The sequence below is a fragment of the Nannobrachium achirus genome (assembly GCF_963921795.1).
Source record: "Nannobrachium achirus genome assembly, chromosome: 17".
Taxonomy (NCBI): Eukaryota; Metazoa; Chordata; class Actinopteri; order Myctophiformes; family Myctophidae; genus Nannobrachium; species Nannobrachium achirus.
The window spans coordinates 45,782,247-45,992,414 of record NC_137824.1 but is presented as its reverse complement, the minus strand read 5'-3'; the positions used below and the strand labels follow the sequence as shown (position 1 = coordinate 45,992,414).

Below are 210,168 nucleotides of genomic sequence, written 5' to 3'. Positions count from 1 at the left end.
ACGAATGGGTTTTTTAATGGGAAATCAGAGGGTTGTTTTATCAACTAATGAGTTTGAAAAGGGGTTGGTGTTCCACTGCTAATGACAATGAATTCAGAGCTACTGCCTCCGCATATACGGTCCTTTTGTTGGAGACCAGGCACTCCTAATCAACTCCTCCATATTATATGGTTCCCTGGGGAGAGAACTCAGTGAGGGCGTGTGTGTGCGTGGTGTGTGTGTGTGTGTACTGTGTTCTCACTAGCGTGTGCGTATGAGTACTTTCGTACGTACCGGTATGTGTATTTCACACTGGCCTGTGATTCAATTATTTTCTTTCTCTGTATTGTCGTCCTCTGTGCTGCTATATTGTCATCGATGTTTAAGTCTCGTTCAGTGTTCCACATTGTCTCAGTATAGAATCCCAAACCAACTGGGGGGGAGAGACAAAAAGAAGCATATGCTGCTGGTGAACAATAGAACGTTCGATGATGCCTGCATCTTCGGGATATGGAGACATGCAAACAAGAGGAGACGGCAGCATTGCCTCCAGAAGTGGAAGGTTTCTCAACATGAGTAAGAATAGAGCCGCTTGACATATTCACTTAAGTCCTTTCATACTCACAGCTGACAGCCTAAGTAGATTTCTGAAAAGGAATCAGAGGGCAATAAGGAAACGTCAGAAAGATTAGTTATTGTGTGTCACTGGGACTCCAAAAAGGGAAGAAAAGGCCTGATGGCTAAAGTTCCAGGACTCAATGCAAACATAAACAAAGAAAAGGTAGGCCAACTGTCTCAGAAAGCCAAATGTGGGCTTTGAGACATTTCAAGTCAGACTGTCGCTAATTAAAATGGCTCACTACATGTGACTCGAGAGTATATCAATATTACTGTCAGGAGAACAATTTGTATTTTAAGTTTGTAAAGTGGGCATGAACATTGGTGTTATTTTGAACAGTATGCTAAATGTATTTTGAGGTTGGACTTGGGTTGCAGATTTTACATCTACTGTTTGTCTACCACCCTTTGACAGGAATCTATAAACTATAAACTTCAAATTGATAGCTTCTATCTCTAAAATCTATACACTTACAGGGGAATAATGTTAATATACCACACCATTTCCAAATCAGGACTTTAATTACTATTGCCTTCCCTTCACAGGCAGCCACTACAGGAAATGTTGTAACAAGAATGAACCAGATCAACACTGCCGGCTAAAACACCCAGTGGTATCATCTGAGAATATTGTCGATTTATACTTTCTCACATGACGGAGTCGCACACCGAAAATAGCTGATGTACAAGCTCACAACGCGTCCGCAAAGGCGACGGCATGCGATTCGAGCTTGCGAGTCTGCTATTTTTGGCGTGCGACACAGCCATACGACGGAGAATAAATTAAGCATAAGAGGCTTTTCTAAATCTGCAATCCTTGACTGACATGCACAAAATAGGCCTAGATGCTTTTCTGGCGCTTTACTCCCTCTGGACTCGGTCCCCGTCTCCCAAAAGGATCCTCACATCTCGGTGAGTCCTGACGAGATGGGAATGTTAACGGATTCCAATAAAGAATCAGTCTTCACACATTCTCTGGCACAGGACAGCACTGTTACAGAACCTTCTCCTTGACAAGCTATCTGGATCCATGAGCTAACTTTCATTAAAGTACCAGGGGTGTGAGGAGGACTTCTGCAAAGAATCTCTCAAATGATGAGAGATGATGTTTGATTTGAGTCTCTCTCTTTTTTTTTACCATGTAACTCAAGGAAGAGGAAACCATAGCAATCAAACTGTATAATCTATAAAGCAATCTTCCACTGGAATGGTGTACCAAAAGAGAATATTATTTATTCATTATTCCGCCAGGCTTTAAACAGCAAGCCTTCATACAGCACTTTATCCTAATCCGGTATATTCATCGACCAGAAGTGCTTGATACATATGTTGAAAGTCATGTGTTCGCCTCGTCCATCGATGTTTGCGTTCATTAATGCAAGACGCCAGAGAGATGACGGGTGTTTGATAAAGCTGTTGGTCAACGCGGCCTTGCTTGTCTCCCCCAGGGATAATCAACATGCTCCCTGCTCCTCATCTCAGTTGAATGTCAATGGTGCCAAAGCTAAAACTGATGTGTGAGGTCCTGAGGACAATCAATACGTTCGGTCCCTCTGAGTATCAGCCACCTGCTCCTTCACACACACCAAAAGGCAAAAACAGCGACACATGCATTGTTGGACATGAAATGAATGTTGCCATGTACGGATTTTCAGCGCATGGTACAGGTAAATGAGATGTGTGAAACAATGATCAGCAACATTTTCCGTTAGCCTGGCATGGCTAATGGCATGGATATTAGTCTAGTGCAGAGGTCTTCAACGTTTTCAGGCCAAGGGCCCTGAGAGAGAGATGAAGCAGGGACTCCCACTACATATTGTATGAATGCGTTATTCAGATTTTCATCGACTTGTTTGACAGCACTGTTATCAGTCTGTTGCATTCGTTTTAATGTTTTTTCAGACATTTAGCAACTTCAATCGTCGATATGTAGTAAACTTGACCTTTCACTCTGTACTTGGTCTGCCCTTTTTGACCTCTACACCAAACCTCTTTGCTGAAAATAGCCGATCTACAAGTTGAAGACCCCTGGTCTAGTGGAATCTCTTTATGGAACATGTATTTCCAAGCGGTGGATTAAAAAAATGCCTCTGGTGATAAAGCCGCCCCATATTTGCATACTGGGCCCTGATTGGTCCCTCACAACTTCGGAGGGAGTGAAATCCACTCACAACTGAGCGGTGCCAAACCATATCTGTAGAGGGATGTTTTTTCTTTGCAATGAAAGATTTGTCTGGTTTCCACGCAAATTATCTGTTAATGTGAACTTTTTGAGATTTTCTTTGAGGAAAATTGGATATAATAAATTCTAGACCATGTTGAGTAGAAGCAGTAGTCATGCTTTTGTCCCGATCCCGACTGAATCATGACCAAAATACGTTTACATACATTTTGCAGGAATTAAGCTGACATTTCTACATTCACTGAGAGTCATCGACAGTAAATGCACAGATCACAAACATTACAAGCCAGACATTTTGACAGTGCCAGCCAGCATCAAAGCCACGGCACACGTACTGTACAGTACGATATGCGACAAATAATCCTGTGTCTCCCAAGATTATTCATGTATAATCAAGAAGTGTCAGGTAAATACATACTGTAAGCAGCTAGGGAGGGAGAAAATGTTGCTTTTGACAGTGATGTATGAATGAGAAAATGCTACATGTCACCTCTAAATGTATGAGCGTAAACACAAGGAACTGCTTGCTCCACACACACGTATTATAAATGTAAGCCTTGGGAATGTCACCCAGCGCTATAGGATCTATACCCTTCACAGTGGCCACCAAAGGAGCCTCCACAGTAATGGACAGGGGAAAGGAATGATCACGTTTTCCTTTCCATTGAAGTCCCTTGACATGCCCTGTAAAAGCACATTTCAAGGTCTGTCCATGCAGCCTTAAATGGGGTGTAAGTGACATGATATATACGGTATTTGTTTTTGTTAATAGCTCTATATTCTGTAACAGGGGTCTCCAGCCGTTTAGTGCACAGAAAAAAAAGAAAAAAAAAAACACTGTAAAATGTAAGCCGATGAATAATCTCCTGACTGCGTAAAATGGGTATCCCGACCTGAAAATGTATTTTCTGTTTACTAAATAGATAAAAAATAATAATAATAATAATAGTTAGTGAACACTCCTCCTTGAACCGGCACCTTATCGTGGTGGAGGAGTTTGAGTGCCCTAATGATGCTAGGAGCTATGCTGTCGGGGGCATTTTGCCCCCAGAAGGGTCACCCATGGCAGATTGGTTCTAGTTGACTGGGGCCAGACAAAGAACGGTTCAGAAGACCCCTTATGATGAGCAACAACATGAGTCCGTGTACCCGGCCCGGAGGGTTACCGGGGCTCCGCCCTGGAGCCAGGCCCGGGGTTGGGGCCCGTGGGCGAGCGCCTGGTGGCCGGGCCTTAGCCCATGGGGTCCGGCCGGGCCCAGCCCGAACCGACTACATGGGCACATCCCCCAGTGGACCCACCACCCGCAGGAGGAGCCAGAGGGGTCCGGTGTTAAACGGATCGGGTGGACCAAGGCGGGGGCCTTGGCGGTCCGATCCCCAGTTACGGAAACTGGCTTTAGGAACGTGGAATGTCACCTCTCTGGCGGGGAAGGAGCTGGAGCTGGTGGAAGAGGTTGAGCGTTTCCGGCTAGATATAGTCGGCCTCACCTCGACACATAGCTCCGGCTCCGGAACCCAAGTCCTTGAGAGTGGTTGGACCCTCTCCTTTGCTGGAGTTGCTCCGGGTGAGAGGCGGAGGGCTGGGGTGGGCTTTCTTATAGCCCCTAGGCTCTCTGCCTGTACGTTGGGGTTTACCCCAGTGGACGAAAGGGTTGCTTCCCTGCGCCTTCGGGTTGGGGAACGGGTCCTGACTGTTGTTTGCGCGTATGCGCCAAACGGCAGTACAGAGTACCCACCCTTTTTGGAGTCCTTGGGACGGGTACTTGATAGTGCCCCGACTGGGGACTCCATTGTCCTACTGGGGGATTTCAACGCTCACGTGGGCAACGACAGCGTGACCTGGAGGGGCGTGATTGGGAGGAACGGCCTGCCCGATCTGAACCCGAGTGGTGTTCAGTTATTGGACTTCTGTGCTAGTCGCAGTTTGTCCATAACTAACACCTTGTTCAAACATAAGGCTGTCCACTTGTGCACGTGGCACCAGGACAGCCGAGGCCGGAAGTCAATGATCGACTTTGTAGTCGTATCATCTGACCTACGGCCGTATGTTCTGGACACTCGGGTGAAGAGAGGAGCAGAGCTGTCAACTGATCACCACCTGGTGGTGAGCTGGATCAGATGGCAGGGGAGGACGCCGCGCAGACCTGGCAGACCCAAACGAGTAGTGAGGGTCTGCTGGGAACGCCTGGTGGAAGAACCTGTCCGGACGGTCTTCAACTCACACCTCCGGCAGAGCTTCGACCGCGTCCAGGGGGTGGAGGGGGACATTGAGGCCGAGTGGGCCGTGTTCCGCTCCGCTATTGCTGAGGCGGCTGTCGCGAGCTGTGGCCGCAAGGTTGCCGGTGCCAGTCGTGGCGGCAATCCCCGAACCCGCTGGTGGACACCAGCGGTAAGGGATGCTGTCAGGCTGAAAAAGGAGGCCTACAGGGCGTGGCTGTCGTGTGGGTCTCTAGATTCAGCTGACTGGTACCGACGGGCCAAGCGGTGTGCAGCCGCGGCAGTCGCAAAAGCAAAAACTCGGGCGTGGGAGGAGTTCGGTGAGGCCATGGAGGAAGACTATCGAACGGCTCCGAAAAGGTTCTGGAGTACCATCCGGCGCCTCAGGGGGGGGAGGCGGCAACTTGCCCACACTGTGTACAGTGGGGGCGGGGAGCTGCTGACCTCAACTGAGGAGATAGTCGGGCGGTGGAAGGAATACTTTGAGGAGCTCCTCAATCCCACCAGCACGCATTCTGTGGAGGAAACAGAGCCGAGGGGCTTGGGGCTGGGTTGTCCAATCTCCGGGGTGGAAGTTTCAGAGGTGCTGAAGCAGCTCCGCGGAGGCGGAGCCCCGGGGGTGGATGAGATCCGCCCTGGGTATCTCAAGGCTCTGGATGTTGTAGGGCTGTCTTGGTTGACACGTCTCTGCAACATTGCGTGGACATCGGGGGCAGTGCCTTTGGAGTGGCAAACCGGGGTGGTGGTACCCATCTTTAAGAAGGGGGACCAGAGGGTGTGTTCCAACTACAGGGGGATCACACTCCTCAGCCTCCCCGGTAAGGTCTTCGCGAAGGTACTGGAGAGGAGGGTCCGGTCGATAGTTGAACCTCGGATCGAGGAGGAGCAATGTGGTTTTCGTCCTGGCCGTGGAACCATGGACCATCTCTTTACCCTCTCTGGGGTGCTAGAGGGGGCATGGGAGTTTGCCCAACCAGTCCACATGTGTTTTGTGGATTTGGAAAAGGCTTACGACCGTGTCCCCCGAGGTATCCTGTGGGGGGTGCTCCAGGAGTATGGGGTTGATGGCGCGTTGCTAAGGGCCATTCAATCCCTGTACCGAAGGAGTGTGAGTCTGGTCCGTGTAGCCGGCAGTAAGTCGGACCTGTTTCCGGTGGGAGTTGGACTCCGCCAAGGCTGCCCTTTGTCACCGGTTCTGTTCATAATTTTTATGGACAGAATTTCTAGGCGCAGCCGGGGGGCGGAGGGTGTCGAGTTCGGTGGCGGGAGGATCTCATCCCTGCTTTTTGCGGATGATGTGATCCTCTTTGCTGCTTCGAGCAACGACCTCCAGCTCTCCCTGGGGCGGTTCGCCGCCGAGTGTGAAGCGGCCGGGATGAGGATCAGCACCTCCAAGTCCGAGGCTATGGTTCTCAGCCGGAAAAGGGTGGAGTGCCCACTCCAGGTCGGGGAGGTGGCCCTGCTTCAAGTGGAGGAGTTCAAGTACCTCGGGATCTTGTTCACGAGTGATGGAAGGAGGGAGCGGGAGATTGACAGGCGGATCGGGGCAGCGTCCGCAGTAATGCGGACGCTGCACCGGGCCGTTGTGGTGAAAAGAGAGCTGAGCCGCAAGGCGAAGCTCTCGATTTACCGGTCAGTCTACGTCCCAATCCTCACCTATGGTCATGAGCTTTGGGTAATGACCGAAAGAATGAGGTCGCGAGTACAAGCGGCCGAAATGAGTTTCCTCCGCAGGGTGTCTGGGCTAAGCCTTAGAGATAGGGTGAGGAACTCAGACATCCGGGAGGGACTCGGAGTAGAGCCGCTGCTCCTGCACGTCGAGAGGAGCCAGTTGAGGTGGGTCGGGCATCTGGTTAGGATGCCTCCCGGACGCTTCCCTGGGGAAGTGTTTCGGGCACGTCCAACCGGGAGGAGACCTCGGGGTCGACCCAGAACACGATGGAGAGATTATACCTCTCAGCTGGCCTGGGAACGCCTCGGGATCCCCCCGGAGGAGCTGGTGGAAGTGGCTGGGGAGAGGACTGTCTGGGCTTCCCTGCTGAGGATACTGCCCCCGCGACCCGGACCCTGACCGGAAAAGCGGAAGAAGACGAGTACGAGGACGAGTAGTTAGTGAACAAACAATTTATAGCAATTGGAAAAATAGCCTACAGCTTTTACTTTTTAACAAAAGGTTTTTTTTACGCCTCTGCTGGTGATCGAGGCATTATGTTTCCGGATTGTACGTCACGTGCATACGATATTGTTAACACGATATCTCAAGAACACTTTAGTAACCAAGTGTCGATATAACAACACAATTATAGATTATCCAGTATCATACTTAAAGCAATGTCACTAACTGATGCCTCAATTCTCCTCTCTGGCTCATGTTCCAACATCCAAGCCTAGGAGGCCCCTATACCAGGATACACTACTGACCCTCAAGAATGTTCCTGAACTGAAAATAGTTGTTTGAGGCACGAAAGCCACTTGCATCTATTTAGCAAACTCAAGGTTTAACATTACCCAAAAACACTTGCTTGTCTCCCTGCAGCTTCAAGCCCAATGAGGACAGACAGACTCTCATCCATGAATGGAAGGATTGTTTTTATTTGATTAAGCATTTCCTTTTATTGGATTATGTTATCATCCCACAACTTATTGATAACCATTTATCAGGGTTTCCTGCAGCACTTTATAGGCCAGGGGGGCCCCCTGGCCTAAAATCTGTCCCCCCTGGCCAAGAGACAAGAGTCAACCTCTCCTTTTATGTTGAGGGCAAAAATAAGAATTAGTCTAAAATAAGGGAATTAATTTAGTTGTGTTTTCCGTCATCATGGGCACATTCATGTGTTTTTATAGGGCAAAATTAAGAATTTATATTACAAATTAAGTGAATTAATTACTTGAATTAAATAATTAATTATCAAAGATTTTCGGCGCACGCGCATGAGATCCCCCCTGGTCAAGACTTTTTCCTGCAGGAAACCCTGTTTATGTCACCATAAGTTTGAAAGTTTCATTCATTTAAGCATTCAAATTCATTCTGATTGAAATCATTGTACTTATGCTCTATATCACTATTTGTGAGTTTATCCAAGTTACATCGTAGTTTACTGCTCTGGATTCAACGCGTCGACGCGTTGTGAGCTTGTAGATCTGCTATTTACACTATTTTTTAAATGTTTGAATATAGCCTATATAATCATTTTTCAACATGTAAACGATTATGACAATTATCACAAAATAATTGTGATTATGTCAAATAATTGCGATTAGACGATTATGTAATAATTGTGACAGACCTAAATGCAACATCTGAGAAACGCCTTGAGGGAAGGAATCACATTTAGCACAAACGTCAACTTGGACTTAACAATGAACTGAGGTGGTAAAAGGTCAAAGTTCAAGGTCACTGTGACATCATCAAGCTGCTCATTAAAGTCTTCATTTACTATACTATTATGAGTCTGGACCGGCAAGGATGTAAAAGACAACTAATTGGTGGAGCCATACAACAGCAGTGCTGCATTTATAATTCTAACAAAAATATATCAAACCAACTTTATGAAAATCCAAACAAACAATTATGACCACTGGTGACCAGTTTACACATTGTTCAGATTATGTCACATGGTCCAAATGCGGCGATATTCAAAGATATTCTTTCATTGTTAGATCAATTTGTATGTTTTTTTATTTTTAAGTTTTTATCCCATGATTTTTGTAACCCATTTTTTCACCCAGTGCCAATTATCTAATGTAATCCTCCTGGGCGCTACATTCCCTCTGCCAACCTGGGGAGAGCAATGGACTGAATATGTACGAATTTTTAAGTTATCAAAGAAACATATCTCATTCTTGTAGCATTTTAATTAAAGTGCACTACACGGCTACTACTGATAATACCTGCCATCTCTCGCCCTCCCCTTCACAAGAGCCTATGCTATATGAACAGCCAAAGTGAGACAAACTTAACGTCCTTGGTTGGGCATAATACGGTAATGAGGCAAGAAGTTTCAGAGAGTTTAATAAAAGACCATTGTGTAAATAATGTGCAAGCATCTTTTACAGGGGGACTTATACGTCATAGTCCGAAGCTCAGTGAAATGAATGCCTGCGTGGCTGATCTTTACATTTCAAAGAAAAACATAACTTCTTATTTGGGAATATTATAAAAGAATTAAAGTAATAAGTGTAATAGCATAAAAGCATTAAAGTTAAATATTATAACGATCGATTCTCTTTTCAATCAACACTACCTTTTAGAAGTCTGCCTGTGCTTGTTGTGACAATAACACAGCATCATGTTAACAAATGTTAATCGTTATCATAATGTTTACTAGTCGTAACCTATGGAGCGCATAAGATATAGAGAAGATACGGGATGTCAAGGAAGGGAGAGGCAAGGTGAACTAATCTCCACCAGCCATGCATGCAGGGGATCGGAATTCACACACTCAGAGTTAAGGAAGTCCTTGTAAATTAAACATTTGAGAACCACTAGTGCTTGTTGGACTCCTAATGTGCCATAGTGTCATAGTAAATAAGTGTCATACATATTCTGAAGAAAACTTGGACTGATCAAAATAAGAATATTATAATGGTGTGTGTAAAAAAGAAAACGGTAGAGCCTGCCATAAACAAATCCATTAACATGCAGTAGGAGTGTATTCTACAGATTCTGTAACCTATTGGAGCGGTATGGAGAAAAGATTCTCGCTTCAATTGGGGCCTGTGATTAGTCCCCAGTGTATATATACCCGTCTGCCTGAACTTTTGTCAAATATTGTCAATATTCCCGAGTGTCAGCTTGTTACAGTGCTTTTGAATGTTCCTATAGTTTCATACCAACCTGTCACATTCCTTATTGCATGCCAAACGAAGTAAAGGATGTCTACCTTGATCTCTGCATTAGTGTCAACGATGTAAAAAGTATATACTGTTGACCCAATGTCTACCGAAGGTCTAAAAAGAAAGTGCAGCTGCAAACCAAGGCTTCAGTGTGCCACTGCCCCGCCAACCAACCTGCATAGAAAGCACCGTCCTTGGTATAATGCAGGGAGGGATATGTGCCAGGAAAAGTTAGATTCCATGGAGACTCATGCTAAGGGATAACGTTTAGAGCTCAGAGCAAAATAATTAATGTGAACTAGTTAAGTTGCATTTTTTTTAGGGACTAAGAACTTGTTGTAGAGGGTTGGGATGTCTTCACACCTATGTTGCACCACTAGGCCAAGATTTTATAACACTAGACCTTACCCGTTCGAAGATATGTTCTCCAAAATATGTGCAGAGTGTGGGTTGTGGGGAAAGTTACTGTAACTGGTGCGTGTGTGAGAATATGTGGGAGCATCATAATGTAAGGAGCAGCTCATGGAGGAGTGTATATTTATGATGGATACAAATAATTTAACAGCAAATTTAGGTGAATAGAAGTATGGGGATGAATGCGCTTGCTCCACATAGTTTTTTCATACCCGTTGGAAGATGAGACACACATCAAACGCACCTGGTGAAAGCGAGAGAGAGAGAGAGAGAGAGAGAGAGAGAGAGAGAGAGAGAGAAAGAGAAAGAGAGAGAGAGAGAGAGAGAGAATGCACATTCCTAACTGTGAGAGAGAGGGGTGTGTGTGGGGCTACAGATCCCATGGCCTGGAGGAACGGACCGTAACCCTGGCAACAGACAGCAGAAAACGCTAATAAACATCTTTAATTTGGGAGAAATGAAATTCGGGCTCCGTCACCATCTGTATAATGCTAATGGCCAATACCATGTGAACTTTGGGATCGGTTGCTGAAGCGAGTGAATAGATAAACGTGTATAAGCGTGAGCGTTAGAGCGTGAGTTAGAGCGTTAGAGCGTGAGTTTGCTCGTTTAATAGATAGATATTGGAGGGGCATGGGGAAAGGATTTTCCCCTCAAGCTCAATTGGTATACAATTACAATTACCAGTGTGCTTATTGCAAATTGAACGAGCCTAATCTTTACCCTTATTTACAGCAGCTTGTTTAAACCCACATTAACCATTGTGTCCCTACTCCCTATTTTGGGCACGTCATTGGGGGAAAAATGGTGAAACTTCACAATTTTCAAAAAGCTCAAAACTCACAACGCATCACCATACGTACTGCCTGTAACTTAAATCATGCTTGTTTTGAATTGTTCAACTGTCTATGTTCAGGTGGAGGAGATACTAAACAATTTCAAATCAATATCAGTAAATCTGAGTGACATTCAAAAGAGTATTAAGCCATGAGCAGAACATTTCAAAGCTGATAACATACCTTTCATACTTTACAGTTTCTAACAAAATGAAAAACGATGTGAACAAACACAAAGGACAATTACAACGACAACAAAGAAAATGACAACTTCCTGCCTTTGTCTTTTGAAGTCTGTCGGGAATATCTTAAAATGCCACAACACGAAACCATTACGGGGACAGAAACCCATTACAGGAGGCACTTATATGCACATACAGGTTCTTCCTTGAATCTCAGAAAACAGATGAGGGGAAGCCATTTCCCCTGTGTCATCCGCCTCATCCGTCAAACCCTAACCCCAAGGCTATAGTGGCTTAAAAAGCCTGGATAATTGATGGTGCCTGGAGGTCACAGAGAGACAATATTTGTACCTAGATTCCTGACGTTTGTCGAGAGAGACCGTAGAAGAAGGGGGGGGGGGGGTACTATGTGACACCGTTGTGACATCAGCAACATTTCACATGCTCTTCTTGCACTAGCTGAGATTTAAATTATTCCGCTAGAGTCCCACACACATACACAGCCTCAAATCGCTCACAGAAGAGCAGCTAAGAACGATGAATGTGAACATCGCCATGCTGGCTTGTGGTAGACAGATTTGTCAACATTGGACAATGGGGCTCCCAGTGGCCTACTGGTCTAGGCGCATATCATATAGGCATTGATGTCTGGCGGCGTCGCCGGTTCGATTCCCGATCCGGACGACCTTTGCCGCATGTCTCTCCCCATCTCTCCCCCGTTTCCTGTCAGTCTACTGGACTATCCAATAAAGGCATAAAAAAGCGCAAAAACAAATCTTAAGAAAAAGAAAAAGTGGACAATAACCATCAAATACATAAAGAGCTAGCCCTGAATGCCCATAACAGGTCTTTAACTCTGAGAGTGTACAAATGGATGTACAGGTTGTCATGGTAAATCAGTGCCATATACTCTGAAGTAAACCTGCAGACTTGACGTTGTGTAACTGGGTCTTATGATCAAAATAAGAACGTTATAATGGCGTGTAAAAAAGAAAACCTAAAGTTTTGCCACAGACAAGGCCAAGTCTTTGCCACGGACACATTTGTGATTCAGAGGGATGGCATGATGCCAGGATATACAGTAGCAATTACATAATTCTCCAGAGTATTAGATGAGGTTGGGTCAGGCTGTACAACACAATTTTGCCAACCGAATAACGCGCTATTCGGTTGGCAAACATTGCTCTCCACGTGGTACACTTCCAAGGATGCATATACGGTGGGAAGAAAACACATTGCAGTGTGTGTCTCTTTTTAGTGTGTACTTATATATATTTTTTTTTAAATCCCCTGTGGTTTTATTGCCTCTAATCTCTCACTGTACCTCTACATTTCAGTAATTTCCGTCACCCAAGGGAAATAGTGCAGCTGGAAAACTCGACAACATGGCGAACATGGTCACACACACACACACACACACACACACACACACACACACACACACACACACACACACACACACACACACACACACACACACACACACACACACACACACACACACACACACACACACACACACACACACACACACACCCATTATAGTGTCTTTGTCTGTGAAGATGCAAAACAAGGGATTATAGCGCCTTGTTCAATCCCTCTCACTTGCTGAGGACAGCTTAGACCAAATTAAGTGTATGACAAGGATTTCCTTTTACACAAGATGTGTCCCTTTCATTTGCAATTAACACTGCACTTCATAGATGCGGTGTGGTCAATGCATTTGATCCCAGTCAAGTCTGGAAAGATTAACTTGTGAGATGAGTTTAGAAGGAAGGTGCCATGGGCAAGAGATACTCTTAATGAAACGGCTGTTCAGGTCACAAAGTAGTTTGAGAGGAAGGGAAATGGGAATTCCTTCATTTCGCCTCAAAACTATTGTTCCATTCGGCTCACGTTTCAGTTTCTCTCTCTTGAAGAAAGTGCTATGATTGTGAAGTATATCTGATCAGACAATAAGGCATAATAATTCAGCATCAACTATTATAATGTAGTGTGGGATTTGAGCAAATGGCTTTTTAGACAGCCTCCAGTTCAAACCTCCCCCAAGGCAAGACGAGACCTGATTAGGCTTGTTTGTGTTTCAACTGAGTTATAAATCCTGCTCTTTGTTTTAAGGACCACCTGGCGACCTACAGTGACCTCAGGGCATACTGTATGCTGATTAGGCCGTCAAGAGGGGCATCTGTTGTTTGTCTTATCTAGGAACACATTCTAAAATACAGGGTAACCTTATACTAGCTAAATAATCGATAAGTTGGTGAAATGTGGTTAAACACACAGTTGAGTTAATCATATCCTATCGGTGATGATTCTGTGACATTCAAGAGAGACTATACATGCTGATCTTGTCTTCTTGACATACAGTAATTCTTAAACTGTACCTTTAGTTTTTAAGGTTTACTTTCTTTAAACTTTAAGATGCAAGCACAGGTTTTAAGGGTTTAGATTTATATAAGTGAGACATACAGTATATGCATTGCACATTTGGTAGACATTAAGAGTGAGTTAACTAATTAAGATTTGGGTCTAACATCTTGACATCTTGTCTTGACATGAGCCACATGTGGTAACCTATTCTGGGAGAAGGGCTCTACAGGCAAACAGCAGGACACCAACAGGCCATTCTTTTGTTAAGATTGGGGACAACTGCCTGCACCTTTGACCTGGTCAGAAGATGAGATTCCCAGATAGATTTAGACCACTCCTCTGCCTCCTCTGTGTTTGATCTGAATTGTACTTAAAAGTGACTAAATGGTTTAGTTAGGGTGAGAGAGACCCGGCAAGAGGCTGGAAGGGCTGTCGGAAGGCTGGGTGGCTCTTGCTTCCAGCAAAGGTTGTCTCAGGGAATCGAACTGATACTCTGTCAATAAAGGAACAACGCTATGGAACAACTACTCTGCTGTCTTCATCTTTCCTCTCAAGTCCTTCCTGGACCTTTCAGAGATTCAGTCTAATAATTCAGTCTAATAGGAGAAACAACAGAATGGAACCAAAACCCTGGTTTACTACAAAATGGTGCTTCGAAACCCGTGTGTGATGGGGTTTTTTGGACTCCACGCAAGGGAACTTTCTGGAGGACGCGAGGAGGATTTTGATGGAGTGATCGCGATTGTTGGTTGTTTTGTTCCTTTTGGACTTTTTTGGCTGTGAGTATGTTGGCATAGGCTGAGGACAGTCAGTGTTGGAGAGGCCTCGGTCAGTTTTTGTCGGGATGTTTTATTAGTCACTCTGGTGATAATTCTTCTAGTTACTCGGTATTAGGCCTACGTTTTGTCTAGTCACTTTTGTGTTGGACCGGTTGATAAGTGTAGGGCTTAGTCATTTTTGTTAGTTAGGATAGGAAGTGCTTTTCCTTTTCTTCTTGTTCTTTCTTATTCACTATATTTTTTTTTCATTAATTTTCCTTTGTTCAATGTTTTAGTTTCTGATTTTTGTTAAGCGGGACTGAGGCCTGCTAACTCCTAATTTATCAGTGAGGCAATTTTGGTTGTCTTTTCTGTGAATTTACCTATTTTCAGCAGTTCCGTTTCGGCTGGAATAATTTGTAACTTTTTCATTGAACAATCCTTTTCCCTTCTTTTTCTTGTGTGTGTGTCGGTTGTCTGTTATTGGGCTTGGTATGTATGATGGGGGTTTATTCTTTATGTCTAGTATGAAGAGGATGAAAAGGGGTATTCTCTTTGTAGGAATGTGTGGGTAAGAGTGTATGTGTGTGTGAGAAGGAACAAAGGGCCACAGCGAACATGGCTGCGTACAGTATATAGTCGGGGTTTCTGCAGGTCAGCTTTTTCTTTGAGCTTGGCTTTAGGCTACATTTTGGGGGTAACTTGTATTTTTATTGATTTAAGTTGTCGAAAACATATTGCTTTATGTTTTCGAAGAGGGGAGGGTATATATCATTTATGTACTAAAAGCAATATCATTCATTTATTGGGATTGTAAAGGAAGTATCATAAATTCATGTAATGGGGTTTTAATGTGGGATAAACATTTTGAAGACAAAGGTTACACTTTAACAGAAGTAATTATTCAGTAGGTAACTAAAAGTAACAGACAGTAGACTAGGATATCTATCTTGATAATTTTATTGGGATTTCAAATTTAAGGGGTTAACTTTCAGATTAAAAGTAGTGAGTAATTACATTGGGAACAAATGGTCAATGTTTGTGTATGAGTGAGAGAGTGTGTGTGAGTGTGTGTGTGTGTGGTTGAAGACATTGGCCCCCAATGTAAATGAGTGTGTGTGTGGTTGAAGACATTGGCCCCCAATGCAAATGAGTGTGTGTGTGTGTGTGTGTGTGCCTGCAGGGGACATACTGTGACTGCTGACCCCCGACCTGTGTCTGTGACATCTGGGTGTGAGTGAGATCTGAATGAGTGTGTGACTATCTCTCTCTTTATCTTTCACTTTCTCTACTATTATTACTTTTGTAAACAAGACACCATCACTTTTTTGTCTTCGTTTATTTTTTACTCATTTAGTTTTTTAAGATGGATTCTGAGAAAGTTATGACGCCGGCAGAGGTCATACAGGAAAGTAGCACAGTTTTTAATGGTGTTTTAGAACTTTCTAAAAAATGGGCACGACGTTGGCAAGATATCTGGCTCGACCAGGGAACATTTGAGATAGAGCCCATTAGGAAAATGCAAATTCTGGTCAGTACGTATAGAGCAGGTCAGAAAACAGCAAAGCGGACAGAGAAGCGTCGTGTTGAGTTGGCCGTCTTGGCAATGTTTTTTAAAGAAGCAAAGCGGCTGATTAGCTCTGCTACAGTATGCGAAGCAGCTCAACAACATGTGACATCACATCTGTCAGCATGTGAAGAGCCACCACCTTTTCCACCTATGCATCCTTATTTTTTTCAACCTGAGCCTCTGGCATGCTTATCACAGCCACAGAGGGCAGAGAGCAGGCCGCTTCCCAGTATAGAGACATTGACACTGACAGCACGAGGAGAAGAGTCTCCATCAGGAGAAGAGAAGCAGCAAGCTACGACCGCAGCAGCTGCAGTAGTACCTGTTGGACTGAGCACCAGGACGAGTCATGGAGAGAAGGAGTCAGCGATGACACCAGCAGATCTACCGGAACCAAGCAGAACAGGCCGCAGCCTGCACAAGAGAAAGGTGATGATGACTACAGCGAGAGGAGCTGCTGACCGCCGCAGCAAGAACAGCCGACACAGTGATGACAGCAGACGCCACAGTGAGGAGAGCGCTCACCGCCGTGACGACAGAGGACATTGGCGTGCCCGCCATGTTGGCAGGAAGTGCACAGAACGTTCCTGTCTACCGGACGGCACCAGCCCAGCAGAGGAAGATTCTACGGAGTCTAGAGTGGACAGTGACAGTGACAGCGATGATGAGGAGAAGAGAAACCTTTTTGAGACTTTGATCGCCATTGGCAGAAAGTTGAAGAGACACCAAGCACAGTGTGTCCGCTTGACTAAGCAATTGAGTCAGCTTTCAGCGGCAGAAACTGAGCTAACAATGACTTTTGATGACATTTTGTGGAAGATTAAGAAGTCAGGTGTTCACCGGAGAAGTATGGCTGAGGAGAGTCAAAACCTAATGAACTCTCAGGAGACGAGGAAGCGCAGAAGAACAGATGACGACCACTGTCAAACTACCAAGCGTGTCATCAGAAGAGCCAGCACACCACAGAGCAGGAGTCCTGAACCGAGACAGGAGGATGAAAGGAGGTCTCAATACGCTGTGAAACAAGCACCAGTGTTCCTCAGAGACCAGATTCTGGACTATAAGCCATTGTCAAGCATGGAGGTTCTACACCTTGAGCGTCATTTGCCAAATCTTGAAGAAGGAGCTTGCGGATGGCTTAACAAGTTGGAGAAGCTTGTCTTGGATATTCCATTAGCGATGGGTGATTTTAAGAGGCTAGTTACACGTGCAACTGGACCCACGGGAGAACAGGTGTTGACTGACATCTTGACCGAAGCAGGACTTACTCAATTTATTGAGAATGGAGAATATGACGCAGTCCCTTTCGCCGAGCACAGGGGTGTGCTGGGGCGTGCGTTTAGTGTCCACTATCCGTGGAATAGGACCTTGGATTCTGTAGTTATTGACCCACTGCGAGAGGATGAGGACCCAAATAACTACATTGCCAGAGTGTACGAGCAGTGGGCAGATTTGACAGGAAGAAATGCTACCCGGAGCGACTTGGATGAAGCCATGGTTAGATCAAAGATCATGCAGGGCTTACCAGAAGCGATGATATCGGAGCTTGAGCTTGTATGGGAACTTTCTGCAATGAACATTAAGTCCTACACGAAACAAGTGGCACACACTGTGAATTTAGTCCGAAAGAGAGATGCCAACGAGAAGTTGCAGGCTATGACTATAAAAAGGAAGTTGCAAGAAGCCCAACTGGCAGAAATCATGGAGAAACGACGACAACAAGAAGGAAGTCAGCCATTGCCATGCGCTGAGTCTGTCAGCTACCCGCACACAGAGCAAAAGGTGCCACAATCGGTGCCTATTCCCCCATTTATGCCGCAGTATGCAACAGTTCCGGAGTATGATGCCTATCGAACAAACCAGTTCCAGAGGCTGCAACAGATCCCATCGTATTATGCAGGTTGCTACACTTGTGGAGAGATGACGCATTTCACGAGAGACTGTGCAGTACGTCCACCTTTCCCACGGCAGCAGAGACGACGAGGGAAATTGAAAGCCCCCTGCTATATTTGTCACCAGAGAACGCATTTCTGGAGACAGTGCAACCAAAGAGAGGAACCGCTTCTGCCTGGACCACAGCATCTATCTTGGAGACGCACTGCCCACCAAAAGGAGAGGATGGAGCCAACGAGCCGTCAGATGGGTCTATTCTACAGACAGACGAAAAACTGGAGAGAGGTTGATTATGGAGAGGATGACAATTATCCCTGGGACAAGTGAAGATGAGAGGAGCACTCTATGCCCCTGTCAGAAGAAGTGCCACACCCCCTTTTTCCTGAAAGAAGAAAGATGACAGTTCCCTTGCCCCGCCCCCAGTGTCACTTTTGACACAACGGTGCTATCTAAAGCACACCTCTTTTACTCTGTCTAAACCTCAGTCTAACTCTCTAACTATCCTTCTATCTTTTGCTCCGTCAGTATGGCAAAGCACAGGTGCATATTTTTGTGTGCATTTTGTACATGAAGAAAAAAAGAAGATCTACATTTTTCACGTTTTTCCTTTTTTAAGTTTAAGAAAAGACATTCATGTTGCGTTTAGTCTCAGGAAAAGAAACTTATGAAGTGTGGGTCTATGATTTTACAGATACAATTCCGTAAATTCCCCTACAATCATGGCAAATAACATTTTGGCCATGCCCAAAAAAAAGGTGGATAGGAATACTTGTTTCTAGTTCGGTGTGTATGAATTTTACCATGTCTGGCTTATTTTGCATTCATGCAGGTATTATTCAACGGCATCCTACTACAGGCGATGATTCAAACTATATTGGATTATTAGGTTCCTGTATAGTCATGGACTCCCATAGCTCCAATACATTAGGTCAATATAGTTGATTGTATCAGTGAGTTTGTTTTATTTAGCTTTGTTCAACTACCTTTGATGTTCTAAACTGTGTTGTAGTTGTTTCACTGCCCAGAGGGGACAGCCAACTGCTATACAATTTGACCATCCTATTATGTGTTTTTATTAAGATGATGATCATGTTTTTATTCAATATTTAGTTGCTTGGGTTTAGTTAAGTAATCATGATAGTCTGATTGCTCTACAGTTTGTTACTGCCCATAGCGACAGGGAACTGTGTTACAATTTTAACCTGGAGGTTAACACTGGATGGATGGATGGAATCGTTTTTTGGAACAATGTAACTTTAAGCTGTATGTATGTAGACCAGTGGTTACCATGTATGTCTGATCATTTGGGTGTCGAAATATATTGTCTATATTTCGAAGAGGGGATATGAAGTATATCTGATCAGACAATAAGGCATAATAATTCAGCATCAACTATTATAATGTAGTGTGGGATTTGAGCAAATGGCTTTTTAGACAGCCTCCAGTTCAAACCTCCCCCAAGGCAAGACGAGACCTGATTAGGCTTGTTTGTGTTTCAACTGAGTTATAAATCCTGCTCTTTGTTTTAAGGACCACCTGGCGACCTACAGTGACCTCAGGGCATACTGTATGCTGATTAGGCCGTCAAGAGGGGCATCTGTTGTTTGTCTTATCTAGGAACACATTCTAAAATACAGGGTAACCTTATACTAGCTAAATAATCGATAAGTTGGTGAAATGTGGTTAAACACACAGTTGAGTTAATCATATCCTATCGGTGATGATTCTGTGACATTCAAGAGAGACTATACATGCTGATCTTGTCTTCTTGACATACAGTAATTCTTAAACTGTACCTTTAGTTTTTAAGGTTTACTTTCTTTAAACTTTAAGATGCAAGCACAGGTTTTAAGGGTTTAGATTTATATAAGTGAGACATACAGTATATGCATTGCACATTTGGTAGACATTAAGAGTGAGTTAACTAATTAAGATTTGGGTCTAACATCTTGACATCTTGTCTTGATATGAGCCACATGTGGTAACCTATTCTGGGAGAAGGGCTCTACAGGCAAACAGCAGGACACCAACAGGCCATTCTTTTGTTAAGATTGGGGACAACTGCCTGCACCTTTGACCTGGTCAGAAGATGAGATTCCCAGATAGATTTAGACCACTCCTCTGCCTCCTCTGTGTTTGATCTGAATTGTACTTAAAAGTGACTAAATGGTTTAGTTAGGGTGAGAGAGACCCGGCAAGAGGCTGGAAGGGCTGTCGGAAGGCTGGGTGGCTCTTGCTTCCAGCAAAGGTTGTCTCAGGGAATCGAACTGATACTCTGTCAATAAAGGAACAACGCTATGGAACAACTACTCTGCTGTCTTCATCTTTCCTCTCAAGTCCTTCCTGGACCTTTCAGAGATTCAGTCTAATAATTCAGTCTAATAGGAGAAACAACAGAATGGAACCAAAACCCTGGTTTACAACAATTGTAACCACTTGAACCCTAGTTCTGGGGGGAACAATGCGTTGTGAGCTTGTAGATCGGCCATTTTCAGGGAAACGAAGAAAGGAAGAAGAGAGGATAGGATTGATAACAAAGAATTCCAAATGTACGTGTGGGGTGAAACTGCTTACAACCAAGTCTGTTTTACTTAACCAAAAGTGTATAATAAAATCAACAAAGCCCCCTCCCTCCCTGCCAAGAAGCGCACACACGATGCGGGTCATCCACAGGATTTAGCTTACTTCAACCTTTCAGAAGGGAGAGGTGTTTTGAAGTGGTATGCATGCGTCTGTCTGTGTGTGTGTGTGTGTGTGTGTGTGTGTGTGTGTGTGTGTGTGTGTGTGTGTGTGTGTGTGTGTGTGTGTGTGTGTGTGTGTGTGTGTGTGTGTACATGCACATTGGAGTACGACAATGCCCTCGTTTCTTGCCCTTATCCTCTCAGCCACCCAACTCCCAAAATGAACCTGCTGCACATCCACTGTTCAACAGTGTGTCCATCCCTCATCCAGTTCATCTCAGTTCCAGGTCTCTCTCTCTCTCTCTCTCTCTCTCTCACTCTCTCTCGCTGCTATTTAAGTAAACAGAGGATCTGCTCTGCCTCCCCTCTCTGCGCTGTCCGTCAGACACAGCTCACACTGGTGTTAAAGCCCAGGAGAGCGGGCGAGGGAGACAGCTCTGTGCCGCTTTACACCGCTGCTCTGACACCGATTCAGTGATGTTGGGTGGCTGGGAGAGAGAGAGAGAGAGAGAGAGAGAGGGGGGGAGCCATGCAGCCAAGAGGGAAATAATTATTTTTCCTGGGAGACGGCGGTGTGGTATGTGTGCACACGCATGGAGGAGGGCGGATATGAGTGTACTGTATGTGCAGGTGCACAAGGATGTGCGTGCGTGCGTGCGTGTGTCTCACGTGTTCTCACCAATGAGGCTTTTAGCTGTCTTAACTTAGTTCACCCAAAAGAAACAACTTAATTTCTATCAATTACACTCCTTGAAGCATTGAATTCATGGAGGATTTTTTAGAAAATAAGTAATTTTTTGGGTTAACTACTCCTTTAAGTTAAGACAGCTAAAAGCCTCATTGCCGTTCTGCAGTAGTGGTGGTGGTGGCGACGAAGGGGTTTGTTCATTTCTCTTCACAACCATCTCCAGAGTGATGACCATTACTGTGCCTCCCGCTGACTGCTTGTCAAACCAATACTTGATGTTTTTTAAGGAGTGTCTGAAGTCTGAGTCCTATTGTTAGGACGTCCGGCTCAGTCCTTTTCAGCGTCAGACGTCAAGTCGTCACATGCATCATGCACAGGGTTTTTAGAAGGTGTTTGCTAAAGTATTATAAAGTGTGGTCACACGCAAGGAATGTGCTTGGGTGGCATCACAAGTCACATTGCACACACAGACCTTTTAAAATTATACCACTAATATTGCACAGGTTATGCTACAGGTATTCAATATTGTGCATACTGGTAATACACGTTGCACTGGGTAGGTGCATGAGTTGACCCAAGGCTCACACACACCGCCATTGACGAGTCACTAGTCAAAGGTCGTTTCAGTGGTTTATGATAGAGGGCGTTTGTCCGCAGTCTGTGAACAATCCCATCATCGCCGAAGAAGAGTAGCCTACGGCCAAAAATCACGTGATCCCAACAAAACCAAGATGTTTCGTTTTGTTCAAAATAATTATCTGCTTTGTGGTGTTTTTGGCGAAGTACTGAAAATTGGAAATACTGAAGAATTAAATGCATAAACTAGGTTGACTGTGCATTCCATTCCTCGTCATCCAGACGTATTTGCCCAGAGTGCAAACCTCAGAGGTTCTTTTTCAAACCATGTGAGAAGGTCATATTGTATTCACTGGCAAACAAATGGTAACCTTTTATCATGCCAAATTGGAGAAATCTCACTTCTATCTACAAATCTGCACAACTCAACACACACATGCATTTCTCTCAACTTTGACCTTTCACCAAACAAATTCCTCAGCATAGGTCGGCCCGGTCCAATTCCCTCTGTTCAAACCCTCATGCTCACAAGGAACATATGGTCTCGGCACTATCCGGCTGAGCCACCAGGCACCCCAAAGTTTCTCATAAGCTTGATGAGAAAAGAACTCGGCATCCTGTAGGGCTCAGGGAGGCTCGTGTGGTGTAGCATTGTATTAGCGTCTCAGCCAGCGTTGATGGCTTGCCGCTCTGGAAATGTTTCTTCCCACTCGCAAACGTGAACTGCGTGAAATGTGAGTGGGTTCCGCCTTAGCTCAGTTCAGTGGGGGTCGGGGATCAGAGTTTAAAAAGAATACGAGAAATAAAAATGGAATTAAATTGGCTTTCTCCACCCTTTGGGTCGTAAAACATCAGCACAAAGACAAGTCATATAAGGTTAAGTTTCAACTGAAATCTCTCATCTCACGTGGATTGTACTAAAATGTAGTAACAGGTAATTTCCTCTGTGCTAACCAAGTGGGGGGGAAATCAGTTTTCTTGAATATTACATGTCAGATACCTTGGGGAATGCCAAAATCTGTTTGACAATGAATGCTGGGCATGTCTTTAAAAGGTTAGCCTTCCGGCTCCCTTTGTTGATTGGTGATTGATTGAATATTTTATTAGACAAAATTGAAGAACATAAGTATAGTCAATACTTCCAAAAGACAGAAAAAGGACTTATTTGGGATGTTCCTTTTAGGCAGGGTGTTTAACTGTACTTGTACTGTACTACATGTTTTATTGTATTGACCAGTAAGGCTCCCTAATCGGGAGATAAGCGACCGTAGGTCACTTATCTCCACAAATAGGCCAAAAATGTGTTTTGCCAAAATCTTCCTGATCCATGTTGATGACATGAGTGTAGACATACTGTGTAGTGATTATCGTGATTTTAGGGCAAAATCTGTAGGAGCAGTGTCCAAAAATGTGTTTTTAAAAATCGGCCTGGAGGTGGCGCTATATGGGAGAGATTCATGTTGATGGGATGAGTGTAGACATACTGTGTACCGATTTGCGTGATTTTAGGGCAAAAATTGTAGGAGCAGTGTCCAAAAATGTGTTTTGCAAGAATCGGCCTCATGGTGGCGCTAGAAGAGGGCCATGTGAGAAATGAGGGGTGGGGTCTCCGCGCCGGCAAGGCGGACGAATAGGTACCGGCCCCGGCTGTCCCGGTCGCTCCTAGCCGGAGTTACGGCATTTTATGTGAGCTGCAGTGTAGGGGGTCCTCCACTGGGGGCGCCACCACTTTTGCATCCGTTCTGGAGCACCAGGAGTCGGTGGTCCCCGGGAATTCCCCGTGAGCAGCCCCGTTGGGGTGGTCATTTGGTCAGTTTAGCACATTTGGTCATTTTTTACATCTGGGGGTCCCCAGGGACCTGGGGGTCCCTGGAGCTCCGGGGGTCCTTGGAGGTTGTAGTTTGGCAGGTAAGGAGTGTGTGTGCAAAATTTGGCATGGATCGGGGCAACGGTTGCGGAGATATGAGCAGGGCAAGAGTGTGATGTGTGAGGTGTGACAGACAGACTGACGGACTGACGGACTGACGGACTTACACTTTGTGCAGGGTTTGATAGTAAATGCGACCTACGGTCGCAACTACACTTGTACTGTTCTCCATTTTTGTCAATCAATCAATCAATACAAAGAAATGTAGTACACCGGTATGCAGGATTGGTCATTTCAAACAACTAACAACGGCTTCTGCTAAAGCATGCTAACCTTCGTGCAACCGTAGGTTGTGGTTTGCCTGCCAAGGAGTGTGTGTGCAAAGTTTGGCATGGATAGGGGCAACGGTGCAGGAGATCAGAGTCTGCAAAAAGCAACCTCATGGTGGCGCTAGAAGAGGGGAATGTGAGAAATCAGGGGCGGAGGTTGTGGTTTGCCAGTCAAGGAGTGTGTGCAAAGTTTGGCATGGATAGGGCCAACGGTGGCCGAGATAAGAGTAGGGGCAAAAGTGTGACACGATAGACAGAGAGACAGACGAATAGACAGTCAGTTGAGGTTTTTATAGTAACTGCGACCTGACAATCGCAATTAGTGAGGACCAATTATATGAAGATAGCTGGGTGAAGCCATCCTTTAAGTAAAACATTAGAGTACTTCTTCTACCACCAACACATAGATTGCCAAACAGTCAGGATTCACAGAAAACGTAATAAATTGACTGCCCCTACAATTTATTTTCCTGTGCTAGAACAGCATTAGGAGCAAGGCTCCTGCTACAAATACAATGCACAGTGCGAGCATCCGAGTGTCCTACATTTACAAATAGCTGGGAGACTATTTGGTTTGGTAAAAGTGCTGGATTTGAGGACGGGGTAACGTCTGAATGCATTGTCCTGAAATTAATAATTTGTCGACTTTGTTGAACCACAGGGAGGATAGTTGCTGGAGGAGAATTAATGCTCTGGCTTGTTTTGTGTCTTTTAGAGAAACCTCAAGAAAGAGATTTGAAGTCGTTCTGCAGCAACCGACAGCGTGTTTTCCTGTTATCCCCCCCCCCCCCCCCCCGAACAAAACATTTTACTGCCATTAACAGACAAAGAGCATGAATTACAAGTGGCAATTTAAAACGATTTGGTCCGTGCTCTTGGGAATAATTCGAGCCTCCCTTCCGTTGCCTTTGACATGTTGAAATTCCAAACATGTCCTCTCCTCGGTTAAACCTTTTAACCCTCATTTCCGCCATCAGGCAGCGGAACAATAATGATGGTGATTGTCTAGACCAGAACTAACCCACTGTACGCAAGCACCTCTTGTTGCTGTGGAAACAAACAGCCAGCCCCAGAAGCCACGGGGTAATCATTTGGCGAGGTGTGGATAGGATAGACAGGGCAGACAGCGGAGCCTGTATGGATGGCTGAGGTGTGTGTGTGTGTGTGTGTGTGTGTGTGTGTGTGTGTGTGTGTGTGTGTGTGTGTGTGTGTGTGTGTGTGTGTGTGTGAGTGAGTGAGTGAGTGAGTGAGTGAGTGAGTGAGTGAGTGAGTGAGTGAGTGTGTGTCACATACTGTAACACCCCAAACAACGACAAAATCATTATTATAAAATAAGATATAATAATAATTATTACACTTATTAAACGTTTAAAATGAATACAATTCTGAATGTCTTTGTTTCTTGGCTTCGTGGCTTTGTGTCATTACGCTCGACAGGCACGTGCACACATAGACATCAAAGGGGTCTTGAGCCCCTGCCCTTTTATCTGTCTGTAATAAAAGTGCCCTCTCCAGACCATGAAGGCAAGTAGTGAAAAGGTCTGCTATTTTCAATATTTTCACCAAAAGGCCCCTTTAGATATTTCAGCCCTTGCCTCTCTAACATTATCTGCACGTCCCTGACACTCGGTATTGACTATTGAGTCCCTGGGTGAAAAAAAAAAAAAGACTGTTCAGCACTGAGCGTGTGCAGAAGATTTTACCCAGGAGGGCAGTGGTCTGCACATCATTATTTAAACTGCCCACTGTTCTGTTCTTACCCGTCCACTAGGGCTGTCACGATATGACATTTTACATGACGATTAATTGTCACTCAAATAATTGGCGATTAACGATTTAACTCTCCTACTGCCAGATTATTTATTTATTTATTGGGTCTGGCGCCATCAAAAAGCGGCTTACCTTTGCGACGTTATAGTAGATAGACAGACAGACATTTATTTTTTTTTTATTTTTTTTTGTGGTTGTGCAATAGTGCACTTTGGTCTGCCAGGCAGCAGAGGGCGGCCTCATGCGAGAATGAATGTGAATTGTCCTGCTATGTGTTGCCGTACATTCAGAGCAGTCACTGGCTACAGAGCCTCCGGGCCAGAGGAAATCAACAAGGAAGTGAATTGTTCTCCGTTGATCTAACGCATAATGGATTTTTTACACCATCACAGCGGAAAATGTGTTTACAGTAAACGGCCGCGCGACCCCTCATCAGCTTACAGTCATCAGACGAACGAACCGAACGAGCGCCGTATTGGCATCGAGGTTCTGTAAAAAATGGGGCGAGCGTTATCGTTCAAAGCGTGGGGAGAGTTAATTGTGTTTTTGTCGTTGATAATTATATTTCTGTTTGGCTTTGAAGTTGTACATGGTAGATATGACACATAACCTAAATATACAAAGAAATTACTGACATATTTGACAACTTACTACTTAAAAAATAACTTTGATAGTGGAAATAGCCGATCTACAAGCTCACAACGCGTCGCAATGCGACGCGTTGTGAGCTTGTAGATCTGCTATTTCCACTATTTCGGACATTTTTCAACATTCACGATTATGACAAAATAATTGCGATAATGTCAAATAATCACGATTAGACGATTATGTAATAATTGTGACAGCCCACACACACACACACACACACACACACACACACACACACACACACACACACACACACACACACACACACACACACACACACACACACACACACACACACACACACACACACACACACACACACACACACACACACAAAGTTACCATTCTCTCCCATCCTCTACACACACACACACGCACGCACAGAAGTAAACTTGTCTGTAACCTCAAAAGTCCATTGAGTTCCGTGACCGTTTTCTGTCAATATAACTAGCCTACAGCCCCCTGCGGGGGCCTGGCTCCTTTGAGTGTGTGCCTGTTAGTCCCCCTTGGTGTGAAGCAGACAGACTGTGATGTTGCTCTCTCTGGAACTGCCCCCGGACTGGGAGTGCGCTGCTTGTCGACGCCCATTTGTGATGTAAATCGCATCACAGGACAAAGCCGCCTACAGGCCAAAATTTGGGAAAATATTTTAAACATTTGGGGATTATGAGAAGTAGAGACATCTGAAGGTGATAAAGTTGATGTTGGGCAAGGTACATGCGTTATTGATTTTTGTATTATGTTTTTTAGACAATTGAACAACTGCTGAACGTGGAGTTACAGATGGAAACACACACAAACACACACACAAACACACGGGGCAATTCTAATTAAGGTTGTGGGATGTCCAATGATGACACAGGATTGGTCAAGCTTTGGTAAGACGGAATTCATCAGGAACGGTACATATTTTTCCCAGTGGATTACTATTGACTCGCGTCAGTACAACCACACTTACAATTTCCCAGAATTGCACATTTATAAAAAATGTCTTGCCCCCGGAAGTGATGTATGAAGTGTTCTCAAAAACCACACATTTGATCGACTCAACACTGGGGTCCTATAGCACTCACACAGTGCACGTTCACACATAGACATCAAAGGGGGCTTGAGCCCCTGCCCTTTTATCCGTCAGTAAAAAGTGCCCTCTCCAGACCATGAATGCAGTTTTTCTATGGTGAAAGGAATGTAAACGCACTCTTTCCATGCCATAAGGCAGCATACAAGAGAATTGCCTTGCTCAAACACTTATGTTGAAATAATTGCCCTCTCTTTGCAGAAATCCATGCCGTTAACGCCACATCTCCAGTATTGACTTGATTATGCTTAGTTCTGTGTGGTATCAAGCACCGAAAAATAGCCCACCTGCAAGCTCACAACACGTTGCAGCGTGACGCGTTGTGAGCTTGGAGGTCGGCTATTTTCGATATTTCCACCAACTTTCAGCCCCTGCCCCTCTAACATTCTCTGCACGTTCCTTCACTCACACACACACTCACCAAATAAATATAGCAAAGTCATCAGATGAACAGTTCCCTAGATACTATGCGAGGGATAGACAGACTAGACATACAGAGATTCCTTGACTTTATACAGTAGTAGATAGATCACTATAAAAAAATGCTGCACAAAGTTTTCTCCTGATGTACTGGATATAAAAATAAAACAATAAAATGTGATGCAGAGACAGAAACTGTGCCCTCCCAGAGCCATTTGTCAAGCACTCAACACTGCCACGAGTGCTGAAATGTATAGCTTTTTCCTCCCTGCCGTCACCTAAATATGTTGTTTTATTTCGGAGGAGTCAGGCTAAATAGAGAGCAGCACTTTTTTTGAGAGAGAGATGCACTCACAGCTCTGGCAAAGTAGTTCACACTGTTCATGCTTCATTTAACAAGACATCCATATTTCAGTGCCATCACAAAACAATGACTTACAAAACAAAACAAGAACATGTTGCTCAGAAACACTTTTTGTGATTTAATCAATTCATGATATGCTATGGCCCGAGGTATCGGCCTTTCCATAGCTGCGGCCTTGATTTTTGTGATGGAAACTCTTGGTTAATTTTTCATTGACTTCCAGCCAGGCATAACTTGCACGAGTGTTTAAATGAACTGAGAAGCATTTCATAAAACTGGTGCACTAGGGGGGTAAGTGCAAAATGTAATAGAAATGCATAGAAATGGTCAAAATCATGAATATTATACCTTTACTGAAATTTTTACTTGTCTATTGAAAGGGGAAAAAATGGGGTAATTGTTGGCCACATACACGTACACCGTACCCTGCCACAACTCACTACCTTCAACAACAGAAATAACATAGACTACAGATTCCCATCGGTCTTCATTCAAGAGACAGAAACAGTCACTGAACATGATACATTGCCACCCAGTCACTGGGTGAAAGCAACAGCCTGAAATCACAAATAGTAAACTAAAATACAATATGACAATTGAGCAACTGCTTGAATCACATTACTACACAGCATAGAACACAAGAAGCAGCTCAGCAAAGAAATAAAAAGTTTACTATCAAGGAAAGAAAGAAAGAAAGAAAGAAAGAAAGAAAGAAAGAAAGAAAGAAAGAAAGAAAGAAAGAAAGACTCAGACTGACTAATGAATTAATGAATAATGGCCACGAGGAATAGGCCTACTTAGACATATAGGTTCGCTACCAATCCAGTCATGAACCAATAGTCACCCTGCAACACCTTTAACAGAAGACTCATCACAACACAAATACTGTAGATCCACATTAGTCTTCAATTCCAAATGAACACATGGAATTGTTGGGTCCAAAACAACTCACTACTTCTAACACACTCTAGATTCAAATCAGCATTCAATTACAGAGCAAGACACAGACAGTCACTGAACACGTTTCATTGACACCCAGTCATTGGGTGACAAAATGACAGCAGTAGCGCAACAGCTTGAATCACATTAGTATACACACAGCATGCAAAAAATAAAAAAAATCCTACCTTGAGCCGTCCTGGGGTGCCCTCCTGCAACAGCCCTGCCACGATGTCAATCTTGCAATGTTGTCACCTGAGGTCACCAAGAAAGAAAGAAAGAAAGAAAGAAAGAAAGAAAGAAAGATCAAGCACAGAGCTACAGTACTTGGGCACCATCAACAATGTACTCGATATTATATGTTTATTGAAATTAGCATTAGGATTTTCAATTGTTTCTAAACCAAACATACTGATTATCAACAAACTCATTGTGCAGGGGGATGTATGTGTGCACCCTTTAAATGTCTCAAAACATTTTCAATATAGAGGGTATGCACATCATCATCATACCCGGAGGTTATGGGGAAACGCCTACTGAGTGGCAAAAAAAAACACTTTCTGGCCTTTACAGCCCATACATCCAAACAGAAAAGTCCTGATTGCATTAAACAACATTAAACGACGTTAAACTCACTTAGCCACTCGATTTGCCATTCACTTTATGCATGCGCATACCCTCTATATCACATTAATATTTTATTTTTACATTGTAGGTTTTTATTACTGTAAATGATTTCATAATTGGGCGCTGGGGTGGTGCGATGGTAAAGTAGCTTTTTGTGTCATATGTATACTTGTTTTTTTAGATCTGGTTTGGGAAAGAGATGTTGGACAGACGGAGTTGGCGGACATCCTTAGCCCTGTCAGACGTGTCAGTAGTAGCTGCACGGCTAAAAAGAAACCAAATATATGCTGCTCCACAGCTTCGCACCAAACCGACTCTGTTCTCATCCATGCATGCAGTTTGAAAGATGTTAAACATTTTGCCACCGGTAGCAGCCTCAAATTCTAAACTAAAACATACAGTATTTCTTTTTTTTTTTAAACGAATTTGAATCCAATCTCACCTTTGCCATATGATTCTCAAGCACACCAGTCAAGTGTAACTGGGGTAATGAATATAACCATCCATTTTTGCATGATGGAAATTTCAGCGCTTGGGAAACAATGAGGAGATGCTTTGAGCATGAAAATGTAATCTTTAGGTACTTGGATATGACACTGCCTCTGTGGGGTTCCTAAATTAAGATTGATACCATCTTGTTACCATGGTGATCCTGTTTATGAATGAATCCTACGCACTGGTTATTGACATTGTTATTTCTTGTGTATGCCTGCCTGGCCCAACTCAAAATCCATGAGAAACCAAGGTTTTCTCACTTAACACGTTCTCTATGCTGGTGTATGAAATTCAGCTCTGAAATATCACGAAAGACAACGCTACTATTTTAACAAATAAGACTCCAAAAGATCTTATTGTCTTCCTCCCGTCCTCCCCTGAGCCCTGACTTGGCTACAGGCTACGTGACCAGTTAGCACAATGTGAGGTGATAACCTGATCTTCTGGGGCTATCAGTCATTTTCATCAACACATAGAGCAATATAGCCCCTGCATTTCCTTTGATAACAGAAACAGGAGATAAGATATATAGCTCTGCACATGTGACATAATTTGTTTTCTCCGAGCAACAAGGAGCAAAGAGAATAAAAAATGTGTTCCAGGCTGCATTATCCACCCAGAGAAATCAATCTGCAAGTTGGTAGTAACCTACACTACAGAATAATCTCTCCAGGTAACAGCGAAGCATCTCAAAGTCAACATGATTAATTCACTAAACCTCATATAATGAAAAATACATAAAACATTATTACAGTGCCTATGTGGGGATTATTTGACTGCAAAGTAAATAAAGCAAAGTAAATACACTGGTTTACTTCTACAGATTTATACCAGCTGGTCTGGCATGTTTAGCCCATTACTATATGACAATACATTTTTCAAAGGACACGTACTGGGACTTGTGTGATCTTCAAGGAAGACAGAGGATTCCCTTTATTTCAGTACACAGGGGTGTCGCATCAAATTCTGGGCCCTGGGTACTTTAACTATTGAGAAATAGCAGATATACAAGCTCACAGCGCTGCACCGAGTGCCGCGATGCGAGCTTGTAGATCTGCTATTTTTGAAAAATCTTGAAAATTTGTGCAGGTCTTTGAATGTTTCAAATCCTTATAAGGTTTTTTGAAAAACCTTTGTTTCTATGTCAGTGGTGCTCAAACTTTTTCATGTGAAGGACCACCAAAATGATATGTATTTGACCACAGACCTCCATCTCAAAATATTTAGTCCCAGGGACCTCCCAGAAGCAGAATTTGAGTTACAAATGTTTGTTTAAAAAAATACATATATATTCAAAGATTTATTTTTAAAGTATAAAATAATTCCAGGCCCCTCCACCTTGGGCCCTAGTAACTCAGTCCCACTTTTCCCCCCCTTGTGACGCTCCTGTCAGTACAGTATAAAAATGAACTTGCAGAGACTTGAAACATGCTTGAGCTAGTTGAGCTAGTCCTAATCCAACACTGCATTATAGGCCATCATTGAATTTAATAACTTAATCTCAGTATACTTTGTTGACAGGGTCCCCAGGGATCTGTAGCCTACCTGCTGTAGATCAGCGAATGTTCTCCTATTTTCGCAGAATATTTGCCTATTATAACATGGACAGAATTGGGACACTAAAGGTTCATTATTTATTTAAAGCATTTTTTTAGATGGGGGTTTGTGACCCCAAATACTTTTTTTTCTTTTTTTGCAGTTTGTGAACTGTGAGAATTAATTGAAATTGAACCTTGGTGACTTTATTCTGACTTTATGTATAGTGGAAAAACAAAGTTGTGCACTAATCAGCACCTTTGGTCCAAGTAGAAAAATGCCCTATGATCAAAAATAACCTGCAGACATGACTGAAGCCATAAGCGAGCAAACACATAAGGAAAGGTCACCCTGAGTCAGCAAATCTGGGTTGTTGAGAACATTGAGTGGCATTGACACAGGGCAGAAAGACTGTCCTCGGCTATTCACTTCCATTTGAGCAAACACTCTTTTGTTTGTTGGCATAACTGATGTATTATGTTTAAACCAAATGTGTTGCTTCTCATTACTCCCAGTAAACAGTGAAGTAACACATCTCATTTTAGCTGTCATGGGAAGGTTGTTGAGGTACGAGCAAATTATGTGAGAGAAGGCTTTGAAAATAGGAAAGATAAGTTGCCACCCAACATTATGACACAAATCAAACAAATATGAGCCGCCACACAAAAGCTGTAACAGACACAAAGCAGACAGTCACAATATCCTTCAGTAAATATATGACATACTGTATACAGTACAGTACTGAGCCGGGGAAAATAGATTAACTGTAAACATACATCTTTGTTATTGATTTTGCAATAGACTTTGTTTACAAGATATGCAACACCATGCAGCAAGCGATACACAGTCCCATCTCATTATTAGATTGGCATCATCGGCTTGTCAAGGCTCCTCAAAGGTGGGATTAGTCATGATCACGACACACAGTAATAACAGCCAGAACCAAGGTCATCCATTGCGCACTCCCTGACTTCTTTAAGGACTACAAGCTGAATAATGTATTGATTATGCTATTAAAATGGATTTTCTCAAAATGTACTGGACTCTCCATCGCAGAGGCCTGGTCTTTCTCTGCTGGGGTTAACTGTCCCTGAGATCAGTACTAATAATATTTTAGATGTAATCACCAGGAAACCATTATTGAACCCATTTTCACACGCGGGCAATTTAGTGGAATTATAATTATATACATAACTTCTAGGGTAGAAATGTGACGAGCAGTTGATAACAGTGGCTGGGCAAGAATCCTTACCAAGACGGGAGCTATTGCAGGTTCTCTGTAGCAGCAGAAAATCACTCTATAAGCCAGGGTTCCCCAATAGGAGGCCCGCGGGTCATTTGCGGCCCGCGGGGGGCTACTGTCTGGCCCCCACCAACCCCAGTAATAATGGTGGTATAAGAGCAGCAACAACACTAGTATATCGTCGTTGTCGGGTGGAAACCTTGTATCTCCAAATGTGTATGTTCTTTCGAAAAGCAAAGCCCTGCTTCATCATACAAGGCCGTCACACAAAAGTAGTGAAAACAGCAGATCTACAAGCACATCGCGAGGCGTTGTGTGCTTGTAGATTGGCTGTTTTCACTAGTTTAAATCATTTTTAAAATGATAAATGCAAAACAAACGGTTTTGGACATACAAGATTTTCACCCGACAACGACGATATCTGAACTGTCACTGGAGTAGCGGGAACGTCACCGTCGCCCCCTGCAATGTTGTGGCCCTCGGCTTGGTACCATAGACATAATTCGGCCCTTGGGGAAAACTATTTGGGGAACCCTGCTATAAGCGGAATAAGCATAAACAACACAATGTAACATAAAAGTGTAATGAAAAGCACTTCATATTCTCAGGTGTGTATGGGGGTGCAGTGCAGCTGCAGCTGTGTGATCCAATTGTGTCCATGGAAGAGCACCTCTCTTTCAAATACATGCATATTGATTTAAAATAAACCGCGGATTGTAACTTGTGCATCTCATATTGTTCAATAATTTATTGAAAGAGGCGTTAGATGTGACATTTGATGGCATGGCCACCTGTCCCTATTGATCATTACTACTATGTGACTCCCTGACATGAAGCCACAGCCTATAGCAGCTTTCTCCTTCATTTCCTACCTATCCAGTTCATAAAAAAAGTTGCCGGCATAAGTCAGCCACGACAAGCTCTTCAATTATATGACACTGGTGAAGTAAAGAACATGATGAATTGGTGACAAAGCTCTGGCTGGGTATGGAAGCAGCCAGACAGGCTGCCCCATCTGTCAGAAATCCCCATTAACCACCACAGCTCCGACAGGAGAGCACCCCACTTTCATGTAATCCGTCTAAACAAAACAGGAGTATCTATCACAATGGTAAGCGAGATCCTCTCTTTTCCAACGAGAAAACTAGATGTGTATCTGAGGCGATGTATGCTGTATAGATCCATCCATCAGGAGAGGGTGAGTCAAATTGAAGTCTGACATTTTAAGGCAGGGGTCTTCAACAGGGGGTCCGGGACCGCTAGGGGGTCCTCAGAGTTTCTACAGGGGGTCCTCCAAATCGTTGTGAGCTTGTAGATCAGCCATTTTTTGCAGAGAGATTTGGTCTAGAGGGGAAGACTAAGATACGTTTTTTCAAGTATTGACGGCTCAAGTGGTTAAATATCTGAAAACACAAATTGACATGAATCCAAAATACACTGATGATTGTGCTGTCAAAAGATGAAACTATATGGAATCTATGAAAAGTTCATCTCTCTTAGCACCGATATGAACTACGTACAGGCAAGTGACAAATTGTTTGCATCATCAGACCAGTCCCTGGGCAAAGCCTCGTAATTTTTAGGGTTGAAATGCTCATCCATGACATTTTTGCTGAAAGGTCAGGTTTTGGGGTTCATTAACGCTTCCCTTTTCTCACGCAGGCATCAGTGGGGATGAGGGATTATTTTCATAATCTCACGCTATGCAAGGCTCATGAATTCTACCTTGTTTGTTTAGTCACACAATATATCAGCACAGCATGCCGAAAAGTCAAGGGCAGCAGTAGGTCTAATATTAGAGACCTTAAGCAACGCTACGGCAGATGACAACGGTAACCGGAAATGATCCGCGCTCGATAGATAAACCTGCCGTCGCTGCAGCCATCTCTACTACGGCAGAAGGTCCCTTCCCACGTAGCGCCTACTCCGTCTGCTGCGTGTACGCGTCGCCATGGGAACCAAAGCGTTCAGTGAAAGGGGTGGGACCCCTTCGCCGCTTTGCTTAACCATTTTGAATGCTACGGCGATTACGTCATTGCAGCCGTAGTCCCGCCTGGCGTTGCCGTCCTGAAAATCATCGAGCTTAAAGTCGCTAGTGTCATGAGCCAGTCTACAGGGAGGCTTCGCTGGGTCATATATTAATATCTCTTTGGATAAATCCCCAACTCAGGATATGTTTCTCTATTTTATTTTATTTTTCAGAAGAACAGGCTTGATATGCAAATGTAGCATTTCACAAATAAGGCCTGTCTGTGATTTATAGAAAAGGGATTACAGCATTTTATTGGAATAAAATGGGGGTGAATTCAGGACACATTGCACCCCTCCAGGGACGTGCAGAGAATGTTACAGGGGCTGAAATTTCTAAAAGGGCCTTTTGGTGAAAATACAGAAAATAGCAGACCTCCAAGCTTGGAGGTCAGCTATTTTCGGTGCTTGATACCACACTGAACTAAACATAATCAAGTCAATACTGGAGATGAGGCGTAAAGGCATGGATTTCTGCACAGAGAGGGCAATTCTTTTAACATAAGATGCTGCATTCAAGTTTAGGAGAGTTTGGACATCAGGTATGGCATGGAAAGAGGGCATTTGCATTTCTTTCACCAAAACTGCATTCATGGTCTGGAGAGGGGACTTTTTACAGACAGATAAAAAGGTCAGGGGCTCAAGCCCCTTTTGATGTCTATGTGTGGACGTGCCTGCGCGCACCCCTCTGGTGTCTGGCATTTCGTTTTGAAATAGAAAATATGGAGATGGGTGGTATGGCCGACTTAATTCAGAAAAGGTCTACCTGCAAAGGACAATCTGTGTTGTAATTACAATAAATCAATGTATTCTATGCAGAATATTTCAACTGTGCCTGAAAGCGAGGGGGAAAATTTTTCATGATGTGTCATGGTTTCTCCTGTTGTAAAATAAATGACAATTGATTAAAAAAGAATTACAATGAACTAGTCCGTGAAACATTTGTCAATGTAAATAAATGCACTTGAACAAATGTAGTTAGTAACTTTACACCACTACCTGTCACTGTGGAGGTTGTGATCCTGATGAGAAAGTGCCAGCAATACCCTGCTGTGTGAAATAATAACAGCCTTATATCTAACTGCCTATCAAATATTATGCAACTCTTGCCATTTTATAAGGAGAGTCACATACTCCAGTAGACTGGATATAGGGCACACAGAGAGCAATAATGCATTGTGAAATACAACGCAATAAAAGCCAGTGTTCCTGTGGTGGATTGTACCTTTTCGTTAGTCGCACCTTTAGCGCGCCTGTTAGTGCCAGTTATACTGACGCCGCTGCTGCTGTGTCAAACTTCTGAACCCGTAAATTGTTCTGCCGATAAACATCAACAATACCACCCTCAAACTAGAGGCCACACCACTAAAACTGCTGCACTGCAGTTCCTAGACATTCATGGGAAGGTTGCCTTTCCAATACTTGTTTATGGCAATATGTTTATTGCTGTTTGAATTGTGAGAATTTATTGAATGTTTGGTCATATTATTAGGTTATGGTTTGCTGAGCATCTGGAAATGCTTAATTGGCTAATTAATTGTATGTTTGAGTGCAGCCTATGAGATTATAAACGGAGCAAGCAACTATCACTCTACCAATCCAGTCATTAACCTATTGACGATGCTTTAATACTAGTGGCTAAAAGTAAAAAGGTATTATATGTACACTTATATAGTAATAGAGTTTGCAAAGTTGGACTGTGGTTTGTTCTTGAAATTTTGTTGAATGAACATTGAAATAAACCATGTTTCCAGAATCCAGAAAATCTCAGAAAAGAGCAGCCGAGTGCGTAAGTCTCCTTCTGCTGTTAAAAAGCCTTCAAATCACCAAGACTTCTGCAGTGCCTCCTAATGGTTGCACATGGTAGGGGGTACCTTGATGTCCCAGGCTAAAACTGTAGGGGATCTTGGAGCTTCTCTTCAGTACCTATGATAAGATCAAAGGGAAGGAACTGATGGAGAGGGTGCGGAGAGTCCAGGCAGCGCAAGGTGAGAGGGGCTGGCGGATTCTGCCAATGCATTTCAATGGGAATGGAGTTTTTGCTGAAATCAACAAATGCCAGGAAAGTTGAGCAAACCATTCCCATTGTAATGCATTGGAAGAATCCGCCCTCATACTCTAGGTAGAATAGTGAAAAATGTGTGACCGTGCCCTTAGATATTACAAATCACACAGTAACCAGCCCTATTTAAACTTAGGCCATTTGAAAATAGCCGATCTACAAGCTCAAAACGGGCCCTATTTTCCAAAGATAGGCATATTATACATTTGAAAATTGTGAAATGGGATATTCAGCAGGACGAGCTTTGTGAATACCAGACTTTTACTTAAAGCTATACTGTGTAAGTTGCTAAACTAGTGGTCAGGACCACCGGAGCGGCGCCGCAAACCACCACGACCGATACAAATCCGTGGAGGGGTAGAACGCATAGAACGTAATTTTCTGGCCAGGATTTGGGGATTAAGAGGTTAAGAATCCTTCACCATGGTAAACCGTGGTAAACACTGTAGCTGAGCGAGGCTACTTCTTCTTCTTTTAATTTCCGGCAGGCTGTGCAATCTAGTGCAATGCTGCCATCCACAGTTCAGGGAGTAGGCCTATATCTTTTATACCCGCATATTTTAAATGTAAAAAAGTCCACCCGTGTACATCCCACAGTCTTCCCGTTCCCCACTTTATCTCACTCCATTCTATGTCCCAGACCCAGACACATTGGCCTGGGTTGCTGTGAATCCCTCTCTGAGTACATTGTCCAAATCTTCTCCGCTGACATCCTCCACACCCAAGAACCTCCTTGCTGCGTCCAAAATCATCTTAATTCTTTCTGACTTTCCTTGAATCTCCATCGCACAATTAATGACCATTGCCATAAATGCCAAGAATTGTTTCCTATCCATATAGATGCCCCTCTCAGTTCCATTTTCCCTTTCCTTCGGTTCCTGTGTTACTTTCCTTTCATTTCTCCCCTCCTCCTCCTCCACTCTCTTCACTGCCTCAGCGTATGAAATTCCTCGCTTTTCTTTCCTGATCTTAATCAATTTGATCTCCTTCTCTTTTCTGGGACATTGAGATGCTCCTACATAATGTTGACCTCCGCAGTGTAGGCACTTCGCTGGTTCTTCTCTGTCTTTACACTCTCCCTCGCAGCTTTCTTTCCCACATCTTCCACATTTCTTGCTCCCTCTACAGACAGCGGCAACGTGGCCGTACTGCTGACAGGAGAAGCACCGGAGTGGTGCTCTTTCGTAGGGTCTCACCCTATAACACAAGTAGTCAAAATACACTCGATCTGGGAGTACATCTCCTTTGAACGTTAGACACACTGATGTGGTTTTCTCTCGCACTCCTTCTCTGAACCGTGCCAATCTTTTTGCTTTACACACACCATCCACCTTACGAGCAATTGCTTCCGTGTTCACTGACAGAGGTACACCGCTTATGACTCCTTTCCTCTCTTCTCCCATTCCCAGATGCATAATATCCACCGGACACTCTCCGAACGAATAAATATTCATAGCTTTATGAGCCTGCTCACTGGACTTGCATTCCACTATTACCATGCCTCTCCTACTGACTCTCACCGACTTGACTTTACCAAGTTTTTGTACAACAAACTTTGCTACAGCATGTGGGTCGCTGAATATGCCATCTATCTGTTGCATTGCTACTATGCCAATCACAAACTCTCCTCGGTCTCGGTCACTTTGTTCGCTTGCTTTCCTTTTCTTTTTGTTTTCCTTTCCTCTTGTATCCTCTTGTATCCAACGTATACACAACGTATACAGATGATGCAGATGACGCTATTTTTCCGCGAAAACCGGACCCCGGCCAGGATCATAGAAAACATACAAAGAGAAGGCTTTAGAAGCTGAAAATAACGGAGTGGGTGTTCTAAAACTTTAGCGATTTAACAGTTAGGACAATTTTAAGATTTGTTTTATAAAAAAGGTTACATGGTATAACTTTAACAGAGTATTTCTACATTGCTGTATCAACACTTTTACTGTGAAGTCACGCTCCGAAGTTTAACATTATGCTACAGTAGGTCACGTGGTCTTTCTACAAACGCTCTGAAAACCAAGCGAGTGACTGCGTAGTATTCATTGTTCGTCGTACGGTATCAAGCACAAAATAGACGATCTACAAGTTCACAACGCGTCTCGCCCGCGAAGTGTTGTGAGCTTGTAAATTGTCTATTTTCTGTCACCACCACACACACACACACACACAAACGCGTATGTGTTGGGGCAGAAGTCACTCATGCGGAACAGTCAAGAAGACTCCGGTTGCTATAGACCGAGAGAACAGGACCGTACCTGTTCCCCAGGTTCTATGTTCCCCACTTACCACCTAAACCTAACCTTAACCCTAACCTCAATAAAACTAACGCTGGTGAATGCTTACCTGGTGAAATGCTAACCTGCTGACGCTGGTTAATGTTAAACTGTTGAATGTTAACCTGTGGGGAACATAGACGGCTAGTTTGTTGAAAACGTGTAAATCTTTAGCTGTAAATGTGCCATGAAGTTGGGGAATCTTTATCATTTTTACACCTCTAAATGCTAGTTTAAATTTTTGTTATCACAATTCGCATTCTCACTGCAGTCAGCTCTAGGAGACAGACACCTGGGGCGCAGCGTGACGTCATCAACAATATTAGCCAAACAGATAGCCTAATTGACCTTGTTTTTGCATGTCATCACAGCTTTAAGTAAAGAAATTAATATATGTCTACCTCTTCCACCACTGCTTCTGAGCAGTGGTGTAAAGTAACTAAGTACTCAAATACTTTACTCAAATACTGTACTTAAGTACAATTTTGAGGTAATTTTACTTTACTGGAGTATTTCTGATTTTCAATACTTTTACTTCTACCACACTACATCTCAAGATGCAAATATTGTACTTTTACTCCACTACAATTATTGAAAACTTTAGTTAGTTACTTTGTAGCCCTAAATACATTTTGGGCATTTGAAAATAGCAGATATACAAGCAAGCTCACAATGCGTGGCAATCATTTGAAAACTTGTACTTTTACTTTTGGTACATTTGTAATTCTGGACTTGGTAACAGAGTATTTGCAGTATTGATACTTTTACTTAAGTAAACACTTTGAGTAGTTTTTCCACCACTGTTAAAAAACTATGAGTAGCCTACCTCTTCCACAACTGCTGTGTGTTCAGGTAAAACCAAAACATCAAAGACTCCAGCTCCACCTAGAGTAGAAAACATGTTCACGCACATGTCACGTCACTTTGATCACACTTCCTTGTTTACCATTTGGTTTCACATTTTAGCACGCGCTCGGCACGCGATTGGACGACTACGGGCGCGTCTCATTCTGATTGGACCAAAATCCAAGTCAATCATCAGAGGAGGCGGGCGAAATTCAGCAAGATCAGGAAGTATACACTTCAGGGAAATAAACACTGTACACATCGTCCCTGATGAACAGAAATCGAGTATTATTGTCACATACATGACTCGTCGTGCGTGTGGCACACCTGTGAGCGTAGCCTACGACAGTTTGCTTATAGAATGAGTACATCTGTGGTATTTGTGCTGTTGTTTGTCATCATTTCACCATTAAGTCCTGTGGCTGAAGCTTTGGACAATGGCTTGGCTCTGAATCCCACCATGGGCTGGCTGCACTGGGAGAGATTCATGTGCAACACAGACTGTGACACGGACCCCGATAACTGTATCAGGTTAGATTGATTGAGTACATTGACTTCAACCAATGGTGGAAAAAGTACTCACATTCTTTACTCAAGTAAAAGTATCAATACTGCAATGTAGCCTATGTAGCCTACTCTGTTACAAGTAGAAGTAAGGAATTCAAAATGTACTCGAGTAAAAGTACAACAGGCATTGGCATCAAAATGTACTTTTAAGTACCAAAAGTAGAAGTAAATTGTCCCATTTAAAGTTTTCAATATCTATACAAATTAAAAAGCTTTTGAAAATTACAGATCTACAAGCTCACAATGCATGTGATGTGATTCATGTAAATTGGAAATACTCAAGTAAAGTACAAATACCTCAAAATGATATCATAGTTAAGTAAATGTACTTTGTAACCACTGACAAAAAGCCCTAAGGCTAAGGGCTTGTTTTCATTGTGGTCCTGTAAGAACACGTCGTTTTGCACTTTAAGACTCAAGGCTTACCAAAAAGAGTCAAAGCCAGGAGCGAGAAGCCAGCATTGAGTCCACAAACAACAGAAAAGGCTTGTGCACTTACTGTCACTGACAGAAGGGCGTTGAGGCTCTTATTAGGATGCATGCAAAATACATATATTTTTTATAATTATAAAAGTGAAAAGGGTGACAGTGAGCAACTGAGCATAGTGCTAATCAGTGGACGTTTGGGACCATCTGACAACAACACTGACTGCAGCCTGCCCATGTTGACTATGTAGGCTTGTAGGCAGTCAGCCTATTAGAGCTGACCAATCATACTGGAGCTGATGGAAGGCACAGAGTGTCATCAATCAATCAATCAATCAGCCACTGGTTCATGACACTGTCTCCCCATGATAGTTTTTGATTTATTGAATACTTTATTAGAAGTTTGCATAGGAAAATGTACAGGACAGTACAGTTCACTGATACAAGGTCAACTAAAAGGATAATACCACAAGAAAGCTTTTGGGCTTCTATAAATTTACTATACTCATCTACATTAGTTTAGGAGTGCAAAGAACAATGAATGAGCTTCATTGAAACTGCCTACTCAAGCCATTGAACATGTTGTGTAACTAGCAGGCAATATAATCATCATCATAGCCTACACCTTGTGATATGCAGTGGTGTAAAAAGTAAAAAAAAAAAAAAAAAAGTTAAAAAAAAAAAAAGAAACATGTCTAAAATGTATTTAAAAATCTTTAGAAAATAGCAGATCCCTGTTAGTTTTGTTTGTCTGAAAAAACCTGAAAATAAAAAATAACAAAAAAAGAAAATAGCGGATCCACAAGCTCAGAACGCCTCACAGTGTGACAGCCAAAGTTTAAACAGGGCTGAAATGTTTAATGTATGTTTTGTAATTATAATCAAAAACTACAAATTATAGTAACCAAGTTTTCAAATGGTAGTGGAATAAAAGTACAATATTTGATTTGTCTCTGTAGTGTACTTAAGTAAATGTACTTAGTTACTTTCCACCAGTGAATAGGCTACATTGAAAACGGCCTTCTCAAGGCATTGCACATGTTATATAACAGGCAATACAATAATTATACACCTTGTGTCTGCCTTTAAACAGAAATAAAAATAAAACCCCTGTGATATGTGTTACTTTCTATTATGGAGCATGCACTCCTCTCATTGTCCTTGTAAAAGCATCCACTATAATTGACAACCCCCCCCTCTCTTTCTCTCATCCAACTGCCCACCACCATGCCTGACCCCTTCCTGTGTGCTGGCAGTGAGCGTCTGTACATGCAGATGGCAGACGTGATGGTGAAGGAGGGCTGGAAGGATGCAGGGTACGAGTACGTCTGCATCGACGACTGCTGGTCCTCACAGCAACGCGACGCGCAGGGGCATCTGCAGGCCGACCCCAAGAGGTTCCCAGGGGGCATCAAGCAACTTGCGGACTATGTGAGCGTCTCAACATTACTACAACAATACACATACACAGAATATCAAAACTCGCCCCGGGGCAAATCCGGTGACCTCGGAATGGTTGCCAACCTGGTACTCCTAAACATAACCTCAGTAAACTATGCCTAAACCTACAGTAACCTTATTCCTAAACTTAACCTCAGTAAAACTATCCGCGAAAGAAAATGGGGAAGCAGGGGTTGACACTAAGGTCTCAGAGGCACTTGCCCATCGGGCAAGTACAGGTCATGTTCTACTTGCCCGAAGGTAATGCCCACTTGCCCGAAAAGTAAATCGTCCATTGTAAAATGATAGGTACGATTTTAATTACCGCTCAATTTAACACTTATTTCTTTACTTTCTGAGGCTGTGCGATAAAATGTCATACCTCAATACCTCCAAATCCAAATGCCAAATACTTTAGCTATGATTGAATATGTCTATGGTTTCACACTTGTTATTTTATATTTTTAAATGTAGCAACAGTAAAAACAGCACATTATAGGTAAATAGAGCTCTTATTTTACATTCCACAGACCAGAAGACACAGCGCAGTGTTTAGACAGATATCTTGTGTTGTGTTTATAGACATTTGTGTCCCCTCTCAAATGAGCACTTGCCCTGTTGGGCAACCTGAAAGCCAACTTCACCTGCCCTGACGTTTTATTTACCTGCCGAGGGCAGGTGGGCAAGCCTTAGTGTCAATGCCTGGGAAGAGTATGTTTTGGGGCGAGCCCTCCGGTTACAAATACACAATTAATTAGTGCTATTTTAACCCCATAGATACATCAGCAACAATATAAATTTATAATTTAGATCTTTTGCATAATTCAGTGAAAATGGGCGACTCCTGACCTAGGTCTTAGATTTCAATCCTCAGTCCACCCAGCTTCAGTCGAAGGAGTTATTTTGAATAGATCACTGGTTCTCAATGTGGGGCCCAGTACTGCCAGGGGTCCTTGAGGGGTTCCCAGCTAAATTATGGATCGCTAAGAGTTTTGGGTCCACTTGGTTCCATTTGTACACTCTTTAGTTAAATGAATACTGAGGATTTTAGTGTAGATTTGGGTCCCAGAGATTACAAAGGTTTAGAATAACTGATTTAGGCAAATTTGATTTCAAGAAGGAAAATGCTGCTGTCTAACATTCCTTGTCGACTAGACAAAAAAAAAACTCTGTTTGACCCCACGGAGACAGACTGGCAGGCTCCCAGTTTGGAAATACAACACATTGTTGATAGTCCAAGTTCAAACACGTTTTGACCTGTGTAACATTACCATCTACTGGTAGTGATGTATTACTACAAGCATAATCTCAAGGTATTTTGTGATGTTTCATTTACAGTAACCGCCATTAAATATATTTTGCCTGGTGTAACTGTTGACTCTGCTTTTAGAACACATGAATGTTAAGTGAATGTGCTGTATTTTAGGTTCACTCTAAAGGGCTGAAGCTGGGCATCTATGGAGATGTAGGGACACATACCTGCGCTGGCTACCCTGGCAGTCTGGGCTACTATGAGACAGATGCTCGGACCTTCGCTGACTGGGGAGTGGACCTGCTCAAATTTGATGGCTGCTATATGAAGTGGACCCTACTGGAAGAAGGTGAGTATGAGTGTTGATTGAAAATCCAAATTCAATCTCATTATTTTACACGTTTAACTGCAGCAAGTCACAAATAGAGGAGCCATTACTTCTGTCAAACTTAAGTTACACTTTAAGTATATCGGCCCAAATCAGCGTTTCATCTCAGCCAAGGGACATTTGGTGAATTGTGGGCCAACTTAGTCCTCGGCTGGTCAGAACATTTGTGTTTTACACATGCAGTAATAGCCTGATTCAAGCCTTATTTGAATACCTTTCAATTTCTTCTCATCAAGGCTATGTGAACATGTCAAGAGCACTGAACAAAACAGGAACAAGTATCCTGTACTCCTGTGAGTGGCCATTGTATGAGTGGCCCTTCCACCAGGTAAGTAAGAAGCAGTAGTGTATTATGTATGATTTCAGTCTAGTTAATGGATAAATAATATGAACCCAAGCTATTTTAACAGTACAACATTTCTGCCTCCAGCCTAACTACACAGCCATCCGTGAGACTTGTAATCACTGGCGTAACTTTGCGGATGTGTACGACTCCTGGAGCAGCATCAAGTCCATCTTGGACTGGACTGCCTCTCACCAGAGCATAATAGCGCCGCCAGCTGGACCTGGGGGCTGGAACGACCCCGATATGGTACTGTGCTGTCCTGAAGCACACCTCTTCGCTGTAAACTTCTATCAGCAACATCCCTCAGTACCACATTGAACTTTGAGTCCACCCTCCACTTCTATGACCAGTACAGGAATCCATCTATTTTTAGAGTTGTAAAAATTAGACAACTTTGAGGATATTAACATTATGGGAGGCAGGACTGGGGATTAAAAGATAGTGGCTGTCACATTCCCAGTCATGTTCTTGACACGATCCTGCACATTATTAGTCTTCCAAAATAGATGGTAGAGATATTAGTGAATAGTCAGCATAATTAATTTAATTGAAGTTAGACTTGTTTACCATGGTAGACAAATCATTGATGTAATGTTGCATACTAATAACACAGAGCTCTGTAACCAAGATTCAGCACTGTCTTAGAAGTCAGTACAGTTTGCATCCGTTGTTTTCAATCATACAAGTTAACTTTTTACACTGAATTCTGTCTTCCAGTTGGTGATTGGAAACTTTGGCTTGAGCCATGCCCAACAGGAATCTCAGATGGCATTATGGGCCATCATGGCTGCTCCTCTGCTAATGTCCAATGACTTGAGGGACATCTGCCCACGCTCAAAAGAACTGTTACAAAACAGACACATCATAGCCATCAGCCAGGACCCACTGGGCAAGCAGGGATACCGTACTGCAAAGGTAGGTTAGAGCAGTGGTTCTCAGACTTTTTTGGCTGGAGTACCCCTTTAAACTGATTTCTAAAGCCAAGTACCCCCTTCCCCTGACTACAGCATTTTGCTTAGAAAAACATTACATCAAAAGTCCAGTTCTCATGCCAATATGTTCAAAATAAAACAGCATAATGGCAATAAACATTGCTTTCTATTCAATAAGTTGTACTAATCAAAATGAACAGGTTCACACAGTCTGTCAATGTTTTATCATTGACCATAACACTAAAATACATATTCCCATTTTCTAGTTTTTCTTTTCTCACGTACCCCCAGGAGTACCCCTAGGGTTACACGTACCCCCATTTGAAAAACACTGGGTTAGAGCACAGACCCAGTGTAAAACAGTAGATGTACACAGGATTAGTCAACATTTAAAACTTGGATACCTGATGCATCTGCTAACAAACTATATCATGAGGTGGAAAGTGAGCTTCATCTAAGTGATACAATATGTAATGCTTGACTTCATCTGCAGGTCAATAGTTTTGAGGTGTGGGAGAGGCCCTTGTCCAAGAGCAGACTGGCCATAGCAGTGCTGAACAAGCAAGAGATTGGTGGTCCACGAGGATTGCCTGTGGGCACTGTGCCTGGTTGGAAGATCTGTGACCCCCAGTGTAATGTCACTCTGATCCTGCCTCGATACAAGGAGCTGGGGATTCAGACTCTTCACAGCAAGCTGGTGATAGCAGTCAACCCTTCGGGCACAGCACTGTTCACAGTCACCCCCACCAGCAGTAACTTCAAGGCTCCTCAGCATATGGACTGGCATGACACAATCACAGACAAGCACACTGTTCTGTAGGCGCTAATGCACTTTAGCTGCCCGTCTGATTCTAGCTCTGCTGTTTGAAAGGGATCACTTATTGTGTGGGTATGATTTTGTACCAATTCTAAATGGGTATTTTTTTTAAAGGTTTAATGGTTGGATTTTAAAGGGAAACCGTACTGTTACTGTATGCACTGATGCAGACTACAACTACATTAAAGGTCTGTTTATCGTACCCTGTGTTGAACTGAATGCATGAGGTGGGAGCACACACACTTTGGTGGTATTCATAAATCTGTTGCATAGTTTAACTTATGACAGCACTGCATCAAAGAACAGCAGGACCAGACTTTAATATTTTGATCCATTTATTCCATGAATCTGAATTCCCAAAACAGTGACAAACTTCGAACACCAAGGACCACTTCTTAGAACTGGATGACCTGGCCCTGTAAGAGAACAGAAAGACATGAGTTAGTGCAGCTCACCGATCATATAGGAACTAATCTTTCAATGCTAGATAAATAAGGCTCCTTAACATTATAATTAAAGTCTAGGTGACCAGTCTATTTTTTTTAAGACAAAGACATGTCCATGACCTACATGGGTCAGTGGCAGTCAATATTGAGAAGTACCCAGATTAACCAGAAGCCAATTATTATAACAGAAACTGACTGAACACGTTTTCCATCAAATTTCATTCAGGCTTTGAGAATGGGGTAAATATACTGCTCACTAAGAACTGTTGCACCCACTGACATGCAGTTCTCCAAAACCATCTTAAAAGTTTAACACTCCTAAGATTATGACTATGGAATGGGCTGTAAGAGTTAATGAGACTGTCTTGGTTGATGGACGTTTGTAGTAAAAACCACACTTTAATTGCTTTATGAAAAGACAGTGTCAATAGCCCTTTCACTGCTGCTACAGGCTCAGAGTATTAAACTAGAATTATGACAAACGCACTGATCGGATACATTTAATGGCCCGATTCAGAACCAGATGCTACTTTTACTTGACATAATAAATGTGACAAAAATGCTTTGAGGGGGTCATCTATACTGCATTACTACTTGTAAGATGGGTATACTAGAAGTACCCTTATGTATACCAAGTTAGCAAGACATTGGGAGTTATGCTGTAGTTGCTACTGACACTAAGATGCCCCATGATGCCTTGCTGTTGCAATATTCTCTCAAATGTTTTGAATAACTATGAAAATATGGGCCCTTAATGAATGCAAATAGTGTTTAATATTTGGTTGATAAACAATAGTGAACCATGGCCACACAACATAGTTTTTAATTTACCAGGCCACATTTTACAAGCCAAATAACTCTTTGTCCAGAATCCAGATAACTGTCAAAGTTGTCATGGTTTTAACCACTTAAGGCCCATTCTATATTTTGTTGTATGTCGAAAAGTGAACATCTATAAACTTAATGTGAGCTTGTTTCACCACATGCCCAATAGAGATGCCCAGGTTCAGAGTTGTTAATCTACCAGCATTTTCCTAGTGTAGATTTTCCACCAGACGCAAACATAGCACCCTTCCATTATTAAGATTCTCAAGAGTTAAGATTAAAATATTCCACTGCGCCTCAAGCCGAAACCAGGCTGATCCAGTGTTGGGGCAACACGGATGATTGGAGCCTTTTACTTAAAAAAAAATAACACATGCTTTTCACTCTGTTATTTAAGCAAAAGGCTCCAATCATCAAGGTTGCTCCAGCATCTTCTTTATTCAACTCTCAGGAATACATCAATGCCAACATACCTTTCTCTTCTTGTCACCTCCCAACTCAAAGTGCTTGCATCTTTTGATGGCCAGCATTCTCTTGGATCGGCAGTTGGGCTCGACGCACTCGAGCCTCAACACAATCTTCTTTGTGGTCTTGGCCTGGAAAATTTTACATGTACTGTATTACTGCACCATTCCACACACCGAAATCAAATAGTCCATCCTATCCTGCACAAAGTATAATATAGGATAAATATTTTAGCTTGAGAAATTAATGTTGTATCCCAGTGGTAGAATATAATAATATAGACAAGACAATCACCACAACAATTACCATACATTTTCAAGTTAGGTTTACCTTTTTGCGGAAAATAGGCTTTGTTTGACCGCCATAGCCGGACTGCTTCCTGTCGTATCTCCTTTTGCCTAAAGAACATATAAGCAGTTTAGTGACAGTTCTGGGCAGGGCACAACTAATTTAATCATTACACAACCTGCACACAACCAGTCATGGGTCTGTGTGCAGTAGCTACAAGGGTCTTCAACAGGGGGTCCACCAACTCCTCTATAACCACTATAACTCTAGCATCTATTTTCTGGGGAGAAGTTCAGACAAAAATAGCAGATCTACAAGCTCACAATGCCTTGCAGCACCAAGTTGACTAAGTATGAAGGGTTGAATGGGTTAAATATCTGAAAATACAATTTTACATGAAAACTGATGGGTCTGGCATACAAGTCTATGAAATCAACGAAAAGTTTAATCTGCAACACAATTTTATACAATATGTAGTGGGGGTCCCTGCTTCATCTCTCAGCTAAGGGGTCCTTGGGCTGAAAAAACGTTGAAGACCGCTGCAGTAAAATATTTCCTCACCCTGAGCGTAGACAGAATCCTTGCCCTTCTTGTACTGGGTCACCTTGTGAGGCTGGTGCTTCTTGCACTTCTTGCAGTAAGTCCTGCGGGTCTTCGGTACGTTGACCTGGAAGACAAGCATCAGAGCACAGAACCAGGGTCAGACAGGATTCACGATGGCCCGGCAATAATACACATTCATTATTGACATGACATTACATGGGGTTCATGATGACATAACATCTCCTAATATTACATTATGGTTCATGATTTATCTATTCATGACAAGTCACATGGACATGGTTCATAGTTATCTGCCAATAGTTAAGCAACTTAATAAAGGAAATCAGGTTTATGAATTGCTTGCTACGCACAGCTGTACATACTGTAGCATCCCTCACACCTAATCTAAGTCAAACATCCCACTCACAGGCACATGGTAATTATTTAGTGTGCACACAAACATATGCACACACACGTACGCGGATGTGCAAATACGCTTTGTATACATATACTGCATGTACATGTTTTAGAAGTAGGAACTCTGAAATACACAAACGTTGCCGGTAGCGACTTTGGGTACTCAAGAGGAAATCCCTATATCTCAAAATTAAGTAGGACCTTAAACTGTTATTGCTGCTACAATTTGGAAATAAATAGTAGATGACTCAATGAAAAAGTCCATAGTACTAAAGGACAGGTAGCACCGGGTGCCAGTTCAGTGGCTGCAACGGTTGCAAAACCAAGCTAGCTAACGCTAGCATTGCCGAGACCATCGTTACGCTTGGTTAATGTACAGGAAGCTACATTATTATTAGCACGCATGTATTTGTGTTAGTTTTGTAATATGTATTCAACTTCCATATAAATAGGGGAATGACAAGCTAAAGCTCTGAACGTGGTTACAACTCGTTCAGAGACCTATGTTTATGCTTCGGCTCTTGGAAAACCGTAACGCCATTTGTTATGAACGAGGGGAACCACTCGAGTTTAATTTGAGATTAAATACAGTTGGCGAAAAGGAACACCGTTAATATTTAACTCCGTGCGTGCGTTGAAGACATGTTTACGTGTGGAGATGAGCTAAACGGAATATTATTTCTCCAAACGACAGGATTATAGAAGATTGAACAAAAATATAATCGAAGGCAGAATCCGTACCATGGCTGCGACCCGATGCAGAGGAAAAGAGGAAGGCTGACCCCGGAAGCAGTCTGTAATAAGCACGCTGGCCAGAGAGAATACTGCGTTGGTTATTTCTGATGTCTGCCCCCTAGCGACTGTTGAATTTTTTAGGGCACTGGTTCTCAAATGTTTTCATGTCAAGGACCCCCAAATTGACACTTGTTAGCCCGCGGACCCCCATTTGAAAAGATATGCCAGGTAGTCAGACAGGGTGTCAGACCGCCATTCCGAAACACCGCCATTCCGAACATTGACTAGGGTTAGGGTTAGGGTTAGGGGTAGGGTTAGGGTTAGTTAGGGTTAGGGTTAGGGTAAGGGTTAGGGTTAGGGTTAGGGTTAGGGGTAGGGGTAGGGGTAGGGTTAGAAGTCAATGTTCGGAATGGCGGTGTTTCGGAATGGCGGGGTGTAACCGTCAGACAGGGACCCTCGTATAAGAGAAGATATTTACTAGCAGTAATTCTCAACCTTTTTATTATTATTATTTTCTTACATACATGTTAGGCTACGGACCCACATTTAATGACATTTCCATCTCTGGTACCCCAATTTTTATTGTAAAGTCAGGGTTAATTTAACTCTTAAAGTCCACAAATGTACACAAATGTATTTTTGTACACTTGTATGTACATTTGTACACTCTGAGTTACAGACTCATATAGGCTAAGGGTCCATTTGGTTCCATGGTGGGTCTGTATTCCAAGTTCTTGTCCAAAGAGCAGTGGTGGGAAATTCTCATTTTTTTTAAAGTAAAAGTATCAATACTGCAATGTAGAAATACTCTGTTACAAGTCCAAATCTACTTGAGTGAAAGCACAAAAGTACAGTATATGTAAAAGTAAATGTAGCCTACTCATTGTGCAGAATTTCCCATTTCACAAATAAAACATGTATAAATCAACATGAGCCATCACAATACAACAAAGTGTGTTTAATATATTCATTGAAAATGTATTATGGATACTTTGTTTTGTTAATTACAATGAAAATGCACTAACCCCCCATGCAAAAAAAATTGAACATACAACAGACAGCTTCACAGCAGCCTACTGCACTGCACTGTTAATGCTGTGCCTTCTTTTACTTATCACCAAAACTGTCCAAAGAGATGATATGAAAATTAGCAGGAAGCAAAAGGGGAAGCAAGTGGACTCAATTCCTCTCGATGGGTGGGGTTTAGGTTCTTGCAGTGCTAACGCACACACACTGTATGGAAATTAAGCAGAGAGGTCCATGCCATTGCCACCTCAACCCGCAGCATCTGCACGGAGTGCCAACTCATTGATCCATGTTTGATGATCTGTGGTGTCCACATACTACTGTAAGTACTGAAGCTCTTGGGAAGTTTCGATATTATGACTCAGTCAGTACAGTATACTATAATGGAGAAAGGTAAAGTCAGTGGTGAAAAAAGTAGGCCTACTAACTTCTTTTTTACTTAAGTAAAAGTATCAATAATGCAATATAGAAATACACTGTTACAAATATGTGACTCTGAGATGTAGTGGAGTAGAAGTAAAAGTATTGGAAATTGGAAATACTCAAGTAAAGTACAAATACCTCAAAATTGTAGAACCTACTTAAGGATAGTAAATGTACTTAGTGACTTTCCACCACTGTATGCTTTACATTGGAAGCAATTTCATATCTGGAAGTCATTTGGAAGAAAAAAACATTATTTTCAACATGGTTATTATATCCATTAGGCCTATGTATTATTTGGTACAATTCTCAATTGAAGAACCATCAGCATCAAGAGAATTTGTGAATGAACACAGAATATTTTGGGACACCTCTAGTGCTGCTGAAAATTAGGTAGGCCTATGCCATATTGATACATAATCTACTAAGAGACAATCCTGTTATATTTGTTTCTTACTGTTTCATTATCAGCACGGTGTGTTAGAATATGATATGCACCGATGAGGTGCAGTAAACTATACACAATATTTAACTGTTATTTATATGCATCTTGGAGTTTAGTGGTAGTATCATTTCCAAGTTAAATATTTATTTTAGTATTTTAGTAAGTATTAAAGCATAACACTTTTAGACATAAAGCAGGCTAGATAGTTGGTATATAGAACAAGCATACAGGTGAGAAGGATAACAGCGAAAAGTAAAAAGAAAACTACATGTAGGTTATTGATCTACTCTTGACCATTTTGCATATTCTGATCACTGAATTTCTAAGAATGCTTGGATTGCGATATGGTATTTAATATGTATGTTTCACTATGTGGTTTAAGATACAAGTGTACAATACAATTACATTTAAGTGTAACGTTTTTGTTAAAGTAAGTCAGTTTCAGTTCAGTTTATTTTTTATTTATAGTGCAACATCACCCCAAGGGGTCTCTGTGCATGTCACAAGTCATACAGCAAAAAGCACAGTAGCAAAACATATATAAGGAAAAAATAAATACAAAATAGAACAGCAATATGTGTCAGCACGTATGGTCAAACAATTACCATATGGCAAGCTGATTTTAAAGATCAGCAAAAACAAAGGAAGAAAAAAGAAAGAAGATTTACAACACAGTGTTTAAAACCACAGGGCAGGAAGAGGTGATCATAGTGTTAAATGGCTCTTAAAGGACAACTTTCTTTTTTTTACAACAAGGGTTCATATTTTAGATGTCATTAGAGAAAAGAAAATATGAGTGTTAAAATGTTTTCATTTCTTTCTTTCTATCATTTTGGTGATGTTAATGATTTTGATTTCAAGTGGCTAAATATGTATTTTTAGACACAATAAGCCCATTCCCAAAATGCACCGCAATCTTTGATGGGCAGATGTGACTTATGGGGGCTGGTGTAAATACTGTAGTAACAAAGAAATTGTCAGCTTATTGTGTCTAAAAAGACATATTTAGCCACTTGTACGCATGTCCCCTACCACTGAAATCTAAATATTAAAATGGCTAAAACGACAGAAAGCAGTAAATGAAAACATTTTAACACTCATCTTTTCTTTTCTATAATTACAAAAAATATGAACCCTTGTTGTAAAAAAACTAAAGTTGTCCTTTAAAGAGGGTTTGTTCAGTAGCAGGGGTCTCCCTCCAACTCTTTAGTAAAAAATAAATGACATTTTCAGCTCAGATACCAATTGGTCCAATCAGAAGAGAGAACTCTTTGAGGATAAACAAATTCAACAGGAATTGATTAAGCAAGATAAAAGCAGCTTGTGTTCTGTGGAACCTGTAATACATTACAATTGAAGCTCTCTCTTCTGAGTCCTCCTGACTGAATAACATTGGTGACCTAAACATTTATTTTCTGTTTATTAAAGAGCTGGATAGACAGCTTACTTAGACCAGCTTCAATGTTGTTAAAATGTTCAAAAAGAGGGCGTGGGGGATTATACACTGATAGTAGGCTACTGCTCTCTCCAGAACAAGGAATGGGTGCTTGAGAGCCCAGAGAAATGTGTAGAAATGTGTAGCATTATGAAAGTGAGTAATTGTACACATTATCATATTATTATGCTGACTGCAATCAAACGCACATGCACACACAAGCACGCGCACGCACACACACAACACAAGCACGCACGCACACGCACGCACGCACGCACGCACACACACACACACACACACACACTCTTATCAGTCAGGAAACGTCCAAAGAGGGTATTGTGTGGTTCCTGTTAAACTAATACTTTTATCAGAAAGTTTGCTGTGTCATGAGGTCACTATAATGAAACACTAAATACTAATATGTCTTCTTGGGCAGTCTAGATGAAGGCTGTCCTGATAGGGAAGTTGCAGGATCAATAATCTGACATTTTCCTGGGAACATCTTTCCATGTGATTAATGTAGCAACGCTAAAGATAGTATTAGGGTACTGTTGTCAATTAGCTACAGTTGCACAAAAAGGCTTCCCTGCTGTGTAACTGATATCTTAAAAGGCAGATGGAATGGCAGTTTCTGATAATACTGTATATGGCAGATCCTCTTTGTTGTTGTGGAATGTTGCTGAATGATGTTGCAACCACAGCTCTTTGATGCATTTGATGCCAACGGTATAGGCTGAGGAGAAATTGTGAATACTTATGGCACAGTACTTTCACTTTTCTATCTTCGCTTCATCACATTTTTGCATGCCGTAGCTGTTTGTTTAGTTAACATGGCTGTCGACAGTAACATTGTCAGGTTAAAGTGCTGCTGCAGCGCCGGTTTCTTCCTTTGTGCTGCAGTGCAACACTGATGCAACTTCCCTATGAATGTGTCTGTCAGACCCAATGACTCACAACCCTTTGAATAAAAAAATAAAAAAACAGCCCTTCTGCTGGCCATGATAAAAAGAAGAATTGACACGGGTGATTGTTTGATTGATAGGGCAATTGCATCGTCCAAGTTTGGGGTTGAATGCATTGAGAGAGACAAAGAGATTCAACAGTTTGCAAAGACAAGCACAGGAAAGTACAGTACAAGGTGCTAATAGGATTTTAAACCCAAGAAAGCATAATGGCTTGAAACATAGAATATTGTGGCACTATCCATAGGACTTGATTGAGTTCTACTGAAGAAGTAGCATATCCACTGTTATGGGGACATCCTCCACGTTTTGGGGAATGACCAACATTGGTATTTGCATATAAGATAATGACACAGTAAGACAACAGCAGTATCTTATCTGGTGTCACTAGCAGCTATAGTGTGAACTGTGAAGAAATGACACTCTCCTGCGGGCAGTGACTTCTATCTCTAGTGGTGTTACAGTTCGAATAGTAGAAGGAAGTGCTCACAGGCTGAAAATAGGCTGAGCTGAGCTACAATTCTACAAACACAGCTGACAAAGAAAGAGACAATAACTGTTCTGACTTCATGACAAGGGTGAGTTTGTATTTCATTTGTCAAGGGGCATTGTATCATTATTTGGTGACTCTATCCAATGGGTAATGGGTTCAATCTTGGCCCATTTTGGCCCAAGTTGTTATTTTAGTGCAGGTTGCAGAGATAAAGGGCATGTGTAGACTTTGCTTAACATATGAAACATTATTCATTACATGTTTTTCCCCCCTATGGTCGTAACTGTACAGCACATATTTTCTATTATTTTACTATGTTTCACTGAATGGTGAAAAACAAGACGGCGAACAGTAGTATGAATTTCCATGTACAAGATTACTAATATTGTTCATAGTGTTTTGGGTGTTGGCACTGCCATTGGGATATTAGTCAATGTGATTCCACAGAGGGTTTGTTATCCCAATCCCTAAATAATTAACAGACATAAATATCTGCCTGTCAACTGCCTCCACTTCCGCCTATGCCTGGCATCAATAGAGACCTTGTCCTGGGGCAGGAGCTGATAGGCTCACTGCAACAAACTCACAGATGCAGTCAGCTACAGGTTCTGTTGGTTTAATAATAACCCTGTCGTGGATGGAGGTCAATAGATATAAGCTGCTTCATTTGCCTACACAGTAAGATCCAACATCACTGATCACTGATTGTGATATTAACTGACTAACTAACTTTGGGGACCCCCTCAAGAACGCCTGGGGGTCCCTACGTGGACCCTACTTTGAAAACCACTGCACTAGGTCTACAATAGCTTACACTACCCCAGTGGTTCTCAAACCTTTTCATGAGTGTTGGTTTAACTCTTATAGTGTAAATATCTACGTTTTTACACTCAGGATTATAATGCACAAATACAAGTTTTGGGCCATTTAGCAGTAGCCTGGGGTTCCAGACCTCAACACCACCCCCTGGCGGTGAAAGAGGCTGGCACCGCCAGGTTAATTTAGCAGATGCTCTTATTAGTGACTAACTGTACAAAGCGCAGGATTGCAGACAAGTAAGCAGAGATTCTCAAGATAAGATTGCAGCTATATTTATTGATTGATTGATTGATTGATTGATTGATTGATCGATTGAATACTTTATTAACAGTTTGCCAAAAAAGAAAGCACAGAAAGTACAGTTGAATGCAAAAGTATGCTAAAAGGATTAAACTCAAAAAGCTTGTTTCCATTGAGTTCCTGTATATTCAATTCATCAAAGTATTTAATGACAAACAATAATATACAATACTATGGTAATATAACTATACTATGCATAATATACAATACTGGTCTTCAAGATACGCAAGACTACAGAGACCTGTCAAATTACTTCAATAACGTAAAAGGCACAACACCAGAGGGAGCTCCACTGATCGCGTTCAACCCAGATTCGGCACAAACATGGGGTCAAATTTGTTCTACTGCTATGCCACCAAAATGTGGAATGCCCTACCAACAGATATTATAAAGTGCACCCCCCCCCCCCCCCCCCCCCCCCCCATTATTGTATGACTTTAAATGTCTCTATAAATTGAATACACAGGACCACAATGGAAACAAGCCCTTAGATGTGTGTGTGCTCCATTGTATAATCGTACCACTGTATTAATAAAGTAATCAATCAATCAATCAATCAATCAAATGAAATAAATAGTACTGTAGGTGATGGTTCATTGTGGAATCATATACTATAGCCTTTTAAGGAACGTTAAACTCTTTGTGCATAGAGATACAGAGGACCATTGGGAGGGGGGCAGATAATTGTGTCACCACTCCAGGCTGGTAAGGTAGGCTACATTGCAGGGCCAGAAGATATGGCTGAAGGAAACGGATGTTGCAAGGGAGGAAACCCCCGGAAACAAAGGGGATATTGACAAGAAAAGGAGGGTTTATGCAAAACTACAGGATAATCACACACACTGATACCTGTTCACCTACATGTTGCTTTATCTATTTTCCAGATCTGCTTTCTCTCCTGTTGTAGCTGAATCTCTGAAGTGTAGGTGAGTACTACTGAGTACGGAGAACGACAACTGAACAAAGCTAAAGTAAATCGCTTACTGTATAAACCAATGGTTACTGTCAAAGGCAATGTTATCCATTTATATTTAAACTACTTGAGCCCTATATGTGCATTATTGTACAACAGCTATTTAGGCAAATCTTACAAGTTTTTCAAACAATATTCCAAAAATAGGGATGCCTGTTCGAAAGTGGTTAAGCTGCAGGTTAGCGCTGTGGGAAGAGAGTCAGAGCTCTGAGCATTTAGCAAACTACAGTTTGGGTGTAGCAGGTGACAAGATCAACTTCAGTGCGAATGGCCTGTCAAGTGCGGCTATGTCACATACTCGGTGCTGGGAAACCTCTATGGGGTGGGGTTCCCTGAGTATGACATAAGCAAACCGTGTAAATGGAACCTGCTTATGATTACAACTATCAATTACAACTATCAATTATTTTCTTAGCGATGATATTATTGATTACTTTTTGATTAATCGAATAACCTTGAAGTGAGCAGAGAAATCTACTAAATTACTTACCATATATATATACTAACCGTTGCAGCCCTATTGGACTTCACAGTCCATTTATATAACTGTAGACCTATGTAAACACATGTAAATGTGTTTATAGATCATAAAGCTAGCAGTGTCTTGCACCGAGAGACACCATGCAAGACACCGGTGTGCAACAAACTATAAATCAGGCTTTGCATTTCACATCACACACCATATGGACGATAATTGATTAAATCTATTAATTTGAATAACTGTTTTACACCCCTATTTTACCATGGCTTAATTTGCCTCGATTCCAGGTAGAACTCTCTGATTGAATCATGTCCGAGAGTATATTGGAAGAACTCTTCATAAAGCGATCGCAGCAGAAGAAGAAGACTTCCCCCCTGAACTACAAGGAGAGATGGTTTGTTCTGACGCAGGACAAACTATCTTACTATGATTATGATCATAGTAAAGCGGTAAGTGCATTGTTGACCATACTGACACGACAGCCACATTGCTCTTATGCTCTGGGTGAGGGTTACCCCGAAGCAGTGGTCAAATTACCAGCGATGGAAGATGTATGTTTAAAGTATCAATACTCTATTGTAGAAATACTCTGTTACAAGTACAGTAACTAAAGTTTTCAAATAATTATTGAGGAGTGAAAATAAAGTAATTGATTCTGAGATGTAGTGGAGTATACTGTAAGTAAAAGTATTGAAAATTGGAAATACTCCGCCAGTAAAGTAAAAAACACCTAACAACTTTACTTAAGTCCAGTACTTGGATACATGTACTTATTTAATTTATACAGCTGCAAATTACCCATGAAATATCTTTTTCCAGTAACATGACAAATTTGACCAAATATTGCAACATAGGCGGCATTATGTAATAACAACTGTCACGTATAGGACTTACCATACACCACTGATAACAGTGGGTGCACAGCACTGGCTCCCAAAAACAGATAAGCGCTTGTAATATAAATGTAGGCCATAACTTTTGTTGCTGGACTATACAAATACTGCAGTGATTTACATTGCATTAACTTCACCATAACATATTACTACAGTCCCTATCTGGCGGTGTGACCCCTGACTGTGACTAGTCCACAAAAATATATACGTACAACGTCTATATTAGCATTGGTGCAGGACAAAACGCAATGAACACTACGCATACAATGCAGTGTAAATACACCAGATTTAGTAAGAATGCTAATTTCCATCCTTATAGTCCCCCAAAAGTGGTGACCTACAGAAGTTACCAAGCCACACGCGTACAGTAGGGATGCCCGAGAGGTAAGCGGGCTGGGCCTGAGCATAATTCAAAGAGTGGCCCAGAGTATGATGTAAGAGCAAAATGGGCGTGAACACCACACACTTGGTATTACCCGCTTTGCTTCAACTTACACTACGACATTAAATTCCGTCAATATTCAAAGAAGATTCCCCTGCATTCACAAATGCACTAACTGTATGCAGTCAATGACGGTCTCTCTCTCTCTGTGTCTCTCTCTCTCTCTCTACCAGAGAAGGAAAAGCTTGCGGGGTTTTGTGGATCTAGAGAAGATTAAGTGTGTGGAGACAGTCCAGCCAGAACACAGTTCACCCCCAGAGCGCTCTTATGCATTCCAGGTAAAATAAATAAATAAAACATTTTACATCCGCAGTTCAAAACTAATACAGGCAGACAATGGAGTACATTACACAGGGAAAACAGAGCAGTAAATACTAGCACCTTGCTCAGGCGTGCCTCACAAGGCTCTAGTCTGCTTCCGACTTCTTTTACTGGTGTATCATTCTATTGTGGGTTAGGAGTGAACGCACATGTGGTATAGTACCCTGGACAATGAAAAGTGCTGCAAAATGGGGGGGTACCTTCAGCATTAACTGCTTGGTCAAGATAAAGGGCCTCATCATGTCAGTTCTCTTACTGCAAGTCAGTGAAAACATGCATTTCACAGCTCCTCGCTGTGCTCTAGTTTGGTTTCACTTCTCCCACTTTTCTGGTGTTCAATTTGTGATAAAGCAATTGAAACTTTCAGATGTGTTCCTCAAAGTAGGTCTGGAATGGCTTATTGTCGGTATCAGCTGGTGACACACGGGAGTATGTCCCTTTTACAATGTGCTATTGATTGATTGATTGATTGAAGGCTTTATTAGAAGTTTGCATAGGAAAATGTACAGATTCATGACGGTACAGTTCACTGGTACAAGGTCTACTAAAAGGAGATCCATGAAAAGACTAAGCTTATTTCAACAGGAAACCATTAAAGTATCTCATATAACATTGAATGACAGACAAATAGAACACAGTACTATGCAGTAGATATGTAAAGAAAAAAAGAAAACAGTAGGTCTATACAATCAGTAAGTACAGTATATACAATATATACAAGGAAGGGGCAGGTAACAGTAAGTCTAAACAATCAGTATGTACAGTATATACAAGGAAGGGGCAGGAAGGGTAGGGTTGGGCTAGGTTTTTTACCAGTTGCGAACGGCTGCTGCCTGTAAGTGGTTTTTCAGGGCATTTTTAAAGGATGCTAGTGATCCACACTCCTTTATGGCCTTCGGTAAGGCATTCCACATTTTTGTGGTGTAGCAGAAGAACGAGTTCGACCCTTTCTTTGAGTTGACTCTGGGTTGAACGTGATCTGTGGCACTGCCTCTGGTGTTGTAATTATGGACATCCTTAACGTTTATAAAGTATTTTGACAGGTACTTGGGTATCATAGTGGTGTGGTGTATCTTGTACACCAGGCCCATTGCAAGTTGCTGTACTCTGTCATCTACTCTGAGCCACCCTACTCTTAACTGGTGAGTAGCGGTGAGGTGAGTCTGATAGGGAAGGTTAAGCAGGACCCTAATTAGTTTATTTTGGGCTGTTTGGAGTTTAGTTTTAAGGGCTTGTGGGGCGTCACGATACCATACGTGGACTCCGTAGTCAAAGAGGGGCTGGATTATTGCACCAGCTATGGTCTTCAGTGTGTTGAAGTTGACCATTGGGGCGATCCTCTGTAGGAAACGAGTTCGTAGGTTGATTTTTTGTATTACTTTTGAAGTCATCTTTTCGCTGGAAAGATTAGCTTCAAGGATACATCCTAAGTAAGAGATTTCGTTTTTTCGTGTTATGACCTTGTCACCCACTTTGATTGTGAAGTCATCTACCTTTTTGAGATTATGATTTGATCCAAAGAGGATGGACTCGGTTTTTCCCAGGTGAATTGATAATTTGTTGTCGTTAAGCCATGTGCAGATCTTACTCAGTTCAGAGTTAAGTGTCTTTTCAACCTGCAAGTGGTCCTTGCCCGAGACTAGGAGAGCCGAGTCATCCGCGAACAGGAACAGGTTGCAGTCGCAAGCAGATGCCATGTCGTTCACGTATATTAGGAACAACAGAGGTCCCAGTATGCTACCTTGAGGAACACCACAGCTTACTGGGAGGGGGGGGGACAGGGTTCCGTTAATCTCCACCACCTGTTCCCTCCCCACCAGGTAAGATTGCATCCAGCTCACTGCTGCGCTGTCAAGACCCCTGGGAGATGGATTGCTGAGGTGGAGCGCCACACCTACCATCAGCGCCCAGTACTTGCTGCATGACTTGCTGCACCCAAGCCGTGCTACTACTCATACGCTGAGTTGGCGGTGCCCGGGATTGAACCCATGACATTGTGGTCCAAAGGCGAGAGCTCTACCGACTGAGATCACCCGGACACAAATTCCTTTGATTATATTGCAACTCTGCATAATGGCAAGGCCCATTTCCTAGAATCTTTACAAGAACAGTCTCAAAAGAGAACACCAGCACTCCGGAATAGTCCTTAAAGGCTCTTTTTTTATTTCACAATAAGGTCGGCAGGTAATGCTAAGAGCCTTTAAAGGAGTAGTTCACCCCCAAAATGACTTTTTTTTCTATTGATTAGTCATGCCATGGAGACTAGAGTTCAATATTTTTTTTTTTGTTTTTTGTCGCATTCCTAAGACAAAAATGTGATAACAATAAATTTACCCCCATTCATTCCGGATGGTGACCCGTTTCGAAACGGGTCACCATCCGGAATCAATGGGGGTAAATTTACTCGAATCAAATTTTTGTCTTAGGAATGTGACAAAAACCAAAAAATATTATTGAACTCTACTCTCCATGGCATGACTAATCAATAGAAAAAAATCACACCCGTGTGAACTGAGCGGTGGTTGTGGAGGCTGCGCAACAGCAAAACAAATATAAATATAATAATAAAAATAATAATAAAAAAGATTTAAAAAAGATTAAAAACAAATATTAAAAAAAATAATAATAATAATATGGGGGGGGGGGGGGGGGGGGGGGTGCTTGTGTGTGTGACCCCCCCCCCCCCCCCCTCCCCGTGTGTGTGTGTGTGTGTGTGTGTGTGTGTGTGTGTGTGTGTGTGTGTACTGTGTTGCAGTTGATTTTCAGGCTAGAAGCAACAGCACCCTCTTTGGTCAACCAGTGGTACTAGGCTACAGACAGACATACATACATACATACATACATACATACATACATTCATATATACACTGATACACACATGGCTGTGCGTGCGTGCGTGCGTACCTGTGCGTGCGTGTGCGTGCGTGTTTGTTGCAATTGATGCTCAGGCTAGATTCAACATCAGGCTACAGACACATACACGGATACACACTCCTGCATACACCTCAGGCTACAGACATACACACACGGCCATTCTAAGGAGCGGCGTCACCACCGCTCAAAAAGTCATTTTGGGGGTGAACTACTCCTTTAAGGACTATTCCGGAGTGCTGGTGTTCTCTTTTGAGACTGTTCTTGTAAAGTTACGTTTCCCGACCGTGCACCCGGTAAGAAGCTTAGTATTGTTGAAACGGGTTGGAGTCGTGCGCACACCTCTTCTTCAACCATTTCCTAGAATCAACTAGATTTTCAACCATCTTCTTTAAAACACAGTTTTTGTGCAAAATTGACACAAATTGCTACACATCATCTCTTGAGTCATGTGAGAAACACCTTTATTGCCTAAATAAACAACTTTATAGTTCCATCTTTAATCACTGTAATGTAGTTGCACCTTTTCAAAGCAATTCAAAATACAGTATTCTTCGTCCCTCTGTGTCCCTCTCCCCGTTAAGCCTGATGCACTGTGAGCTTGTAGATCTGCTATTTTCGGTGTGCAACACCATCGTACCATGGACTTGTCTACATTGGAAGTGCAAGAAACATGAGAAGGGTATTTTCCGTCCCCTGACAGACAAAAGATCCCGGTGCTTCAGTAGTCGCTATGATGAAAACCAGTACTAAGAAGTGAAACCGACACTCACACGTAGTTAAGCTTGGGACTTTCAATGAGACAGCTACAGGTGCTTCTAAAACAGGTCATGATGATTCACACTGTCTGGTTGGTGCCATGTATACTAGTGTTTTTTTAAACTTTGTGTCCCCAAGGCCCACCAAGGGCAAGTTAAAAACTCAAGGCACTCCCAGCTAAAATAGACAATGTACAAGCTCACAATGGCATTACATTATTGGATTGTGAGCTTGTAGAACGGCTATTTCGGAAACTTCTTTTGGGGTTATTTGTGAAAATAATTGTTGCCAGACCACAACAATATATAAAATAAAAATACATGGCTTGTCCTAGGTCCTCCCGGTGGGGGCTCCTCACTGACAGGTGAGCCAGCAGTAGTGGCAAGCAGTGGGAGGAATTAAAATAATTGGAATGATGACTACAGTATATTGGGGAGAGAAAGCCACTGCCATAAACCACAGACAATACCTCAAGTGGCAGTTCTAGTTTTTATCATGAGTTATGAAGAACACCAGTAGTTGTTTACATTTAGTACCTCTCAATTGCACGTATAGGCCTATACAGTATTTTCTATTTATTTTCACACATAATCCAATGTGGACACATATATGCTTCCACGTTGGATTATGTGAAAATAAATAGAAAATACTGTGTTGAAACAACATGTACAGTAAGTAAAGTGCTATGTTGTTTTCTTCTCATTGTCTGGCCATAGGTAATCTACGATGAAGGACCACTGTACGTCTTTGCAAAGAACGATGCCACGCGAGGCGAGTGGATAAAGAAGCTGAAGGAAAGTAAGTGACAAGTATGCATGGCTTAGCATTTAGCCTCTTGCTAATCTCTGTAATATCCAGAATCACAGACTACATGGACACACACTGTGTAGCCCTTCCTTAACAATGCACAAACCAGGCACCGAATTGACATGGCAATAATGTTCATTCTGACCATCCACACTGTGTGTAGAAGTGAGATTTGGGGTATTATGCAAGTTTCAATGCTTATACATTTGCTTTAATATAAACATCTGTGTGTGTGTGTGTGTGTGTGTGTGTGTGTGTGTGTGTGTGTGTGTGTGTGTGTGTGTGTGTGTGTGTGTGTGTGTGTGTGTAGAGGTGCGCTACAACAAGGATCTGGTACAGAAGTTTCACCCTTGTTTCTGGGCGGATGGGATGTGGCAGTGCTGTCAACAGGAAGTCAAAGAAGCTGTGGGCTGCAAGGTGTTAGAGAATAAGAATGGAGGTCAGTGATTGGACAGAGGTGCCTTGTTCATTACAGACAAGTTCAACGATTGCCACGCTAGCATCCTCATGGCTTTCTCTCATCTGTAGGCAGACATTCATCTCGGCGAAGGACAACCAGGAAACCGCTTCCTCCCACCCCCGAGGAGGTACTCGAGTCTGCATTCTACTTCCATCTAGATAGCTAAACCTACAGCAAGGGTTCCCAAATGTTTCAGTCTGCGACCCCCAAAATAATGATATTTGAACTGGGACCCCCCATCCTGAGATTCCTGACAAGCACTAGGCATTACATTTAGTTTAGTAGACAAACCTGTACATCAGGTATTTTCTCAATGTTTGCTTTTTTCCGTGTAATATTTGGCCAATTTGATATCAAAAAGGTCTTAAAAGTCATTCAATTGTAACTTTATCAATGTGCAGATACCCTGTATACACTCATACTGTATGTTGGTTTGTTTACCGTTTGAATCAAAAAACAACGTTGCACCCAGTTTGGGACATGTTGAGTGCTTGTGAGTCTTTTTATTTTATTTTTTACTTTGTCTTTATTTTAGATTGCACCAATTAAAACAAAAATGATAATGGGCACTCGACGGACCATAAATTAGGCTTTACTCGTTGTGCCTTCAAAGGACAATTATCGGTCTCGTACAAACCTCTCTTGCTGTTTCAGGAGAAGCCTGGCAGGCCTCTACCACCTCAGCCCCAGCCTCCTGAGGAGCCTGCACACTCGGTGGGCATGACAGTCGTAGCCGAGTATGCATATACACCCGTAACCCCCCAGGATCTGGAACTGAGAAAGGATGAGGAGTACACCATACTGGAGATGACAGACCCCAACTGGTGGAGGGCCAGAGACAACAATGGGTAAGAGTTCAATAGTAAAAATAGAGATTGGGGACATTTTATGAACCACTTAAACCCTACAAATGCATTTCTGTGACTTTGCGTTAGTCTGATTCGCCTCATTACTAACTCTATCCTTAACCCTAACCGCACGCGTTGCCACGTAGTCTCAGTGATGAGATGTCGGACTTATGGGCAGTGGTCACTAGGTGTGACATAAAAAACTGTACTCCCTTATTTAGGATTTATAGGTATCATTCTGGCTCGCAAGAGCACACAACCCAATAACAGAAGTTACAACATTGACCACTTACGGTCATAACACCTCTCACTACACCACTATAGAACATAGCAATAGCCTCGTAAACCAGACCCTTCGAATCAGAAGGCAGGATGAATCTAGTTTACTAGGCTAGCATAGCAGTGGATGTGGTTTACTGGTGCAAAAAAAGATCTGCCATACATTTTTCCCATAGAAATTTAGAGATCAAAACACAGACATGGATGTTGCTTCCCATCGTCACATTTAAATTCAATTGTGTATGTGTGCATGACACACTGTATACTTCAGAAATGAAAGCAAAACTGGACACAATAGGCTGTATTGCGTGTGTTCACAGTTCACACTGTCTGCCTGTTATGAAGAAAAGGAGCTAGGAGATTGCTCATGTCGTTTTCACACTTTCAGCCCCTGAAATGGTTATAGTTTTGAATTGCTCATTATTATTTTTGGGTTCACAGTGTAAATATGGAGTGGTTTGTGCTGTTAAATTGCTGTTTTGGAGCAACACACCTCCTGTACAGCTGCCCCACTGCCATATTCTCTGCCCATGCGAGACTACCACTGCCATTTCTAACATATGCTATGACACGCATATGTGGTGGGTGTGTGTGTGTGTGTGTGTGTGTGTGTGTGTGTGTGTGTGTGTGTGTGTGTGTGTGTGTGTGTGTGTGTGTGTGTGTGTGTGCGTGTGCGTGCATATGTGCAGCAGTCGCGTGCACGTGTGTTTCCTATGATACAATATGTCATCTACTCCCTTGCAGGAAAGAAGGGTATATACCTAGCAATTATGTTGTGAAAGCTGGACATGGACTAGAAAGATTTGAGTGAGTATGACAAGTCTTATATTATTATCTGTATATATTATTATCCTCTGATAACAGTGGTAGCATTAGGTAATAGAAATTGATAACTTTAATTATCTTCGCCAGGCCAGAAGGCCGGTAGAGGTTTTGTCTTTGCCAATGCCTATCATAAATGCTACAACAAATGAACATCAAACTGGAATAGCATACGAGGGGCGGGGCCTCAATAGAGTGCGCACCACACATGTGAAACGTTGCACTGTATGTCGTAGACATGCTATTTCCCCCCGCAGCTTAATTGGGTCCTGCCAGTAGCAACCCATGACTTACACCAGTGGTTCTCAACCTGTGGGTCGGGACCTCCAGGGGGGTCCCCAAATTATTTGGGGGGGTCCTCAGATGATTAACTTGATGTGCAACATTGTTTTCTCACTCAACAGTAAACAAACCACTATAAAGTGTATCTGCACATTTCTAAAATGACAATTTAAGGACTTTTAACACCACAAATTAAACATTGGACAAATTGTCAAATATTAGAGGCAGAAATTGTGAAAATAGCCAATCTACATGCTCACAATGCCTCACGTTGTGAGCATGTAGACCTGCTATTTTCACAATAGAACTGTGTAATACAAAATGTAATGTCTCAACTCTTAGTGCTCGTCAGGGTGGAGGGGTCCCCAGTTAAAATATGATTATTTTGGTGGTCGCAGCCTGAAACACAGCCCTGGCTGGCTACTCCAAGGAGCGCCACTTTCAAGTTTATTAGTCTTATTAAGCTCAGGCGATTTTCTCTGTCATTTCATTACCGTGTAAAGCTTCCTGAGAACCAAACAGAGAATTGCAACAAATTGTTGGATCCCGTATGGATCACTGCTGTAATAACGATACCCACTTCTTTTTCACAGCTGGTACTGTAAGAACACAAACCGAAGCCAGGCAGAAAACCTGCTGAGGACAGAGGTAAACTGTCTGTCAATGTTACATCAAACCAGTGCTTGAGAACATTATTTGCTATTTAGCAGGGCTGCAACTATTGATTATTGCCATAGCGATTATTATATGGATACATTTTGAGATCATTTGAATAATCCTGTGTGGTTTATAGTTTTTTTTATAAATCGTCTAATCCATTAGTCCAATTTTATACTTCATTGTACAGCAGTGTCAAATAGCTGATCTACAAGCTCACAAAGCAGTGCATCGCTTGTAGATCAACTATTTTCACTTTTTTTAATAACGTTTTGATTCTTCGATATACTATTAATTTCCCATTTCTATTTCTATATAATTGGTTAATTTGAATAGATCGAGTAACTGTTGCACCCCTACTATATCATTGCTGTCGTGCAGAAACCTCTTATCTCCACATTTTAACTTTTTGGTGTTTTTTCCCCCCCATAAATTAACACCCTACATGATCATAAGAGTGTTCAAAAGTAGCAGATCTACAAGCTCGAAAGAATCGATGGAGCAGGTCGATCTGCTACTTTTTCCATGTTTTGAATTTTGAATCCTGAAAAGTAAGTAACGGTTTTGGACATGAGGTTCCAAGCGTACAAGAAACGATATAGTACATTCTGACCAGAAAGAAGAACATGAATGACACAACATAAAGCCTTGATCATGATCATGGTTGGTTTCCCGTTCTCAGAACAAAGACGGAGGCTTCTTGGTGCGGGACTCGAGCAAGGCCGGGAAGTACACCGTCTCTGTGTTCACCAAGGGTGGCGGGTGAGTAATTTCAGTCATGGTAAACAACACTGCTTGTCTCACTCCCCATTAATTCACACCGTGTCCATACACGAGCTCCGCTCATGTGTGGACACACAACCAAAAGAAGAACTGTTGAATGAAAGAGGAAACAGTAGCCGGCAGAGGAAGAGAGATGTAAATGTCCTGCATGCAAAACTGGGATTAATCTATGTACGGTGGCTTTCAACAGCATGGGTGTAAGAGGAGGCTATTGTAGATAAGAACTGAAGACTTTTTCTATACCCTGTCTTCTGCATTGGCTGTTCCACAATCATTTTGAGGTGTTTGTTATTTCCAATTTTCAATACTTGTACTTCTACTCCACTACAATTATTTGAAAACTTTAGCCACTTTGTAGATTTTGATTATTACAAAACATGTATTACCCACTTCAGCCCTATATACTGTACATTTTGGCCATATGAAAATAGCTATTTTCAAAAAGACTTTTATACATTTTTTAAACGTGAAATGGTACATTCTGCATAAAATCTAGTTTTGATACTATTGATACCAATACTTTTGTACTTTTACTCAAGTAAATGTTGAATTCCGGACTTTTAAGTATTTCTACATTACGTATTGATACTTTAAATATGAAACCTCATAGACACATGAAAACCAGAAAAAGTACAAAAATATTTCCACCTCTGCAAAACCGTACTGTTGAAAACGCATCACTTTGATCTATTATTTCTGCACGTTCACTTCTCGTCCTTTTTTATATTTCTTCCCACAGAGAAATCTCTGGAACCAGCAGACATTACAATATCTGCACCACCAAGGAAGGCCAGTTTTACCTGGCCGAGAAGCACTATTTCAACAACATTCCAGAGCTTATAAATTACCACCAGCACAATTCAGCAGGTTTGTAGCGGATCATTTATAGATATCTATATCCTGGAGTATTTACAGTTTTCAGCACTTTTACTTCTACTCCACATCTCAGAGGCAAATATTGTACTTTTACTCCACTACAATTATTTGAAAACTTAGTTACTTTGTATATTTTAAATATTATTACAAAACATACAGTACATAACCACTTCAGCCCTATAGACATTCCTATACATATACTGTACATCTACTACTTGTAGATCTACAATTTCCAAAGGATTTTTATACATGTCATACTTTTGAAAACGTACTTTCTACTTTTGGTACATTTTTAGTACATTTTTATACCAATTTGATACTTTTACTGAAGTAGAATTTTAATTCCGGACTTTTGCCTGTAACAGAGTATTTCTACATAGCATGTGAGTATTTATTTTCCACCACTGTTGTTTGTCATCACGGCGTTAAAATACATGTTTTCTCTCTTCCACACTAGGTATGGTCAGCAGGCTGAAATACATGGTGTCAAACCGCGCTCAGCCTCCTCCAACGGGGCTTGGCTATGGTAAGAGTTTTACTAATGTTCCATTCCACAACTTCAACAATATGCATAGGGCAACAATGCATAGGGCACAATTATTACATAATTGTCTAATCTCATATTTGAGGTAATCGCAGTTATTTTGCATAATCGTTTCCATGTAGAGAAATGTTAATATAGTTACAAGCAATTTTAAAAAAGTAGTGAAAATAGCAGATCTACAAGCTCACAAACGCGTGTTCTTTTTTAAGTATAAAATTGTCAAATATGTCATTACATTTTTTGTATATTTAAGTTATGTGTCATGATTGCCATGTGAAACTTCAAAGCCTAAAAGCCAAACAGAAATGTAATTGTCAACAACAAATACACAATTAAATCGTTAATCGCAATTATTTGAGTGACAATCAATCGTCATGTAAAATGTAATAATCTTGACAGCCCTATACATGAGCATAAAGCTCAGTACAACATCAACAGTTTAATGTTATACAACTGTAACTTCTATTACCACCAAATAGCATCCCTATTATGGAGGTGAATGTTTGGCGGAAATAGTCGACCTACATGCTCACAACACGTCGCAGCATGATGTAGCTTATGGATTGGGCAAAATTTTGTCTAGAGGGAAAAGTGAGGAGCCCTAATAGACCCCTTGGCTCTCCGGCCATCGATGCTGTCGGGAGAAACCTCTTATCTCCATATTTTACCTTTTTTACGTAAATGAACACCCTACTTGATCATATTACAGCGTCACACAAAAGCATCAAAAGTAGAAGATCGATCATAGGTCGCTACTTAGTATGAAAGCCTCCAGATCCTGTCTGTCACTCAAAATCACTCATTATTCTGTCACTCTTCTCTGTCACTCTTCTTTGTCTGCCACTCTTCTGACATCAGTCGCAAAAAAGTCCCTCCCCCGTAAATCGTTCAGAATAAGGCACAGTCAGACTAAAGCGTGAGATGAGTCTGAAATAAGGCTACCAAATATGGAGATATAGCCCCATACAGTATATGGAGATCCCTGATGTCATCAATATCATCAATATTAAGCCCATATCTGGGAATGCCCATATATGGACAAATTGTGTCAATCTCATGTGGTCTATGACATCAAAGATCTATGTCAGACGTCAGTCATCTCCATATTTGGGAAAATATGGCCACATTTGTCCAACTTAAACAACCAACCAGGTCTGTGCATAATTTGGTCAAAGTTGATCCCAAGCCAAAGTGCCCTTAGGGCGTCTTACTGCTATACTGTGTATATATGTGTTAAGAGGATCTTGGGGAAAACAGGGCAGCTTATCTTTCACAGTCAAAGATTGTTTTGTGGTCAATGTAAATTTTCACCAGAGGCTATGAATAGAGACAAAGCCATTTCCCTTTCCCTCATGTCTCTGATATGGAAGTATACTGAATGCATACATGCCTCTGTTTCCTGTTCCCTCCTCCAGGTGTGTGGGAGATCGAACCCCGACACCTCACCTTCATCAAGGAGCTGGGCAACGGGCAGTTTGGGGTGGTGAAGTACGGGAAGTGGCAGGGTCAGCATGACGTGGCCATTAAGATGATTAAAGAAGGCTCCATGTCAGAGGACGATTTCATAGAAGAGGCCAAAATCATGATGTAAGGAAACATTTTACATTTACATTACAGCGGATGGGGGGCGCTGACCTTCAGTACAACTTTTAACATAACGTCGTTGTCGGGTGAAAACCTTGTATGTCCAAAACCGTTCGTTTTGCATTTTTCATTTTAAAAACGATTTAGACTGGTGAAAACAGCCGATCTACAAGCACCGCGAGGCGTTGTGTGCTTGTAGATCTGCTGTTTTCACTAGTTTTGTGCGACGGCCTTGTATGATGAAGCAGGGCTTTACTTAGCGACAAAAACATACAAATTTGAAGCTTGGAGATACAAGGTTTCTGCCCGACAGTGATGATAATCAAGGGAATGCTTTCTCTCTGTTAGGACATTTGGCGGTTTACAAGCTCACATAGCGTCGCGGATGTGAAACTTGTAAAACGTCTCCACACCGGCGCACATATTGGCCAATAACTGTGACTCTGTCCCTTCTCTTCTCGGTTGTGGGAATCAGGAAGCTTCGTCATGAGAATTTGGTTCAGCTTTACGGTGTCTGCACCAAACAAAGGCCGATCTACATTGTGACCGAGTTCCTCTGTAACGGCTGCCTGCTGACCTACCTCAGGGAGGGGCTGAAGCAAATCCCCACCTCCATCCAGCTGCTGGAGATGTGCAAGGATGTGACCGAGGGCATGGCCTATCTGGAGTCCCAGATGTTCCTCCACAGAGACCTGGTGAGACGGAAAGACACAGCAGAGTCTGGACAAACACTGGGTCGGGGACCCATTTGTGGGTCGCAGACACATTTTTAAGGGTCCCTTATTTATGTTTTTGTTTCCTACATTTTGTTTTTCCTACATTTTGTTTTTAATTATTATTTCAAAACGTTTTCAAAAACGATTTCCATGAATAAAAAAATAATAATTTAATGAATAAATAAATGTAAGAAACTCCATAAATTAGTAAACAAATGTTTAAAAAGTAGTGAAAATAGCCGATCTACAAGCTCACAACGCAGCGAGAAGCGACTCATTGTGCACTTGTAGATCTGCTGTTTTCACTAGTTTGGGACCCGGGCAAATCTCAAAACCACTGATAGCCTCTTACAACCCTGGTGCCCCTTTTTTGGGCATGTCATTTACAGGACATAATTTCCCAAACTTTTCCAAGATTTCCTCCAAATTGCAGAATTGGCTCAAAACACACTCCATCTCGATGTGTTAACTGCCTTAACAGACTTAATGTTAACTACACATTTAATGTATTAAAATGCAGAGTACTACAGGGAGACGGGTAGGACATAAGTGCATAGGCAAGATGTTCAGAAATGGCATACAAATCAAGAACGTTGTTGTTGTTTTTTCATCCTCAGGCTGCCAGAAACTGTTTAGTAGATGGCAATGGTACTGTCAAAGTGACTGACTTTGGACTTTCAAGGTAAAATGGCATAATTATTTCTTCTTAAATATTGTTATTTTTATTGTTATGTAAGGTATCTTGTCAAATAAAGTATATACTATAGAGCAAATACTATGTCCGATAGTATCAATCAAGGTCATAGCAGACCTGGTCACGACAGCAGCAAAAGATTTATTTGAAGACAGAAAGGCAATAAAAAAAACACATTTTACAGCACATATTCGATAATCTCAGAAAAAAAGAGGAAGAAAAGAGTTTGCATGTGTGTACAGGGAGATAAAAATGTAAGAGGCCACATTGTAAAACACTCACCGAATAATAAATCACTAAACAGCTTTCTACATGGATTAAAGTTCTCAGATTTTTTATAAATACAGTATTAATATAACTATTAATTTAGCGAATGTCTGTCCATCTGACCATCTGCATGCTGACATCACTGATAATAATTTAGCGAATGTCTGTCCGCCGTCTGCCTGCAGTACTCTGAAGTCATACTCAGACATCATAGTACTCTGACATCACAGACTGGCCTGGACACGGAACACCATGTATGGGCATAAAGATCTGCCCAACGGGCACTCCAACATTACTTCTGAGCAGGGGCGTCACAAGGGGTAGGAAAGTGGGACTGAGTTACTAGGGCCCAAGGTGGAGGGGGCGAGGGGCCCTAGTAACTTTAGCTATTGAAAAATAGGAGATATACAAGCTCACAGCGCGGCACCGAGTGCCGCGCTGCAAGCTTGTAGATCTGCTATTTTTGAAAAGTCGTGAAAATGTGCGCAAATCTTTGAATACATGTATTTTTTAAGTGAACATTTGTAACTCAAATTTTGCTTCTGGGGGGTCCCTGGAACTAAATATTTTGAGATGGGGGGTCCTTCACATGAAAAAGTTTGAGCATCACTGACATGGAAACATAGGTTTCTTGGCACACATTTTCACGATTTTTCAAAAATAGCAGATCTACAAGCTCGCAGCGCGGCACTCGGTGCCGCGCTGCGAGCTTGTATATCTGCTATTTTTCAATAGTTAACATTCATGGGGGGCCCGCAGTGAATCCTTGTACCCAGGGCCCAGAATTTGGTGTGACGCCCCTGCTTCTGAGACTCCTACATTGAATCCCTCAGATACTGTGCACACTGCTGTGCTCCTTTCACACTGTTTCACAAAACACACCTTAGGACCTTAGGCCACAGGAACATGCAGAGAATGTTAGCGAGAGGCAGCGGCTGAAATTTCTAAAAGGGCCTTTTGGTGAAAATATTGAAAATAGCAGACCTCCAAGCTCACAACAACACGTCGCTCTGCGACGCGTTGTGAGCTTGGAGGTCGGCTATTTTCGGTGCTTGATACCACACTGAACTAAGCATAATGAAGTCAATACTGGAGATGGGGTGTATACGGCATGGATTTCTACACAGAGAGGGCAATTCTTTCAACATAAGATGCTGCATTCAAGTTCAGGAGAGTTTTGGACAAGGCACTTCTCTTGAATGCTGCCTTCAGGTATAGCATGGGAAGGGGGGGTTTCTTCCATTGTAGCAAAAACTGCATTCGTGGTCTGGAGAGGGCATTTTTACAGACAGATAAAAGGGCAGGGGCTCAAGCCCCCTTTGATGTCTATGTGTGCACGTGCCTGCTTGGCCATACAAAATCTTTCAGTCTTGAGATTCTATTTTGATTTAATCCCTGAATTTCTACCACTGGTTTCAGGTACGTCCTTGATGATGAATACACAATGTCAGAAGGTTCTAAATTCCCTATTCGCTGGTCACCTCCAGAGGTCCTCGTCTACCGTAGATTCAGCAGCAAGTCAGACGTCTGGGCATACGGTGAGCAATGTTATAATGCACATGGCGTGATTCCAATTGCCCTCCTGACAGGAGGGCAATTGGAAAGGACAAGACAATGAAAAACAAAAAAAAACAAAAAAAGATTGTATACACTAGACCTGCTGTAGCTGTAGGGCCTGCCTTAAAGGCATAGTGGTTCCCATAATTTCCCTCTATATACCAGCTATTATCAGCCACTTGAGTAGTGTGGTGGAAGAAATACTCAAATGTTTTACTTAAGTAAAAGTATCAATAATGCAGTGTACTTTGATAGATGTAAAAGACTGGAATTCAACATTTATTTGAGTAAAAGTACAAAAGTAGCCTATTGGAATACAATGTACTTAAAATACAAAAGTACTCATTATGCACAATGTCCCATTCACAAGTTTTCACATGTTTCCTTTGAAAATAGAAGATCGGCCAAAATGTATATAGGGCAGAAGTGGGCAGAAGTATGATTTGCATTAACCCATTTAGGCCTGACCTAAGTTTTCTGAAAAACAATATTATTAAAGAATTACCCTACAGAAACAAATATGTTGCTACATACTGTACATGTACTGTAATACACTAAAATGTGTTCCCGGCCTGAATGCAAAAGCTACAAAGTAAAGTACAAATAAATTATACTTAAGTACAGTACTTAAGTAAATGTAGGCCTACTTAGTTACTTTACACATCTGGTGGTACGCAATGGAAATGCAGTGCTGCGGATGAGGATTAGGTCCCTGAGCTTGGTGTTGAGTCTGCAGGGTACTACTATGGTGTTGAATGCTGAACTGTTGTCTATAAAGAGTTCCTCTTCCCAAAGTACAGGTACTGTTTACACATCCTGAATCCTGTATAGCCTTAGTAGCCTATATGCAAGGGATAATTGACAGACAGCGCTCCGCCCGTTGTTGGCAAATAACCCTCGGGCCGACAGGACGATTAAGCTCAGAGCCGAAGCCAAGGGGTCTAAAGATAGAATACATTTTCTGTTACTGCATTGTCTATCGCTTCAAATGTTTTCCAAAACATTCTTGAGATCAATGTTCAACTGTAAATGACATGGCTGCCATGTTGGATAGGGTATAGAAACAAGCAGCGCAGCAGGCGCTCCGAGCCTTTGATTAGACAGCGCTCTGTTATAGAGCTCATGGGTCATTATCCAGAAATAACACACAGCTGAATTCAGTGATCGACCAATCAGAATCAAGCAGTCAATCAAACCGTGTAATAAGTATGTATTACACGGCGCCTCCGGCACCTGGAAAAGTTCAAAGTGAGTCCCTACATTCTCCGAGCTTTCTACAACAGCACGATTGAGAGCATTCTGACCAGCGGAGAGTGGTGAGGACAATGCAGCGCATTGTGGGAGGGGAGCTTCCCCCTCCTACAGGAAATATTATGAGAGAGGCTGCGTGGCTAAGGAGGAGAGCATCATTAAGGATGTTCACCACACAGATATAAAGAGCTAGATGCCTCGTTCGCCTCTGCAGTTAATTGGAGCAATGTGCAAAAGTTCTAGTCCGGACTTCCTGAAAAAACTAAGGGAACGCTCAGTCAAAGTGACTACTGGCCAATCACAGCGTGTCTTTTCTGTGACTTATCCAAGGACCACAATTCAATTCAACAGAGCCAGTTCCGATGTTGCGCTGCTCAGCTGTTCTTATAGGCTGCATACGTAAAGACCAGGCCCTACCTGCCTCTGATTGGCTTACCGACTTCCGTATGTGTGACGCACGCGGAAGCAATGAACACGGAAGTGACGAAGATTCCCTTAGTTGCTCAATGCATACGGGATGGTGTTTTCCTCTGGTGTTTCAGTCCGAGTGTATCAAAGGGTGCGTTCGGAAATGCGCACCGGACTGCGCGGGCGTTTATCGTGGGCTTGCCCAGGCCTTACGGCCTGGGCATAAATATAACGATTGCATTCACCACGGCTTCGTAACTCGCGCGGCCGGCGGGCCCTGGCCCGCTCTGACTGAATCACCAGTAGAAAACACTCTCTCCAATGCATACGCCCCCTAGCCGAAGGAGGCGTCTACCTTTCTATGTCTATGGTTCACCACCCCAGCTACAGCCTGTTTGAACCACTGCCGCACCCACGGCTGGGAAAACGGTAAAGGAGTATCGTCAGCAACACCACCAGACTTTTGAACAGTTTATATCCAACAAAAATGAGACTGTTGAACAAGACCCAAGTCTGGTGTCACTGCACAGACTGAACTGAAATGTGTTGTAAAAGTCGTAATTTATTATGCACTTAGTAACATTATTTGCATTGTTATGCAGATTAGTCATATTATGCACGTTATGCTCCCCTCTCTCTATGAGAACTTTTTATCCTTATCTTTTAACTGCAATGATGAGCCTACACAATCAAGAATTTCACCCACTTTACTTGCAATGTGATGTGACAATAAAGATTGATTCTGATTCTATATTGCTGTAAGCCAGGGGTCTTCAACAGGGGGTCCGCAGGGATACTGCCACTATAGAGCCATGAGGCCTATAGGGCAGGAGCCTATCTCCTCTTTCTGTAGCGTGAGGCAGCTTGATGTACAAGTACACCCCCTGGACATGACGCTAGTATGTCGCAGGGACTTACCCCCAATTCAACCCTTGGTGCTGAGTGCCAAGCAGGGAGGCACTGGGTCCCATTTTTCTTGTCTTTGGTATGACCCGGTCGGGGATCGAACCCCAACCTCCCAGTCTCAGGGCGGACACTGTAACCACAGGGCCACTGAGCTGGTTATATTACTGTACTGTGTATATACTACGTGACTATGTGTTGCGTTCTGACGGTTGTTTGGTGTTTGTCTGTTTTTTGTTTTTATGTTATATGTGAAAAAATGATTTGAATGCAAAATGTAGTATGCCAAAGCAAATTCCAATGTGTATTACACAATGGTTAATAAAGAAATCTGAATCTGAATATATACTGTACATACAGTGTTGCCATTACTAGTGTATACTGTATTCATATGGCATTTCCTACTGTTTTCTCAGGGGTTCTAATGTGGGAGGTGTACACCATGGGAAGCCTTCCCTATCAACGGTTGAACAACACAGAGATAGCGGACCAGGTGCCTCGTGGCCTGCGCCTCTTCCGCCCCCAGCCGGCCAACGAGAAGGTCTACAGCATCATGACTAGATGTTGGCTTGATGTGAGTGTGACCTGTGTCCATTGTTTACTTTAGAGGGTGTTGCAGGTTGTCATTTATTGGCCATAAGCTGTACGATATTACAAAGATTGCCAAAAGGATAACACAAAAAGCCCTAGCCCTTTGAAGGTCACACCAAGAAAAAAGCAGTCAAAACATTTTTTTTCAAAACAGATGTCAGGAGTGAGTTTGTTGTGTCTGACTTCCTCTGTGCCATGCTGACTTAAAAAGCATGGTGTGTGGAGGCACTGCATCCTCAAATGGATATTTTTGGCCATAACACACCTCAACCAAATGGTAGAGATGGCTCAATCAGGTTGAGTTAAGTTCAGCATTGTTTTCAATGAGAACGTGACTTAAAATGTGCTCTACCGTTTGGTTGAGCAGACTGTTAAAGCGCTTGGGGCTTGTTTCCATTGTTGATCAATTTCCAGGCTCCGCTTTTTAATGTTCTTTCCTTCTTTCTCTTTATTTCTTTCTTTCTGTATCTCTTTCTCAGAAACCGGAGGAGAGACCCACATTTCAGGAGCTGGTAGTGATTGTTCAGGACTTGCTGTACGAGCTTCAGGAGTAGATCTTATACACCACACAGACACCGCTACCCGTAATGTCATTCCCACGCAGCAGCAGCGCTACATAATCCCAGGAGAAAAGTGAAACCCATTAGGGCAGTTTAACCACATTCACCCTCAGAAGGAAGCTATATATCGTCGTTGTCGGGTGGAAACCTAGTATGTCAAAAACCGTTGTGTTTATCGTTTTAAAAATGATCTAAACTAGTGAAAATAGCCGATCTACAAGCACACAACGCCTCGCACCGCGAGGCCTTGTGTGCTTGTAGATCATCTATTTTCACTAGTTTTGTGCAATAGTCTTGTGTGATGAACCGGGGCTTTACTTTACGGAAAAACGTACAAATTTGAAACTTGGGAGATATGAGGTTTCTGCCGGACAGTGATGATATCCTTGATGTCGGATAGGAACCAACAATCTCCATATTCTAACTCTTTGTTTTTTTCTCGTAAATTAACGCCCTACTTGATCATAATACAGCGTCACACAAAAGCATCAAAAGTAGCAGATCTGCAAGCTCGACACGCGGTGTGAAGCAACACGTTTTGAGCTTGTAGATCTGCTACTTTTGCTATTTTTGAATTTGAATACTGAAAAGTAACAGTTTTGGAGAAAGGAGATTTCCACCCTACAGAGATGATATGCTGGGCTAAACATGGGACTGTACTGTACACCTATATATACAGTATATACAATATACAGTATATACTACACACACACACACACACACACACACACACACACACACACACACACACACACACACACACACACACACACACACACACACACACACACAGATCCTCTGTAATGTGAACATATGGACTGTACTGTATGAATTGAATGTCATCTGTTCTTCTAACTCTTGGGTTAGCATTAATTTTAATAGCCTCACTCAGCCTGAGTTTAATATGAGATCAGAAATGAATTATATATGTATTTGTTTGAATTTTAAATGTATTACTCTGTTTTGTGTTAGCCATATTATCTCTATTCTTGAATAATCGTAGAAAACATCTGGCCATTGTCAGTACCCACTGGTACCTGCCAGTACCAGTTTTTTTCCCCCTGTAATATGCAAAAACTGTAAAAAGTAAAAATTACAATACAATGTCATCATCATCATCATTATTATCATCAAGAAAACAAATAATACAAAGTCAGATATCATACATTTCACATACCGGTATATAAAGAAATTATAATAATAAATACATAATTATTAAATACTGTAGGCCTAATAAAACAACCAAATACCACAATTTAGCAATATTACAATGCTTTGCGTCAGAGAGATGCCGAGCTTCTTGATTGGTCGAGCTAGTTCCTGTTTTACCTGTTACACTGACATTGGCAACCTAGAGAATACTGTGCCCGATGTGTTCGACGTGAAAAGATCTGAGTTGTGCGAGGTTGCTACTTTTCAAGGTTCTCTGACTTAATGGCACGATAAAGCGTTTTTAAGGGAAATGTTTAACATTATTATTTTATTTATTTGATATCTATCTATCTATATAATTTCTTATCAGTATTTATCCCCCCAAAACAAACAAACAAACAAAACAAAAACAAAACGAGGGAGGCTTCACGTAATTCGATGGGTCACCGGTTTCCGTGTAACCCGGCGGTGCGAGCGGCCGTTCCTACTGTACACACGTGAAGGTCAGGGACTGACTGAGCCATTCATAGATTAAAACACAACAAAAAGCAACATATCTGTGTCGTGCTGAATGATGGACGGTCTGAAAGGAGCCACCGCGGACCCCCAGCTGCAGCAGTTCATCGAGGTGGAGTCTCAGAAACAGCGCTTCCAGCAGCTGGTTCATCAGATGACTGAAGTCTGCTGGGTGAGAAATCTTACATCTTACACACTCCTCCTGGCTCCTGCACTTCTTCTTAGCAGCACAATACACGTTCTTATGTCCCAGGTTTAAATTCACAATTTTGAGTCTAACAGGCTGGGCCCATTTGTTAACTGAAGTGTACAAGTAAAATACAAGTTATACAACATCAGGCATAATTCTTTTTGGCCTGGTGTGCAAGCTAACCGGCGTTAGCACTGTTAGCTCGTTCCAAGTAGAGTACCTTAAATCCACAACAGTGGTTATTATACGCTTATGACTGGTGATGGCCAGGTTACATGTGTAAACTAACACAGACAGACACACACACACTTAAACTACCATGGTTATTCAGAAGCCAAATGGCCCCCCATGTTTTTCTGTAAATAGCCAGGGGCTGTTAAGTATGACATCATTTTGTAGGCAGAGGAGAATTTCTGCCCCCAGTTTCCGTGAATCTTTTTACTATTTTCACATTTTTCTTCTCTTTGTTGTTGAAAGGAAAGTGTTAGAATTATACTTTAGTCGTTTTTTTAAATAGCGAGGGACAGAAAATGCTCTGGGGGCAGATTCTCCTCTGCCTACAAAATGATGTCACGGCTTAAAAGCCCTATACTTGTACTGCTCCAATCTTTTGAGGTTTTTGATTTTTTTGGCATAAATCAGGGCTATAACACCCTTTACATCTGAGTGTTGGTTAAAATAATATTGAACCAATGGAAAGTAGTAAAAAGTGCTTGGGACAAAACCTCCTAACTCCACTAACTTTCTGCCAAACCAGCTAACGCCACCCGATTGGCCCTCTCTTTTTTTTTATATAAATATGTGCTATTGAACACCCTTTACGTCTGTGTGTTGGTTCAAATAATATTGAACCAATGAAACGTAAAAAAGCCCTTCGGTCAAAACCTAACTCCACTTGAGCTAATTTTACCGAAAATGAACATTTTGGAGTTAGGAGGTTTCGGCCCGACAGCAGAGATATAGTATTGTATATGTCGTCTGAATTGAATACACAGCAATATTGTATTACTACTGTACCCTTGTACCTTTTGCAAAGTGTTAAAAGTATTCAATCAATGCATATTTCCAGGACAAATGCATGGACAAACCTGGCCCAAAGCTGGACTCCAGGACAGACGTGTGTCTGGTCAACTGCGTGGAGCGATTCATCGACACCAGCCAGTTCATCCTCAACAGACTGGAGCAGACCCAGAGGGGGAGCAGGAGCTCGTTCTCATCAGAGTTAGACTAGTCAGTGCATTAGACCTGAGAGAAGGGACTGAGGACACACAAGCACACAGACACTGATCCATCCAAGACATGCACTGCCCGTCAGTCAGTCAGTCAGTCGGTCCTGCCAGCTGCCTCTGTGTGTGGTGTCATTATTTGAAATGTCCGACAACTTGGAGAGATAAAACAAAGTGTTACTTTACAAGTGCCTCAGGTTCATCACGCCATGTTATCGATGTCACTGACGTTCGAGTTTTGGACTATTTGCCTCCTGCCCAGCGGGACGTGGGCTCATGTTGTGTAAGGCATTTCATTGTGGGTCAGTTGCAAAGCCACGTCACGTTAGTTTCTTTCTTAAGCCGGGTTCTACACAAGGAATTATGTCCCATCATCATAACTGATGTCATGAACCTATAGGCAGGTTCTAGGATGAAAGACAAATATCTGGGACATTCTGTGCCTCTTCAACCCATTAGTATCTGTTAGCAGACTGTCAAGAAAGAGGGGGAAAAGAAATGCCTTGACTTAAAAGAGGCATAATCTATGGCAAAAGGAATTGTACATATGCAATAAATAAATAAATGGCAACTGTGCCCCACGCCTATTGGTTTTGGTACGTATAAAAGCAGAACAGATTATACTGTACATATGCTGACAAAGACTACAGTTAACCACTTACTTTTGTCTACGTTGAAGTGAAACATGACATGACTCTGTTATGAGGCCGGCCTATCAGTATGTTGTCAGTATTTGTGTAAAAGGTCTTGTTGAATGGGTGAAACATAATAGTATTTTAAACCATGTTGCAGCACTACATCATATATATTCACATAATGGTGATCATATGTGAATATTTTGATGATTGCCAGGAGTCTCTCATGCTGCAACTCAAACTTGTCTTTTCACAAGACAGAGTGCAATTTCCCTGCATCTTAGAAACAAATAGTTATTTGATCATTGATTTTTCTTAAGACTAAAGGCCCATTCCCACTGGGTCAGATAACAGATAAAAAAATCTCTTTCTCCAGATATTTTTCCATTCAAAGTGGATGGTAGATACAGATAAAAAAAAATATCTACCACAGATATTTGCCACAGATACTTTTATCTGTGGCAAATATTCTTTTTATCTGTATCTACCATCCACTTTGAATGGAAAGATATCTGGAGAAAGAGATTTTTTTATCTGTTATCTGGCCCAGTGGAAATGGGCCTTAAGAGATTGTAAATATGTCATGATTTCAGTTGGTGCCATGTTCTGCCCTATGAAATGAGTCTTATAATCAAAGGTGATGTAAGTGATTATTTCTTGTTAAAGTGTTAATTTAGCTCTGTTCTCAAAGATTGCTTGATAGAGTAACAGAGCTCCATCTCTAGTTAAATAACATTTTAGGTCAAATCGGGATAACAATGTCATCCAATCAGAAGACTGAGGAGAGTGGACCTGAAAATGTATTTTATGCTTACTAAAGCAGTGGTTCTCAACCTTTTCAGGCCGCAACCCCAAAAAGAATCAATTTAACTGGGGACCCCCCACCCTGACGAGCACTAAGAGTTGAGCCATTACTTTTTGTATAACATTGGTTCTATTGTGAAAATAGCAGATTTACATGAGCATGTAGATCGGCTATTTTCACAGTTTCTGCCTCTAATATTGACCATTTGGCCAATGTTTAATTTGTCATTTTAGAGGTATTAAAAAGGCCTTAAATTGTCACTTTAGAAATGTGCAGATACCCTCTATACACTTAAACATGATGTTGGTATGTTAACTGTTGAGTTAACCAAGGCGATTTACAATGTACAGTACATCATTCACGCACACATCTATACACCTACGGCGGAGGAAACCTGCACATCGGTATAGATATGCACAGATATGAGTGGTTCAGTGTCTTGCTCAAGGACACTTCGACAAAAAAGAAAAATGTAGGAAAAGAAATGTTTTACTCGAGTCGTGTAAAAAATGGTCTGTGGTTTTAATCTCATCATCCATACGTTGGCTATTCAAAAATAGCAGATCTACAAGCTCACGGCGCAGCTCTTCATGCCTTGCTGCATAGCTTGCACATCTGCTATTAAATATATTGAAAATGTTTGGGAACTTTATATATACTGTATATATTTATATATATATATAATTTTAACACAAATCTTCTCTTCTGGTGGTCCCTGGCAAAAAACATTTTCAGACGGGGGTCCGCAGACAAATACATATCAATTTGAGGGTCTTTGACCTTGAAACAAAAAAGTTTGAGAACTAACTGGTATACAGGAGATTAAAATGCACCCATATGGGGTCACTATTCCATGCGACCACATGCACCCCATGCCTTGCTATTCTGGTCCTAGAGTCTGAGGAAGCTAATCTCATATAGAAGTCCAAGTACCTTGGTTCAGTGTAGACCGGCCTTGTTGAAAGCTTAAACAGGTAAAGGGCTCTATAGGCCTACTTGTTCTGCTGTTAAAAAGAAAAAAAAGACACAAAATCTCTTCACCAAAAGTAGCTGCCCGACAAGGGAGATTAGGGATGCTAGGGTTCACGATTATGTCATATTTAATCGTTTTATGGTGTTGAAAATGTGCGAAAATCCGTTATTTCCAAAAGAGGGAAGTCAGTTTTAAAGTGGTTAAATATTATCTTTGGGTTTGTACATAGAGTATACGGTTTCCAATTAATGTTAGATGCTTCAAGACTCAGTTTTCAGTATAAATGCTTTTACCATCATATCAGTCATATGAGTTGTGGTGTATACTGTTAATAAAATGTTAAAAAAAATCTTTAAAGCGATGTGTGGTAGTCACAAGGCCTGAAAATCATGTTCAGTGTCACTACCCCATTATCCCACATTACCCCATTATAACTAACCTATATCTCTAACCTGACACTAACCTAATGGTCGGAATAATGGCATGAAGGAATTATGAGCGGACCCCAGTTACCTTCCATTGAGCTATACAGTATCTGAAGGAAGTTACCTTCCATTGAGCTATACAGTATCTGAAGGAAGTTACCTTCCATTGAGCTATAAAGTATCTGAAGGAAGTTACCTTCCATTGAGCTATAAAGTATCTGAAGGAAGTTACCTTCCATTGAGCTATACAGTATCTGAAGGAAGTTACCTTCCATTGAGCTATACAGTATCTGAAGGAAAATTCCCTCCTACTCATTTTAATGAAGGTTGCTCACCCAGTGCCGGTGCGTCTAGGGATGGGACGATATGAAAATGACATGTCATGATTATTGTTGCAAAAATAATAATGGTTAACAATATTATCACGATAATCAATATATGCTTAAAACTTAAAATAGCACATTAAAGAATCACACCCAATGTGAAGTGAGCGGTAGTCGTGCTTGCATAACATCTTCAGACTAGGATTTAAGTCTAGGATGTACAGGCTATGCTACACACACACGTTTTGCTATGGCAAAACACTGAGGAAAAAGGCTACAGACATATGACATCACTAGACAAACATGATGCAACGTACACACATTTTACTTTGGCAAAACGCTGAGGAAAAAGGCTACACGCACAGCCACTTATAGGAGCGGTTTGCACCGCTAAAAACATTGATTTGTGAAATAACAGGTCTGTTTTATCAAGTATAGAGGGTTTAAGTGGTACTGAATTTGCAGCACAACAAAAGCTAATTCGTCCTAGTGGAGGACAATTTGAGTGTTTTTTTTATCAAGATAAACGATAATAGATTGTCGTCTCATCAGTAGCCAAGCCATTAACCGATGAGGTCAAATGTACAGTACCACTTGGAAACTTAAGGCGTGCATGTCTGTTTGAGGCTCATGAGGCACACCCCAGTGAGCCGTTAGGCGAGAGACCGACCGCACTGAGCAGCTGACGGCCTCGTGCGCCATCAGAGTTGACAAGCTGTGGTGGAGGGATTAGGTTATCACTCCTTTCCAAATTGCACATTGTGCGAGATGAGGATGTGCGTGTCCGAGACTGGCTACATGCGGAGCACATCACTTCCACCCAGACAGCATAGCCAATGAAAATGATGGAACATGATTTGGCTTTAATGGATATTTTCAAGGATATTCCAAAAGTAGTTAAAATTGTCAATATCAAGCTCACAATGCTTCCCGATGCATTGTGCGCTTATAGACGAATACACAAGAGCGTTGGCGGGTAGTTGTGGAGTCGCGGTGCCGCTTCACACCCCAGCTGTGATGGCCGCTCTGTGGATTTGTCTATAGATCAGCAAGACATCATTATGTTGGCAATGGCAAGACATCATCCCTGTTAATACTCTATTACACAATGCAAGTTTAATCTTTGAACATATGGGGAAATGCAGTTGTTCATTAAGGCTCATACAAAAAAAGGTATTACAGTAACTTATTCAACCTTGATCATCAGTACCAAAAGTGAACGTGAACCACATTCAGGAAGATTAAAGCTTTTTGCCTTGACCTTGGCCACAGAACAGTTTAAAACAAAATGTGCACAATAAATGTTAAAAGTTAAGTGCAAAAGGAATACATAGACAATAGGACATCTGAGTAAAAGAAGGCACAGTGTGGTGCTTTTCAGCCCTATAGGCAGTCATGATCCGACTGAACATTATATCTACATACTTTCAAGTCTATTCTACATACATTAACTATAATAGGGTGCTTTAACACAGACATTCAGAGAAATTGTGTTATCACATAATATTATACATCTGTCCTATACGTTTCATCATAATGATTTGGCTCTACCAATGTGACAAAAAAATACATCTTTGCTATAATAATAATAATAATAAAATAAAATAAAAACTTTTATAAACATTCAATTGTGCTAAAATCGCTAGACTAGACAAGCTCGTCATCCATTGTTTTATGTAAGGCAGATTTAGTAAACAGATTGTTTAAGTTGGCACATCGTAAAGCTTGGCAGAGGAACATAAAGGCTTTTCAGTGGCCACTGGGCTTTGTTCTAAGTCGTAACAAAGCCATTGTTCCTCCTCGTGGAGTTCTCCGGTGGGTACCCCCCCTTGGAGGAGCCCCCTTCCCTGGGAAGTGTCATGTCATCCTCGGCCTGAATCTCGTGACTGGGGAGGGCCACGTAGGACTGGTGGCCCCAGGGCGATGCCTGAAGACCCTTCCTCAAGTACTGTGGCAGGGTGTCCCAGGTGAAGGTGAGGTCCTTGAAGGCGTGCAGGAGGAAAATCCCCAGGATGATGGTGAGGAACCCGCTGATGGTCCCCACCACGCCGTCCGGACTCATGCTCAACCACTCCTTGAAGAGGATGGCCGAGCAGGCCATGACGGAGGTGGTGAAGAAGACGTAGTAGATGGGCGTGACGATGGAGGTGTTGAAGATGTCCAGGGCCTTGTTCAGGTAGCTGATCTGAATGCTGACACAAACCACCAGGCAGACCAGTAAGGCCCAGAACAGCGGCTCCTTCAAGACCGCCGTTCCGCCAAACAGCTCCTTGATGCCGATGCCCAGGCCCTTGACGCAGGACACGGAGAGGGAGCCAATCACGGAGCAGATCAGGATGTACACCAGCACGTTCTTCTGGCCGTACCGCGGGGCCACGGCGAAGATGAGAACCAGGCTGCTTATCACGATGCACACAGCGAACACAATGAACCCTGGGATGAGGCACGCATCAACATTACAATATGCACAGGGCTGTCATTCTTCAGCATGGCAAGATACAAATATGATACAGTATATATTATTAACCACTTAATGAAAATAGGATGTGGCAGCCCTATTTTGGGGCAGTTTGTGCAAAAAAATAAATAATTAAATAGCGTAAATAGTAGATTTACAAGATAGATTGGCTATTCTTTCAAAGTGTGACACCACCGTACAAAGCAATATAAATAGTGCTTAACTGGTTAATAATATTAACATAATGACAATATATAAACCACAGTATGCAATCTAAAAGCATGGTCATTGGAATTTGCAAGCAAGCAATGGAGCAATGTCAGATGAAAAGAGATGAATATCCAGGGATCAATGTGGACACTGGAGAGGTCATTTATCACTGGACTCATGGTAAATGCTCCCTTGTGAATAGAATGGTTTGATCCAAAATAGCTTCTGAATGTTACTTTCTGGTGAGTTGTGGCTTGTAAGAGAGGCTTAAATGATATGGGATTGTCAGGAAGGCAAGGCAGCAAGGCAAGGCAAGACGAGACAAGGCAAGGCAAGGCAAAGCAAGTTTATTTGTATAGCATATTTAAACAACAAAGGCAATGGAATGTGCTTTACACAAAACATCAAGCAAAGGAAACATATTATAAGAGGACATTAGGATGCAATTAAAAAAAGAACTGAAGAACAAACTAATTTACAGTGCAGAAGATAGAAAAAATAGCAAATAGCAAAGAGGTAAGACCTTTATTAATCCAGCTGATCGCTGCTCAGATGGTCATGTTGATAGCGAGGCAGATAAAGTGCATATTACAGGTGAATCGTTCACTTGCGGATACAAGCACCAAAACTGGCACACATACTCCTTAGGCATTGCTCTTTTCAGAAAACCATCTGGCCAAAAAAAAAATCAAGATGGCGGCCAATTTTCATGATGGCCGCCATTAGTAATCTTGCATTCCGCAATAAAATCCCATAGACTTGTCCTATTTGAATAATTTTGGTGTCAAATCATACATTTATCACTATGTAGAATCCAAATTTGGACCCATGGACTTACTCAATGGCTTCCTTGTACCATATATCAGTCCCAGAATCTTAATATTCTGCTAATAGTGTGGTGCGATGCGTCCAAAAAACAGCTCCCGTAGGATTTTTGTGCTAAAATTGATCTTTTTGCAGATCCTGGTTCTATAGAGTCCAAACTATGAGAAAATGATGGGTGTCAACTTTTCCGGACCCCCACCCCCTTTCTGGGGGTCATCTAGTTTGGGACCTGCATGCCAGAACAGTACGCCAGCCAGTTAATGTCCAATTTTCTTAATATTAGGGTTGTTTTGTAGGTTTTAAAACATTCTGAGTTCATTTATTACACTTTTGAAGCAGCCAGAATAAGCTTTCTGACTTTTGGTTGGGGTCTTTCCTCACCTGGGACCCCCCAGATGGACCCCTGAGCCTTTCTCAGTACTCGCTCTGCTCCTGCTCCAGAACAATGTCATATTAGATCATAATTGAAGCATAAACTTTTTTTCTGAAAACAAAAAAAATTAGTAACAAATACCAGGGGTCTTCCACAGGGGCTTCGGGACCCCTGGGGGTCCTCGGAGTTACTACCTAGTGTGATAAGAAGTGTACTTCTAAGGATTTCTTTGCTAAAATGTATTTTTTTACTGCTTTGGCTTTTATAGGGACCAAACTGAGAAACTCAGAAAATGATGGGTGTCAGATTTTCCTGACCCCAGCCCCCTTTCTGGGGGGTCATCTATGTTAGGACCTCGCAGAACAGTATGTCAGCCAGTTAATGTCCAATTCTCATAATATTAGAGTTGTTTTGAAGGTTTTAAAACATTCTAAGTTCATATATTGCACTTTTGAAGCAGCCAGAATAACCTTTATGACTTTTGGTGGGGGTCTCTCCTCACCTGGGACCCCCGGAATGACCCCTGAGCCTATCTCAGTACAGTCCTTGCTCTGCTCCTGCTCCAGAACAATTAGATCATACTTGAAGCATAAAAGCTTTTGTACCTGTACCTGGGCTCTGTAGCTAATACCAGGGGTCTTCCACAGGGTCCGGGACCCCCAGGTGTCCTCAGCGTTACTACAGGGGGCCATCCAAACGGCTGTTTACCCATGGAGATCCCTGTCTGTAGAACCAGTCACACAGATATGGGCTGTCTTGGCCATCTGTCTTGGCCATATATGGATTCTGTTAGTGTGGTATGTGGCCAATGTGGCCTCCATATATGGGCATTCCCATATGAAGTCCTGTTAGATATGGGCTTAATATTGAAGACATCAGGGAACTCCATATATGGACCTTGTCATACATCTTGAATCTATGACCTCAGCATCAAAGGCTGGATTGGGGTATGTCCCTGTGACAAACTATTATCATGTCCACTAGGGGTACTTAATGTACATCAAGCAGCCTCACAGAAACAGGACATAGACTCCTGCCCTATGAGCCTCAGGGCTGGGCAGTGGGTTGCCTTTGGCCAAAGACAGAACTTAAAGTGGATTCTGTTCATGACCTGTGTTGCACTCTTGCAGAAAAGAGCAAAGGGATGCTCTTCTTCCATGCCTTCACTGGCTGCGATGTTGTTTCAGCATTCCGCGTAAAGGGGAAGAAGTCTGCGTGGCAAACCTGGAATGTTTGTGATGAGGCTTCTGGTGTCTTCAGCAAACTCAGCCATTACCCACCTGTAGTGGATGATGAAGACCTGAAAACCTTGGAGAAGTTTGTGGTCATGATGTACGACCGATCCAGCACAGCTGAAGGTGTCAATGATGCGAGGTTGGACTTGTTTGCTCGGAAGCAGAGGCCATACGAAGCCATTCCTCCAACGCAAGCAGCACTGAAGCAACATGTGAAGTGCGCTTCCTATCAAGCGGCCTGCATCTGGAGTAAGTCAACAGTATGTCAACCAGAAATGCAGACTCCTGACAACTGGGGCTGGACCAAGAAAGGAGATATGTGGCAGATTGATTGGACTGAGCTCCCACCCATTGCAGAGAGTTGCCAGCAGCTGACCAAGTGTGGATGCAAGTTGGAATGCTGCAGTCGATGCAAATGCTACCACTTTGGTCTGACCTGCACGGCACTGTGCAGCTGCAGGTGCGAGGTTTAGAAGCGTTGTAGTTTAGGCCTACTATACTATTGTACTATACTGCCTAGGCCCTAGAAAAAAAAAAAAAAGAAAAGACAAAAAAAAAACTACCTCCTGCCTCGACGGGATCATCACCTTATCGTGGTGAGGCAGTTTGCGTGTCTCCATGACCCCCAGAGCTATGTCGGCAGGAGTCTTGTACTCCTGGCAGGGTTACCCAAGTCGAAAAGGTCGAAGAATAGAGACTAGACAAAGAGTGATCCCACGGCGCTATTATATCTACCATGCATTTTAGCCGCGTCAGCCGCTGTGCATTGAAATCCGCTCTGTTGAGTTACTACATTACCCCCCCCCACACACACACACACACGCACGCACACACACACACACACACACACACACACACACACACACACACACACACACACACACACACACACACACACACACACACACACACACACACACACACACACACACTATAAACCTCTAACAATACTAAGATATACACTACCACCCATTTTATCCGAGTCAGACATAACACAAACCTCTAATTTAGCAGAATATTAGGATTCCGGGACTGATATATGGTACAAGGAAGCCAGTGAGTAAGTCCATGGGTCCAAATTTGGATTCTACATAGTGAAAAATGTATGATTTGACACCAAGATCAGGTCTATGGTATTTTATGGCGGCCATCTTGAAAAATGGCCGCCATCTTGAAATTTGATTTGGCCAGATGGTTTTATGAAAAGAGCAATCCCTAAGGAGTATGTGTGCCAATTTTGGTGCTTGTATCCGCAAGTGAACGATTATTTCTGTTATCTGCCCGGCTATGAGTGTTTGGGAGACACGTCAGATACTGGACAGGCTAGAGAGGCAACCTAATAATAATAATAATAATAATACCTGGAATTTATATAGCGCTTTTCTGAGTACCCAAAGTCGCCTTTACAAGTGTGTGGGGAGGCCGTGGGGAGAGGGCAAGTAAAAACAACGCTTTACAAACCTGGTGGCCTTCGGATTACCAGACTCTATTCTACTCTACTTGAACCACTAAGCTACAGTCATTCCTAGAAGTTGTCTTTGGTATTTTATAAATGTTGTTACTATATATATATATATATATATATATATATATATATATATATATATATATAATTTGCTTAAAATAAAAATTTAAAGAAGAAAACATAAAAGCAGAAAACAATGGCTGTCTGTATTTCCATGATGTGTAGCCTTTTTGACCAGAGTGGTGCTCAGTCCATACCTGGGTCTTTGAGCTTCTCAGCCATGGCAGTGAGGGAAGCCACCTCTTCCTCCTGGGGGGCGTGGATGACCATCACCGTGGACCCCATGATGCACAGTAAGCAACCAATCTTTCCATGCACATTCAACCGCTCATTCAGGAAGTAGGAAGAGAGCACAGCACTGCAAAAACAACAACAAACCTTTTTAGGTCGGAGGTATAACCCATTTAGGCCTAGAATTATTGAATGCTTTAACCAGTGAAAAATAGCAGATATACAAGCTCACAGCGCGGCACCGAGTGCACCGAGCTTGTAGATCTGCTATTTTTGAAAAAGTCGTGAAAATGTGTGCAAATCTTTGAATATATGTATTTTTAAAGCTAACGTTTGTAACTCAAATCTTGCTTCTGGGGGGGGTCCCTGGAACTAGATGGGCGTCCGTGTGGCCAAATAAATATCAGTTTGGGGGTCCTTCACGTGAAAAGGTTTGAGAACCACTGACATAGTAGTCTCTCAAGAACAGACTAACTGAGCTCCAGTTAAGTGAAAAGGACCTTTTCTTTAACGATGGCTCGCCAGATTGCTGACATAGAAACATAGGTTTTTCTAAAAATCTTAGAAGTATTCAAAAGACACTTATAGAATCGGGTCAAAATTGTAATTTTCACGACTTTTCAAAAATAGCAGATCTACAAGCTTGCAGCGCGGCACTCGGTGCCGCGCTGTGAGCTTGTATATCTGCTATTTTTCAATAGTTAAAGCATAAAATACACTATAATGTGTACCCGTTCTGAATGGGAACTGATCTGCCACTCTCAGATCGATCCAGCTTTTTTCACTGATTAGACACAAAGATGTACAGACAGAGCCTCTTATAAACCATTAGACCAGTGGTTCTCAAACATTTTTTTTCTCAGGTCACCCCTGTAAATAACGTTATCATCTACGGCACCCCTGAATGACATTGTTAATCTTTAGAACCTTATGTCATATTAAGCAAAACAAAAGATGTGACAGTTTCCCTCTAAGATCCACTACATCACAAGGAAAAGTTGGCGTTTAACCACTTGAACCCCAGCATCCCTATTCGTGGGAACTTGTAGATCGGCTATTTTTGGTGAAGAGACCAAAATAACGCACCAAGAACAGTGCAACTCACGTCTGTTTTACTAAGTCTAGTCGTTAAACTGAAGTGATGAATTCCAAATATTATCAATGTATTATGTGGCACCCCATGACTTGCGTCACAGCACCCAAAGGTGCCACCCACTTTGAGAAACCCTGGACTAGACGCCTGCAGCGCCACACTGTGAAAATGGGCACCACCTTTTGAAAGAAGAAATTAACAAAAGATGTCTGCATAGCTCAAAAGGCAGCAGCCTTTACTCAAATGAACCCTAGCTTCCCTATTCTGGAGATTTCATAACATTCTGCTAATGTATCAAGTTGTTATTAGTTGTCAGTACACACCCATTCATGCCATCATTGTCCCACACGAGCCACCACACTCTGCTAAACAGATGTTATGCTGTCATGTGTTTTACCAAGTCCTGGGAAAGTCACACTGTGATTGGCCAGTACAGTCACTTTGATTGGCAGTTGTGCCAAATGCATACAACATAAGTAGGAAAATGAGCCTAGATATGGACAGTGTGAACACACCCCGAAACTGCAAACAGTTGCAATCATCGCTAAAGCGTTGGCAGTTTTGGTGTAACTTAAGTGACACATACTCAGGAAGAGCAGAGGCGTGAAAGCAATGATAAAAAGAACAAGAAACTAATCTAAACACATTTACCTCACAAGTACACTCATTGCTCCAAGGGGAGTCACCAGTGTGGCAGGTGCAAATGCATATGCAGCGAAGTTAGCAGCCTCTCCAACTCCCACTGAAACACACAGAAACAACCATTAGCGTTCAGCATCTATAAAGGGGTCTTACATGTTATGTTATAGCTGGAGAGTCTTGATAAATTCTTCTGGTCTAGCCTACATTTTGTGCAAATGTGCTCTTTTGAAGGAATGTGTGCTTCAAAGGCATGTTGGTGGGAAACGGCAAAAAATACCAAACCCACAACAATCAACCTCCCTCTCTCTTTGAAAACAAAGGCCACACTTTTATAGAGAAGGTTGGTTAAGGCTGACAAAATCAAACAGAGAACAGACTTGTTGTCACACGATTCAACACATATGTTGAAATACGTATTGGGGTTTATTGGTCGATTTAGTCACTTACTTGAAATAAGTCCTGCCCACCAGAGCCATTCCTTCAGGTAAGCATACCCTCCTTGACCTGTGAAACAGAACGCATTCACCGTTCAGGACAGCTATAATATGGGAATATTTGAGCCTGACCCAAATATCAGTCTGGCCAATATATCTGTCATTATTTGACTTTTTGGATGACATCTGCAATTATTCAGCCGACGTGTCCTCCTGATTTTTTATTACTTTCAACCTGGCATCCCTAATTTGGTTAGGGATGCCTGTTCCCTAAAAACAGACGATTTACAAGCTAACACATTGAAATGTGACATGTTGTGAGCTTGTAGAGCTTGTTTTGACTGGGCGAAAGTAGTTCAATAAAATAAAGCAATGTTGTCTTTTTTTAATACTTTGATATTGTAAAGTAAAAGATCCAAGTTAATTTCTTTGTATTATAGTCACATAACTGTTATGAAAAATGAGTAAACACATTATTAACAGCTTGCAGATCGTTCAGAGTTTAAACGATTGTTAAAAGGAATGAACACAAAAAGGGGCTTGTTCCCATGGTGGTCCTGTGTATTCAATTCATTAAGAAGGGGAAAAAAATATCAAAATAATATAATTACGAAATTTACGATGATGATGATGATTATTATAGTTGGGCTCTACTGAAAATGAAATGTTCATGCTTGCACACACATATACAGTATGGTTACCTGCTCTCATAGAACCTTTACCAGCCAGTCGCAGGAGGCCCTTCTTCTTCAGGATGAAGCTGGTTCCGATGAAGAGGCTGGAACTCACAGCCAGACCCAGGCCGATGTAGAAATCGTGTCGGCTGCTGGCGTCCATCTAAAAAGCACCCAAACAGATAACAGATGTGATACTAACTTCACATAAAAACGTTCAATTTGCAAGCCCTACAGTAGCCTCCTTCTCCACTCGGTGGTGAAAAGTAACTACACAACTACTATTGGGTCCCCATCCGGAATCAATGCGGATACATTTACTTTAATCATTATTTTGTCTTAGGAATGTGACAAACACAAAACAATATTATTGAACTCAAGTCTCCATGGCGTGAGTAATCAATAGAAGAAAAGTCATTTTGGGGTGAACTACTCCTTTAAGTTCAATGTTGAGGTATTTGTAGCCTACTTCTACTACATCTCGGATCCAAAAAAAAAAATACTTTTACTTCACTACATTTATTTGAACAATGTAGTTACTAGTTAGTGGCCATTTGAAAGCAGCAGATCTACAAGCTCACAATAAACGAGGCGTTGAGACACATTATGAGCTTGTAGATCTGCTATTTTCAAAAGATTTACATTTGAAAACTTGAAAAGGGACACAAGGCATAATGAGTAGAGTAGGCTACTTTTACTTTTGGTAGTAAATGTTGAAGTAAATGTTTATTTACTTTTACTTTCTACATTGCAGTAGGCTGTTGATAGTTTTACTCAAGTAAAACATTAAAGTAGTAGTACCTTTTCCACCACTGGTAGCCTCCTCCTCCTCCACTCCAAATCACATGACAGCCAGTGCTTCTATGAGGAAACGTCCAAAAAACACCACACAAACACAGTTATTACTCATATTAAGTGCTCAATTCCGGCAGCTAAATCAGACCTAAAGTGTTTATCATGTATATGAAATGAATTATGTTTACCTTCAAGTTCAACTGTCATCTCAAGCCATTCGTCCAGTTTCACTTCCAGCTGCCTCTGCTGCTGCTGAAGCAAGCAGCTGACTGGATGCTGCCATGACGTCACCAAGACGCTTCCTTGGCCCGGGTTGCCATGTCCGCTTATTATAGGGCATAGCAGTGGGTGTAGTTTACTGTTGCCACAAAAAAATCTGCCATTTGGGCTTGCTTTTCTGTAAAGTTGCTTGTCAAATATTGGTAGTTGCGGGCGCCAGCCACCAGGATGCGGGTTTTTGGGGGTCTTGTTTGTAAAGTGTACTTTGCTTGGTTATTAATTTGGGCTTGTTCCTGCTGTTGTTCAAATCAGTGCTTCTCAAACATTTTCATGGCAAGGACCCACGCCCCCGCCCTCCCCCCTTCTGAAAGTATGCCACCCGACCCGACCCCAGCCCAGTTTTCAAGATTTTTCTTTAATTGAAAATAGTAGGGGTCTATCCACGATTTTCCTACGCCCCATAGTGCATTGCGCAGACGTTTGCACCGATCTTCCGCCGCCGATTTACAAGCTCACAACGGGTTGCATCTGCGACGCGACGTGAGCTTGTATGTCTGCTGTTAAACCCGGAAGTTTGGTCCTGATAGTCTCCAGTAAACCCCCGGGGAAAATTGTGGATAGCCTATGGCTACACGTAGTCTATGATAGAAACTTCTTATGGGCTCGTTTTCATAACCCGTTTACTTATTTCTATAGAATCTGGCAACGCATAGCCTTGTATACAAGTACAACCCGGAAGAAGAACACTTGCCAACCTTGAGAAGAAAACACATCACATGTACTTGCGGTGTAGTAAATTAAAACAAATCTCAGTTATATTTGATCACATCGACCAAGAAACAAACACCAGACAGAGCTACTCCACAGTTTTAACTGTCGCAGCGTTGGTGACGTTTTGTTATCACATCATCCCAGCGTCATCCGTGCGTGTGAAATGAATGAGTGGATTAAAACGGTGCTCATTTAACTTAACGCAGTCTAACGATGAGGACTCCGTGTCTTTACATCAGCAAACAATTACACACTTTGCAGCGATTGCAGACACGTGCATTATTTTCGACACCATCCACATGTAGCATTCCAGTGAGATGGATGAGCAGCAGCACATCAAGGAGAAGAGATAATTACTACATCACTACTCCCATCTTCTATGTCAACGCGTCCCCTCACATAGGACATCTGTATTCAGCTGTGACAGCTGACTGTTTGCACAGGTATAAACTACTGAAGGGCTTCAACTCAAAGTTTGCAACAGGTAAATACATCTATTTGTTTAATGCAAATAATTTGATGAATTTTGATCTTGGCACTCCTTACTTTGACTCACAGTGCATCTAAAAAGCGATACAGGATTGTGTTTTTGTCCAAAAAAAAAGGTCTGTTAAGTATACTATACAAGTTACAATTTACTTGTATTGACACACACAACCAGGTTGGTGGTATTTAGTTTCAGTACAGTACAATTTTGTTGCAGCTCTGACAATACACGATCAAGAGGCATACATGAACATGCCTCTTGTTTATGCCCCAAAATGACTGGATATACAGGTTTTGTAGCAGTTGTAGAAATATTGGACCTTCATTGTCAAATGTTTAAGCATGTTCTAATCATTTATACTTTACTTACTTATATTTTACCTTGTATTTCAGGCACGGATGAACACGGCCTGAAGATCCAACAGGCTGCTGAGGCTGCAGGGAAAGACCCCCTGAGCTTCTGCACAGATGTGTCGGAGAGGTTCAAGCAGCTCTTCAAGAGCTGTGATGTCCAGTACACAGACTACGTAAGGACCACCGAGCAGAGACACCTGCGTGCCGTGGAGCACTTTTGGTCGCTGCTTAAGAGCAAAGGACTCATCTACAAGGGGAGCTATGAGGGCTGGTACTCCACACAGGACGAGAGCTTCCTCACGCCACTGCAGGTTGGAGACGCTTTGGACTCGTCTGGGCAAAAGATCAAGATATCCCTGGAGAGCGGACACAAGGTAAATAATGATGTCATTATTCCAGGAATGGTTGAGATATCATTGAGGCTAGATACTCTGTAAGCAAGACTCCAAATGAATGTGCCATTCGGGAAAATCTCGCTTTTTCGAACGCACATCATTTCGACACTCACCCCACGGAGGTTAGGGTTAGGTTTGGTTGTCGAAAAAATGACTTGTAGAAATAGCGACACGCTCCCGTGCCATTCATATAATTGAGAATACAATATAGATTATTTCTAGCTAACATTAAATAACAAAACGTAAATCTACTATACCAACTAATCAGACTTTTACTTTGTTACAGGTGGAGTGGATGAAGGAGGAGAACTACATGTTTCGTCTGTCTGAATTCCGCTCCCAGCTGCTAAACTGGCTGAATGGAAACCCCAGCGCTGTGCAGCCGGAACGCTTCTACCACGCAGTTGTCCAGTGGCTCCAGGAGGACCTTCCAGACCTGTCGGTGTCGCGCCAGAGAGACCGTCTACAGTGGGGTATCCCGGTCCCGGGAGACCCAGATCACACCATCTATGTCTGGATGGACGCTCTGGTCAATTACCTCACGGTAGCCGGTTATCCAGACCAATATGAACAGTGGTGGAATGCTGCCCACCATGTTGTAGGGAAGGACATCCTAAAATTTCATGCCGTTTACTGGCCAGCTTTCCTTCTTGGTGCTGGTCTGCCGCTGCCACAGGCGATACACGTGCACTCCCATTGGACAGTAGGGGGCAAGAAGATGTCCAAAAGTGTGGGAAATGTCGTAGACCCCCTTGAGAGGTCACAGAGATTCACAACCGATGGAGTTCGGTACTTTCTTCTTCGTCAGGGTGTCCCAGACTCGGACTGCGACTATTACGATGACAAAGTGGTCAAGCTGCTCAACGCGGAGCTTGCGGACTCTCTGGGTGGTCTCCTGAACCGCTGCACTGCCCCCTCGCTCAACCCGGCTCAGCTTTACCCCCTCTTCTGCTCCAACGCGTTCCCCAGCCAACAGAACACCAGGGCCACGTGCAGGGCTGTGGCCGAGGACTACCACATGCTCGATGCCGTGAAGGCTCTCCCGGCTGTCGTGGAGCAGCACTGCGAAAGTGTGCACGTGTACAAAGCTCTGGAGGCAATCAGTAGCTGTGTGAGGCTGACCCATGGGTTTGTCCAGCGCCACACGCCATGGAAATTGGACAGAGACAGGAGTGAAGACCAGCGTTGGTTGGACACCATCATCCACGTGACCTTCGAGTGCTTGCGGATGTATGGCGTTCTCCTTCAGCCCGTAGTGCCTAAGACTGCCGACAAGCTGCTGTCCAGACTAGGCGTAGGAACGGAAGAGAGGAGCTGGGCTGCTCTGAACTTTCTGCCAAAATATGGCGGTATGGACTGTCCCTTTGAAGGGAGACCGTTAGGTCCCGACACAGGAGTGTTGTTTAGGCGATTGGAGAGACCACACACAGAAAAGGAGAAATCTAAGAACAGCTAGTAAGGATGCAAAACCTTTGTAAAGTTTTATGACTATACTATTCAGTGATTGTGATGCAGTGAATAAAGGCTGATCAAACTGTTTACATCATGAATTCTGATTCTGAGTAAATTACTTGTTTTTATTCTGAAACTATTTTCCTGAATATATTCCATTAGGACAAAATTATACATGTGCCCAATGCTGTCATGGAGCAGCAGTTAGTTTTGTTGATTAAAACTAACAAATGTTTGTTTTTTCACTGACAAACAAAATAAAAACTTGGCTATGATGACTTAAGCCTACCACTAAGACGCCCCAAGGGTGAGAATCGACCTCTCGCTGAAACAGACTGACACACTCAGTGATGTTACTAGGTTTTCAATGTAATGGGTCCCGGGACCCACAGGTGGTCATTCAAATGGGTCCCAGAAAAGTCCTCAATACAATGTTTTCGAGCGCTGTGAGCTTGTAGATCGGCTATTTTACAATTTGGCTAATGTTTGAACTTAGAACTACGAAAACTACTAAAACATGTGCCCCTAATGAATTCGGGCGTGCAAAATGGCGTTGGACGTCGGTGGAATCAAAACATTGACGTTTCTATCGCCTGTTTAAGACTTTCTACATGGATTTTATTTGTGTTAACGTAGGGTAAAGTAGGATGCTTTCACCCATGAACAATGGTGGTGTCTGTGGAATTTTAAAATGTTTTTCTTTTACCGCGACCCGGTAAATTATTTTAACATGGACTCCAATGGAGGCGCATCCCCGAGACCCCAGGACCATGACATGAATGAGTCCCTGGGCGACTTGAATGAGTTTTTGATGCGGGATGCGCACGTAATGACATCACTGCACACTATGTCCATATGGGCATTCCCAGATATGGGCTTAATATTGTTGACATCAGGGATCTCCATATATGGGCATAAAGGGACAAGGACGGAATTCATTTGCAAGTGACAACCACACTGGTTATCATGAGACTGACGCACAGACCATATATGGGCATTCCCAGATATGGGCTTAATATGGATGACATCAGGGATCTTGGCAATATATGGCGCGTGACACGAGGCGTGATGCATGGACGGACATGATCTGCAGGTTTTCATACTAAATGTGACCTACGGTTGCAATTAACAATTTTGTCAAATAAAAACTAGACTAAAATGTTAGGTAGGGACAAGTGGAGAAGAGATGGAGTAGAGTTCTACTTTGATGTCATTTTGTTGCACTCTGAAAATGGCAGATCTACAAGCTCGCGACGCGTTGTACTGTAGATTGGCTATTTTCAGCACGCAACCAAGTGTAACATCAAACATCACGATGTCATCAAGGCCTGCCAAAATACATTTGTCTGTAAAATCAACTGTACATTTTAGTTGACTAAAAGTATACAAACTTTTCAGATGACTAAAACTAAATCAAATTTTGCTGTCAAAATTAACTGGAGCAGTGTTTTCTACCTCTGGTACAGTGAGGCACTTGTTAAAAATGTCCAGTCTTAAGGCAAACTACTTATTTTCAGAAGAAACATGCAGTAGAATTAGCTGAAATTCCTATATCACAAAAAGCAGAGCAACGCTGAGGAGAGAGAGAAGTATAAAGTATATTATTGCTTCGGTTGGATGAGTAGCACTTACTCAAAATTTCTGGATTTAATGTGATCTTAAATTACATTGATGACATGATTTGTTGGCTCAAATCTTTTTCAAGTATGATAGTCTATGGATTATCAAAACGTAACATTTAAATATTAAATTCAAAACAGGGAACAAAAAAAAAACGAATTGAACTCGAGTCAGATTTTGTATGTGATAAACGTGATATAGCCCATGCTTCAAGTTTTAACCTTTGAATGCATATCTCATCCAACCATTATAACAATAAACACAAAATGCAGCCAACACAAGTACAAGACATAAAAACTGACATGATTTTTTAATGAGAAATACACGAAACTGAAAAAATTGTACAAATTGAAATAAAATAAAAAATTGCATTCTTATAATTTCTGTTACTTTTTTACATAAACTTTTCAATTCATTTCACATCCACTGATCCGTATATTTCACAGCTCAATCCCTCCTTGGATTCATTCTCCATAATTATGCAACAAAGTTGAGATTTCATTTTAAACACGTTGCCTCTTGTGGTCAAGATGGGCGGGTTTCTCCATCCGGGGTTGCCCACACTGTGTCTTGGAACAGTCCTCCCTCCTAGGAGTCTACACCTCTACAAACAGGGCCTGCGTGGCATTGGACACAAACCATTTGCCAATCTACAGACTGGGGGGACACTGCCACACACTGAGGGACTCTAGTCTCTGCACACTACTATGAACAAGCACTATCAGTAATACGAATTGGTGTTCTGTCCAGGCTGTGTATCTGGAGAAAGAGAGAGAAGCAAGTTCAATTCAACACGGCTTGAAACAGTTATGGCAGAGTACACATAAATATGTACTTGAAAATCTGAAAGTGAAAAAGGGGTTGTGGTCTTACTTGAAAGTTGCTGTTGCAGCTGCCGGACCAACGCAGCGGTCTGCTGCTGCTGTTGGGTCTGTTGCATGCCCTGGCGAGGGAACTGAAACAATGAATGACACATAACAACATTAGCTGTTATTATTATTTATAGTAATTTAACAAGAGAGCTAGTATTATTTATAGTAATTTAAAAAGAGAGCTAGTGTAATACGTACATTTATATTTACATGGCACTTCTCACAGAGAGAACTCACTAACATACAAAATACAACATGAAAGCGGGGGGTACCAAAGCTTTAAGCCTCCCTGTGCAATCTTTAATCATCGATGTTAAGTTACTGTGTGCAGTTTGTTGAACAACGCCACAAAAATCTCAGTGCCGTGTTCAGTGACAAAGCCGTAATATACAGGTGTGCATGTCCTAGTGTGGTGACAGTCTAGGCTTAAATATAGCCAAATGGAAAGTGTAATCTTCACTCCTACTTCCCTTCAGCCTACTTTTGAGGGGGAAGACAAACCTGCTTCAAAATGACTTGGCTCATGGCCACACCATAAACGTTTTATTTTATTCTTCTCTCGGGCTGTGTTACCATTAGAGCTGTTCATTGAACTTATATAAAATAAAATGTTTATTTTTAGCTGGTGAAAGTAACAGGAGTGCTTAAGGTGTGTGATAAGCCTATAAGCCCATATCTTTGGAGTGGATCGTCACACCTGGAGATGGATTTTACGATTCTAGCACAACCGTGGGCGTCTTTTGAATGCTGATCGGAGCAGAATTTCAGAGATTTTTCAAAGGTAGGTGAGAAATGTGTTAATGAGAGAATGAGTTAATCGAAAAAGGTAAGGTGATATTTGCAGCCCTAATTGCCATATCAACCTTTTCTATCTGTGGCGTCTAAAGCTAATGTTCTCCTCTTCCTCAATTCCGGGAGGACTAGGTTGATTAAACTTGTCATCATCAAGATGGGACGTACCATGGGTTGCTGTGGAGGCAGTGGCTGCATGCCCAGGGCCTGGGCCTGGGCCTGAGCCTGGGCTGGAGGAGCCTGGGCCGCCGCTACCTGCTGCTGCTGTTGCTGAACCTGCTGTTGCTGAACCTGTTGTTGCTGTGGGACCTGTTGCTGCTGCTGTTGCTGCTGCTGTTGTTGCTGCTGTTGCTGTTGCTGCTGTTGCTGCTGCTGCTGCTGCTGCTGTTGTTGTTGCTGTTGCTGCTGCTGCTGCTGCTGTTGGACTTGCTGGGCCTGCTGTTGCTGCTGGGAAAAACGAAGGAAAAAGAAATAAAAGTGTGAATATATTTGATATCATTGTTTCTCAAACTATGGTACGTGTACCACTGTGATTCCTTTGTTACGTTGTCGGCACGCATACAATACATCCGTGACCGGGATCACAACTAGACGAATTGAAGCACTAGTAGCCAAAGCACAAGAAGCTGTGTGTCGTGCCAGCATCCACATAGCAATTGGCGACCAGCTCTGTCCACCATTAGCTAAATTCTGCGTTCACATTGGCAGCTACAAAGATGCAGGCTACCATCCTTTTTAATGGAAGCCAGCGACATGAAGTTACATCTGAAGTTGTAGCTGCTACAAAAGCTACAGCAGCTACAAAGCTACAAAAAAGGTTGAGCTGGTTTCAACTTCAGCAACAAAGATACAAATATGCTGTGTAGCTTTGCCTCTTTAAATCTTTTGTATCTGCCAGTGTGAACACAGCAAAAGAGATGACACAACGTGGAGAGTGGGTAGTGGTGACACTTTTAAATGACACTATTTCACACAGAATTGGTGTGACAGGAAAACACTAATAGACCTCAATTAAGTTTGCCACAATTATTACACCCAACTGGACAAGACTATTGATTTTGTAGATTTGGTCAATTTGCTTGTTTGTGTCAGGCTTATGTTAGTTGCATGGCTTATGTACATTGTCACCATTATGCTGGCCAAACACATTTTCACTTTTGGATTTAGCTTGACTTTTAAAAAGTTATTGAAAAACTATTCTCTCACTTGCTTAGTGTTTGAATGACAAACAGTTGCCATTCTTAAGGTTATCTCTTGCAGTGCGTGGGGCGTTGTATGTATGACAGCTGTGTGGTGCCAGAGTTAATGTGCCAGTTCTAGTGCAACCATTTTGTAGCATGACTTTGGCTGACAACTAGCAACGATAATCAATAATCCTTATAAGGGATAAATGTGCCTCCTGATGAACTGTGCACAGCTGAATAGGAATAGAAGGGTTACGTGGTTAAATCATAACAGAGATACTTGATGCAAAGAAGTGCTGTAGCCTACTCTGAGTGCTTGTTGTCTGAGGTACTGCTGCTGTTGCTGCTGCTGTTGCTGTGCTTGTTGCTGCTGCTGCTGTTCTGCCAGTAGCTGGTTGGGCCTCATGCCTGGGTGCACCCCCTGGCCCCCCATGTGACTCAGACCATGCATGATTGGGTTCTGCTGGATAGGCTGGTGGGCAAACCTGGCGATCCAGTAGTGGGAGGCAAAAACACAAGAGAAGATGACAGACGGCAATGGACAGTGGACACCAAGCACAAGAACTAAAATAATAACTACAGGGACAATTCCCAAAGCTTCCTTTCAATTACAACAGGTCCGTGTAGCCAGGCGGTCAAGAGATCTACGCCTACGATACGCTATCTAAATAGAGTACTGATAAGAGTCGGAGGGAGGAAGAGCTTTGTGCTCGAAACGTCTTTTTTTTTTAATGGTGCAATAAAGAATCTGTCGCATTGGAGCCCTCGTTGTGCGAGTGTTTACTGTATTTTTCTCTGCTTAGTGTTCGTAACTCAGCACCTGCACAAGCTTAGGTTGACGATGTGCATGTCGTTTCTCTTTTTTCAACTGGATGGAAACCATTTGGAGATAATTAAAAATATATATATCACTGCAGAACCGTGGAGGGTTTTTTGGAGCGGTGAAAGCGCTCCCAATAGACAGGTATGTCAGTGGGTATGTCTGTGGGTGGGTGGCCGGCCGGCCGTGTCCGTAGCCTGGCAATACCTTGAGTGGCCACACACAACACACTAGTTAAAGGAGGGGCGCTGTTTTGTGCAGGCCAGGCACACTCTTGCCTGACTGCGCCAGACATCTCACACCACACTACGTGGGGGGAGAGAGTCTGAAATTCCGGGCAGACAATCTATTTCGGCGGGGGGGGGCTAAAGCCTATTGACGTCACACACACACACACACACTGCACACACACACACACACACGCGACGGCGACGTGGCGTGACATTGCAAAAATACGTTATTTCTCATAACATATTATATGTCTGCATGTTTACGTTAGTGCAAAATGGTATTAAAACGTGAAGAAACGGCACTATTTCATAGTTTATTAAAATAATACGAGTCAAGTCTGACTCCGCCATGACAGTTTTCACGGACCAATCAGAGTCCACTAGACTCTCACGTGGGCAGAGGACACCAATCAGAGTCCACGAGCGAGTCTCACGTGAGCTGAAGAGCTCTGTTTGGAGGGGGCTGGGACCGGAGCAGCCACACACGTGCCCCAAGCATACAACCCTGATTGGCCCATTCAATGCGCCCGCTCTTTGGGCGCTTTCGAAATAGATTAAAATGTGTGCAGCTTCAGTCCACACTACAAACCACCCACCAGCAGGGGGGGGTGATGTGCGGACTGAAGTGTCAGGCTAGGCACACTCCACACACACACACACACACACACACACACACACACACACACACACACACACACACACACACACACACACACACACACACACACACACACACACACACACACACACACACACACACACACACACACACACACACACACACAGGGTATAGCTGCTCAGATTCACCGCTCCACTTCGAACCGAGGTTTGATTTTTTCTGTTGATGATAACTGTCAATATATTTAATCTTAGATTTAGTCACCATAGATTAGTTTTTATTTGGTAGTAGTTATTTAGTGAAGGAATAGAACAGTGCAGTGCTGACTGACCTCTGTGTAGGCCTGTCACAATTAAATTTCAATTATAATCGCAATTATTTTGTCATAATCGTCTCCATGTTAAAATGTCCACACTTTCAATAAAAGTGGAAATAGCAGATCTACAAGCTCACAACGCATCGCGATGCGACGCGAAGCTTGTAGATCGGACATTTCCACTATCAATGTTCTTTTTTAAGTATAAAGTTGTCAAATATGTCGGGCATTTCTTCGTATATTTAGGTTACGTGTCAAATCTGCCATGCGCAACTTCAAAGCCTACAAGCCAGACAGAAATGCAATTGTCAACGACAACACAGTTAAATCGTTAATTGTTAATAATTTGAGTGACAATTAATCGTCATGTAAAATGTCATATCGTGACAGCCCTACCTCTGTGTGTTCTGCATGCTGTGTACGTATCCCGGAGCCTGCTGGTGGACGTAGCCACTGGGCCTCTGCTGCATCTGCCTCAGAGGGTCCACCACGGCCGGGCCCGCTCCCGCCCCCGGGTGGGACCCCCCCTGGAAGTTCTGGTTGCCGTAGGACGAGGGGACTATACCGCCTCCTTGGGAGGGGTGCTGCTGCATGCCCATGTGGGTGGCGTATGTGGTATAGCCCTGAGATATGTTCTGGAGGAATTCAGAGAGAGAGAGATGATGAGATCAAACTGTAAAAATGTAGAAACGCAGATCATAACGAGGAAAATGACAGCTATTTATTTAAGGGTTGATTTCAACCCATTAAAAACGGGAAAGCATCAGCGTCATTTTAGATTTTAACCAATAGCTCAAAATGTGCTGATATACAAGCTCATACTGTATATTTGTAGAGCTGCCATAAAAAAATAAATACAAAAAAGAAAACTCAAAGCTTTGCTTCTTCACGTCCCTGGAACAACATATTGTGAGATTGGGTGCTTGCCTGAGATGGCTGCATGGGAGTATATGGCTGGTTGGGCGTCATCTGTCTCATCTGCTGTCCCATCATGCTCTGGTTCTGTAAACAGAAACGTCCTAACGTCAGTATGGAATATTCTATTGATTCTACTGACCTCCACAGGAATTACGAGGTTTTAAAATGAAGCACCGCTCCATTCAACACAGGGGTTCCCAAACCTTTCCACGCTAGACACCTGCCATAAACTCTGGCTGTGGGCCCCATTTGAAAAATGGCACAAAAATGAAATGTCTATATATATATATATATATATATATATATATATATATATATATTAGTGTGAATATATATGTAAAGCGCTTTTGAAGGTCAAGTGGGACCGAAACATCTGTCCACTTAAATAAAAAGGAGATGCTGTCTGAGCAAGAGCAGATTGCGGGATCTTTGTTCATGGAATAATTTTTCACGATTGCTTCAGTTTTCACTGTCCAACGCACCTGCATCCGTATCAAGTGGATGTGCGAATACTTCCTTTACACAAAAATGAAAAAAATAAATAAGGATAAGCTAAAATAGCCATTATATGCGTGGTTAAACGTCCACAATAATCATATTAATTGACTTAAAAAATAATATATATATATATTATATATGCATGTGTTATTTTCTCCTTCATTTTTGTCTCCTTTCCAATTGGCCCCCCAGGCTGGCCCTGTAGTGGCCCTCAGTTTGGAAACCAGTGTGCCAAGAATCACAACCCAGGATGTCATCACAAGACAGGCCAGGATGCTCATGCAGATTTCAGACTAGCTATAGCGCCCCCATCTGGTCAAGTCTACTGAGTGCAGACTGACTCACCAGTCTGACCTGTAGCTGCTGGCGCAGTATCTGGCCCTGTGGTATGCTAGGCTGGGGCTTGTAGCCCATTTGGTACTGCTTGTCCAGGCCCATCATGCCAGGCATGCCAGGCATCATGGCTGGGTAGGTGGGCCGCGTGGGCTGCATCATCTTGTTCATCTGGGGGTTCCGGTTGGGTCTGTAGGGAGGTTCTAACCCGGGACCTCCTGTTGGAGGAGAAAAGGGTAAACAGGTGTACAGTTTACGATTTAGGCATTTAGCAGACACTCTTAATCCAGAGCGATTTACAGTAAGCAAGGACAACACAAGGCAATACATCGAATGCAGAGAAATAGTAATCTAAGATCATAAGTAAACTAAGAACCTATCATCAGTCGAACAGTAGAATATCCAAAATCAATAGTCTGTACAATGGGCCTGGTGTACAAGATACATTACACCTCCAATATACCCATGTACCTGACACACTACTTCCTAAAGGCTGCTACTCGAGACTTGTAAATAGACTAAGCCCCCATGTTTCTACCCCCCTTTTTCTGCTTTTGTAATTGATGTTATCCTATGTAAAGTACTATGTTATATCCATCTGTCTTTCAATGTTAGATGAGATGCATAAAGTGGTTCCTGTGTAAATAAGCCATAAAGCTTACTAGGCTTACTTTTAGTTGACCTTGTACCAGTGATTTGTGCTGTCATGAAACTGGACTCTTTTCTATTGCAAACTTCTAATAAACTCTTCAATCAATCAATCAATACACACAACTATATACACTAGGATGCCAGGTCAACACTGACCTGGCATCTGTCAATAAAACATTCTATCTAAACAAAATGTTAGCCTTTGCATAAGCCTGGAAGGTGTAAATCCATTTTGATCCAAATTAAACATAGGAAGAACAACACGACACCATGCTTGGGTCTTCAGGACAATTGCATGATACCGTTAGTGATGATGTGTATTATTAGGCTATGATGGAAGCTGACCTGGAGGCAGTGGCTGGTTCTGTGCGTACATGCCAATTGGCTGTTGGCCGTAGGGTACCCTCCCGTATGCGTGGTTCTGCTGCCCCATCATCAGGTCTGGAGGCATGCCTGGCCCGTAGCCCACTCCACTCGGCGTGCGGTTCACGAAGTCCTAATCAAGAACAGAGAACACACAGTCATTTAAGTTCAGTATGATCAAGGCAGGAGCTTGAGTAGAGCAGAGGTTCTCAACCTTTTCAGGCCGCGACCCCCCCCCCCCCCCCCCCCAAAAAAAAATAATCCTGTTTGAACTGGGGACCCTCCAACCTGACAAGCACTTTGTCAGGTTGGGAGGAGTTGAGGATTTACATTTTGTTTGATTCGGTTCCACAGACAAATAGTGAAAACAGCAGATCTATGACGCCTCGCAAATGCAACGCAAGCTGGTAGATTGGCTATTTTCAAAATGTTTGGCTTTCTTTTATTTGTATTATTTGACAAGTCTGGCAATGTTTCACATTTTATGGTACAGTTTTTTGATTACTTTTTATTCAGTAATGGTCTTTTTTTCTTTTGATTTGGAGTTATTAAAAAGGCCCCCCCCCCCAGGGGTCCCAGGTTGAGAACCACTGCTGTAGAGAAGACCACTCTCGTTCTTGTCACAAAGCATCACTTGTGGACATGGACACCATTAAACTGACCTCTGTCTTGTTGGCAGACTGGGCTTTCTTCTTCTTGTTGGACTTCTTCTTGCTGGAGTCCGTGGGCCCCGCGGGCACGTTCTTCTCCGGCTTCACCGCCTCCACCATCTTCTTCTCGGGCTCCTGGGAGACGGGCGTGGGGGGCTCCTCCTCCTCGGGCGGCAGGGGAAGGGGCTCCAGGTAGTAGCTGCGAGGCTTGGGCTTCAGGTGCGTGTGGTAGAGCAAGAAACGCTGCTGCTCCTCGAACTTGGTGACCTTGCGGTCCACGCGCACCGTGCCGAACCAGCCCCAGGAGAGAGGCGCCGAGTGCTTCAGGCCCTCGAACACGTCCCAGGGAGAGATCTTCTGCTTGGTGGACACTTGGAGGCCCTGGCGAAAAGACAAAAGAGAGTGTTTATTAATCCGAGTCATGGAGGCATTGCGTGACCTGGAAAATAAGTGTTGATCACTGAAACTAAGTCTGATCTAAGTCTAAATATAAAAACAAATAAATAAAAACTAAAATAAAACATTAGAACTAAATGTTAGGGAGGGCAAGTGGAGAAGAGCTCCAGTAGAATTAAAAGTAACTTTATGTTTGGTTGCACTCTGAAAATAGCCTACAATCTACAAGTTGTGAGCTTATAAGGGCATCAAGGCCCGCCCAAATATCTTTTTGTCGACAAAATAAACTGTACATTTAAACGACTAAAATCTTATGATATTTAGTCGACCAAAACTAGATGACTAAAACGAAATGGCATTTTATTCAAAAGACTACTGTACGAAAGCTAAATTTACTGTCAAAATTAACACGGCCATGGAGCCTGGGGTTCGATTCCTCCGTGGGGACTTCCGGCTCAGCTGGGTGCTTCAATGAACACAATTGCCGTTCATGCGTGCGTGCGCATGTTCTCACCTCCTTCTCAAAGCCAGCAATCTTGTTGCCCTTGGTGTCTATGAGCGAACCCTGGGGTTCACAGGTGATGACATCACGGGTTTGTTTGGGCAGTGGCAGTAGCTGTCGAACTTTCTCCAAGCTCTCCGACTGTCGGTCGCCCAGCTCTTTCTGTAATGCGAAAAATGACCACAAAAAAATGTGTTGGCAATGTAGACTCGAGAAGTAGCACTACCAGTTACCTTTTTCTAACTTGACTTTCATATTATAAAGGTTACAGTTCAAGAATATACCACGGTGACCAAGCACACTGATACAAACACTAGTCCCAATAATTATATTTTATATTGCTGATGAAAACAAATTGGTTATCTAGTATCTTTCAATGTGTTTCATTAATCCTTCTTAGCCACTTAAATCCTAAATATGTTGTTGACCGAGATCACCCAGGTCCCCCCTCCTTTTTCCCCTCTACAACCGAATCTCTTTGCAGAATGTACACTTATTATAACATGCCAAGAATAGGGATGTTACGGTTAAGTGGTTAACAATTACATTGGGTGAAAGGATCAATGAAATATAAACTGAATGTTATAAATGCCCAGACATTGTTCCGTTCTTACCCTAAGCTTCTTGACCAGGTTCATGTAGGCTTTTTTATTCTCCTCCATACTGCCCTGAGAGATGCTGGACATGTCAGCAGCCAGCGTGCCATTAATCAACACACTCAGCATGTCCAGTACTGTGGTAAAGAGCTCACTGACAGACACACACACACACACACACACAGAAAATGGCAAATTAGCATTAACCAAAATTCAAGGATCACCACGTCATGTGGTAAATGGCCAATGGTGCATTTGTATAGGGCTATATTCAAAAGAGCTTTACCATAGATTGTGTAGGGCTGTCACGATCATGACATTTTACTTGACGATTAATTGTCATAGAAAAATAAATGCAATTAACAATTGAATTGTGTGGCTTTTAGGCCTTGTAAACAAAAGTTGTGCGGGGCAGATATGACAAAAGCAATTAAATGCACAAAGAAATGATGGTCAATACCAATAAATCAAATCAAAATAAATGATGTATTATTTTACACGAAAGATTTGTAACAAAATAGTGGAAATAGACTATGCGGCGCGTTGTGAGCTTGTAGATCCTCTATTTCCAATCTAATGTGAACACGTCCGATTTGCGCCCACAGTTCTATTCTGGACTAAACATTACTCCGTCACAACCATTAGCACAGATGAATTCAAACTAATTTTGGTATCAAACTAAACACATTCACGTCAAGGATCAAGTGAGTAAAAAAAAATCTTGATGCCATCTGTGACGATTGTCAGTGACTGGTTACAGATTTGGCATACTTATTGGACTGCATGTCCACTGTGCCGCTACTGATGATGTCAAGGAGCAGCACGGCCCATTCGGTGGTCTGCTGGGTGCTGCGCTGCACCGTGTCAAACATCCCACCCACCTGGATAACACACACACACACACACACACACACACACACACACACACACACACACACACACACACACACACACTCCATTTAGACCTGGAAAGCATCTGTGTCACTTTAGATTTTAATCACTTTAACCATTATTTTATACTTTAGCTATTCAAAAATAGCAGATATACAAGCTCATAGCACAACACAGAGTGCCGTGTTTTGAGCTTGCAGATCTGCTATTTAAAAAAAAAAATCAAACCTCGGTTCGAAGTGGAGCGGTGAATCTGAGCAGCTACCCCCTGTGTGCACAATAGTGCCCTAGAAGCGCTATGTGTTCTAGATCTGTTTTTGATTCTACGTGTTCTAGATCTATGTTTTTGATTCTATATGTTATAGATCTATGTTTTTGATTCTATGTGTTCTAGATCTATGTTTTTGATTCTATGTGTTCTAGATCTATGTTTTTGATTCTGGGTTCTAGATCTATGTTTTTGATTCTATGTGTTCTAGATCTATGTTTTTGATTCTGTGTTGTAGATCTATGTTTTTGATTCTATATGTTATAGATCTATGTTTTTGATTCTATGTGTTCTAGATCTATGTTTTTGATTCTGTGTTCAAGATCTATGTTTTTGATTCTATGTGTTCTAGATCTATGTTTTTGATTCTGTGTTCTAGATCTATGTTTTTGATTCTATGTGTTCTAGATCTATGTTTTTGATTCTAGGTGTTCTAGATCTATGTTTTTTATTCTATTTGTTCTATATCTATGTTTTTGATTCTAGGTGTTCTAGATCTATGTTTTTGATTCTGTGTTCTAGATCTATGTTTTTACATTCTGTGTGTTCTAGATCTGTGTGTGTGTGTGTGTGTGTGTGTGTGTGTGTGTGTGTGTGTGTGTGTGTGTGTGTGTGTGTGTGTGCCCCTCGTTTAACTTGTGTGGCCACTCAAGGTATTGCCAGGCTACGGACATAGCCAGCCACATAGCCAGCCACAGACATACCTGTCTATTGGGAGCGCTTTCACCGCTCCAAAAAAACATGAAAAATATGTGCAAATCTTTGAATATATATATTTTTAAAGCGAACATTTGTAATTCAATTCTTTCTCTTGGTCCCTGGAAGAACCTATTTTCAAATGGAGGGTCCATGGTCAAATACATATAACTCCAGGGGTCCTTGACATGAAAAAGTTTGAGCACCACTGACATAGATAAAGATTTTTCAGAAAACCATTAGGATTTAGACCAGTGGTTCTCAAAGTGGATTCCAGGGACTTTGAGGGTTTTAGGGTGGTTTTAAATTGACCCATACAAGTCTGTAACTCTGACAGTGTACAAATGGAACCAAATGAACCCTAACGGGTTCATTTGGTTCCATTAGTACACTGTCAAGAGTTAAAGGAGTAGTTCACCCCCAAAATGACTTTTTTTCTATTGATTACTCATGCCATGGAGAGTAGAGTTCAATAATATTTTTTGGTTTTTGTCACATTCCTAAGACAAAAATTTGATTCGAGTAAATTTACCCCCATTGATTCTGGATGGGGACCCGTTTCGAAACGGGTCCCCATCCGGAACGAATGGGAGTAAATTTATTGTTATCACATTTTTGTCTTAGGAATGCGACAAAAAACTAAAAATATTATTGAACTCTAGTCTCCATGGCGTGACTAATCAATAGAAAAAAAGTAATTTGGGGGGTGAACTACTCCTTTAACACATTCCCCGCCATTTAACAATACCTTCGTACTCGATGGTGCCTCTGGTCTCCATAGACTTCCATGTAATTCATAGTGCACGGATCATGCACACCCATGCCTAGATAATGCACCACGTGTGTCCACATTGCTCACAGCTTTCAAACAAAAAAATCCGAATGGAAATCCGTTCAGGCATTCATGAGATACAAGCCATTATGTTTTCCTAAAATGTAAACAAAGATGGCTGCCATGTTTGATAGATGGGGTTGCTATGGTGGTTAAACATGCAATTTCGCGATTTCTATCATGCCTACTACATTTTTTGGGGTCCAAAAAAAAATTTGAAAAGATTTTTTTTTTGAATTTTTTCCTTTTTTTTTTTCCAAAATGGCGGAAATTCTCGGGACTATCGGGCCTGGCAGGGAAAGACATTGAAATAATCTCGGGACTATCGGGCCTGGCATGCAATGAGTTAAGGGGAGACATTGAAATTTGTAAGTTTGAGAAACACCGATTTAGAAGGCACTCGAAAACCGTACCAGGTTGAGCCGCAGCTTGAGCGCCTCGTGCATCATCTGCTTGGCCTTGCAGTCGTCCTGGTACTGGTCCTCCCTCCAGTTGGTGACGATCTGCTGCACCTGGCTGTACAGGGAGGTGAGCAGGCCCTCCCGCTGCTCGTCCTGCCCCTTCAGACACGTCAGCACCAGGGACAAGAAGGGCTGCTGGCTCAGCAGAGACATACTGGATGGAGGGGAGCACATCATGAATAAGCACACACACACACACACACTAGGGCACCAAATATATTCAAATATTCGAATATGAAAGTCACTATTCGAAGTTGTTCACCGAAGTCGAATATTCGATTATTTCATTTTTTTTTTAATTGCTTTCTCTTTAAAAAATATATAGTTTATAAAGCTTGGCTAGATAGGAAGTCATAAGAATGAGTTGTAGAATGTGTTAATGCTCTATACCAGGGGTTCTCAAACTTTTTTAGGCCGTGACCCCCAAAATAAACATATTTGAACTGGGGACCCCCACCCTGACAAGCACTTGGAATTGTAGGTATTACATTTATGTGACTCAGTTGTGACTCGGTTCCGCAGATAAATATTGTGAAAATAGCTGATCTACATGCTCACAACGCCTCGCAACGCGAGGCGTTGTGAGCATGTAGATCGGCTATTTTCACAAAGTTCACCTCTTGCTTACTGAAATATTTGACAGTTTGGCCAGTTTGGCGAGTCCTGTAGAATATTCGACTATTCGAATACTTTGAGGTCAAATAATGCGAATACTAAAAATCATTATTTGTGAATGCCCTAACACACACCGTGTTAATTTTGTGACAGCAACATTTTGACTTAGTTCTTAGTCATGTTTTAGTGACCTGGAATGTTTTGGTCTAGTTAGGTGTAGAGCCCGAACGATATATAAACCGATATATCCGTTATTTTTGGACCCCGATGTCGGTATCGGTATCGGTCATTATCTCTCCGATGTATCGGTCGTTTTTATAAAGTAATATTAGACCACCATTTGATGACATTTAGCCACTCAGACCCAAAACGTAGAATATATTGTTGTTGCCCGTAAGGATTCATTGGGTTTCATGTTACATTCACTAGTTAAAGATCTTATAAAAGGTCCATTTGGTTACCAAATCTCCATCATTTAGCTGGGGACCACCTGGAAACCCCTCAAGGAGCACTGGTGGTCCCCGGACCATTGGTAAAAAAAGGAAAAAAAGATTTTGAAGGTAAGACGTTTTTGAAATTTAGGCTATTTATTATTATTTTATATTATTACAAAACATCGGTTAAACATCGGCAATCGGTGGTCTAGCAACTCACCATCGGCAAACATCGGGATCGGTCAAAAAATATGGCATCGGTCGGGCTCTAGTTAGGTGAGTAAATATCATGATGGCGCCTTGATGGCGTCATTATGCCTGATTTCATACTTTGTAGCATGCTGAAAATACTGCAGTATTGGTACTTTTGAGTACACTATTTCAGTACTTTTTCCATCCACTGTTAACGCAACACACCTCTTCTGTTTCTGCCTGTCCCTCTCCTTGCGTGTGGACGAGCCCAGGTGTTGTCCCTTCTCCAGCTCCTCCCCGGCTGCCTTCAGCACGTGGCCTTGCACCGAGGTGGGCAGCTTGGCTATCAGTGGAGCCACCAGCCACACGCCAGAGCGCTCCGATGAACTGCACCACAAAAGGAAAGGATTTAAGTTAAATACCTTTTATATATCGTCGTTGTCGGGTGAAAACCTTGTATGTCCAAAACCATTCGTTTGGCATTTATCATTTTAAAAATGATTTAAACTAGTGAAAACAGCCGATCTACAAGCACAAAACGCCTCGTACCGCGAGGCGTTGTGTGCTTGTAGATCTGCTGTTTTCACTACTTTTGTGCGACAGCCTTGTATGATGAAGCAGGGCTTTACTTTGCAAAAGTTTCCACCCGACAACGACGATATGCATTTTATGTATGCATTATGTATTAGAGTTTTGTCAGACCACAGGATAATATGTTATTATAAACCTCTTTCACTAGAAGAGTCTTTTTCCACAGTTGCTGATTTCTTTTTATTGTTGAGTATATAAAAAATGGTTTTAAAGTCATGACAAATAAGCTGTAGTTTTTGACTGTGGTCCACTGAAGGCAGCGAAATAATTATTTGCCCCAAAGGAGGGACGCCAATGTTCGTTCATATGGTTAAGATCCATAGTGACTTGAGAAAGGTACAGAATCATGACAACACAATTAAGACAGACACAGACCTCAGGATAGGCTTCATCTTGGTGGTGTTGTTAGTGTTGTTGGATGCAGAGCCGGCTGGACCCGTGGCTCCGTTCCCTGAGGGGTTGCTGGAGTTCATCTCAGCTGATTTCTGGAACACCTCGATGGTGGCCTTGGCTATGTTCTCCAGAAGAGAGTACAGCTCCTGTCCAAGGAAACACACAAAGAATGACCATAATACAATCGTGTTCCATTCATATCGCTGTCTGTTGTGCCTTGTATGTTTGTATTTTTCAAATGCTGCCACTCTGGCCAGATATTGCTAGAAAAAGGGATCTTTGGTCTCAAGTGACTACAAGGTAAAATAAAGGTAAAATAATATTCCAAATTTCATATAGGGCTGGGTGATTATGGCCAAAATCACAATATTTGACCAAATGTCTCAATCTCAATTATGACGATAGAATCAAATTCTACAGTGAGTGTGAGCTTGTAGATAGACTACTTTCACTTTTAAAAAAAAGACAACACTTAACCGATTTAGTGCCATTCCCGAGATATCTCGCGATATGTACTCGAGTATCTGGAGTGCCATTCCCGAGATATCTCGCGAAAAGTAATATATTACTGTAACGGCGGTTATATTACCGGATACAATGGCGGAAGGCCCCGAGCACATCTCCGTCGCTGATTTATGATCATCACGGCTCCACGGGCACAAAATAGTAATCCCATAACATTGAGGTGGACGGGGGATCTCATCTTTAATGTCCATTATCTCAAAACTACACTTTAGAAGCGAAGATGGAGGCAGATGCTCGCTTATATAACACATGGTGAAAAGCTCCGATCCGATCCGCCATGACATCACGTAAACAATGATCGATTCCGGCGCAGGACGCGATGACGTCAGACCGGAAGTGTTTACGCTGTGGACTTCTGGCCTTCAAAATAAGACAACGGGAGTGAATGGGGCCTGAGGGAGGCACTCTGGACATTATAATCCGTTAATGTCTGGGGCTCAGAATGGGTTAACACCAGAACACAATATTAAGACATCAAAGATATCAGGTTGATATCTAGGCTCATATCACACTATTGTTAAAATATAGACATATTACACAGCCCTAAATTCATACACAAAAGACAAGTTATGATTTAGTTTTAGTCGTAGTCTTTTGAATAAAATGTCACTTTGTGTTTGTAATATTTTAGTCATCTGAAAAGTTTAGTCAACTAAATGTACTATATCTTAGTTTTAGTCATCATAGCTTAGTTTTGATTTAGTTTGACAGTGAAAAAAAGATTGTCAACGAACATCCTCGTCACAGTTTTAGTCAACAAGATTAACACTGGTTGGAACTTACATTGGTAGTGCTCTGCTTGATCATCAGCTGCAGCTCCAGGGACGACTGTCTCATGGTCCATTGGTCCATGTTCTACATTGAGGAGAGGATTATCATAACATTAGACTCAGAATCTCTCGTGCTGCGTTCAGTTTTCTCCAAGGAATGACTTGATTTATAGAAGCTGTGAAATAGGCAATTCATAGGATGTGCAGTTCATAGGATAAAGTGTATATTGTTTCCCCTCCAGGAGAGGGCAGCAGAGTACTTCACGTCCATACAATCATACAACAACCATCATAGTAGGTGCACTGTGTGGGTTGCTTAAAGAGTGTGTGATGTGGGTTCACTGGGTTGCCTGGTGACTCAGCGAGTTAGTGCACAGACCATATGCGCCTAGTGAGTACTCTCTCTCTCACTCTCTCTACATTCTCCTCTATGGTTTTCTCCAACGCGTCACGATTATGACATTTAGCTGGACGATTAATTGTCACTCAAATAATTGCAAATAACGATTTAATTGTGTCTCTGGCATTGAACATTGGAAGTTGTTCAATGAAATGGAACATTTAGGCTTTGTAATAAAAACAGAAGATACGACAGATATAACAATAACTTAAATATACAAAGACAATACAAACATATATATATTTTTAAATGCAAATCTTTAGAAAATATATATATATTTTTTGAGCGAACATTTGCAACTCAAATCATTCTTTCTCGGGGTCCCTTTGGAACAGAATATTTTAAGATGGGGGATCCGCGGTCAAATACATATTCTCCATTCTATGGGTCTTTGACATGAAAAAGTTTGAGAACCACTGATTATAGAAACATACGTTTAACCGTTCGGATTACATAAGACATTTATTGAATCGGGTCCTCTGGTACAATGGGTTCAAAACAACAAGTGGCAGGTGGAGACTGTGACCAGGGGCGTCACACCAAATTCTGGGCCCTGGGTACAAGGATTCACTGTGGGCCCCCCATGAATGGGAACGCATTATTATGCATTATTTTGTACTTTAACCATGAAAAATAGCAGATATACAAGCTCACAGCGCGGCACTCAGTGCTGCGCTGCAAGCTTGTAGATCTGCTATTTTTGAAAAATCGTGAACATTTGTGCAGGTCTTTGAATATTTTTGACACGATTCTATAAATGTCTTCTAAAAAGATTTTTTTTTAAATCCTATGTTTCTATGTCAGTGGTGCTCAAACCTTTTCATGTGAAGCAGGACACCCAAAATGATATGTATGACCCCCATCTCAAAATATTTAGTTCCAGGGACCCCCCATAAGCACGTTTAGTTTTTCAAAGATTTGAACACATTTTCACATCTTTTCAAAAATACCAGATCTACAAGCTCGCAGCGTGGAACTCAGAGCTTGTAGATTTGCTATTTTTCAATAGCTAAAATATAAAATAATTAAGGCCCCTCCACCTTGGGCCCTAGTAACTCAGTCCCACTCCCCCCCCCCCCCCAAGTGTGACGCCCCTGACTGTGACTCTTCCCGCCGTACCTGTAAGATGCGTTTGATGCGCTGCCTCTGGGGGTTGTCCCCGTCGTCGCTGTCCAGCTGGCGGTGGGGGTAGCAGATGAGCTGCAGCAGCCGCTGGGCCTGGATGTTGTTCAGCACAGGGTCCTGCAGGGCGCTGCTGTCCTCCGCCAGGGACTTCAGACAGCGCTCACCCACCCACTCCTGGAGGAACGGGACGGGACAGCAGTGTTGTTTTTGACAGCAAATTTTGATTTAGTTTTAGTCTTAGTCTTTTGAATAAAATGTCATTTAGTTTAAGTCATAATTTAGTCACCTGAAAAGTTTTAGTTTTAGTCAAATCTTAGTCGACTGAATATCATAAGATTTTATGGCGACTAAATCTACAGTCGATTTAGTCAACTAAAATGTATTTTAGCAGGCCTTGATGACATCGTAATAACTGATTTTACACTTGATTGCGTGCTGAAAATAGCGATCTACAAGCTTGTGAGCTTGTAGGCTGTTTTCGGCTATTTTCAGCACGCAACACCTGAGAGAAACCAAACATAAAATGACTCTCTTCAGTCCTAGTCCCTCCGTAACGTTTTAGTCTAGTTTTTATTTTGTTAACGAAATTGTCAATATATTTAGTCTTCGTTTTAGTCATCACAGCTTAGTTTTCAAGTTTTCGTCAGTGAAAAAAACGCAGTCGACAAACATTTTTAGTCATAGTTTTAGTCGACAAAATCAACACTGCAGGACAGGCACCACGTTGGCCAAGAGAGAGGCAGAGGAGAAGGGAAAACATACGAGAGGCACGGGTTGAAGCTAAATCAAATCTTGCAACTCAAATCTTGCAATCTTTGTCCGGCGAAGTCCTAAACTGCCAATGGTAAAACGATTTGTGAAAAGGAGCGTTTCTTAAATAATTCGCAAATTTGGTAGAATTACGATGTTCTGGTTATATTGTTCCTGCTGAAATCACAGATTGCCTTCGTGAAATATGGGTTTAGGGCACGATCACGCCACACTTTTATTCTACCCATGAGGGCGGATTCTACCAATGTATTTCAATGGGAAAGGAGCAGTTTGCTAGCCTAGCACAGCCAGACAATCCACCCATGTTAAAACAAGGTGGGGATGGGATATATACTGCAGTTAGTTAGCTGCAATAGTATATAGTCTGGCCAAGCCAGGCTAGCAGTTTGCTGCCATTTGCAGAAAGACACTCCATTCCTATTGAAATGCATTGGCAGAATCCGCCCTCATACAGTGGGTAGAATTAAAATGCGGTGTGACCGTGCCCTTAGATAAATACCTTTATTATCCCAAGGGGGAAAATCAGTCGCCCAGAGGCAGCACAGCGGTTTACAAAGTTACAGAAGAAGTAATATAGAAGAAAGTGAAAAAGGTCCCTGCCCTCGACAGAGCGACACACTACTGATGCATGATACTTCTGAATATATATATTCTATTGCTTGTTTGACCACTTCGAATACCCTTTAATCATAAAATAACTAATAACTAAACATATAAACATAGCCAATCTATAAGCTCACAACACATAGTGAACTTGTAGATCTGCTATTTTTGGTGCCTGACATGAATCCCTAGAAGACATGCTGGCTTCTATGGAATCCAAATGACTGAAATCAAAGTCAATCAAAGGCAGCAGAGCACTTTAATCCATGCGAGAGGAAAGATTTGAAAGTGTGGAGGTGGGCTAGTAGTGAGTGAGTAAAAACCTTAGATTTTCCCGGGCACTAGGAACCGAATTTCATGCAATGCGGCTCCCAAGTTAAGCCTGAGCCAAAGTATAACTTCGCGTCTCATACCAAACAAGCTTGACCGCAGCCGAGTTGTGATAAAAACAACAGAGGTGACTTGTGCCACACACTACAAATAGAACCTTGCGTGCCTGCAGTGTGATATCTGTTAGGACAAGAAACTGTTATTGTTCATGATTTTGCCACATTCAGACATCTAGGATAACTCTCTGGTTACTGGAATTAATCTGTATGTCACATCATCTGTGACATCAGCCTTTGTACAATAACTGTATAGCTTTTTCAAAACAACTTACAACAATGCCATATCACATCCTCCAGTAAATCGAAAACGTCAGACCGCTAAAGAAGGTAGTACTGTCTGAGCAGGGGTTTTCAACAGGGGGTCCGGGACCCCACGGGGTTCTCAGAAGATACTGCAGGGGGGCCGCCTATTCTTTGTGTGTGATAGGGACTTGTTTTTGAATTTGCACATTAACCACTTAAACCCTCGCATCTATTCTTCATTTAGCATGAATCCAATATGTAGTAAGGGTCCCTGCTTCATCTCTCATAGCTAAGGGATTATTAGCCCGTTTAAAAAAATACATTGAAAACCCCGGGTCTAGAAACTTCCCAATAACAAATCCCACTAGGTTGATCTTCAACCACGTGGAAAGCCATATGCAACACTAAGATGAAGCAAAATGATTTAATTATATTGCTTAGCATTGGTGAGCTTGTTTTCCTTGAAAGCTGTGAGAGGAGAAACAGGGCTTAGCCTTCTATCTGCTTAGATAGGACTGGTATTCAAGGAGTCTCCTGGCCAAAGGGTCACGGCTGCAGGAGTAAGAGACCGTTTTATAACTATGAGAAACTATAGAGATCAGAGCTCCCCCGCCTTATAACTACAAGGTCATGGATTTGATCCCGGGCACCGCCAACGCAGCATACGAGTAGCACGGGAGCTTGGGTGCGGCAAGTCGTGCAGTAAGTACTAGGGATGTTAACAATTAATCTAAAATTGATTAATTGCCGTTAAGGAATGAATCGATTAAAATAAACGATTACTATTAATCATTTTTTGCTTTGTTTTGGCCTAGTGAAAGTTACTGGTATGGTGTGTATGATATCAAATGTGATCTTAACATAATCACAGTAATCCTTAATCATATTCAGTCGTATTCAAGGGCTATTGGAGAGAAATGAGACAACTCCATAGAGCACTGCAGAGGGGAGGTGTGTGTGTCCAACTGAAGCTTGTTGACGCTCGTTAATGTTATATACATCAAGGCAATTATGTTCCTGCACTCATTTTCTGCTTCAGACAACAATTTTCCATTTAGTCCTAAGAAAAGCAGCTCATCAATGAATCGGTTAATTGATCAATAAGGTTATCAACTATCAATTAATCGATAATTTGCATCCCTAGTAAGTACCGGGAGCTGATGGTAGGAGTGGCATTGACTACACCTCAGCATTCCATCTCCCAGGGGTCTAGCCTAGCGCATTGTAGTGGGGGTAGACTCCCTGACCTACTTGCAGTCCCAATAACAAGTCTCACTAGGTTTAAATTCAACCATGTGGAAAACAATCCAACCCTACCATAGTGTGTGTGTGTGTGTGTGTGTGTGTGTGTGTGTGTGTGTGTGTGTGTGTGTGTGTGTGTGTGTGTGTGTGTGTGTGTGTGCGCGTGCGTGCGTGCGTGCGTGCGTGCAGGTGATGGTGTAAGGCTGAACATGTATTATATATCGTCCTCACCTGCTGGCAGATGCTCTTCAGAACATACTTTGCGTACACATCCAGGCTAGCCGTTTCTATGGAGACGGTGCGTCCTCCGGATATGTCATCGAGGCAAGCGGGATGAGACAGCCCTGATCCCCTCAGCTCTGCGTCACCTGCGACAGCATGGAGGCACAGGGAACATCCCCTTCTGTATTCCATGTGATGGAACTATAGGCAGTACATTTACTCAAATACAAGTGCTTAAAGACCCCGTCCACTGAAGGTACCGAAATAATTATTTTAGACAAAAGATGACAATGCACTCTATTTTTTTTTTTTTACATATTTTTATCCCATGTTTTTTGCATCACCCAGTGCCAACTACCTAACCTGTAGTCCTGGTTTCCACTCTCCCCCTGCCGCGCCAGGGGAATTGGGGAGCACCTGGCTGGCTAGGGGAAGGTAGTATAGAAACCAGGACTACTACATGTTTTTGTGAGGGCATCTACCCTAGGAGACACGGGGAGAACATGCTAACTCCACACAGAAAGGCCCTATCGCCAACGACAATGCACTCTAGGCTAGGGATTGGACGATATGAACATTTCATATCACGATTATTGTGATAAAAGAAATCGCGATTTACGATACTATCGCGATAATCAACATCCATTATCCTGGGTGCCAAAAAATAGCAGATCTACAAGCTCACAACGCGTTGCAACGCAACACGCTGTGAGCTTGTAGATCGGCTATTTTTTTGGTGAAGACATTTGATAGAGAGTGAAAAAAAGACTGTATCAAGTACGTATATTATAAGTACCTTTTACCAATTATAGAGGGTTGAAGTGGTACCGGATATGCAGCTCGGCAAATAAAAGGTGAATTGATCTCAGTGCATGACGGAGGACTATATCACGATAAATTAAATCTCCACGATACGATTATCGTGAGTGTTTTTTATCATGATAAACGATAATATCGTGTATCGTCCAATCCCTACTCTAGGCTATGTGTCATGGCGGTGCATGGTGATGGCCATCTTCCGTGAAAGCTTTCCCCACATTAACAGAAAAGACACTATTATAGAGCCCTGAGGGACTCCGGTAAACCATAGCAGTGAGAAAAAGAAAGGCCTTACCCAACATAAAGACAGCCTTGAGGACGGCAAACACTGCTCCCACGACTATGCTGTTCTGAGAAGCGGCCAGCAGGTGGCGATCACACGACGACCGGATGCCCACTGAAGATTTATCTGCAGCGAGATCAGCCATAAATCAGTACAAAAGGGGTAAAATTATATGACACCATTTTCTTCCAGGTGGCTACAGACAACTGGACATGTAGTGTATACGGTCGCTGTTGGCCCAGAAACCTTGTACGTCCAAACACTGTTACTTTCTGTTCCAAAGGATCCAATGTAGTTAGTATTTAGTCTGCAAACTCTTGATAATACTTTTCATTGGTTAATTGTTAATAAAATCCACAGACCATACATTCAACCACTTATTGTGTGTTTTTTCTTTTAATAGATCTACAACCTCATTGTGAGCTTTGTAGATAGGCTATTTTCAAAACTCTTGTATATATCGAAAGAAATTATCGATATCGAGGTATCAACATGCAAGGTATACATATCGACGACGACAGCTTGAAATGAGGTATTGGTGTATGTGTCAAATTAATTAACAGACACAGTAAAATCAGTCCATCTGTAACCAGGTGTGGTTATTTCAATAAAACCTACCTAACCCTTTTATGTGTAGCCTACTGTGCCGTGTGCATGCATGGATATGCTATTCATTAGGCTATCTGGGTTAGGCAGGCAGTGGACTTAAAGCAGTAAACATTAAAAACTATATAATGCAATTGTATTCAACGTTAACTAATATCGAGGGTTTTCCTAATATCGCCCAGCCTTATGTACAACATCGTTGTATGCCAAAGTAGGGCATTAATCTACAAAAAGTTAAAATATTGAGATACAAGGTTTCTGCCTGGGCAAAATCTCGGTATTCCGAGGTCCCGTTGTTTCGAGGTCCCAGTAGTCTGGTTAGAGTTAGGGTTTAGGCTTACTATTCGCCATGTTAGCATTCACCAGGGTCGGCAGGTTAACATTCACCAGTGTCGGCAGGTTAGCCTCGGACCACTGGGACCTCGAAACAACGGGACCTCGGAATAGCGCTACGTGCCCTTCTATCTGCCTAGTCTCGTGTGGCCAGACGGTTGCCTCCGCGATTTGGTCAAATGCTCCCAGCATACAGTCTGGCAAAGCAGAAAGATAAAAATGAGTGCGAGATGAAAGCGGAAGTGAAGCCCCCACGTCACTTCCGTTTCAGTCTCACATCACACATATTTATCATTATATAAATAAAAATCATATAAGCATGTTTAGCTTGCTGCTTAGCAGAAATGACATTTTAAAATATATTTTTTGAACGTTAATGCCCGTTTTCGATACTCGCCGTTAGGGAGCTGCTGTTCCAGACTCTATATAGCATTCAGAGATTGTGGAATAGTTGTCTGGCTACGCGAGACTACCTTCTGCCTGACCAACAGCCATGGTTCTGTCTGTGTGCACAACTGGTTGTGTTTTGCTACCTGACTTGGCACCGTCTTGGGGGACTGGGTTGCGCTGGGGAGTCTTGAAAAGGTGCAGCAGGATCCTGCAGGTGAGCCTGGCTCCTGGCTCTGAGTCCTGTTCACTGCAGGCTGGAGGTGAAATAGTGCATAAATAAACAGAGATTACAGTTGTGTCCTCAGGGCACACGGCCCAAATTCACCCTCTCCCCCTTCTGTCTCAGGCAAGGCAAATCAAAATGGCTATATTTAGACCAAAACCAAGCTGCATTTTTCACAGAACCAATATGAAAGCGAGGGCCAGAAACAAAAGCATTCGCCATATAACGGCACTTGTGACATTTGGTATGCTGTAATGGTGCAATAAAAACAGGCAGACCTCAACCAAACAGTATTATTCATGGCTGAATCAGAGCTTTGTCTCCAAGCTGGGAAAACGCTACAGTAATGGTGGGGAGAGGGGAGGGGGGGAAGGCAGGGAAGGCAGGTTTCTGGCCAGCACACACAAAGTACACATAGTGACCGTGGACCCACATCAAACGGGGTTGTGTATACTCTCTTCTCAGATGGAGGTAATGCATTACATAGCCTGGTATTCCTTCAAAGGGCTAGCAGACAGGCTGCGGCAGACTGTTAACTCATTTATAACATGCTGCTGGGGACTGGGAACGTATAAATATAGATGTTGTGAAGGTAAGCCACAGTATGACCATGTGAAATAAGTCTGTTATGCGGGTGTTACTGTGGAGAGTTTAGCTACTTAAGCAAGAACTTCGGCACACGGCAGACACACAATGTGAGCACGGTGAGTGGCTAGAAACGTGTTCCTTTAGAATTAATCACTAGCAACAGGTGGCCAGACAAATTCACTTTCCTATGGTACAGTAGGCCTGGTGCCACTCTTGTGGCTTGTCTTTCAAGCGTTTTATAGACGCATATAAAAGTAAATATTTTAAAGACCCGGTTGAAATGAAAGACAGTGTATTTTTTATATCCCTAAATGGACAATTATTTGACTGTAAATGCAAACATACTGCAAACGTACTGCTTGATGACTCTTATGAATGTAAAATAATACATTTGATTTAATTAACCTGTTGTACCAACATGCCAAGTACAGCGGTAGTAATAATAACAATACATACATTATTAGTAATAATAACAATACAACAACAACAAAAACACAGCCTGTTTGACAAGGCGTTTCTAAAGCGTCAGCTCCTGTAGAGGCACATCTCGCTGTGATCGTCCCCCAAGAGGGGAGCAGCACAAAGCTTTCTCTTCATAACACAAGTTGTTTTGTCGATTCATAACGGAGCCCCGAGAGACTCACCGGCATTCAGCAGGGAGGGGATAGCCACACAGCGAACCAAGTCCTCCAGGAGCAGGCACTGTCTGGCGATGAGGATGGCGACGAAGGTTGCCAGCGAGTCGTGAAAGGACAGATCACTCACCTACGGAACGGCAAAAAGACAAGAGAACAGCTTTAAAAAGATTGTAACTTGAATGTGGCAGCTTGGGGCATAACCCATAGTTTAAGTTGTCCATAAATTAACAAATATCACAACAACTGAAATAGAGATGGCTATGCTAGTGAGACGTGAGCAACACATAAAAAATAAAATGGCATTTAAAAACGAATGCCTTTATCCAAAATGATACATGAGGGTAAGGAATAAGCTCTAAAAACACTAAATTCAACCAATAGTAAGGACTGCAAGTCCCAGCCACGCAAACAGGAAAATGTAAAAAAAAAAAAATACCCTCAAGTCCTTACGATAATTATATACAACGTGAGCCAGGTACAGTCTTTTTATTTTATTTTTTAGGGCACACTTACATCTACATTACACAGTAAGTCGTTGAAGCCACAGTTTCCGTTGTTGGAGGAACAGCAGAGGGCTTTGAGTATTCCCAGCCACTCAGCGCTGAGGGAGCGACAGTAAGCTGTCAGCTCTGCACACAGGATCCCAATGTCGTTCACTCTGGAGACACAAGAGCAAAGCCAAATCACATGAGTCTGTGGCCTTTTATGACAAGGAACTCAAAATGGGGCCATTTTGTTGTGTTTCATTGGCATGGCCCTGAAGACTTAGGATAAACTCACTCACAAAACCAACAAAACTGTATAATAACTGGTTACAAATTAAATAAGGCACCTGTCATTATAAAGTCACCGGACATTTTGTCAAATTATGTCACAGAGAAATTTCGCAGATTTTTTTTTTAAATTAAATTCCAGGAAGACGCACATAAAACAATTATCCATTTTTGTCACAGTAAATATAATCTCCTCACAATCTCATCAGAACAATGGGATTTAGGTTCCAAATCAGTAATGTTTCACTTGAAGAAATAAGCTGTTTTACGTTACGGTATACACCTTTCTTTACAGTGTCACAAGCCACAACACACACATATATATATAGGCCTATATATAGCCGAAACGGACGCACCTCTCAGGGTCTCGGTGGTCCACACACACATCCATGAGCACGTTGCAGACAAAGCTGTAGCGGTTGGCGGGGCTGTCGTTGAGGATCTTGCCCACCATGGAGTGGTTGAAGTTGTGCGCCGAGGGGTTGGCGATGGCCTCCATCATGAACCCGGGGTCCCACAGCATGTTGGAGTCCGAGGGGTCGATGTTGCAATAGATGGAGTTCTTCACCTTGGAGCAGAACTCACTGGGGAGGTGGGGGCAAGGGGGAAAGGAGTGCAGCACAGTGTTAATTTCGTCGACTATCTTTTTTCACTGACGAAAACTAAATAAAAACTAATCTATGATGATTAAAACTAAGACTAAATATAGACAATTTTGAGGTGCCAACTTGCGCGTTGTGCACAAGTAGGCCAAACATAGCAGAGCGCGCCATGAGGTGCGCTCACCACTGGCATCACCAGGAATGCTGGTCCCTCATTGGCTGTTAATGACGACGTTGCCAGAAATGCTGCTTAAATATGGGCAGACACTGACATACGTACATGTGTACATGCGGAGCCGAACGCAGTACTTGCATGCTCTGCTGGCACAAGTAACGAGACAAAAATGTTAGGGAGGGACATGTGGAGAAGAGATCCAGTAGAACTAAAAGTCAAGTAATTTTATGTTTGGTTGTTGCACTCTGAAAATAGCAGATCTACAAGCTCAAAACGAGTTGTAAGCTTGTAGATGGGCTATTTTCAGCGTGCAACCAAAGGCATGTTTTCACTACAGTTCCGGAATTTTTCCTGCAAAATAATTAGCATAATAATTTTCAACCTGCCGGGAGTTTTGTTTTTTGGGTGTTTTCACATGAGCAAAAATGCAGGCATTGCCATAAAATACATCGTTTTCACTAAAACCATTGTCACGGTATAAGTCCGTGTTGCCAGACTTTGCGAGAGAAATAAGCAACCAGGTGTACGAAAATAAGCCCAAAAAGTGATATTATCTAGGCCACAAGAGCACTTTAAAACTAAACGCATCGCCGCATCAGCTACTTGAAAAGTGATCTAGAAGCTTACAACAAATAAAACGCAACCAGAAACGATCAAATTATATATAAGCAACTTTACGGAAATCAAGCCCATAGTCGCTTATAAGTAGCAGGTATGGCAACACGCCATACAGTCTCACTGCTTGTTGAGCAGCCGTAACGGGTGCTTCGAGTCTTCGCTTCTGTCTTTCTTTTTCTCTCTCACCCGGCCTGAACGGTTCCTGAACCCTTCAAATGGATTTAACAAGTTACAAGACATATTCTTCATGCAAAAACACATAAGGTTCAGAAAGGATCGCTGCATGATGCAACGTGTTGCACTTGTGGGCTTGTAGATTATTAGCTGTGTTTTTTTTTTCTTCACGCAGCACCATAAACGATGGATGACCAGAGAAAGAAAGAGACTTCTGCTGTGTTTGTCAATGCGATTCTAGCCTAAATAATTAATCCCCTATACAAGGTGAAGCTGTAGACCTACTTTATTTCTATATATTCCTTTACATTCAGGTCGTTTTCAATCCCAGATACAATGTTTTAAACTGTTAACTGGCTCCTTTCATGCACCTGGTTGTAAAAAAAACGGCAAATTCGCGGCATGCGTTTTCACTGGAGGGAAATGTGTATTGTCACGGTACTTTCAGCGAAAATTACTAGGTATTTTCACGTCACGTTTGGGGCACCAAAACTTCCGGCACACAAAATAGGTGGCCGTTTTCACATGGCGTGAATTTCAAAATTGCCGTAATTTTGGAAAAAACTTCCAGAAGTTTTGCTCTATGAAAACGGGGCTCAAGTGTAAAATCAGCCATTACGACGCCATCAAGACCTGCCAAAATATTTTGTAGACAATATCAACTGTAGATTTAGTTGACTAAAATCTTATATTTAGTCAACTAAAACAAGAAGAACAAACCTAAAACATTTCAGATGACTTAAATGAGACTGAAACTAAATGGAATTTAATTCAAAAGGCTATGATTAAAAAATATATATATATCCGGTAAGGGATTACTGAAGAGTGAACGTTTTTTAAACGTCGCTAACGGCTCCTACCTGAAGATTTCTCCGAACTTGCTCTTGAGGTGACTGCAGGAGGTGTAGAGGTCGTACAGGTAGGCCAGGATACAGCGCTCTGCTGAGGAACAGTCTGCCGGGTTCACGCCTGACTTCACCACGATACGCAGCCTGAGAAAACATTCAAACAATGCTCAAAGTCTGCACGTTTCATAAACACCTAACCAATGAAAAGTATTAACAAGAGCTTGTGAATCTCGTCCGGGAACGTGATAAGGGCCGGGTGGCTTGCCACCACTGGTTACCATGTTTACCAGCTAAACAGCTAAGCTAAACAATGCTTTAGCCACAGGTGAGCGACACAACTACATATCCCATGATGCAACTCGGCCGCCAGCACCAGGAAGCATGTAATCTGCATAGGCTCCAATTCATTGCTGATGCAAAGAAACGGCTTCTCGGAATCTACTTCCAAAACGCAGAAAACCACTCTTTTCAAGGGCCGTGACAGTCGGCAGCGGTTAGGATTTTAGTTTCGCGACCGAAAGTAAACAAACTGACGTCCCATTTTATAATCGTCAATTTCCACAACGTGGACACGATCGTGGCTTCCGGGGCTCTTCAAAATAATGCATAAGTGAATGGTGGCACTCTACAGCCAAATAATTACCAAAATAATGGCAGCCCAAGTGTTAATGGATCCACATCCCAAAATAATGTTTGTGGACATACTGTACAAGGTTTTAAACTCTGCAGCGATGTTATAATATAAAATGTTGGGAGTGTTTGTGCAGGAACGTACCCGTCAAACACCTGTGCCGTCTGCTCAGGATTGAGGATGAGACAGGAGTGGTACCTCCGCAGGACGGCGACGATGCACAGACACAGGCCAGTGGTGTAGCTGCCCACCAAGCTGGACGACTTCAGCAGCAGCTCAGCCTCCACCAGGCTCAGCTCATTCAGCAGCTAACAAACACACAACGCGTGGATTAGAGCAGCAATTAAATCTCACGACTGAAAAGGTTTTTATGGCCAAGTCCTAGTCTGCGATTTGTGAATCAGTGTTGAAAGGACCCGTCCACACACAGTCTAGCGCCATTTCCATAAACTGTTACATTGAATTCTTCCCTTGCCCTTTTTATGCCCATATATGGAGATCCCTGATGTCATCAATATCATCCCAGCTCAGCAGTAGGATATAGCTGACCTGTTCAGATGGAACCTAACTTTGACAGTGTTCAAATGGAACCAAATGGACCTGTTAGGGCCCATTTGGTTCTATTTGTACACTGTCAAAAGTTACAGGACGACCTTCAAATTTCAACATTTGAGAACCACGGCTATAGAAAAATCAAGTCAGTTTTTGCAGTCCAAAGATCGGTGCACTGATGAATGTTCATACCTGAATGGCAAAGTCAATGAGGCCACTAATGTTGAGGGAGTACTCCATGAGGTCAAAGATGAACTGGATGTGCTGGACCAGGGGCAGGTGATAGGACATCCCTAAGGCAAAGCTGGTGATCTGTTCCAGCACATTCCTGGACACCTGCACAAACATAATGTCAGTCATCAGTAACATTCTTTTGGCTTTGAGTAACTTTCCTTTGGCTTTGGTTATCACTGATTCACACATGTGACCTTGTACAAACTCCTTGGCATCAAAGGCACTTTATTAGGACTATAACATGTCAATAGAGAGAAATAGAAGTAGAAATTAACACATGCCCCTACAATGATACTGGATGGATAATATCCTTCCTTACAAATAAAATGTTATAATGGAGTTATCTGATGTCTGAGACCCTTGACCACTTTCTACCTGGAGTCCCTGTTTTGGTCATGTCATTATTTTAAAACTTATTGAATTCAATATTCTTGATAAAAAAAATTTTAGCTAACATTTTTTTAGATGTGCAGATCGGTAATCTTCACTATTCACTGCCTGTACTGTAACCATATTTAGGCTAATGCAAATCCTTTTAACGGCTATTTGCACAATGGCATCCATCAGTTAAATATCGTCTGGTATTCAGTGCATTTCACCATGACTATTTAATTCAGTTCATTATGGTCCAAGCGCTAAAAGTCCCAGACCTACATTTAAATACTGCAAACTAATATGTCTGCAATAAAATCCTATTTATATTCAAATAGTTCACCTTGAGGCAACTAGTTTACTGTATTTTCACTAATACAGGGGTCTTCAACAGGGGGTCCTCAGAGTTACTACAGGGGCGCCGCCAAATCCTTGTGTGATAGGATCACGTTTTTTACATTGACCACTTGAACCCTAGCATCCCTATTCTGAGTAGAACATTAGCCAAAAATAGCCAATCTACAAGCTTACAGCTCCTCGCAGAGGTTTGCAAAGTATTTGACGGTTCAAGTGGTTAAATGTCTGAAAATACAGATTACTCCAACATGATGACAGTGCGGTCAAACAAGTCTATGCCGCCTAATAAATCTATGAACATTTCTAATCTGTGACACAATTTTATACAATATGTAGTGGGGGTCCCTGCTTCATCTCTCTCTCCGCTAAGGGGTCCTTGGCCTGAAAACGTTGAAGACCCCTGCACCAATGCAACCTGTAGTGACTCTGACTACTACAGGTGTCTTGGTCTTACCTGAGAGGTGACTTGGTGCTGGTCAAAGTGGGAGAGATGCTGGAATTTGGAGAAGATATCCTCTGCAGTGGGAAACGCTTCAGGTTTACTCCTCTTCCTCTTCTGTCCTTCTTCCCCTCCTAAAAAATGGAAGCGAGGAAGACGGAAAGGCAAGGAAAAAGTATTTTTTAATTTCATTCTGTGAAATGAGCCGGCTTTGAAATCGAGTCAAGCCACTGATGATCTGTTGGCATATTTCCATACCCCTGCGACTAGGGAGCTTTGGCCTGGTGCTCAAAAGCGTGAGAAACGTGGGCAAGTGACTTGCCTGAAGGTCATCGGCTCAAAGGGAAATGTGCTACAGCGACACCACAGAGCACTTCAATCTACGCAACTATAACTTAAATCACCTTAATAAAGGTCACACGCATCCAAGATAAAATGCCTGCAAGCAGACGACTGCCATTAGCATAGAAATTGGATGGGGATGAATATTGAACGATGCATCTCCCCAGAGGGGGTTGATGAAGTATAGAGAATGGAAGCTTGTTGTTCTACGCGGAAGGGCAGAAGTCAGAGGGAGCCAATAGGGGAAAAATGTTAAATGTTAAAAAGGGGGAAAAGTATTTTAATTTATTTTTGATGAAGACTACCTATGAGCGTGCAACTTTGGAGAGTTACTGAGCACACCACAGTAGAACAGCAGTCAGTGGGAGAGCAAGTGGTTTCTTGCCATTGGAGCAGGGGTTTATGCACACAAGCACGCAGGGCTGCAACTATCAAATATCTTCTTAGCGGTTATTCTATCGATTCAAATAAAAATTGAGAAGCTCTTCGTTCTTTTTGACATTTTCTTTTATACGTCGACAAATCCATGCAGCAGAGAAGCGGTCATGTGAGAGACAAGTAAAATGGGAAACGCATGAAGTCAGGCTAGCGACGATTGCAACAATTACCCGTCTCCGCCGTGCTCTTGCGATTGAGCACCTTCAGGATGTCTTTGGTGATTTTCTTGATGGCGTGTCTGGCCTCGTCTCGCTGCTTGCCTACGCCGTAGAGCACCACCAGGCGCTGGTTGCACTCATGGCTGGCGCTCTCCTCCTGTGGACCCACGACATGGGGAGAGAGAGATTAGAACGCAATCCTCATAAGCTGGATGCACTCGATAAGCACGCCGCTGTGATGGGACAAAACACTGATAAGACAGGCTACGGGATACATAAAGCTCAGCCAAGCCCAACCTCATTACTCTGCCGACTGATCTCAACAGGGTTTTCGGTGGGGGAAAGAAAACAGCGTCTGTCATCTCGAAAAAGCAAACATTTTCTGTTTGCTTTGTGTAATGAGTTCAGAGTTTGCAAGAAAGAAGAGACAACCGTGAGGACAACATGGCATTTGACAGCCTGAGATGAGATGGTAGAAAGGTATAATAAATCATACTGACGGCCATTTCTCTGTGCTAATATAAATTAAAGCATCCAACATCGTGATGTAAAGTTTATTCTATGATTTATCTGTATATTAATTATTGTAATATAGTCTCAGACCAAGCTTGAGCCCATATACCGTCTTCAGGAAACAAGCTCTTAGAACAATAAGTTGTGTACATCCAACACATCCATCTCAGCCTTTATATATTCGATTAGGTGTCCTCAGTGTTTATCAAGTGAGCCATCTTCAAATTGGTCTATTTGTTCATGGCTCATTGGGGAGAACCTTTCCCTTTTTATATTCCCGGAGAATGCCATTTCTCCCAACAGCCCCTGGAGGGATTTTAGCCATATTCCTTCACATTTTTACTGACTCTGTACATGTACATTTTGTAAATTCTATTGCAAGTGAAAATAAACAAACAGTTGTTAAATTGCATAGTGTGAATGAATGAGACCCTGAGTGCATTTTCAGAGACAATCCAATTAGCATAGATTATATTTTCCCTAATTGTGAAACCTCAGTGCTTAAAAGCCACGACACTCCACGCATACAAAAACCTGCCGTTGACTGTGCTTACCTGAGGGATTGGGAAGTGTGTGGCGTACTGAATGTGGCGCGGCTGCTCGTACACCTGTGGGAAGACAGGATCCATGCCCTTGTCTTTACAGGCGGCCTTGCTGTCCTGATCCGGGCCGGACTTCTCAGGCGAGGGGCTGCCCTTGGACTCACAGTGCATAGGCGGAGAAAACATCTGCAAGAGAAAAGGTGGCTAACATGACGCTTTCTGAGAGAAGCTTACTTTACTTAAACCCTATATACTTCAATGACTGACTGGGATCCCCGTCTACACCAAATCTTTTCTCTGAAAACAGCTCATATCTACAAGCCACATTGCATGCGTTGTGAGCTTGTAGATCGTACATTTTTGCCTAGTTTTACTCAATGTCCACCTATAATGACATGGCCAGAACAGGGACGCTAGAATTCATGTGATTAAGGAAGTATTTATATTAACTAAACACGACTTTAGGCTCCAGGCGACATTTCTTAAGTGTTCTTTTCATGATGATGATATACACAAGCTCACAGCGCAACGTGTTGTGAGCTTGTAGATCTGCTATTTTCAGAGCGCATGACAGGAGCGCAAGCAAACATAAAATGACTTGCATTTTACCTGTCCCTCCCTAACATTTTAGACTAGTTGTCTAGTTGTATTGTCAATACATTTAGTCTAGTTTTAGTCATCATAGCTTAGTTCTTATCTTGTTTTTATTTAGTTTTCGTCAGAGAAAAAAGGTAGTTGACGATAATTTTTTATCATATTGTTTTATCCCACAATTTTTGTAGCCCTTTTTTTCACCCAGTGTCAATTGTCTAATGTAATCCTGGGCGCTACACTCCCTCTGCCAACCTGGGGAGAGCAACTGACTGACCTCATGCTTCCTTCTATGCATGAGGAGTCAAAGTCGAACCTTTCACCTGACGGGGGAGTTTCCTCAGCTGGATGTAGCGTGTAGAAGGAAAACGTTATTCCAACCAGTTCCTTTCCCCTGGGGGGTTGGCACTAGCGACCAGGATAACCGCATGTTTTTTTGTGAGGGTGCCTACCCTAGGGGACACGGCGAGAACATGCAAACAGAAAGGCCCTTTCGCCAGCACTACAGTACCTAGGGTATGGGCACTGATGACGCAGAGGAGAGAACACAGCGCTAATCAAACCCAGGACCTCCTATCTGTGAGGGGACAGCGCTACAGATTCCAGAAAATGTACACTGGTTCCTACCTCGTCAAAGTTGGCGCTGGAGTTGTGATCAATCTCCATCGACTCCGACAGCCCTGTGTCCTGTTGCATAAAAACAAGAGAGCTCACGTTATGCTCCCACATCCAGCAGTTTCTCAGTGTATGCCCCTTCATTATGACTCATCACACAGCACAATAAACAAACAGCAAACAGTGGGTGCTTCCGACGTGCCTCCATCTTGACGCTGCTTCCCGTGTCCTGCTCCTTGCGCTCGGATTCGTCAGAGGGCTCGTCGCTGGGGGAGCGGGGGCGGGGGAAGTGGGCGTCGGAGGCCAGGTCGCCGCGGGAGATGAGCGTGCACATGTAGATGTTGTGGGAGAAGACGTCGTGACGGATCAGCTCGCAGAAGAGCAGCACCAGATTGGAGAACTCCACCCGCTCACTCTCATTTCCCGGCTCGGCTGAAAAACACAGGGGGGAAATAAACACACACACACATTGTTTACAGCCTCAACCTTTGACATTCCTCCCACGCACACTAACATTTATCAAAGAGAATTGCACAAAGATTGCATGCCATTGTTTTCCAGAGAGACTGATATTATTACCAGAATAAGTTAGAATTTCTACAATGACAACATTACAGAGGGTTAAAGTGGAAGGCTCAAATGCAATGGAAATCACAAATAATCCTTTAATATCACTTTAATATATACAACGACCTAAACCCTCTATAATTAGCAAACTTGAGTGGTCTTTGCACTTGATATGCCCTTATTTCCCTCTACACCAAATATCTTTGTCAAAAATAGCCGATCTACTACAACCTCACGACAACGCAACGCATTGTCGTGTTGTGAGCTTGTAGAGTAGCTATTTTCAGGGACTGTCCCCCCTAGAATAGGGATGCTAGGTTTCAAGAAATAAGTATTAAGAAATAAGACTAGGTACTTTGGTTTGTTGCAGCCTAGAACTCGGCAAAGTCAGATCAAGTGAGACCTCTGTGACACAGAGAGAATCACTGAAGTAAAAGTGATCTTCAGAAAGTGTACGGAATGTAAAAAGAGATCAATACTCACTGAGTGTGGGGGCCTGGGTGTCTAGAAACTGCAGCAGCACATCCTGAAACACTGGTAGCGTAGCTGCTGATAGGGAGCCTGAAGACACCGAACCCTTCTCATCCACTACCTCCGACTCACCACACCTCTGCAAATGCACACGCACACGCACACACACACACACACACACACACACACACGTAAGAAACTAACTATTGGTGAGAACCGTGTCACGGCGGTGCACCTTACCTCAAGTTTGGTTTTACGATTAGGCAGCAGAAGCAACAAGAAAAGGTGCTGAACGCTGGGCTTACAAATGAGAGCCGTTTCTAGCTACATGTGGTAGCAGCGCTTTGTTAAGAGCCATTACAACCAAGGAGCACAATGGCTCTTTAGGAGCACAACAGCAGTAGTAGTCATTAATCCCAGGCCAACAGAAAACTGTGTAAGGGGCGAGAGAGAGAGAGAGAGTGTGTGTGTGTGTGTGTGTGTGTGTGTGTGTGTGTGTGTGTGTGTGTGCGTGTGTGTGTGTGCGTGTGTGTGATCTACAAGCTCACAGCGTGTACATCGGCTATTTCCACTATTTTGGAGCATTTTTCGACATGGAAACGATCATGACAAAATAATTACGATTATGTAAAATAATTGCGATTAGACGATTATGACGATTGGAACAGGCCTAGTTGGGACAGGGGCTGACTCACCTCTGCCTCTATCTCTGCCTGTCTCTTCTCTAGCAGCTTGGCGACCACCATGGCCCGGTGCCTGCCAGAGCGCTTACAGCACACCGCCCACTCACACAGCAGGGTCACCACGGCATCGTCATCTGGGGACATCTGGAGAGACAAACATACACAGGCATTACGCTCCGAGTGCCATCTCCAGTATTTGTCAATTGTCTTGTATTGTGTTGAAGTTCTGGAATTACATGACGGATACAGAATAGCAATAGTTAGAGCTGTCACCATTATGACATTTTACTTGACAATTAATTGTCAAATACAAATAATTGTGAGGCTTTTAGGCCTTGTAAACCAAAGTGGCACGGGGCAGAATATGACAAAAACAAGTGAGCTTGTTTATTTCGGCTATTTCCACAATTTCAGAAAATTTTTCACAATGTATGAACCTTTCTCAACATCCAATAATATACACAAGATTATACAAAATAATTGAAATGATCTAAATTATTTGTAATTTGTCGATTATGCCATAATCGTGACAGGCCTAGCAATAGTGTCTTTTAAGTTCTCACAATAGCAGTGAGGAGACTTGTACTCAAAGGCCAATTTACAGCTATTGATAATGGGGAAACTACAAACTAATTCTACATCTAACACTAACACTGTACAGATAAGAAGAGTGCAACCCAACAAAAGGATTATTAACGTGTAGAGCGAAGTGCAAAAGAAAACAGCAGCAACAAACAGTGGAAGCAAAGTTCAAAAGACAAAACAGAGATCTACAATTCCCTATTTATTACATCACAAAGCTGATGATTTCAGAAAGAAAAAGAAAGAACAAAAAGCTCTGAAGATGAGACTATTTGAACACCAAAACAAGTAATCTTTGTGATGCAATAAATAGTGAATCACAAAACTCTGCTTCATGTTTGAATGGTCTTTAATTGCCATTGTCAACTGGCAGATGATTTTAGGAAGATTTATTTTTTATAGTATATTGTAGTTTTCTTTTTTTGTTGCAATTATTAAATCGATCACTTTTTCTATTAACACCTCGGGTGCCCAGAATTATTCGACGTTTAATTTGCTGGTGCCCATGGCAACCCGCCATTTTACCTACCTTCGAAGTACTGGCGAGAAAAGTAATCTGAGTAAATGTAATCCAAGTATGTCCTGTTTATTTCGCGAAAATCTTTTTTCAGTCAGGACCGTTTTTTATCAATTCTAAGCCACAGTGTTTGTGTTACGGCCGGTAGAAGAAGCTGCCGTTTTGAGAAAAAAAAGAAAAAGGGAAGAGAATTTGGAGAAAACAGCATTTTTGTGCAGCCGCTAAACAGGAAGTCAACGAGACAGACAGCACGTCCGGGTGACGTAATTTCGCGCTGCATGTTGGGAAATGGAGTTTGTTTCATCACCGCGGTAGCCAAGTGCAGTAGCTACAGTACAGTATAGTTTACTGTACAACGCGTCGAACGCGTCGTGGGCACACGTAAACATCAAAGAGATTGGCGCGTGGGCACCACGTGGGCGTTTAATGTGTTAATCGAGAATTGTGTTATACTTTATTTATACAGCACATTTATTTTACATCAACGGATTGATGCAAAAACGTATATATGACATCATCATTAGACAGATTTATTTTTAAACAATATCTTTTTTTTTAAACATTTAGATTTGTATTATCACGAGAACAATGGCTTCCAAAGCCTGCAGTTTCTATTAGCTTGGATTCCCAATCAATGATGTCACTAACAGACAGGTTTCTGAAATGCCCACAGCCCTCCTAGGAGATGGCGATATTTTATCATGAACATCAGTGAGGAGCTGAGGACTAATTATATGAAGATCAGTTGAAAAGTGTTGAAGTCGTCCTTTAACCCATTTAGGCCTAGAATTATTGAATGCTTTAACCAGTGAAAAATAGCAGATATACAAGCTCACAGCGTGGCACCGAGCCGCGCTGCGAGCTTGTAGATCTGCTATTTTTTTTAAAGTCGTGAAAATTTGTGCAAATCTTTGAATATATGTATTTTCAAAGCGAACGTTTGTAACTCAAATTTTGCTTCTGGGGGTGGTCCCTGGAACTAGATATTTTGAGATGGGGGTCCGTGGCCAAATACATATCATTTTGGGGGTCCTTCACATGAAAAAGTTTGAGAACCACTGACATAGTAGTCTCTCAGGAACAGACTAACTGAGCTCCATTTAAGTGAAAAGGACCTTTTCTTTGATGATGGCTGGCCAGATTGCTGACATAGAAACATAGGTTTTTCAAAAAATCTTAGAAGGATTCAAAAGACACTTATAGAATCGGGTCTAATTTTCACAATTTTTCAAAAATAGCAGATCTACAAGCTCGCATCGCGGCACCGCGCTGTGAGCTTGTATATCTGCAATTTTTCAATAATTAAAGCATAAAATAATGATACACAATATAGTGTACCCGTTCTGAATATTCATGATGGAACAACGGTATTGTGCAAAAATAGCAAATCATTCGTTGAACACAATCTATACACCAGTCTCTTACAGGCTGCTCTTTTGCCCCCATCTATCTCTATCACTGTCTGTAGCCACTAGCCAGCTGCTGGCAGCTTGATGCGTTTACTTAAGAAAACAATAGACGGCAATTACCCACCCTCTGTGCATGAATGTCAACCTTCAGTCTGTCCAGTGCCTCGACCAGGTGCTTAATGTCAATGTTAACATGCAAGGCCACAACAAACGTGCTATTGAATACTAGGTGCCTTACAAATTAAAATAGATTGGGGGGAAGAGCAAACTGGAGCAACCCAGCTAATTTCCCCCCTGCAGTATGTGTGTGCGTACAACATGTCGCTTATGGGAACAATTAAAACATGAACAAAAAGGGGGGGGATTTTCTGAGTCGTTTTCAAGAGTTCACTCTACTCGATGTGGATGTGAAGAATTAATGCTAAGGGAGCTATAAATACTGTGCGTAATGGTTGCGCATAATGACAGCCGTTCTCTTGATACAGAAAACTGATCCCGAAGTAGAATCGTTTCCAAGTCTCTTTCACTGAGAGGGAAAGAAATCCCACCCGTGTGAACTGAGCGGTGGAGGCTGTATGGCACTGTACGTTATGGTACGGTACTGTACTGTGTGTGGGTCTGCTGGGTCGTGTGTGTGTGTGTGTGTGTGTGTGTGTGTGTGTGTGTGTGTGTGTGTGTGTGTGTGTGTGTGTGTGTGTGTGTGTGTGTGTGTGTGTGTGTGTACAGGCCTGCCATTGGTATTGCAGGCAGCTCATGCTACGGATTCGGGAACATAGAAACGGACACCGTCAGTCTTAGGAGATGGTGTGACCACCGCTCAAAAATACGAACACGTTTCAGTTATAAGCATTCATCAGCATGATGGCTTATAGCTGAAACATGTCAAAAGATGAGGGATGAATGTGTGCTGGTGGTCGCTTTCTTTTGTTACTTAATCGTAACAACCTTGTACCCAACATCATTTAAAGGATTCCTTTGGGAGCTGTGTGCTCTTCTATTCTTTATCTTAATAAAAGCGCAATTGTTTGCCTACATTTACAATTTGTTTAATTAGTTCTACGTGTTTCTGCTGCTAATGTTCAATTTCAAATGGTTTATTAATGGAAAGTGTGGGGCTACCAAAAAGCCAAAATAGCATGCATTGTATTTTTTATCTCTCATCAATTTTCTTGTAGCTAACAATTACAGATTATAAAATGAATGCTTGCTAGGTAATGTTCTTCCTAAGACACCAAAAATAGTTAAGTGAAACATTTTGAAGTGACAGGCTAACGTGCACAACTTCAAACCCCTGTTAGAGCAAATGCAAAGTGTATATTTAACACTTTTTGTGCATATTTGCCTTTGGTAGTCTTTTGTGTACACATGTCTTTATCCTAGCCAGTTGAAATGTCAATTTTTTTAGGCAAATGACATGACACAGAGAGTGCTTTTATTGTCCCTTACCTCGTGGCCATCTTTACTCTGGCCAGAGCCAAATATCCGGTTGTAGAGAGAGTCCAGTGAGTTGCTGAAGTCAGACTTCTCAAAGCTGTGGTTGTCTAGAACCTCCAGGGTGTGGAGAACCCTCCCAATAGTGAAACCTGAGGACAGGTCAGGGGGAAAGGGAGAAAAAAAAACACACACACAGCAGTTATTAAGTGCAATTCAACAATACACACATTTCATCTGAAAGGGCTGCAATCATTTCCTGGCATCTCGAGGGTGGCTGTGGAGGGAATTGTTTTCTTACCCGCTGAGGTCTCCTGGCACTTATCAAAGGACCACCTGAACTCCACCGCCTGTCCCCGCTCCTTTATCTGCTCTTCAATTTCCCGCACCTTGGCACGGACCTACGACGGGTAAATGGCATTTCTTATTGCAAGACAAACTAAAAAGAAAAAAATGGTTCAGCAACCAATTCATAATACAATTCTGAAGGCAGCGACATCAAGGGTGAGGGCAGTACCTGCTGTGTGAAGGTGGTGTTGCCCCCTGGCATAGGCAGGTTGGAGGGGGCGATGGGTAGGAGGTCCAGAGGCGAGCCTGTCTTGATCCTGCTGTCCGTGAGAGAGTAGTGCCACACCAGAGCACTGGGACAGCACAGTACTATGCTCTGCAGGAGCAAAAACAACAGAATTCAAAGAATTAGTTGCTAAAAATATGACTTCCGTTTGTGCATTTTTGGAATCCCGCTGTTAAACAGAGCAGGCCGATAAGTGTTTTTGTTTTCTTTCATTATCGTTATTATTTTAATTTATAATACTGGAACAGACCAGCATTGTTATCCTGGCATGGTCAGACTAATATCCCTGCTAGATATTAGCCTGGAACCTCTGTATGGAACCTACATTTCCAAGGGGCAGATAAAAAAAATTGCTCTAATGCCTCCCTGATTGATCCCTTACTTCAGAGGGAGTGAAATCCAATCACATCCGAGTGGTGCCAGACCAAATCAGCCAGGGGCATTTTCTTTTTTTTTTTCTTTTTCGCAATGGCAGATTCATCTGGTTTCCAGGCCACTGCATCAGTGAGTCTTCTTGACACATTAAACAGCAAGGATGCCTCCAGCAGGAGTCATTCATTACCTGTAACATGCAGCTGAGTCCAAACACCAGAGGCCTGTGCTGGGGGCAGATGTAGAAGTCGGTGAACGGAGTCTGGGGCTGGATACCTCCCGCTGGCTGGGAGGTCGGCGTGGGCGGGAGGGCATTCCCCGGCTGTGCCAAGATGCCGTGGGCTGGGTGTCCTCCCGTGCCAGGGCCCATGCTCCCGTCGCTCAGCAGCAGGTTGAGACGGCGTGTGCAGAAGTACGCCAGCCTCCTGGACAGGTAGGCCGACTGAACAAACTCTCCCGAGTACTGTGGAAATGGGGGACATTCACAAGGCACAGTGGTTCGCACACGTTTTCATTTCAAGGACCCTCAGAATTATGTGTGTTTTGTAGCGGACTCCTCATCTAAAAAATATTTGAAACTTTAACAATTTCTCAAAGCTCATAGCAGAATCCAACTTGTTTCTCAAATACAATCTGATCGGATTTGTATATTCAGGCATTGTCAACATATCTCCATGGGTTGCTGTGGTTAACAATGTAAGTTATGCTCAACCTATAATAATCTGTCGCCGGAAATTGCAGATCTACAAGCTCACAACGTATACCTGTAACAGGAGCGGCAGTAGCAGCCTGAGAAGTTCATCTTCGCCGGGTCGGACCTTCTCAAAACACTCCAGGACCCATGTCAGGAACTCATGTCTGTCTAGCATACCATCCTAACAACAGACACAACGGAAAATAAATCACAAGTTAATATTATGTTAGGCTTTGGGGAAAGAACCGTTAACTCATCTGCTGCCATTTAACAATACCTTCGTACTCTCATATGCCAAACTGTCTCCATAGACTTCCATGTAATTCATAGTGCACGGATCATGCACACCCATGCCTAGATAATGCACCACGTGTGTCCACATTGCTCACAGCTTTCAAACAAAAAAATCCGAATGGAAATCCGTTCAGGCATTCATGAGATAGCAGCCATTATGTTTTCCTAAAATGTAACCAAAGATGGCTGCCATGTTTGAAAGATGGGGTTGCTATGGGGGTTAAACATCGCTATCATGCCTACTAAATGTTTTGGGGTCAAACATTTTTTTTGAAAAAATTTTTTTGATTTTTTTTTTTTTTTTTTCAAAAATTCTCGGCTTCCTCGGGTGTGGCAGGGTGGTACATCGCGAAATTCTCGGGTTCCTCGTTTTTGGCAGCATACGAGTTAAAATACAGTTTGCCAGTTGGCTGAGCTGCATCTTTCTCTTACAGCGTTTACTACTGGACCACCACCTGTTGTTCCCTGTGACAAATGTAAACGAGATTAGCTGGTCTCTTGATCCACACAGTAGCTCTGAAACCTGTAGGCGTGGGAAGAGTTCTAGGGATAATAAAGCAACACCCAGTAAACGGATAATAGACTCAACACGGGAACAGACCTGAAACATAAACATGGCCAGCTTCTCGTTGTACTCCCACTGCTTCATGGCCGTCTCCACCTCGGCAGGGGGGGCCGGCAGCGGGGAGCCGCAGCCCTGGCTGGGGGGGGACAGCCTGTAGAAGTCAGCCACTTTCTGGAGCTGCTCCCACAGGTACTTAGTAATGATCTGGGTCCATTCTGTTGGAACACGCGCACACGCGCACGCACACACACACACACACACTATTATTTCACAACCTGTGGGTAAGCGGGACCTCCACAAGATTTTGCGGGGGTCCCCAGAAGATAGTAGTAAGTGACAATGTAATACCTTAAAGTTATACCATGTAACTTTTTTTATAAAACAAATCTTAAAATTGTCCTAACTGTTAAATCGCTAAAGTTTTAGAACACCCACTCTGTTATTTTTAGCTTCTAAAGCCTTCTCTTTATATGTTTTCTATGATCCTGGCCGGGGTCCGGTTTTCGCGGAAAAATAGCGTCATCTGCATCATCTGTATACGTTGTGTATAAGTTGGCCAATCACATTGCGGATCATACACACATGATACACTACCGGCCAATCACAGCTTATCTGCCGTGTCTTCAGGAAGTAGCCTCGCTCAGCTACAGTGTTTACCATGGTGAAGGATTCTTAACCTCTTAATCCCCAAATCCTGGCCAGAAAATTACGTTCTACCATGCGTTCTACCCCTCCACGGATTCGTATCGGTCGCGGTGGTTTGCGGCGCCGCTCCGGTGGTCCGCGGCGGTGGTCTGCGACGACTCTGGGCGAAAAACGGCCGAAAAAAGCAATACCGCTACTGACCACTAGTTTAGCAACTTACACAGTATAGCTTTAAAGGCCCACTTAACCTCTGGGACAACCAGATCTTATTTTATTGTTGTTTGGCACACGATCAACACAATCCTGAGTTATTTTTTGTGTTCAATCTGTGTTTTGAGACATTTTAGTATTTCAGCATGACTAGTGATGCATTTTGCATCATTTGCATTGATGCATCATACTCAGGATTGTGTTGATCGTGTCCCAAACAACAATAAAGTAAGATCTGGTTGTCCCAGAGGTGAAGTGGGCCTTTAAAAAAGAAACAAGAAAATAAATGAAATGAAAAAAGACCATTACTGCATCAAAAGTAATCAACAAACTATATTATATAAAAACTGGTCAAATAATACAAGACAGAGGCAACAATTGTGAAAATAGCTGGAGCCTAATGGGCTATTTTCACAATAATTAGTCTAACTAATGCCTCAACTCCAACAATTCCGACTGCTTGTCAGGGTGGGGGTTCCCCACTACCAATATGAAAAGGTTGAGAACCACTGGCATAGAGGACCTCAGCGCATGGCTGCACAGTGCACACGTTGTAGTTAAGTTAACACAATCTTATCTCTCCCCCATTGCAGTGAACACTAAAAGTGTTTTACAATGGCTCAATATTAACCAAGGTAGCAGGCAGTACATGACAGACTTCACCCACACACTGATCCGTGTTATCCAGCAGTACCCATGGATTAAAGCTAAACAAAATCTCATGACTGAAAGGTTTTGTTTTGTTTATTAGAGTTATGTTTAGGTGGGATCGTTCTAAACCTGTGTTCTTGTTGTTCTAACTATAGCCAAACAGTTGAAGAAATCACAGATTGAGGCTTTAACCTTTGCTTTCATGAAATACCTGTGACCATTAGGGTTTTATGGAAGATGTGTCTGACCATGTATTCTATTCTGCTACTTTAACATATTCAAACGCTTTATTATGTTGCTAGTTTGACCACTTTTAACATGCTTTAATCTTAAACTAATAACCGAAAATAGACGATCTACAAGCACACAACACGTCACAGCATGACGTGTTGTGAGCGTGTAGTTCGTTGTGAGCTTCAAACCATGAGTAGCACTAACTGTGGTTTGCTTACCTATACAGGGATCTATCACGTGTCTTTTCTTGACTTTTGTTTCCGTAATGGCAGCATGATAGGCACAGGTCATCTTGATCATCCACGCAGAGCGCATGACGGGAACAATGTACTTGGCCAAGTAGCCAAACACTTCCTCTTTTTTACTGAAAATCGGCACCTTGATGGAGATAATTTCAATGAGTAACACTAATCAATGAATAACACTAATAATAATACAAATATATATAATTCGATAATACAAATATATATAATTCGATACACACACACACACACACACACACACACACACACACACACACACACACACACACACACACACACACACACACACACACACACACACACACACACACACACACACACTACATAACATCAGTTAATTATTTATTTTTCCTGGAAAGCATAAAACAATAGAAAGGAAGCATCATTCAAAAGCAGCATTGTATACAAAATACCCCCGTGATCTTGTTTCCCGTCTTCTAATCTATAAGATAGTGCATGTGTACAGAAGCCACACTGGTAAATAGGGGCTGCAGGGGGGGGGGGGGGGGTGGAACTGGAAAACATACCTTTTTTGCCAACTGTGTCAGGGGTTTAGTCCCAGCCAGGTCTGTGAACCAGTTGTTGATGGAACTCTGTGACCTTGCGGTGACGAGCCAGAAGTTATCCTTCTGGTTGACCTGTGGCTTGCGTTTCCCCGTGTCTGGGAATGTGTTGTAGCGCAGCTTTTCCGCAATGATGCTGCTGAAATTCGAACTGATCTGTGGGAACAATGTGAGTAAACAATGTGACGTGTTTAGGGGCAAAACAAAGCCAGAGGAGGAGGCCACACGAAAGACGCAACAGAACATGTGGATGTCTGACTTCACTGCTTACCTTTGAAGGGTTGAAGTTGACATTTTTTGCACTGCCATGTTCATCTCCAGATACGGCCGGTTGATTGTTGAATCCTTGCTTCACGTTCAAAGCGGTCAATTCATCCTGGAATGACAAGAGTGACTGGGTTATAGAACGGATGCACATGAATTGGTTGTAAACAGTTATGAGACGTCACCCCATACACCCCAAACGCGTCTTGGCCATCTGGCCAGTGATGTATATCGGACCAGTTAGTTACCCATATATGGAGACCCCTGGTAGCCATATGGAGATCCATGTACTGTGTGCATATGCTGTGAGGCGGACGGAATCAGCATGTGCCATTTCACAAATTCACATACTAAACTGCAATTATTATTATTATCCTTTTTGGTGTGTGTGTGTGTGTGTGTGTGCATGTGTGTGTGTGTGTGTGTGTGTGTGTGTGTGTGTGTGTGTGTGTGTGTGTGTGTGTGTGTGTGTGTGTGTGTGTGTGTGTGTCTGTTTAAGAAAATAAGGAAACGTATGCCTTATGCTGTGTTTAACAATAAAAATATTTGAAACAGAACGGATGCACATGAGGCCAGTATTAAGCCAAACGACAACCAGCACCAACACAAACAAAACATTTTATAAACAAAGTGAGTCTGAATTCTTTGACAAATCCAAGTCATTTGTTGATGTTTTTTGTTTTGTTTTGTATCCTTAAATGACTGAATGCTCTGTGTACTACAAGTCGTGCCTGTATGTATTGCATAGACAACTATATTGATCTAACAATACACACAAGCCCCTGCATGGTTCTTTAGAGCTTCTCTACTGGTTCTTCAGGTTAGTTTGGGTACAATATTGTCAAACCAAAACGGTGATATAATAGCACCATTTGTGTGTACAGTACAGGCGATCTTTCCAGTGACTACCATTCATGACTGATATCGGTCCAAATGACTATGTTGTGTGGTAGCAACCACATTTACATATTATGCTAATTGCTAAGCAACACATCGCCAACTCTCAGTATCAAAGGTTGATAAGTTGGGTAGTGTTGTGTTTTGTTGGTGTACTGACTAGACTAGAGCAGTGGTTCTCAAAGTGGATTTTCATGGACTCTCTAGCTTCCTTCACGATGGTCTAAATTGACCCCTAGTCTGTAACTTTGACAGTGTACAAATGGAACCAAATGAACCCTAATGGGTCCATTTGGTTCAATTTTTGTACACTGTCAAAGTTAAGGGCAGACTTTCAAAATGTCAACGTTTTGAGAACCACTGGACTAAAGAGGGACACTGATGGACATGCCTGTCCATTCCCGATGAATCCATAATAAGCTAGTTAACAAGAGCACGAAGATCCCTTTAAACCTGTGGCAGAGATATAGTTCACTTAATTCCTCCTTTGCACGGATCAAACTCCTCTGTTAGTCACGCACCGCTAAACAACACGACACAGCAAAAACATAAACCCATTACAGCGGCGTGTTTTTCCCCACAGTAAAGGGATCTGACCTGATAGATAGATTAACAAGCCAAGTGGTTGTTTTGGTGAATAGTTGAATCGTTTTTCGGTGAATTGAACACACAGGACCCAAATGGAAACAAGCCAATGGACGGTGCTTTCTTCTCATCCTTTTTAGCATCCTTTAGTATAGAACTGTAGTGTACTCTGTTGATTATTATTTGGCAAACTGTTTGAACAAAGTATCCAATCAATCAAGTGGGAGTGATGTTGCGATGCTAAAGCTACACACAGACCAAAGGTTCTCAAAGTGGATTCCATGGACTCTCTTGTGTGTGGTGTGGGTTCCTTTAGGGGGGTTTAAATTGACCCACGCAAGTCTGTAACTCTGACAGTGTACAAATGGAACCAAATGAACCCGTTAGGGTTCATTTGGTTCCATTTTGTACCCTGTCAGAGTTAAAGGGAGCCCTTGAAATTTGAAATGTTTTGAAGAGAAACACTGGACCACCAGACTGACAACCACCAGACCAGAGAGAGAGAGAGAGAGGCTTGTGCTCATTGTTGTTGTAATGCAGCAGAGGCGTCAATTGGGTATGGCAAAGCTATGGCAGCTGCCATACCTTGGCTACAGGGGGAAAACAATAAAATGTACTGTAATCGTGCCTGTTGCTAAGGTATGGCAACAATGACTGGTGTTTTGCACGCGCACCTGCAAGACACCAGTCATGTTGCCATACCTTAGCTTTTTCCGAACCGACGCCGCTGTAACGCAGGCTAGCATTAGCAACGCTAGCTCCTGTGTGTTGGTTGCACGGCCTCTCTACGCTACGTAGTCCCGGCGGAGTCACACATTCACACACAAACACACACAGCCTCGCCGTGTTGTTGTTTCTCGCTAAAATAGTCAGAATATTAGCTCCCTGACCTCTTTCTGCTTGGGGTCCTGGGGGTAGACGTCCGGGGGACCCAGACGGGGCCGCTTCAGAGGCCGGTGCTCGTAGCTCAGGATCCCGAAGGCAGCCATCATCCAGCGGCATCCCAGCTAGCAGTAGTACTGTGTTAGGTAGCGGAGCTGTAGCTGCTACAATACACATCACACTACCGGACACCCACCGTGCTTTGCATCCCCTCCGCTTCAAAATAAGAGTCTACACACACAGTTTACAATACACACACCACTTGGTTCCCAAGCTAAGCACTAGCCTAGGTCGGGGACCCGTTTGTGGGTCGCTGACATTTTTATATGGGTCCCTTAATTATTTGTATTTTTTTTTCCTTCCTACGGTTTGTTTTTAATTATTATTATTTCAAAACATTTTCAATTAAAAAAGAAAACATTTTTTTTTCATGAATTAAAAAAAAATCTATGATTTTTCTAGGTAATTTCATTAATATATAAAAGAAAAGTCTAATATATTCTATAAATTAGAAAACAAAATTAATGTCTAAGAAGTGATGAAAATAGCCGATATACAAGCTCACTAATGCGGCGCGAAGTGACGTCTTATGAGCTTGTAGATCTGCTGTTTTCACTAGTTTGGGTCCCAGGCAAACATCTCATTTCTCTTTTGAGTCACAGCCACAGGCTAAAAGGTTTGGGAACCAGTGGTTTACACTGCCTCACTGATCCCCCCACCATACGGAATACGAGAATATGAGCAGGGGTGCATGGACAAATGTGACCGTGGCAATACTTGTCCATGTCTGTGCCAAATTCTAGATTTATTTTTTATTTTTTACACACCATTGTAGACCACATTTTCTTATTTTCATCATGATGAGACCCAATTACTGCATCAAGTCTCCAGGTTTTCTTCAGAATATATATGACATTTCACATTTGCTAATATGACACTATATGGCAGCCTATAGGAGTCCAACTAGGCCTACTGGTTCTCTTATGGGTCCATTTGGTTCCATTTGCACCCTCTCAGACCTGTAGTGGTCGTTCAGGGTTATCTCTTTATGTGTTAGTCTTCTTATTTTGTAAGTCAATGTCCACCACAAGCCAGCATGCCGAATTGATGATGACCACGGCACTGCCCCTGACTGTGGTACGGAATATGATACGAATGAGTGTTTCTTGCCAAAAAGAAAGAGCTGTTATTTTGTTGTTGGTGCTATCATTTTAAATAATCAAAGCTTTTAACACAAATACAAATACATGAAAACACAAACACAAATAAATGAAAATACTGTTAATAATATGTAATACCAGTAAGACGCCTAAGGGCGAGGTCACGCCATCTGTCTTGGCCATATATGGAATCTGTCGTCTGACATCATATACACACAATCCCTTTTATGCCCATATATGGAGATCCCTTTTATGCCCATATATGGAGATCCCTGCTCAAGGCCTATCTGTCATCACTGCGATGTCACCTGTGATGTCACAGTGATGTGTCAGCCTTTTATGCCCATACATGGAGATCCCTGCTCTGAGTATCTGACATCACTATGATGTCACCTGTGATGTCACAGTGATGTGTCATGGGAATACACAGCGTCAGGCGCTACAGACAGACAGAGATACGGTCAAGCTGTGATGGTTCATATACTAAACTACGACTGTATATGTGCCCCATTTTATTACTAGTAAGATGCCTCAGGGCGACATGCACACCAGTTCTTGGCCATGGCCAGTGACGTATATCGGACCAGTTACCCATATATGGTATGTACCATCCCTTTTATGCCCATACATGGAGATCCCTGTCTGAACCAGCCACACAGATTTGGGCAGTCTTCTTCCATATATGGGCATTCCCATATGAAGTCCTGTTAGATATGGGCTTAATATTAATGACATCCATTTATGGGCATAAAAAGGATTTTGTTAGAGTGGTTCCCATGACATCACAACATATAATATCGTTTATGCCCATACATGGAGATCCCTATCTGAACCAGCCACACAGATATGGGCCATGTCTTGGCCATCTGGCCAGTGATATATATATCGATGACATCAGGGATCTTCATAAATGGGCATAAAAGGGATTCTGGGGAATACCTATATATGGACTAGATGATGTCACCTGTGGTATCACCTGTGATGTCACAGTGATGTGTCAAGGGAACCAACCCATAGACTGTAAAAATGTGTACACACACGTACGTCTACACGCGGAGTCACGGACAAGCTGCGACATTTCTCAAGGTAAACTGCGACCTACGGTCGCAATTATGACACTTGCTTTGACAATGTAAACGCACATTTTTCTCATGCCAATAAAGTTAATTTGAATTGAATTGAATGGATACTGACATGATGCTGATGATGTCAGCATCATGTCACACGGCTGTGACAGGGCCTGCCATCTCTGTCACAGGGCTGGGTTGTCAGGTCCTGTCACAGAGAGGGCAGTGATGTTAGGTCCTGCCCTCACGGGAGGACAGAGTGTCAGCAGGTACCACCTAAACCAGGTTTCCCCAATAGGCAGCCCGTGGGCCATTTGCGGCCTGCGGGGGGCTACTGTCTGGCCCCCACCAACCCCAGTAATAATGGCGGTACACACTAGTATATCGTCGTTGTCGGGTGGAAACCTCGTATCTCCAAATTTGTATGTTCTTTCGCAAAGTTCTTTCGGCTGTTTTCACTAGTTTAAATAATTTTTAAAATGATAAATGCAAAACAAACGGTTTTGGACATACAATTTTCACTTGACAACGACGATCGCTGGAGTAGTGGGAACACCACCGTCGCCCTCTGCAATGATGTGGCCCTCGGTTTGGTACCCCAGACATAATTCGGCCCTTGGGGAAAACGAATTGGGGAACCCTGACCTAAACTATAACCTTAATCCTAACCTGAGTAAAACCCAACGCTGGTGAAATGCTAACCTGCCGACACTGGTGAATGCTAACCTGCCAACGCTCCGTCCTCCCGTGAGGACGCGTCCTCAAGACGGGGACGCTTTCGGAGCTCGCCCTTGCTGGATGTCAGGCCCTGTCACAGGTGTGTCAGGCCCAGTCACATCAGGCCCCTCTCATAGCACTGTGACAGGCCATGACACTGACTCGGTAAGGGACCTGGATATTGGATAGTGGGCACTGGCCCGAAAAAAGGTTAAGAAACATAGATTTAGCATCTAAATCTATGTTTCTCAAGGGAGACACCAGCCCATTTTGTTTAATTCCCTTACAGGGAAATAAAACCCAAGGCTGATATTGTAGTGTTTTGCTGTAAATAGAAGGATATAAATATTGACAGTAGTCAACAGTATTCAGTGCCTGCACATTGGCATAAGTCTAGCACACCATTCATTTTTATTAGCTGCATCTCTCTTGCTTACATCAGTGTACTATAAGGTCAGCCCGCATGTTTTTACCCTTCAATAGATATGTTATCTGACATGATCTGCTGATCTGCTGTTTTCACTACTTTTGTGCGACGGCCTTGTATGAAGCAGCGCTTTACTTTGCGAAAGAACATACAAATTTGGAGATACGAGGTTTCCACCCGACAACGACGATATACTAGTGTGTACCACCATTATTACTGGGGTTGGTGGGGGCTATTATCCAAAATCGGTCTATAGTTCTATTCCCTTTTATACTGTAAAAATGATATACAAGATCACAAACAATAGAGAATCGACTTGTATAAAAAATACTTTATTGAAAAATAATTCTTGAAACAGAAATTAAACATGTACAAATAAAAATATATTCAAAAATTACAATCTCAAGTCTTGTACAAAAGCTATCTTGACTATCGATGCAATAGAAATATATTGCACATATTTTCTTTCGATTGATCAGTGTTGGATTATAGGCTAAGGCGGGTAAAAATCCTCAGTATTAATATAACTCTGAAAGCACACAAAAGTCAGAGTTACACATGGCTAAAATATCACTGAGGATATTACTGTGTGTTCACAATCCTAAATTCTATTAAACAATAATATGAAGAGCGTGGCAGGCCAGGCTGATTTCAACTTTGGTGCTTGTCTGTACCATTTCCTTCACTGCCCCCAGTGGTGTGTTCTACCGTGTTACGCTATATACATAGTTTGCCGTCCAAGAAAAATAAAATAAAAAATCGTATAGCGTATAAGCGTATCTGATGAGCAGGATGAGGGGCTCCGGGCAGCAAGAATATAGACTTCAGTTCAAATAGCCTTTTTCATGTGATAATGTGGCATCTGAGGTGAAGGCTTATGTCTTGGTGATAATGACCACTGGCCATTGGAGTTTTGAAGTAATTCACACATTAACTACTTAACAATAGAACGGTCATTTCATTCAGTGACGGCTGTTTTCACTAGTTTAAATCATTTTTAAAATGATAAATACAAAACAAACGGTTTTGGACATACAAGGTTTCCACCCGACAACGGCGAAATATAACTCATGTACAGTAATTGGCCCACTGGCTTGTCACTTGTCATGATCTGAAATGGCAAATCTTTGAGTAGCAGCAGCGCTATAGAGAGATCTCTCTCTCTCTACAGCGCGCAATGAGGGCCTCTCCAACTCTTTTTCCCGGGCTGAATCAGGGGCCCAGCATGTCCCTGTTCAGTGACCACACGTGTGCATATATATACGCGCGCATGTGCATGCTGTGCGTGTGGGAGGGAATAATTATCATATACCCTCCAAACAAAACCTAGAACACACCACTGACTGCCCCCATATACAGCATCTGTTTCTGTTCCACCATTTCACCTGTTATCGTGTCACAGCACTGCACGATATAACGTTTTTTGCAACATCTAAAACTTGAACACTTCAGACATTGCCATAGTAAAAAAAAATGTGCAGATTTCAAACTTCAGCATTTGGGTTGGGAGGTGCCATTTTGAAATACTCTTGACATACATTTCAAATGAAAAACACGCATTCCATTACGTAATAACAAAACAACTTGCAACTGCGGAGGGCTGCTTGGACACACTCTGTCTGCAAGGATCTGCTGAAATTAATACACAGTCATTAATCTAACAAACAATTAGGCGTACTGAAGAGGAAAACATACAAATAAACTTGACAAACACGGACAGTGTATTCAGACAGGGTCTCTCAGTGGAATGGGTACCTTGACCTGGTGTTTTGGAGGTATTGTGTCTCTCGACTGATAAATACTCAAGTCATTCAAGTTAGCATTGCAACATTCTAGATGCCACTCTATGCTCCATAGAGTGTAACTGCCATTAATCATAATCTCACGGTGGCCATTTTGCCCTTAAGTCATATTTGGGTGGTGGAGGTTCATCCTCCCTCCCCACCATGAAGTTCTTCTTTTCTGTACATTGACTGAACATACATACATACTCTGTGCCAGCATTAAAACACCTACAAAATAGATTCTAGTCGATTAGCATACAGTACATCCTGGAGATAGCTACTGTGGGAGTCCTTGAAGCACCGCAAACAAACATACTTCCATGTCTTATCCATAGAATATTAAGTGCCATTGTCAGAGTCACTGTTCTGTCTTGCTTGAAGGTAATCCTTTGGCCTTCAAGAAGAACTTGTGTGAAATGGTGATGCCGCTGCAAAGACAAGACAACTAACACGTACCTCTTAGAATAGTTCACTCTTGAAAACGTGTTCACCATAAAGTCTTTGGTTTTAAGATCAATAAAAAATGTTAATCTCAGAAGCCATATACTATATATACTGTATATACTCGTATATACACATATATAATTGTTTTTTCTTTTCCCGAGGACACTTTCACTCAATCGGGTGGACTAATACTTTTGTGCAACTCAGTAGCCGGCCATTTGTCTCCCATTGTCACGGTTTCATCACTGGTTGGGTTCCAGTGTGGTGTCTGACGCCTCTATCATGGCCCTGAATCTGGAATTCTCATCCGCCAGTAGCGCAGCAGGACTGTCAAACTCCAAAATCTGTGGTGATGCAAAGAGAATCAAACAAATATAGTATTGTCAGCAGAAATAATCTGAATTGTAACAAATATTTGCCTGAAAGTTTAACTACATGGCATCCATGAGCAACAATAAAATGACAGAGCAGCAAAAACAATACAAATAAACAAACAGTAGATAGAAATAAACAATATTATTGACCAAAGTGTTTTAGAAACTAACAGGTTTTTAGCAGCTTTTTAATGGCATCGACTGACTCTGCATCTTTTAGGACAGTGGTGAGCCATTCCAGAGAGTAGAGAATACCACTGCAAACGCTCAATCGCCTTTTGTTGCCTGATTTACTGCCAGGGGCCACAAGAGGCCGCTAGAGTGCCAGACATTTCTCCATAGGCTTTCGCTCTAACTTAGGGGTACACAGGCAGAAGTGGCTTGGGCTTTCACTGCAAACACTATTATGAACGAAGACCGGAGGAAGTGAGCTAACAGTTAGCTATCAGCTTCTTTATTTTTAGAAGCCCGATCTGAAGCTATTTAGCCGCAAAAAAAACTTTGTCGCTGCCCTGGGAACACAGTTCAGAGAAAAAGGTCTCTAAAGATGTGAGTTTGTATTGGAGTCGGCGGCGCGGTGCGGCAGCGTTACCCGATTATGGGCCGATGTAAACAGAATCGCGGCCCGGGGCATGGATGGAAATTTAGACCGGGGTTTCGTTGAGGCCTCCGATTAATTAATTCATTTTATTAAAAATCCCGGACTAGATCGGGATCGGCACCCCGGAATACGTCGCGCCACCGACAGTATAGATTGAGTTTTTTTGGGGGGGCTCTAAACTTTATTCTAAACCATTTCAATGGAATAAATCGTTGGACCATCTAGACTCGGTCGTTGGGAAGCGTAGGACGAGCCAGGACCACCCACATCTCTACAAGCAGCTCAGGGTAAGTAAAATAGCATAAAAAATATTATATTGTATTAAAAAAAAGCCGAACTTGTTCGGGATAGGCACAAAAAGGGTTAAGTACCTGTATGTGTATATGTAGATCAGCGATCTGAGATTTGGTGTAGAGGGAAAAATAATCGACTAAGTACAGAGAGTTTAGCTGGTTAAGTGGTTAAGACCTGGTAAACAGCAGTGGTTCGATGCCTGGAATACATGGACCATGGTGTGGCTCTGGCTATGTTGAAGTGTTTGGCAGAGGAAACTCGGACAAGTTTATGTTAACCATGGTCACTGGCATGCACTTCACGTTCTGCACTCGCCCTCAGCCTCACTCCCTCTGACTGCAAATGCTCTGCTCCCCAGTGCCAACAAGTGACCATGAAAGTTGAATACGTGCCGTCTTATCCGATCCATCACTTAAGCAATGGATGGATAAAGCAGAGGCGGACTTGGGAATTAGTTTATACCACGGAGGAGTAACATCTTGCATTAGGTAACGGCAGTGGTGAAAAGTAATTAAGTACATTTACTTTTGAGGTATTTCTTTTTATTTACTGGAGTATTTCCAATTTTCTGCACTTTTACTTCTACTCTATTACATCTCAGAGGCAATTATTGTACTTTTACTCCATTACTATCTTTTTTTTTATTACTATACTTTGTAGATTTTCATTATTATTACATAACATACATTAACCACTCCAGCCCTATAAACATTTTTGGCCATTTGAAAATAGCTGATCTACATGCTCAAAATGCTCATTGTGAGATTGTAGATCTGTACTGTATATCTTGTAGACCTAGTGGAAACAAATGTATTCTATCATGAACATTAGTGAGGACCAATTTTATCAAGTGGTGAAATCCACCAAATCTTTGTGTGATAGGATAATTCTTTTAAATTACCAATTTGAAGCCTCTCATCCCTATTCCTAGGAGAACTTTAGCCAAAAATACCCAAGCTTGTAGATCGTCTATTTTCGGCAAATACGTTTGGTGTAGAGGTAAAAAAGAGCAGACCAAGTACAGAGTGAAAGGTCAAGTTTACAAAGGATTTAAGTGGTTAAATGTCTGAAAATACACATTAACTTGAATCCAAAATACACTGATAATTGGGCTGCCAAATTATTAAACTATATGGAATCTATGAAAAGGTTGTGGGGGTCCCTGCTTCATCTCTCTCTCTCTCAACTAAGGGGTCCTTGGCCTGAAAATGTTGAAGACCCCTGAAGTAAAACAGTTGAGTGCTTTATTTTCCCACCACTTGGTAAACGGCGGTACTTTCCCACACACCTGGCCGTTGTCCAGCACCATGACCCTGCTGCAGCTCATCACCGTGTTGAGGCGGTGGGCGATGATGAGCGTGGTGCAGCCGCCAAAGGAGCTGCGGATGGTCTCCTGGATCAGGCGGTCCGTCTCGTTGTCGATGGCAGCCGTCGCCTCGTCCAGCAGCAGGATCTGGGGAACGAGGATGGGTTTTTAAAAAGGTGAATTCCGGACCAGCGTTTTCATTACCATAATCTGATGTTATCATATCCCAGGTAGAGGTTTTTCCCCCTCCGCAGATCCTATCTCACGATAATACGGTCCACAGTGTTTGTGTCCCAAATGAGCCGCCGCAGGGTAAAAGAATTGCAGATGTACAACCTCGCAGTGTGGCATGAAGTGACGCACTGTGAGCTTGTATATCTGCTATTGTTGAATAAGGCCAAAAAAAAGGAATGTGTGCTTATAATGCCTGCTACAGTACTTCTGTATTAAAGCGTGCAAGTGATATATAGTATATTTTTACAGGTAAAAATATTTTTTGTTAAAAGGTTCAAGCTCTATATTGTGATTGATTGATTGAGAACTTTATTAGAGGTTTGCATAGGAAAAGGTACATGACAGTACAGTTCACTGGTACAACTAAGGTCAACTAAAAGGATTAACACCACAAGAAAGCCTTTGGCTTGTTTCAATTGGGGTCCTCTGTTTTAACTTATATAACATTGAATGACAGACAAATGAAACACAGTACTAGGCAGAAAATGTCATCAGAAAAACAGATCATGGTCATCATTGCTATAGAGAGTGTTTGTTCAGCACATGGGTCTCCCCATGTTGTCTCCAGCTCTTTAGTAAACTAAACAGAAAATACATTTTTCAGTCCGGGATACCAATTCTATCCAGTCCAGAGAACACCACAAATATCATTTATCAGCTTCAATTTCATAGTGTTCCAGTTCCATGTTGGCGTGCTAATTCTTGTGTTTCATCAATGTCACTTGTTTATAAAAGCGGTATCTGGAAATGTATTTTCAGTTTACCGAAGACGGGGAGATCCCTGTTACTGAACAAACACGCCATAGTAATGATTGCTGTCCAAATCTAAAGCTATTTAACACTTGTTTTAACAAAATCTCTGAACACACACACACACACACACACACACACACACACACACACACACACACACACACACACACACACACACACACACACACACACACACACACACACACTTACATCCTGTTTAAGATCAATCATGTTATTACGGTGTACATATTGGAAAACAACCCCAGGCTGCCCATAATGCATATTATCGACCCACATTTGGCCTCTTATCAAACCAGTTGTTGAGGTGAAGTTACGATGTAAGCCATGGGGTGGCAATGTTAAGCCATATACTGTACTGTACAGAGGCTGCAGACTCTTAGAACAGCAGTGCCACATTAATTACTTGTGGCTATGGCTATATTTTTGAGCGGTGGTCACACCGTCTCCATAGCGTGGCCGTGTGTGTAGGTATGTTTGTTTGTGGGTGGGTGGGTCTGTCTGTCTGTATGGAGCCTCAAGCCTGGTGTAGTACCTTTTCTGACCACACATGTTAAGGGAGGGGCGCTGTTTTCAGGCCAGGCCAGGCACACACACACACACGCACACACACACACACACACACACACAGGGGGGAAGGGGGGGGGGGGGGGGGGGGGTAAAACCACCGCTCAGTTCACACGGGTGTGATTTTTTCTTTCTTCTCCCGGGTTCTAGAATTAAACTCAAATTGATTGATGGAGCAGTTATTGTGAGACATCCGAAAATGATGTTTTGTGGAATCAAACCAATTAAGACCTGAGGCAGATTATTTACAAATGTTCTTCTAAATCCTAACAGTTTTCTGAAAAAACGTATGTTGCTATGTCAGTGGTGCGCAAAAAATGTCATGTCAAGGATCCCCAAAATCATATGTATTTGGCTTTGGAGTCGTAACGCACGCACGCAAGCACGCACGCACGCACGAACGCACGCACGCACGCACGCACGCACGCACGCACGCACGCACACACACACACATACCGGTATATGATATATATCGTCACTGTCAGGCAGAAACCTTGTATCTCCAAGTTTCAAATTGGTATGCTTTCTTCATAAAGTAAAGCCCTGCTTCATCATACAAGACTGTCACACAAAACTAGTGAAAATAGCCGATCTACAAGCACACAACGCCTCGCACCGCGAGGCGTTGTGTGCTTGTAGATCGGCTATTTTCACTAATTTAAATCATTTTCAAAATGACAAATACAAATGAACAGTTTTGGACATACATGGTTTCCTCCACCCGACAGCAACGATATATAAATATAGCTTAAATCTAAAATGACACAGACGCTTTCCCAGTTCTAACGGTAAGTTAAATACAATAAACAGCATGGGGTATACAGTACCTTGCTGTGTCTGAGCAGAGCTCGGGCGACGCACAGCAACTGTCTCTCCCCCACTGAAAAGTTCTCTCCGTTCTCCGTCACCTCTGAGTGGAGGGAGTGCGGCAGCTGGCTGATCTGTGATAGACAGGGGGTGAACGAACGGGCTTATTATTTATGACAAGCAGAGCTCATTCCTACCACTGCTACCGGGGGTTCGCAAACCCTTTCTGGCCCAGAAGACCCCCCAAAAGAGACCCCCCACCCCACACACACGTATAAAAAACACATTATCAGCCACACTTCAAAACCCTAGTACAGGGGTTTTCAAACTTTTTTGACCCAGCTAGGGCGCCCCTGTAAATAACTTTTTCATCCACGGCACCCCTGAGTTACACCGTTAATTTTTTCAGAATCTTACATCATATTGGAGAAATATCCGTTTCCACCAGAACTGACGGAAAATAACGTTATACTTGACGTTTAACCACTTGAACCCCAGCATGCCTATTCTGGGGGGAGGTTCACCAAAAATAGCAGATCTACAAGCTCACAACGCGTCACAACGTGACGCGTTGTGAGCTTGTAGATCTGCTATTTTTGGTGAAGAGAGTTGTCATAGATAGAAAAAGAATTCATCAAGTACAGTGCAAATCAGGTCTGTTTTACTAACTTAGTGAAGTGATATTGATGTACTGATATTGATAAATTCCAAATATTATCAAATTATCTCGCGGCACCCCTGGACTGGTATCACGGCACCCCAGGGTGCCACGTCACCCACTTTGAAAACCCCTGCCCTAGTATATGTGGTTGACTGGAGTCCCTCAGGGCTCTATACTAGTGTCTGTCTTCTGTTATGGACACTTTATTTGTTAGTTATATATTTTTTTTTACCACCGTTTACCGTTGCTCTGTATTGTTGATGCTTCTTGTTCGGTTATTTCGTTATCTTTTTGCATTGTATTGCTGTACACAATAGTACTCCCCCCCCTTACTCTTTACCTGTATCTTTGTAACCTTAACTACTGTACCGTCTCCCCGGGGGAGAGTAGAAGAAGAAGAAGAAGAGAGAAATACAATAAAAGAAATGTTTGTAGGAAAGGTTCAATAAAAAGGTTATTTACTCCTCAACCTCATCCCCAAATGTACCTTGTTGACCATGAGTGATAATGTAATTACTCCACCTACCATCTCTTTAATGTGGGTCTTCTCCAGTGCATCCCATATCTGGGCATCGGAATATTGAGACCATGGATCTAAATTGGTCCTGTTGGGAAAACAATTCAGCCATGAATCATCTTTAGAAAGAAAGAAAAAAGAAAACACATTTCACCAGCAGCCATCCCAGCTATCTAGCTGACCAGCATATCCCACCTATCTACAGTAGCTAACCAGATAACCTGAAGCATGGATCAATATGCACATATAAGCAAAGGTACTTGTGCATAAAGCTGCCTCACGCTACAGAAACAGTAGATAGACTCCTACCCTATGGGCCTCATGACTCGGCATGGCTTAATACCACTACTTACTGCATACAGTAGGCGCCGGAGGGGGGTTCAGAAGGGTCTATTGGGGGACACTATTGCAACTGACTGGTCTATTTATGTAAGTATTTCCCCAGAATGGCGCCCCACTGTCCCCATTGTGTTGCACTGCGTTGTTGTATTGGCTGCATGCTCTGCTTGAATGACCATTCTGTTGCTGGCTAGTGGCTATACGGAAATCGATCAACAAGGTGCCAGACAAGCTAATACACAACTGACTGACTGAACAGGGATCAGATTACTGCAGCACAATATATGGGGGAGCAAAGTTGTTCTTCTAACTTTCACTATGGAGTGGCCTAAGCTTGAATGTCCGTTATAGAAAGTCTGAAAACTACTTTAACATTTACAATCTGGTCTTCTTTATCCAGTGCTAATTAGTGCTTAGGCTATGGTTAGTTAATTAAATTCCAATTGGCTCCTTGTGCATTTCTTCGGAGCAACACCAAAGCCGGCAGTGTACATCATGATGATGTTATCGTGTGATCCTGGCCTCATTTCTGCTAAGCAGCAAGCTAAATATGCTCATCATAAGACCTTCGTTGCCCCAGACTGTATGACGGGGGCATTTGCAAATCGCGGGAGTCAACAGTCTGGCCACGTGAGACTAAGCGCCCAGTGGTCACCCCAGTGGTCATCGGTGGATTGATTGATTATTTTATTAGACAAAAGTGGAGAACATAAGTATAAGTATAGTCAATACATTAAAGAATGTAGTACAGTTCAAGTACAGTTAAAACACCCTTTTTACTCTCTTTTTTACGTCGCAAGTCCTAGGTAGGTATTCAACTCATGGTTACTCATGGTGGACTTACCTGACGGTGCCAATGAAGAGGACGGGCTCCTGTGGAATGATGGCCAGCTTGCTGCGCAGGTCCTCCAGCCCCATGTGGGCGATGTCGAGTCCATCCACCACGATGGAGCCTCCCGTCAGCTCCACCAGTCTGAACAGAGCCACGCCCAGAGACGACTTCCCTGTCAACACCGTTATGCAGACATGAAGACCAGAGAGTCAAAGAAGATGACGATTTAGGCCTGGATTATTTTATACTTTAGCTATTGAAAAATAGAAGATACTACTATCCTTAACACCTTCTAAGCCAAGGGGAGCCCCTTAATGTTAAAACCGTACTATATCGCACATCCCCCCAGGGACTCTCAGCCACGTCGCACATTCCCGGACTTTGTCTTTAAAACCGGAATAAAAGCTTTTGATCCGAAAATCGGCGATCGTCTAACCTTCCCTAGTCACCACTCGTGCACTGATGGCTCATGCAGACCGTGCATGAAGCAGAGGTGACGTCAGCGCCTCTCCTTCTCCAAGGCACCTTCCACCCATCCGTTTACTGTCTACACACTCAAGCTCCTCCTGCAGCCATGCTTGGGGCTATGCTAGCGAAACTTTTCAGGTCTGTTCTTCAGTCACACATGGACTATTTGCGGGGACATTTACGTGAAAGGATCGCGCACGCGAAACGCACGGGGACATCGACGATCGGCCAAAACCCCCATTCTATCCCAACGGAGATCGAGAAAATCATGGTGAGTTACTGGCCTGGGGGAAAAAAAAAGAAGAAAAAACAGCGGCGCTGTTCAAGATGGAGGGGCTGCGGGGTCATGTTTATAAACATAATATTATGTCTCAGATCACAATACAATAATAGAAATTTCACGGCTAATCTACCAACCCCCATTCTATTTCGGACTGCAACGTGTTAATTATGTATTGTTATTTTTCGCTGCTACAATGTTGAAGAACCAAAACCAAAGGATTTTACTATTCTTTACTGTACTTAGTATCCGTTCGCAAATACAGTGCGAAATAAAGCACTCTTTAATCACTTAAACCCTATACAACTATTTTCACTCTCTTTGCCAAAAATAGCTGATCTACAAGCACACAACATATTGCATTGGCATGTTTGTAGATCTGCTATTTTATGGCGAAAGCCTGCCTACTGTGACATGCCGGGAGTTAAATTTGAGTTACAAATGTTCGCTTAAAAATTACATATATTCAAAGATTTGCACAAATTTGCACGACTTTTCAAAAATAGCAGATCTACAAGCTTGCAGCGCGGCTGCGAACTTGTAGATCTTCTATTTTCCAAAGCAAAAGTATAAAATAATTAAGGCCCCTCCACCTTGGGCCCTAGTAACTCAGTCACACTTTTCCCCCCGTGTGACGCCCGTGGGTGTGGTTGCTGTTTATGTTTTGCGAATGGCTATTCTGTCCAGTAACTCCAGTTGGGGTCTGAAGATGAAACATAAAGGTGAAAGAATGGGAAGGCGTGGTCAAGTCATGGTGGTTCATTCGTACCTGAGCCGGTGCGGCCCACGATGCCAACCATCTCCTCGGGTTGGATGTCGAAGGACAGCTTCTTCAGCACCAGAGGCAGGTCGTCACGGTAACGCATCTCCACCTCCCGGAAGGAGATCCTTCCCTGGTGAGGCCAGCAGGGGGCAGGAGCGGACGTCTCTGGGCTCCGTCTGGGAGCCTCCCTCTCCAAACTCTGGGAGGAGGAGAAGAAGAGAGAGCGATAGAGGTCTGTGCCCTGACTTGGGGGCTGTCAAAACAATCATGCAATTTCACTTGACAATGAATCAATTGTCATACAAAAAAACTATTGCGATGGACAGTTTAATTGTGTTTTTTGGGGATGGGACTTGAAAATGACATTTGTCTTTGCCTTTGAGGCTTTTTACCATTAAGACCTGTGGCCGATTCTACAAATGCCTTCTAAATCAGTGGTTCATGTCAAAGACCCCCAAATGATATGCATTTGGCTGCAGACCCTCATCTGAAAATGTTTTGTGTTTTCTGAAAAACCTACTGTATGTTGCTGCATAGTTAAAGTCTAAAATGACAGATTATTTCCCAGTTTTAATGGGTTGAACAGAAATTGCACAATATTTAGCCCTTGGGTCCCTTCACTTTTCAGGGTTTAATCCGGTCGGGAGCGGAAACCACTTTACGTCATGTTGTAGTCCTAGACCTAGACGGACTACACTTTGGCCGGAACTATCAAACCGGAAAGTTTTAACCCAAAATATTCCCCTGCACTAAAGGACATACTTTTGGGGCCTACCTAATAACCCCCTTGATGCGGCGTAGTTTTGCTTTTGGAAAATTCGTTTGGTAAGCTATATGCATCTTTTAGTCCAACTCGTAGCAACTGGCAAGACTACACTAGGCTACTCGAGCATTTTAATAGGGATTGGGGAAACAATCCCTATTCCACAGTTAGCACTTCCACAGTTAGCACTACAATACATCACTGTTTGTGAGCACGTAGAGCAGCTATTTCCACTATTTTGGAAAAAGAATTATGAAAGATGTTCAACAGGTATATGCATCTATATGCTTATGCATCTTTCAGTCCAACTCGTAGCAACTGGCAAGACTACACTAGGCTACTCGAGTGATGTATCTCAAATAATTGCGTTTGGGAAAACCACTGTCTAATAATACATTGGTTTTCAGGCCGCGACCCCCAAAATAATCATATTTGAACTGGGGACCCCCCCACCCTGATAAGCACTAAGAGTTGAGGCATTACATATGTATAACACGGTTCTAATATTTAACAATTTGGTCAATGTTTATTTGACATTTTAGATTTAAAAGTGCTTAAATTGTCACTTTAGAAATGTGCATATACCCTCTATACACTTAAACTTTATGGTGTTTTTTTTTACTGTTGAGTGAGAAAACAATATTTTGCATTAAGCTAATCATCTGGGGACCCCCCCAAAATAATTTGGGGACCTCCCTGGGCGTCCCGACCCACAGGTTGAGAACCACTGATCTAATAAATGAGACAGGACAGGCTGTGAACAAACAGTTGCTCCCGTAGATCCCTTCCAACTGCCTGCAGGGTTAACAGAGTAATTCACAGATCCGCTCGTTCCAGGAGGAGCATCTCCTGGCAAGAACAAATTGATCGCCTTTTCCGGTCTGATGGCTGTTAGGCGAAAAATGCCCTGTCATGTGCCGTGAAGTGTGCACACACTCGCCTCCATCTGCTTCCTGCTGGGCTTAGCACACTCGCACGCACGCACACTGCTGTCCGAGACTGCCTTGAGCTTGAGTCCTACTCTAATCCATGTTATGTGTGCATTATGCGTGGCTATTGTTGCATCAAAAGTAGCAGATCCGTAAGCTCGGAACGTGGCGTGAAGCGACTCATTTCGAGCTTGTGGATCGCCTACTTTTGCCATTTTTGGAATTTGAATTCTGAAAAGTAACAGTTTTGGACATATGAGGTTTCCACCCGACAGAGACGAAGGATATACTATCCTTGATGGTAGCCAACCGTGCGTTTCATCCACAGGGATGCCATTGGCCGTGTTGCTTCCGGTGGTGTAAAGTAACATTAAGTACATTTACTTAAGTGCAATTTTGAGGTATTTTTACGTTACTGGTGTATTTCCAATTTTCAATACTTTTAGTTCCACTCCACTACATTTCAGAGGCAAATATTGTACTTTTACTCCACTACAATTATTTGAAAACTTTAGTTACTAGTTAGTTACTAGGTTTTAATTAGTATTACAAAACATTAACCACTTCAGCCCTGTATGTACATTTCGTCCATTTGAAAATAGCCGATCTACAAGCTCACAATGAGTCACATTGGGAGATGCTTGTAGATCTGCTATTGATTCCACCACTGTCTTCTTCTTACCTTTATATAATGATTGATCCGCTCGACAGATGTGAAGCGAGCCTCGGTCTCAGACAGCAGCCTCACGGTAAACTGGAACAAGCCGGTCAGCTGTGGCGAAGACAGATATGAACCACTTTTAAGCCTGGTTGACCTGGTTGACCGAAGTCCCTCAGCTCAGCTGTGAGCTTGTATATCTGCTTCTTTCAAACTTTTTGTACTTTTACTTTTTGTACATTTTGATGCCAATACTTTAGTACTTTTACTCAAGTAAATTTGTATTTCCGGACGTCTACTTGTAACAGAGTACTTCTACAATGCAGTATTGATACTTTTACTTAAGTAGAAAATGTCAGTACCTTTTAAAAGAATATACAGGGTCAACATTATTACAACAGTTTAAGCATCACATTTTAGTCCACATTTCCTCCACAATGCACAGCCACTGTGAATGTGAATGAACTGGACAGAAAATAACAGCACGCTGACAGAGGCGCAATGATCGATTCAGCACACACAAAGCACACGCAAAACACGGGTGACAGAGAAGAAAATTAATGAAATGGAAAGAAAATAACACCACGCAAACAATGATAAATAGATTAGATATTCCTCGTAAGTCAGACACCACGTTTCTTAACCGACACTGTCACTGTCAACCATTCCAAAAGTCATACGATTGGAAGTTATTTCTCTCCACAAACTCAGAGGAACGGGGAGGCGGGGGAAAAGGGTCGGTCTACTTGAATCGACGTGTGAAAGATAGGCAAGCGTTAATCATGAACCTCTCTCTCTCTCTCTCTCTCTCTCTCTCTTTCTCTATCTCCCTCTCTTTCTTTCTGTTGTTCTCTCCAGATCTCTGTCACTGTCATTATAGTTATTACAGTTTTCAAAAATAGCAGATCCATAAGCTCACAACATGTCACGATGCAACACATTGTGAGCTTGAACGGTAGATTCACTATTTTCTGCAAAGGTTTAACCAACTGGGGTTTAAGTGGTTAAGCCCTGTACGCTTACCGATCCACAAGCTCACGATGTGTTGCATCACAACGTGTTGTGATCTTATGGATCTGCTATTTTAGAGAATTGTTGACTATATAATGACAGTGACAGAGAGCCCGGAGAGAACAATAGAAAAAGAAAGAGAGAGAGGGAGAGAGAGAGAGGTTAATGATTAACACCCTCAAGCCCAATTACTACCAAACACTCTCCATCTAACTGCACGGCGACGCCTTACAATGAACGAGCCGTAAAAAATCGATCCAAATTTACAACCCAACGGGCAGATTTTGCTGATACGGTGCTTTTTCTTTTTTTTTTTTTTACTATGCATTGAATCAATTTCAATTCATAGCTCTCAGAGGCAAAGCCAGCCGCACCCCACGGCAATTCAACAGCGGATGGAATAATAAACACAGCATTACAAGAACTGCAATAAAGCCAATCCCAAAGAGAGCCAAACAAATAGGGAAGATGCATTCTTTTAGTGCTGGTCTGGGCATGCTGTTTTTTTAAAACCTTTATTTATGCAGGGACAAGCTTTTGCTTGGCACGCAACCACGCAAGCTCGTTTTGCTCGATCCTTTTTCCCTGAAATGCCACCCTGCTTTCATGTTTGTAAAGCTACGCTCACACTCGCGACGGCAACAACAACAGCAGCCTTCTGTTCTGTTTTGCCTGATGAGTACAGTTACGTGTCTTTATTCAAGGCCACCTTGAAAGTTATTATCCAGGGAGCAGAAAGTCCTTCCCGTTTTTCTGTCTTTTGAATAGTTAATGTGGGATTTCTAACAAGTAACATTCCAGTCACAAGCCCTCTTCTATAACCTTTACACTCCCTCCCCCATGCCACCCTTCTTGAATACGTGCATGTACTTTATATATCATCGCTGTCATCAAGAAACCTTGTACTGTATCTCCATATCATCATCTTATCTTTTCTTCATGAATGCTATTTTAAACTTCATCGTCATACAACAATGTCACGCAAAAGAAGCAAAAATCAGATCTACTAGCTCACAACCCGTTGCAATCGGACTGCTCGAAACATTCCTGAAATGTTTTGCACATTTCCACCTATAATGTAGTAGTACTAAGCCTTGCCGAGCCACAGGGCAGGAGCCAAACTCCTGTTTCCTTAGCGTGAGGCAGCTTGACGTACCAGTACTGGACATGACGCCAGTATGTCGTAGGGACTTACCCCCGATCCAACCCCTTGATGCTGAGTGCCTACGCTCCACACAAATGGAACACACTTCAGGACTCTCTGAAACCGGTTCGATTGGTCTCAAATCAATAGGGGCACTTGAGGACACGCTACTGCTTAGTGACTGCACACGTTTCATGTAATACAGTACTGTACCTATTTGCATCGGTGACGTTATAATATGGTTCAAATGTTTGTGATAAGCCTTTTCATTATATGAATCGTGTTTTATATGCTGTGATCAGGACGACCCAATGGGCTCCCCTGAATAAATAAAGGAAATAAAGGATTATTTTATGTCCAAAATAGGGATGCCAGGTTGAAAGTGCATACGTCTGTCTATGAGCTTTATAAATATTTATCCAATGAAAAGTATTAACAAAGAGCTTGAGACTAAATAATAACTCTGAGGAAGACGCAAGTGGAAACGTCAGTCACCCCTGCAAGATAATAAATACGTGCAGACCAGTCGAGTGCTCCAGTATTTTATTTGGGTCGACTTTTCTGAAGTGCCCAGGCATTATTCTTTCTGATTCAAGTTCTACCTGTTGAGCACCAAGCCCTTTTCTATTTAACTTGTTGTTTTTGTTCTTATTTAGGGAAGCCAATTCTTTTTTAACACAATTTCTCTCCCCAATGTAGTCGTCATGTCAATGAATTCCTCCCCACACACATTTCTGTGCCGTCACTGCTGTAGTATCCTACTGACTCAGCGCATCCTAGGAGACCCCAACGGGAAGACGTAGACTAGAGCAAGGGTTTTCAAAGTGGGTGACGGGGCACCCTGTGGTGCCGTGACGGCAGACCAGGGGTGCCGCGAGATAATTTGATAATATTTGGAATTTATTTGGACACTTTAGACAAAAACATTTAGTATCATTTTGAACTTGAAGTACAAAGTTATTTTCATTCAGTTCTAACCAAAATGGCTATTATCTCAACGTTTTCTTCACAACATAATCACTATCGTCACTGTCGGGCAGAAACCTCCTATCTCCGTGTTTCAAATGTGTACGTCTTTTGGTAAAGCAAAGCCCTGCTTCATCATACTGTCTGTAAGACTGTAAGACTGTCGCACGAAACTAGTGAAAACAGCCGATCTACAAGCACACAACGCCTCGCATCGCATGACGTTGTGTGCTTGTAGATCTGCTGTTTTCACTTGTTTAGTACATTTTATAGATGATAAATACAAAACGAACGGTTTTGGACATACCAGGTTTCCTCCCGACAACGACGATATGCTATAAATATAAGGTGCAACGGTTTGGACAAACACAAGATTTCCACCTGACCTGGTGACAGCGACAGAGTAGTTTGTAGTGTGTGTGTGTGTGTGTGTGTGTGTGTGTGTGTGTGTGTGTGTACCTGCACGGCGTACGATATGGCCAGGCCTGCGTAGGCCGGGGTGATCTGGTGCTGCATGAAGACGATGAGCAGAGCCACGGCCGTGATGAGAGTGATGCTGATGAGGTCCAGGCGGACGGCCAGCCAACGCATAGCGCAGCTGAAGAGGTAGTGGGACGCCTGGTTGGTGTCCAACAGCTCCTGGTACCTGGACGCAAAGACACAACACTCTCATATAGGGACTGGACGCAAAGACACAGCACTCTCATATAGGGACTGGACGCAATGACACAGCACTCTCATATAGGGACTGGACGCAAAGACACAGCACTCTCATATAGGGACTGGATGGAAAGACACTAGCACTCTCATATAGGGACTGGACTGAAAGACACTAGCACTCTCATATAGTAGGGGTGCAAACAGTTAATCAAACCAATCCACTTTATTGATTTTCGATTACTCTTTATAATCGATTAAGTAATCGATAATCGATAAAATGTTATACGATAATCGATCCCTATTTTGGGATGTATTATGTCACTGTAGGCGAAAAAAAGAAAAGAAAGAAATTACATTACAACGTTGTGTGCCGAATAGTGATGTACCGGAAGGAAAATTCTTGGCCGAAACTGAATAATGAATATAGGAAACACTTGGCCGAAAACCAAATACTGAATAGACGAATATGATTAATATATATGTACTGTATATAATCTATTTTTTATTACCAATTTATACCATTGCTGTCATTGCTGTACCTTTGTAGTAAAGCTACCTGATTATGGCAAAAGACATGATTACTTAAATAATAATCACCATTATGGTTCCATACTGGGGATTTTGAGAGATTATACTAGACCCCTATTCTTCACACTATTCGACTACAGTATTCAGCGTTAAAAACCATTCGGACGAAAACCGAAAATGCATTTTTAACGCTTTTCAGCCTAAAATATTCAACAAAGTATTTAGGGTTTAAGTGAAATTTGCCCTTTCATGACTTTTCTTTAACATACACGCCAAGTCTTGTTTTTTTACTACCATTTGAGACGTTTTGTAAATATGAAATAAATATTTTGAGTGTTTCCTGAGCAATCTAATTCCATTTCTAAATTAAAAAAAAATGTCAAAATGACCTGTTCAGTCATGCGTGTGTTAAGACACTATCTCACTGTGTCTCTGTGACCACAAATAGGGAACAGATAGATAACCGCTTATCCGTGGGTAAGGTATCTCTAGGAAAACGGTTTGTTGTGCTGACCTCTGGAGGAAGTCATCTCCTCTTCCATAGGCGTGGATGGTGGAGAGCCCCTGCAGGCTGCTGGTGAGGTGCGAGGTGAAGGGCGACTGGCTGATGTTCTCCAGGCGCTTCAGCTCTCGGATCAGAATCCTGCATGAGAAGTGGAGACAGAATGTGGTGCGCTGAGCTAAAAAGATGTGAGTGAGCGCACACCGCGCACGCTGTCAAGAAGACGTCTCATTCTTTATGTCAGTCACGCCTACCTGCACCGACAACAAAGGCCGGTGTTGTTTTTTAAAAGCTGTTACAAGTTATTTAAATGGCCTTCTTTGCATTCAAAAAGTGGTTTTCATTACACAACATAACAATGTCTATACTTTTTATACATTTTGTCAGAAATGCTATTTCATAATTCAGTTATTTCTTAAGCCTTTATTAGAGGCAGTGGAGAGAGACAGGGACATGCGGAGAGCGAGAGAGTAGCAGATGGTCAGGCCGTCCGGGAATCGAACCAGGGACATTTCTGCACCCATGTGGTAGATGCCACACGACTTGGCTATCAGGACGCCCCAGAATTCTGTCCTTTTTTAGGTTTACCAAAAGCAAAGATAAATACATTAAAAAAAAAAATGTTACATGAACTATTACTACTTCCAGTTCCTTCCTACTTACACAATCTCCACTTTTCTGGGAAGAGTTCAGCCATTCTAGCTGAAGTGCAAGGCACCGCAGAGAGGAATGAGGCCATGGAAAAGGCATTAACTCCGATGATGGTGCGGTTGTGTGCCAGCCCAGTGGACAATGATGACAGGGGGAGCAGGCAGGGGACAGGAGGTAATTCTGTCGAGGACAGAGCTGCCATTTCCTGGCAGGGAGCACTGGCCATTTTCTGGCCTGCGCCGCACGCACGCAACGTCTGATTTATGTGTGATATTACGAGCTTATGAGCACCGTCACCCCGCAGACACACGATACGCTGGGCAGCCAGGGAGAGAGGCCGCCAGACCAGACCTCCAGTTAGGGATGGGACGATAAGCGATATTATAGTTTATCGTGATAAAAAAACACTCGCGATAATCGTATCGTGGAGATTTAATTTATCGTGATGTCATCCTCCGTCATGCAATGGGATCAATTCACCTTTTATTTGCCGAGCTGCATATCCGGTACCTCTTAAACCCTCCATAATTGGTAAAAGTACTTAATAATATACGTACTTGATACAGTCTTGTTTTCAAATGTCTTGTCAAATGTCTTTGCCAAAAAATAGCTGATCCACAAGCTCACAATGCGAGAGCTTGTAGATCTGCTATTTTTTGGCAAATGTTCCGCCCCGGGATAATGGATTTTGATTATCGCGATAATATCGTAAATCGCGATTTCTTTGGTCACAATAATCGTGATGTGACATTTTCATATCGTCCCATCCCTACCTCCAGTCCACAGGGAAGTGAGAGAGGGACAGAGAGAGAGGGAGAGGGAGGGGGCTTATTGACAAAAGGTGTTGTGGCTTTCTACTTTTAGACACAACGGATAGGATGGATGATGCAATGAGACCAACAATCGTCCCCATGAATCATCGCCTGTTTTCTCATAAAAAGTAGAGGAGAGAGGAGGAGAGAGAGAACATGACTCTTCCTAGCCGCTCTGAGGCTGCTTGTGTGTCCCACTGTTTATGCCCCAGGCAGTTCCGCTTCACCCGCTGACTAAAAAGCCGCTTTTATAGGAGCAGGTGATTCCACCAGAAAATCCACTTCGGTGGAACATACGTGACTTATTCTAATGCAGCTGGGACCTCAACTTTGCATGACATTTGATCCTTTGTCGAGATGACTGACATGAGGGCTACTGATGCGAGGGTGTGTTTGTGGGGGGTGACGTCATCATTACCTTTTGGAAAATAGACGAATATTGTCTCAACTTGCACTGATACGCACGATCAGTCTGTACACTGCAATGAGTCTGTGTCATTTCTTGCCACGTGCCTCCACTGTTTACTGTTCCACTGACTTAAACCCTTATCTTTCTTCACTGTTCTTCCTCTTTCAGTGGTGTAGAGTACTAAAGTAGATTTACTTAAGTACTTTACTTAAGTACAACTTTGAGGTATTTGTACTCTACTCGAGTATTTCCAATTTCCAATACTTTTACTTCTATCCCACTACATCTCGAATCCAAATATTGTTCTTTTACTCCACTACATTTATTTGAAAACTTTAGTTACTATTTACTTTGCAGATATAAATTATTATAAAATAAAACATAATCCACTTTACGTCTTTAGCCCTATTTTATATCGAGGCTATTTGAAAATACGCGATCTACAGTACAAGATCACAACACATCGCATTGCAATGTGTTATGAGCTTGTAGATCTGCTATTTTCATATATTCTGTACTTTTACTTTTGGTACTTTAAGTACATTTTGATTAAGTACATGATGAGTAATTCTATATTGCAGTATTGACACTTTTAGTTAAGTAAAATTGTACTTTTTCCTCCACTGCCAATTATTCACAAAAACATAAGCAATACGCATCAATACTCTATGACATGGGTCTTCAACAGGGGGTCTGGGACCCCTAGGGGGTCCTCAGAGTTACTACAGGGGGTCTTCCAAATCTTTGAGTTTTTTATATTTAACCACTTGAACTCTAGTATCCATATTCTGAGAACTTTAGCTAAAAATATCAGATCTACAAGCTCACAACACCTCACGCTGCAAGGCGTTGCCGGGCTGCTCAGCCCAGATAAGAGCAGCAGGTAAAAGCATTAAGTATAGAGGCATGAAACTCATAAGCGTAACACACAACACTGACCTGGCGACGCGGTTGACGATGCAGAGGAAGGCTCCCAGGGGCACGATGGAGAGCAGGAACCAGGGGAAGACGATGCCCAACATGCCCAGGCAGAAGAGGACCAGCGTGAGGTTCTGGAGCAGCATCTCCGCCTGCATGGTCAGACGCACGTCCACTGTTGGCAGGAGAGGTGATCAGTGAGGTGGAGAAAGCCCACGGTCAAATACATATAACAGGGGTCTTCAACAGGGGGTCCTCAGAGCTACTACAGGGGGTCCTCCAAATCTTTGTGTGATAAGAACTTTATTTTTTCTACACTATCCACTTTTTTCTGCCTTATTCTGTGTGGAACATTAGCCAAGAATAGCCGATCTACAAGCTCACAACGCCTCGCAGCGCCAGGCGTTGTGAGCTTGTAGATCTGCTATTCTTGGCAAAGAGGTTTGGTGTATAGTGAAAAGAAAAGCATACCAAGTATTGACGGTTCAAGTCGTTCAATGTCTAAATATACACATTAAACCAACAACCTACACTGATGATATTGCTTTCAAACAAGTCTAAGCTGTCTCAGGAATCTATGGAAATGTTTAATCTGCAACACAATTTTATACAATACGGTCCCTGCTTTATCTCTCCCTCAGCTAAGGGGTCCTTTGCCTGAAAACGTTGAAGACCCCTGACATATAATTCTAAGGGTCCTTGACATTAAAAACACCACAGATAAAGAAACATAGGTTTCTCCATTAGGACATTTTTAGGTGTTTTTCAGGTCTCTGTTTCAATATTTTTTTTATTTATTATGAGGAAGACCTCACAAGCATACACAAGACTCCACTTGACACTACATCACAAACTTAACAATAGACCATGGACAGAAAACAAAACAAAAATAATAATAATAATTAAATCATAAGGTAATTAACACCAGGTACAATAATAATCACCCCTATAATACTACCACCACCCTCTCTCCCATATCTCTGCCGTTTTTCAGGTCTAGCGTTTGAGCACTTTTCCCACCACTGCTCACCTTCATCCATGTCTCTGGAGAAGCGGGTGAGGATGCGGCCCAGTGGCGTCGTGTCGAAGAAATGCATGGGACTGAGGAGGAGCCGCCGGAACAGCTGGTCATGGAGCACCGAGGCAGCCTTCACCGTGCACTGTCACCACACACACACACACACACACACACACACACACGCACACACACGCACACACACACGCACAAATGAACAACAAGCCTTAAAAAAAAAAAAAAAAAAAAAAATTATCCCCCGATTTTAACCCATTTTCACCCAGTGCCAATTGCCTATGTAATCCTGGGCTCTGCTCTCCCTCTGCCGCACCTGAGGAGACAACGGACTGACCTCATGCTTCCTTCTATGCATGAGGAGTTAAAGTTGCTTCTTTTCACCTGACAGTGGGGATTTCCCTGGTTTTGGACGTAACGCGTGGAAGGAACATATTCCAACCACTTCCCTTTCCCCTCCATCAGGCGCCCTGGCTGGCCAGGGGGAGGCATTATTGAGACCAGGATTACTGCATGTTTTTGTGAGTGTATCTACCCTAGGAGACACGGGGAGAACATGCAAACTCCACACAGAAAGGCCCTATCGCCAACCCCACCTAGGGTGTGGGTTTTCACCTTGAATGACATGCCCAGAAAAGGAATTGAATATGAATTGACGCTGATGACGCGGAGGGAGGAACACGGCCCCAGTGCCCACAGCGTCCCCCGGCGGGAATCGAACCCAGGACCTTCTAGCTGTGAGGGAAGCGCTAACCACTGCGCCACCGTGCCCCTATGAACAACAAGCCTTTACCGTGCAATGTCACCGCGTACAACATCAGCAACACGCAGTGTTTGATTCTGGAGCCACACAGAGCATACAGTAGTTTGCTAGTTTTCCTAGTTTTGTATTTATTTTAATTTCAAGGACCACCACTTATGGATTCCCCATTGGTTCCACAATCCACATGTACATCAGCTATTTTCAAATAGCCTAAGTATGCATAGGGCTGAAGTGGTTAACGTCTAATTTCTCTTTTGGGTAATGAGCTGAAAAGTTTGGAACGACTTCCATATAGTATGATTGCCAAGACTGCTGACTGTCATCACCTGGATATCCATAACGCCTTAATGTCTATAGCTGACCTTCTGACATCACATTGTTGACTGTCAAGACTACTGACTATCATCTTCACCTGGATATCCATATAATATATGAAGATCACGACACTGACCTCATCTAACCCTGGATATCCATACATGAAGACGACTGGATCATCACCTAGATCTCCATATATGGAGCCGACCTCTACATTTGATTTACAGATGATGCCCTGTATGCCCATCAATATTAAGCCCATATCTGGGAATGCCCATACAATAGAATCCCTTTTATGCCCATCAATATTGAGGACGGCTTGACACCGAAACGCGTCTGTGATGATTTTTTTCTGTCTTAATGAATTAAAAAGTACCAGAGTGACTTTGGAATGCTGGCTATTTCTTCCTTATTGTGAGTCTTTGTGAGACCTGCTCCCAGTGAACTACGTATTATACAGACTGAGAGTGCTTGTTTTGTACTGCGATCTAAAGATTCCCCTATGGGAATTCCAATACAAAAACTAACGGTGTGGGGCGCCTGCTGGCCTACTGGTCCATGCACATACCACTTAGGCATCATCAGCATCATGACAAACCCCTAGTTAGACCCCTCACATCCTACTTAAAGCAGATTTTTTTTCTGAGTATTTTCCTCCTGTATAGAAAGTCGATGAGAGCCCAACTTGATTTGGCCGCTGTGGCGACCCCGAAGGTCGTCGGATCGGGCGCCGTAGCTAAATCATCAGAGTAAGCCCTGGGCTACATCTGTGCAAAATTTGGCGCTCTTAGACTGATTTGCACGAAATGAGCATTGTCTCCCCTTAGGCCCCGCACTAGTATGATCAAGTAAGGTATTAATGTACAAAAGAAAAAAAAACACACACACAAAAAGTTAGAATATGGATACGGAGGTTTCTGCCCGACAGCAACGAGATAAGACGTTTGAATAGATTTTACTTAAGCAATACATAATAATATTCCATTAATCAAACACAATGAACACTTTTCTCACTGTGAATAGTTCCCATATTGCTAAAGTTCCATGTAAATGAAGAATTTCTCTTATGTCAGGAAAGCTGTCAAAGCTTCATAGTAATGAGTTTTAGGCAGGCTGACACGTAAAGGTCGCAAAGCTAATGCACGACAGACAGCCCGCCAATTGGACAGAAATCGCTTTTGGCAGGAGAGAACACATTAACTCTATTAATGGAATATTCAACACACCCAAGGATCTCATCACAGCCAGGGGTAAAAAAAAAAAAAAAAAAGTTGAGCCATCTTTGAAAAAATTAGCTATTTCAAGTGGCACCACTATAACATCGGGAGCTAACCTCTGTAATGCGCTGTCACAAAGGGTTAGCTGGGAAAGGGGGGATGTGCACCCCGAGGGGCCGCGACATGCATTCACAAACACGCACAAAGGCACGCTCACTCACACACAGGTAGCACGCACACACGCACAGTCAGTGGTGTAAAGAAACTACTACTTACTAGATACTTAAGTACACTTTTGTTTTACTTTGCTTGAGTATTTCCAATTTTCAGTACTTTTACTAATACTATACTACATCTCAGATATTATACTTTTACTCCACGACAATTATTTTAAAACCTTAGTTACTAGTTAATATTTTGTTTAATATTACACAACACACATTACCCACTTCAGCCCTATATACAGTACATTTCGGCCGACCTACATACATTCAGCAGATCTACAAGCTCACATTGCGTCGCATTCTGAGCATGCATGCATGCACACGCGCACGCATGCACGTCACACACACACACACACACACACACACACACACACACACACACACACACACACACACACACACACACACACACACACACACACACACACACACACACACACACACACAGCTAAAAGCTGTGAGTCAGGGCAGTGGAAAGATAAATGGACTTGGCCCACAGGCACTTTCAATTATAACACTGAAACTGTCAGAACCTGAACAAATGACAGAGCAGACAATTAGGAAGCTATAGTGCTGCAAGGCTTTACAACAACAGCAACATCAACCTGTTCCTCTTTTTTCCCTACAAAGGGCCAGAGTCCATCAGTGGAGCCATGGCTTATTAAGAGGACAAGGTGCGAAGCCGACAAAGGACAAGACAGGGGACAAAGCTGGGAAGGAACAGGCCTGGGGTTTGGGGTGTTCGGGAGAGAGCGGCGAGAGCACGGCGCCTTACCTTGACGAACACCAGCCCTCTTATGGTCTTGAAGATGAGAGCGGCGCCCATGGACAGGACGTAAACACATGAATAGTACTGGATGTGAGGGTTGAGCCTCATGCTGTTGCTTGCCTCCGCAGCGGCCGCCGTTTCGTTCACCAAGATTAATGATGTGTTCTGGGGGCAGACGCAGAAAAGGAAAAAACTAAACAAACGATACACTACTTTCCCAAATAAGATTTCTTGTCTCTAATGAGGTAGAGAAAGTCATACTCTACGGCGTAGAAAAAAGAAGCGAGTCAGTCGGGTTTGCTATTCCGAGCACATTTGTTTAAAAAAGCGGACCTGCTGCTGCTCGCGTTTGTTTTTTAATTAGGTTTACTGTGGCAGGCGTTACTTTTTTTCTTTTTAATCACGCAACGTTCAGATTAATGCTCAGTCGGTAGAGCCACAGACTCAGTCACTGGCGCATAGTAGTTATTTCTCTTGTGAGAATAAAAAGTATGCAACCCCCAGTCAGTGGTTAATTCCCAAACAGTGTGCCAAGGTACATTGTTTTGTGACAACCACACATTGTTATCTTTGTGTTGTGGATTCTTCTGTCAAGCACTGTTCACTGTCACTGTTGTGACACTGTCCTTGAAGGGTTCTATACTAATAACGCTTATATTATTAAGGGCGAAAAGCGACCTTGCGCTAAAGGGTGAGGTCACGCACATGGGCGCGTGCACGCATCCGCCTGGCTGACGGCAAACCCAAGGTGGAGGGGCCTTAATTATTTTATACTTTAGCTATTGAAAAATAGCAGATATACAAGCTCACACGCACTGCAAGCTTGTAGATCTGCTATTTTTGAAAAGTCGTGAAAATGTGTAAAAATCTTTGAAGATAGCCTATGTATTTTTTAAGTGAACATTTGTAATTCAAAATTTCCATTCCATTTTTTGACGGGCGGGGCGGATCTGGTTTTGATTTTTATATAATCACGGGTAACGGGTCGGTCCACAGATCTGATTAATGGCGGGCGGGACGGGGGCAGGTTGTCAAAATCGGACCCGTGCAGGACTCTGCCATGGGGGGCCCGCAGTGAATCCTTGCATGGCCCAGAATTTGGTGCGACACCCCTGCTCTGTAATGTAGAGGCTTCTTATTCTTTTTGCTTTGTTTGAATGTGAGTGGCACAAATAATTTACAGATAAACCCCACCGCTCGCGATCTGAGCTGCGGTGGAAAACAATACTGTACCACTCGTTCTGGGATATCATAATAACATCAGATTACGCTAAGAAAACAGGTGGCCGGGAACTCTCCTTGAAGTAAAGCATACTTTTTCCCCACCACCGGCTGTAAGCAGCTAGACTCAAGTCCTTTGCACACAGGACAGTTGTGTTTTTTTCGTTTGCTGCATGTATAAAACGCATTGGATTTGGTGTGCAATGCTGTGCAGAAACGGCGCTGCGGATCCCAAAAGAAGTCATAAAAGGAGTGATGAGTTTTTTACCGCATGCGACAAGACGCACAAATCGAACTGGGTTCGATCGAGGAAAAAACGCACGGCCGCAGCCACTCGTCGCACGGCTAATTCGGATCCGGTGTGCATGAGGTCGTAGAGAATCATAGTTTTCTTTGAAAAAAAGAATTGTCCGTTTTATCCGTGCGGATAAACGCGCCTGTGTGCAAAGGGCTTCACTCACCCCACTGCCCTGCTTGATCCAGTGGCTGAGCCACCAGTTACTGAAGGCTATGCTTCCGGTGGTGGCGAGGAAGAAGAAGATGTTGGCCACGAAGGCTGCGGGGCCTCCGGCGGCTCTGATGTAGGCAGCATACACGGACCAGGCCACCGCACCACAGCCCTTCTCCTCCGCCTTCATCAGTTGTTCTACAATGATGAATGGACCGCAAGACAGGAAGGAGGGAAGGAATGTTAAAGCTGGTTGCACACTGCACTGCATGTTTTCGTTGTGTTTTGGAAATCCGAAATCCAGAGGCCAGGGAGAGAGAGAGGAAAGAGAGAGAGAGCAAGACACTCTGTGGCGACACTGTGAAAATCGGATAAAATCAACCCTGGTCCGAAAATAAATACGAAACGGGCGGCAGTGTGCAAACGTGATTGACATAACGTGAGGTTGATTTTTTTTATTCACTCACTCCGAAATTCACTCCGATATTCGGCCCGAAAAACGCAGCAGTGTGCAAAGACCTTAACACTGCTCTGTTTACACCAGGGGTCTTCAACAGGGGGTCCTCAGAGTTACTGCAGGGGGGCCACCAAATCCTTGTGTGATTGGGTGATTATTTTAAATTAACAATTGAACCCTCGCATCCCTAAACTCTGAGGAGAACTTCAGCCAAAAATAGCAGATCTACAAGCTCTCAACGCCCGTTGAGAGCTTGTAGATCGGCTATTTTTGGCAAATAGGTTTGGTGTAGAGGTAAAAAAGAGCAGAACAAGTGCAAAGTGAAAGGTGAAGTTTCGACGATTTATGATTTTTAGTGGTGTGTCAAACAAGTCTATGAATCTATCTGTGAAATCGATGAGAATCTCCATCCCAACATTTATACAATATGTAGAGGGGGTCCCTGCTTCATCTCGCTCTCTGCTAAGGTGTCCTTGGCCTGAAAACGTTGAAGACCCCTGGTTTACACGTTTCTTCTTTTTATTCTAGTAGGGCTGGATCTTTAAAAGGACGACTTCACCCATTTACAACCTATCTTCATATAATTGGTCCTCACTAATGTTCATGATACAGTAAATTGGTACCATTTGTTTTCTACACTGTCAGTGTCCCATAGGAGGGCTGTGGACACTGCAGAAACCCGCCTACCAGTAGCTAGATCGTTAGACAGGTTTTTCCTTTTATTAACACGAGAACAATGGCTTCTGTTATCGCATGCTAACTTTCCAAGTTAGCATGTGATACCTTTTCAGGCCGTGACCCCCAACATAATCATATTTTAACTGGGGATCCCCCCACCCTATGAGCACTAAGAGTTGAGGCATTACATTTTGTAAAACACGGTTCTATTGTGAAAATAGCAGATCTACATGCTCACAACGCCTCGCAACGCGAAGCGTTGTGAGCGTATAGATCGTCTATTTTCACAATTTCTGCCTCTAGTATTTGACAATTTGGCCAATGTTTAATTTGTTAATTTAGGGGTAAAAAAATGTGTTAATTTGGGGACCCCCCTGGGGGTTACCTTTTCTTAAGTATAACATGTGAGTACTTCCTCACGTCACTGCACGTTTCTCATGCCAAAAAATACCCTTGAATTGAATTGGTAAATTGGGAGGGAGAGAGAGAGAGAGAGAGAGAGAGAGAGAGAGAGAGAGAGAGAGAGAGAGAGAGAGAGAGAGAGAGAGAGAGAGAGAGAGAGAATCTTCACCATGCTGCACACAGCAGGGTGTGGGTGGTTTGGCAGGGTTGGCTCTCTCACCTCCTTTCTTGTTCTCCACCTGTGGTCCTCCTGTGGCCGTGGCAACAGCCAGATTGCTCTCTGCCTGTTCTGTGTTCTTTGGCTGCTTGTTTTTCAGGTTCTTTCTCACCAGGTTCTGCAGGGGAGCCAGAAGGAGAAGGAAAGAAGAAGGATAGAAGTGAGCCAACGGCGTCACAAAAAAGGTGGGGGACCCCCACGCACACAAATCACGGCCCCGTCGTTAACAATGGCCACCACTAAGTCATTGGAACAGAGATATCGGTGACAGGGTCTTTAGTGGGGGTACACCGGTAAATCAATGCGCGCATAAATAATGAAAGGCCTCGTATGCATTAACATTTCCCAGCCATCGGCCTCCCCTCTCCGGGGCTTATGAATTATTCAGCATTGTAATGTACAATGTTATTGTGAAAGGGGTGGGGAGGCATTGGAAAAGCTAATTCACAAAGAGCTGGCCGGGTGCCTGGCGTGCCCTAGCTGGCCTTACCTCCTGTTGCATGCTGTTGAATAGGGTGGCGTAGTCACGCTCCTTGCCCATTAGCTGGGCATGGGTGCCATGCTCGGCAATCTGCCCGTCCTTCATCAGGATTACGTCATCACACTCCGAAAGGTACTGGGAATAAAGGGGTAGAGGCTGAATGAGCTATGACGTCAACATTTTTTTTAGTTTATAGTAGAGACAGACAGGAAACAGGTCTGAAAGAGAAATGGGGAGAGACATGCAGCAAAGATCGCCAGGAACGGAACTTGAACCCGTGATGCGCTTTCAGGCAACATTGGAGCCTATAGGTGCTCGGACAGCCGGCCTAGAGGTCCGGGCCGATGTCAACATGTTTCTAATACTTGGTTCATCTGCGCACGTAACCCGAGGGAAAACAAATAATGGGTCTCGTTTGCAAAACTCGCTTACGGTCATATTTGATCTTCAAGTGCCCATGCGAGATTTTTTTCAGCAGTAGGCTACTCACAAAACGTATGTACCAGGAAACATGCATGAAGGCACTTAGAATTTTTTATGCAAAATCAATGACAGTAAGTGTAAGTGTACTCTCTCTCATGTAACGATTCACTCAACTCACAATACCATTCGAATCACGATCGATCACGATACTAGGTTCACAATACTATTTTTTTAACAAAGATTTGTTTTATTATGTTTCTACAATAGACCAAAATTCTTTTTGTATCAATGCTCTTACAAAGATGCTGTAATTTCTTTTTTTACGCACGCTCTGCTGTTTGCATCACGTTACATGGCTACCATACCTCAAACTAAATGTGTCAGTGCCCAACATTTGTCAAATAAAACAAAAATAAAAAAGAGCCATGTTTAATGATGATGACGAAGATCACCAAGTACAGACTCCACAGAGTATATAGGCATAGGGGTTAAGTCAAGTGGTTAACCCTGGCGTCCCTATTTTGGGCACGTCATAGGCGAACGTTTTCACGAATGTAAAAAGGACACGGCTCAAATAGCAGATCTACAAGGTGCAGATCAGATATTGTTGCTATTGGTCGTAGGAATCATTTATTATTAAGTGTTTAATGAATGACTTAACGACTTATCCCTTCACCTGCAGCTGGTGTGTTACAAACAGCACGGTCCTGCCCTTGGCGGCTCCGGCGCGGATGACGTTGTGGAAGAGGTGGGCGCCGACGTGGGCATCGACGGCACTGAGGGGGTCGTCTAGGAGCAGGATGGGCCGCTCGCTGTACAGGGCGCGTGCCAGGCTCACCCTCTGGCGTTGCCCGCCACTCAGGTTGGCACCTCTCTCCCCGATCTGGTGAGTGAAAAGAACAGTGGCTCAAGACCCAAAAGAGGAATTAAGGTTGTTGCACACTGCTGCGTTTTTTTGGACGAATATAGGAGCGAATTTCGGAGCACGTAAATAAAGAAATCAACCTCACGTTATGTCAATCATGTTTGCACACTGCCGCCCATTTCGTATTTATTTTCGGACCACTGGGTCCCTTGCTATCTCTATCTCTCTCTCTCTCTCTCCTTGCCCTGAAAAACGCTTTTCGCAACGTAAAAACGCAGCAGTGTGCAACCAGCTTTAGGCGGTTTGCCCCAGGACCCAAACTGGTGAAAATAGCAGATCTACAAGCTCGCAACATGTCGCTTCGTGCCGCGTGGATCTGCTATTTTGACCACTTCTTAAAAGTTTTTGTTTGTTATGAAATACTGTAGAGAAATGTTGGAATTGTTTTTAACTCAGCGGGTGCCCACGAGGTGTCTACACGCCAATCTCTTTGATGTCTCTGGAGGCCCACGACGCATTGACGTGTTTACTGTATTTACAGTATTAACTTTAAATCTCACCGTTACGTTGGGGCTGAGCCTGGATGTAGCCCATTAGCCGCTAGTCGCTTCGAGTCGACGCTGAGAGCATCGCGCGGCCGTTTTTCTCTGTATACTCCAATGCATTTCCCCATCTTTAACGCCCTTTATCTCTGATGTTTGTTTTATGGCTAAAACTGTGGCGTGGTGCGGCAAAATGTCCAAATTTTGATCGGCAATGAACAGCTATGATCAACACTGGCCCATACAGTAAGTTACACAATAACATCCTGTCTGCGCTCATGTGACGTCATGACGCATGCATTGACGCAACAGGGCCTTGCATTCTTCTATGGAGGTGGCTTTGGGCACTTAGCTGGGGCTCTGGCGCCACCCTTTGGGCAGCCGATGTGTTAATTGATGACAAGTAGTGACTTTTTTGTTTCAACTTTTTTTTTATGTAGCCAACAAAATAATTTACTCGCAAACCCATAAAAACTGGTCTGCCACCCAAACGTGGGTCCCTCCTGACCCACTGTTTGGGAAACAACTCCGCTCACTTTTGCAGTTCAGCCGACGATTCAAGTTCGAGCACGCACAAATCTTCTGTGCTCATCATCTTTTGTCTGTGTTTTTGTATTCATTGTAAAACTTGAACGTAAGCTGAATAACAGCGCCCGCATACTGAGCAGTGATAAGTGTTTGCTCCACACAAAAAACAACAACAACAACAATGCCAACCCCGCTGACATGCAATTAGCCCCAGGGTACCTCGGTCATGTCTCCGTACGGCAGCTCTGCCAGATCAGGGAGGAGACAGCAGGCCTCCAGCACAGCACTGTATCTGGGGATTGGAAGAAGCAGGGACATCCACTTTAAGCCATTTAGGCCTAGAATTATTGAATGCTTTAACCAGTGAAAAATAGCAGATATACAAGCTCGCAGCTTGTAGATCTGCTATTTTTGAAAAAGTCGTGAAAATGTGTGCAAATTTTTGAATATAATGTATTTTTAAAGCGAACGTTTGTAACTCAAATTTTGCTCCTGGGTGGTCCCTGGAACTAGTTATTTTGAGATGCGGGTCCGTGGCCAAATACATATCATTTTGGGGGTCCTTCACATGAAAAGGTTTGAGAACCACTGACATAGTCAGTAGTAGTAGTAGTAGTAGAGTAGTCTCTCAAGAACAGACTAACTGAGCTCCAGTTAAGTGAAAAGGACCTTTTCTTTGACGATGGCTGGCCAGATTGTTGACATAGAAACATCGTTTTTTTCAAAAAACCTTAGAAGGATTCAAAAGACACTTATAGAATTGGGTCAAAATTCTAATTTTCACAATTTTTCAAAAATAGCAGATCTACAAGCTCGCAGCGCGGCACTCGGTGCCGCGCAGTGAGCTTGTATATCTGCTATTTTTCAATAGTTAAAGCATAAAATAATGATACACAATAATGTGTACCCCGTTCTAAATGGGTTTTAATGAGGCAACCGGCTACACTGACTCTGCCTCAGCAAAACGCAAGCTAATAATGCCGGCTCATCTTACTTGTCTTGGTCGTACCGCCGTCCAAACACGATGTTCTCTCTCAGGGAGTTGTTGAGGATCCAGGCCTGCTGGGAGACGTAGGCGAACGTGCCGCCGGCCGCCACGTTACCCTCCAGCAGAGTCATCTGGGGACGGAAGGGAGAAGGTTGAGACGGAGAGACGCAGCCGAGAGCGGAACTATATCGTCGTTGTCGGGTGAAAACCTTGTATGTCCAAAACCGTTCGTTTTGCATTTATCATTTTTAAAATGATTTAAACTAGTGAAAACAGCCGATCTTCAAGCACACAACGCCTCGCACCGCGAGGCGTTGTGTGCTTGTAGATCTGCTGTTTTCACTACCTTTGTGCGAAGGCCTTGTATGATGAAGCAAGGCTTTACTTGGTGAAAAAACGTACAAACTTGAAACTTGGAGATACGAGGTTTCTGCCCGACAGTGACGATATGGTAGTCTTTCTTTTCTATTCTTCATATCTGCAACCGGCAAGGAGTGACATGAGGACAAACCCCTTCGACACCGAATAAAGCCTTGTTTATGCTTCTTTGCTTTGCCACAAATAACAGATTTTCGGGATTCATTCCTGATTGATTTAATATTTTTCAACGTTTGATACTTGTTTTTCAGGTTCTTTCTCAACCAAGGTTCCCCGAGAGGCAGAAGGAGAAATGATGGACTGCAGCAGAATGATGCCCTATGTATGCTTTGTTGTCGGCTTTCGGCTGTCCAGATTCATTCAGTTTCATTTCATTTCATTTTCAAAAATTCATTCAGAGCAACAGACGTATAAATTGAGTGCATGATATCTCACCTGTCCCAGCAGGGCAGAGAGAAGCGAGCTCTTTCCACTTCCCACACTTCCACAGATTCCAACCAGCGTTCCCTGTGCAAAGGAAACCCCAAGGGATCCATTCATAAGCAGTGATGGGCAATATTACTCAGGAGAGTCGAGAGTAATATGTTACTTATTACATATCACTCCTTAAAAAAAAAAGTAATAATATTACTTATCACTTGGAATCATGAGATTACATATAATTGTAGTGGGGAAAAAATACAACAGTTGCCTCTGAGGATGTATTGGAGTAAGTAAAAGCATTGAAAATTGGAAATACTTTAGGGGGAGAACCACCCATTTTCAACATTGAACTACCGGGTATGTCATTAATATACCTCTGAGTTGTTATGTGGAAATATAGGATTGATTTTGGGGTTTGGCTTGCAAAGTACACCGTGACGACATCATCACAGTGTACTTTGCAAGCCAAAGCCCAAAATCAATCCTCCAGTTCTAGACAACACAGTAGGGGGGGGGGGGGGCTCTGCCCTCGGGTCATTTGTTTTTATTACCAGTGGGGACGTGTTTTATCCCGGATTCTGGTCAGACTTAATTAAATACACATACATTTGCTTTTGGGAAATGTAGACTGATGTGTTTAGCGATCTCATTAGATTAGATTAATTCGATTTGACTTTATTGCCCCCTTTGGAGATATGTGTCCTTTAACAAACCCTAAGGAGCAGTGAGCAGCCACGGTGCAGCACTGAGGGACAGCACTGAGGGACCAACTCTAATGCCGGTACGATGGTAGTATTTGGCTACCCAAGACGCAAGACATGCGTCTTGCACGCATGCACGTCTTGCTCTGAAGATATACAATGAGACACACATTGGTCGCTTGGCCAGGACAACCGTAACTTAAAGGACAACTTTGTCTTTTTTTACAACTAGGGTTCATATTTTATATTGTAATTAGAGAAAAAAATAAAGATGAGTGTTAAAATGTTTTTCATTTACTGCTTTCTATCGTTTTAGCAATTTTAATTTTAATTTTGATTTTAGTGGGTGGGGGCATGCGTACAAGTGGCTAAATGTATTTTTAGAGACAATAAGCCCATTCCCAAGATGCATCGCAATCTGTCATGGGCAGATGTGATTTATGGGGGCTACAAGTGTTACTATAAATAGTAATAAAGAAATTGCCCGGCTTATTGTGTCTAAAAATACTTATTAACTCAATAACTGCCGGGCGCCGCTAGGTGCCGCTAGAGTGCCAGCCATTCTCCCGTAGGCATTCACTATCACATCCGGGTCGCCAGCCTGAACTGGCTTGGCTTTTCACTCGAATGAGTGCTATGCTAGCGAGCCGGAGGAAGTTAGCTTTCAGTTAGCAATCGGCTATGTAATTTTTTAGAAGACCGATCTAAAGTTATTCAGCCGCCAAAAAAACTTTTCTGCTGGCCTCGGAACACAATCCGGAGAAAATCCGCTGTAAAGATGTGTTTTTCTATTGGAGTGGGCGGCGTGGCGCGGCCTTTTTTTCCCATTACGGGCCGTGTAAACAGAATCGCGGCCTTGTGCTTGGATGGAAAATTCGACCGGGGCTTCCGTTGATGCCTCCGATTATTTAATCCATTTTACTAAAGGAACCGAAAAATGTCGGTTCTTGTAATCCTTAATACGTCTTGCTGAAACAGCGTTTTTTTGGGGGGCTCTAAACTTTTTTCTAAACCATTTTCAATGGAATAAATCATCGGGACAAGTAGAATGGCTCGTTGGGAAGCGGTGGAGGAGCCAGAACCACCCACGTCGCTACTAGCAGCTCAGGGTAAGCGCAGAAAGAGTTAAGCCACTTGTACGCATGCCCCACCCACTGAAATCAAAATCACCAAAACAATAGAGAGCAGAAAATCAAAAATAATTATAATAATAATAATTTGTATTATTATTATCCCCAGTTAAAATATGGTTATTTTGGGGGTCGCGGCCTGAAATGGTTGAGAACCCCTGATGCATGCCATAAAAACCTATGCGGACAATTACCCTCTTGACGCGCAGGTCGATGCGGTGCAGGGTCTTGTGCAGCGGCGGCCGCATGCTCTGCGTGGAGGAGATGGTGCTCTGTGGACTCTCCTGCTCCATGTTGGTGAGCAGGCTCTGGCCGGGGGGCGCCTCGCCGCCGCCACCCTTGCCGCCCTCCTCCGTGGTGATGTACAGGCTGAGCTTCTCCCGGCGCAGCACCCGCCTCATGCCCCCGCCCGTCTTCTTCTTCTTGGGCGGCGGGTTGGCTTTGGCGGGCGCCGGCGGAGGGCGGGACTTCTCCCACGCCAGCGTGGCGTCCCGAAACTCCAGCGCGTTGCCGGGGTCCTCCGTCTTGGCCGCGACGACCTCGCGGTCGTCCATCATGAAGAGCCTCTGCGGGGACAGGCACTGTACTTAGTTTTGAGGTATATATTTTTTTAATTTAGTGGAGTATTTCCAGTTTTAAGTATTTTACTTCTAATCCACTTCATCTCAGAGGCAAATATTGTACTTTTACTCCAGTACAATTATTTTAAAACTTTAGTTACTAGTTACTTTTTCTATTTTGATCATTACAAAACATACATTAACCGCTTCAGCCATGTATACATTTAGTCCATTTGAAAATAGCCGATCTACAAGCTCACACTAGTAGATCTTCTATTTTTATGATTCTGCATAATGAGTATTTCTACTATTGGTACTTACTACATTTGGATACCAATACTTGAATTCCGGACTTTTACTTGTAACAGAGTATTTCTACATTGAAGTTTTGATACTTTCACTTGAGTAAAAAAAAAGTTACTACTTTTTCCACCGCTTGAGAGAGGCAAAATGGATTACCATTATTATACATTGAGTTGCTGTCGATGCAAACCTTGTATGTCCAAAGCTGTTACTTTGGAAAAAACTATGACTTGACATATTTCAGAAAAAAGCTAAAACAGTAGATCTACTCAGACCACAACACATGTAGCTATCTTAGCTACTTTTGGGGTAATTTACCCCCCCAAAAAAACATGTCAAGTTGAAATATGGAGAATTGGAGATACAAGGTTTACTTGACAGCAACGTTATGCATAGGAGAAGCGTGTACACACACGCGCGCGCGCAGAGCCAAGCGGTATGCACAGAGTGCTCTGCTTCGACCTTGGCAGAGAGGCTTGCTGACTTGGCTGTGGCTGACTCGGCAAAACGTCCCCGCACTAACATGCGACCTTTACCGTGTAGTACCGAAAATGTCAGCTATACACCCAGGAAATGACCGTATCAGCACTCATCTGCACATCGTACCTGAAATCGCTTGGCCGCCACTGCACCTTCGGACAGCGATCTGACCGCCAGAGGTGTGATCTTGAGTGCAAAGGTCATGGAGTTGAAAACTGCGACCACGGTGAAGGCCTGCGATGGAGTCAGAAAACATGAATAATACAACACAGGATATAGGCTACAGTAAATGTGAGAGAAAGCCAGATTAACTAATTAAACCCTATAGCAGGGGTCTTCAAAGTTGTTCCGGCCAAGGACCCCTTAGCTCAGAGAGAGATGAAAAAGGGACCCCCGCTACTTATTGGATTCATGTTAAACGTGTGCTTTCAGACATATAACCACTTAAACCCTCAATACTTTGTAAACATGAACTCGGTACTTGGTCTTTTGTTCCCTGTACATCAAACCTCTTCGCCGAGAATAGCCAATGTACAAGCCCACAACGCGTCAAAGACATTAGACTTTCGGCTGATTTTCCTCCCAGAATAAGGATGCGAGGATTCAAGCGGTTAATGACATATTAAACAAACTATGTAGTCCTTTTTTTCTTGCTTACTTGTCTTCAACACTTTTTTTGTGTGATGGGTGCCATGATTGAATGCTACAGTATGCATGTCTCTAGTGTAAGACAGGTGTCTACAACAGGGGTTGAGAGACATACAGGTGAGGTGACATGCTGACTTATAGTTCCATGAAATGGCTTCATATCGTCACTGTTGGGCAGAACTTCCCTCAGTCTCCAAGTTTCAAATTTGTACGTTTTTTTCGCAAAGTAAAGCCCTGCTTCACCATAAAAGTTACACAAAAGTAATGAAAACAGCCGATCTACAAGCACACAACGCCTCGCCTAGTTTAAAATCATTTTTAAAATGATAAATACAAAACGGTTTTGGATATACAAGGTTTCCACCCAACAACGACGATATGCAGTATTCACAAATGAATACCTGAGCCGCAGTGAGGTCATAGCCCAGGGCCATGTGTAAGGTGAAGGTGCACACACTGGCTATCACCACCACGACCGGAGCCACGCCCACTGTGAGGCTCTGGACCACACCGGCCTTCTCCAGTATACCCTTCTCCTCTGAGCGCACCTCTGGAGGAGACACAGACAGGAACAGACAAGGACAGAAAGACAGGAGAGAATGGGAAAGCGTGATTTGCACGGAAAAGAATCAGGGAGTCGCACACTCAGGTTTTGCCTCTTTTTGTTGAACCCATTTAAGATTTTCTGAAAACTTTGGTTAGGATTTAGAAGATGTTTTTAAAATCAGCCTCAGGCCGCCTTGTTCTTTGAGTTTTACTGGCGGGTAACAACCAACAGATCTAGGTGTATACCGCAGCCTACTGTCCCAGAGTGTATAAATAATGTACTGGCGTAGTTCTTTAGGTTCGATTCAAGTTCACTTCAAACACAAATGAAGGGAAAACATTATATATACAATAAAACAATGTAGTTTAACCTATATCTTCTCTCAGGGGTAGGGCTCGATAAGCATTACGCTTCTTCCTATTTCCTTTTTTTGGCACCTTGGACACTTCAACTGCAACTAATTAATGAGCATGGCCCCTGTGTCTTTAAGAAAAACAAATAAAGCCCTAGGCCTAGAGCATTCTATTCTTTTGTCACCATACCCTAATATCCCTTCTACACTGCATGGTCTCGCTAGTATAAAACAGGGGTCTTCAACCCCTTAGTCAAGAGAGAGATGAAGCAGGGACCCCCACAACCTTATCATAGATTCCATATAGTTTCATCGTTTGACAGCACAATCATCAGTGCATCGGTGTATAATCAGTGTATTTTGGATTCATGAACCGTCAATACTTGACCAATCACTCTGTACTTAGTGTGCTCTTTTTCCCATGTTCCACATCCTCTATGACACCACACTCCTCACACATATCGGATTCACTTCTCGCCATTAGAAACTAATGTTAATTTTGACAGCAAATTTTGATTTAGTTTAGTCATAGTCTTTTGAATAAAATCAAATTTAGTTTTAGTCCTATTTTAGTCATCTTGAGGTCAAAGTACCTCACAATGTTGGTCAAAACATTGTTAATTAATTGGGTGTTTTTAGGACTCTCCGAAATCGGTACTGGACCCCAAAATCCGGCCTGGGTTTATGTGTGGTGTTCAAGCCTTGTGATTTTCAAGACTGTTGCTCAATACAGCTTTAAGTGGCTCTGTAAGCATTCCACACTTTTCCTCAAGCAGCAACAGCATTAGAACCACCGTCAACAAACACACAGTGGACAGAAATAGCAGCAAAGTGGTTCCCGGGAAGGGAAGGGAAGGGAAGGCCCCATACATGGTGTGAAGGGGACAGTGGTAGAAAAAGTCCTCAAATTTCTTAATAGAGTAAAATGATCAATACTGCAATGTACTGTATAATTACTCTGTTAGGGTACAATTATTCTACCTATAAGGGTGGATACTGCCAATGCGTTTCAATGGGAATGGAGCGGTTTGCTGCCATTTGTGGATTTCTGCCCAAAAAAAACAAAAAAAAAACACCAAAAAAAAACAACTCTATTACCATTTAAATGCATTGGCAGAATCCGCCCTAATATGTAGAATAATTGTGTGGTGTGACCGTAAAAGTCTGGAATTCAAAATTGACTTGAGCAAAAGTACAAAAGTATTGGTATTAAAATGTACTTAAAGTACCAAAAGTACTCATTATGCAGAATGTCCCATTTCACAAGCTAGTGTAGTCCAAGTCCCAGAAATACATTGTGCTGCTGGCTGTACTGTTCCCCCAGTTCACTGGGTCCAAATCACTGGACCAAACAATCAATGCATCGTTTTATCCACCCCAAGGCAGAAATGTGCTTGAACTATGTGACTCCTTCCTAACAATATAAGGCTGCCTTTGAACAACGTGCATTACTGCTTGGATGCCAGCGCACAGAAGTCGTACAGCCCAATCAATCAGCAGGGGTATAATATTGTCATCTATGTGAGTCACTAAAAGTAATTGAAAGGAGGCACTGTTGCTGGACCATAAGATGAACGATCAATTAATTATCATAATAATTGGTAATCACAGAACTGTGGTGTAATGAGCCCCACCTGGCCAATTTCAAGTTATGTTTAAAAAGTGGAAAATGATTCTATATATACGGGAAGGCTTAGCCAGTGAGAGATAATGAAAAAGGATTTAAGGTCAGGGGTGCAATTGTTGGTTCACTCTGGGGATAAGTCTAATTTCATGTGATAAATTGATGATTGTAGAACTAAATTGCTACAATGACAGGAGGTCCAAATTAAGCAGACCCTCAAGTCAGGGGAGGCAGTCAATGTAGAAATGAATAAAAACACTAATAAGTCCAGTGGTGGAAAAAGGTTCTCACATTTTTTACTTGGGTAAAAGTATTAATACTGCAATATAGAAATACTCTGTTACAAGTAGAAGACCTGAATTCAAAATTTACTTGAGTAAAAGTACAAACGTATTGGCATCAAAATGTGCTTAAAGTGCCAAAAGTACAACTTACTCATTATGCAGTTTGAAGTTTTCAAATGTATAAAGAAATCCTTTGAAAATAGCAGATCTACAAGCTCACAGTGTGTCGCATCATGACTAGGGATGGGACGATAAGCGATATTATCGTTTATCGTGATAAAAAACACTCACGATAATCGTATCGTGGAGATTTAGTATATTGTGATATCGTCCTCCATCATGCACTGGGATCAATTCACCTTTTATTTGCTGAGCTGCCTTTTACTTTGCTGAGTGCCGGTACCACTTAAACCCTCTATAATTGGTAAAAGGTACTTATAATATACGTACTTGATACAGTTTTTTTTTTCACTCTATCAAATGTCTTTGCCAAAAAAATAGCCGATCTACAAGCTCACACATCTGCTATTTGTTGGCAAATGTTCCGCCCCAGGATAATGGATTTTTTATCGTAAATCCCGATTTATTTGGTCACAATAATCGTGATATGAAATGTTCATATCGTCCCATCCCTAATCGTGACGCATTGTGAGCTTGCGTAAATGCACTGAAGTTACTTTACACCACTGGGCGTGACTGCAGGGGTTCCCGGAGCCAAGGCCGCACCACAAACAGGAAGCGAGCGTGGTGTCACTGTGTGTCACGTTATTGCTGAATCACAGGCCTTGGCAGCGGCGCAGCAAAGTAGCCAGACTCACTGTGAATGTTGTGAGCGAAGGCGTCCTCCCAGCAGTACATCTTGATGAACTTTATGCAGCCCAGGATCTCGTTCATCAGCCTCACCCGCCGGTCGGTCACCGTCACGCACTTCTTGCGGAAGTACGCCGTCAGCCGCGACGCCAGCATCTGTCCAGACGGGGAAAGGAGAAACAAGAACGATGACACAAAAAGGAATGAAAGTGTCTGGTGGGGAAACGAGAGCAGACGCAGTGAGATCAGCTAAATCCAGTGGTTTCCAAACCTTTTAACTCACGACCCAAAAGAGAGATTAGTCGTTTGCCCGGGACCCAAACTAGTGAAAACAGCAGATCTACGAGCTCACAACGCATCGCTTGTAGATCGGTTATTTTCACTACTTCTTAAACATTCATTTGGTTTTCTAATTTATGGAATTTCTTCGATTTTTCTTTTATTTACTAATAACTTGAAAAATTACAGAAAATATTTGCTTTTTTTGGTAATGTTTTTTGTAAATGTTTTGAAATAATAATAATTTAAAACAAAATGTAGGAAACCAAAAATGAAGGGACCCATAAAAATGTGTCCCCGACCAACTGTTTGGGAACCAGTGAGCTAATCTGTCCCTGGCCTGGTCTGACCTGGAGGGATAGATGCCTTTCTCATCAATAGCAAGTCTCTGACTCTCTCACACACCCTGGCTGATTCTGAGCGCCATTTAAAAAGGAGCCGAGATTGATTGCCTCTAAAACTCAGATTATGTTTTCTTTTCAGACGGTTCAAAATAATATGAAGTTTTGTAGAAAGAGGAAATAGCGATCTGTTAGGCTGGAGTAAAAGTCCACAGCAAGGTGCTTTTTGGTACAACGGGGTGACAAAATTGATTTGCAAAAGAGGGATGAGACCAAGGCACTCAATTAATAGTCTGGCTAATGCCTGCAGGGCAAGGTTATTATTTTTTTGAATACACAAACGCATTGCGGCAACAATGCCTTCAGGGTGACTAGTACAAGGATTTGTTGTCAAAGGCAAAAGTGGTTGAAGGCTGAAGCAAGCAAAACTGTTTTGATCAACATTCTACCTTTCTTATAAGTAAGAATACAAAGGGCATGAACTCATTTCTATATAGGTTTCTCTGGTAATTGACGATAAATGGGGCAGTTTGTTTGTGCTGTAATGTAATGTTACATGAAACACGCTCTGCCTGCCTGTCGCAGTGTGGGTAGCGAGCAGTGTTCATTTCTGGGACTAAAACTTTGACGAAAAAATCACACCCGTGTGAACTGAGCGGTGGTCGTGGAGGCTGCGCAACAGCAAAACAAATATATATATATACCTGTATATATATATATAATAAAAAATATTAAAACAATATTAAACAAAATATTAATAATAAAATGCATGTCACTCAGGCCGCCACTGGTATCCATCCATCATCCATCCATCCGTGTGTGTGTGTGTGTGTGTGTGTGTGTGTGTGTGTGTGTGTGTGTGTGTGTGTGTGTGTGTGTGTGTGTGTGTGTGTGTGTGTGTGTGTGGGTGTGTGTGTGTGTGTGTGTGTGTGTGTGTGTGTCTGGTCTGGCCTGAACAACAGCGCCCCTCCCTTAACATGTGTGGTCAAAAAAGGTACTGTAGGCTACATACAGACAGACAGACAGACAGACAGACACGGACGCAGACAGACAGACATACCCACACACACGGCCACGTATAGGAGCGTTGTGACCACCGCTCAAAAATATCCGTCGACTACAGTACCTTTTTTCACTGACACTACAGTACCTTTTTTCACTGACAAAAACTGAATAAAAACTAAGCCAAGGGTCTTCAACGTTTTCAGTCCAAGGACCCCTTAGTTGAGAGAGAGATGAAGCAGGGACCACAACCTATTAATAAATTCCAAATAGTTTCATTTTTTGACAGCACAATCAGAAAGAAACTTGACCTTTCACTCTTGTACTCTGCTCTTTTTCCCCTCTACACAAAGCTATTTGCCGAAAATAGCCGATCTACAAGCTCATAACGCCTCGCAGCGTGAGATGTTGTGAGCTAGGGTTCAAGTTGTGATGCTATAGGGTTCAAGTGGTTAATATAAAAAAGTAGAAGAAAAAGGTTTCTATCACTCAAAGATTTGGAGGGCCCGCTGTAGTAAGTCTGAGGACCCCCTATGGGTCCAGGACCCCTGTTGAAGACCCCTGAACTAAGCTATGATATGACACAAACTATGACTAAATGTACTGACAATTTCATCAACAAATAAAAACTAGACTAAAATGTTAGGGTGGGACTAGTGGAGAAGAGATCGTATGCTTGGTTGTGTGCAGGTGTCACTCTCAGTAAAAAAGAAAATGTCTCAAAATTGTACTTAGTAAGTAACAGCACTCGAGTAAATAAGTAAGGGATAATGAATGGCTCCGCGGTGAATGACGCTAGATAACAGACCGACGGCTTGATAAGTTATCAAATCGAAGGGATGCCATTCATTATCCCGCTCGTTACCCGGCTACTAAATAAAATTAATAATTCGACTCAAAACTAAAAACAAAACAAAGTATTTCCTTGTTTACAGACGGCTGGAAGTGTTCCACAAGTGTCGCGCTGGGGCGTCACGGTCGCCTTGGAAAACAAGGAAGTGCTGATTAGATAGAATCCATTTTCTGATACTACGTCGTCTATTTCTCGCTTAAAATATTTTAAAAAACATTCTTGAGAGCAACGTTTAGTTGTAAATGTCGCTGTGTGTTTGTCTACCATGTAGACAAACACACAGCGACATTTACAACTAAACGTTTTTAGTGCTGTATGCAACATGCATACAGCACTAAATTCACGCAGTGCAGCCTGAATGCAGCAGCTGCTCTGAGCCGTTGATTAGGCAGCGGTCTGTTATAGAGCGGAGCGGTCTGTTATCGTGGGATATCAGACCTCTGATTTCAGCGCTCGACCAATCAGAATCAAGAATCCAAACAGGCCGGGTAATAAATGTACTTAGTTACTTTCCACCAGCGCCTGAGTGCTCACCATGGTCGGGTAGAAGATGATAAAGATGGCGGAGCCCACGAGGGCGGTGGGTCCCAGGAAGTATGCCGTGTAGGACACGCCCAGCACCACCACCAGCGGACCCCCGGCCAGAAGGCAGCCCACCGACACGGCCTCGTACAGCCGCTGGCCGTCACTGGAGCAGATGTTGATCAGCTAGGTGGAGAGACACACAGGTGTCAGCGACGCATACCATTTACTCAACATATGTACCAAACATCTGCTATGAACCAGGGGGAAATGGCCTCCTCTTAACCACATTAACCTTGGTCAAAGTAAAGACTGCTATTAAAAGGAAGTATATACTCAGAGGATATTTTAAAGATGGGGTGCCATGGTTTTGTGTTTTTTTTCTGTTTTGTATGTGTTATGGTCATTCAGGGCTATCTCTTTATGTTTCTGGTATTATTATTATTATTCACTTATTTTGACAAAAATGTCCACCACAAGCCAGCATGGCGATGCAACTCTGCCTACCTCTCCGGCACTGACGTCCTTGGTGCTGCGCAGACGGAGGATCTTCTGGAAGGCAAAGGTGAGCGCCGCCCCGCGGAGGCGCGCCGCCGTGCGGTAGTTGACGGCCCACATGAGGGCCAGCGACCAGGAGCGTATCAGCTCCATGAGGAAGATCCCCGCCACCAGGGACAGGCCGTACGGGAGCCAGCTCTCCGAGCTCTGACAGTACTCCAACAGGGCCCGTATCAGGAGGGCCTGCATGGGGGGAAGAGGTGCAAGGAAGCAGGACGGTGAAAAGGTAAGGAAAGTAGGAGAGGACAAAGTGCAGGGAGAATAGGGGAAAGTAGGGTGGAAAAAAACATGAGTCGAAGGAGAAGCTGGCGCTGACAAGGAAATGATGAGGCATATTTGATGTCATCTGAATAGACTGAGGTGAGGTTAGGGCCGAAAAGACCAAAAGCACTAAATGCTGGCCAGTGTAAAATGTACAGTAGGATTTCAAAACAACACAGTCAGGGACAATCACAAACAAGAAGATTAAAATCTATAGATTACGGAGCAATCTATACCATTCTGCACAGTCAGTCAGCATACCTGCTGAATTAACCAAGTCGTTGTGTAACAAGCTAAATCCAGTTAATACTATTAGATCTGGGAAGCTGCTCGCACATACTGCGCAGCACTCACACATCAAAATAAACAGCCAGGGGTGTGAGGAACAATGGGACTAACTCAATAATACTCCGGCAGGAGAACTCCAAACATAGTTACCCCTCAACTTAAATTTGATTAAAGAAATAGCCTCCATATTGGCACATTCAAGCTCTTTTCATTTTCTCGGCTGTCTGAGGTGGCGCGAGGGCAATTTAGGAGGGAGAATATGCTACGCTGTGTTTTCATTTCAATTTCCAGACCAGCGTGAAATGGGATAAAGCGATTTTCAGAAATCACACTTGGACTTGGGACTCAGAGTCTGAGCCAGCCAGTCCACGCTGAAAAGGCGCATTAGCCGAATCAGCAGAAAGAGAAATAAAAGAGAGGAGGATTTGGACGGTACTCACGGGCCCCACGAAGCCTGCCACCATGGTGAGGAGGAGGGAGAAAATGGCCACCAGCATGCGGGTTTGGCAGAACCTCAGGAAGACTCTGGTCAGGGACGCCCCCTCTCGCCCTCGTCTTTTTAGCTCGTCGTGCCACAGAGACTCCAGCCTGGCCCCGGGATGAGAGAGGAGAAGAGAAGACGAGCCTTTTAGCATCAGAATCAAGAGTCTTGATTTGTGCTAATAGTTTCCATGGACATATGGACATGCACACACAAATGAAACTTAAGCATACACAAACACATTATGGACGCTCCATGTGTGGAGAGGACATTGCTTCCTTTTAACTCATTAAGACCCGAGGCCGATTCAACACGTCTTCTAAATCCTATAAAAAAAAACATATGTTTCTATGTCAGACGTTCTCAAACTTTTTCATGTCAAGGACCCCTCAAATGATATGTATTTGGCAGCCGACCCCCATCTAAAAATATGATGTATCAGGGACCCCCCAGAGGCAAAGATTTGAGTTACAAATGTTTGATTTACGATTTCTCAAAAATAGAAGATCTACAAGCTCTTAGCGCGGCACTCAGTGTAGACTAGAGGGGGGAAAAGGGACCAAGTATAGACCCCTGGGGCACCCGAGGCAACTGACGTGAATAGGTTTTAAGTGGTTAAATCAATCAGGAACTCTATGGCATTCTAAGGCAACAAAGGTGGGCTATACGCACAGCTATAGTCAAGTGCATGATACATAATAGGCAACATACAATAATTCCTCAATTAATCCTAATCCATTTTTATCCCTGACTTTCTGAATTCAGATGCAGCCAGCATACATATCATGCAGCATTACTGTAACTGTAAAGCTAAAGGGAAATCTTTGGTTGAACCCCAAGAACGACTAAAAGCTTCATGAGCTATTCATTATTAACAGCAGCATTTAAACACTTAATTATAATGAATGATGAGAGATTGAGAGTTAACAGTCGGTCAAACTTTATTCTACTCTCTTTCAGACATTAATTCTATGCAACCTGCTGCCAGGGTACCAATTAACTGTATGGAGAAATTTGCATTTGCAAAGGGCAAAATTATCATAAGTGAAACCAGCAGGTTCTGAACTATTGCCTTCCTTTAAATTAGGGTTAGTTAATGTAACCCAATAGATCCGTGAGGACGGTCTAATCAGATTTACAGTCTGTAAGTCTAGCTGAAAGCAGGACTGAACTAAGAAAATTAAAAAGCACACTATTGCAACATACATAATACATAATTAGCTTATGCCTATTATACAAAGCCACGTGGTTGTAAATAGTTCTACATAAGGGAGAACAACAGTTAAGCTTCTTTCATTTTTGATGAATGATACATCACATAATTACACTATCAATCATGCTAAAGATGTTATTGTAGTCTTTTAAAACTGTATAATGCCCCCATAAAGAGGGTAAAATATCTTTTTGCCAAATGCATCATTGGTAATGACTCCGTAGAGCAACTGCAGAAACTAATTTACACCATAATGGATCTATTAAAACACTATCAGAGACAGCAAGAACTTTAAACCAACTAGATTCTCCCATAGCCTTATAATTATTACTTGAATTCAAACAGCACTTGATCTGAGAAGTCACGATCAACTGCACCCCCATGCAGTCAGTGGTGGAAGAAGAAGATCAAAATGTTCTTATTCACACATTTTTAAGACATTTCCAAATGTGCCAAATCTTTCAGTTTATAATCTAGATCGTCTATTTTCAAATAGCTGAAGTATCTAGGGTTTTGTATAATACTTAACTAAAGTTTTCAAATAATTGTAGTGAGGTAAAAAGCACATTATTTGCCTCTGAGATGTAGGGGAGTAGTGTCATAAAATGGAACTACTGAATTCAAGTAAAAGTACCTCTACAAAGGTGTAGCCTACTTAAGTATAGTACTTAAGTAAATGTATTCAGTTATACTTTCCCAAAGTCTGAGTGCACAGCTTGAATCACAGGAAATGACACTGCAAAATATCCATGGTGAAGCTAACGGCAATGTGACTGTTTTTTCTTTTTTTTCTTTCAGAGACTCTGATGTTCAAGTCCAAACAAGTTAACCACTTAAACCTATCATCTCTGTCAGGTGGAAAACTGATATGTCCAAAACTGATACTTTTCAGGATTCAAAAATAGCAAAAGTAGCAAAAACTTGCTTGTTTCAAGCTTGTAGATCTGCTACTTTTGATACTTTGTGTGATGCTGTAGTATGATCAAGGGGCATAGTAGGGCATTCATTTACGAAAAAATATCAAATGTTAAAATATACAGATAAGAGGTTTCAGCCCGACAACAACGCTATACTAAGTTGACCAGAGTCCCTGGGGGCTCTATACTAGGCTAGGCCCCCTCCTGGTGTCACACTACCCTAAATATCTTCGCTGAGAACAGCCGATTTACAAGCTCTGCCAGTTTCGCAAACTGTTAGGGAACTGGAAAAGGGAAGCTAGGTTTCAAGTTGTTAAATCTTGTATTTATGAAGCTATTTTAACAACCAGGTTTGTCAGAACCAGTGTTTATACAGAGAGCACACACAGGACACAAACGCGGATAGAACCAGAGATACAATCAAGGGTGTGTGGGCAAAAGCTGCACAAACAATCTCAGTGCGTATGTCTGTGTGCGCGCGTGATGTCTGACGTGTGTGTACAGTATAAGGGCCAGAAGAGAAACGCTTCACTGTCAAACACGGCTTGAGCTGTCCTCACAACAGCATTCCTTTTGAGAGTTGGACTCGAAGCGGTGTGTTTTCAAGGGAATGCTATAGCCTGGGTAGGTACATCGCATTCTTACCTCGCACCTCACTGTGCACTCTCAAGTGTCAACTCTCCCAGGAGGATTTTCAAAAGCACCACCACCGTCCCCCCCTACCCCTCCCCCATCTGCCCATTTTACTTATGCATCGGGTTGCATAACTGTCCCCTGCTATGTAAACACAAAAACCTCCTCCCCACTCCCGCCGCCACACAGCTACTCAGCAGTGTTGGTGCATACCATCCATCGCTCGCCCATGCCACTCTGACAGGTCTGTGCCTCAATGTTCTTTCCCCCTTCCCCTCTCTCTCTCTCTCTCTCTCTCTCCCCGTGGGTCCCACGTATCATCATGGCCTCTCGCCAGAGATGTTGAAACAGAGCATCATTCACAACTCAGTCACCACCACCGAGTACAAGAGCAGCGTTCCCCCCACCCCAACGCGGGGCCTCTCCTTCCCGCGGGCTGTGGAGTCATGGGGCCTGGATAATTTGCAGCACGTGAGTAATGTTAAAAGGCACCGGAAACACAGGAAACCCTCTCCAAGCACCTCTCTGATTCTAACATTCCATTGATATTCTTTCGAATACGTCCTTTTCCACGAGGGGTATTGGTTATGGTGTTTCTGCATGGTGGTGGTGGTAGACTGGCAGGGAGGGCAAGGCACAAAGCTGTTAAGTATAATTGTCCTGATGTGGCCTCACACCGGTGCATGGTCAATGAGTGTGACTGAGAATGTCCCGGTCACAGACTGTCCCAGCCAGGTAAGAGCAGCTCTAATGACATAACCACCCAGCAGTCCTACACTAACTCTCACTCTAAAGCTTTAATCCCTGCTATTCTTAGGAGCTCCGCCTCTCCAGTCCTGCCACACCTCCACTGTGCTGGGAAATAAAGACAAGATGTTCAACAATCAGCTGAAATGCACGCACACACATATGTGTGTGTGTGTGTGTGTGTGTGTGTGTGTGTGTGTGTGTGTGTGTGTGTGTGTGTGTGTGTGTGTGCGCGCGTGCGTGCGATCACACGTTCACGCACACACACAAACACACACACACACACGCACGCACACACGCACCCGTGTGACTGTGCGCCACCAAAAAATAAAATAGACCGAGAGATAGACCTGTGTTGATCCCAAGAGAGATTCAGTTGCCATAGCAGCAGAACAGTTAGGATAAAGCAAAGACACAGGTATGGTATGAGTAGGCAACAGAGCATACAGAATAGGTATTTGGATAACATTAGGCAATTTAAGCTTTGGAAGTCTCTACAACGGTTCCCTTTCCATGTGTCGCCACGGGAACCAAAGAGTTCAGTAAAAGGGTTGGGACCCCGTCGCCGACGGCTGTTTGCTTAACGATTTTGACTGCTATGGCGATTACGTCATAGCAGCCGTAGTTCCGCCAATCCGCCTTGTGTTGCGCTTGTAGAAACGGGCTCCTTAAATTCCCTATTAGCTAAGAATGGAGGAGGATAATCACACAACATCATCACAGGGTGAGATATTCAGCACACACAGACAAGCAGACACAGACACGTCACACACACACACACACACACACGCACGCACGCACACACACACTCACACACACAATTTATCGCAGTCCATCAGTCCATCTTTATCAATGATGACCTCATCTACCAGAGGTATTGAGTAGAGAGCCCTACCAATATATTGGTCATACCGATATATCGGTCGTTTTTAGGTAATATAGACCACCATTTGATGACATTTAGCCACTCAGACCCAAAATGTAAGAATATATTGCCGTTGCCCTTAAGGATCCATTGGGTTTCATTTTACACTCATGAGTTAAAGATCTTATAAAGGGTCCATTTGGTTACCAAATCTCCATCATTTTGCTGGGGACCACCTGGAAACCCCGAAAAGGAGCACTGGTGGTCCCCGGACCATAGGTAAAAAAGGAAAAAAGTGTTTTGAAGGTAATACGTTTTTGAAATTTAGGCTATTTATTATTACTAGACCTTACCCGTTCGAAGATATGTGCTCCAAAATATGTGCAGAGTGTGGGTTGTGGGGAAAGTTACTGTAACTGGTGCGTGCGTGAGAATATGTGGGAGCATATGTGGGAGCATCATAATGTAAGGCATAATGTATGCGCTTGCTCCACAGAGAGAGGGGTGTGTGTGTGGGGCTACAGATCCCATGGCCTGGAGGAACGGACCGTAACCCTGACAACAGACTAAGAAAACGCGAATAAACAGCTTTAATTTGGGAGAAATGAAATTCGGGCTTCGTCAGCGTTGGTATAATGCTAACTTTGGGATCAGTTGCTGAAGCGAGTGAATAGATAAACGTAGATAAGCGTGAGCGTTAGAGCGTTAGAGCGTGAGTGTGTGAGTGAGTGAGTGAGTGAGTGAGTTGTTTGGTGCTTTATTAGATAGATTGCGACCGTCAGGTCCCATTTACTATCAAAACCTCCACCGGCTGTCTGTCAGTCAATCAGTCCGTCCGTCAGTCTGTCTGTCACGTCACACTTTTGCCCTGCTCATATCTCCGCCATCGTTGCCCCTATCCATGTGAAATCTTCCACACACACTCCTTGCCTGCCAAACCACAACCTCCACCCATCAATTCTCACATGGCCCTCTTCTAGCGCCACCATGAGGCCCATTCTTGCAAAACACATTTTTGGACACTGCTCCTACAATTTTTGCCCTAAAATCACGCAAATCGGTACACAGTATGTCTAAACTCATCTCATCAACATGGACCTGTCCCATTTAGCGCTACCTTCAGGCAGATTTTTTAAAACACATTTTTGGACACTACTCCTACAGATTTTGCCCTAAAATCACGCAAATCGCTACACAGTATGTCTACACTCATGTCATCAACATGGATCTGTCCCATATAGCGCCACCATCAGGCCGATTTTTTCAAACACATTTTTGGACACTACTCCTACAGATTTTGCCCTAAAATCACGCAAATCGCTACACAGTATGTCTACACTCATGTCATCAACATGGATCTGTCCCATATAGCGCCACCATCAGGCCGATTTTTTCAAACACATTTTTGGACACTGCTCCTACAAATTTTGCCCTAAAATCACGCAAATCGGTACACACTTGCTCTACGCTCATGTCATCAACATGGATCTCTCCCATTTAGCGCCACCTTCAGGCCGATTTTTAAAAACACATTTTTGGACACTACTCCTACAGATTTTGTCCTAAGATCACACAAATCGGTACACAGTATGTCTACACTCATCTCATCAACATGCATCTGTCCCATATAGCGCCACCATCAGGCCGATTTTTTCAAACTCATTTTTGGACACTGCTCCTACACATTTTGGCCTAAAATCACGCTGCGACCTGACGGTCGCTTATCTCCCGATTAGGGAGTCTTACTGGTTTTATATTATTACAAATCGGTTAAACATCGGCAATCGGTGGTCTAGCACTCACCATCGGCAAACATCGGCATCGGTCAAAATATATGGCATCTGTCGGGCTCTAGAATTGAGGTTACTTTTCAGTGACACACATATCATACACTCACATATGTGTGTGGACACACATACACACACACTTTATTGCAGTCTATCTGTCCATCGTTATCAATGATGACCTCATCATGATGACCTCTACCAGAGGTATTGAGGTTACTTTTCAGTGACACACATATCATACACGCACACATGCGTGTGGACGCAAACACACGCATGCGCGCGCGCACACACACACACACACACACACACACACACACACACACACACACACACACACACACACACACACACACACACACACACACACACACACACACACACACCGAGAGACTCCCACTCTAAGCATATCAAATTCCCACACTGACTAGTGCCCCAAATATCATCCGTTCAGCCTTGGCCAGACACCTGTTTTCTATGTCTGAGCAGCGTTATCACCAGGTCTGAGTGGCTCACATGTAGGGTAGGGGAAGTAGGTTACTCTGTGTTTGATTATGGACGAAAAACAACCCCAGTGAACCATGTCACGTGTTAAGATTATTGACTAGATGAGTGCTGAACTTATTGCTTATCGACTAGATGAGTGCTGAACTTATAGCAACTTTGCCTCCAACCATAAGTACCACCGGGTTTATTTGCCTGGGGATTCATGGAGGGCATTTTCCCTTGGAGGTTAAATACTTTAAACCTGAACCTGGCATCCCTAGTTTGGACATACTGGATTGTTGTAAAGAAAAACACACACATTTGCAAAATAGCTGATCTACACGGTCCCAACGCGTCACCATGTGCTCCGGTGCAAGCCTGTAGATTGGCTATTCTAACTTGACATTCGCCGTTCGCCGAAGTATAAAATAGGGCTCATGTGGTTTTAACAGTTGCCGCCATGAGTGACCTCACCTTTGGCAGTTGGTTTCGGAGGCTTCGTGGCAGGACAGCCCCCAGACATCGTCCATAGACAGACTGGACGCCCGGTAGGACTTCACTGCCAGCGGGGTGAGCCAGTGCAGGGTCATGAAGGAGAATAGGCCGGCATTATCAACTGGGTGCTGGTGCCTGGAATGAGAAAAGAGTTACAGGAAAAACAGCGTGAGTCGCCTAAACCTGCAGACGAGACACACAGATGTGCTATGTTAGGACAGGTGGGACACGCAGGCCCCTGAGAGAGAAGTGCGAGTCTCCACTCGGCTAGGTCGATGGAAGACGAATCAAGCCCGCAATGTCAATGTTTGAACAGCCATTTGCACCCGCTTCATAGAAATCTGAGGGAGCAGCGAAAAGAAGTTCAGGGGTGAGTTTATCAGGCTGCTCAAACACAGGTCAGGGCGATAAGTTCCATTCCCTTATCCTGGCCTTGTGCTACAGTAGCAGCCAGGACATTGGCTTTAAAAACAACAAAATAGACCTGGCATCTTTGCTGTGTGTGTGTCCGTTTGCTGTCCCTGTGTTTTTCTCTGGCTGTCTGCTTGTCCATTTGTCCGCCTGTCTGTCTGAGAGTCCTCTCCATCTGTGTCAGTCTGCGTCTCTTCAACATGCTTGTGAGTGAATGCGCGCGGTAGTAGTACCAGTACGTGAAAGTGTTATGTATTATTATGTCGGATTGTTTGCACTGATTTTTTTTTTTTAAGTAGTACCGGTACATCTTGTAGAACAGGAGACGCAGCAGTAACCGCCACATCATCATCATTACCATAACTTAAGCTATGTTTGCTTACATTCAAAGAGTGCTCTGCTCGAGTTGTCACCTCACTTCTTACAGTATGAATTTGTTTTGTCACTACACTTTTCCACTTATGAACAAAACAGCCCCTTTCCCCTACACAGGACAGGGGTCTCTCTCACCCAGTCTTCAATGCATGTCTCCTCTGGTTTTTACTGGTGAAAGTTAAACATAATATGTGCCTTCTACTGCAAAATACAGTAGCAGTCAGGCCATTGGCTTTAAATGCAAATAAACAGACCTGCCGTCTTTGGTGCATGCGTGTCTATCTAGTTGTGTTTTTCTCTGGCTGTCTGCTTGCCCATCTGTCTGTCTGTCTGCCACTGAGCACCACAGTCGGTTATTGGTTCTAAACAATGGTTTTGATATCTTTTTGGATTAATTGCCCCCCAGCCTTACTTGTGGGTTATTCTGAAGGGCTTCAGTAGCTGCAGGCTATGCCGGTAGCGCCCTCTCCTCTTTGCTCCTTTGCCCACCGTGTCTCCATCTTCTTCCTCTGGGTAAGGCAGGGTTTGTGGCGAGGACAAGGGCAGGCCCTCCACCCGACCAGCTGCTTCCAGAGCATCAGGGTGCATGACTGCCCTTTGTAAAAGTTACGCCAATCTGTCACCAAAAAAAACACACACGCACGCACACATGCATACATGCACACACGCACAAAAACACAGTGTTGCAGAGGATTGCAAAGTATACCACAGTTTGTTACTAATGGTAATTAGGAACAAATTGTGTCAACTGTCCCATTAACTCCCTGCACAGTGAAATCTTGAGTGTAAAAAAATTATATATATAAGACCCTATCTGAATGTGAAGTCAATATGCCCCTTTTGTCTTCCTCCATTAAGCAAACACTTGCATTTGTTTGTGCTGAATCACCCTCTGAGCCCAGGGAGATCTGAAAAGTAACTGTGCTCAGAGGTCGCGGCCCCCTCTCTATCGCACACACGACTCTAAGTGCTTATCTATTTTAAGACGGCGTGTCTGTGGCCTCACAACAGTTTGGAAGCTTTTTTAGAGCGGGTTGACATTCGAGTCGCCGCCGCATGCCGCGTCCTCGCATTGTCACTGATCACTTCTGGGGGAGTGGAACAGTCCAGGGGGGGTGGGACCGTTGGCTTCATCGTACGATGAATGGGGAGTAGCAAAGATAACTGATCTACAAGCTACAAAAAATGTTTTTACATTGTTTAAAATAACCTATAATAACGGCATGCCTAATATAGGGATGCCAGGTTGAAAGTGGTGAAAGGGCCTAGGAATGTGACCTCTGACAAGGAGAAAAAAGTGCAGTCCAGAAAACCCAATGGAAATTGGCCTCTGGGAGAGAAGAATAAAAACATTTGCCACACATCACATGCTCTGCAGAGAGTGTCATAATGAAACAAGCATTGATTATATTACAATGTGGTGTTTACAGTGTATAGTTCCTGTTTTGTCTTTGCTGCTCCATTACCGTTTGATCACTTTCACCACTGTCCTTCTTGTAAACTTGAAAACTTTAATGAAGCTGTTATTGTTGCTGGGCTTGTGTGCTTCCTGCATCAATAGTTAGAATTATTTATTTTTTCCTAACACTAAATCAGAGGTCATCAACAATGTGTCTATACACCGACAAATGTGTCTGTGGCAAAGACTTGGCCTCATCTGTGGCAATATTTAGATTTTGTTTTTACACACTCTTATAGGCCTATTGTTGACTTTTGCCAATAATGTCTACCACAAGCCAGCATGCCTCAGTCACTACCTTGTCATGTGAAGTCTGGCATGCTTGCTTGTGAACGTTTTGCAAACACTAGCTAAAGTCCCCTTGTTCAGCAAGCACAGACTATCAATATACACAAGCATTCTAAACACAACTTCATATTTACAGCATATATTTCAGGCCGGGCATGCAAACCTCCTCCGCTTTTCTGCTTAAGACAGGCCTATAACTGAGGTTCAGAGTGAATATAAGACAGATGTATTCAGAGGAAATTTTGATTTAGGGAAATAATAACCTGAGGTGATTGACGTGACCAGCCCCTGACCAGTGACTGAAAGAAAGGTAGTGTCTGCAGGTCAAGTTCAGGCTTGGTAATGGAGTGTACATAGAGACAGTGTAGGTGATGGTTTGCATACGACATAGTTACAATCTAAAAGATAACTGAACAAAAGCTGTGAGAGCTGAACTGGAGCAGGCCAAGTTAATAATTTTCACTTATGCACACTTAACTAGGATTGGATCAATTCAAAAGATAAAACAAAGTGAAAGTGTTTGTTTACCCTGCATTCTGACCTTGTCTGTCAACTATGTCGAATATATATATATATATATATATATATATATATATGAAAAGTATAATAAAATAGGAAAAAACAATAATGACTACGGATGTAAATAAAACAATGTATAACATCATTGATCATTTAGTAGGCTACATATGGTACTATTTAATATTTCCAAAAGTATCAAAGCTAAGTGTTTATTATGGGTCATCAATTTAATGAGTCATCACTCACAACATGTTGACAAAATATGGTCTCATCACCTCAGTGTCTCTCCATACTGTAACTTTAAACATGTGTCCACTTTGACATAATAGATATTAGTGCAAGCCATCAAGAAAAGCTCCAGAAACATTATTTTCCTCTTCCTCTGTGTCTCTTCGACATGTAGCCTAAAACATCATAAAAGCGGCGCAGTTAGTACACATTGTAAAAGAGTAACCGGTAATATCATAATTATTACCATAAAACCACACCACTACAGTGTTTACTTATTCAAATGTCACTTACATGCAGATCGGCGCTGCTCTGCTGGAGTTGTCACCGGGCTCAACTTCTATTTGGGAGAGTCAGAGATAATAATACTGGCTCAGTCAGAGTGAAACACATCACCCCGACAACTTTCTGTCATTGACACCCGTTTCTTTTCCACTTATGAGCACAGTGAGTGAACACAACCCTCTCTCTCTCTCTCTCTCTCTCTCTCTGTCTCTCTCTCGCTCTCTCTCACGTGTCTCCAGTGCGTGTGTCCTCTGGCTTTAAGTTGGTGGAAAACTCACCTATAGCACACATGTGTTGCCAGATCGTGTGAGAGAAATAAGCAACCCACCCAGGTCTGCTATTAGCTGGAGAGGTATTGGTAAAAAACTTAGACTAAACACAAGTTTTAGGTATGGGTATATTAGGGTTTTCAAAAAACATTGCAAACAAGTCGGGGTCATCCATGGTCTGTTTGCAATGAATGAATCCCATATCAGATAGGTGAGTAGGCCTACGTGTTTGAAACCCCAAATAATTGATAGAAGAGATTTTTAAATGGATTCTGTTACTATTGGGTATGCTAAATAACATACTGAAAATGTAGGCTAATAAAAAAATAACTCATTTTCAAGATGGCGTACGTACACGATGGCTCCCAGCAGTGCCGGGATCTATGCAAACAGGCCACTAGGGGGTGAGCCCAACTTGTTTGCGATGGTTTTTGAAAACCTTATGCCCATACCTAACTCCATGCCAAAAATCGAAAAATTGTAAAGCACGCAATTTGTATGATTTTTTACATAGGCCTATGCCCTCCCTCACTAAAATGCCTATGAACTCTGAGGGACTATGTACAAATTAATAATAATAATAACTAGAGATACTGTTCCTACGAAACAGTGTGGGCTCGCTCGTACTATATTCTGCAGCGTGCTAACTCAAACTGTCATGTGAAGCTCAACCAATACTCCAGCTAACACCACACCCAGATTTTCCACACCTCATTGGCTAAGAACCCTGCCTGCCTGCCTGCCTGCCTTTGTACTCTCCGTGACGGAACTCGCAAAAACTGAGAGAACGGTGCCAGTCAAAGTGACTACTGGCCAATCACAGCGTGTCTTTTCCGGGACTTACCAATTATATTCAACAGAGCTTTAATTGCATGTTTCCATCCAGTTCCTGATGTTGCACGGCTCAGCTGTTCTCAGAGGCTGCGTATAATACTCTATGCTGCGTACGAAAAAACCCGCCCCCACCTGCATCTGATTGGCCTACCAACTTCTGTTTCTGTGACGCACGTGGAAACGATGCACACACTTTTTCAACTGTTTATATTTTAACACTTGCTTTGGCATTTTAAACGTATGTTTTCTCATGCCAATGAAGCTCCTTTGAATTGAATTGAATTGAATTGAATTGAAAAGAGACCACTAGGAGTTGAGCCAAACTTGTTTGCGATGGTTTTTGAAAACCTTAGTCTACCCATTCCTTACAGGCTTACACCATGCCAAAAATCTAAGCAAGTGCACAAACTTTACCAATTCCTCCCCAGCAATGTCAGAAAAACAAGCCCAATTAAGGCCACATGCGCACTTAAAACCTAAAATATATAGGCCTACTTCGACTATTTGAAAATATAATATTCTTTTTCAAATAAAATCTTTTTGAGGCAAAATAATGGTAAATGTGTTTTTAATACATTTTAACATTATAAATCTTGTATGGGGGATTCTTGTGTCACAACTTTTTCCACCAGTCCACCACTGACTACCATCAAGCGACTTTACAGGAATACAAACACAAAGTCGCGTATAATAAGCAGACCTGGCAACACTGGTACAGCACACACGAGGGGACGGGATTCCCAGAGACCAGACTCGCGTCACAGCCGCTCGACCAACCGGGGCCGTCGCGTTGCGCCGTCGCCATGGTAACGTGAATGGTAATGAGGAAGTAGCGCACGCTCTCTGAACACACTCACACAGTACTCGTGTTTACTTTCAGTGGTGGAAACAGTCTATGGGAGGAAAAAGTACTCGCATTTTATAAAAGTATCAATATGACTACTGTGATGATGAAGTAAAAGTCCGGAATTCAAAATGTAATTGCGTAAGTGTACAAAAGTATTGGTATCAAAATGTAGCCTACTAAGTACCAAAAGTAGAAAGAGAATGTCCCCATTTCACAAGTTTTCAAATGGATAAAATGTAGGTCTATAATAAATCTTTTGAATGTAGCAGATCTACAAGCTCACAATGTGTCGCATCACAACGCATTGTGAGCTTGTAGAAGAGCTGCTATTTTCAAATGACCTGAATGTATCGGGCTGATGGGGCATGTTTAGTAATAAATTAATAATCTAAATCTACAAACAAGTAACTAGTAAGTTTTCAAATATATGTAATCACTGTAGTGGAGTAAAAATATAAGCGCATATGATTCTAACATACCTAACAATGTTGTCTATTTGAATGTCAATTATGATTACAGACCTTGTGATATTCATGTTTTTAAACAGATGATTAGAGAACCACTCAGATCATATTCCCTTCCTCAATGCTCCGCAAGGAAGTAAAGAACGGTCATCAATGGCAGCAAACGTATGAAATGAATCATTATTTACTGCCCGCTTCGCGCTCAGAAGGGAATATCACGACTCTTCATCGTAGTTAGCGAGACCAAACACTTTAGAAACTCATCTCTCAAGTCGAAAACTATAGAAATGATCCCTGAAAGTATAGTCTTAACTTCTAAACGGGCGCAAACGACATATGATTCATGTGAATGTAGCCTTCAGTAGCGGTTGCTATAGCTGGTCATTATGTTATAGTAGACCAAAGACCATTTGGACAGTTGAAGTGTCCATAGTTAACCATACACATTGAATGTGAACACGAAGAGCACTCTTTAGAAGTCAAAACTGTAATATTAAAATCTAAAATGTAACCGTACCCACAATACACTGCGAACAATGACGCATACGCACACTAACACGTGGTACAGCCAGTACCCTACCGAGTTATAATAAATAGACCCTACCACCTTGCCTAATGTGCCTACCAAATACTGCTGTGTTAAACAAAAGCAAACCCCCACCCCACGCAGCAGTAGCCTATCAGCAATTAATTGTAGCGTTTACAAGTACAAGTACAACTCCATTTTGGTTTTCTTTTCTTATAAAACATAAAAATGATGTGTCATCCTGACAGGCTGACACTAATCTCTCAAGACAGATTCTGCAAAAATAAAAAATTACAATATGGCCCATATGGGTTCCCAGATTAGGCTACTCTGACGGAAGCATTCAAAATTACAGGGACATAGAGACATATGATA

At 42.7% G+C, this 210,168-nt stretch overlaps 9 protein-coding genes across 12 annotated transcripts; 5 read left to right on the top strand and 4 right to left on the bottom strand.

Moving 5' to 3' along the window:
- Positions 1-3,914: 3,914 nt before the first annotated feature.
- LOC308302515 (putative RNA-directed DNA polymerase from transposon X-element) lies at positions 3,915-7,105 on the top strand (the record flags this gene model as incomplete). The annotated part of the gene is made up of 2 exons (XM_080746771.1): positions 3,915-6,608; positions 6,854-7,105. 2 exons carry the CDS (start codon positions 3,915-3,917, stop codon positions 7,103-7,105), a joined length of 2,946 nt encoding a protein of 981 aa, XP_080602897.1.
- Positions 7,106-40,560: 33,455 nt separating this feature from the next.
- Positions 40,561-46,687, top strand: gla (galactosidase, alpha). Its single transcript, XM_080745627.1, has 7 exons — positions 40,561-40,856; positions 42,575-42,749; positions 44,185-44,359; positions 44,635-44,726; positions 44,829-44,990; positions 45,462-45,659; positions 46,170-46,687. Exons 1-7 carry the CDS (start codon positions 40,687-40,689, stop codon positions 46,494-46,496), a joined length of 1,299 nt encoding a protein of 432 aa, XP_080601753.1. The 5' UTR covers positions 40,561-40,686; the 3' UTR covers positions 46,497-46,687.
- Positions 46,688-46,810: 123 nt separating this feature from the next.
- On the bottom strand, positions 46,811-50,243 carry rpl36a (ribosomal protein L36A). The gene is made up of 5 exons (XM_080746028.1): positions 50,219-50,243; positions 49,079-49,184; positions 48,560-48,627; positions 48,238-48,360; positions 46,811-46,909 (listed from the first exon to the last, which is right to left on the bottom strand). The coding sequence occupies exons 1-5, from the start codon at positions 50,219-50,221 to the stop codon at positions 46,889-46,891; spliced, it is 321 nt and encodes a 106-aa protein (XP_080602154.1). The 5' UTR covers positions 50,222-50,243; the 3' UTR covers positions 46,811-46,888.
- Positions 50,244-57,877: 7,634 nt separating this feature from the next.
- On the top strand, positions 57,878-77,738 carry btk (Bruton agammaglobulinemia tyrosine kinase; the record flags this gene model as incomplete). Its single annotated transcript, XM_080745771.1, has 17 exons — positions 57,878-58,018; positions 59,078-59,182; positions 63,572-63,653; positions 63,973-64,101; positions 64,191-64,249; positions 64,777-64,970; positions 65,994-66,056; positions 66,947-67,001; positions 67,693-67,772; positions 68,533-68,660; positions 69,127-69,195; positions 70,629-70,800; positions 71,273-71,492; positions 72,131-72,195; positions 73,894-74,012; positions 77,010-77,167; positions 77,664-77,738. 17 exons carry the CDS (start codon positions 57,878-57,880, stop codon positions 77,736-77,738), a joined length of 1,914 nt encoding a protein of 637 aa, XP_080601897.1.
- Positions 77,739-79,406: 1,668 nt separating this feature from the next.
- Positions 79,407-81,163, top strand: timm8a (translocase of inner mitochondrial membrane 8 homolog A (yeast)). Its single transcript, XM_080745755.1, has 2 exons — positions 79,407-79,584; positions 80,672-81,163. Exons 1-2 carry the CDS (start codon positions 79,468-79,470, stop codon positions 80,831-80,833), a joined length of 279 nt encoding a protein of 92 aa, XP_080601881.1. The 5' UTR covers positions 79,407-79,467; the 3' UTR covers positions 80,834-81,163.
- A 3,622-nt stretch (positions 81,164-84,785) lies between these two features.
- Positions 84,786-94,707, bottom strand: LOC308301664 (magnesium transporter NIPA2). Of its 2 annotated transcripts, XM_080745733.1 has the most exons (7): positions 94,673-94,707; positions 94,491-94,550; positions 93,717-93,852; positions 93,029-93,085; positions 92,591-92,681; positions 90,813-90,973; positions 84,786-86,422 (listed from the first exon to the last, which is right to left on the bottom strand). In XM_080745733.1, the coding sequence occupies exons 3-7, from the start codon at positions 93,850-93,852 to the stop codon at positions 85,761-85,763; spliced, it is 1,107 nt and encodes a 368-aa protein (XP_080601859.1). In that variant the 5' UTR covers positions 94,491-94,550; positions 94,673-94,707; the 3' UTR covers positions 84,786-85,760. The 2 variants fall into 2 exon arrangements, with proteins under 2 accessions (XP_080601859.1, XP_080601858.1); XM_080745732.1 differs by lacking the exon at positions 94,673-94,707 and having other exon boundaries at positions 94,491-94,565.
- A 1,088-nt stretch (positions 94,708-95,795) lies between these two features.
- On the top strand, positions 95,796-98,165 carry mars2 (methionyl-tRNA synthetase 2, mitochondrial; the record flags this gene model as incomplete). The annotated part of the gene is made up of 3 exons (XM_080746770.1): positions 95,796-95,958; positions 96,354-96,688; positions 96,996-98,165. 3 exons carry the CDS (start codon positions 95,796-95,798, stop codon positions 98,163-98,165), a joined length of 1,668 nt encoding a protein of 555 aa, XP_080602896.1.
- Positions 98,166-100,076: 1,911 nt separating this feature from the next.
- On the bottom strand, positions 100,077-147,523 carry med12 (mediator complex subunit 12). Of its 3 annotated transcripts, none has more exons than XM_080746314.1 (43): positions 147,400-147,523; positions 145,035-145,139; positions 144,728-144,919; positions 144,156-144,315; positions 142,234-142,412; positions 141,409-141,519; positions 140,835-141,107; positions 140,216-140,362; positions 140,000-140,099; positions 139,714-139,850; positions 135,772-135,903; positions 135,089-135,215; positions 134,241-134,470; positions 134,051-134,110; positions 132,845-133,018; positions 131,790-131,934; positions 130,855-130,973; positions 129,630-129,773; positions 129,030-129,193; positions 128,267-128,398; positions 126,194-126,421; positions 125,578-125,722; positions 125,071-125,191; positions 123,759-123,869; positions 122,299-122,412; positions 121,194-121,330; positions 117,709-117,888; positions 116,203-116,274; positions 114,877-115,040; positions 114,136-114,297; positions 112,622-112,823; positions 110,293-110,402; positions 109,540-109,675; positions 108,938-109,087; positions 108,040-108,408; positions 107,360-107,510; positions 106,376-106,581; positions 105,542-105,616; positions 105,011-105,249; positions 102,937-103,114; positions 101,614-101,892; positions 100,655-100,736; positions 100,077-100,540 (listed from the first exon to the last, which is right to left on the bottom strand). In XM_080746314.1, the coding sequence occupies exons 1-43, from the start codon at positions 147,499-147,501 to the stop codon at positions 100,503-100,505; spliced, it is 6,582 nt and encodes a 2,193-aa protein (XP_080602440.1). In that variant the 5' UTR covers positions 147,502-147,523; the 3' UTR covers positions 100,077-100,502. The 3 variants fall into 3 exon arrangements, with proteins under 3 accessions (XP_080602440.1, XP_080602441.1, XP_080602442.1); XM_080746315.1 differs by having other exon boundaries at positions 101,614-101,889; XM_080746316.1 differs by having other exon boundaries at positions 106,385-106,581.
- Positions 147,524-151,209: 3,686 nt separating this feature from the next.
- Positions 151,210-206,992, bottom strand: LOC308302066 (ATP-binding cassette sub-family C member 5). Its single transcript, XM_080746248.1, has 29 exons — positions 206,863-206,992; positions 204,487-204,690; positions 203,268-203,423; positions 196,108-196,255; positions 195,068-195,301; positions 194,573-194,746; positions 191,572-191,719; positions 188,348-188,496; positions 187,425-187,532; positions 186,150-186,521; positions 184,137-184,208; positions 183,330-183,454; positions 182,555-182,627; positions 181,077-181,283; positions 179,987-180,112; positions 179,500-179,614; positions 177,756-177,940; positions 176,080-176,238; positions 172,786-172,915; positions 171,777-171,930; positions 168,978-169,106; positions 167,735-167,921; positions 164,179-164,268; positions 161,811-162,003; positions 160,306-160,465; positions 159,132-159,210; positions 157,965-158,078; positions 155,548-155,712; positions 151,210-153,334 (listed from the first exon to the last, which is right to left on the bottom strand). Exons 2-29 carry the CDS (start codon positions 204,660-204,662, stop codon positions 153,233-153,235), a joined length of 4,230 nt encoding a protein of 1,409 aa, XP_080602374.1. The 5' UTR covers positions 204,663-204,690; positions 206,863-206,992; the 3' UTR covers positions 151,210-153,232.
- Positions 206,993-210,168: the final 3,176 nt, after the last annotated feature.

Excerpts from the sequence above, each read along its gene's own strand:
- LOC308301664 (XM_080745733.1), bottom strand. The coding sequence starts at position 93,852 with ATGGACGCCAGCAGCCGACACGATTTCTACATCGGCCTGGGTCTGGCT. Across the intron at positions 92,682-93,028 it reads GTGGGCAGGACTTATTTCAA|TGGGAGTTGGAGAGGCTGCT; the intron begins GTAAGTGACTAA and ends TGTGTGTTTCAG. Across the intron at positions 86,423-90,812 it reads TGAGAAGCTCAAAGACCCAG|GGTTCATTGTGTTCGCTGTG; the intron begins GTATGGACTGAG and ends GCCTCATCCCAG.
- gla (XM_080745627.1), top strand. The coding sequence starts at position 40,687 with ATGAGTACATCTGTGGTATTTGTGCTGTTGTTTGTCATCATTTCACCA. Across the intron at positions 44,360-44,634 it reads GTGGACCCTACTGGAAGAAG|GCTATGTGAACATGTCAAGA; the intron begins GTGAGTATGAGT and ends CTTCTCATCAAG. Across the intron at positions 44,727-44,828 it reads ATGAGTGGCCCTTCCACCAG|CCTAACTACACAGCCATCCG; the intron begins GTAAGTAAGAAG and ends TTCTGCCTCCAG.
- timm8a (XM_080745755.1), top strand. The coding sequence starts at position 79,468 with ATGATGGACGGTCTGAAAGGAGCCACCGCGGACCCCCAGCTGCAGCAG. Across the intron at positions 79,585-80,671 it reads AGATGACTGAAGTCTGCTGG|GACAAATGCATGGACAAACC; the intron begins GTGAGAAATCTT and ends GCATATTTCCAG.
- rpl36a (XM_080746028.1), bottom strand. Across the intron at positions 48,628-49,078 it reads GGATTCTGTCTACGCTCAGG|GCAAAAGGAGATACGACAGG; the intron begins GTGAGGAAATAT and ends TATGTTCTTTAG. Across the intron at positions 48,361-48,559 it reads AGCCTATTTTCCGCAAAAAG|GCCAAGACCACAAAGAAGAT; the intron begins GTAAACCTAACT and ends AAAATTTTCCAG.
- LOC308302066 (XM_080746248.1), bottom strand. The coding sequence starts at position 204,662 with ATGCACCCTGATGCTCTGGAAGCAGCTGGTCGGGTGGAGGGCCTGCCC. Across the intron at positions 184,209-186,149 it reads TCGACCTGCGCGTCAAGAGG|GGAACGCTGGTTGGAATCTG; the intron begins GTAATTGTCCGC and ends TCCTTTGCACAG. Across the intron at positions 172,916-176,079 it reads GAGGGCTGGTGTTCGTCAAG|TGCACGGTGAAGGCTGCCTC; the intron begins GTAAGGCGCCGT and ends GTGTGGTGACAG.
- med12 (XM_080746314.1), bottom strand. The coding sequence starts at position 147,501 with ATGATGGCTGCCTTCGGGATCCTGAGCTACGAGCACCGGCCTCTGAAG. Across the intron at positions 133,019-134,050 it reads CCAGCGCCAACTTTGACGAG|ATGTTTTCTCCGCCTATGCA; the intron begins GTAGGAACCAGT and ends TTTCTCTTGCAG. Across the intron at positions 109,676-110,292 it reads GTGGACATGCAGTCCAATAA|TGAGCTCTTTACCACAGTAC; the intron begins GTATGCCAAATC and ends TGTGTCTGTCAG.